General features: G+C 38.1%; 5 protein-coding genes and 3 non-coding genes across 12 annotated transcripts in view; 3 read left to right on the forward strand and 5 right to left on the reverse strand.

Annotated features, from left to right (window-relative positions):
* Positions 1 to 1556, reverse strand: part of PSMC6 (proteasome 26S subunit, ATPase 6) — a 24630-nt gene extending 23074 nt beyond the window's left edge. For both annotated transcript variants that reach the window (XM_043470776.1, XM_043470774.1), the window contains exons 1-3: positions 1400 to 1556; positions 339 to 418; positions 209 to 248 (exon numbers count right to left, since the gene is read on the reverse strand). In XM_043470776.1, the coding sequence (XP_043326711.1) occupies positions 209 to 248; positions 339 to 418; positions 1400 to 1526 (247 nt within the window). In that variant the 5' untranslated portion in view covers positions 1527 to 1556. The remainder of the gene's footprint in view (positions 1 to 208; positions 249 to 338; positions 419 to 1399) is intronic.
* Positions 1557 to 14151: 12595 nt separating this feature from the next.
* ERO1A (endoplasmic reticulum oxidoreductase 1 alpha) lies at positions 14152 to 64815 on the forward strand. Its single transcript, XM_043470777.1, has 16 exons — positions 14152 to 14499; positions 22381 to 22500; positions 23307 to 23390; positions 29897 to 29935; positions 35624 to 35700; positions 35792 to 35865; positions 43167 to 43287; positions 45363 to 45409; positions 47848 to 47859; positions 53728 to 53754; positions 53860 to 53952; positions 54801 to 55047; positions 55547 to 55616; positions 60233 to 60319; positions 60403 to 60536; positions 61762 to 64815. Exons 1-16 carry the CDS (start codon positions 14386 to 14388, stop codon positions 61820 to 61822), a joined length of 1407 nt encoding a protein of 468 aa, XP_043326712.1. The 5' UTR covers positions 14152 to 14385; the 3' UTR covers positions 61823 to 64815.
* On the forward strand, positions 32229 to 32301 carry TRNAW-CCA. The gene has a single exon. It is a non-coding gene; the product is annotated as a tRNA-Trp (tRNA).
* A 1472-nt stretch (positions 64816 to 66287) lies between the features above and the next one.
* GPR137C (G protein-coupled receptor 137C) lies at positions 66288 to 125138 on the reverse strand. The gene is made up of 7 exons (XM_043470778.1): positions 124598 to 125138; positions 91404 to 91447; positions 89653 to 89881; positions 71692 to 71841; positions 70334 to 70459; positions 70048 to 70166; positions 66288 to 69131 (listed from the first exon to the last, which is right to left on the reverse strand). Exons 1-7 carry the CDS (start codon positions 125015 to 125017, stop codon positions 68954 to 68956), a joined length of 1266 nt encoding a protein of 421 aa, XP_043326713.1. The 5' UTR covers positions 125018 to 125138; the 3' UTR covers positions 66288 to 68953.
* A 509-nt stretch (positions 125139 to 125647) lies between these two features.
* On the forward strand, positions 125648 to 215020 carry TXNDC16 (thioredoxin domain containing 16). Of its 4 annotated transcripts, none has more exons than XM_043470779.1 (22): positions 125648 to 125717; positions 128115 to 128236; positions 131385 to 131506; positions 132526 to 132823; positions 134016 to 134098; positions 140409 to 140482; positions 141281 to 141355; positions 155137 to 155258; positions 161206 to 161296; positions 165614 to 165764; positions 170335 to 170501; positions 170884 to 170944; positions 175532 to 175649; positions 180928 to 181071; positions 181830 to 181889; positions 186931 to 187099; positions 187427 to 187563; positions 196233 to 196317; positions 197930 to 198068; positions 202778 to 202938; positions 204029 to 204219; positions 213247 to 215020. In XM_043470779.1, exons 4-22 carry the CDS (start codon positions 132664 to 132666, stop codon positions 213513 to 213515), a joined length of 2457 nt encoding a protein of 818 aa, XP_043326714.1. In that variant the 5' UTR covers positions 125648 to 125717; positions 128115 to 128236; positions 131385 to 131506; positions 132526 to 132663; the 3' UTR covers positions 213516 to 215020. The 4 variants fall into 4 exon arrangements, with proteins under 4 accessions (XP_043326714.1, XP_043326717.1, XP_043326716.1 ...); XM_043470781.1 differs by lacking the exon at positions 125648 to 125717 and adding an exon at positions 125733 to 125849; XM_043470780.1 differs by lacking the exon at positions 125648 to 125717 and adding an exon at positions 125896 to 126175.
* Positions 155707 to 155809, reverse strand: LOC122444406. Its single transcript, XR_006270249.1, has one exon. It is a non-coding gene; the product is annotated as a U6 spliceosomal RNA (small nuclear RNA).
* Positions 215021 to 254998: 39978 nt separating the features above from the next.
* LOC122444013 (40S ribosomal protein SA-like) lies at positions 254999 to 257414 on the reverse strand. Its single transcript, XM_043472817.1, has 3 exons — positions 257302 to 257414; positions 256233 to 256384; positions 254999 to 255333 (listed from the first exon to the last, which is right to left on the reverse strand). Exons 1-3 carry the CDS (start codon positions 257412 to 257414, stop codon positions 255062 to 255064), a joined length of 537 nt encoding a protein of 178 aa, XP_043328752.1. The 3' UTR covers positions 254999 to 255061.
* Positions 255473 to 255622, reverse strand: LOC122444437. The gene has a single exon (XR_006270271.1). It is a non-coding gene; the product is annotated as a small nucleolar RNA SNORA62/SNORA6 family (small nucleolar RNA).
* Positions 257415 to 288358: the final 30944 nt, after the last annotated feature.

Here is a 288358-nt window from a genome sequence, read left to right on the forward strand (position 1 = left end):
CAGAAAGTAAAACTAAATATATCCACACTGACGGCAGGCTGAGTTTTATTTCTGTTTTCCAAAGGACAAGACTTGAAAGAAAACTCAGTCTATGCAAGAATATCATCTACCTTCATTATAATCATTTAAGCAATAAGCATTCAAAGATCGTGACAGAAAGGAGGTAAGCCTGCTCTTTTTCTCTTTACTAACAATCTAATACACTTACATTTTTCTTCAGTTAACTGCTTAAGTACTTCACCCACAATCTAATAAAGAAAAAAGAGAGCATTATTTTTTGCCAAGAGCTAAAAAAATAAACCACCATCACCCTCTACATCCCAAACTCCATTACCTACCTGCCCAACACTTTGTAGAGCCTTCAGATCATTTTCAGATTTTTCATACTGCTTGGTAAGTTCTTTTAATTGTTCCCTTACTGAAATAATATAATTTGAACATTTTTAAAATTAAGTAATCTTCGCGAGTTTAAGCCACCAAATCTTAATTTTTGTCTGTTTCACTTTACATTTATTTTTTACTCACTGTATCAAACCACACAAAAGTAACAATGCTGTTTGTAGATGACATGTTTCAAAACGAAATATTACAGAGAAAGCACGTATTTTTATTTTCTTGATCGGCAATACTTACTTCTTTGAGCACATTTTAGGTAACATTCTTAACAGATACAGACCTTCTGACATTTCCGGATCTGAGATTACAAATCCGAATAATAAGAGTTAGACCCTCCTCACTTCATCTATCTACATGGACTGTTATCCTCTGGCTTTTTAACCTAAATAAAGCTCCACAGAATTATGGTTAAGGTTTTCATTCTTTACGTCGGTGACGGTGCATTAAGAAAAAATACAAAACTCTTTTAATAGTTCAGGAGGTAAGGGAAACGTGTGTACTTAATGCAGGACAATTCAAAAACACGAGTAAAGACGAAGAGGGCTATTACTGACCGATACGCCTTATCCCTTAAACCCCATGTTCGGCTTTCCACTCCACTAACAAGCCAACCCCCCCAGAATCTCATCTCTTGCTTGAGCTTCTTTGACTCAAGTCTTTTCCCCGCTCCGGGTCCCGGGGCTGCACCAACACTGCACTCCTTGCACCTCAACCTGGGAAACATCTCTGACCAACTTCTTCCCCACTCTTTCTCGGGTCATTTTCCACGTTCATCTCAGAACTGGGGGTGTTCTGTCTGTCACCTAGACCAGACTAGACCATTTCCACGCCCGAGAAGGCTCGGCTTCCCAAGTTCTGCGCGGAATGACAAAGCGCCTTGTCCCTGGACCGAGGCCTTCTCATCCCCGGGACTCGGTTGCCGAACTAGGCAAAAGGCCTCCGCTTTGTCAGAGACAGAAGCGGGTCCAGGTACGACATTATGTGTTAAGAAAGGTGCACTCACATTCCTTGAGACGGCCGTCAATCTCTTTGTGCTCCAGCAGTTTCTTGCGGTAGTCCTGAAGCGCCTTATCTCTAGGGTCCGCCATGATGAGAAGCCGTCGCTCATAGGGGATGCCGGGAATGGCCATGGCCGCCCGGGCGGGGGAAGGGGCGGGGCGAGGGAGGAGAGCCTCCCTGGAAGGGCAGGTTCCCAGGTGACCCCGCCCCTTCCGGTTGGCTCCTCCTCTGCACTCCACTTCTCCAATTTCTGCGCCTAGGGCGCCGGAACCCGCGGAAGGAGACCTCCACCTATACCGTCCCCTGCTGGTCGGCCTGGGTAGAGCAGGGCGCTGTTCCCTGAGAAGCCTTGGTGTTTTTAAGACATGCTGTCCTGGAACCACTAAAGACTTTGTAATAAACTAATATGAGAATAAAATAGAGAATATACATATTTCTCTAAGTAGCGATGATGGCTTATCGATGTAACACAGATAGCTTGTTGGTATAACGCAATACTATCCATTATCTCCAGGTACAGAAGGAGTTAGCTATTGATTTATTTCTTCACTCGGTGAATGAAGTCCTAAGGATTTGCTCTGGTGGGAAGATAAAAAAAAAAAAAAAAAAAAAGATTTCAAAGTGTTATAAATGCTGTTCAGTTCAGGTCAGTCGCTCAGTCTTGTCCGACTCTTTGCGACCCCATGAACCACAGCACGCCAGGCCTCCCTGTCCATCACCAACCCCGGAGTCCACCCAAACCCATGTCCATTGAGTCGGTGATGCCAACCAACCATCTCTTCCTCTGTCATCCTCTTCTCTTCCTGCCCTCAATCTTTCCCAGCATCAGGGTCTTTTCCAATGAGTCAGCTCTTCGCATCAGGTGGCCAAAGTACTGGAGTTTCAGCTTCAACATTACTCCTTCCAATGAACACACAGGACTGATCTCCTTTAGGATGGACTGGTTGGATCTCCTTGCAGTCCAAGGGACTCTCAAGAGTCCTCTACAATACCACAGTTCAAAAGCATCAATTCTTCCGTGCTCAGCTTTCTTTATAGTTCAACTCTCACATCCATACATGACCACTAGAAAAACCATAACCTTGACTAGACAGACCTTTGTTGGCAAAGTATTGTCTCTGCTTTTTAATATGCTATCTAGGTTGATCTTAATGTTCCTTCCAGGGAGTAAGCGTCTTTTAATTTAATGACTGCAATCACCATCTGCAGTGATTTTGGAGCCCAGAAAAATAAAGTCAGCCACTGTTTCCACTGTTTCCACTGTTTCCCCATCTATTTGCTATGAAGTGATGGGACCAGATGCCATGATCTTAGTTTTCTGAATGTTGAGCTTTAAGCCAACTTTTTCACTCTCCTCTTTCACTTTCATCAAGAGGCTCTTTAGTTCTTCTTCACTTTCTGCCATAAGGGTGGTGTCATCTGCGTATCTGAGGTTATTGATATTTCTCCTGGCAATCTTGATTCCAGCTTGTGCTTCATCCAGGCTGGCATTTCGCATGATGTCCTCTGCATATAAGTTAAATAAGCAGGATGACAATATACAGCCTTGATGAACTCCCTTTTCCTATTTGGAACCAGTCTGTTAGTCCATGTCCAATTCTAACTGTTGCTTCCTGACCTGCATATAGGTTTCTCAAGAGGCAGGTCAGGTGGTCTGGTATTCCCATCTCTTTCAGAATTTTCCACAGTTTATTGTGATCCACACAGTCAAAGGCTTTGGCATAGTCAATACACGCTGTACCTAATGTAAATAAAACAGGGTAGTGTTACAGAGTTAGATGAAGAGAACTAATTTAGGATAGATATCTGAGACAAGGAGCCTACCATGCAAGAAACTTGTGAAAAACCTTCCAAACAGAGGAAACAGCTAATGCAAAGATCTGAAGGTGAAAGGAAAGTGAAAGTGAAAGTTGCTCAGTAGTGTCCGACTCTTGGCGACCCCATTGACTATACAGCCCATGGAATTCTCCAGGCCAGAATACTGGAGTGGGTAGCCTTTTCCTTTTCCAGGGGATCTTCCAAACCCAGGGTTGGAACCCAGGTCTCCCGCATTGCAGGTGGATTCCTCACCAACTGAGCTGTCAGGGAAGCCCTAAAGGTGAAAGGGGCTTGGCTCATTTCTTGGAACAGAGAGAAGGCCAATGAGACCGGAAGGGATGGGTTGTGGAGATGAGGGGCACAAGATAAAGATGCTGAAGTAGACTGATTAAGGAACGTGAAACCTGATAGAACTGTCTTTAAGATTTCTGTGCTTTTGGACAAATTAATCTTTCGAAAATCTCTGTAAAATGAGTATAATATTTTACCTATCTCATAGGGATATCATGAATATTAAACAACACAGTGTGTCTCTAAGCTATTAATACATGTGTGCATGCTCAATCGTATCTTACTCTGGAAAGAATACTGGACTAGGTTTCCATTTCCTTCTCCAGGGGCTTTTCCAAACTCAGGGATCAAACCCATGTCTCTTGCATCTCCTGCACTAGCAGGCAGAATTTTTACCACTGAGCCACCAAGGAAGCCCCAAGTATTCAATAGTGTTATTTTAAATTATTTAAGAGTAGTAATGACGTCAATTTTTGTGGTACAGGTCCACATTGCTGTACCTCTTCTCAGCATTACTCCTGGGGAGAATTTATAGTTGTTTCAACAGAATCAGTGACATTCCCGATTCTGTTTGCTGTCATCTCATCCAGAGGCTCTGATGTTCGAATTTAAATAGGTATATCCTATGTATGCATATGAAGTTCAAATTTAAGTAAATTTAACTACCAGAAATTTTGTTAGGAAATTAAAATATTAGAAAATACAAAAGATGTCTTTGAATTTACTGGGAAAAAATCTTATGGACATTGTGTGAATATTCTATTCTGTTTTTTCCAAATATAACTGAAAATTGCAGTTAGACAATAAACAAGGAAGGTGGATTGAGCAGGGTTAGTCCCTCCTCCCACTTAGTTGCAATTATTCTGGTCAAACTAGTCTATCCATACCAGAGTATTTCACCCCTGACATCTAGAAGTGAAGAAGAGAAAAAGAGGCAAAGGAAAAAAAAGGCACCTCAGTTTGATTCAGTTCAATAAATATTTGTAAGTACTGGTGTGTTAGTTCAACACACACCAATATTTTAGACTCCTTTGACTCTTGTTCACCTATATGGCAAAATTCCACTTCAGCTGAACTTCCTATCTATTTTCTCTATGCCTACAACAGAACAGTCCTGTTCCTTTTTTATACACATCTCTAAGACTGTATCCCTGTACATCAGAAAATGTAACTTAATTGGTAATTATACATTTGTAAGTGTGCTCAAATGTTTAAATGCAATTAAATGTATCTTTTCCCCAAGTAGACTATAAACTCTAAGAGAACAAGAACTATGAGTATTTCTTGTTCATTATTGTATCCTCAGAAGATAGTTTTACGCACACACACACACACACACACACACACACACGTGTATATGGACAGTATATCCTTTGTCTTCCACTATCTCCTAGAGTTTGCTCAGATTGATATCCATTGAGTTGGTGATGCTATCTAACCATCTCATCCTCTGCCACACCCTTCTCCTTTTGCCTTCAATCTTTCCCAACATACGGTCTTTTCCAATGAGTCAGGTCCTCACATCTGGTGGCCAAAGTATTGGAGCCTCAGCTTTAGCATAAGTCCTTCCAATGAATATCCAGGGTTGATTTCACTTAGGATTGACTGGTTTGATCTCCTTGCAGTCTCAAGAGTCTTTTCCAGCACCACAATTTGAAAGCATCTATACACACGCACACACATATATGTACTATTGAATAAATTTGTGAACATGTTAGACACTGTGATAGATAAACAGGGATACAAAAAGACTAAGAAATGTCATCAGTTCTCAAGGCACTTAAAATATTGCAGAGCAGAGAAGAAGTGAGGTGAGAAGTTAGGCCACATGTTAGTTATTGAGGAAAGGATCATTAAAAGTGATTTCATAACGAACAGTGATGAGATGTATTTAGATCTTCAATAAATCATTTACAGATAGTCTCCTAACCTAATGTATCATTGCTAGGTGTTGTGGTTTTAAAATATGTACACAAATGCTTTGATACTTCCCACTTGAAGAAGTGGAGCCTAATTTCCCTCCCCTGCGTCTAGCAACGTGTTTTGGACAAAGAGAATGAAGTGAAAGTGACGGAACACAGCCGCTGAGACTAGGCCATAAAGGGCACTCGGGCTTCCTCCTCACTCCCTCTGAGGGAAGCCACCTGTCACACCAAGAAGACACATCGGCAGATCTGTGGAGAGACTCTCATGGAAAGGAGCAGCCATCAAGGAACTGAGACCTTCTGCCAACAGCCCTGTGAGTGAGCCATCTCGGAAGCAGCGCCTCCAGGCCTAGGCAAGCCTTCGGATGACTGAGCGCTCGGCTTAATTGCAACATCATGAGAGATTGTGTCATGCACTCCAGTTCAGCTGTTCCTGAACTGCTGGCCCAAAAAACTGAAGATAACGAGTGTTTGTTGTTTTTAAGCCACTAAGTTTTGTGATCACTTGTTACATGGTGATGGATAACTAACACAATAGAAACTAGTGTTTTTCTAGAGAGAAATTGGGAAACAGTACTGGATGGGCAAGTAACTGCCTACAAAAACTGAAGATAATAAATGTTTGTTGTTTTAAGCCACTAAGTTTTATGATCATTTGTTACATGGTGAAGGATAACTAATATGATAAGAACTAATATTTTTCTAGAGAGAAATTGGGAAACAGTACCGGATAGGCAAGTGGCAACTACTTTTTCTTGCTCACACATCGGCTACAACACTAGAATTTTTAGAAATTTTCCATTCCAAGTATCTACCCTGAAATAGTTATCAGAATGCACTTAATTGAATGCATCTATGGTTGAGCAGTAATATGTTGAGGTAGAACAAGAAGGGGAATTCCTAGACTTGTGGGAAATACCCTTTTTTGATCAAGGTAATACATAAAAATTTTTTAAGTACTATGAGGCTTAGATTGAAAAAGAGTCCATTGCCCCAGCCTATTCTACCTTTGAGATCCATTCTTTAATTCCTTAACATGTGTTTTTTTTCTTTTTTGGTTTTTGCCACCACATTTTAAAGTCATATGCTTATGCTGCTATTTCTTGTTAGATCAATTTTAGGATTTGTCTTTTGACTTCCTAATAAGAAAGATAAAGACTCAGCAGCACTTTTGTATTATTCCAGATTCCCACTTTCCCTACCTCCACCTCCCATATACAATATACACAAGTTTTGGTTAAATTGCTATCCAGCATTTATCTTACTGTGAGGCCTCGCAAGTCAAACAATATGCTATAGTTACTTAGGTTTATTGTAAAACTGTTTTGAACTTCCTGTGATTAAAAGCTGCCTTACTTTAAAAAGTGTTTAGTTGGGTTTTTTTAAAACCACTTTTTCTCTGAATAGTGTTTTTCAGAAAGTCACATCAGGTGTCCCTCCTGTCCTGATTTTCCTGGAGAAACCCCTCCTGGAGGCCACGGTCTTCTTGCTCTAATCTGGGCTCTGTAGGGAAGCTGTGTAACTCTCTTCTGGAACTTCCCTAACCCTCCTCTTGTGTACTATCTTCTCTTTCCTGATACCCAGGCCTCCTCATTTTTGACTTACTCAGTTTTTTGGTTGGATCATACCCTCTCAGTGATTTTATGAGAAAGGAGTAAAAATGTACATTATCCTTCGTCTCTAACAATATCCTAATTCTGCTCTGCTACTTAATTAACAGTTTTACTGGCTATAGAATTCTCAGAATGTTGAAGGCCTTGCTCCGTTGTACTGTAGCTTCCAGGGCTTCTGCAGTGCCTTGCTGATTCTCAATCTTCTCTCAGAAACCAGGATTTCTTTTTTTCTTTCTGAACTTTTTGTCTCTGTTAGGAGAATTTTCTATCCACTGACTGGGGATTCAGTGTGCCCAGTGAATCTAGATAACCATTCTTCCATTTTGGTTATTTTATTTGAATTACTTCTAAGGTCGTCTCTATTTGTATGTTCTCCCTTCGTGGTACTCTTATTAATCAGACTCTTCTCCTTGAATTAATTCTCTAATTTTTCCCCATCTCTTCTTATCTATTTCTACATCTTTGTCTTTTTATTTCGCCATCTAGAAGATTTCATCAATATTTCTTCTAGTGTTTCTGCTGAAACTTCTTATTTTAGCTACCGTATATTTAGTTTCCAAGAACCCTTTCTTATTCCCTGCTTGTTCTTTTCAATGTAATCCTGTTCTTATGACCTTGATGATTCTGGTATAGCTTTTTGATTGTCTTCCTTTCTTCCCTCTCTGTTTCTTCAAAGTTCCCATTTTCCTATTTATTTTGGCCTATTTTACTTTGGAGGCTTTCCTTAATCTGGTGAGCTTTGATTTTCTGATCATAGGATGAGTGAGGAACTAAAGTAAAAAAAAAAAAAAAAAAAACCAGTAGTGTGAGTGGGAGGGACCAGCTGTCTTCTTGTTTTGATGCCATTGTTTAGTCCTAGAAAATTCTCCAATTCCTTTTTATTTTTCTTTTTTAGGCTGTTCTGGGTCTTCACTGGGGTACACAAGCTGTTTGTCTCAGCCCGCTAGTTACCCTACTAGGGATCAAACCCGCATCCCATGCATTAGAAGGCAGATTCTTAATCACTGGACCACCAGGGACTCCAATCACCTTTTAGAATGGAAGAGAAAAGGTTCAGGAGTGATGAGGTGAGTGGAAAGAAGTGTATAAGGTCTGCAGTTTTGGAACTGAGCATTACAGGTGGTCTGCTGAAGGTCGGGGAGGAGTTTTAACATTCAGCATGGAGGGATTTCACTTAATCTACACTTTTTCATTTTAGAATTTCCTCTCTCTTTGGAATCATGCTGAGTCTAGAGTCCCTGGGTTTGTAGCCACCCTGTTTCTTGACTGGAGAGTCCTGATCTTGAAATGTTTTCTAAATGAATTTTAGATAACTTTCTTTTATTTTTTCTAATGAATCAATTAGTAGTTGAGATTCTACTGTCATCAGTTTTCCCACATCCATACCTTTTGTTAATTTTCTATTGTCAATTCCAATTCTACTCTGTCCTCTCCCTGATTCAAAATTACTTCTGCCCAAAAGGATCGCTTTGTTTCTAAGTTTATAGTGGTTGTTTGAATTGTAATCATACACTGCCCTGTGACATCTCATGCTGTTAGTATCTTTTTACGTTCGTTAGTTAATTTATTTGTAAGTTGACTAACTCACTCAGAGTCAGCTTGTGAAGCACAAACATAATGCTGAGTGCTGGGAAAACTGAGACTACCAAAGGCAAGTTCCTTACTCACCTGTTGAATATGGAGAACCTACACATAAGTATATATTTGATTCCATGTGGTAGGCACAATTATATGCTCTTATGAGACCAAAGAAGAGGAATCTGTACAACCACAGAGGAGGGGTTAGGGGGGATTTCCTGGAGGTAGCAGTTGCCTGAGCTGAATCGTAAAGCAGTTGAAAGTGAAAGTTGCTCAGTCCTGTCTGACTGGGGATTTCTCCAGGCCAGAATACTGGAGTGGGTAACCTTTCCTTTCTCCAGGGGATCTTCCCAACTCAGGGATCAAACCCAGGTCTCCCGCATTGCAGGCAGATTCTTCACCAGCTGAGCCACAAGGGAAGCCCCTTAAAGGAGTTAGCCAGGTGTATTAAGTTGATGGGTGTGGGACAGGGGAGAAAACATTTCAGGGGTGGAAATAGGGGGGAGCAAAGATGTGGCATCTGGAAACAAGGTCTCTGCGCATGCATGCTAAGTCACTTCAGTTATGTCTGACTCTGCAACCCTATGGACTGTAGCCCGCCAGTCTCCTCTGTCTATTCCCCAGGCAAGAATATTGGAGTGGGTTGCCACTTCCTCCTCCAGGAGATCTTCCCAACCCAGGGCTCGAACTCAACGCCTCTTATGTCTCCTGCATTGGCAGGCAGATTCTTTACCACTAGCACCACCTGCGAAGCCCAGCAATGTCTCTATGGGGATAATAGCAGTTCACTAGCTATAAGGCAGAGAGGTGTTGGAGATGAAGCTGGAGAAATAGTGGGGACCTTAAATGTTGTGCTGCGAATCGAATCTTGAATTTAATTCTCAGAAGCACCAGATCAAGAGCATGCAGATTTTAGACAGAGGTGTAATTTACATTTTTGAGAAATCAGGTTAGCAGGGAAGACTGTTTTTTGAGAAGTACAAGCCTAGAAGCTGGGTGATCAGCTGAGGAAATATTGTAATAAATCAGGTGAGCAACAGTCAGGGCTGAAACTAGTCCTAGGTCATAAGGATGGTGAGAAAAAAAATAAGGAGGGTGAGGAGGGAATAAACTGATGACAGAACTGGTGGGATCATGTTGATCATGGATCTACATGGATCCCAGATCAGTAGATCATGGGAGGTGGAAGAGAGGGGGGAAACTGAGACTGACTTCCTGATTTCTTGCTGTCTACATATGTATGTGGTAATGTGAGAAAACCAGATGGCTGTGTCCCATAGAAGCTTAAGGGAGAGATCTGAACTGGAAAAACAGACTTGGGAGTTATTAGCATAAAGGAAATATTTAAAATCATGAGATTGGGCAAGTTTATCCAAGGTAGAGTATAGATAAAGAAAAACACTGAAGAAAGGATAGAATCCTGGGGAAGACTCACATCTTAAAGGAGAGCCCATGAAGGAGACAGTTACATAATATCAGAGAACTATAAGGAGGATCTAGAGTGTTTGCCACATAGAAATTCAATCTAAGGAAGAAGGAATCAGCTTTGTCGAAGCAATGGAGGTGTTATTATTTCAATGAGAAATGGTAATTGCATTTGGTGATAAGGTCAGGTAAAGAGGAGTAGGAAGGTGGAGTTGGCAACCAGACTGCACAATGGGCTAAGGTGTGAATGGGAAATTAAGAAGTGAAGTCAGTTACTATCTATAGTTTGCTCTTTCAGGAACCCAAGGTAAAGAAGATGATGACAGAACTTAGGTGGCAGGTCTCCCCAACGTGGGCTTCCCTGGTGGCTCAGTGGTAAAGAATCTGCCTGTCAATGCAGGGGACGCAAGTTTGATCCCTAGGTCAGGAAGATCCTCTGAAGAAGGAAATGGCAAGCCACTCCAGTATTCTTGCCTGAGAAGTCCCATGAACAGAGGAGCCTGGTGGGCCACAGTCCATGGGGTCACAAAGAGATGTGACTTAGCGACTGAGCAAAACAACTCTCCAACTCAGATGATCTCAAGCAGCTCAACAGAAAGTCTACTGATACAGCATGTGCACACACCCATTCAGTAAATACTACATAAATAGATCTAACCAAATACCAGCACAAACCTTTAGGTTTTTACTTAGCCTTTCTTCCTCTTGTGTGTCATAATAATCTTTTTCCCTGACCACATTTTTTTCCTTAATCATTTCCTTCTGGTCTATTCAACGTCAGAAATTGTTTTATGTAGCAACAAGCTTCTCACAAAAATCTCCATGTCCCATTTTGAGAAATTGGCCTCAAGCCATTTCCTGCTTTGGTCTTTAAAAAAAATAATAATAGCTGTTGTTTGCAGAGTAATCAGAATTTCATCAAGAAATGCTGTGTACATTAAATCTAAGTCATGTTATTGTTATAATTGCTAGTATTAGAATAACAAGGTGGTGACCTTGTTCATCTCTAAAACATTTGATATTGTTTAGTGAAGTTATAATAGATGAGAAGCTGGACTTTCAGAAATCCAAGGTTGAACTATGTACCCTGTGGATGCTTCTTAAATAGTTATTTGATGACTAATCAGTTATTTCATGGGCCTTAACATAGACAAGATGATGTCAGAGCAGGCAGAGTTGAAGAAGTGAGCTCACACAAAGGACCAACCCAAAGAATTCTCAGGGAAGTGTCAGTAATATTTGTACAGTATGTATAAAACATTCAAATATGTGAAAGCATTTATACAATCTAAAATCCCTTACAAATGTGAAAGGAATAATTATAATTATCAAGACAATAAAATAAGATCCAGCAATCTCACTTCTGGGTTTATGCCCAGATAACTATACTTCCTTTTGTTTGTTTTTGACACCACACAGCATGTAGGATCTTACTTTCCCCATCAGGAATCAAACCCGTGCCCCCTGCATTGGAAGCACAGTGTCTTAACCACTGGGCAAATAGGGAATTCCCTGGATATCTGTACTTCCACTTTCACCCAGCATTATTCACAATTGCCAAAGTATGGAAACAACCTAAGTGTCTGCCAATGGATAAATGAATAAAGAAGATGTGGTATACACATACAACAGACTATTATTTAGCATGAGAAAGGAAATCCTGCCATTTGCTACAACATGCATGGGCCTTGAGGGTACTGTGTTAAGTGAAATAACTAGACAAAGACAAGTACTGCATGGCATCACTCATATGTAGAATGATAATAGGTCAAAGTCATAGAAACAGACAGTAGAAAAGCGCTTGGCAGGGGCAAGGGGGTGGGGGAAGCAGGGAGAAGTTGGTAAAAGGGTTCCTTCTTTTAGCTTTAAGATGAATAAAGTTAGGGGATCTACTGTGTAACACGGTAGCCATAGTCGATAACACTGTAATGTATCACTGATATTTTCTGAGAGTTGAACTTAAATACTCTCACCAAGAGAGGGAAGAAGGGTAAATATATAAGATGATAAATGTGTTAACTTGCTGGTGGAAATCCTTTCACAATGTCTATGTATGTCAAATCACCAAGATATACACTTTAATTATCTTACAATTTTATTTGTCAATTATACTTCAATAAGGCTGGGGGAGGGGGGAAGGCAATAAAGTAAAAAAGATTATCTTAAATGGTGATTGTTTCTGGTATGTTTGCTAGAAATCTGTTCTGGGCAAGAGTTTTAAGTTATGGAATAGAGCCTTTTTCATGGGAATATTGATGTTTTTAAACTCTTCCAAATTTCGGGCTATTACATCAGCATGAAATTCAGAGCTGATTCATGTTGAGTCTGTTTCTTTCTGCAATTTTAGGCTTTATTCATTTAGTTTCCCCCTTTTCACATGGTGTCTCTCATTTTGATAGCTTAATCTTCAGACATTAATGCTCTGAAAATGAAAGTCGCTCAAGAGTGTAACTCCTTGCGACCCCATGGACTGTAGACTGCCAGGCTCCTCTGTCCTTGGAATTCTCCAGGCAAGAATACTGGAGTGGGTTACCATTCCCTTCTCCAGAGGATCTTCCTAACCCAGGGAACAAACCCAGGTCTCCTGCATTGCAGGCAGATGCTTTACTGTCTGAGCCACCAGGGAAGCCTGTTAATACTCTAGGCATATGAAATATATTCATTCATTTTACAAATGCATGCAAATATTTTCGGGAGTCACAGGCATAATCCCTGTTTAAGGAGTTAAAAGAGATCACAATTCAGTAATAGAGACATAAAGGAGAGCTGTCATAAAAGATGACATACTAAAGTCCATGGGCTGTCCATCCACGTGCAGGGACTGGGTCTCATACATCTTTGTATCTCTGATGTCAGGCTCATTCTGGCAGAGAGTAAGTTTATTGAATTGAAATTAATTTAGACATTGGAACCAGGTGAAGAGGAAACCAGGAAGACCCATGCTGAGGGATCGAATGAGTTAGGTCTGTCCCTAGAGGGATATGAGAACCCATACACGGTATAATGAAAATACAACTTTCCAGGTCAAAAGAGAGTGATTGTATTAACATGCAAGTTGTAGATACTAAGATCAGAGATACTCCGGCCCACCAGGGTATCAGATGACCGGTGACTTTTTAATTACATGTTCACTGGCATTCATGGTCAGAGCAGAGGGTATGAGTCTCACCTCTACCCCGCTAAGTGATTTTTAATAATGTAAATAAATCCTATGCCTAGAGTATAAAACCTATTTTAGGTCTACCATATCCTAGAGTTAAGTCAATAAGAGATGACTTTTTAAGAAAAAACAAAAAACGGTTTACAAAAAAAAATAAATCGAAACATTTTAACTTTTAATGCGATGTGTAAGAGGCTGGATAGCTTTCCAGTTTCACCTTGAAAAACATATCCTTTAAGAAACAAACAAACAAAAAAAAGCTGACGGACCAGTCCCGGGGCTGGTCTCAGAGGACCTGGCTCTCTCATGCCAGCTCCCAGGCCTAGGTCATACATATCCCCTCACCTCTCTGGGCCTGTTTCCTCCTATAAATAAAGAGTGATCTCCCACCTCGGTCCACACTTGACTATGAAATGTGGCTAGTTCGTATAAAATGCATGACAGATTTCAACGTTAAAACTGTAAAATATATTATGAATCGTTGAATATTGAGTATATTTTGAAATATTTTGCATATATTGGTTTCAATAAATCTATATTAAAATGAATTTCACCTGCTTCTTTTTGCTCTTTGGATGTGACTACTAGAAAATCGTCGTGCGCAGCCCTGGTATTGATCACAAGTATCCTTTTCAGCTTTATGACTCAGCCAGGGCCACCGTGGACACGTAATTCACGGTTTGATTTCCTTGCATCGAGATACGGAAGGATTGGCTGGGAATGAGGAGGCTGGGGCGGGGCCCTGCCGGAAGACACAGACCCCTCCAGCGTTGGCTCGGGCTCTCGGAGCTGGGAGGACCCCGACTCCCGCGCGGGGCTGGTGGCCGCAGTCTGGTCGGGTACCCAAGCCCGGGGCGTTCAGGGGACTCGGGGCGGGGCGGGGCGCGGCTCTCCGGGCTAGGCGGAGTCGGGAAGAGGGTTGGTGCGTCAGCCACACGCGCGGGGAAGGAAGCGGGCCTCAGGTCCCAGGCGGCCCGCGCGGGCGCCCCGGCACGTCCGCAGGCTGCAACGAGAGGTGGCGGCTTCTGAGAGGAAGGAGAGACGAGGGCGGGCCTGGGAGGCGGCCGGGAGGTGGGGCGCGGCCGGGGGCTGGCCCGCGCGGGCTTCATCTGCGGACGCACGGCCTGCTCCCGAGCGCTGGGGATTCCGAGGCGCGGCACGACCAGCGGCTGGAGCGGCTATGGGCCGCCGCTGGGGCTTCCTGATCGGCTTCTTGGTCGCCGTGGGGTTGCTGGGCTCGGGCCACGGCGAGCAGCAGCCCCCAGAGACGGCGGCGCAGAGGTGCTTCTGCCAGGTAAGCGGTGTGCGCGGCGGGGCTGCGGGTCCCGGGACCCCTGCCTCTGCCTTGAGCTGCGTCCCGCGCGCCCGGGTAGGTGGGGCGCCGGAGGGGTGTTAATTTCTCCACCCTTCCGGAAGAAGCCCCCGGTGTTTGTGCTCCCTGGCCGGGGCTGGGTCCTCTGCCGCTCGCCTGGGTTGATGTGAACAGGTCCGCCACCCGAAGACTCTGAACCGATGCCAGGGCGCCCTCCCGCGCTTCTGATCAGGCTTGCGGCGAGAGGCATGGGTGCCCCGCTGTCTGTTTCTACCTAATTGGTTTGTGCATCTCTGTTGGTCTTTCCTGCCCGAGAAGCGTGCACACACACACACACACACACACTCAGTATTTGTTATTCTCACAGAACCTGGGTCTTTTTAACTTCCAATTTGACTTGGAACAGCGTGGGCTGTGCCTTTGCTGGGTCCCTTCTCCACCCTTTCTGGTCAGAACAGACTTTTGAAGAGGGCTGCCCTCAGATCTTCCTGTCAGGCTGGAGAATGGCTTCGTGTGGTTTTTCTGTGTCTTAAGCTCAACTGCCTGGTGTCTTTGGGGCCGCGGTTGCCCCGTGTCCTTTCCTTTTCCTGAATGTAGTGGAACTCTTTTACCGCGGCGTCCGTATTGCTGATCCCAACTGGGAGACCGGTCCTCAGTGTACAAGTTTGATAACAAGCTTATTATAATTATTTCCTTCGGTTAGTAAGAAATGTAGATTCCTTGAGCAAAATATTCAAAGAAACTTACAGGTTTTTGGTATCCACAAGATGTGATATTTTAATGTCATTGTTATTAAAAGTCACCTTTTGGTTGATTTCTGTCGATAAAAATGACATTTTATACAACATTGAGGGATGGGTATCCAAATTGTTCCTTTTAAGTAGATTTTACTGTTAACTTATTTAGTTCTATTATGGTCAGTAGTGGAAGGGATGGGGGTGAGAAGAGGAGAAAGAGGATGGTAACAAATAAACATGAAGACAAAAATGGAGACAAACATATCGATATGTATATATCAACCAGATCAGAAAGAGAGATAAAATTTAAAAAATGGAGAAAGAAAAGGGGAGGTGCAAATGATCCATTCAGCAAACATTTATAAACACTATATAAATTGATCTGAGAATTTGTAATGCAGAAATACCGTGGCATAATTCCTGCCCTGAAGAGCTCACAGTTTAGTAAATCATGTTCTTTGGGACATGAGGAGAGGCGGGGATCCTTGGTGTTCTTTTTTTTTTTTTTTTTCAGTTAGTAAATATTGCTAGAAACTAAAAAAGCAAATTTTCACCTCAGGTTTGGAAATAAAAGTTCAAATCTTCTCTGGTTCTGTTGGCATTGGCCACAAAGTCCTTTTGATTCTTTTTTTGTTGCTACTTGTAGCCTTGCCTTCCTTCCTGTTGCCTGTCCTTCTTGCCACTTCTGCCTTGAGTTACCACACCATCACGCCTTGCCACTGCTGCGTGGGTGCCTGGCTTGTTGTATATACATGGGGATTCTGATTTGAACCACGGGAGCATGTATTTAGGGCTTCCCTGGTGTCTCAGGGGTGAAAGAATCCTCCTGCAATGCAGGAGACACAGGTTTGATCCCTGGGTTGGAAAGATCCCTGGAGGAGGGCATGGCCACCCACTCCACTATTCTTGCCTGGAGAATCCTGTGGACAAAGGAGCCTGGGGGCTGCAATCATAGGGTTGAAAAGAATCAGACACACTAAACGACTTAGCAGTAGCACGTGGTTATTGGACCTCAGAAAGCCACTGAAGTATGTGCAAAGTTTTACAAATAATTGGACATAATTCAACAGGCATTTATTGAGGCCTAATGTGAACAGACTTTGAGAGGTCAAAAAATAAATTCGAAAATTACAATTTAGTACCAATTCTTGCCACTCCAGAGTACGCAGACTGGTACATAATTGGTGCTTAGCAAATATGTGAATGCTACAGTAGCTGGAGTATATTCTTAGTTAACAACGGGTTGATAGCTCCCAATGCATTTTTTGCCCCCAGTGAATCTGTAAACTTAGTTATTGCATATGCCTGTTAGTTGACTTCACATCCTAGTAAAACCATTTTCACTGTATGTTGTAAGTTCTTTTGAGAATAGTGCTTCAGTTTAGTTGCCCACAATAAGTGACCAGTTGTCTGGAAGTTATGAATTTCCCTTATATACATTCCTCATCCCCCTCCTAACTGCCACTCCTGTATCATTCTGTTAAAAAATGTTTAAAAAAAATTTCTTACATAGAAAATTGGCTTTTTTTTTAACCTTTTAGTATACAAGTCAGTGAAGTCTAACACATGAACAGTTTCATGTAAAAATCTCATAAATAAGGACTCACCCTTCCTTTAAATTAAAATAGTATTGTAGCAGGTATGGGATTGAAGTAAGTGAAGATTTTTCAGAGTTTATTTCTCTCTGACAATTATTTCCTCATTATGCACCATTAGAGAGAATGAATATAACCGAACTTTAGTCCCAATTCATAGAATCCCAGGATGCATTTTAAAGAAATCATCTCAAGAAGAGATATTGAAGCCAGTTATGGAGACAGTATGGACACCTTTTTCAGTGAAATTAATTAGAAATGCATCTGTAAACTTTTACACTCAGAATGTTTTGTCACTCAATATAGTTAATGCTAATAAACACTCAGATCCACTTCTTTGAATTCAGTAAATCTCCATCAGGCTAATGAAAGGGGAACAGTTTGGATAATCCAAAATGGCTACATCAGAAGTGGATTATTTCTTGTTTGGAATGCATTGTAGATACACTCTATGTACATGTATTTTACCTGTCTGGGTGTCTTGTTCAGGTCAATTTAAAAAAGTTTGTGTTAGTCAGAGTGGCAGGACAATGGTAAAGACACTTGATAATATGTTGGGTAGTGGGTGGAAATAAGCCCAGGATTAAAACTTAGTCAGAGGGATCTTTGAAACAGGTTATATTGGAGAAATGTCCATTGGCTCTGAATGCCACCTACATTCCAGGGTTTTCTGAACAAAGCATGTGGACCAAAGTGTGTTTCATGTTGGTTGCTATGCTTTGAGTCATTTAACAATGATTCTAGTTATAGCAAGACCAAGACTTTAAAGCAGAAATTGCTCTTAGTATTTTGTGTCCTTAGAAAGTTGCCTACTACCCAGGATAGAGTCTTTTTGGTGTGTCTGTGCTTTCTTTTGACAGAGTTGTCCCAGTCTGCTCTGTCAATGAATGAATGCCTCGTGTATGTGTGTTTGTGTGCATGTTTTAATGGTCACAAAACTCAGTAAAATTAGTGCAACTAAAGTTCTTTGCCAAATAAAGCACATTTTGAGCACTTTAAAAAATATTTCATTCAAGTATGAGGAGTATACTCTTACAGTGCTTTGCAAAAAAATAATAATCTGTGGTAGGACTGGAAGTTGTTAGCACACAAGAAAACTATTTAGGAAAAAAAGCTATTTGATAGGGTTTTTTATTTTGTCTTTCGTTGCAAAGTAAAGGATACCTGTATCCAAAAACTTGAGAACAGACCAGTGTTATTTTCTTTTCCCTTGCCTTTTGTATTTTGGAATTTGGTTCAAACCAATCAGAGTCAATGGAGAAAGTAGTGGAGTTAACTTTTGATTGTCAGTTCTGTGTTCCCTTGGGGCTACAGATGTAAAATTTTTGGAGAACTTTAACTGCAAACTTGGCTTTTTTTTTTTTTTATCTTGTTCATTAAAAAAAGAATGTTGTAGGGTGCTTTGGGGGAATAGTTAAGATCCCTGTCACTGGGAACATTTAGGCAGTGGTAGGGTAATAATAATGATTAACATTTACTGGGCATTTACTCTGGGTCATTTTATCCTGATATGAACTCTTTGAGATGAGATCTACTATTCTATTGGGTTCGCCAAAAGTTCATTCAGGTTTTTCCATAGTATCTTATGGAAAAATTCCAACAAACTTTTTGGCTACCTCAATATTTTTGTACTCAGATAGGAAATTGAAAGTGTTAGCCACTCAGTTGTGTCCTACTCTTTGCTACCCCCATGGACTGTAGTTCGCCAGGCTCCTCTGTCCATGGGATTGTCCGGGCAAGAAAATTGGAGTGGGTTGCCATTTCCTCCTCCAGGCGATCTTCCTGACCCAGGAATCAAACCCTAGTCTCCTGACTATCCTGCACTGCAGGCGAACTCTTTACTGATAAGTTGTTAGGTTGAAAAGCATGGGGAATGTCAACAGCTGAGAAGTATCAGGGATGAGATGCAACCCCAGAAAGCCTAACTCCAGAGCCTGCCTGCTAAACCTGTTGTTACACACTGCCTCCCCTCGAGGGTGTGTAGAAGGGGATTGCTGGGTTGCTTGGAAGAAAGCAATATAAGGCCTTCAAAGGCTTTCCTACTCTTAAGAGACCAGGACTGAATAGTGTTAGGCCTACCTTGGTCCATATATCTACCAGCCCTCAACAAGGGCCTTTCCATTGCTTCCTATTCGTTTGGCCCGTTGCCCAACAAAGCCTGATTATCATCCGTCACTTTGTGGGTGTGTTGTGGGAGCAGGTAGGGGACTGCATTTTTTAAAAAATTCAAATTCTTATGGTAGGGCCACAGTTCTGTTTTACTTTGGGAGATAGTATAGTGGTTCCTTATGCCTCCATAGCACATTCTGAAGTACAACATCAGCCATCCTTTTCAAACATCGCACCCATCTTTTGGTCTTAGCTTACAGGTAATAGGACTTTGCTTCATTTCCAAGGTTCTGCCCTGGGTCCATTAACTGGAGTTCTACCGTAGACTTTTCCTGAGACTGTTCTGGTCACATACACGGTTCTCTGATGTCTGAAACTGGGTCTGGTGTCATACCTGCTAGACTCTCTTCCAGAGATCAGGTTCTGCTGCCTGTTGGCAAGCTTCTCTGAACAGTCAAAGGGTTTGGATTTCTGAGGATCTTCCTGCCTCTCCTTTGCTAGACTGTTTCCATCCAGTGAAGCTCCTGTCACCCCTGTTCCACCTCCTTAGCTGCCCTTCGAGCTGAATTGTAGTTGGTAATACCTCCCACTTAGTATCTAAGGTAAGAGGCAGAAGATTTCTAAATCTACCATTGTCCTGCTTTCTCTTCTCGGTGGCCTCTAGGCTATAAGCCGTCTCTGCTCTGGAGGTATCATGTATTTCTTTCTGGTTTGGAGCTTCTTATCACTGGCTTTGTAATTAGGATGTCGATCAGCAGATATTGGACCCAGAGATTTGTTTGTCTTTGCTGCTTGCTTTCATTGCCCTGTGAGTGCCTTTCTGCCCTCTGACCTGGCATGGTCTGGGGCACTCGCTTCCATTATAGGTGACGTGAACGTGCCTAGTTATGGTTAGGCAGCGCGGTGCTAGGCTCCGGTGAGGGAGAGTGACCATGAACAGCTTTCATTCATGTATTCACCATTCCAAACCAAAAATAATCGCTGAGCTTCTATTGTGAGCTTTCTAGAAGTGCAGTGCTCAGTACCAGGAATACAAAAATGAACAAACATGAATTTGCTCTCAAGGTTCTTAACTCTAGGGAGTGGGAGTGAAATATAGATACGTTCAATAGAGTGAGGTCATTCTTGTGTAGGAGTATGTGGAGTGTGATGGAGCTCTTGGGAGAGACAGTTAACCCAGCTGGGGTTGAGTGGTACCTGAGGGGACCTTCCCAAAAGAGAGAAGGATAGATTTTTACCTTAGAAATGGATTGCCTCAAACCCTTCCTCTTCAGTCTTTTTGTGTTTTTTCTTTTGTGATTTAATGTGACTCTCTAGCCCCGTCCCTTTGGCCTTTACAGCCTTTGTGCCTATTATTCTTTGTATAATAATTTGTATCCAAGGGGAGAAACAGTAGCTTATTTTATGTTCTTAGAAGTTTTGCCTTGAAAGCACAAAAAGAAAGAGGCATGAAAAATCAAATCATCTATGTTAGAAGCACTTTGGGCTTCCTTCGTGGTGGTAAAGAATCTGCCTGCAATGCAGGAGACCCAGGTTCAATCCCTGGGTCTGGAAGATCCTCTGGAGAAGGGAATGGCAACCCACTCCAGTATTCTTGCCTGGAGAATTCCATGGATAGAGGAGCCTGGCAGTCTACAGCCCATGGAGCTGCAAAGAGTTGGACATGACTGAGCGACTTATACACACACGCACAGAAGCACTTTTGTTTTGTTGGTACCCAGAATTAGGACTCTAAGATTATTGTATACTGAGAGAATTTTTAGCAGGAAACAAGGACACATTTGCATATGAAATGAAAATAGTTATTACAGTGACAAAATATGTAGCTCAGATTTCTAGAAACTGAATTCTTTAGTCCAAAACAAATAAGACTAGGCAAATTGGATATGAAACAAACAAACAAACAAAACTTATCTCTTGAATATTGCTGTCATCATCCCAAGTATTCTTATTTCTTAGGTGAAAAATTTCCATTACTGTTTTGTGATGTTCTAAAATTAAAAGATAGTGTAGGATTTTACGTATTCCAAAAGGAGAAGACCTAAATTCAGTATTTCAATGAATTATTCTTTATTTGCTTCCTTACCAATAGTTTTTTAAGTTATTATTTTATTGGCAATACATCTCCCATAAATATAATCCAAAGTAGTTTATAATGCATTTGGGGGCTGGGCGTGGGCAAGAACGCCACTCCCTTCTCCAGGGATTGAACCCAGGTCTCCCCGCACTGTAGGTAAGATGCTTTACCGCCTGAGCTACCAGGGAAGCCTCAAAGTAGTTTATAATGCAGATATTCAGGCCAAAGTCTAAGGATCTCTTTTCTGCAGCATGCTGTACATTAAAAAAAATTAAAAGGTTACTTAAAAAAATCATAATGTGTTTTTTACTTAAGGCAATGCTTAATTAATTCTGTTAGGCGTTTGCCTAATCCCAAATAAATATCTCAGAATTTTACCTTCACAATTGATAACATTGTCTGATTATAATATGTTTTCCCACTGCATATGATTATAATATGATTTAATAATTTGATTTCTTAAATAGAGTTAAGACATTGATTTTAAGCATTTGAAGATTAGGATTGGCTTTGTGGTTAATTTGCCATCTCAGTGTTGCTGATGATAAGTAATTTTTAGCATCATTTGCAAATCTATAAAAATTATCATGGCTGATATTTGAGGGTTGTTATATCCTTAAGTTATTGTTTCACTTATAAATTCAGTATCATTTCTTACATTCACCAACCTTGTCTATGACCTACACATCCTGTTTGAAACTAAAAGGAAAGACAGAGACAACTGAATTATAGGATTACTGGGTCTCAAAGAATTCAAGGGTGGTAATGCCTTCAGGAAAGATGGTAGAAGTGGGAGTAGGCAAACTCAAGGGAATTCAGCTAGCATATGTTCTCCATCTTCTATTTCTGCTTCTTTGTGTATCTTGTAGAATCTTTCCTCTCTCTGCCAGCTAGCTGGCTTACATGTTCCTCAGTTCACATGATGGAATATGGTCTGAGTTTACTTCTTTAGTGTCAGGGGGAGACATCGCTCCTTCTTAGCCTCAATTCCAGAGTCCTGGAGTGGAGACGATGACTTGTTTTGGATTTGAAGCCCACCCCTGGTCAGTCTGGAGGGTGGGATGGGGATATGGAGTGGCTGCAGGGAACCAACCAACTCTTTGGGGGTATGTGTATCGTTTTGAGTTCAGTGCACCCTCCCTACAAATGGTATCCACTGCATTGCTGTAGGTATATAGTAAGAGCAATAGCATTACTCAATTATGGTCATGTCCCAGCTCAGAAAATTATATGGAGGCAAGAGGCTAGGGGCTGGTTGAGTAAAGGGCTCTTTTATCAAAACCATGTGAGGAAAAACTCTGCGTCTATGATATTTTGATATAATACTCCATTTTCTTTCTAACAGGTTAGTGGTTACTTGGATGACTGTACCTGTGATGTTGAAACCATTGATAAATTTAATAACTACAGGCTTTTCCCAAGACTTCAAAAACTCCTGGAAAGTGACTACTTTAGATATTACAAGGTATTTAAAAATTTGTGGGGTGGTATAGGAATACTTAAAGCTTAAATGGATAATTACATTTTCTTAGGAATCACTGAGCTTCAAAATTGTGTTTATTATTTAAAATTGAGCAAGGCTATATTAGGAAAATGCAGTTTGTAAGAATGAACCATATGGTTCTGAAATGACCCATTGAATACTTTTAATTTCAAAAACTGAGTTTTGAACTCTAGTGTTAGAATCTAGCTGGTTAAATTGAAGTCAGAACAGAAACTTTTGTATTGTTATCAAAGTCATGAGTTGTTCATAACATTCCAAAACATCAGATTTGCTCCATTTAATTTAAAAAAAAGAAGTATTTTTAAGAAGCATGACTTTATTCTGACCAGTATTATTTTAACAATAACTTGTGATGTTTTATCTTGAGATATCCATTGAAAAAGTATAGAAAACCTGATCATTGGAATATGCAGTGCACACTGTGTTCACAATTGTCTGTTAGCTATTACTTTCATTGAAAGGCTGTGAGTTGGGAAAAAAAAAAAGACTGTAAGTTGAACAGTGATGACATGAGCTACTTTGGCTCCCAGTTGCCATCTGTTCAGGAACTGGTTAGTAGCATATTTTGTCTTTATGACCAAGTCTACCAATTTGCTTAGACCAGCTACACATTTATACCATCACTGAAGCTTGACAACTGGTAAATGGATGAAGTAGAATAATTGCAACTGATAACATGACCAGGTTACAGTATCATAATTCAACATCTGTCTGTTACAATCTTGAGATTCTTATTTTTGTAACTTTTCTCTAATTTTATTTTGCAGGTAAATCTGAAAAGGCCCTGTCCTTTTTGGAATGACATCAGCCAGTGTGGAAGAAGGGATTGTGCTGTCAAGCCCTGTCACTCAGTAAGAACAGTCTATACATTTAAGAACTGTCACATGTTTTTTGGAGTAATTGCACTTTTTGAAAGGGTGCAATATAACTAAAATAATATTTGAATCTTTAGGTTAAATATAATGTTGTTTAAAATCAACATATTAAAACTCTAAACTTATGACTATAAAGCCTATTTCGAATTATTCTGTCTTCATAATAGTAGAATTTAGATTTTGTGGTTAATACAGTCTGTTGATTTATTACCCAGAGTAATAAAAGCTATTGTTCTTTTGGCTTGATATTTTTATTTATTTTTTATTGGCCGTACCGGGTCTTCGTTGCTGTGCGGGCTTTCTCCAGCTGCAGCAGGTGGAGGCCCCTCTCATTGTGGCAGGCGGGCTTCTCATCCTGGTGGCCTCTCCTTGTGGAGCACAGGCTGTAGGCGCACAAACGTCAGTAGTTGCAGAGCACAGGCTCAGTGGCTGGGGCTTCTGGGCTCTAGAGCATAAGCTCAGTAGTTGGAGTGCACAGGCTTAGCTGCTCCATGGCATGTGGGATCTTCCCAGACCAAGAATCGAACCCCTGTCTCCTGTGTTAGCAGGTAGATTCTTAACCAGTGGACCACCACGGAAGTTCCTTTTGGCTTATTATTTGTTTTTCTTATGTCTTAACTACAGTTATGTATGTACTAGTAAAAAAGTGAAATTTATTGAGGTACAAATGTAGTCCTGCAGTCCTTCCCCTTTTCTGAGGATGTATTCATTTTCCTCCTTGGCAGGGATTTGAACAAAACCACTGGCTTTGCTTAGGAGTTCTGAGAGCATTAAAATTTGAAATATTCCACTCTGAAAGCAGAGAATTTTACCCTTTTCAATGAAAGCATTTTTTTCCCTTTAAAAGTACATATTTTTATTTTACTTTCTTTTATTGAGATAAAATACATATCACATAAAATTTACCATTTTATTTTAGCCATTTCTAAGTGCACAGTTCATTGGCATTAAATACATTCACACTGTTAGACAGCCATCACCACCATCCATCTCTAGAACTTTTACATCTTTCTAAACTGAAACTTCATGCTCATTAAACAATAAATTCCTATTCCTCCCTCCCTTCAGCCGTGGGAGGTCACTGTTTTACTTTCCTTCTCTATGAATTTGACTACTCTAGGTACTTCATGTATAAGGGGAATCTTTATAATATTTGTTCTTTTGTGTCTGACTTATTTCACTTATCATATTTTCCAGGTTACCTATATTGGAACATGTGCTAGATTTTTATCTCTTTTAAAGACTGAATAATATTCCACTGTATATGTGTACTACATTTGGTTTATTCATTCACCTGTTGATTGACTTGGGTTATTTTCACCTTTTGGCTCTTGTGAATAATACTGCTATGAACATGGATGTACAAATTATATGTTTGAATCCCTACTTTCAGTTTTTTGGGGTATATACCTAGAAATGGAATTGCTGGATCATTTAGTAATTTTTAGTTCAATTTTTGAGCAACACCATGCTCTCTTCTGAATTTGGCAATAAGGAGTTCGTGATCTGAGCCACAGTCAGTTCCTGGTTTTGTTTTTGTTGACTGTATAGAGCTTCTCCATCTTTCGCTGCAAAGAATATAATCAGTCTGATTTCGGTATTGACCCTCTGGTGATGTCCATGTGTAGAGTATTCTCTCGTGTTGTTGGAAGAGGGTGTTTGCTATGACCAGTGCGTTCTCTTGGCAAAACTCTGTTAGCCTTTGCCCTGCTTCATTTTGTAATCCAAGGCCAAATTTGCCTGTTACTCCAGGTATCTGTTGACTTCCTACTTTTGCATTCCAGTCCCCTATAATAAAAAGGACATCTTTTTTGGGTGTTAGTTCTAGAAGGTCTTGTAGGTCTTCATAGAACTGCCAACTTCAGCTTCTTCAGCATTACTGTTTGGGGCATAGACTTGGATTACTGTGATATTGAATGGTTTGCCTTGAAAACAAACAGATCATTCTATCGCTTTTGAAATTGCATCCAAGTACTGCATTTCAGACTCTTTTGTTGACTGAGGGCTACTCCGTTTCTTCTAAGAGATTTTTGCCCACAGTAGAAGATATAACAAAGTAGTAGATATAACAAAGATCCATCTAGTCAAAGCTATGTTTTTCCTGGTAGTCACATATGGATGTGAGAGTTGGATTGTAAAGAAAGCTGAGCGCTGAAGATTGATACATTTGAACTGTGGTGTTGGAGAAGACTCTTGAGTCCCTTGGACTGCAAGGAGATCAAACCAGTCAATCCTAAAGGAAATCAATCCTGAATATTCATTGGAAAGACTGATGCTGAAGCTGAAACTTCAATACTTTGGCCACATGATGCAAAGAACTGACTCACTGGAAAAGACCCTGATGCTGGGAGAGATTTAAGGTGGGATGAGAAGGGGTCAACAGAGGATGAGATGGTTGGATGGCATCACCGATGTGATGGACATGAGTTTGAGTGGGCTCTGGGAGTTGGTGATGGACAGGGAAGCCTGGCGTGCTGCAGTCCAGGGATTTCAAAGAGTCAGACATGACTGAGTGACTGAACTGAAGTGATGTTATCTTCTACAGTGACTGTACCATTTTACTTTCTCACTTGCAGTGTACAAGGGTTCCAGTTTCTCCACATTTTTGCTAACACAGGGGCTTCCCTGTGTTAAAGGCTCAGACATTAAAGTCTGCCTGCAGTGCAGGAGACCCAGGTTCAATCCCTGGGTCGGGAAGATCTCCTGGAGAAGGAAATGGCAGCCCACTCCAGTATTCTTGCCTGGAAAATTCCATGGACAGAAGAGCCTGGCAGGCTGTAGTCCATGAGGTCGCGAAGAGTCAGACATGACTTGAGTGACTTCACTAAAATTGCTAACACTTGCTATTTTCTGTGTTTTTTTTGTTTGTTTGTTTGATTTTTTGGTAATAGCCATCCTAATGGGTGTGAAGTGATGGTGTTGTTTTGAGCAGCTTATTTGTATACATGTAAATATTGCTACATATACGTGTCTAGTATAAGAATAAGGCAAATGTAAAGTGTTATTTATGAGAATTTTATCATTAGCTGAATGAAAAGCAAGTTTTTAGTTATTTTAATCCTCATAGACATAGCATTTTGAAAAGTCAAGGGTTAACTTAGGAAATACCTTATGTTGCTATGATTAAAACATGAACATATCGTTAAAATGATATCAATTTAAATATTTCATTTTATTTCATTAGTTCTAGTATTTATATTTAGTAATAGGAAAAGTACTTGAGGAGATTCAAATTTACCAAGTACTTTTTTTACATGGCTTTTTACAATGCTAAAACTATGGTGGATTCTTATTAAAGACATTTAATTGCACTTACACATTAAATGGGCTATTATTAGCATTAGTCAGAACAAGCAGTCTGGCAATTATTGCAAATTTGAATCTCATCTTGAAACAGCATTACTTGTAATTATTTTAACACAGTGTAGAACTAGGGGTTGCCACCTTCAGAAGAAGATTGGAGCGGGCAGAAAAATCTGAGAGACGCATAGCATAAAGTGATAGCTTATTGATTCCCAGGTTGACAGACTGACAAATGAAATCCATTTTACTGTAAATCCTAGAGAAAACAGCCAAGTTTAGCGTTTAAGAAATGCTAAAAGTTACGATGTTTATTATCTGACTTGAGCCCACAGAAATGCTAAAATAAAATAATTCAGTGAAAGCTAGCAATTTGTACTGGGAAACTGAGAAAACCTACTTATTTCACGTTCTATAGAACTGGAGTCAAATGCCTTTCATGCCGATACCGCCCCCCTTACCCTGGCCTTTTTTTTTCTTGAACTGGGTTCTTGATGGAGAGAAGTCTTTAAAAAAAAAAAAAAATGTGGTCTTCCTTGGTGGTGCAGTGGGAAGTTCCCCTTGAGAAGGGAATGGCAACCCACTCCAGTATTCTTGCCAGGGAAATCCCATGGACAGAGGAGCCTGGTGGGCTACAGTCCATGGGGTAGCAAAAGAGTCAGACATGACCTAGTGACTAAACAACAACAGAAGATATTTATTCACCCCATAAATATTCTTATATTTTAGTGTAGCAGAGGAGTGCCATAATTAGACTGAAGATTCAGAAAGATTATTGGTAGTCTTATGGAGAGTAGGGAGCGGAAGATGGAATGGAGAAGGACTAGCATTAGCAATTGAATGTAATTTTATTCAATAATGAATATTTTTGAGGGTCTACTATGTACCTGGACCTGGGCATGTAAGATGAGCACTTGTCATGATGAAGTACTGGAAGAGAAACACTAAGTGATCATTTCAATACACGTGTGATAAGCCAATAATAGACATGCTGAAGGTGTACGCATGAGGAGCAAAGGAAGGGTAGAGGAGAGAGACAACAAGAAGCTCCACTCCAAATGACAACGAGGGAACGAGCCCTTTTAATTCCTCTTAGGACAAGCCTGGTCTCAGTTCTAATAGTTCCTAAGTAGGGCAGTCTATCACCACCAAAGAGTGATTAGAAGTAATTTCAAATACTTTTAAATACTTGCTTCAGGCTAACTAATCAGCTGTCCCATCTAGCATTTATATTGTACATTACTGAAATCTTGACATCTCACTATTATGTTCTTCATTATGTATCTTAAAAAGACATTGTAGGAATTCGCTGGCTGTCCAATGTTTAGGACTCCATACTTTCACTGCTAAAGGCCTGGGTTCAATCCCTGGTTGGGTAACTAACATCTCACAAGCCACATAGTGTGGCCAAAAGAACAAAAAAAAAAAAGGACATTGCATCATGAATACAGTGCAATTATCACATGTGCAATACATGTACAAGGTTAAACACAGTTAACTCACTACTCCGGAAGGTCTGCTGATGTTTCGTTAATTCCTTTTTGAGCTAAATGAGGAACCAAGACCAGTTTCTTTTTGTCAACACTTTGGTTTCTTTTTTCAGTTCATGTAGATACTTGGTTCAGGTTATACGTTGGGACACAGTGGAGATAGAAAAATAATAAAAAAATTGAAATTCTGTTCTTCCTATGGGGCTTTAATGGGGAAGGCAATGGCAACCCATTCCGATATTCTTGCCTAGAGAATTCCATGGACAGACTGTGGGGTCGCAAAGAGTTGGACACAACTAAGTAACTAATGCAACACAACAATGGGACTTTAAAATGCACATCTTTTGATTTGCACCCCTGATTCCAGAGAATATTTGAATGAGGCAGATTGTCTTCCCATGGAGGCTGGACTCTCTCTGAAGAGTTATTTATTACCTTTACAGTTAATTAGAACAATGTTCTTTCACTTCCATCAGAAAAACAATATTCAGTGTTAGTCCGGGAGTAAGAAATGAGCTCTCTGGTGGTTAAGTCTTTTGTAGGTTAATTAGAAAGATGTATCCAATAAAAATGGTACATATCCTTTGACCTAGCAATTCTACAAAGATTTTCACTTATAATTGGATAGATGTCCAAAGATGACCGTAAAGCAGCACTGAATATTGTGAAAATGTCAGTTCTGCTGAAATCAACCTGTAAATTTGGCCTGGTTTATTATATGAAAAAATTAGACACCATCTAAATATCTGGTCATAGGAGAAGACTATACATTGATCTAGTACAAAGTCTCGATGAGTACACAATAAAGTGTTCATCTCTGTGTGGCTCTTTCCCTTTGGAATCTATTTCAGGAATGCACTGAATATATTTAGCATTAGAATAGGACCCTGCAATTTACAGAGCTCTCTCACATACATCATTATCTCTACTCACAGCATCACTTTGAGGATAGGTAGATAGATCCTGTGTTATACAGTGGTCAACACAGAACTAAAACTAGTGCCATTTTCCTCTGAAAAGAACTGGAGTTCCTTAAAAAATGGTTGATTCCTAGACTGGAACAAGAAATATATAAGAGCCTGGAGTATCCTGTCATAACAGAAACAAAAAGTGCTGTTAAAGATTACTGGGGTAGGGACTTCCCAGTGGTCCGGTGGCTGAGATTTCTTGCTCCCAATGCAGGGGACGTGGGTTTGGTTCCCTGGTTGGGGAACTGGATTCTGCGTGTGGCAACTAAGTTTCCTGCATGATGAAACAAAGATCCAGCGTGCCAGCAACTTACACCCGGCACAGCCAGATAAATAGAAATATTAAAAAAAAAAAAGATGACTAGGGTAACATATAAAGGACACCAGTGCAGCTAAAGACACAGGCCACATAAAAAGGCCAGCACTTAGCCCCCAGGTGGTTAAATGTGGGACAGTCTGAGCATTAAGAAGAATAATGGCTAAGATTCTATTTTTATATTTCCATGCTCTAATGTGTGTAATCAATCCACAGCATAACTTATTGAATTTTTTGTTTATTTTTAAGAAATAATATAAAGATTGCCTAACTGTTCTCAGTTAAATATTAGCCTGTTAACTTCAGTCATTTGTTCTGTGCATTCTTCTTATAAATCATAGAACTATAAAATATTTTTTCAGAAGATAGAATAACTGTCATCTAAAAGCATTTTAAAATATTTTTCAGGATGAAGTTCCTGATGGAATTAAATCTGCAAGCTACAAGGTGTGTATATATACTTATTAATGTGTCTAGTATTGGGCAAAACTAAAAAAATTCACTTCCCCTACCAACTAATACCTCACTTCTCTGCTCCCCTGTACAGTGATACTCCTTGCAGTGGCTCTAATTATTTTTTCCTTCATTTTCTTTACCTTTTTTTTTTTTTTTAAATTAAAGCTTAAAAGAAAAATAAAAGTAGGGGGGAACCCCAAATTGTGTACACATCACCCAGCTTAAGGCATTACCAGTATATACGGTCAATCTTGTTTCATCTGTCCCTTCCACTCCATTCTCCCAATTATTTGAAAGCCAGTCTGAGATAAATCATTTTGTGTACAAATACTTCGTATGCATTTCTAAGACAGATGATACTTTAAAAACCCCACATGACCAAAGTCGGGGTCGGGTCTCTCTTGTTGTTTCGTAAATGCCTTAATGTATGTGCCTGTGTGCTCCGTCGCTTCAGTCCAACTCTTTGCGACCCTACGGACTGTAGCCTGCTAGGCTCCCCTGTCCACTGGACTTTCTGGCGCGGTTTGCTGTGCCCTCCTCCAGGAGCTCTTCCTGACCCAGGGATCAAACCTGCATGTCCTGCGTCTCCTGCATTGCAGGCAGATTCTTTACCCACTGAGACACCTGGAAGCCCTTAATAGTCAATTTCAAATAGGATTCACACATATTCCACACATTTCACTTGGTATGCGTCATACCTAAGGTGCTATTTGACTGGTCAGTGAAAAATCTGGGAAATTATAGATTAGGTTTATGAGAAATATGTATAAGAAGCAGAGGATGAGGAGTCCTGCATAGAGAGAGTAGTCCTATTTTATAGTGGCTTTATCCTTCATTGCATGGTGCAAATCAACCACTTATTACTATTTAGTACTTTTAAAATTTTACAGTGAATCCTTTTGACTGAAAGAACTAAAAGAGGAAAAAGAAAGTACATGTTTAATGAAAAATGAAGTACTGAATTTCCACTTCTCACAGCAGTCGATGATGATATATAACTCACACAAGGGTTATTGTTTACCATCCATAAGAACCATGAAAGTATCACTGATCCTATGAAAATCAAAACACACAGATCTGCTGACAAAGCCTGAGCAGCAGCTTTGTAAGTTAGTGGTTGTTTTAAGAAGAGTGTGTCTAAGACAGCTTAACATGTGCACACAATAAATGCAGACAATAAATTTACATATCATTTTGGAATGTGTGGTTGTCCATTTAGACTAAATAACTGTTCTAAATTAAAATTTTCTGATATTTTATTATGAAAATTTTCATACATACAGCCAAGTTGAAGGAATTTTCCTGTGAACACTGTCATACTGATCACCTAGATTCTACTATTAACATTTTCATAAACTCACTTTACTACATATTTGTCTATCTGTTCATCCTTATAGCCGTCCATTAAACCATTTTATCTTTTGGATGTATTTCAAGTAAGTTGTAAGCATCAGTACACATTGCCCTCACTATATGTTATTAACTAAATATATACATAACTAGAAGTATATCATTGAGTAGAGTCTAATATTTGCTTACATGTACATTTAATAAAATTGATATATAATGAAGTGCACACATCTTAAGTGTGCATTTGTTAAATGCATACACCTTTGTAACTTAGGCTTCTGTTTCATTACAGAACATTGCTGCTACCCTAGAAAGTTGTTTGATACCCCATCCCAGTCAGTCCATACACCTTCCCCAGAGGCAATCACTGTTCTGCACTTTTTCTGTGTTAGATTTAAGCTAATTTTGATCATTTTTGATTCTGCGTTTTTTATTCATACACAAAGAATGAAATCATAGCTATTAATGTGTTGGCTCCAGTGCAGAGCTTTGCATATAATTAAATGATGCCATCATCAGCTGTTTCAAATAATCATTTCAATTCCAGAATTAAGAAAAATATATTTATTTTTGGTTGTGCTGGGTCTTTGTTGCTTTGCATGTGCTTCTCTAGAGTGTGGGCTCGGCTGTTGTGGCATACAGGCTTTAGTTGCTCTGAGGCATGTAGGATCTTCCCAGACGAGAGATTGAACCTGTGTCCTCTGCATCGGCAGGTGGATTCTTATCCAATGCACCACCAGGGAAGTCCCAGAAATTGTTGGATTTTTTTCATTCAGTTGATGCTCAAAGTAAAATTTTCAGAAGTTCATTGTTGAAAAAAAGCATTTGTCACTGAATGTTAGTATAAATTCATTTAAAGTTCAAAATTGAAGATGAAGTATTTGTTTTGTGGGATTGATACACATATTAAATTTTGATGGAACAGTGTCCTGCTTCCCTGGTGGTCCAGTGGCTAAGACTCCATGCTTCCAATGCAGGGGGCCTGGGTTCGATCCCTAGTCAGGGAACTAGATCCCACACCTTGCAACTAAGAGTTTGCAAGCCACAACTAAAGATCCCACATGTCGCAACTAAGACCTGGCACAGCCAAATAATAAAATATTAAGGAAAAAGAAATGATGTCCTGGTAAATCAAGAAATATCCTTACTAAATCAAGAAATCTTACTAAATCAGAATTGTAATTGGTTGAGGTACATACATAATTCATAATTGTATCCCGACATGCTGTGATATGTTACTAATTAAGATACTATCAATTTGACAATACTATTGTCAAAATATATATATTTGTCAAAATATATAGGAGGTGCTGAAGGACAGGGAAGCCTAGTGTGCTGCAGTCCATGGGGTCGCAGAGTCGGACATGACTGAACAGCTGAACAACAAAATAGGATTTTGTATTTATATATACACTAAGTAATGACTATGAAGTTTTGGGGATGAAGCTTATGCTGAATAAAATATTACTTTAGCGTGGTAATAGTAGACTTTCTTTGCTCTCCATCATCGATCCAATTTTATAAATGTTTGAGCCTTTGAAGAACTACTTTGTTAAATAGTCCAAGAATCCTTCACTGGTATTGATCATTTGTAAATAAATGAGCCCTCTAAATGTTGATTGCATTTTCAAAATCAGTAGAGAATCATTATTCAAAGTATCTATTGGTGGACTGCTTAAAGAAAAGAACAAACAAATTTCAGCTTTTGAAGCTTTAGCAAGTTGTACTTATTATAACAAAGCTTGTAAACAAAGACCTGGATATTCATTGATATGAAAAGTAGGAAAGAACTGTACATACTAAGTGAAGAAAGCTCAAATGGTATACTGGATTAAATTCTCAAATTTTACAGTTGTGTTTTGGAGACTCTCCCCTTGTGGGAAGAGTCTCCTCTTGATGAACTCTTGTTTTTAACTGGATAAATGTATATTCTGAGTTATGAGGGAAGCACAAATTCTGACCTGAAATGGATTTAAATTAAGAAAGCTTACAATTTCATTTCTATTTGTAAAACATTTAAAATAATTAAAAAATAAGGATAATTTATTTGATGATTTTTGTCTTATTTATTAAAGAGATGTACTTAGAGGCAAAGAATAGAACTGTGAAAATATGTGGGCTAAAATATTTTCATATATTTACCTGTAGAAGTAATATTTTTCTCAGTTAAATTGAAAGTGGCTCAGTCATGTCCAACTCTTTGCAACCCCAGGAACTGTAGCCTGCCAGGCTCCTCTGTCCATGGGGATTTTCCAGGCAAGACTACTGGAGTGGGTTGCCATTTCCTTCTCCAGGGTATCTTCCCAACTTAAGGATCGAATCTGGGTCTCCTGCATTGCAGGCAGACTCCTCACCAGCTGAGCCAGGAGGGAAATCTTCTCAATTAAAAATTGTATCTTTGGAGAAGAGTCAATTGAAAGTTGGAGAAGGCAATGGCAACCCACTCCAATACTCTTGCCTGGAAAATCCCATGGACAGAGGAGCCTGGTAGGCTGCAGTCCATGGGGTCACTAAGAGTCGGACATGACTGAGTGATTTCATTTTCATTTTTCACTTTCATGCATTGGAGAAGGAAATGGCAACCCACTCCAGTGTTCTTGCCTGAAAAATCCCAGGGATGGGGGAGCCTGGTGGGTTGCCATCTATGGGGTTGGACACGACTGAAGTGACTTAGCAGAAGCAGCAGCAGTTGAAAGTATCAATGATTTCAAATTAACCTTAAAATTAACTTTGAAGAAGATTGTGGGCAATTTTGTAAAACGTTGAAAATAATAAGCATTTTAGAAAAATTATTTTTCTTCAGAAAAAATGCCAATGATGTGGTTTTGAGACAGATGTGACTTACAAAGCTGACTGAGTTATTAAATAGGAGCTAGGAATAGTTGTTTTCTTTAACTTACATTTTAATATTCAGGTAATCACAATAATAAAGTTAAACAACTTTTGCTTAAATATAGATAGGTATACTAAAATATGTAAGTGTATGTTATCTCTTGAACAAATTTTGTTTACTTTTTGATAAGTATTTTTAACTTTTTTATTTTGAGATAACTTTTAACTTATTGAAAAGTTGCAAGATTAATAGAAAGATATTTGTACACTTTTTATAAACATTCACTAATTTTTAATATTTTGCCTCAACTGTCTTAGCATGCTTAAATACATAGAGTTTTTTAAATCATTTAAGAGTTATACATCATGTGCCTTTACCCATTTATACTTAATTATGTATGTGTGAGCACATGCTCAGTTGTGTCTGACTCTGCAACACTGAGGACTGCAGTCCTCCAGACTCCTCTGTCCATGGTATTGCCTGGGCAAGAATACCGGAGTGAGTTGCCATTTCCTTCTCCAGGGGGTCTTCCCAACCCAGGGATAGAACCCGTGTCTCCTGCATTGCAGGCAGATGCTTTACCACTGAGCCACCAGAGAAGTCCTAATTATATACAAAAAGTAATTTTATTTTTGAAAGTAGTTTTTGAGTTGAATTTTCTTTAGGTCGACCAATGTGTTGAAACAAATCATTTCAAACAATTATGTCATTTCACTTATTTCAGTGTTCGCTTTTATCCTCAAAAGAGTCCTTGTCTGTACAGTCATTTGTATGATCATCCTTACAAGAAGGACATGATAGGCACTCAGTTTACATTTGTTGAGTGATTGAATTTGTGGTCTCCTGCTTCCAATGTCATCTTTTAGCTGTATGGTAGTGATGCCTGGTGTGTCGTGAAGTCTCATGATCCATACTTACTTCCCTTTTACACAGCAAGCAGAATACATATCGTAACTTTGACTTTGCAAAGAAATACAGTTGTTAACGTATTTTAAGCACCTAAAGATATTGGAGTATTTTTATAAGACTTGGTAGCCTCCGGGGCATTTTTAGAATTATGGTATTTAGAGTTGAAATAGATCGTAGACGCACATGATCTAGCCCAACCACTTATTTTATGGAAAAGAAAACTGATGCTCACAATTACGTCATTAGAAAAGTGGAACACTGCCCCATGACTCCTTGCCAAGTGATTTCTTTAACCTCAAAGATTTTCTTAGTGGACATTTTGATAGTTGTTGGACTATAAATTATTCTTTATTTTGTAAACATAATAGTAAGTTGTATTCTCCAACAAAACAAAGAGCAAAGCCTTTTACTTATATTTTAGCTTCAGGAAGAATGTGAGGCTTATTTATTTATTTTTTTTTCTTGTAAAGTTTTGAAACCAAGGGGATGATGCTAGCTCTAAAAGAACCTCACATGCCTTCGACAGTCTTCTTAAAAGTTTTTAAAGTACAATCAATTGAATTCTATTTCTTTCCCTTTTGTTTTAGTATTCTGAAGAAGCCAATAATCTCATTGAAGAATGTGAGCAAGCTGAACGACTTGGAGCTGTGGATGAATCTCTGAGGTTTGGTGTTTTATTTGCAATAGTATTTTATGCTTTTTCAGGTGAAATGTTAACTTAAGAAAAAGAGTAACTCCATTTTCTTTGTTTAAAGTGAGGAAACACAGAAGGCTGTTCTTCAGTGGACCAAGCATGATGATTCCTCAGACAACTTCTGTGAAGCTGATGGTATAACATTTTTTATACTATGCATGTTAAGATTGTACCTAAGGAAGAAAATTCTTTTGAAATAATTTAAAGAAAAAAAAAATCCTCAGTTTCTAACAGTTTGGCAGTTCCTCAAAAAGCTAAACACAGAATTACCATGTGACTTAACAGTCAACTCCTCAGCATTTACCCCCAAAAGATTGAAGACAGTAAAGCAGATACTTGTACACCCTGTTCACAGCAGCCTTATTCGCAACAGCCAATAGGTGGAAACAACCCAAGTATCCATCAGCTGCTGCTAAGTCACGTCAGTCGTGTCCGACTCCGTGTGACCCCACAGATGGCAGCCCGCCAGGCTCTCCCGTCCCTGGGATTCTCCAGACAAGAACACTGGAGTGGGATTTAAAAAGAAAACCCAGTTTCTGAAAAAAAAAATTCACCTCCTGAGTTTGCAGTTCTGTGTACTTAGTAATATATATATTTAACTTTTGTAATGTATACAGGTACTTTGTGTAAACTGCTTTGTTGTACTGACCTTGGATTGTTAAATATTTTCCTTAATGATGATTTGTGTTGTTTTTTGGAAAGAAAATAATGAACCATGAGTTATGTCTGTGACATTTAAATAAAACCAAGCTAGAGCTGTGGTATGATTAAAATCTAGGAGTCCTAGAATGCATTAGAACATTTGATTTATGGATTTTTAAATTAGATTTATAGATTCTCCCAGTCTTCCATTGTTTCTTTTTAGTATCTCCTTTTTTGTAAGTTTACTTGTTAGCATTTTAACTGGCTAAACAAAATTAAACTGAGTTGAGTTTTTGTATCCTTCTTTGCTTCTTTTGGAACAGACTAATGATCTTTCAAAAAAAATCAGTGAAAAGAATGATACAGATCATTTTAACTATAAGCAAAAGACGAATCTGAAACACCCCCCTCCCCAAAAAAGGGAAAAGAAAAAGGGAAAGTACTCATTTTTAATTTGTGGCTTCATTTTGGAGGAAAAAAGTACATAAACTTTACTTAATGAAAACCATAAGCATATTTTAGTGGATAATATCTGTAATCCATTGTTTCTAATTCCCAAATCTGAAACTTTGAAAAATGGCTATTTTTCTCCTTAAATTTAGTGCAGATTCACTCAGTATGAATATTCATGTGTTTTTTTTTCATGTTTTTTACTACAGAAATATTTATGTGTTTGTTTAAAGGTTGCTGCCCCAATCTCTCCTGGAACAATATTCAACATATGTTGCATGTACTATATTACCGTTCTAAAATCTGAAAAGTTATTAATTTCAAATCACATTTGGGCCCAAGGGTGTTGAGTAAAGAACTGTGGACTTATACCTAGTGTTAGGCCAATAAGGAAAGGATGATAAAATGCTCTCCCAGCCCTAATTTTGCCATCTTTTCTGCAAGGATTCTTTGGCCTAAACATTGTTATGTGAGATAAAATTCACCTTGTAACATGGCAACTTATATTTTTTTTAGGCCTGCAGTATTAGAGAAAGAATGGGAATACCTTTACCAAAGCATCCTTTTAAAGCTACATGCTTACTTTTGTGTCACAAATCAGTAATTCATTCCATATATGATGGAGTTCTGTTATCTTGGCTGAATAACTTGTCCACATATTTTTGTTTCTTCTCTTACAGGAGGGTGAATATATTTTTTTAAAAAGGACAGCTTTATAAGAAATAAATAATGTATGTAATGGTAGATAGAGGATAGGTATTTTGTAAATCTTTTTTTTTTTCAGATATTATTTTTATTTTTCTTATAACAAGTCTATAAAGTAAGCATTTGTCTTACTTAGGACTTGTTTTTTTTAATAACCTTTCAGTATTTTATTTTATTTTTAAAAAATTAATTAATTTATTTTAATTGAAGGCTAATTATAATATTGTAGTGGTTTTTGCCATACGTTGACATGAATCAGCCATGGGTGTACATGTGTTCCCCATCCCGAACCCCCCTTCCACCTCCCTCCCCATCCCATCCCTCAGGGTCATCCCAGTGCACCAGCCCTGAGCACCCTGTCTCATGCATTGAACCTGGACTGGCGATCTGTTTCACATATGATAATATACATGTTTCAATGCTATTCTCTCAAATCATCCCACCCTCACCTTCTCCCACAGAGTCCAAGAGACTGTTCTTTACATTTGTGTCTCTTTTGCTGTCTCGCATATAGGGTCATTGTTACCATCTTTCTAAATTCCATATATATATATGAGTATACTGTATTGGAGTTTTTCTTTCTGACTTACTTCGCTCTCTATAATAGGCTCCAGTTTCATCCATCTCATTAGTACTGATTCAAATGCTTTCTTTTTAAATGGCTGAGTAATATTCCATTGTGTATATGTACCACAGTTTTCTTATCCATTCTTCTGCCGATGGGCATCTAGGTTGCTTCCATGTCCTGGCTATTATAAACAGTGCTGTGATGAACATTGGGATACACGTGTCTCTTTCAACTCTGGTTTCCTTGGTGTGTATGCCCAGCAGTGGGATTGCTGGGTTGTATGGCAGTTCTATTTCCAGTTTTTTAAGGAATCTCCACATTGTTCTCCGTAGTGACTGTACTAGTTTGCATTCCCACCAACATTGTAAGAGGGTTCCTTTGTCTCCACACCCTCTCCAGCATTTATTGTTTGTAGACTTTTTGATAGCAGCCATTCTGACTGGCATGAGATGGTATTTCATTGTGGTTTTGATTTGCCTTTCTCTGATAATGAGTGATGTTGAGCATCTTTTCATGTGTTTGTTAGCCATCTGTATGTCTTCTTTGGAGAAATGTCTGCTTAGTTCTTTCGCCCATTTTTTGATTGGGTCACTTATTTTTCTGGAATTGAGCTGTAGGAGCTGCTTGTATATTTTTGAGATTAATTCTTTGCTTTGTTTCCTATTATTTTCACCCATTCTGAAGGCTGTCTTTTCACCTTGCTTATAGTTTCCTTCGTTGTGCAAAAGCTTTTAAGTTTAATTAGGTCCCAATTGTTTATTTTTGCTTTTATTTTCATTACTCTGGGAGGTGGGTCATAGAGGATCCTGCTGTGATTTATGTCAGAGGATGTTTTGCCTATGTTTTCCTCCAGGAGTTTTATAGTTTCTGGCCTTAGGTTTAGATCTTTAATCTGTTTTTAGTTTATTTTTGTGTATGGCATTAGAAAGTGTTCTAGTTTCATTCTTTTACAAAGTGGTGACCAGTTTTCCCAGCACCATTTGTGAAAGAGATTGTCTTTTCTCCATTGTATATTCTTTACTCCTGTGTCAAAGATAAGGTGTCCATAGGTGTGTGCATTTATCTCTGGGCTTTCTATTTTGTTTCATTGATCTATATTTCTGTCTTTGTGCCAGTACTGTACGGTCTTGATGACTTTACCTTTGTAGTATAGTCTGAAGTCAGGCAGGTTGATTCCTCCAGTTCCATTCTTCTTTCTTAAGATTGCTTTGGCTATTTGAGGTTTTTTGTATTTCCATACAAATTGTGAAATTATTTGTTCTAGTTCTTGAAAAATACCGTTGGTAGCCTGATAGTGATTACATTGAATCTATAGATTGCTTTGGGTCATATACTCATTTTCACTATATTGATTGATTCTTGATTCATGAATCAAGATTGATTCTTGATTCTTCCGATTCATGAACATGGTATATTTCTCCATCTATTTGTGTCATCTTTAATTTCTTTCATCAGTGTTTTATATTTTTCTATATATAGGTCTTTTGTTTCTTTAGGTAGATTTATTCCTAAGTATTTTATTCTTTTCATTGCAATGGTGAATGGAATTGTTTCCTTAGTCTCTCTCTCTTTTTTCTCATAGTTAATGTATAGGAATGCAAGGGATTTCTGTGTGTTAATTTTATATCCTGCAACTTTACTATATTCATTGATTAGCTCTAGTAATTTTCTGGTGGGATCTTTAGGGTTTTCTGTGTAGAGGATCATGTAATCTGCAAACAGTGAGAGTTTTACTTCTTCTTTTCCAATCTGGATTCCTTTTATTTCTTCTTCTGCTCTGATTGCTGTGGCTAAAACTTCCAAAACTATGTTGAATAGTAGTGGTGAGAGTGGGCACCCTCGTCTTGTTCTGATTTTAGGGAAAATGCTTTCAGTTTTTCACCATTGAGGATGTTTGCTGTGGGTTCATTATATATAGCTTTTATTATGTTGAGGTATGTTCCTTCTAGTCCTGCTTTCTGGAGGGTTTTTATCATAAATGGATGTTGAATTTTGTCAAAGGCTTTCTCTGCATCTATTGAGATAACCATATGGTTTTTATCTTTCAATTTGTTAATGTGTTATATCACATTGATTGATCTGCAGATATTAAAGAAACCTTGCATCCCTGGGATAAAGCCCACTTGGTCATGATGTATGATCTTTTAATATGTTGTTGGATTCTGTTTGCTAGAATTTTGTTAAGAATTTTTGCATCTATGTTCATCAGTGATATAGGCCTGTAGTTTCCTTTTTTTGTGGCATCTTTGTCTGGTTTTGGTATTAGGGTGATGGTGGCCTCATAGAATGAGTTTGGAAGTTTACCTTCCTCTGCAATTTTCTGGAAGAGTTTGAGTAGGATAGGTGTTAGCTCTTCTTAAATTTTTGGTAGAATTCATCTGTGAAGCCATCTGGTCCTGGGCTTTTGTTTGCTGGAAGATTTCTGATTACAGTTTCGATTTCTGTGCTTGCGATGGGTCTGTTAAGATTTTCTATTTCTTCCTGGTTCAGTTTTGGAAAGTTATACTTTTCTAAGAATTTGTCCATTTCTTCCAAGTTGTCCATTTTATTGACATAGAGCTGCTGATGGTAGTCTCTTATGATCCTTTGTATTTCAGTGTTGTCTGTTGTGATCTCTCCATTTTCATTTCTAATTTTGTTGAGTTGATTCTTCCTTTTTTTCTTGATGAGTCTGGCTAATGGTTTGTCTATTTTATTTATCTTCTCAAAGAACCAGATTTTAGCTTTGTTGATTTTTGCTGTGGTCTCCTTTGTTTCTTTTTCATTTATTTCTGCCCTAGTTTTTATGATTTTTTTCCTTCTACTAACCCTGGGGTTCTTCATGTTTTCTTTTTCTAGTTGCTGTAGGTGTAGAGTTAGGTTATTTATTTGATTTTTCTCTTGTTTTTTGAGGTAACCTTGTATTGCTATGAACCTTCCCCTTAGCACTGCTTTTACTGAGTCCCATAGGTTTTGGGTTGTTGTGTTTTCATTTTCATATGTTTCTTTGCATATTTTGATTTCTTTTTTGATTTCTTGTGATTTGTTGATTATTCAGAAGCGTGTTGTTTAGCCTCCATCTGTTTGTATTTTTAATAGCTTTTTTCCTGTAGTTGACATCTAATCTTAATTAGAAATTTGAGCTTTTGTCATCTGGCAAAATATGGTTATAGTAACTTTCAAAAATGAAGTTGGAGAGAGGTGAAGTACGTCATAGTAAAATTATGAGTCAGCTAATGTTTATCTCTAATGAGGCACAATATCAGAAATTTAATCATTCCTTGGTGGTTTGTTTTCTGTCTTAAGATACTAAATTCTAAGTATTATTTATATATTTTGGAAGTCAGTCTTATTTTTATGACTTTATTATAATTTGCTATGCTGAATTAATCTCTATAGTACTGTTAATAATAGAGATGAACAGAGTTATCTGTTCCTAAACTAGGTGATTCCATGCAGATTTGTTTTTAAAGTTTTTATTTTTATTTCTAGTTATTTTAATTGCTACTTTTACCTTGAACTCTCAGTTATTTCTAGGTGCTATCACTGTGCTGTTTCCAGAAGCAGATTTCCTTCTAATTTATGACTCTAATGAACTGTGAATTGGGTTAAAAATAACCAAGCTTAGTTTATCTTAATTTTTTAAATGAGAAGTAGATACTGTAGAGAGCTTGATGGACTGTCATGTAAGCACCTTTTGGCTCAGGTTTTTGTCATCCACTTTGGTTGCTTTGAGGCCATTTTCACTGACTTCCTTATTCTTTGTTAGTTCCTGCTGTTAAGCTTTCTAGTTGAATTAGGTATTACTGTATTATTAGCTAATTCCGTAAGGCAACTGGAGGAGTAGTGGTCATATTTTTTTGGTTTTGTTTTAAAGTTTTAATACATTGTACAAATTTATAGAACATATGAGAAACCAATATCCCACCAGTTTTGGTGTGGTTTTCATATATATCTATAATTATCTTTTCTATAGTGCTTATCTTTTCATTTTATTAGGTTGCCTTTGTACTTAATAGGTCTTTTGATGGTAAAGTGGTCTATTATATATCATAATGCCAGTGGAAATGGAAACAGAAGTGTTAGGTGCTCAGTTGTGTCCAACTGTTTGTGGCCCCATGGCCTCTAGCCCACCAGGCTCCTCTGTCTATGGAATTCTCCAGGCAAGAATACTGGAATGGGTTGCCATTGCCTTCTCCAGAGGATCTTCTAATACCACTAGTTAATATTTATTTTACTCTTATTATTATTCTAAGCACTCTGCATCTTTAAACTTCTTTAAGTCTCACAGTAACACTATGAGTATTATCCCCATTTTACAAATGACACTGAGGCATACAGAGTTTACATGACTTACTCAGGGTTTCAAAGTCAGTAAGTAGTAGGTTGTTTGTTGTTCTTCCACTCAGTTGTGTCCAACTCTTTGCAACCCCATGGACTACATCATGCCAAACTTCCCTGTCCCTGGCTCCTAGAGTTTGCTTAAACTCATGTCCATTGGGTCAATGATGCCATCCAGTCATCTCATCTGGGTACTCTGGCTCCAGAGCCTGTGCTCTGCTCTGTTGAACATTTAGGATGCTTCTAATTTTCCCTTTTATAAATGATACTGATACAAATATCATTCTACTTATACTTTTTTGCATATTTAGGATTATACCTTTGGGACAGCTTTGTAGTGGTCATGTAAAAAGGAAGTATTTGGTAACAAACTGTGTGGTACTAATATGTCTTCATTTACCTCAGTTACTTATGAACTGCTTGTGGTTACTGTGATGGGAAATGTACAGATATTCTTTGCCTGGATAGGTTACCAGAATCAAATTACTATGTTCCTTCAATACTATAATTCACATATTCCATAATTCATATAAAACCAGGATGCTTTTGCCACTGGTGTGTCATTTAATGTGGATGTTTTTGTTCCTTCTTCTTCTCCCTTGTATTTTTCTCCCTAAAAGGTGTTTTTAAGTCCCAAGTGCATTGTTAACATTTGTGGTGCCTTAGAATCAATGGAATACAGTATGTCATACTAGCTTTTTAGGTAACTGAGAAAAAAAGAAAGATTGTTATAAAACATTTTGTTTTACAGATATACAGTCTCCTGATGCTGAGTATGTCGATTTGCTCCTTAATCCCGAGCGCTACACGGGTTACAAGGGACCAGATGCTTGGAAGATATGGAATGTCATTTATGAAGAAAACTGTTTTAAGTATGTGTCATTTTCCTTTCAAAATTCCTGAAAGATGTGCTCATTTCTCTTTATAAACAAACAGAATCATAATGACTTAAAATTACAAATCAAGTTCACTTTATTAAAGGATGTATTTGGACATAGTAACATACTCATTCATTAATCCAGTTTCCCTCTGGGGATACATATAGACATGCATTTCAACAAATACTTCTTTCTTTTCCAAAAGACTTAGATAGTATTAGACTTTTATGGGAGTGTTGTAGGCATTTCTCAAATGTTCCTTAAGTGGGCTATAGGATCTCAGGTGAGCTAACCTAGAGCCAGAGAGATGATATAGTTAGTGCAGGGAATAAATTAGGATATAGCTGCATATTCTTTTCAGTGCTCTATACTCCTCTTTTTTTGTTGCTGTGGTTATTTTACCTGCTTTCAAATTAAAGTTAAGTTCTCTTCAGAGAATAATTATAAATAAGTAATATTTGAGCACTCATGATGTGCCAGTTGTTATGTTAAATATGTTATAAACATTTTCTTCCTTAGTCCTTGTAACAACTCTGTGTTGTAGTCATCACTGTTTACAGATAGAAAAACTGACACTTGGAAAGGTTAAGTGATCTGTCTAGTGTCAAAGACATAGTAAGTGGAAGAACCCTCTTTGTCCTCCTACCGACTGCAATGGAAGCTGTCAGTTTGAACAATGGGAGACTGAGACATGCTTCAAGTTTACCCACTTGTAAGCCTCTAGGCTGTAAACAGGGTACTTATTGAGTTTTGGAAGGGATTGTGTATGCACATGGGTGTTATGCTATCTCAGCGATAGGGATAATTCTGGGAAAATTTCTGGAGTTCCCAAGTGTGGCAAAAATACTTTCCACTTTTTGTGTCAAATATAAGCATTTGAGATCAGCAGTTTCTTTTTTTGACTTGCAGAATTTCTGCAATTTAGAAAGTGGAGAGTTTTCATTATTTACTCATTTCTGCCGTGTGTTTCATTCAAATTCTCTTGACTCATATTAGGAATGTTTGATTACAGAATTTTTAGAGGTTTTTTTCCCTAATTTTTTTAGATAAACTAAAATAGAGCCCAACTAAAGCATTTGTTAGATTTTGTATTAGTTTTTAGTTATTGTTTCCTAATTGATTTATATCATTGTCTGCATAATATTTCTAAAATATAAACAATGTAGGAGGCACTAGAATTGAGTATGTTAAAACATAGCTTACATGTTCTATTCTCAAAGTGTCTCAAGTTGTGCAATTGTAAAATAAATAAAGTACATTAAAATGATCCCTACTCTAGTAGTGATACTAATGAATTTAATTTGGGATTAAAAAACATTTTAGTGACATTACTCTCTTTTTTCTTATTAAATAGTTACTAAAACTTATTAAAAACCATCTTTATTGAAATTATAATAAACTTGATGGCCACAGAGCAAATTGATAGACTTAAAATTATCAAAGTGGAAAATAATCTAACCACACTGTTTTTAATCCCTTTTTATTTTAGTGCTTGTGTTGAGTGTTTGCCTTTTTTTCCTGCTTGTCTTTCAAATGAGTGTATTTTATGACATACACATGTATATAACATATATAAAAATATGTTAGTAACTAGGAGAAGAGCTTGACTGGTGTCTTTTTTCTTCCTTTGTTTGAAGAAATGATTATGAAATGACTTTTTGGCTGCTACAGTGGGAAAAGATCCGCAACTTACCACTAAAACAAATAACCATCCTCCCTTATTGCAGTTAGAAAAAATAAATATTTTATAAGTCAGTAAAACAGTTTGATTTTAGATATAGTTATTAACCAAAGCAGGAGACATAAGAGATGCAGTTCAATTCCTGGGACAGGAAGATCCCCTGGAGGAGGACATGGCAACCCACTCTAGTATTCTTGCCTGGAGAATCCCATGGGTAGAGGAGCCTGTCCTTGGGGTTGCAAAGATTCAGACACGACTGAAATGACTAAGCTCACATGCACGCACATAATTATTAAAAACCTTTCTGAGGTAATTTCACTTTTACTTAACTAATTATAGCATGATGGGTAACATATTTATATTTTATACTTTAATTTTTTGTTTCTAGGCCACAGACAATTAAAAGACCTTTAAATCCTTTGGCTTCTGGTCAAGGTGAGTTATTTATTTGCACTGTTATTTATTAGCTAGTGAACTTTGGTTAGAAGGAAGGAGGAGGCAAGATAAAGATTGGCAGGAGCATTTGAGATCATATATTCCTGTTTTCACAGAAGTTATGCCTCATTCTTGCAGAGAAATGGGTGTTGAAAATATTTACACTTCAGTAAGGAATGTTTTTGTAATGAATTTAGACTATCATAGGTGAAGTTTAAATTATACATTTTTAATATATTTTTGCAGAATGTGTGTGTTCAGGCTTTCAGTTGTTTTTACTCATCTTTTAGTTCAATGAATATCCAAAAAACTTCTGCCTCACATCTTCCTAAAACTTGAAATTATTGTATATCTTGGGAGTCTGATTTCAAATTCAGTTGACTTTGTATCTCATTAACATTTTTCATTTTCTGCTTATACTCAGGATCTGGCTTAAATGCTTCCTTGCCCACCCTGTCAATTTCTCTGATCCCCCCCAACTGGCAGTAATCTCTCTCTCCTCACAAAATGATCTTATGTGTTATTTTGTTCCTCTTTCAGCTCTTTCCACTTGCTAGCATTATTTTACTACTATTTATGTATCTATTGTCTTCCCAGGTGGTTCAGTGGTAAAGAATCTGCCTGCCAAGCAGGAGACTTGGGTTCAGTCCCTGAGTCCCTGATCCCCTGGAGAAGGAAATGGTGACCCACTCCAGTATTCTCGCCTGGGAAATCCCATGGACAGTGGAGCCCAGTGGGCTACAGTCCATGGGGTTGCAAAGAGTCAGACACGACTGAGTGACTAAATCACCACCACCACTGCCATGTATCTATTGATCTACCCTAGTACTCTGGACATATGAGTAGCATTTATTGGTTTCATCCCTTAGTAAAGAGCCTGAAACATAATAGATGGAATAGTTAAATGATCAATGAAAATCGCCCTCCTCATTTAATGGTCTTGTCTACAGTAGTGAAAATCGCTTGTTTCTTTAATAAATGATTATCCACTATTTAGTATGTGTTAGGCACTGGATAGGTGCAGAGGGGACGTAAAATTTAAAGTCACAAACCTTGCCCAGTCTATAAGAGGCAGAACAGTTTGTTAAATAAACCATTTCAAGTGTATAATTTCAGGCTTTTTCCCTAGGAAATACATATCTGTGTTTTCTGAATATATGCTTACTGATGAATTCTTTGATGTACTTTTAGCAACTGTGGAATGATTTTCATTTTTTAAATTTATTTGAAAAACTGCTGATCTCATAGAGTCAACAAACATAAATTTACTTCTGGAAAGCAGTGAGATTGCATCATTCCATAAATGTTGGCAGACTAGTCATTCTTAGGTTAGAAATGAAAGAATGTCTTTAAACATGGCTTTTGATTTATATGGAGTCACATATGGTACTCAGTGGAAACTATTGATTTAGTATCAGATGAGATGCAAATTCCTAGGCAAGAGATGATCTTCACTCTTATGTGAAGTCAGTCACATTATGATCTGATAAGTTAATTAACCACCTTTGCTTATTTTAAAGATAAATGGGAACAATGTCAGTGTTTATCATCAGGGAACTGGTTAAATGAGTTATGGTATTTTTATATAGTAGAATATAGCCATTCTAAATGTTACTGAAAATTTTGTTTTCATTTATATCAGTGGTGATCAATAGTGCATTTAGGAGAAGAAGCAGGTATTAGACAGTATGTATTAATATATTTTTTATAAAAACATAATTAGTATAATATCTCACTATCCTGTGCACAAAGAAAAAAAACACTTACCAAAATGTAAATGGTATTTATCTTTGGGCTCAGGGAGTTATGAGTGACATATTCTATTTTGTCTTTGTGTTCTCTTTATAACATATATTTGCAATGAGCATCTGGTACTTTAATAAATGATGGCATTAAATAAAAGTGGCAAAATGAAGACAGTTTTTCAGTACTTAATGAGCAGCTGCATACAAACTGCTGGATTGTGCATATTTGGATCTTACACATAGTCTTTAAAAATATTGCTGAATAAGGTAAATTTTTATAACGTCAGTTCTGGGAGTTTTGAAGCAATAACACAGATCCTTAGCAGAAACTGTCTTATAGCTGTAGGATAAATAAATAAGTAAAAAGGCTCTGACAGCCAAATAACTGTGAGTCCTTGAGATATTTAAGAGTACTCTCAGATGATAGATTACATTTCTCTTTCCTGTCAGCCCACATTAAATCTTGAACAAGCTGAAACTACTCTTTATCCAGGCTCTTGGAGATGAGGCCATTTAGTCAAATTAGGCATAATTCCTTTTATCACCAGAAAGAGTTGCAGTCACAAGCATATCACTCTCAGATGTTATCTATGTGGGTGAACTGATGGACTAAAAGTAACGGAAGTGTAGCATTTTAAAAGGAACTATCTGGAAGGAGTTTTTAATAATATAACTTTTGTTTTCTTTTTTCAGGTAAAAGTGAAGGTAAGTATAATTTCTTTATCATACATGACAGATATGAATTTGCTTATATTCAGAGGTTTGTGGGCAAACTTGTTTTTTCTTCCCACACGTGAGACTTGAGAAGTTACTTTTTATTTGTTTATCTAAGATGCTGACAGGGACAGCATAGGTTAAGGGAAAAATGACTCTTTGTGCCTGGGATCAGACAGTAGAGACAGGCTGCCTCAGCCTCTGGTAATTCACTCATACACTTTATGTGTGTGAAAGTGAGGCATTTCCCGGCTTGTGTCAGGGAAAATTTCTTCTTTATTGACTGAACTCTGGGATCTGCTGGGTCACCCATAGGAAGGTTCTAGGCATGATCACTGAGGAAAACAATAGAATGGGAAAGACTAGAGATCTCTTCAAGAAAATTAGAGATACCAAGGGAACATTTCATGCAAAGATGGGCTCAATAAAGGACATAAATGGTATGGACCTAACAGAAGCAGAAGATATTAAGAAGAGGTGGCAAGAACACACAGAAGAACTATACAAAAAAGATCTTCATGACCCAGATAATCACGCTGGTGTGATCACTCACCTAGAGCCAGACATCCTGGAATGTGAAGTCAAGTGGGCCTTAGGAAGCATCACTACAAACAAAGCTAGTGGAGGTGATGGAATTCCAGTTGAGCTATTTCAAATCCTGAAAGATGATGCTGTGAAAGTGCTGCACTCAAGATGCCAGCGAATCTGGAAATCTGGTCTCAGCAGTGGCCACAGGACTGGAAAATGTCAGTTTTCATTCCAATCCCAAAGAAAGGCAATGCCAAAGAATGCTCAAACTGCCACACAGTTGCACTCATCTCACACACTAGTGAAGTAATGCTCAAAATTCTCCAAACCAGGCTTCAGCAATTGTGAACCGTGAACTTCCAGATGTTCAAGCTGGATTTAGAAAAGGCAGAGGAACCAGAGATCAAATTGCCAACATCTGCTGGATCATTGAAAAAGCAAAAGAGTTCCAGAAAAACATCTATTTCTGCTTGATTGACTATGCCAAAGCCTTTGCTTGTGTGGATCACAAGAAACTGTGGAAAATTCTTCAAGAGATGGGCATACCAGACCACCTGACCTGCCTCTTGAGAAATCTGTATGCAGGTCAGGAGGCAACAGTTAGAACTGGACATGGAACAGACTTGTTCCAAATAGGAAAAAGAGTACATCAAGGCTGCAGATTGTCACCCTGCTTATTTAACTTATATGCAGATTACATCATGAGAAACACTGGACTGGATGAAGCACAAGCTGGAATCAGATTGCCAGGAGAAATATCAATAACCTCAGATATGCAGATGACACTACCCTTATGGCAGAAAGCAAAGAAGAACTAAAGAGCCTCTTGATGAAAGAGGAGAGTGAAAAAGTTGGCTTAAAGCTCAACATTCAGAAAACTAAGATCATGGCATTTGGTCCCGTCACTTCATGGCAAATAGATGGGGAAACAGTGGGAATAGTGGCTGACTTTATTTTTCTGGGCTCCAAAATCACTGCAGATGGTGACTGTAGCCATGAAATTAAAAGACACTTACTCCTTGGATGAAAAGTTATGACCAACCTAGACAGCATATTAAAAAGCAGAGACATTACTTGGCCAACAAAGGTCTGTCTAGTCAAGGCTACGGTTTTTCCAGTGGTCATGTATGGATGTAAGAGTTGGACTATAAAGAAAGCTGAGCGCTGAAGAATTGATGCTTTTGGACTGTGGTGTTGGAGAAGCTCTTGAGGGCCCCTTGGACTGCAAGGAGATCCAACCAGTCCATCCTAAAGGAGATCAGTCCTGTCCTGGGTGTTCATTGGAAGGACTGATGTTGAAGCTGAAACTGCAATACTTTGGCCACCTGATGTGAAGAGCTGACTCATTGGAAAAGACCCTGATGCTGGGAAAGATTGAAAGCAGGAGGAGAAGGGGACGACAGAGGATGAGATGGCTGGATGGCATCACCGACTCAATGGACATGAGTTTGGGTAAACTCCAGGAGTTGGTGATGGACAGGGAGGCCTGGCATGCTGCAGTCCATGGGGTCACAAAGAGTCAGACACGACTGAGCGACTGACCTGAGCTGAGCTGAGGCGTGATCAGAGTGTTGATCTACTGGCTTCCAAGCCTGTGCTGATTCTTGTGTGTAGGTATTATTGCCAGCTTTTTAAGTTACTGTAATGTGCCAAATTTTAACATATTGTAGGTTTACAGTGTCTTTTTGAGAATATTTTTGCTTTATGAGTAAGATTGGGATGATTTTTGTTATTCTTAAGGCCATATGCATAGCAATATGAGAAGACTCAGCAGTACTTAGCTTTACTGTAGGTAGATGAGATTGTTAAAATGTATCACTTTTCTCTCACCCTAACTTCTCTTCTTTTTAAACAAAATTTTATTTATTTGTTTTTGGCTGTGCTGGATCTTTGTTGCCATGTAGGCTTTTCTCTAGTTGCAGGAAGCAGGGACTCCTCTCTAATGGTGGTGCGTGGGCTTCTCATTGCGGTGGCTTCTCTTGTGGCACTGGGCTCAGTGGTTGTGGCTCCTGGGCTCTAGAAGTGGGCTCAGTAGTTTGGTGCATGGGCTTTGTTGCTCTGTGGCATGTGGGATCTTCCCCTACCAGGGATCCAACTGCATTGGCAGGTGGGTTCTTTGCCAGTGAGCCAGGGAAGCCCCCCATATTCTCTGTCTTCTGAGCATTATTTTTACTGGTTGCTTTTACATTATGTCTAAGTAACAGAATCCTAAAGTCTTATAACTTTGCTCTTTTATTATTATACTTTATTTTATAGTAATGGTAGCAGCTAAATAAAGTCCTGAATCATAACTATACTATTTGGAAGAGAAATTCTTTAGTAGTATGATTATTTTTGCAAAGGTGTCTCATATTTTGTTAGTGTTAGTGGTGATCCTATAATTTCCAGATATGAATAACTTTATTCCACCTTGGGTGTTCCCAGTTCTATGCTATATTCTGGCTACATTAAAAGAAGCTATTTCACCAGTGCAGACAGCCCTTCCTCCTGGGCCATGGGGCATGGACAGAAAGGCGGCCGCCCCCTCGCCCATCATGCACCACACATTTATGGGGAATCTGGTGCTGAACTGAACCATTGGCAGACGGCCTGCTTCTGGGTCAGGGTTTCATATGTAGCAGAGCAGCTCCCTCACTGCTATCTACTGAACGTCAGCCCTCAACACACGGGTTTGTAAAAAAATTTAATAAAATAAAGTTTAAAATAAAAAAAAGAAAAGAGAAGCTATTTCAGTTTTTTAATACCATTTCAAGATCTTAACCTGTCTCATTATCAAAGTATAGATGGTTAACCTGTAGAGGCTATCCTTAGAGAAAACATCTTATTTATAAGTATAATTTTAAGTGTTCTTTCTTTTAAAATATGAAAGCTGACATATTAGGTGATTATCTAACTGGATCATATTCACAGACAATCTACTTCAGGACTGTAAAACTAAACGAAAATTTCTTTGGATGACTAAGTCCTAACTTAAAAAAAAAACAACCCAAAACATAGAGGTTACCAGTAAGGAAACAAATCACTTGGAATCCCACAACCCCAAAATAATTGACATTAATAATGGCTAAGACATGCCAGTACTTTTCAAAGTAATTTGCAAATATGAATTTATTTAATCCTTTCAACAATGCTAGGACATTTTGTTAGGATTTTTATTTCCATTTTTATAGACAGAAAATGAATCCCAGAAAGGTTCAGCAACTCAGCTAAAACCATATGATTTGTAAGTAGCAGAGTTTGGGATTCAAATCAGGCAGTTTGATATCAGGGTCTATGCTTTTAACTACTTCATACTTCTTCTCTGCTAACATTTTGATAATTATTATTATTTTCATGTTTATACTAATATTTTTATAATATATACATTATTATTTTATATATTATTATTACCATGTCAACTTACTTCCTCAGCCTGTGTCCTGATCAGCTCAGGCTGCTCTAAAAAAATACCATAAACTAGGTGGCTAAAATAAAAGACATTTATTTTCTCAGAGTTCTGGAGGCTGGGAAGTCCATGATCAAGGTGCCAGCAGATTTGGTTCTTGGGGAGGGCCCTCTTCCAGGCTTACAGATAACTGTAAAGATACTGATTCCATCATGGTGACCCCACCCTCATGACCTCATCTTAGCCTAGTTATTTCCCCAAGACCCACTTCTAAATACCATATGGTGGGGGAGAAAAGGGAGTTTAGGGCTTCTACATAAGAATTTTAGGAGGGAACACAAACGTTCATCCATAACAACTTAGATTTCTAGAAATGGATTTACTGGATCAAAGGATAAGGACACTTTAGGTGCTTGATACATACGACCAGATTCTTTCTGTCATTGAAAGGGTGTGCTAATTTACACCCCTTCCACTCATTTTGCCACCTAGTTTTACCTAAATCTTGTCTAAATTAAGTATCATATTTCTTCTTCACTCTTTAAAGTTCTATCTTTACAGTTTTAATTTGCATTTTAATTTATTTTTTTATCAAGGTATAATTGATGTATAATATTATATGTTTCAGGTGTACAACATAGTCAGAATTTTTAAAGGTTATATTCCAGTTATAGTTATTTTAAAATATTTGCTTTGTTCCCTGTGTTGTACAAGATATGCTTAATTTGCATTTTTATTATTACTGTGACAGAACAGTTTTTATCTGTTACTACCATTTGTGTTTTTCCTTTATGGATTCTCTATTCATATTATTTGCCCTTTTTAATGGGTGCTTTAGCATTTTTATTTGGTGTATGAACTTTTTATACACAAGATATTATTCTTTGTTGCATTTGCAACATACATTTTACTCAGTCTGTTTACCTTTTGCTTTTGTTTATAAAGTTTTCTGACACAAGTGTTTTAAGTTTTTATGTAATCTGTAAATATATAAATGTATGTTTATTCTATTTGTCATTTCTTCCATTACTTTTATGCTTGTTTGGTTGATTATTAATATTACTATGAACAACTTTGGTGAAAAGGTCCATATAGTACAATGTTTGTCATCTCTAGTAGATATATACATACAATGTTCACATAGGTATAATATTTCTTGTGCCTTTTTATGTATTATTTCAAACAAACATTTTCATGCATTGTCTGTGTTCCACACGCTTGTCATTTTAAAGTTTTATATTATTCAGTCATGTTAACTGGTACATAGTATTTTATCATGTTAGCTTAGGCCTTGTTGTGCATTTCGGTTATTTCAGGTTTTAAAAATTATGTAGAACATAATCATCTTTCTATGTATTATCCCCCCACCTCCATTTTGAGTTGTTTCTTTAGAGCATAATTCTAAGAGCAGAATTATCAGGTCTAAGTATATGAATAGTGATTGCTGTAGGCCATAGAATATAAGTGAAATTTGGTTTTTGTAACATTTCCTTAAATTGTTCTTTTGAAATATGGCATGGCATAAAATACTGTCAGTTATAGACAAATAATATACTTCCAATACTATTTTATAATTTTGACTTCTTTCATTTTAAAAAGTGTATAACGTGTTCTTAATTTTTATAACATGAATTGTTATTAAGGCTAAGTATTTTTCCATGTATAGATTTACTATTTAATTTCTGTGTTTTGACCTCACATAAAATACTTTATCCAGAAAGTTATAAGGCTAGGGCCACCTAAGGCCATGTTAAAGTCTTCTGAAGACTGAGCAACTGAGTGGCACTTAAAGTGAATCCATACCAAGAACCTTTCTCCTTTGCAAACAAGACTGGGACCTTTAAATTGCTCTTTGGCACAAATTTGCTATAATATTTTAAAACTTTTGAAAAATGTGTATTTTGGCATTTTTACAATCTTGTGACTTATTTTTCTTTTAATTTCAGAGAATACTTTTTACAGTTGGCTAGAAGGTAATTGGACACTTTTAAACAAATTTAATTTTTTTCACATAGAATTAATTTTATATCTTACAAGTTTCACATATGAAATTTCTATTTCCAAATTACCTTTTGTAGGTCTCTGCGTAGAGAAAAGAGCATTCTACAGACTTATATCTGGCCTCCATGCAAGCATTAATGTGCATTTGAGTGCACGGTATCTTCTACAAGGTATATAATAGTCACTTTTATTCACTTTACCACACTTAATTTCAGGTATCCTTAAAATTTTCTTGGTATTTACCTGGATGGGAAACGATTGGCCCTGTTGAATATTAGGCAGGAAAAATTTATTCCTAAGTGGCAGTAATCAGGAATGTGGGAACTGTGGACATTATCAGGTAAAGTTCACCTATTCTTAGCAGTCTTCACTTTCTTTTAAGAAGCTGCTCAAAATCATACACATCACTTTGGAAATGTTCTTTTGCTTTGTTGTGGGAATTAAAATAGCTCCTAAGAGCACAGTTGTTTTCATTAGATACTACTGTATCTGAATCCTTATGTTTGCATGTCAGCTTCAGGCCTGTAGTTTAATGGGCAAAAGCATTTTTTTTTGCTGCTCTTCATGCTTTACAAGGCTGCTGAAAAATGAGACCTTCTTGGATTTTCATCAGTAACATGTTTGTTCTAGAACTAAAGTATCTCTTACTTCTTAGAAACAAAATCATATTAACTTTAATTAGGACTTCAAACTCATTAGTAATTTCAGATAGTCATCTTTGACTTCTGTATCTTGGTTTTATGAATATATTTATATTCAGGAACTTGATTGGATTAGTCCTGGTTTCTCAGTAAAATAATTGAGTTTATTTTCCTTTTAAGTATGGGTTCTAGAAGATAAAATATTAATATGAAACTGTTAAAGGCTCAATTATGTAAAGCAGTTTTCATGGTTGTATTGATTATACATTTTAAAATATAAAATAAAATTAGCTTCTGCAAGCATAAATAATCTAATATAAGTACAATGAAACTTAATTTTAAAATTCAGTTTTTAATATTCAATTCTTTCTTCTCAGATACATGGTTGGAAAAAAAATGGGGACACAACATTACAGAATTTCAACAGCGATTTGATGGAATATTAACTGAAGGAGAAGGTCCACGAAGGCTTAAGAACTTGTATTTTCTCTACTTAATAGAATTAAGGGCTTTATCTAAAGTGGTTCCATTCTTTGAGCGCCCAGATTTTCAACTCTTCACTGGAAATAAAGATCAGGATGCAGAAAACAAAATGTTACTTCTGGAAATACTTCATGAAATCAAGTAAATTGTGTATTACAACTCATGCAACTTATATATTAATAGAAGAGTGACAAGTGATATCCAAAATTAAACTCTTAAGTAATCAACTTAAAGGAAAATTATCTAAAAAATAATTAAAAGCTAATTTTGCTCACAGGTCTTTTAAAATTGAGTTTTGGTTTTATTTTCATTTTGATTTATGAACTAAGAGGTGCATATTTTTAGTTTTAAGAACCATTCTTTTGGTATTTGATACTTGCATTATTTTTATATTTAGTTGAACAGGTTGGGTCTGAGCCCTAATTCTACTATGTTATACAGTTAGCTTTTATATTTAAGGATAAGAATTTGTTTGAGGGCATCAGAATTTTGATTTTTACTATCTATTCTACTCTATTGTACTTGTTTTATTCATCACTGACCAGCAAAATGTTGTATTAGCAGGACTTTTAATATTTTATAATACATGAAAATGATTATTTTTTTGTTTTATTCAGAAAATATGTTTTATTTAATGCAGGTCATTTCCTTTGCATTTTGATGAGAATTCATTTTTTGCTGGGAGTAAAAAAGAAGCAAACAAACTAAAGGTAATAATTTTATACTTTAATTTTTAAATGTAACCTCACACGCAGATATGACTATAAAGCCATGTTTTTATTCTTAACAGTAAATCCAAATATACATCTTGAAATTATAAGAAAAAATCAGAGTCATAATCTTTCTTTTCCTCAAGAAAAAGAGGAAGTCCAAAAGCAGGTCCAACTTAAGATTTAGTTTGTGTTGTTTTCAACATAACATCAGAAATGTGTGTGTGAATGTACTCTTTACAGAAGGCTTTCATTTCACACTGATTCTCTCGTGTAGTAAATAGAGCTTATGAATGAAAGGAAAGGGATCCAGAGCTGGAGAAGCAGAAACTGTCTTCTGCTGGAGAGAATTCTGAAAATAGTTTTGGCTAAATTATGGGATGCTCTTTAGAGGGAGAGGGCATATTGTTGTTTTGGCTTTCATATTATCCCTTGGGAACTAAAGGCATTTAGGGCTTCTTAGGTGGCATAGTTGGAGAAGGCAATGGCAAGCCACTCCAGTACTCTTGCCTGGAGAATCCCATGGATGGAGGAGCCTGGTAGGCTGCAGTCCATGGGGTCGCTAAGAGTTGGACATGACTGAGCGACTTCACTTTCACTTTTCACTTTCGCACATTGGAGAAGGAAACGGCAACCCACTCCAGTGTTCTTGCCTGGAGAATCCCAGGGACGGGGCAGCCTGGTGGGCTGCCGTCTATGGGGTCACACAGAGTCAGACACGACTGAAGCGACTTAGCAGCAGCAGCAGCAGGTGGCATAGTGGTGAAGAATCCGCCTGCCAATTCAGGAGACACGGGTTTGATTCCTGGGTTGGGAAGATCCCCTGGCGAAGGAAATGGCGACCCACTCCAGTATTCTTGCCTGGAAAATTCCAGGGACAGAAGAGCCTGGTGGGCTACAGTCCATGGGGCCACGACAAGTCAGACACAAGTGAGTGACTGCACACACAAAGGCATTTAGGTACGTCGGCAGGCAGTCCTGGAAAGAACAGAAGACCTGAGATCGCACAGGATGGGTTCTGGTCTTTGTCTTGCCTCTTAATGGAGGCAAGACCATCTTTGTGCCTATTCGCCTCAAAATACAACAAATAAGAAATTTCATTGAAAAGATTTATTAAACGCTCGTTGTGTGTGGAGTGTGATTTTTGTCATTAAAGGGAGAGATGGCTTCCATCCTCAAGGGATTTCTAAGTCTTTTTGAAGACTTAGAAGGGCTTCCCTTGTGGCTCAGCTGGTAAAGAACATGCCTGCAATGTGGGTTTGATCCCTGGATTGGGAAGTTCCCCTGGAGAAGGGAAAGGCTACCCACTCCAGTATCCTGGCCTGGAGAATCCCAGGGACTGTACACAGTCCATGGGGTCGCAAAGAGTTGGACATGACTGATCGGCTTTCACTTTCACTTTGAAGACTTAAGTAAAATTATATTATTGTTCTCAATGATAAAGGTTTAAATAAGTAAAGCAGGTGGTCCTCAGTAGAAGTGGACTTGATGTGGTTTCATCAGAATATTTATGACAGTCTCTCTTTGTTTCTAATTTTTTGTTTCTTTCGATATAGAAAGAACCTGATTTTTCATAGCTTGCAAACAAAATACTTTTTGCACTCTTGTTTTTTTTTGCTGTTAGATACTAGTTATTTTTGACTGCCCATCTACCTCCTGCTTAAAGCATCCTAGCTAGAAATACATACCTCAGTGCTTATATAACCTACAAACAGCTTCCAGGAACTTAGAAGTGAGGGGAAGATGCTGTAATGACTTTTTTTTCCTACTATTTTTGATATCTGTATTATTTTTAGTAGACTTGCTGGTTTATGGAGAGAATGTTTTGACATCTACTTGTTTTATATTGTGCAGATTAGAAATATTTCTCACATTGTTTTAATTTTATCAAAACTCTGAAATACTCAGCTTTGATAGCCTATGAAATTTAACAGATAATTTTTCTGAGTCCTTTTACAAGAAAAGAATAAAACACCAATGAAGCTTCTTAACATCAGTATTTACTTTTTTTGAAATTATGGTTTATAGTGAACATCACGGATTTGAATAGTCACATAAGTATATTTTAATATCTCTTCTTGTCTCCTTTACACTCTATCAGTGTATGGTTATAAGTAGAGGATTTGTATGAAAGAGAAGTGTTCAGTGTTCACTTCAACACAGAATAGGATCTCACTTGAAGGCTTATAGAACATCTGAGAATTGGGTGAGAATTGTTTTTTGGCCAGTTGGTTTCACTGAATATAGATCAATGATCAATGTGGTTAAACCACAGAATGTTTGATCATTCTACTCACTGACTGTAATTTTTAGTATTGATCTTAAAACTATGTATATGAACAAGGAGAATTTGTAAGTGATTTAGGGTCTGTTTATTTTAAGGCTAATACATTTTTCTAATCTGAGTTAATTTTAGAATGTACTCAGCTTATTGGACATGGACTGTTATTTGTGGAAGTCATAAGGATTTTCTCTTTGTTCTGGTCTGGTAAATTTCTAGCTTATTAACTTGGTTCTTTTATATTATGTTCATTTAAGCATTTGTGCTCGCTTTTAATTTTGCAATGTTCATTTGACTCTTGTTAAGCAACCACATTTATTCTCCATATATGTTGTAGAAAGACTCAAGAGCTGCTCCATTCAAGTATTTGAATTAGTGAACATAGATTCAGATACTGAGTTTAGACACTGTGTACAAAAGCATGCACATTGTTTAGAGATTTCCAAGCTTTAAAACTAGCAGTCTAAGTCAAGAGCTTTCATGCCTTTCCACATGATAATAGTGTTTTATTAGTGAAAATATAACTGCCAAAATCCACCATGCATTTATTGACACTTGTAACATAAAAGCTGTGTTTTATTGACCATGACATTTATATCCATTTGGAAATTTATAGTGTGTACATGTGAGCTATTTGTTCTGTCTATATACAAATACTTGTCTACTCAGGGATTTTGTAGACTTTTACACCAACTATAAATCCTCCAGAGGTCAGCACCTATAGGATGGGAACATCAACTTCAGAGTAATTTTAGTGCTCTGTTTCCGTTATTCTTATTAAAAGTGTGAGTTTTCTTTAATTTGAAGTTGAAATACAAGTTTAAAGGAAACCTCAAATCACCAAAAATCTACTTAGAGTAGTATTGCTGGGTAAAGTTTTTTAAAACTAAGTTGAAAATTAGAATTACTTCTTACTTATTCCAAAGGGTATAGAAACACACGATATAGAATATTGCTAACAAGTGGTAACATTTAATATTAATAATTTTGGCTTTGTATTAAATTAATAAGGTATAAGACCTGGGACCTTATTATAAATCTTTTACATGGTACGGCTGTTGACTGTTTCAAAGTCTCAGGCTGAATGACGCATCTGGGGAAAGACTGTCTCCAGAGTGAACTGAGGTCTGCTTTGAATAGTAGGTTCCAGTCTTTGCTGATTTATTCCCATTTTTAGATCTTTGCTTATGTTCTCTTCTGATTGAGCTCAGTGTGTGGTTTAGCACAATAAAAACAAACAAAATATTATATACTTACCAAATTATAGGCTATTTGATATAATGAATGTTTCATCTGAAATGTATGTCAGATTTCCTGCTTCAAGTACTGTAAGCCTGGATTCCACTGTAAATTCAGGACAGGGGAGTCATTGGAGAATTAGTTAATAATTTCCACTGGTGTGAAAGAAGGGTATGTTCTTGGCTTCCTTTCTTTCTTCCTTACCCCTTAAAGACATATGCTGCTTTTGGATGAGTTTAATGAGTTTCTCTCTGAAACTTGGTGAAGGGTACATGGATCTCACTATATTCTATAGATTTTTGTATGATAATAAAGTATGTATGATAATAATAAATGGTAAAAGATCTGGTTGTTTTTCCTAATACCAGAGAGAAGGGCTTTCATTTAACTATTATGAAACCAAAGGTTTTTACTTGTTGTTCCCTCCATTATCTATTCCTTTCTCCCTTCCTTTTTTTCTTTTTTGGTCAATGATGTCATACAACCTCTGCCCCTCCCCTGATATTGACATATGGTTAATAATCACATACAATAAAACATCTCAACTCAGTTACTTTGTGTACATTTACAGACAATCTAGTTTGGGAGGCAGGCAGTCCTGGGGTTTGGATTTGCTATTTACTAGATATGGGAATTTGAGCAAGTTACCTAGCTTCTCTGGACCTTATGTTTTTAATTCATTAGGTGTAGATTGTAATCATACCTTGGGGTTCCCTGGTGGCTTAGCTGGTAAAGAATCTGCCTGCAACGCGGAAGACTTAGGTTAGATCCCTGGGTTGGAAGGATCCCCTGGAGAAGGGAAAGGCTATCCATTGCAGTATTCTGGAGAATTCCATGCACTGTATAGTTGGTGGGGTTGCAGAGTCGGACACGACTGAGCGACTTTCACTTTTGCTTTTGTGGTGAAGGTGAGATATAATTGCATATGTAAAGACTGTGGTGTGTAGGAGGTGTTCCGTGTACACTGATTTCCGTTTTCTTCCCTTCTTTGGTGCTCTCCAGTGCCTTGCACACAGTGAGGCACATAGAAGGCACTTAGAGATACTTAGTATTTGACCATATACTACATCTTAATAAAATTTTAAATTATTCTTAGGAGGACTTTCGACTGCATTTTAGAAATATTTCAAGAATCATGGATTGTGTTGGTTGTTTGAAATGTCGACTGTGGGGAAAGCTTCAGGTAAGCATATCAAGCTCAGTCCTGTTTTCTTTCTTTGCACAAGGAACTTTCTGATATTTCTTTTTTTCTTATTTCTGTTATAGACTCAGGGTTTGGGCACTGCTCTGAAGATCTTGTTTTCTGAGAAACTGATTGCAAATATGCCAGAAAGTGGACCCAGTTATGAATTCCATCTAACCAGACAAGAAATAGTATCATTATTTAATGCATTTGGAAGGTTAGTTTGCACCAAAATTTTTTTTGCTAGCCAAGTAAGTCTAATGCAACACATATACTCTCAGATAAAACTGGGTAGGAAATATCCTGTTTAGTGAAATTATCTCACTACAAAATTCTGTGATCTTATGAAATACTTTAACTTTGTAGATACGTGCAATCATTAGATGATATTCTTTATTGTCACCTCTTGATTCTTGTAATCATTATTAAATTCACTGAGTGCTTCAGTATTCATCTTAGGGAATTTGTAAATTTTTTCTAATCTATAGTGCTACCCAAATGTTTTTTTGAAGGTCCTAGAAAAAATCATGTTGTGTAATGTAGGTGTACATATAAAATTTGTGAATTTGCCATTGTGTAAAAAGGCTAATCATGCTTTTAAAAATAATTTTCATCAAAATGATTAGAAAATAAACTTAAAATTAGGAACTTACATTATAAAATTTAAGTACAGATGCATTTCCTCCTGGCCTATCATATCTAAAGAATGCAGAGATTTATAAAAAAAAAAACAAACTAACATTTTCTAAGTACTATATTTCTTCACTTAAAAAATTGTGATTTAATAATTGACCTTCAAAATTATTCTTTAGTACACAGATGCTTGACAGTTATATTTGAGTATTTTACTATTTTTTTCATGGTGGAGAACAGAGCTAAAGTATACTTAAAATAACAAACTTTTTATAAAAGTTAGTGAAAACAATTTGGTCACACATTTACTGTTCTCACTCTTTATAGTCCAAAGGCTTTGATTCTTTGTATGTTTATTTAATAAATATGGTAAATTGATTAGTTTAAGTGTTCATATACTTATGCATATTTAAAATACATATTTTAATTCTTATGTACTTTATAAAGTATATACCTATACTTTATATATAGGTATAAAGTATACCTATATATTTTAAATACTAAGCATATAAATATACTTATGAATACTTAAAAATACGATACTTATGTACTTTATAATTTTGTACTTTGAAACTTTAATACTTAGTTGTGACTAATTAAAAATAACTGATTTCTGGGGAATGTTATTTTAGTTTTAATATGTCAAATTAAGAACAAAAGTGCATCAAAACAGAGTAAATGTTTTATGCACGTTTATGTTTGCTGAAATAAATTAACATTTTTTTCTGTGTTCTGAAAATGCAAAGTGAATAACTTGTAGAGAAAAGTTATCTAAAATAGTTTCTGAGTGAAATTTATTTTGTTTACAGAATTTCAACAAGTGTGAAAGAATTAGAAAACTTCAGGAACTTGTTACAAAATATTCATTAAAGAAAGCAAGTTGAAAAGTGCCTGTTTCTGGACAGTGGAGGCCAAAGAATGGAATTTCATTCAAAGGCATAAATAGCAATGAGAGTCTTAAGTCAAACGTTTTATATAAAGCTGCTTTTGTAAAAGGGAATTATGTTGTTTTAAATAACAATTTTTTAAATTATGTTACATCTATGTGTAATATTATTGTGAGTAAAAGTAAAACTTTGATAATGTGGTACATCTTTAATGTTTAATATTAAGTAAAATCATCAGGATTATCAAATTCACATAAGGTAAATCTAAGTAAATGATGTTTTAAGTCTCTCAAACTAGAATTTTGTGTAAGAAGACATAATATAAACTGTGGCCAATGTGAAAAGTGCTTATAGGAGAATGTTATGACCCATTATTAACAGCCTAAATGTTCAACATTTAGGGTGAACAGATTTAGTAACGAAAATACAGAATGCCTCCTTAAATTTGAATTTCAGATAAACAACAGTTTTTTAATATAAGTATGTTGCATGTAATGTGGGACAAACTTATACCAAAAAATTATTCCTCCTTTACCTGGGATTTACCTGGGAGTCCTGTGTTTTATTTGGCAACCCTACAATACATTGGTATGAAACAAATCACTTTTAAAATTATTTTGCTATTTTGATTGGCTTATTTTGGTGTGTAGAAAGATACAGTGATAATTCAAGGGTGTAAGGAATTTCTAAACAGTGTGAAAAGTTGAATAGATTTATATATTTATTCTCATAGTACTTTCCCTGATTCTGAATAAAAATTTGGGGAAACTTTTTATTTTTATATAATTTCAAATTTATAGAAATGTTTCCAGGATAGTATCAATACAAAGAACTCTTTTACCAGATACCTTAATTGTTCATATTTGCTTTCTTTCTCATGCTTTCTCTGTATATATACATGCATATATTGTTTTTTTCTTAATCATTTGAAGAGTCAGTTATAGGCATCATGTCCTTTGAACCATGTATAATATGAATAATGTTTCAATGATTTTTTTTTCAGGAAAAATATCTGGAACTATATACTACTATAAGCCTTAGAATAAGGAATCATTTTGAGTTCCAATCTAAAATTCTTTTTTGAATTTTGTTACCCTTTTAATGCTATATAGTCATAGGCATAAAATTTGGGGGTTTTGTATGTGACATTCATTTCTTTCTTCTCCCCATAACTAAACTGTAATTTTTAGAAGTCTTGAAGGGAAGATCTTCAATGATAAAAAATATTTGAAGGGGTTTAGGAATTTACAGCACATGGTAATTGTAGGAAAAAGGGAAATGTATACCTCAAAATCATGGGCCCTTTCTGTATGTCTTAGCAGGTATATCAGGTTGAGATGTAACATTATTAATAAAGCAGGGTTTATTTATATAATGGCTTAGAAACGCTACTTAACACTACTGTATGCTTTTTCTTCTTTATGTCCCTACAGCCTGATACAGTGTCAAGCACATAGTAGGTGTCCAATAAATATTTGTTAAGTGAATGTATGAAAATGTATTCAATATATTTAAATTAATTATCACAGAACTAAGTTTAATAATATATGTTTTCCCCCCTAATTTGAATAGGGCAGGAAAAGAAAGATATTAACCTACTATGGAGTCAGTATTCTTAGAGACTCAAAAGACTATGAAGTGAGCACCAAATATAGAAGTGTAAGGACATTTGTGGTACTCTGAAAATTTGGTAGATGGGTTTCAGTGGTTATTTTGCCTGTGTAACTCTCTCTCATCTCATGCCCCTACTCCCTCTTTTTGTAAAGCCACACTTTTGAAAGAATATTCCTGTCTTCACTTTGTCCCCCTCCACTTGCTCCTTTAACTGAAATTTGGCTTTTTTTCTTAGTAGTTAACAATCTTGTCTTTTGAAGTCTAAAATCCCAATTCTAAATCTATGGTTTGATTCACAAGCTGTTTCTTGACTTTTTTTCTGCATTTGACACTGTTGAGAGCCCCTTCCTTAAAAATCTCTTTTCCACCAGGTTTCTTATATTTCCCTCACTTCTGAGTGCCTCTTTTCATGTAGTGTTTAAGTTATTCCTCAGGCTTTTATTCCTGCTGTCTTCAACACTGTCACTTCTCACTCTTGAGTCCTTCCAATTCAGTGACCTCTAAATCCGTATCTTTAGCCTAAACTTCTCAGACCATCTGCCTTCTACGCATCTTCACTTGGTTTCCCACAGACACCTGTGTGTATCTTAAAAAGTTCTGCCCCAAACCTACTCTTATGCTCCTTCCTTTGGTTAATTTTAGAACCATCATCATCTAAATTCTCTAGGCTAACCCTTCCACTCCCCTGTCCAGCCAGTGTCTAATCTCTATGGACTTTATTTCCATATCTCTGATATATCACTGTCTTTCCACTTTCATTGCTCTTCCCTAAAGTACAAACCTTTTTCCTTGTACCTGACCTGTCTCCTCTCTCTTGCTTCACAATGTTACCAAAGTGGGCTCTCTAGAAGCACCCTCACACTGTTACTCCCTGCTTAACACACAGTGAACTCATGACCCTTTAGGAGGAAACCAGACCTCTTTCCTTGGTGGACAAAGTGCTCTGATAGGGGTCTTTCTGTTTCCGCCAACCTCATGTTCTGCTAAAGCTGACTTACAGTTCTTCAGATGCAGCATCGTCAGGCCTCCACACCTCGGTGCCTGCTGTTCTCTAACAAGTGCCCTAGCCATCCTTCCCCACCTGGGAAACTTCTGTGTATCCTTGCAGGTCCAGCATAGCGATCACTTCTGTGAATTCGCCCTTGCTCCATCCAGGGAGGATCATCTAAGTTCTTTTGTGACACCACTGTATTACAACCTACCTCTACTGTCACTTAATGTACTGTATTGTTTTTGTTTTTTAAAGTCTCCTTTACTAGAATGTGAGCTCCTTAAGGGCAGGAAAAGGAACTTTATCCATGTTTGCATCTCCACAGCATAGTTTTTGGCATATGAACACTTAATAAATGTTTGTTGAATAAATTGCTTTTAAAATGACAACTTTATTATCGCTAGTGATCATACCTTCACTCCAAATATTCTTCACAGTAAGTCAGTAGGCACCCAAGGATTTCTGGACTTTAGGTGATCAATAAAGCTTCTGAAACTATCTTAGAAATTTGGTGTGGTTTTGGCAAGTTATGAAAGGGGCCTATTATGGAAAAAATGGTAAGAACTCTTTTTTCAGGGGAAAACATTCCTGAAGAATTTCTTGAATAATCAAAGAAAAGCTGCCCAGGATTATGAGCTAGATAAATTTCTACCTGTATAAGAATCTAAGGGGAAGGAGAGAGGTGTTGTAAGTTATTTCACACAAGGATTTTTCTCAGCTTAATGTTTGAATAAACATGTACTATCTAATATGGGCTTCCCAGATGGTGCTTCCCAGGTGGCGCTAGTGGTAAAGAACCCACCTGCCAATGCAGGTAGATGTAAGAGACGCAGGTTCGATCCCTGGTTCAGGAAGATCCCCTAGAGGAGGGCACAGCAACCCACTCCAGTATTCTTGCCTGGAGAATCCCATGGACAGAGGAGACTGGCGGGCCGTATAGTCCATAGGGTCGCAGAGTCAGACGTAACTGAAGTGACTTAGCACGTATGCACATACTATCTAATAACACTGGTATTTTAAAGTAAGGCATTTCATATCGAATTAGTGTGTAACACTAGTGTACAGCTAATGTTGTACATACAGTTATCTCAATGTTCAGTACATAGTTATCCACTTATACAGTAGTTCGACTTTAGATGTTTCAACTTGACAACAGTGCAAAAGCAATACACATTCAATAGAAACTGTACTTCCACTTTTGAACTTTGTCCCCCGTCCCCCCGGCTAGTGATACGCAGCAGGGACCTCTCTCATGATTTGGGGCGGTGGCAGCACCCCCCTCAGCCACGCAGTCACAGGGGTAAACAACCCATACACAACCGTTCCCTACCAATTACAACCGTTCTGTTTTTCACTTTCAGTACAGTGTTCAATAAATTATACATGATATTCAACACTCTATTACAAAACAGGCTTTGTGTTAGATGGTTTTGCCCAACTGTAGTTTAATGTAAGTGTTTTGAGCATGTTGGTTGGATGGCGTCACCGACTCGACGGACATGAGTTTGAGTAAACTGCGGGAGTCGGTGATGGACAGGGAGGCCTGGTGTGCTGCGGTTCACGGGGTCGCAGAGTCGGACAGGACTGAGCGACTGAACTGAACTGAATGGAAGGAAGGCTAGTCTAGGCTGCGATGTTCTAGGCCAGCTGTATCAGATGCATTTTTTCACTTAGGACAAGCCAAGGAACATCTGTAATTACAAGCTCACTAAAAGTAAGCTGTCATTTGTAACTCTAGGTATTTTCCTCTTTCCTGTGGTTGGCTTCTTATACTTACATGACAGAAACTCAATGGGTGTAGTCTGTTAAAAGAGATTAAGAAAACCAGACCTCCAAATAAAAGCACAAACACTTTTATTTTTAACAGTAGTGTTTTGTTACAATTTAGTGAAACAAATAAATACATTCATTGGCCACAGCTATACTTTTATAACCAGTTTGACACTGATTTTATAGCTGAGAAACACTGTTAAACAATAAAAAAGGCAGCTATGCTTAAAAAAGCCACTTTAGCTATAAATTACATCTTTCATAAAACTACTACCAGCTATAGTGAGTGGCAAGAGTTTCAAAGTTAATGACCATCCAAATGAAACAATAAAAACAAGTACTGCTAATCACTGTAGAATTATACACTTAAGCAATGAAATTCTCTTTTCTAGTTAGTGAACCAAAAAGAAGGTTTGAAATTGTCATCATGTGCTTCAGTGCAGGATGAACAGGGGATCGATAGCCCTTTGATTTGATAAACAACTCCTTCTTTCAAGACCAGACTTAAAGTGCTCCTAGTGCTTTGGAATTTTTAAGCAAAAACTGGGCCAGAAGCTTATCTTTCTTTGTCTTTGGTGATTTATTGTGGGAGATGTCTACAAGGAGACAAATGCAAGAATTCAGGTTCCCTGGTCAAGGATAAGGAATTTACAAATCTCAGATTTGGAAGGATCAACTAATGCAACTGAAAAAAGCAGGTTATTTTATCTGAAATATTTTTAAAAAGTAATCCTCACTTATCTGGTCAAATAGGAGCATTATGTAAGGAAGTCTGGGGAAGCTTTCCTAGAAAACATGTATCACTTTGAACCCCAAGGATTAACAAAGGCAACACATCTTCTTAGTTAGCTCTAGATAATTAAATACCTAACATTATTAAGAAAATAAATAGTTGGCATTCTGAAAAGAAACCCAGTAACTGAAGTTGCAGTAAAAATACACTCAGGTAAGTGCATGGTATGTTGTCCTGTTATGACCTATAAATTCTATACTATAAATTTTTAAATAATTTGGTTGCATTGAAAGAATTTACTATAAATCCAAAGTGACATGTAAAGTTTATGCTTTGGACTGAATTCAGAATTATTTTGTACGATAAAAAGATGAAATTTCTTTGGCTGTGTACCAGCTTCCCAAGAGATCAAAAGCATTAAAAATTTCATTTTTTTCTTGGGGTTTCACATACTGTTATACTTCTGTGACGTTACTGAATCAATCAAAAAGTTGAAAGATGTTTTATGTAAGAGAAGAAAAAGAATATAACTTTCTAATCAAAGTAAAGACAGAAAAAGATAGTTGTATTAGTTCCAGTTCTGAAGAAATAGATTAGCAAATAACCATATATAGTCATCTTTAAGCATGTTGTGACAGCTTCCCAATGTTGCCTTTTACCTTGGGCTCTTGAGGTATTTAGCATCTACTTTTTTCCATATAGACATTGGTAGAAAGTGCATTTGAAAATTCTCTATCACTTTAGCCTACCATATATATATATATATATATTTTTTAGATCTAAGATAGGACGTTCAAGATAGTTTTAATGTAATTCTGAAAGTACTCCAATATTGTTAACCACTGGCTTTTATACTTACCTAGTTAGTACCTTCACATGAGTTGTTCATTTAGTCTAGTGCTGGAATTAATTTGAATTAAATTTAATTTGTTTTTGCTCATATGCAAGATATTAAAATGAAAACTAAAGGAAGAATTATATGTATTACAAAGTATTGCACTTGAGTTCACTGCAATAACATATCATGATTTAATTTACCTGAGGATAATCCTGATTCATAGGAATAATAGGTATGATTTGCTATATTTTATTTCAGCTAATTGAATGCCTTTGAAAATGTATTCTTGTTTTAACTTAGAATTGTATATTTTCTGAATAATTCTTAAATGCATCTGTAAACTTTAGTCCTAAGAAGTTTCTATCAATATCTCCCTACACAAAAATTGCTGTTGTTTTCTTGAAGAATCATGCTTAAACTACTGCATTATCTTAACCATACAGGATAATCACTTGTCCAATTCTACTTAAAGTAGCCACGTAATTTTGATTGGTATACTTTGCTCTTGAAGAAATGACTGTGGCTTTCCAAAGAACACTGCTGGTCCTCACTGTAAAGGATTACTAGTATCATTTCTTTATAATGATTGTTTGAATAATTTCAGTTAGTACTGTACAATCATGCTTAAAAGAACTATCTTCAATGATTACATATTCTCAATAGATCTTTCAAAAGAATGATACATTTTTATGCCTTCATTCTGTGCACTGTTGACACTATAAACTTTACTGGGTAAGAATTCCACATGGAGTACACTGCTGGATATACAGGCTTTGATTTTTGTGAGGAAACTGCCTCCTGATTGGATGTACAACATAACATCCCAGTGTGAACACTGGGTATGACTTTGGGGACTGCAGTGTACTCTTTCAGAACAAAGATAAAAGTGCAAATATGCGTTTGATATTCCAAAGTCAGGATGTTTGGAGGTCATCAAGTCCCTTAAGATCTAATCCTTCTTTTCTCTGGCTCCAGATTTTCCATTGTACTTCATTTTACCAGGACGAGGTCAAAAGTAACAGCTGTGTCCTCCACTGGATTCAGCCACATTTCCAGGCTTTGTTTGCAGTTGTAACGGATAATGGAATGTTTATGCAGATGGAATTTAAACACATTGAATATACACATTCATGAAAAATGATTGAAGAATCACAACTTGGTGATGCCATCAGTTTTGTGGTGTCACGTATAAGCTATGGTGACTGTTCATATCTAAGTTACTACAAGTGAACAGCAAAGGAGCAGTGTCTGTCAGAGGTCCATGCAGGTGGGGAGAGACAGTGTAACCGCTGCCGCCACAGCCCGTCATGGTGCCGTACCAGCCCAAACCTTGTGAGTTTGATAAACTGCAAGAAAAGGGCAAAAAAGGACTGCGATCAGGATATAATAACTCATGTTGGCACTCTAGTTCTTAATGCATTATGTTCTTTGCCAAATAACGGCTTTCTACAAAATTCAGTAACTTATATCTAATATCCTTGATTCTATATCACATATTAGAAAAGAATGAATAAAGACCATTCAAAATTAGTAGAACTTGATTATCAGATGATAATAATAGTAGTAATATAGTGCTTATTATGTATTGGGCTTTATTCTAGGACACACATATGTATGTTTACACACACATGCACTCAATCTTCACAACAATCCTATCAGATAGGTTCTCTTATTATCCCTATTTTACAGATGAAAAACAGACAAAAAATTGAGGTTAAGTAACTTGTCCAGATGAAGTGAGGATTAGAGAAAATGCTATATCAAACTCAAAGCATTATGTAACGTGCATTAAGGCTTTCTCTTTGCACTGATACAAAGCTAAAATGGTATGGACTTGTAATGATTTTGGAACAAGGAGGGCACTGAAGATTTCTTATAGTAGCTAAGCTTCCCAGGAGTTTTATTTAGGGTTTCTCTGTGGATTTTGAACAGCACAGTAGATATGGAAACATATATAATCACTATAATAGTATTTCTTCTCTGCTCACCAACCCCCATCAGCTTTGAACTAACGAGGGATCCTGAAATGAAAGGGTGCCATTTTACCCCCAAAGGCATTTCTCAAATAAAGGTAACATATGGACTTAGGAGCAGATGATAATTCTTTATAGTACAGGTCTCATCGTGGGTTTAACATTTACTGTTCTATGCGCCAATGTTAAATGATCTTATATATTGATAGGTATCAGCAAATCACCCTTTTCATATTTGGGTTAAAGCTTTTAAAAAAAATCTATGTTGGTACTAATTCAGTGCAACTACCTTCCTTCTCTTGAACTTCCCAGTCTTGGCAAGTCATCATCACTATCATATCGTCTCGGATTGTCGAAGAAGTATGCTCTGGAACTATAACTGTGACTATTTATCATGCCAGCAGGTGCCTGTGAACAATTGTAGTAGATAGAATATGAAGATTTACTTTTCAACTAAGAAAGGAGGTTGAGATTTATAATCCTTTTTAGTTTTTGCCAAAAATAGAAAATCAATATAAATGTTCTATTATATTTAAAAATAAGAACAGGCATTAGGTAATGTTATGATATCATACCAAATTCTGGTTTAATCTCTGTGCCCGGAAAAACAGTACCACTGACCATGCTGGCACATGTTCCCACAGAAAGAGGACCATTCCAAATACAATATACTCTTCTCCACTTACATCTTTTACGTGAGCCTGTGAATAGAATATGGTCGAGCAGTTTTAAAATCAGTCTTACATGTAAGGAATCACCCTCCACAAACAACTTGCTTCAGGTAGGGTAAGTTAACAGATCAACTTACAAGCACATAGAACTCTAAATTAATTTTCCATATTTTATGGCTTCTCATGTAATGATATTTATTCTTTAAAGATCATAAAATGCTTTGATGTTAAGTAGAATAAAGAGGTATTAACTTTTTCAACACATCAGTTTACGAAAATATTTTTAATACATGGGTAGTGGTGTGGGTGGTTTAGGTCCCATAGTCTGAGGAGGGTTATAGAAGAGACTACAGGTTCCAGCTCCTCCAAAGGCAAAATAATCGCACTTACCCTGAGTTACACCTGTAGAGAAATGTAACATGCAAGTCGCTCAGCTCTGTTGCTATTTAAAAACATGCTTTTGGGCTTAAATTCCATGTTGAATTTGTTTCTATTCAAATAGATGTGGGGAAAGAGAAATGGGAAAGGAGTGAAGGGAATCTGCCACACGGAACCAAATGTGAAAATTCCTTCTTTGAAAGATAATTAAAATTCTGATAAAATAGCATTCCAGAATGCTTAAATTCAGTACAAAGTTAAATTAATATAAATGAAGATATGACATGCACCTAGGTCAGACTATTTCTAGCAGAAGGATGGAGAATGCTGGGAGGTCAAATATGCATAGCAAGGGTACCAGGAGTCACTACAGAAAACACCTAGATACCCAAGGAACTATGAAAGCACTCCCATTTTCAAGACTGACAATGTCAGATTTTCATAAAAGTCATACATCTAAAACTGAGCCAAATATTTAGGTTATATGTGGTTCTTGGGTAAGAGAGAACTAATTTCATCCTAGCAAATTAAAGACATAACCATATTTACTAGCTAATGACAGAATATCAGCTTATCTAGAGATACTTAAACAATATCCTTTACAAATTAGTAAAATAGATTTATAACCAATAGATTTAATGCACTGTTAATATTATTCACAAAAAGAAAAGAAAATACTACTTTGGGAGAAGTTCTCTCTGAAGAATGATTTCAACTGCCACATATGAATGAGAATTTTTAAACATAGAACTTTGAAGTATGATTACTGATAGTGGCTAGAGATTCCATAAAAGTGTTTGTAAGTCAAACACTTAAAACATTCTCCTAGTCAGGCTAACTTCATTATTATACACTTAGATTCGCAATACATGCTAGATTCTTACCTTATCTGAAAGATTATCCCAGCCATAATTAAATGGACTTTCTAATGTATCCTGAGATATGGTGATCACCACCAAATTATAACATGCTCTTGAAGAGTACAGAAGAATGACCACAGAGCCTACGACAACAGTCTGGCATAGAGACATACCCTAAAAGAAATAAAAGTCATCATCACAATAGCCTACACATTTGTCATGATATATATTGTCCACATACAGTATAGTCACCTCTTGCAATGCACCCCTAGAAAACGCTGAGTGAGTGCCAGTTGAAATCAATTCTTGATTATCATGCTTTACAATTCCTATTTTTAGAACCACTTGTGTTTCAACTACCCTGTTAATGCATGTAAGTTCTTTGTCAACTTGCCTAGCAGCAGCTGGAGGAAGATTTTGTTCAGCCAAGGTTATCTTACTTCCTTAAGGAATATACGAATAAACAAGTTGGCAAGTGATCGATGTTAATCAGAGAGGTAGTTTAGGCACAATGAGAAAAGAATGGGAAATAGAAACATTAGTCCATTTGATACACTTAATTTCCAATAAGAAGCAAAATTGAATAGAAACACAATTCCTGTACTATTTGCTTTGTTCTGTTAGAGTTGATGTTAATCCTCTGTTGATATTGTTATGTTGATGACAAAATGATGCAGGCACCCAAATGCACTTTCAAATCCAAAATATTTTAATACTAAAGCTTTCACCATTTCCTGAAATATAGAAAGAAAGCCTAATATAACAGTGGTTATAACACTGGTTATAACAGTGGTTGTCAACTAGAATGTATACATTGGAGAAGGGTGTGGTATCCACTTTTGCAGAGATTTTTAACCTGAAATATTTGAATACAGCTGGTTTTCTTTGTCATCCTATTTATCTTAAAGACATTATTCTGAAAAGTGACACAACTGCCAAACACATATTGTGAAAAACACCTAATACGGTGTTTTGGAAGTTTGTATTCTAGTGTCAAAATGATTAAGCGGAAATGATGGCATTCACCACACAAGGGTCAGGGCTGCTGGATGACTGACAATTTACAGGAGAGTTCTCCACATAAGAGAATTCTCTGACCTTTATAACTTCCCCATGTCCTCTTGGACATTTATGAAGATGAAAAACTTAAGCATAATGATCTGAGCCAGAACCCAAATCTGTTTTAAATATAAAGTTTATGCTTGTCTAGTTTTAAATAGATGCCAACATATCCAGAAACACACATAGCATGTAAATTGAGGGAAATTTGTCCTTTGTTTTCTGTTCAGACCTTTATCAAGAATAGTCAAATATTTCAGAAAGGTGTGAAAGTGACAGCAATACTGCTTGTGGTATATAGTGCAAAAGCAACACATCTGTAACAGTCTGCATTCATAGTCTCATTCACAATTTCTATGTGTAGATACAAGCATCTGACCACTATAGCATACCCTCAAATCTACACATTCAAATATTTATTAATTACTTTCCTTTTGTCTTCTCATTATATTACAATTAGGGCAGTTGCACTGAATTTTTGAAGTTATGTGTGTATGTATGTTAAACAATCTATTAATTGCAGCATAGAAATAGGTTATTAAAATTTATGAGAAGGTTTCAATGGGTTTGGTAGGATTGAGAAATATTATAACTGACATGCTCATAAGAACAACACATTTTTAGAGGTGAATGAGAAGAAAGCAAACTTAAAGATGAAATATATCTTGAAAGATTTTGGGATAGCAATAGCGTATCTTCTCTGAGTTAACTCACTATTACAGCAAAAAGTATGTGTGAAAATAAAATCCTAGCAAGATTAAATTTTTTAATCAAGACTAAGCTTTTCCACAATGTGCATTTTTATTGTGCATATTTATTATGAATCCAAAAAAATGTTGCTAATAAAAAGCTAATCTAAAAGCAATCCAGTTTCCATTTTAAAAGTACTATATTATTACAGAAAAGTTAAGTAACAAGAAAAGTTAGAATACTGTAAGCATTTATGCTGCTGCTTTAATATGCTGCTGCTGCTGCTAAGTCACTTTAGTCGTGTCTGACTCTGTGCGACCCCATGGACGGCAGCCCACCAGGCTCCCCCGTCCCTGGAATTCTCCAGGCAAGAACACTGGAGTGGGTTGCCATTTCCTTCTCCAATGCATGAAAGAGAAAAATGAAAGTGAAGTCGCTCAGTCGTGTCCGACTCTGTGCGACCCCATGGACTGCAGCCCACCAGGCTCCTCCGTCCATGGGATTTTCCAGGCACGAGTACTGGGGTGGGGGTGCCATTGCCTTCTCCAATCCTTTAATATAACCATAAGTAAATTTATAGTTACTGCTTTAAGAAATACTATGACTGCTAAAAGTAATAACATCTTATAATCTGGAGTTTCTCTACTTACACTTGTAAATATTATAAAAAACTGCAAAGAAGTGTGAGCAAAGAATAGTATCAGAGCAATTAACAAAGCAAAATTGCAGCCAAATTACATACATATAATAGAGAAAGAAGTCCACCAATTTAGAAAACAAATTAAGATTCTTCCCACAAAATATAGGATCATAAAACAAAAGTAAAGGATTCAACTACATGGAAAGTGCTGTTGGAAAGTTAGAGAAAATTTTTCTAAATTGAATAGTCATGACAAACAATTCCACTCAGGAGCAATCCTCAAAGAATGATTCTCCCTTCCTCTACTTTAGACATCTACAAACCACTGTTTTAGAAATTCCACACTTGACAAGTAAAGAAGAGTTAGACCTCACTCCAGTATGCTTACCATCAGTATTTGTTTATAGGTACTTTTAGGACGCAGATATGCAGAAACCTCAACTTACCATTCACTGAATTTTGACAACTGGTGTATACAAATAAGGAACATTACCATCACTCTTGAATGTTCTCTGACATCCATTCCCCACCAGTCAACCCCTCAGACACAAATATTCCCCTGCTTTTGTTTTTACCACAACTTAGTTCTGCTTACTCTAGAACTTCACATAAATGGAATTATAGAATATGAACTCTTGTGTAGGTATCACTCACTCAACATAATGTTTTGAGATTCATCCATGCTGTTGGATGTACCAGTAGTTAGGTCTTTGCACTGCTGAGGTGAACAATGAACGTGACCAACTCCTGGTTTGCTCAAAAGTTTCCTAGTTAAAAAACTTTCCTAGTTTTAGCACTGAAAGTCCCATATTCCAGAAACCCTTTGAGTCCCTAGCAAACCAGGACAGTTAACCCCACTAATCCACTGTATAATTACATGAATGTGTTTATATGAGAATTTGTTTATCCACTTTTTCTGTTGATGGACTGTTTCTGTGAATGTTCTTACTCAAATCTTTTTGTGGACATATTCTTTTGCTTTTCTTGGGTAAATACCTCAGAATGGAATTGCTGGGTCATGTGATAGGTTTAAGTTCAGCTATATAAGAAACTGCCAGATCTTTCCCCAAAATGGATGTCCAATTTTATATTTCCAACAAAATATGAGAGTTCCAGTTGTTCCAATTCCTAGATAACATTTGGAGTTGTCAATCTCTTTAATTTTAACCATGCTGTGGATATTTTGGTTTTAATTTGCATTTCCTCAGATGACTAACGATATTGTGTTTATTGGCCATTTGTACATCTTCTTTGTGAAAAGTCTGTTCATATCTTTGACCATTTTTAAATTGGGCTGTCTTTTTAAAAATTATTGAGTTGTAGACAGTCCCTGCATATATTGGAAATGATTCCTTGTCAGATGTATGCATTGCAAATATTTCCCTAAAATCTGTGGTTTGCCTTAGCATTTTCTTAGTCTTGCCTTTTTATGGGAAAATTTAATTTTAATTAAGTCTAATTTATTATTATTCTTTTGTGATTACTTTCAAAGACCTGCTTAAGAGATGTTCAAAAGGAAATTAGTCCTGAATATTCATTGGAAGGACTGATGCTGAACTGAAGCTGAAACTCCAATACTTTGGCCACCTGATACAAAAACTGACTCATTGGAAAAGACCCTGATACTGGGAAAGATTGAAGGCAGAAGGAGAAGGGGACAATAGAGGATGAGATGGTTGGATGGTATCACTGACTCAATGGACATTGAGCAAGCTCTGGGAGTTGGTGATGGACAGGGAAGCCCAGCATACTGCAGTCCATGGGATCGCAGGGAATCAGACATGACTGAGTGACTGAACTGAAGAGATCTTTGCCTGTACCCAAACTGTAAAGATAATCTCTTATGTTTAGTTTTAAAAGCTTTAGACTTTTTTGAGCTATATTTAAATTTGTGACCCGTTTTGAATTTTTGTGTGTATATGAGATGCAGCTAGAGGTTCATTTTATTTCATGTGGATATCCAGTTGATCCAGCACCACTAGCTTTCCCTTTGAATTGTTTTAGCACCTTTGTCAAAAATCAAGATTATTTAAGTGTGGATTGTTTCCAGGCTCTCTATTATGTTTGTCTATGTCTTAATTACTATGGTTTTACACTAAGTTTCAAAGTCATGTGTTCTAACTCTTCTTTTTCAGAATTACCTTCTGCATTGTTCACTACAATAACCGTTAGCCACATGTATTTACAAAATCACATTTAAACATGTTAAATTAAAAGATCAGTTCCTTTGTAGCACAAGTCCTCTTTCAAGTGCTCCATAGTAACATATTGGCTAGTACAGATATATAATATTTTCATCATCACAGAAAGTTCTGTTGGAAAGCACTACTTTTTAAAAGTATTTTAGGTCCTTTGTATATCCATATAAATTTTAGAATAAATTTGTCAATTTCTATTTTTTAAAGCCGCAAGGTACAATTATAATTGGGATTGCATTTTATTGATAGATCTTTTGTGGAGAGAATTGTCATCTTAAAAATACTGTATCTTCTAATCCATAAATAATGCTCTTCAATGATTTAGATCTTTAATTTACCTCAGCAATAGGTAATAGTTTTCAGTATAGAGGTACTGCTTGTTTTTTGCAAAATAGATTCCTAAGTATTTTGGGTTTTTTATGCTGTAGAATTGCTTTTTGAATTTAATTTTCAAACTGATTATACCTGGTATATATGAAAATCATGTAATTTTGCATTTTGACTTTGTATCCTGAGAACTTGCTATATTCATGATTCCTCAGGATGCTCTACTTAAGCAACCATGTTATCTGCAATTAGTTTTCTTTTTTTTTTTTGATGGGCTAGGTGGTTTTTTAAAAAATATTAACTTATTTTAATTGGAGTATAATTAGTTTACAATATTGTGATGGTTTTTGCCATACATCAACATGAATCAGCCACAGGTGTACATGTGTCCCCCCATCCTGAATCCCCTTCCCGCCTCCCTCCCCACCCTATCCCTCTGGGTTGTCCTATTATACAGAGTGAATTAAGTCAGAAAGAGAAAGTCAAATACTGCATATTAATGCATGCATATATATGGAATTTAGAAAGATGGTACTGAAGATCCTATATGCAGGGCAGCAAAGGAGTCACAGACATAAAATACAGTTTTACTTCTTAATTTCTAATTTTATACCTTCTGTTTTTGTTTTATTGGACTACTGAATAGAAATGGTGAGAATGGACTTCCTTGCTTTGTTCCCAACCTCAAGGGCAAAACATTCAATACTTTCAGTGTGACACAGATTGCAGGTTTTTTAGAGACGCCTTTTATCAGGTTGAGGAACATTCCTTCTGTTCCCTGTTGGCTTAAAGTTTCATTGCGATTATTTTTAAATCATGAAGGGTGCTGAATTTTGTCAGATGTTTTTGCTACATCTATTCAAATGATTATTTATCTTTTTTCTTTTGTTCTCTCAATGTAGTGAATTACATTGATTGATTTTCAAATGTTAAACCAGTGTTGCTAGATTCTGTATCTCTAAGAGATTACATGTGTGTGCTCAGTCACTTCAGCCGTGTCCAACTCTGTGTGACCCTATGGACTGCAGCCTGCCAGGCTCCTCTATCCATGGGGTTATCCTGGCATGAATATTGCAGTGGGTTGCCATGCCCTCTTCCAGCTGATCTTCCTAATCCAGGGATTGAACCTACATCTCCTGAGGCTCATGAATTGGGACTGAGCATAGGACGCTAAAAGCTCCAACTATGATTGTGGGGATTTTTATCCCTTTATTTCTTACTACCTGGTAAGTTCCTCCTCTTTATTCCTACTATTTGGCTTCATATACACATCTATTATTTTCATGTGTTTGATGAACTGTACCTCTTTATATTTGGTAATATTCTTTGCTTAACTTTTATATCTGGTAATACCCTTTGTCTTGACAACTCTTTTGCTTAATATTAAAGTGCCTTCTTACACTTATTGAATGAATAGTATATTAGTTTCCTTGTTCAACTTATATCTATCTTTATATTTAAAGTGCCTTCTGGAAGTCACAGTATAGATGGGTCTTTTTTTTTTTTTTTAATTCATTTTGACAGTCTCTACCTTTTAACAGGACTGTTTAGTCCATTAACATTTACTATAATTAGTGATATGTTTAAATTTAGGTCTTACATTTTACTATTTGCATATTTATTTGTTGTTCCCCTATCTATTATTTCCTGCATCTTTTGGTTAATTGAATACCTTTTAGAACTCCATTTTAATTTATCTATTGAACTTTTAACTATACTTTTCTATTCCTTGTTGTTTTCTTTTTGCCTTAAGTGGTTGCTCTAGGGCAGCAGTCCTTAAAGTGTGGTCCTGGGATCTTAAAAATCAAAATCAAGATGATTAAAAACAAGAGTACTAAGATGTTATTTGCCTATTATATTTTCATTCTCTTTTGTATATACAGCAGAGTTTTCCAGAGGCTTTATGATATGTGATGGTGTCAACACTCTGTATGCATGTGTGTTCTTGTGTTTTCTGTTAATAGGTTCCTGATATAATAGATTTAGGGTATAAATACATCCATTTTCAGAGATTAACTCAGCTTGTTCTCTGTATCTTTATTGGGTTCTTGTTAATTTTCTTTAATTATACCTGATATACCTGCTAAAACCTCATTATTATCAAACAGTTAGGTTTATTTTCTTTTTTGGCAATGCCCAAACATGGCCTGTGGGTTCCTAGTTCCCAAACAGGGATCAAACCCATACCCCCTGTAGTGGAAGCATGGAGTTTTAACCACCAGACCATCAGGAAAATCCCCAAACAAGTAGTTATTCTGAAATCCTAGAAGAAAAGAAGAGAAAGGGGGATTTCCCTGGTAATCCAGTGGTTAGGACTTGATGTTTTCACTGCCGTGGCCTGGCTTCAAACTCAGGTTGGGGAACTAAGATCCAGCAAGCCACAGGGTGTAGCCAAAAGAAAAAAAAATATGATGAAATCCTAAATTTTTCCTTGTATCTACATGGCAGCACAATAAGACTAGGTAGAATTAATATATTTGTTTCATAATATTTAAGCATTTAAATAAAAACTTAAAATATTAAATTTAATATTAAACTCATTTTAGAAATTAATAACATTTTACTCTAAAATGAAAAATTATAATTCTTTTCATATTTAAGAATGGATTATTGGCTTAGGAATGGGGACTTATCTTTTTATTGGTACAAAGTTTCAGTATGGGATGATGAAGATGATCTAGAGATGGACAGTGGTGATGGTTACACAACAATGTAAATGTACTTTATGTCCCTGAACTGTACATTTAAAAATGGTTAAAATCATAAATTTTATGTTATGTATATTCATTAGAATAACAAATATTTTTCTCTACACACAGCTTTTCTGTTTACTTCTAAGATACTGAGAAAGTTGAAAGTGTTAGAATTCTCTGACTCAGTGAAGAAAGAAATCTATATACAGTAACTGGGTGACACTGATTTCCTGTTTTATCAAATGAAATGCAATGAAAACTACCTTTCAATAGGTTTTATAAATGTTAATAATTTACCTTATTGTCTTTTGCAACAGAACATTATGTCTAAGTTAAGCTGCAGCATCATTTTGAGATCAATCATTCAGAGAGTAAAGCAAAACAACTGTAATTGTAAATGCAGGTGTGGTGAGCATTTAAATGCCACAAATTGTTTTTGTAACTTTCCAAACTAGAAATTAAAAAACCATTCAGGCATTTTATAGGCTAAGTTGTCACACTTAGCCTACATTGGTTGGCAAACCAATCACAATAGCTGAGAGACTAGTAAAGCCTTGAAAAGTTAAATTGTTGAATGCCTCCTGGATGAAACATGCATTACCATTTTCCAATATAGAAATTTACTGATTCAAAGATTTAACTAAAAAAATAGTGATTTAATGTCTTATCAATAGACTTGTGTTACTATTTTTGCCTTAAAAATAAATAAATCTGATATAGTAGGACTAATTTTGTTTGTATTCATTTGGTGTCAGCACCAACTAATCATACAAGATATTCTTATGTCAATGCCTGAGAAGTAGTACTGAAATATTCAAAGTGTTGAAAATTCTTCTGATTATTTATCCTGGGCCAACTGCGCTGATAGTCTCACTAATGGTACAGAAATAGTCGATGGTAAAACTGTGGGCTGGAGCACAAAGCAATGCAGTGGTACCAAACAGTATTATGTTCTTTACTACTACGCACTCCCAGTTAAAAAAGAAAGTTCATTTAAGAATATCCCTGATGAAATAGTGAAAATATTTATTAAGTATTGACCCCCCAGTACCTATCTATTTAATATTCTGTGTGATGAGATAAGATATACATTGAAGTAATTCTGCTGTATACTGAAGCACAGTAGTTGTCTTGAGGAGAAGCACTTATGTGGTTGTTTGACTTGTGAGCTGAACTTGTGAGCCACTTTTTTCATGAAACCCCATTTTCTACTTGACAGACAGCTATGGCAGACAAACAACGGTCATTTAGACTTGGTTAATAAGCATACTTCTTTTTTAAAAAATAAATGAAATGAGCCTGTCATGTCAAAGAAAACATCTAATAATATTTATTGCCAATGATGAAATATGAACTTTCAAGTGAAAATTAGAATTTTTGAAGACTTGTAAGTACCTGTATCCACTGTAAGACTGGCAGTTTCCCAAACTTAAATACTTTCTTTGATGCGGTTGGTGGTAGTATTAACAAAAGTGATTCTGGATATTGTCTAATGAAATGTATCAACATTTTGAAGATCTGTGACCACTCTTTTCCTATGATCAATGCATGATGTTATAACTCATTCAAAGTGTAAGACAGACCAATGGAGAGTACAGAAAATTCACTAATATGGCTTTAGATTCTATATGGCAACTAACCTTTAAGAAACCTCCACTTCAGAGTTTTGGTGTAGTATTAAAGAAGAATATCCACAATTATCTGAAAAGGCTATTTAAATTCTCCTCCATTTTCCAACTATATGTATGTGTGAGGATGGATTTTCTTCATATACTTCAACCTAAACAACATATCACAACAGATTGAATGCAGAAGCAGATATGAAAATCCAGATGTCTTCTATTAAGTCAGACATTAAAGAGATTTCAAAATGTAAAGCAATGTCAATCTTTTCACTAAGTTACTTTTGTTTTGGAAAACATAATTATCTAGCATAAAAACATTTTATTCATGTTAACATAGAATAGATTTATTATTGGTATTTTAATGAATTAATAAATGAATATTTTTAATTTCTCATTTTTTCTAAAATGTATATATAGGTAGATGTAAGTTATATAAACAAAATCTCTTTGGGGTCCTCAGTAATTCTTAGTATTGTAATGGGATCTTGACACCAAAACGTTTGAGAATCACTGCTCTAGGGATTATAAAATATATCCTTAACTTTTCATAGTCTAAATAATTGTTAATATTATTCCACACGATGTAAAATATAATAACTGTGACCATATAGGCCCTGTCCTTTATGCTACAGTGCTATAGTTGTTCTATATACTATACCGAGAATTATGTATTATATCTACACACCTAAGCCTCACATTATAATGTTTGCTTTGCACAGTCATATTTATTTTAAAGAAATTAAGAAATTATATTTACCCACACATTTTTTATTTCTTGTGTTCTTCATTCCTTCCTGAAGAGCTAAAATTCAAGCCAATTTTATTCCTCTCCAGTCTGTAAAATTCTCTTAGCATTTCTTGTAGTGTAGGTCTGTTGGTAGTGCATCTTCTTTGTTTTCTTTTTCTTTTATCTGAAGATGTTTCTACTTCTTCATGATTCTTTAAGAATATTTTTGCGAGATAACAGATTTCAGAGTTGACAACATTTTTCTTTCAGCATTTCAAAGATATTGTTTCCATGTCTTCAGGCTGTATTACATCTGATGAGAAGTGACTGATCCTTTGAATCAGTGTTCCCTTATGTATGTGTCATTTTTCTCCATTCGCAAAATTTTCTTTTTTTAGGTTTTAAGCACTTCAGGGCTTCCCCAGTGGCTCAGTGGGTAAAGAATTCACCTGCAATGCAGGAGACACAGGAGACGTGGGTTCGATTCCTGGGTCAGGAAGATTCCCTGAAGGAGGAAATGGTAACCCACTCCAGTATTCTTGCCTGGGAAATCCCATAGACAGAGGATCCTGGCAGGCTACAACAGTCCACAAAGTTGTGTCACAAAGAGTTGGACACAATTGAGCACATAACACTTTCACTCTCACTTCAAGCACCTTGACTACAATGAACCTAGGTGAGATTTTCTTTATATTTATCCTGATTGGGATTGCTGAGCTTCATGAAACTGCAAATTTATGTCTGTCATCAAAATTGGAAAATTTAGGTCATAGGTCTTCACACGTTTTTTTCCCAATCTCATTTTCTTCCTCTTTTCCTTTGGGAATTCCAATTACACATAATTTGACCCTGAGACTCTGTTCATTTCATTGTCATCTCCCCTCCCTGTCCCCCATCATCCTCTGGTCTTCAGATTGGATAATTTCTGATGGATTTAAGTTCACTGACTCTTCTTTCACCTCCAATCTGCTGCGAAGCCCAAGTAGTGACTATTTAATTTTAAATACTGTATTTTTTAATTCTAAACTTTCTGGTAGTTTTAAAAAACAGTTTCTATTTCTCTTAAGATTTCTTATTTATTAATTCATTCAAGTATTAATATATATTTCCTTCATATCCTTGAGCATATTATAAAATCATTGATAAATTCAACATCTGGGTTAACATCTGAGACTGCCACCAATGATTGCTTTTTGAGTTTTTCTTTTTGCTCTTGAGTATGAGTTATAGTTTTCCTGTTTCTTCATATATCTAGTGACCTTGGATTCTGTTCTGGACATTGTGAGAGCCATGTTTTAGAGTTTGGATGCTGTTATAGTTTTCTAAAACATATTGATTTTTCTTTTCCCTTAAAAATTTTTTTATTTTTAGCAAATGATTAAGCTGGCTAGACTCAAATCTCAAACTGTCTCCCATGCATGAATAGCAGCTGAAATCTCAGTTCAATTTCTTTAACCTTTACTGTGCTGCTGCTTAGAGTATGTCCTGAACATGTCTAGTTCAAGTATCAGATAAAAATTTGGCAGAGTTTAAAATCAGAATTTGGACCTTCCTCTACTTGGCTGTCTTCTTCCTGAGATTTTCCACTGACTTTCCATCTGGAATAGTTTCTTGAATTTTGCCCTATGATTCTTCAAGCAAGTAAAATAGCAGGTTTCTCTTCAAGTTTTGGCTGCCCCATGGATGGGACTTTTCCTCAGGCTAGAAGCTGTAAAAAACAGGGAATTCATGCTGTGTCAGTTCCTTCTTCTAACAGGCTGCTCTCCAGTGCTGTCAGCGCTTTTTTATACTTTTTCCAGGATTTATCTTTGCTTTCTGCAGAAGGTTGAGTCCAATAGAAGCTACTTGGCCAATAGCAGAAGTAGAACCCTGCACATGTTTCTGAATCCATCTCACAAATGCTATTTCCATTTTGAAATTAGAATGCCAAACTAAGCATCAAAAATAAGAAAACAAAGTAATCTCAATTAGTAAATTTAAAATGTATTTTGATAACTATAAGGCCTAAACAGTTTTAAAAATAGTTTCATGATGCTAAGACACAATGAAATTAGATCTCTGGCTCCAATGACTCCACTGTTACAGGTAAGATGGCTTTAAGTTGATGGACTTTATGTCCATGGAAAAATAAAAAACTTCTGAAAATGCTGGCTGGTCTAGTAGAAGAATTTAGTAATATAAAGGAAAGGTATGATTATTTGGGACCCCATGGATTATACAGTCCATGGGATTCTCCAGGCCAGAATACTGGAGTGGATAGCCTATCCCTTCTCCAGGGAATCTTCAGGAAGAGATAAAAGATATAAACCCAGGGTTGTAAGCAGGGATTTTTCAAATGGGACAAGTGTGTGGTGGATTGGTTCAGCAACAGAATAGGAAATAAGACTTGCAATATAAGAACTGGAATAATGAAGGCAGTAAATTAAAGAAGCACCACAGCTTAAGATGAATGAAAAAAATTCCAGTGACTCAAGAGAGAAATCAGAATACTGGGAAGGTAGCAATCATATCTATTATAGAGGATGATGCAGCCTCTGTTTTTTTTTTGTTTTAAACCATCATCCTCAACAAATTCCGGTGAAGTCATATTTCAGGGTGGTGGATGACAGGCATTAATGGTATTTTAGTTTATTACTTTAATGTGGCCTAAGTAATCATAAACTACTTCTTTAGTCTTATGGGATCAACTGGTCTCCATGAATGATCAAAAATATGGTTTAGTTGAATGTTACTGTGCCTCTGAAAGATGCTGATAATACCTTCCATCCCAGTATAGTAATTAATATGGATCAAGAGTTGAGTGAACATGGGACAGAAAGGTTTACATAGTAATTAAAACTGTCAGACATTCAGGAGAGAGAGAGAGAAAATGCATTATTTGCAAACAGTTAACTAGGCAGGGAGACAAGCTAACCTTGAGTCAGACAATGATTTGTTTTACACTCTTATCCAGATATAAAATTGTACATGTCCTTGATCAGAGATGTAAGGCTAAAAGCTCAACTTTTGTACTCACCATAACTTTGAGTGGTCTTTCATACAGATAATCACAACTTGCCATTATTTTGGCTCCTATAATGGCAAGTTGGGATTATCTGTGTGAAAGATCACTCAAAGATAAGGTGAGTACAAAAGTTGAGCTTTTAAATTAATTAATTTGAAACCTTTTTGTGCCACTATTTTATCCATTAAAAATTACATGTCTCCTATATTCTTATAAATATGCTTATTTTTCCTAATATTGAAATTAATATTAGAATAAAAATAATTTTATTGTATGTATTTTAATGTTAAAATTATATTATAATTCTGATTAAAAGTAAATAAATTCAAATATACCACAGAAAACAAAGAAAGGCAAAGCAAAGAGCAATTCAAAAAACTTAATTGGAGAAAAGGACTAATACTGACAAATGATCATATTAATAAATACAATGTATTTGTTTACCCTATAAAGAGTTTGTAAAAAAGAAACATTTTATCTAAAGTTAATGAGACACACTTGAAATGTCAGCAATATACAAAAAGTTTAAAAATAATATTAAGAAAAAAATTAAAAAATAAATAAAAAAGGTCATTATATACTTTCAACGATACATATTCCAAAAATTTCTAAGAAAAATGACTCAATTATTAGATGAAATGTTGGAGACTTCAACTGTTACAAAATCTGTGCAGAATGGAATATAAATAGAGTCAAAATTAAAATATTTAAAAGAGAAATCCTATTCTCCAGTAATTCTTATCTTTTTCACTGTTCCTTTGGAGAATTTGATTATGTATAGAGGACATGTCTCCAGACACATTCTGCCAACAATTTTAGGTATTCAAGAACTTTTTGAAGCTACATTACCATCCTTTTGTATATATTAGGATCATAATAGCTAACATTTATAAGGCCTTCCTAACTGCTAGGAATCACACTAAACACTTTATATTCATTTTAATTTAATTTTTATAACAACATTATAAGGTAGGTACCACTCTTACCCTCAAACAACCTATGAGACCAACATTATCATTATTTTCATTTTACAGACCAGGAGAGTGACCATTAGAGATGCTGTTACTGAAACAGGAGGCAAGGCGGCAGGGAACAACTTTTAAAAGAATGATATGGCCATAGGACATGACAAAAACTAGTTAGAACCAACTAGGTCCAATGTGGCAGAAGATCTGACTTCCTGTGGACCTCGTTATATGCCCATCATAACACATTAGCAAAAGCTAGGTGACACACCCACCAGTGCCATGACAATTCAAGCTGGACCATCAAAAATCAAAAGGTTGACAAGAGTCCAATTCCTGGAAATCTTTGTCCCTTCCTCAAAATATTTGCAATAATCCTCCCACTCACTAGCCTATGAAATTACCCAATACGTAAAAACTAACCACCCCATATTCAGGGCCTCTTGCCTTCTGAGATGGCCCACACTCTATCTGTAGAATGTGTTTCTCTCTAAATAAATCCACTTCTTACCTATCACTTTGTCTCTCACTGAATTCTTTCTTCGATGAGACATTAAGAATCTGAGTTTCATTAAGGGCTGAGACCAGGTGTGTGATATCAAGACCATGAGTTCAAATCCCAATCTGAACAACCTGCACAGTTTCATTACTTTTCCAGTTGCTCAATTGATCATACAGCCAATGAACAGGAGAGACAGGATTTATTTATATTCTTATCTCTTGGATCCCAGGGGTTTTTTTTTTAGCTCTTAATCACTATGATACACTGTCTCTCACTAAGGTCATTTCAAATTAATTAAAAAATCAATATATATGAAAAAGAGATATAAACATATCTCAAAGTATATCCAAACCACATTTTAAAATTTATATCACCCTCATTGCAAAAGAGAATTTGAAGTAGTTACAGAGATACACACAGAATAAAAAATAAATATAGGAATGTGTGGGGATGGGGTAAGAATGTGAAATGAAAAGAGAGGTAGACCCGGAACAAAACTGGGTATCATAAGATCACCTGTGATTGCTATAAAGATGAGCCACAGATTTGCCTCTGCACAACACATAGCCAGGGAAAAGAACTTAATAATGTTTTTCTTGGTACTGAACTGGAGGAAAAGATCTTTTCTAGGGAACAACAACATAATAGGATAAGACTTTAAGACAAGTGTTTCTCACAAAAAATTTCTTACACATTTCCTGATGTAGACCAAAGCATGATGTGCCAGTATACGTCAGGAAAAACAATTCTATCCAGGCTATAATGCAGTCTCAGAATACAACTCTATAATGCACTGGATTAGGCAGAGAATATATATGGACTAGATGGGGAAATGGACAGACTGTATATCCTTCAGGTAATGTTTCTGTCAATTAAGCTTTTGAGTTTAACACCTAATAGCTTATTTTCTCCAACAAGAACCTGGAGTACAGAAATTCTACATTGTTCAGGAGGCCAGAGTCATATGCACGGACAGTCATGCAGAGGGTAAGACTGATAACTTCCAGTGGAAGTTAGAGGGCCCGAAGAGAACATATATCTGAATTTTAGACTTTTCACCAAAGTGAAAGTAGAATAGTATCTATCTATATGTAGAGATAATATCTAATTCACACCAATGTGTAAATATGTAGTATTTAAGACATGGCTGAAATCCAAAGGATGTTGCTATAATATACAGTAATGATATTATGGAAAGTTGCCAAGGCAGTACTTGAGAAAACATATTGCTCTAAATGCCTTTATTAGTTTAATTTAAAATAATAAATTAAGTATCTATATAAGAACATAGATATGGAACAAAGCAACAACCTTACATATGTAAGAAAACCAGAAACTGAAAGAGAAGAAATAAACTACTCAAATTCATAATAACGAATATTTTAAAAAGCAAGTCACAGTTGCTACTTTGAAAAAGAACCAAGTCACAGCACTGATCTAGTAGCTAAAAGAATAAAGTTAAGAGAATTCAAACAGAAAGTCATTTCTAAATTTTATTTTGGAGATGAAGAAGAAGGGACAAAATTAAGGTCATAAAAAGGAGAAACATTAAAGTTATGCCTTAAAGTTGGGAAGGATAAGGACAAACAGGAACAGAGCACTGGGAGCGGAAAGACATTTTGGAAGATGAAACAGCCTAAGGGTATAGAGACAGAGAAGCATACCTGTACTACAAGGTTGGTAAGACTGAGACAAATCATGGAGGATCTCATTATCACTGAATATGTAGAAGAAGGAAGGAGGAATAAAGAGAAAAACAGAAGACCAAAGTCTGAACTTTCAGGAAACTCTCTTAGGGACAGCAAGAAACAAGGTCAGTTTGAAAGCGGAGGAGACAGATGCTCAACAAACATTTGCTGATTGAATAAAAGAAATGGCCATTACTATATATTGTTATAGAAGTCAAAAAACAAAAATGAGTCTAGACATTTTACAAAGAAAGTATGAAAGCAAGATGATGTACTATTTGAATAAACCTAATTAGAAAAACCAAGAACTACAGAACAGTATAATACAAATAATTTACTATCTCATATTATATTTACCTTTATAGGTATGTATCTGAACATGTTTCTCTGTAGCGTTGCGAGAGAATCCTGAATCCATGCACTTTTAAAATTTAAGTGTATATCTTTCATATGATAGTGACAGGAACGTATTTAAAATAATTCTGGAGGAATTATCAAATTAACTTCCCTCCTCACATTGGTAACTTAACTACATTCAGAGAATTCTGTATATCACAGTGAGAAAAAACAAACTCAAAAAGTTTGTAAGTATTCAGAAAACAAGCCTTCAAATTCAGCCTCATTTATTTATGTTTTATCACTAGACAAAAGAGGTAAGGAATTTATCCTGGTGTTGTCACACTATGAAAAGATGCTGTTGCAACATCAAAAGATTATGCACCACAACAACGGTGGTTGTATTCTTCTTAACACTTATATGGAAGCCAGAATTAACTAAAATATTTGACTTTTAGGAAGTAAACTGTTAGAAGTTGGATAAAAAAATTTCCAGACAAGATTAATGGATTTGAAAGTAAGTCTCTCTATGTCTCTCTCTCTTTCTCTCCTCTATTTCTATTTTTGTTTCTATATTTCTATTTCTATTGATAAAAGTTTAAAAAATAAAATTAAAATCTTCACCTAAACTTAAGGGACAAGTTGATTTCCATGCATTTAATTATAGTACCTTACTTTAGTAGAATTATATTAAGGGTAAAAATAATATAGAAGTCTAAAAAATATTTCAGAGAACTGTTTAAGAAACTATCTTGCTTATTGTCAGTGAATAGGCAATGATGCCAAATTAAAGCAAGCTCATATGTACGTATAAACCCCCACCCCAATATCCATACACATATACCCCATACCCAATGCCACACATACACTGGGATACTGATTCACCACTCAACCACACTGTCAATCAGCAACAGCAGAAACATTCATGGTTCTCTGTTAACAGGTTAACATTGGCTTTTGTTTCCTGACCCAAAAGTATATGGAAAGGGAGAAGCAAGGCATTTATAAATTCAGTTACATGAGTAGCTGTTTCAAATACCATAGGGACTTCATATTATGGAGTGAAGTAATATCTTCTAAAACTTTATACAAATAAACAACACTATACCAGTAAGACATCTTGACATTGCTAACCCAAATGTATATAAAGTGGTAAATCTGTTTAATGGCAATACTGCCACCCTTACTGATGAAACCTAAGTTGTTAGTATGGCCTTGGATATTAGACTATTTGTGATACATTTGTATATATTCTGGCTTATGTAGTTTAATTATAGCCTCCAATGCAGAGGATATAAATCATAGGAAATACAACATGTTCAAGGTAAATGTCTTTGTTTAAAAACCATTGTTTAGTGAGCACCAAGTTTTGAATACTTTTTAATTTCTTGTGACCATTCTTTCATGCTCAGAAATGTACCTGACATTCAGAATGCTTTTTAAAGAAATATTAAATGTCCATTAAAATATGGTTCATAAGATAAGGATTTGAAGTGAGACTGTCAAGTATAAATTTAAGAAATACACTTACCTTTGATTCGAGGTAGACATTTGCTGATGACATTTTTGTAATTTTGCATATGTAACTAACTAAAGAGATGGCACAAAGAATAAACAGGCTATCATTAATTAATGCTCGAACAAACACAGTCCATTTCAACTGATTTTCGGGGACATCTCCATGGACTAACATTGCGCAAGTCAAGTTCACCACTAAAAAGAGAAGGCTTGCCAATATAAAGCCCAAATGCAACAGAATTCTGAAAGAAAAAATGAATTTATTAGATTTCTGTAAAACTAATGAGAAACTAAACTTAATACTGAATTAGTGTGTTACTTTAAGTACAATAATTCCTTCAGTTTAAACTGTTTGTAATTTCATTAAATACAAATTTAATAATTACATAGTTACTTAGGATATTTTTGCAATTATGATATTAGTAACTAAGCCATTTAAAAATGGCATCAGATTTTAAACCATGAATTTAAAAATAATCTCATGTGGACTTGAATTCAGTTGCCTCTATCAGGAAAAGTAATATAGGATTATCATAACTAATTAAAGTAATCCTGAATTTTTCATTTTGTAACTGCTGAGCACATTTTCATTGACCTTTCCATTCTAAGAATTAGCAGGCTTCTAAAATTTTCTTGGAAAATTAATATACCATATATAAATTTAAATTGATCACTAATATTAACTTTAGAAGGTAAGGGAAATGTGTTTTAAACAATGCTCCCCTTTATGAACATCTGATTATAGCAAACATTTATTTCAAACAAGACTAAAAAGGAACATAGGGACAATATATGTAGAGTTTCATACACCCATCAATATCTCATCTTCTTATAAAGTGGCATATTTATTATGCATACAGAACTACTCCCAAAGTAGAATGCTTAACTACTTCCCCTTAAGAAAAATTAGACCACCTCATAAAAACTCTTCAGGTAAGGTGTGGCTCTCTGTATCAAGCTATCTATATGAAAGTAACTCAATTCAAATACATTTATACTCCAAATTAACATGATCCAGAAATTTATTTGCCATTCTAATAGCCTCTACTTTGGGTCACTTTCAATAGTGAGGATTACAAAATGTTGTTTGCCTTTGTAAGTAATTTACACAAGGAAAATGGAAGGCAATGTATAATCTGTAACAAACAATCTTTATTAAGTATACATGCAAAATATAAGGATTCTAGTTTGAGAAGTTTAGATCTTAATATTCTCTCAGGTTAAATAATAAAAATAATAATTATATAGCTTGAAACCTAAAATGAACCTTGAAATTATCCATACATTCAGGGAATTATAGTAGTTTAAGAATAAAAGCATCAAGAGGTTAGATGAGGAGCATTGCTGCCAAGTTTATAGATGAATTGGTCTGAAACCCAAGGCTCCTAACTCCCCAGTTTAGCAATCTCATTTTCGAGGTGAATCAGTACAGAAACATTAATTATTTCATGGAATGACATTATACATTCTCACTCCAAACAGCATAATCTGTTTGATTATGAGAGTATAATCTATCTTGAGAATTTGTGGACCCCATGAAACTACATCTGACATCTGAAGTGGGACAGTGGCAGAGCACCAAAAAAGGTATGCGGCAGCAATACTGCTGAAGGGGGAAGACCAGATTACTCAGTTCACTTTCTACGAACTAATCTAAATACATAATCTTCTACAAAACTGCTAAAGCACCCTCAACTACCAAGCCCTTCTACCTTGAGAAGTATACTGTTAAAAAAATTTACATATGCTACTCATGAAACTTACTTGTGTTTGTCAAGTTCAGTTGCACATCTGACTTTACATATAACCTAAAAGAGAGTATAGAAAAAAGGTTTTGAAAACATGTGTAATATAGTACTCTTAAATTTGCTTTGAATATGTATTTCAAAGTGATACAACAAATAATAATAGCAAGTAAACCTCAAATGTTAACAGTACAATAAATTAATAACTTTCTTTGGTATAATTTTAAACTTAAATTTCTATCTTTAAATTTTTAAACTGAAATAATTCAGTTTATGCATTTATTGAATTTTTATTTTGAGCCAAACATTGCGCTGGATGGCTTGTAACCTATTTTAAACTTATCTTAAGATGGAACAACTTACTTAAATATGAATATGGCTGAGTGTTCTCCAAATATTATTTCCCCTTAAGATGAAATGAAGTCATTAAAGGAAACAAAGGACCAAAAAATGAACACAAAGATGATGAACATATATCATATTTAGTAAACTTACTTCTTTCATAAAGTCTTGCAAAAGGCAGGTCCTCAAATACTTGATGAATCAAGATAAGCAGGTAGATAAGGCGAATTTGAAATAAACCTGGTAACTTCTGAGAACATGGGTGGAAGGTCTAAATTCCTGACTGGTGAATTTGGACTTTACTTTTTATAAAGTGGGAAGATAATGAAAGTTTTCATGTAAGCACTCCAAAATACTTCATTAATCTGGCATCAGAGTACACGCAACCACAGAGGAACTACAGGCTAAAAGTAGAAAGACTAGGGACTTCCCTGGTAGTCCAGTAGTTAAGACTCTACACAGCAACTGCAGGGGGCGCAGGTTCGATCCCTGCTTGGGGAACTAAGATCGCATATGTCCACAAGGCTCAGCCAAAATAAATAAATAAACATGGAAAGACTTGTTACAAGACTACTGAAATAGATAAGAACTTTGAGTGGGGGTGGGAGTGGGGTTGGGGTGGGGAAATCTAGAAAGAGGCAAGTACAGAACTGTTATAAAGAAACCTAGTGTAAGTCTTTAATAACTTACTGATTTTACTCAAACAATTACTGAGCACACACAATGAAAGGTACCATGGATTCATAAACCTAGTAACTGTTTCTGCCCTCAAGGAGCTCAGTGTATGGAAGAAAGAGATAAACCAACTATTTTGAAACATGGTGGTATCAATGCAAAAGATACTGTTACAACATCTAAGAAGGGAGAAAGACTAATTCAGTCCAGGAAATGGTGAGAGGTAAGGCAAAAGAGGAGAGATTATGTAAAGAGTCAGTGAAAGTGAAAGTCACTCAGTTGAGTCCAACTCTTTGCAACCCCATGGACTATGCAGTCCGTGGAATTCTCCAGGCCAGAATACTGGGGTGGGTAGCCTTTCCTTTCTCCAGGGGATCTTCCCAACCCAGGGATCGAACCCAGGTCTCCTGCATTGCGGGTGGGTTCTTTACCAACTGAGTTATCAGGAAAGCATGTAAAGAGTCAGGGAGGGCTTTGGAAGCCACATTTGAGTCAAGTTATGACGGATAAATGAGTATTAGGTAAATGCTCAGGCAAAGATGGCAGCTTGTGAGTTTACTTGTATCTGTTATGTTTTGGTTAACAGTGCCACCATTTACCAGAAGCTAGATGTGATAAAGGATTCTAAAATATCAGCTTGTTAATCTCTAAGTTGTACCACTAAATCATTCTCAGATGTATGTTTTCTTTGTCACTAGTACTATACTGAATTATTACTACAGCCTTTTAATTGGTCTCTCTGCTTCCATTCTTAACTCCATCTATATCTTTAGAACATAACTGGGCATTTTGCCATTTTCCCTTTATTCTCACCTCTCTACATATTTTTATTCAAAATTATACTAAAATATATATAACATAAAACTACAACTTAACCATTTTCAAATGTACAGTTCAGTTGCATCGAGTACCTTCACATTGTTATGCAACCATCACCATCATCATCCACCTCTGGGATTTCTTCATCCTGCTGAACTGAAACTCTGTATCCATCTAACAATATCTCCCTGTTCCTCTCCCCTCTAAGTCTCTGGCAATCACCATTCTAATCTCTGTCTCTATGAATTTGCCTACTCCAGGTACCTCATATAAAAGAAATTATACAATATTCATCTTCTTGTGATTGGCTTATTTCACTCAGCACAATGTCTTCAAGGTTTATCCATGTACATCACACGTGAGCATCTGTCAGAATTATCTTCCTTTTTCAGCCTGAATAATATTCCATTTATGTATATACTATATTTTGTTTTTATATTCACCCATTGATGGACACCTGAATAGCTTCTGCCTCTTGGATACTGTGAATGCTGCTTCTTGGACACCGTGAATAATTCTATACATGAATATGTTTTGTTGTTGCTCAGTCCCTAGGTCATGTTCAAAGCTTTGTGACCCCACGGGCTATAGCACGCCAGGCTTCCCTGTCCTTCACCATCTCTCAGAGTTTGTTCAAACTCAAGTCCATTGATTCGGTGATGCCATCTAATCATCTCATTCTCTGTCGCCTCCTTCTCCTCCTGCCCTCAATCTTTCCCAGCATCAAGGTCTTTCCCAATGAGTCAGCTCTCCGCATCAGGTGGCCAAAGTATTGGAGCTTCAGCTTCAGCATCAGTCCTTCCAATGAATATTCAGGACTGATTTCCTTTAGGATGGACTGGTTTGATCTCCTTGCTGTCCAAGGGAATCTCAAGAGTCTTCTCTAGCACTACAATTCAAAAGTATCAATTCTTCAGTGCTCAGCCTTCTTCATGGTGCAACTCTCACATCCATACTATATATGACTTAAATCATTTAAGAGTAAGTTGCGTATGCAATGCCCCTTTACCTTTAAATATTTCAGTGTATATAATACTTCCTTTATAAAGGAAATTCTCTTATATATCCAGTACAATTATAAAAATAATAAAATTGATGTTGATAAAGTATCATTATCTAGTCTGCAGACCTTATTCAGATTTTGCCATTTGCTTCCCAAAGTGCCATTTACAGGGTGAGGAAGGGAATCCAAGATTATACGTCGCACATAGGTTTATTGTATACTTAATTCCTTGTTATTTTTTCCCTTTGTCTTTTATGATATTCAGTTTTAAAGAGTTTAGACCAGTGATTCTGTAGAATGCTTCTCAGTGGGTTTATCAGATAGTTCCTCATGATTAGATTCAGAATATGCACTTTGGTAGGAAAACCACAGAAATCATGGCACTGCATTCTTCCAGTGCATTATATTATGAGGCTCACGATGCTGATTTGTCCCATTACTGTGATGTTAACTTTGATCATTGGTTAAGATGGTATCCACCAGGTTTCTCCACTGTTTAAGTCACTATTTTCCCCACTGTAATGAGTATCATGTGGAGAGATATTTAGATTCTTTTTTTTTTATTATTATGTTTACTTTTAATTGGAGAAAAATTGCTTTACAACCTTGTGTTGGTTTCTGTAGTACAACAGCGGGAATCAGTCATAATTATATATATATTTGCCCCCTCTTGAGTTTCTCTTCTCTTCCCCTCATCCTGCCACTCCACGTTGTCACAGAGCACTGGGCTGGGCTTCCTGTGCTATACAGCAGCTTCCTGAGATATTTAACTTCTAGTAAATGTCTTTTCTTCTTCAAACTTTCACACACTAGTTTTAGCATCTATCAATCATTCTTGCCTGAATAAATTATTACTATTTGGAACACTTTATTTAAAAAAAAAAATGAATCTGATCATACTATTCCAGGAAAAAGCCTACACTCCTTTGATACAGCAAAGGTCTTTTATCACCCAGCTCCATCTTCCCATCATTGAATCCTTTTATCCCTGTCTTCAATCTTATGGTCTGCTTATTCTGAATTATTTACAACTTTCAAATAAGGGGTTTCATTTCACATCTCCATGCCTTTGTACATGTTTCACTTTACGTGAAATATGATTTCGTGGTCATACAACAAATTCTAATTTATCCTTCAATACCTTACTCGAGTGTCATTCTTTGTTTCACCTTAAGTGCCTTAGGAAGAAGGAAACCACTCTGTATCCTTGCATTACAAATCACACTCTATGGCACTTATTCACATTTTTATCCCCCTCTTAAGAGAGGCTGTAGCTTACTCATATTTATAGTCCCAGTGCCCAGCATAATGCCTGGTTCATAGTAGGTTCAGAAAATGTTTGAATAAGTGAGCAGTGAATTTAGGTCAAAGCAAGTACTTTGGTATGTGGCTGTGGTGTGAGTATTAGAAATACTGCACAAGTAGAAACTGAAGGGAAAAGCAGACATCCAATAATGGAAGACTTGTATAAAAATGTAAAAGGATTAGACCTTAATTCTCACAAACTGTATAATATGTTTTTATGCTTGAGTAATTTATTAGGTGTCAGTATAGACAATGGATCAGAATGCCAAAAAGAATTTCAGTTAAGGCTGTTGCATCTGAGCAAATTGAAAGTGGTAGTAACTCAGTCCAGGCTCCTCTGTCCCTGGGATTCTCCAGGGGATTCTCCAGAAGAATACTGGAGTGGGTTTCCATTCCCTTCTCCAGGGGATCTTCCCAACCCAGGGATCGAACCTGGGTCTCCTGCATTGCAGCCAGATTCTGAACCACATGAACCACCAGGGAGTGAGTCTACTCTTCCTCATTCTCAAGTTTTGAATCTAAAGAACTATTAGAATGAACGCCCCACTGGCAAAAAATTTTTAAAGTCAGGTCATGTAATTGATTTTTAGTTTTAAAATTTATTATATATAGGCAGAAATAGAGATAGCAGGTGAGCTTTGGAATATAAGAAATAAATCATAACCACCTATAGAGGTGACAGCTACAACTCAAAGTAGAAGATACTTGGGAAAACAAATGTAGAATGAGAAATCAACCTGTGATATGTTCACATTTTACAGTAACAGTGAAAAAGCCCAAAAAGTGAAGAAAAGAGAGATGAGCAAGGGAGAGAGGCTTAAGAATCAGACTAGTCATAGAAAGCAGTGGAGGAGTTTATAGGTAAAAGGAAGAAAGTATAGCCTTTGTTGAATTTTGCAAAAAGTCAAGAATAATTAAGAAATGAACATTTGACTGGTATAACTTGAAGAGAATAGTTTTCAGTGTAATTGCAGGAAAAAAAAAAGCAAGGAAGAAAGACAACAAAGGCAGTAAGCACAGACTATACAAGATATTTTTTAAGATAGGAGATAAGAGACACCTGGGAATTTTTTTTTACTGGAAGTCATGTATTGGAATATTGCATGTTTCTGCATGGTCCAGGGTTTCTGCTATGCAAGGGATTTGCACAGTGAACATCCTTGAAAACTAGAAATGGTGTCTATCCCAGTGGAAGAGGGAAGATCTGTCTCCTGACTGGTATAATAGACAGAACATCTCTCTCCCTGAAGACATTCCAGGGGAGTAAAGTTTTCATCTCCCTCCTTGGTGAAGATCTGCTTACATTTCAGAATAAAGACAAGGTCTGCCTGTCTTCTTCATTTGGGGTTCTCTCTCCTGTAACACACCTTGCTGCACACACAGGTAACATCTGGCCCTCACTGGTTGCCTTATGGGAACTGGGCTTGGGGAATTGGTTTAAAACACTACTTTGGTTGCTTCTTGTTTTTTCCCATGAGCAATAAATGGCCTTTTTCTCTGACCTATGGGTCTTCTGCTTTCTATTGGTATATGTCTATAAAACTGTGGGAGGCTAACCTATCAGCTTTCAACTAGAATAAAATCTCAGACATTTACAATTTCTGATTTAATGATCTGTTGATTAGAAACGAACTAGAGAGGGTGAAATGGTAAATGGAGGAGAGTGGGAGAAAGGAAAGGAGAGCTCAATTGTTAAAGAGGGCTCTAGGTGAGGCAGGTCAGCCCTGAAAAGGAAAACACACACTTTTGAGATAAGAGAGAAGAAAAGAAAGCTGAGTAAAAACTTGGAGATCCATACAGAAAATGTAAAATAATCTACAAACCACTTTGTTAAAATAAGAAATTTGGATGTAGCAATTTTGATATAGAGAAAATGGATGAGGGAATTTGGCAGATGGATTCTTTTTTTTAAAGTAAAGTAGGAGGCCATCTGAGTTAAATTCACCCATTCCAGTCCATTTTAGTTCGCTGATTCCTAGAATGTCGACGTTCACACTTGCCATCTCCTGTTTGACCACTTCCAATTTGCCTTGATTCATGGACCTAACATTCCAGGTTCCTATGCAATATTGCTCTTACAGCACCGGACCTTGCTTCTATCACCAGTCACATCCACAAGTGGGTATTGTTTTTGCTTTGGCTCCATCCCTTCATTCTTTCTGGAGTTATTTCTCCACTGATCTCTAGTAGCATATTGGGCACCTACCAACCAGTCCATCCTAAAGGAGATCAGTCCTGGGTGTTCATTGGAAGAACTGATGCTGAAGCTGAAACTCCAATACTTTGGCCACCTTGTGCAGAGTTGACTCATTGGAAAATACCCTGATGCTGGGAGGGATTGGGGGCAGGAGGAGAAGGGGACGACAGAGGATGAGATGGCTGGATGGCATCACTGACTCGATGGACATGAGTTTGAGTGGACTGTGGGAGTTGGTGATGGACAGGGCGGCCTGGCGTGCTGCGATTCATGGCGTCCCAAAGAATCGGACATGACTGAGCGACTGAACTGAACTGAACTGAAAGTAGGAGGCAAGGTCATATCCTGAGAAGGGATGTTAGATTTAAGCACTTGGAATATGGGAAACATTTGGAATACAGGAATAGAGGGCTATAAAAGATTATTTTCAGAAACAGAGAGGTCCAGTTAAAGTCAGGCAGTTGACAGTGGATGTGGTCAGCAAGGGTTCCTAATTTTAAAATTGAAACAATCTAACAGGAAAAAAATGGATGCCATTAAAAAGTTAGGATAACGACATTGCACTTTTCAAGTAGTAATTTAGAACTGTGACATGTGGAACTACTGCAGAGAAAGAAAGAGTGGATGAGTGAACCACAAGGGCACAACATAGTCAAGAGAAGAGAAACACTAGACAGGCCAGGTACTAAATGCAAATCACATCAGACAGAAGCTAATGGAGTGAGGAAAACAAAAAGGGTAAAGTGAGTAGAGGTTAGGATGAGGATAAAAAACACATAAACGGGTGAATTCAAGATGTATAAGGGGAAGAGAAGAAACTGGGTGAAAAGAATTGCTTAATTTTCAAGAATTGATCCAAGGCGTGATCATGCTACTGCACAGCTCAAATAGAAATGGAGGGTTTTAGAGCTCTGAGAAACGACTGAAATGAGAGACACTGGATGGGGGCTTTGAAAAAGATCTCTATAACAAGAGACCAGGCTAAGAGAAGCAAAGTAATGGTTCATCCATGGAAGTGGAAGTCCTTATGATAGCTAATGAGGATCCAATCAGATGGCATGTGTTTAAGAGCAATGATGATGGTATAACATTAGTAAGTAGTACTGGGAAACATAAAATAGGCCAATTATTCTTCCCACAAGTCTGCAAAAAGCTAGATTTCAGTGAAGGCATCTAAAAGGTTCAAATGAAGAAGAGAATGGGGACAGAGTAGAAAGCGTAATTCAAAAGGTCATGGAATGGGATAAATAATGGGTATGAGAGGGAGTGGAGTGGAATAAGAAAAAAAAATTAAAGGTCAGCAGTCCTCCCAGATTTGCAATATGTTACAATGTATCATATAAACACAACCAGGTGCTCTGATCACATTTAGATTATAGTAAGATTAAAAATGATGACCTGATATTAGTAGATTCCAAATATTTTATAGAATATAGCTAACAGGACATGATGCTAGGTAAAAAATTAATATCATAAAATGTCAAGCAATTATGATTTATTACGATGTTAAGATAGTGAAGGACAGTTCATGAAACACAAAAAACATTTACTTTATGTAGATTTCCATAAGTTTATGATGGTAAATAACATATATCTACATGATTCACTGATGACAATTTATGGTCAGAGGGGCCATATCTTTTCAGGTCTTTCTCAATAGCAGGAAAACTGAATAAATGGACCATTTTATTTTTTAATCAAACATTAGGAAATTGAAGTATAGTTGATTTATAATCAGTTGTGTCGGACTCTTTGCAACCCCATGGACTACAGCCTGGCAGACTCCTCTGTCCATGGAATTCTCCAAGCAAGAATATTGGAGTGGGTTGCCATTTCCTTCTCCAGGGGATCTTCCTGACCCAGGGATCAAACCCAGTTTCCTGCGTCTCCTGCATTGGCAGGCAGATTCTTTACCTGCCACCTGGGAAGCCCTGATTTATAATATTATATTAATTTTAGGTGTACAATGCAGAAATTTAACATTTTTTAGTAAATTATACTCCATTTAAAGCTATTATAAAGTATTTGCTATAGCCCTTGTGTTATACAGTATATCCCTGTAGTTTACATACTGTATATATAGTAGTTTGCACTTCTTAACCTCTACCCCTATCTTACCCCTATCTTACCCCTCTCATCTTCTCTTTCTCCCTGGTAACCACTAGTTTGTTCTCTATATCTGTGAGTCTGTTTTTGTTTTGTTATAGTCATTCATTTAGTTTTCAGATTCCATATATAAGTGATAATATACAGTATTTGTCTTTGTCTGACTTATTTTACTATGCGTAATACCCTCCAAGTCCATCCATGTTGCTGTAAATGAAAAAAAAAAATCTCATTTTTCATGGCTGAATAGTATTTCATTTATATGTATACATCATTTATCTGTTTATGGACATTTAAGTTATTTCCATATTTTGGTTATTATAAATGAAGTTGCTATGAACACTGAGGTGCAAGTATCTTTTTGAAGTAGTCTGTTCTCTTTCTTCAGATATATTCCCAGAAGTGGAACTGCTGCATCATATGGTATAGCTCTACCTTTAGGTTTTTGAGAAACCTCCATCCTGTTTTCTACAGCAGTTGTACCAATTTATATTCCCACCAACAGTATACAAGAGCTCTCTTTTCTCCACATCCTCACCAACAGGTTATTTGTGCTCTTTTTGAGTGATGATAGCCATGCTGACAAGTGTGAGGTAATAGTCAATGTGGTTTTGGTTTTGTATTTCTCTGATTAGTCATGTTGAGTATATTTTCATGTGCCTGTTAGCCATCTATATATCTTTCTTGGAAAAATGTCTACTTAGGTCTTCAGTTCATTTTTAAAATCAAGTTATTTGTTCGTTTGATGTTGAGTTGAACGAGCTGTTTATATGTTCTAGATATTAACCCCTTATTAGTCATATCTGCTGGAGAAGGCAATGGCACCCCACTCCAGTACTCTTGCCTGGAAAATCCCATGGATGGAGGAGCCTGGTAGGCTGCAGTCCATGGGTTGCTAAGAGTCGGACACGACTGAGCAACTTCACTTTAATGCATTGGAGAAGGAAATGGCAACCCACTCCAGTGTTCTTGCCTGGAGAATCCCAGGGACGGGGGAGCCTGGTGGGCTGCCGTCTATGGAGTCGCACAGAGTCGGACACGACTGAAGCGACTTAGCAGCAGCAGCAGCAGCAGTCATATATGCAAACATTTTCTGTCATTCAATACATTGTCTTTTTGTTTTGTTGATGTTTTCCTTTGCTATGAAGAAGGTTTTATGCTTGATTGGGTTCCATCTGTTTGTTGTGGCTTTTGTTTCCCTTGCCTTAGGAGACAGATCCAAAAAAATATTACTACGACACATCTCAAAGAGTGTTCCGCCTATGTTTTCCTCTAGGAGGTTATGGCTTCTGATCTTTAATTAATTTTGAGTTTATTTTTGTATATGGTATTTATCTTTGTGTATGATTTAAATTCATTCTTCTACATGTAGCCACTCAGTTTCCCACACCACTTATTGAAGAGTCTGTCTTTTTCCCATTGTATATTCTTGTCTCTTTTGTCCTAGATTAATCAACAATAACAGTGTGGGTTTATTTCTGGGCTCTCTATTCTGTTCCATTGATCTATGATCCAGTTTTTGTGCCAGTACTACACTGTTTTTATGACTATAGCTTTGTAGTATAGTCTGAAGTCAGGGAGCATTAATGAGTTTAGTTAATACAGGTATCTCAATATTTGAGGATGAGTTACAGTGGAAATGTGTATCATTTACTGTCTCCCAGGGTGTGCAGAACAATGGCGCTTAGAAATAGTAGATACTGAAATGCCTATGGAACGTGTGATTTCTATAGAATTTCTTTTTGTCAATTGTCCTTCATTTGTTGATTTGAAATAGAAACTTTATTGGAGAACATACCTATATAAACTTTGAAACTGATGCAAAAATAAATTGTGAATATAATCTCTTTCCCATGGTAAACTGAAACTCGCTCAGTCATGACTGACTCTGCGACCCCATGGACTATACAGTCCATGGAATTCTCCAGGCCAGGATACTGGAGTGTGTAGCCTTTCCCTTCTCCAGGTGATCGTCCCAACCCAGGGATCGAACCCAGGTCTCCCACATTGCAGGCGGATTCTTTACCAGCTGAGCCACAAGGAAGCCCATGGTAACAGAAAGGCATGTATTTCCAACAAGGTAGCTTTCTTTCATAGAAACATTTTCCTTAGTTTCCATATCACTTTAAGTTCCTGTGGAGCACAGTGCACCATTCTCAAGTTTGCCATTGCTACTTTTGCAGATTTTAAAAATGAGACTTTTAGTTACCTTAGCTATAAATTGAGTAGTCAGACTTTTCTCACATATTCTCTTTCAGTGCCTATTCTATATTTCATGTTTTAAAAACTCCTTCTAATCTTCTAAATATTTTTTTCATTATGGCAACTTCTTATTTCTAGCATACATAGAATACAATATTTTCCTGTCAGTTTCTTAGGATACTAGCACCTTTTTCTTGCTTAGCCTGTTTTTTTTTTTTTTTTCAAGTTGCTTAAAAATGATTTTATACAATTAAATTGGGGTGTTTTGATTTATAATTCAATAAGTTGCAGATTAATACTGAAGATACATATCTAATTTTGTTCTCACCTGAAACTCCACTAAGACAATACTAAAGGGGTTTTCTTAAAATAGATAAACCTATAAATGTGAGTAAGATGGGGAATGATAAATAAAGTGTTAGAAGCTAGAAAGCAGACGGATATGTGTGCAGAAAAGAGTTAACATAGTATTCCTAAGACTGTTATCCTTACCCACTTGTAAGGCTGGTACTTGGCTGGCATTGGGAACTTGGGATTTTGGGGGAGGTTTTCACCACTCCCTATATGAGAAAGGTATTTCATTGTGCCCAGGCTATTTGTACAAACAATATGGTTTGTACTCAACACTTGCTTTCCCTATGGGAGTCTGGAATTTTGGGGTTGGGCAAAGAGAGTTTATATAACTAAGCCCCAGTAAAAAAAAAAACGTTGGCACTGAGTTTCTCATGAGCTTCCCTGGTAAATAACATTTCACACATGTTTTCACAACTCATTAAGGAAGGAATTAAGCATATCCTCTGACTCTCCTCAGAATTCTTGGAAGCTTGTGCCTGGTTTCCTCTGGACCTTATGCCATGTATCTTGAAACCTTTATTGATTTTGCCCTATCCTTGCAACAAAATGTAACCATGGTACCTAAGTCCTATTAGCAAATCACCGAGGCTGAGCGTGGTCTTAGGGATCATCAACACAATGTGATGAATCCCAAGCTAGTAGTGAGGAGGACTGAGAACCAACTTGATAAATATTTCAGAATCTTCAAAAGGTTCAGGAACCAAGAGAACCAAGTACCACTGGAACTGAGAAGTGGAAGTGACTGAAACAGAGATGGATAAAAGCTGTTTATGAGCAGTTAAGTCCATAACTGCGAAGAAAGAGCTAAAGAACTAAAAAGCCTCTTGATGAAAGTGAAAAAGGAGAGTGAAAAAGTTGGCTTAAAACCCAACATTCAGAAAAGGAAGATCATGGCATCTGGTCCCATCACTTCATAGCAAATAGATGAGGAAACAGTGGAAACAGTGACAGACTTTATTTTTTTGGGCTTCAAAATCACTGCAGATGGTGACTGCAGCCATGAAATTAAAAGACGCTTGCTCCTTGGAAGAAAAGTTATGACCAACCTAGACAGCACATTAAAAAGCAGAGATGTTACTTTGCCAGCAAAGGTCCGTCCAGTCAAAGCTATGGTTTTTCCAGTAGTCATGTATGGATGTGAGATGGACTATAAAGAAAGCTGAGCACTGAAGAATTGATACTTTTGAACTGTGGTATTAGAGAAAACTCTTGAGAGTCCCTTGGACTGCAAGGAGATCAAACCAGTCCATCCTAAAGGAAATCAGTCCTGAATATTATTGGAAGCACTGAGGCTGAAGCTGAAACTCTAATACTTTGGCCACCTGATGTGAAGAACTGACTCATTTGAAAAGACCGTGATGCTGGGAAAGATTGAGGGCAGGAGGAGAAGCGGACGACAGAGGATGAGATGGTTGGATGGCATCACTGACTCGATGGACATGGGTTTGGGTGGACTCCGGGAGTTGGTGATGGACAGGGAGGCCTGGCGTGCTGCAGTTCATGGGGTCGCAGAGTCAGACATGACAGCGACTGAACTGAACTGAACTGATGCTGGGAAAGATGGAAGCCGGGAGGAGAAGGGGACAACAGAAGATGAGATGGTTGGATGGCATCACCGACTAGATGGACATGAGTTTGAGTAAACTCTGGGAGTTGGTGATGGACAAGGAGGCCTGGGGTGCTGCAGTCCATGGGGTTGCAAACAGTCAGACATGACTGGGCGACTGAACTGAAGTCCCTAAATCTCTTTCCCTTGTCCATGCCCTGAAATGCCACTTATTCATTCTGGCAGATACCTGGGTGTTTATTCTCTGTAGAGGCTACTCTGACCTAGAGTATGAGTTAGATGGCAAGCACAGTTGATAGTCTGCCACCATTCCAAAAACAAGGAGATTAATGATAAATATCAATTAAAGGGAGTCTCCCATGCCCAAACTCTCTTCCATGACAATATTCTCAAAGTGTTGTAAACCACACCTTAATTCTCTGAAGGATTTTTCTTCCTGAGAAGTCTGATCAGTCCAACAGGAAAGACCCAAATATAACAATTCCAGTATCAGGGGTTCCCTAATAAATTGTCTAGCCAGGCTGTCTACTGTGTACATGCCTCACCCAGATGCTTAGAGATTCCACTCTTAATTATGAAAAGACAGCCAAGGATAACTGGATAGCTCAAAAGTTTTCAATGAAAGATGGAGATCCCAACAAACTAATAGAAAAAGAAAAGTATAAAGAAAAAAACTAGACAAACAATTCCATCATTAGTAGACTTGGAGAGATAAGAAAATCTACTGCACTCAAGAAACAAAAACAAGATGCTATTAATAAAAAATTCAGAGAACAAAAAAGAGCTCTTAGAAATTAAACAAGCTAATAGAAATGAAAATGTCAAGAGAGGGGCTAGAAGTTGGAGAAATCTTCCCCAAAAAACCTAGAGAATAAAGACATATTAAGAAATAGAGAAGAGGTAAGAAAAAGATTTGTCTTGGAAGTCCAACATCCAAATGTTAGGGGTTCAGAAAGAACAGAAACAAAGGAGGGGAGAAAAATAAATGAAAAATTGAAGAATGTTTCTCCAAACCAAAGTATACATATGGCTAAACTGAAAGGGCATGTTCAATGCCCAGCAAAATGTATAGAAAACATGAAGAGAGATCACTTTGGAACTCTAGGGTCAAAGAAAAATCTAATAGGGTTCAAGAAAATAAAAACAATTCACATGGAAAGGATCAAGAATCAGAATGGGTTTCAAGCTTCAATCACAACAAAGTGGAGCAACACCTTAAAAATCTTTAGGGAAAATTATCTCCAACTTAGAATTCTGTAGCTGCTTAAACTATCAATAAAATATAACAGTAGAACAAAAATATTGGACATGAAAAGCCCCCCCAAATTGCTTATCAAGCATACTTTCTCAAAAACGTTCTAGAGAATTACTTCACTGAAAGGTATGCAATAAGGGATTAATTTAGCAGGCCTCAGTTGTATAAACTCTGCACATTCCACAGAAAGATCTGGTTCTTGCCTAGCACTTGGAAGGTATTTCTGAATCTTTGGAGTATCTTACCTTTGTTTATCTGGGGACTTGGGCCATACCAAATAATTTATGCTAACAATGTGATTTATGGTGGCCATGTGACCACCATAATTTATGCTAATATATGATTTATGTGACCTAGACTATTTAATATGAGTTTGACCTTTGAAGAGGTTGGAGACTGAGTAATTAAAATCCTCCAGGGAGACCATGCCTATTTGACCGATTCCCAAAAAAAAAAAAACCCTGGACACCATGTTTTAGGTGAGTTCTCCTGGCTGGCAATACTTTATAGTTGTCCCATGTTGTTGCTAAGAGAATAAGCACTGTCTACAAGACTGCTGGGAAAGGACAACTGGAAATGTATCCTGGTTTCTCCTGGACAAAGAGAAACCTTAGAGATTTAATTCAGTAACTTAATTGTATAAATAAAGCTGTGCTTTAGAGATGAAGTGAACTGTCTAGGAACACACGAGAAATTAAAAGGATTAAAACCTAGGTGTCCTGACTCCTAATTCAAGGCTCATAGGGATCCTGGTTTTCTCTGATACATTAATACATTTAGATCTTTGATGGTACAGAGTTCAACTCCTTAATTTCCAAGGAGACAAACACTACTTTATTAATAATAGTGTCATACATATGTCACTGCAACTACTTGTTCATTGTTCAAGATTTGCAGAATTAACATACCCAAGAAAAATATACTCAGAAACCAAATGATCTGTTTAGTAAAATATAATGACCTAGAAGCAGTTTAACATCTTTATTTTGTGCTCTTTTGCAGACTATAAATACCTTTACCATATCCTTTACTTAACTAGAAGTAGATTTTTTAAAAAGCATAAATAACTATTTCAGGAATGAAGTATTAATTTTTTAAGGAGGAAAATTTGTAAGTTGTCATTACTGAAAATCATCCCCAAATATAACAGGTTACTATGGGTTGCTCATTAGTTTACCATGCATAGCTCTCTTATTGAAAATTTAATATACCTTATATTAAGAAATAAACACTGGGAAGACCCAGAGGAATCGGGTGGAGAGGGAGGTGGGAGGGGGGATCGGGATGGGGAATACATGTAAATCCATGGCTGATTCATGTCAATGTATGACAAAAACCACTACAATATTGTAAAGTAATTAGCTTCCAACTAATAAAAATAAATGAAAAAAAAGAAATAAACATAATTTATTTCTGAACTAAGAATTTCATACATTACAGATTTAAATTTCTTTGGGAACTAAACTGAATTTGTGATGAAACTGTGGTACCCTTTAAAAACTTTTTCCCTATAAAGTCCCTCATTGTATATTACTGATTTTTCATAAAACCTTTCATGCTTCTCAAACTAGGAAGATAGCAGAATTGCTTTTTGTAAAGAAAGACAGAAAGCCAAATTCATTGGAGAATATCGTTCTAACTGATAATGGTGGTCATAAAAAGAGGCAGAATGTATCAGAAGTAATAGAATATCCCAGGGGAGAAAGAAGCAGAAAGAACACTGATTATTTTCTTTCCATCTAGATATCTTAAGGACAATAACAGTTTGACCATCATCAGTGATGGTGATCATTCATATTAGCTTAAAACCTGCTAACTCCGTGGTATGACAGAAAAGTTCTCGAGTACACAGTATCACCTCAAACCAGCCAAGGTGGCTTGATAAACAACTGGGCAAAGTTCTAAACAACAGCTGTGGAAAGAACACAAAAGTTTAAGAAAACACTACTTAAGCATTTTTATGTGTGTGTGTGTGTGTGCGCTCAGTTGTGTTCGACTATTTGTGACCCCGTGAACTGTGGCCACCAAGCTCCTCTGTCCATTTCCAGGCAAGAACACTGGAGTGGGTTGCCATTTCCCACTTTAGGGGATCTTCCCCACCCAGGACTTGAATCTGCACCCTTTGCGTCTCCTGCATTAGCAGGTGGATTCTTTACCACTGTGCCCCTTGGGAAGCCCTAAGCATTTTTTTGAAAAATTCATTTTTAATTGGAGGATAACTGCTTTACAATATTGTGTTGGCTTCTGCCATACATCAATATGAATCAGCCATAGGTATAATGTCCCCTCCCTCTTGAACCTGCCTCCCACTTTCTAGCCCTCTAGGTTGTCACAGAGCACCAGATTTAAGCTCACTGCATCATATAGCAAATTTCCACTGGCTATCTAATTTGACATATGGTAATGTATATGTTTTAATGCTACTCTCTCAATTTGTCCCCCCACAATCATTTTTATACTGAGAGACTAAAGCTGAAAAAAATTGTAGCACGTGATCAATATGCTAATGGAAAATGGCAGCTGTAATTGGTCTGTGAATTTTAAGTTAAATCTAATCTAATACAGACACTGTATTAGATTTCAGAACTAGGTCACACAGTAAGAAGAAATTTTTTTTTAAGAAACCTCAAATTCAAAAAAAAAAAAAAAAGAAACCTCAAATTCTAGATGCTTTATCAGTGTCAGATAATGACAACTACACACTTTAGATATCAGTGAGACTAACCACTTAACAAATTAAACAACTGGAGCAGAAAACTAGTGATTTGGAAAATATCAATTAGCCAAGTAAAACAGAATTTGGAGAACTCAGACTTTCAGAATTGATGAAATTATACTACTTTAAACAGATCCCTTAAAGTTATAACAAAAAGATAACAAGGATACTTACTTCATAAAAGTTTGTCTTTATTTAAAACAAATTAGCTGCAAAGTTCAACTCTGCTAAAGTTAGAGATTGATTGTATCTGTGCAGATGAAAAGAATTTCTTTTAAATTCCTTTACCTTACCATGAATTTGCTCTACCATCCAAATCATTAAGCACTGATCTACATATGTAACAGTGCTAGGTGCTGAAGAGCACGCAAAACTTCCTTCAAAACAAACATACAATTGTGACTAACCTAAAGCGATGGACAGTGTAGTAGAGCGAGGCAGACACTGATGGTGTGTCATGGGATGTGTGGTACTTTCTTCATACTCGTTCAAACTTAGAACAGAATCAACTTCCCATAATTTAAGGTGTAAATTATTTTAACTAATGTTGTTCAGTCGCTAAGTCATGTCTGGCTCTTTGTGACTCATGGACTGCATGTCAGGCTTCCTTGTCCTTCTTCACTATCTCCTGGAGTTTGCTCGCATTCATGTACATTGGGTTGGTGATGCTATCTAACCATCTCATTCTCTGCCATCCCCTTCTCCTCCTGCCCTCAATCTTTCCCAGCATCAAGGTCTTTCCCAATGAGTCTGCTCTCCGCATCAGGTGGCCAAAGTACTGGAGCTTCAGCTTCAGCATCAGTCCTTCCAATGAATACTCAGGATTTGATTTCCTTTAGGATTGACTGGTTTGATGTCCTTGCTGTCCAAGGGACTCTTAAGAGTCTTCTCCAGCACTTCAATTCAAAATCATCAATTCTTCGGCACTCAGCCTCTCTTATGGTCCAACTCTCACCTCCATACATGACTACTGGGAAAACCATAGCTTTGACAATAAGGACCTTCGTTGGACACTTTAAGTCTTACTCTCATTAAATTTCAAACAAAACTCTGCACTTTTTCAGGAAGGATCCATTTCATTGAGGTATATGTATGCAGGTGTACAATTTGATGAATTTTGTCATACTTTAACAACCTAAGATACCACTATTTCTGTCAAAAACAGAATATTTCCACACCCTCTAAATTTCATCCTGCTTCTTTGTTGTACATCCTTCCCTTCTGGCTCAAGTCCTAAGCAATTGGTGATCTACTTTTTGTGTCTGGGTTTTCTAAAATTTAAAATAAATGTACTGATATAGTATGAGCTGAGCTCATTTTTGTTCATCTGACCTACTTAATTTTAGATTCATCCTTGTTGTGCTTATCACTAGCACGTTTCTATCTTACTGCCAAGTATACGCCTTTGTATACTTTATATCATATTTTGTTTATCCTTTTGCATTTTATGGATATCTGGGCCAATTTCAGTTTTGGCCATTGTGAATACAGCTACTTTGAACATTCACACTCAAGTTTTTGCAGAGACACATGCTCTCCTTTCTGTTGGGCATCTAGGACTTCAGTAGCTGTTTTATGATGTGTTTCACTTTTTAAAAAGTGTCCAACTGTTTTCAAAGTGATTATAAAATTTTACGTTCCTAACATCAGGGTATACTTTCTTATTAATCCACATCTTTGCCAATACTTGGTATAATCGTTTTAATTTCAGTGTTTCCAGTCAATATTTAATGGTATCTCATTGTTGCAATTTTCATTTTCCTGATGAGTAATCTTGAGCGTCTTTTCATGTGTTTTTTGGCCATGCACATGTATTCTTTTATCAAGTGTCTTTCAAAATATTTTGCCCATATACTTTGGATTTTCTTATTGTTAAGGATAATTAGAAAAAGAGAAATTAGAAAATATCTCAAGACATAAAATGATGTAGCTTTTTTTGATACACTGAAGTAATTTTTTCTCTATTCTTAGTTTGTTGAGTTTTTAATCATAGTGTTCAGTTCATTTCAGTTGCTCAGTCGTGTCCAACTCTTTGTGACCACATGGACTGCAGCATGCCAGGCTTCCCTATCCATCACCAACTCCCAGGGCTTGCTCAAACTCATGTCCATCGAGTTGGTGATGCCATCCAACCATCTCATCCTTTGTCATCCCCTTCTCCTCCCGCCTTCTATTTTTCCCAGCATCAGGGTCTTTTCCAGTGAGTCAGTTCTTTGCATCAGGTGGCCAAAGTAAGGGAGTTTCAGCTTCAGCCTCAGTGCTTCCAATGAATAGTCAGGACTGATTTCCTTTAGGATGGACTGGTTTGATCTCCTTGCAGTCCAAGGGACTCTCAAGAGTTTTCTCTAACACCACAGTTCAAAAGCATCAATTCTTCGGCACTCAGCTTTCTTTATAGTCCAACTCTCACATCCATACAGGACTACTGAAAAACCATAGCTTTGACTGGATGGACCTTTGTTGGCAAAGTAATGTCTCTGCTTTTTAATATGCTATCTAAGTTGGCCATAGCTTTTCTTCCACGGAACAAGTGTCTTTTAATTTCATGGCTGCAGTCACCATCTGCAGTGATTTTGGAGCTCCCCAAAATAAAGTCTGTCACTGTTTCCACTGTTTCCTCATCTATTTGCCATAAAGTGACGGGACCAGATGCTATGATCTTAATTTTCTGAATGTTGAGTTTTAAGCCCACTTTTTCACTCTCCTCTTTCACTTTCATCAAGAGGCTCTTTAGTTCCTCTTTGCTTTCTGCCATAAGGGTGGTGTCATCTGCATATCTGAGGTTCAGTTCAGTTCAGTTGCTCAGTCATGTCCAACTCTTTGCGACCCCATGAATCGCAGCACGCCAGGCCTCCCTGTCCATCACCAACTCCCAGAGTTTACTCAAACTCATGTCCATCGAGTCGGTGATGCCATCTAGCCATCTCATCCTCTTGTCATCCCCTTCTCCTCCTGCCCCCAATCCCTCCCACCATCAGGGTCTTTTCCAATGAGTCAACTCTTCGCATGAGGTGGCCAAAGTATCCGAGGTTAAATTTTGTCAAATACCTTTTCTGCGATCTATTGAAAACATGTGACATCTTTTGTTCTGTTAATATGGTGTATCACATCGATTGATTTTCCTATACTGAACCATCCTTACATCTCAGGGGTAATTCCCACTTGGTCATGGTGTGCTGTTGGATCTTTTCAATGTGCTGCTGGATTCAGTTTGCTATTATTTTTTTGAGGACTTTTGAATCTATGTTCAATAGGAATACTGACGTGTAGTTTTCTTTTCAGGTGGTATCTTTGACTTTAATATCAAGGTGATGATTGTCTCACTGAACTTGTTAGGAAGTGTTCTTTCCTCTTCAATTTTTTGGAAATATTTGAGAACTGACATTAATTCTTTAAATATTTGGTTAAATGGTCCAATGAAGCCATGTGTGTCTGGAGTTTTTTTTATTGGGAAGTTTTTGATTATTGATTCACTCTCCATGTTAATTATAGGTCTGTTCATACTTTCTTCATGATTCCGTCTTGGTGTGTCTCTGGGAGTTTATCCATTTCTTTTAGGTTACTCAAGTTTTGGTACATAAATGTTTATAGTAGTCTCTTATGATCCTGTTTATTCTGTGGCATCAGTTGTAATGTCTCATCTTTCATTTCTACTTTTACTTATTTTGTCTTTCTTCTTAATTGGCTAGCTAAGAATCTGTCAATCGTTTTGCTTTTCAAAAAACTTAGTTTCATCAATTTTTATATTATTTTTAAATTCTCTGTTTTGTTTATTTCTGCTCTAGTCTTTCTTATCTCCTTCCATCTGCTAATTTTGAACTTAGTTGGTTCTTCTTTCCCCCAGCTCTGAGGTATATAAAGTTAGGCTGTTCATCTGAGATCTTTCTTCTTTTGAAATACAGATGCTTATTGCTTTAGAAATCTCTCTTAATACTGCTTTTTCCACAACCCATCATTTTTAGTATGCTGTTTCTTCTTTTGGCATAACTTATTTTCTAATTTCCTTTTTGATTTCTTCTTTGACCCAGTGGTTGTTCAAGAGTATATGAATTTCCATATAGTTGTAAATTTTCTAGTTTTACTTCTGCTACTGAGTTCTAGTTTTACTCCATTGTGGTAAGAAAAGACACTCTGCATGATTTTAATTTTAAATATGCAAAGACTTGAGAAGAATGTATATTTTATTGTTGTTGTGTGAAATGTTCTATATATGTCTGTTAGTGCCATTTGGTCCACAGTATTGTTCAAATGCTTGGTTTCTTTATTGATCTTCTGTCTGGATGCTTTATCCATTATAGAATGTAGGGCATTGAAGTCTCTCACAGTTATGATATTCGTGTCTTATTTCTTCTTTCAATTTTATCAATATTTGTTTTATATGTTTAGGTACTCTGGTGTTGGATGCATACTCATTCATGATTGTTACATCTTCCTGGTGGAGTCACCCTTTTGGCATAATATACTGTCCTTCTTTGTCTCTTATGACAGTTTTTGACTTGAAGAAACAGTGAAGAAAATATTGTCTAACTAAAGTAACACCATTTGAATGCAGAGTTCCAAAGAATAGCAAGGAGAAATAAGAAAGCCTTCCTAGTGATCAATGCAAAGAAGTAGAGGAAAACAACAGAATGGGAGAGACTAGAGATCTCTTCAAGAAAATTAGAGATACCAAGGGAACTTTTCTTGCAAAGATGGGTTTGATAAAGGACAGAAACGGTATGGACCTAACAGAAGCAGAAGATATTAAGAAAAGGTGACAAGGATACACAGAGAACTGTACAAAAAAGATCTTCACGACCCAGATAATCACGATGGTGTGATCATTCACCTTGAGTCAGACATCCTGGAATGTAAAGTCAAGTGGGCCTTATGAAGCATCACTATGAACAAAGCTAGTGGAGGTGATGGAATTCCAGTTAAGCTATTTCAAATCCTGAAAGATGGTGCTGTGAAAGTGCTGCACTCAATATGCCAGCAAATTTGGAAAACTCAGCTGTGGCCACAGGACTGGAAAAGGTCAGTTTTCATTCCAATCCCAAAGAAAGGCAATCCCAAAGAATGCTCAAACTACCACACAATTGCACTCATCTCATACGCTAGTAAAGTAATGCTCAAAATTCTCCAAGCCAGGCTTCAGCAATACGTGAACCGAGAACTTCCAGATATTCAAGCTGGTTTTAGAAAAGGCAGAGGAACCAGAGATCAAATTGCCAACATCCACTGGATCATTGAAAAAGCAAGAGAGTGCCAGAAAAACATCTATTTCTGCTTTATTGACTATGCCAAAGCCTTTGACTGTGTGGATCACAATAAACTGTGGAAAATTCTGAAAGAGGTGGGAATACCAGACCACCTGACCTGCCTCTTGAGAAACCTATAATGCAGGTCATGAAGCAACAGTTAGAACTGGACATGGAACAACAGACTGGTTCCAAATAGGAAAAGGAGTATGTCAAAGCTGTATATTGTCACCGTGCTTAATTAACATATGCAGAGTATATCATGAGAAATGCTGGGCTGGAAGAAGCACAAGCTGGAATCAAGATTGCCGGGAGAAATATCAATACCCTTAGATATGCAGATGACACCACCCTTATGACAGAAAGTGAAGAGGAACTAAAAAGCCTCTTCATGAAAGTGAAAGAGGAGAGTGAAAAAGTTGGCTTAAAGCTTAACATTCAGAAAACTAAGATCATGGCATCTGGTTCCATCACTTCATGGGAAATAGATGGGGAGACAGTGTCAGACTTTATTTTTTGGGGGCTCCAAAATCACTGCAGACAGTGATTGCAGCCATGAAATTAAAAGACGCTTACTCCTTGGAAGGAAAGTTATGACCAACCTAGATAGCATATTAAAAAGCAGAGACATTACTTTGCCAACAAAGGTCTGTCTGGTCAAGGCTATGGTTTTTCCACTGGTCATGTAAGGATGTGAGAGTTGGACTGTGAAGAAAGCTGAGTGCTGAAAAATTGATGCTTTTGAACTGTGGTGTTGGAGAAGACTCTTAAGAGTCCCTTGGACTGCAAGGAGATCCAACCAGTCCATCCTAAAGGAGATCAGTCCTGGGTGTTCACTGGAAGGACTGATGCTGAAGCTGAAACTCCAATACTTTGGTCACCTCATGCGAAGAGTTGACATCATTGGAAAAGACCCTGATGCTGGGAGGGATTGGGGGCAGGAGGAGAAGGGGATGACAAGAGGATGAGATGGCTGGATGGCATCACCACCTTGATGGACATGAGTTTGAGTAAACTCCGGGAGCTGGTGATGGACAGGGAGGCCTGGCATGCTCTGATTTACGGGGTTGCAAAGAGTCGGAGACGACTGAGCGACTGAACTGAACTGAACTGAAAGTAACACCTACATTCTTTGGTTATTATTTTCATAATATCTTTTTTCATACTTTTACTTTACTCTATGTGTGTCCTTAAGTTGAAAGTGAGTTTCTTATATATAGCATATAGTTGGGTCTTTCATTTTTTTAGTTCATTCAGCAACTCTTATGTCCTTTGACTTCAGAGTTTAATCAATATACATTTAAAGTACTATTAAAAAGAAATGATTTATATTGCCATTTTGTTGATGTTTTTCTTATAGTTCTTTGGTCTGTTATTTCTCTCTTGCTATCTTCCTCTTTTATTTTTTTTTTATTAATACATGTTGTTTTCTTTTCCCTTTTAATTTTGTGTAACTTCTATAGCATATGTGTGTTTACCTTAAGGCTTACAGAATATCCTACATAACAGTCTATTTAAAGCTGATAAATTCAATTGCATACAAACTCTATACTTAAACTTCTGCCCACACTCCAACCTTTTAGTGTCATCATTTATATGTTTATCTTGTGTATCTTTTAATATCTTTAAGTCTTTATTTTTCTATTTTTCTTACCTTTTATACCAGAATTAAGTTATTTACCCATCACCATTATAGTAATACAATTTCTGTACCTGTCTGTATATTTGTCTTCATTAATGAGTCTCATACTTATGTTACTTTTCAGTATCATTTTCAACCTGAAGAGCTTGCTTTGGCATTTCCTGTAAGACAAGTCTAGTAGTGACCTCTTCTAGCTTTTGTTTATCTGGGAAAATCATTCTCTTTCCATTTTTTGGAAGGATAATTTGCAGAGTATGTTATTCTTGCTTGGCAGTCCGCTGCCTGCCCCCTCCCCCTTATCCCTTTAATTAGATTATCCTGCTCGTTTTCTGAACTGTGAAATTTCTGCTGAAAAATCTCTCATAGCCTTATAGGGGTTCCTTCGTATGTGACAAGTTTTTTCCTTCTCTGCTTTCAAAATTCAAAGGTCTTTGACTTTTGATAATTTGATTATAACATGTCTTGGAGTGTGTGCATTTCTTTATATTCTTTTGACTTCTTGAGTCTGGATGTCTATTTTCTACTACACTTTTGGGAAGTTTTCAGTCATCATTATTACTGAATAACCTTTCTGGTATTTTCTTTTCTGTCTGGGATTCATTGTGTATATTGGTTTGACGGTGTACCAGTAAGTCCCTTTAGCTTTGTTCATTCCTTTTTCTTTTTTGACTGAATTATTTCCAGTGATTTGTCTTCAGATTCATTGATCCTTTCTCTTGTTTTATTATCCAGTCTGTTAACAAACCACTGAATTTTTCACTTTAGTTTTCATGTTCTTCAGCTCTATGATTTATGTTTTGTACTTTTTGATATATATACATATATACATTTTTGTTCACACTGCATGGATTGTGGGATTATAGTTCCCTGACCAGTGATTGAACTTGCGCCCCTTGCAGTGGAAGTGTGAAGTCCTATAACTGGATGATCAGAAATTGCCTTAATATTTTCTCTTTTGAAATTCTGCTATGTTGAAATTGTTCATGCTTTGGTCTGTTGCCTGTGATTAGCATCTTTACGATGGTCATTGTGAATTTTCTATCAGGCAAATTATATAGCTCTGTTTCATTGGGGTTTCTGGATATTTAGTTTTGTTTGAAACATCTTTGTCTAATTCATTTTTCTCAGCCTCAACTCTGCATTAGTGTCAGTGCATTATACAAAATAGGTACCTCCCCCAATCTTCATGCACTGGCCATGGACAGCAGAATACTATCATCAACCAACTTTTCCAGAGACTCTGGGGGCCTCGACCAACTCTTCCCCTCCTCAAGGAGTAGCAGGAAGTTGTAGTTTAGGTTTCTTCACTCTCTGCTGAGGAAGCAGGGTAGCTATGTAGTTTGCCAGTTGAAGGTGCTGTCCCCAATCTCCTCCAGGTGGCTAAACTGTATTGGGCACCTCAGACTTCCAAGACTGGTAAGATAGAAGGTCTCACCTCTAGGTGAGTACCCTCGTAGGGAGTACCCTACGAAACACTGGGGTGCTGGACATATGAAGCTCAGAGCTAGGAGGTCTCGTCCCAATTGTATGGCACTGCGCTGGGGTCAGGGACTCTAATGTGAGTCTGTCCCAAACCTCCTTACTGGTTTTGATGATTTCTGTTTTGTGTTCACCTGCTATACAGGAGACTTTCGATTAGTTTCTGGATTTCTCACACAGGGAATTTGTGAATTGTTGCTGATAGTATGTTTGTAGCGGGATGGAGGGTCCATCACTATCTTGCTGATGTCACCCCAACATGGCTTCTATTTTTTCCTGTTGTTGACAGTGTTACTGTGAGCAGAATTTTAGGTTGCTGGTTATTTTCTCTCAGCATTTTTAAGATGTTTCACCATCTTCTGGATTCCTTAGTTGTTAATGAAATGCCAAAATAAACTAATTTTCATTCCTTTTTTTGTAATATCTGTATCGAGTTGTTTTAAACACAGTTTGTCTTTGGTATTTTGAGATATTACTCTGTTCATTTTCCTTTAATCGGTCTTGGATTTTTTTTGGCTCTCTGAATTTTAAATTTAGCATCTTTCATAAATTTGGGCAAATTCTAAGTCATTATTTTTTAAAGTAATTTCTCTAAAATTCCAATACATTGGACCTGCTCATTATATCTTAATCCTTTAATCTCTGTTCTTATTTTCCATCTTTTACTTCTCTGAGATATATTCTGCGTGATTTCTTCCTCATATCTTTCAGCTTAGTGATCTCCTTTTAGCTATTTAATTTGTTCAGTTCAGTTCAGTTTGTAATTTAAAATTGTTCCTTCATTAAAAAATGATTTCTTTCCAAATATGCCTAGTTAATTTACATTATTTATCATATATCAATAGTGTTACTTTATTAAATCAAATAAATAGACATTTTATACTATCTATTTGATAATTTTGACATCTTTAATCTTTGAAAGGAAGAGTTCTCAGAGTGATTTTTCATTTTGAGCTCATGTTCCTTTGAATTTTGTCAGAATTCTGCGTTTATAGTATACTTCTCAATAGATTACTTGGATTTGCTCCCTCCAGGTGCTTGAGGTTACCACCAAGTCAGGGTAACATTAAACTACATTTTTCTGGTTGACCTTTTTCCTCCTCTAAAATCACAGAAGTGTGATTTCAGGCTTCAAACCTGTGTGAGAAAAAGCTTGCTATGCATTTTCAGAGAAGACATTTTTCCTCAGTTTGTACCTCCTTCACTCAGCGCCACGGCACAGACAAGCACAAATCCCACCACCAACCTCTGAGAACCTGTTTACTTTCTCCCTAATTCATCTACTTAAGATGTGTATTTCAATACTTCTGGCGTTAAACTGGAGGGGATGAGTTCTCTGATTAGACCTCACCACAAGGTATTGTCTCCAATGTCACCTCTTCATACCAATGTGCTGTCACCCCCCAGACATTGAAATTCAGGATTTAGGTTAGCAGGAAGCAGCAAGCAACCACCCCCAAGACAAACATCTGTGTGGTACTTTACAATTTCACATTCACTTCTTTTTTTGTGGCTTCTTGTCTCTGAAGAACTTCCTCACTTACAACTCATTCACTGAAAGGGATTAAATACTCTCTGCAGCATTTTAAGGCATTTCTCTGAGTCTTTGTTCAGCCAGATGGCCCTGGTTTCTACTTCTATAAACTAGGAGGTGAGGGTCATAAGCTGAGTAAGGAGGAAAAAAGTTTGCTGAAGAGTGGAAAAGGTTTGAAATGGTGGGAATTGGGAAAGTAAGATAAACACTGAGCACTAAATAATAAGCAGTATAAATGGTATTCAGAAAAGATCATAGAGAGGAGATCACTTGACAAGACTTTATAGCTCATGGGCTATACAGTAGTCTCATTTCTGATACATATTAAGACATAAAACCTTGGACAAATCACACTGTTTATACCTATCTATTTCATAGGGATTGTGAAGACATGTGTTGTGAAGTGCTTTGAAAATACTAAATCACATAAAATGTAAGACATTGTAATTATATCTTTGCCATAGAAATGTATCTAAAACTATTGCTTTACAGATGATCTCAGGAAAAATAGAATCAAGTTAATGGATATAACAGTTTACTAGATTTGGATAAAAACAGTTTATAATCACAGTTATGGATAAAAATCTAACACCGAGGAAAGTATAGTTTCCAGTAGATAGTAACTGACTCATGAGGTGAGACTTACTTGTTTTGCAGGCTTTTCTGTTTAATAGATTTGTTGAAACCAAATTAGCAAAGCCCTAATTATTATGGGCCATTTGCCATGATATAAAAATAGTTTTGCTAAGTAAAACTCTAATATATTAAAGCAACTCCATCAGTAAGATTTTACCTGTAGTAATCAGAAGTAATTAATCGAACCAAAAAAATCTAAGAGAATCTTAGCATTCATTTCATAGCCAATGTTTTAGGCACAAAATATAAAGATCCCAGAAAGTACACAAATAATTTACCTCATATATTTATCAAAATTAACTCTCAAATTTTAGATGGTTAAATATTTTCAAGATTTTGGTCTTTTCAAGATTGTCACCCAAAAATATATTCACTATTGTTCTATGAATTTAAAATATGATAAAGTAACTTCTTATCCTTAGGGAGTTTCTATTTTAGGTGGTAAAAGTACTTTTATGAGAAATCATACCATTATAACAAAATGGAAGTACCTGTTAAGTTGAACTCCACCATGTTCTCTGACATGCCATCAATATTTGGAAGAATACATCGAATGTCAGGGACAATGACAACAGCCATGTATATGAGAGTTAAGATTCTGAATTTAATTTTCCTAGCTGTATTGGCATTGTGATTTAGTAACTGCACTTTATTGTGATTAAGCAACTGGCACTCATGTTACAAAATTGCAAGAAAAAAATGTCAATATGGGTCATGGAGGTGAACTCATTGATTTTGGCATGCATCAACAATACTGCAAAGATACTATCAACTCTCATTTTAAGTCCTTTTACTTGTTCCAATGGTAGGTAGCATGTTTAATCAGATAATTTGTTTTAAAGACTGAACCCTTCTCTGGTAAAAGTACAGGAGTGTGAACTATTCTTTGGTAAGTACACGGTAAAGTACATGTTCTATTAATCATGCTGGAAAAAGTTCAATAGGTGTTTTAAACTTAGTGCATAGGTTTATTATTTTTTTCCAACTATTTGTTGCAGGAGATAAGTATGTAAATCTAATTATTTCAGAAAGCGCTACCTCCCCTTACCTGAATTCCATTCAAATATGGTCAAGAAAAGAAAGAGTGGTCTAGGCAGTCTTAACTTTTGAAAACTTATTTTTAGAATAATTACCACAATGTATTCGAAATAGTAATGGTTGTTTCACAAACTTTATTTTTATAGTGCTCTATGGTTCTTTGTAACTAAGTCTTTAAGTTAGAATTTAATTTTAAACTACTACTATATGTTTTTATATAGTAATACGTGAACCATGAACTTCCAGATGTTCAAGCTGGTTTTAGAAAAGGCAGAGGAACCAGAGATCAAATTGCCAATATCTGCTGGATCATCGAAAAAACAAGAGAGTTCCAGAAAAACATCTATTTCTGCTTTACTGACTACGCCAAAGCCTTCGACTGTGTGGATCACAATAAACTGTGGAAAATTCTGAAAGAGATGGGAATACCAGACCACCTGACCTGCCTCTTGAGAAACCTGTATGCAGGTCAGGAAGCAACAGTTAGAACTGGACATGGAACAACAGACTGGTTCCAAAAGGAAAAGGAGTACATCAAGGCTGTATATTGTCACTCTGCTTATTTAACTTCTGTGCAGAGTTTGAGTACATCATGAGAAACGCTGGGCTGGAAGAAGCACAAGCTGGAATCAAGATTGCCGGGAGAAATATCAATAACCTCAGATATGCAGATGACACCACCCTTATGACAGAAAGTGAAGAGGAACTAAAAAGCCTCTTGATGAAAGTGAAAGAGAAGAGTGAAAAAGTTGGCTTAAAGCTCAACATTCAGAAAACTAAGATCATGGCATCTGGTTCCATCACTTCATGGGAAATAGATGGGGAGACAGTGGAAACAGTGTCAGACTTTATTTTTGGGGGCTCCCAAATCACTGTGGATGGTGATTGCAGCCATGAAATTAAAAGATGCTTACTCCTTGGAAGGCAAGGGATGACCAACCTAGATAGCATATTAAAAAGCAGAGACATTATTTTGCCAACAAAGGTCTGTCTGGTCAAGGCTATGGTTTTTCCATTGGTCATGTATGGATGTGAGAGTTGGACTGTGAAGAAAGCTGAGTGCCAAAATATTGATGCTTTTGAACTGTGGTGTTGGAGAAGACTCTTGAGAGTCCCTTGGACTGCAAGGAGATCCAACCAGTCCATCCTCAAGGAGATCAGTCCTGGGTGTTCATTGGAAGGACTGATGCTGAAGCTGAAACTCCAGTACTTTGGCCACCTCATGCGAAGAGTTGACTTATTGGAAAAGACCCTGATGCTGGGAGGGATTGGGGGCAGGAGGAGAAGGGAATGACAGAGGATGAGATGGCTGGATGGCATCACTGACTCGATGGGTATGAGTTTGAGTAAACTCCGGGAGCTGGTGATGGACAGGGAGGCCTGGTGTGCTGTGATTCATGGGGTCGCAAAGAGTTGGACACGACTGAGTGACTGAACTGAACTGAAATGTTTTTAATTAGTGAGAAGTGGATACAACAAATACTTTAAAGAAGTCAAAAGTAAAATGAAACTGGCATTTAATATGACAGATTGGGTAATCAAGAAGCACAACTATTTAAAACAGATATAAGGGTCTTTTGGTTAAAAAAAAAGTCAAATGTTAAGTTTTAAATTTGTCACCATGTAGATTTTCCCTACCACTCTGCTGTAATACAAAGAACTCACTGGGAAAGCCTTATTCATTCAGAGTGATCAATAGCGCTTCCAACTACTTGGAATTGATATAAAAATTTGAATTAAAAAACTGGATATGGAACAACAGACTGATTTCAAATTGGGAAAGGAATACATCAGTGTGATATATTGTCACCTTGCTTATTGAACTTATATACAGAGTACATCATGCGAAAAGCCGGGCTGGAGAAGCACAAGCTGGAATCCAGATTGCAAGGAGAAATATCAATAGGCTCAGATATGCAGATGACACCACCCTTATGGGAGAAAGCAGAGAGGAACTAAAGAGCCTCTTGATGAAAGTGAAAGAGGAGAGTGAAAAAGTTGGCTTAAAACTCAACATTCCAAAAACGAAGATCATGGCCTCCGGTCCCATCACTTCATGGCAAATAGATGGGGAAACAATGGAAACAGTGAGAGACTTTATTTTGGGGAGCTCCAAAATCACTGCAGATGGTGACTGCAGCCATGAAATTAAAAGACACTTGCTCCTTGGAAGAAAAGCTATGATCATCCTAGACAGCATATTAAAAAGCAGAGACATTACTTTACTGAACGTTGTCTAGTCAAAGCTATGGTTTTTCCAGTAGTCATGTATGGATGTAAGAGTTGTACTATAAAGAAAGCTGAGCACCAAAGAATTGATGCTTTTGAATTGTGGTGTTGAAGAAGACTCTTGACAGTCCCCTGGACTGCAGAGAGATCAAAACCGTCAATGCTGAAGGAAATCAGTCCTGAATATTCATTGGAAGGACTGAAGCTGAAGCTCCAATACTTTGGCCACCTGATGCGAAGAACTAACTCATTGGAAAAGACCCTGATGGTGGGAAAGATTTGAGGAGGAGAAGAGGACGACAGAGGATGAGATGGTTGGATGACATCACTGACTCAATGGACATGAGTTTGAGCAAGCTCTGGGAGTTGGTGATGCACAGGGAAGACTGGTGTGGTGTAGTCCATGGGGTCTCAAAGAGTCAGACACAACTGAGTGACTGAACGGAACTGTTTTAAATACAGATTCCTTTTTATTTTTTCTATTGAATATGGAAATGATTTCTGGTTAAAAATGTCTCTTTTTAAACAGGTAAAAATATGTCTTTTAAGTATAGTTACGTGTCTTAAAATTGTTTGTTTTATAAAAAGACAAGGATAGATAAACAACTTACACTCTTTCTAGGAGACACTCCAAAAGGAAAAAAACTTTAGCCCAGCTTCTTTCCAAATTATGTTTTCTAGGATAATAGAACCTTGCTGTTTTTTTAAAAAGTACATGACAGAAACAAGATATCTATTTAATAGGAAATTAAATATCCTATTTAATAGGAAGACTTTTAGACATTTAAGTATCTTCCTCACTAGCTTGGAATAACAGCAATCAAAAGTCTGAAAATCCAATCTGGATATTGTGTAGTTTATGCTGTAGAAGTATATTTTCAGAATTTCAAGCTTAAATATAGATGCTTTTTCCCTATTGTGATAACGTTTAGTCAATTTGTGTTTACCTTAGGGTGAGAGGTATGACTGGGAGAAGGTACAAGGGGATCTCCAGGGCACTGAAAATGATGCATATCTTAATCCGGGTGGTGGTAACATGAGTGTATGCATATGCAAAATTTCACCTAGCTGTATATGTAAGCTTTATGTACTTTATGGTATATATTTCAAGAAAAAGTAAAAAGAGTGTTTAGCTACTTATGAAATGCCCAACTGTTTTACAATGAGTCATTAATATGACTTTGTTGGTCAAAATGGTATAGGGAAAAAACAAATTATCTGATACTCAGGGCTTAAGGACTGCTAATCATGCTTAGGCAAACTATATCTGAAGCTAGAGCAAAGTTTTAGTGATGAGATGTGTTGGTAGTGTATCAGAAATTGCCAGGAAGAACACAGTGTATCAGCTTAACTATAAAGGACTGAAGTATTGTAACAATTTAAGCAACAACCAGAAGATCAGAACATCTGCAAATAAACGATGTGACTATGACATGTTTATTTGATTTATTTACCCATGTTCTTATTTCTGCTTACTGTTTGGGTTTTTGTCACCGTATTGCTTGGACTTCCAAATGATTGGGAATTCTGTTACATATTCTTAACTGTTGTTTTTAGTGTGGTAAAAAGGTGAATTTATGATTATGCTTTTAAAATTATGCATTCAACTTCATAACTATTACTGGAGAAGAGTTGGTTTACGCAGGAAATACAAACACACAATCTGCCTTAAATGTTTATACTTTTGCTCAGAACCATGTTAATTCTCATCACCTCCAAAAGCCTTTGAGAGGATTAGCTGCATAGACCAACATTGTTCTATATTAGTCAGTATTAAGCATATGATGTCACCTTGTTTCCTCCCCTCCTCAAGCTTTTTTTTTTTTTGCGGGGGGGGGGGGGGAGTGGGGAGTTGTGTGTGTGTGTGTGTGTGTGTGTGTGTGTGTTTTGGTAATTCTCAAAATTCCGTGGCTTAAATACCACTAACTGGCACACATGATTGATAAACTTACACTCTCAAACCTGTTTGAAATGGGTCAAATGCCTAAGCGCTGCAGAACAATGCAAACCAACCAGCAATTCCTCATAAAAGAGAAAGGGGGTGTGATTAGGTGCCAGCTATTAAGCAAGTTATTGCAAAAACAGTTTGGTGGTTTGTTTCTGCAATAGGCGCAGGTTAAACTAGTATTTTCTCTTAATTAGCTGGAAAAAATAAAAAAGACCAGGCTTTAGGAGGTAGAATAAATAGTTGAGGCATGAAGCCACTGGGGCAAACACACTCGGGGCTTTACGGAGGTCTTTATACTGACCCTCGGGATTGGTTACTGATTATTAACCCCGCCGGGGAACTATCGAACGGAATCTGTGTGAAGCTTATCGAGCCCAGGGAAAGGAGATGCAGGAGGGAATATAAGCTTCTAATAAAAGAAACGCAGTAACAATAGCAGAGGAACAGCTCTGCCTGGTGACGTAATGGCTGGCAGCAGTCCAGCCTCAGCAGAGCTGCTGCTACCTCAGCATCCAACCTCTCTCAACACAGTCCAGCTTCGGCAGAGCTACCCCGGCTGCCACTTCTTGCGATGCCACTTTGTCGGTGCCACCGACACCTTCGCTTACAAGGGCCAGGACGCCAAACAAAGGCTGGTCCTGCTGTTTCAAGTTGTCTGAAAACACACTCTCACTCACCAGCCCCCCACCCCTCGCCCCCCAACTCCCCAAGCCCCTCAGTAGTCGAGTCAATCGGCTGCTTAAGTTTAGGGCCAGAAACCTGGCGCACACTCCAGGCGTGCCTCAGTTTCCCCGGGCTGCTCTCGGGTCCGCTTCTGCCGGTCCGCACCCCACCCCACCCCCAAGCCGCCACCGATCCTCAGCCCGAGTGAAACGCGGCGGCCCCACTCTCCCGCCCGGCCCCGCGTGCCGGTCCTCCCGCCTTACCTCCGCCAGGTAGAGGTTGAGGAGACAGAGCGTGGAGAACTGGAGACAGGAGGGGAAGCAGTAGAGCAGCCAGTGGGGGAAGAAGTGCAGGTGAGCGGGCGGCCGGAGCAGGGGCAAGGAGCCGCTGAGCGAGAAGGCGGCGGAGAAGAGGGTGGTCCTGAGCGCTGCCCACAGGAGACAGAGGAAGAGACAGAGGCTCTGGTAACTCAGCCGCCGCTCGCGGTATAGGAGCAGCCGCCACAGCTGCAGGTAGGCAAAGGCGAAGAGCGCGGCGTAGAGCAGGGCGTGCAGGATGCTCAGCGCCAACTGCACCGAGCCAGGCACCGCGGCGCCTGAGGCGGCAGCGACGGCGTCTCCGCCGCCCCCGCCGGGCGTCGAGGGCTCGCGGCCGGCCGCCGGACCCGGCACGGACACCCTCATGAGGGGGCTGGGGGGCGGGCGAAAGAGCGCGGGAAGGAAGGGGCCGGACTCGGAGCCGCCGTCGAGGGGGAGAAGGATGTCCCCCTGACCCCCCACCCACCCCAACCTCCAACCCCAGGAAGCGCCGTGACAGGACCCAGAGCCCCGCGGAGAGCAGCCGCGGCTCCTCGGACCCCGCCTCCTCTCCCCGCCCCCCCCACCCCCAGGGGTCTCGGCTCCTCCTGCTCCGGCTCGGCTTGGTAGATGCAAAAAACAACTCTCGGCTGGAGACAATCAGCTGAGAAACCCGAGCATTTGAGGCGCTCGCTCCGCACCTTGGGCTCCAGCCGATTGGCCCAGGAGGGCACGCCCCCTGGGCGCCGCGCTCGGAAGACCACAGGCCACAGGACCCGTCGCTCAGGGACCCCACGACCTGATTGGGCGTTCGCTTTCCCCGCTTGCTCCCTCCCGTTCTTTCCCCAACCACGCTGCGGATTGGCCCAACTACTGCACGGCCTACTCGCGCTGGCGGGCGGGCTAGACGTCGCCTGTCACCGGGTGGCTCTTGCCCGCCCCCTGCGCTTCCCATTGGCTGGAGAGGCCGCACGTAAGGCCCACGAGGACAGGGAGGAGCCTCGTGGGTTGTTTTTTGCCCAGCGGTACGACTCAGACGAGCGGTGCAGGCTGCGGCTGCGGAGGCGGGAGGACAGCGAACTCGCAGGTAGGGGGAGCGGTTCGCGGTTACTGGGCAGGCAAAGCACGGCCCCGCCTTCTGGCTCTCATCCTTCACGTGGAGAGAACTGTCGGTCCGCAGACCAGATCCCAGCCGGCAAGGCTTGTCCTCAGGTCTCGGGTACGTAGGTGGCAGCGCGGGTCCTGGAGACGAGGGCTATGGTGTCTGCAAGCAGGGATGCTTGCCGGCATTCGGACCTGGTGGGTCTCCCTCAGCAACGACCGCACCACCCGGCTGTGGAGTTTGGCTTAAATAGGGCCTCACCTGGATGCTTCTCAGGGATGTTTTGTTTTCTTCTTTTTCCCTAGCGTGAGCGCCTATAAAACGTGAGCTCTTTGTGGGGAGAGGGTAAGGAATGAGGCGAAGGCTGAACGGAAGATCTAAGGAAGAGACCTTTCCCTCCCTCAAGACATGTTCCAGAAGAGAGTGGAAAGAGAATGGGATGGGTATGGAAGCCGTCTCTGAGTAGGGAGAAAGTGGGCATTTAAAACTTAGAATTTGGGAAGATGCTGTGAGCGTTAAGTTAGGCAAAACGAGAGAATCAGAATTTTAAGTATTTGATGGATGTCTGGAGAGGAAAAGGGGAAGGGGAATAGTCTGTGCTTCTTGAATTCCAGATGTATTCCTTCAAAGATCTGGACCTGTGTGTGGGTGGGTGGTTGTGCTCTATCTAGGGCTCAGGGTTGTTTGGTAACAAAATGAGCCAAGTAGAGCAAAACGATGAGAGAATCATTTGTGTTCCCCTTAGGATGGGTGGCGCATCGTTATTTAAGTATCCGTGTGAAAGCTACTGCTACATTTATTTCTGTAGCTAAGACTCAGCCTTTCCTAACTCACCATCCTAAGAAGCGTGTTGCTGCCCTCTTTCCTAGCTAAGAGATTCACAGCGAAGGTAAACGTCTCCAGACTGGGACAGTAGTTCAGCCAGGCAGCACATGCTGCTGTGTTTTGGGTTCTGTATAGGGTGTGCGGACAAACTGATGGATGTTGAGGTCTGGTACTGTTCTGTGAAGATCCGTCAGTTGGAACACTCAGCTGAGCAGGTTGTCCTGTGCAGCCAGCCTGCAGTAGGCAAACTTGGAGAAGTTCACAGGCCTAATCCAACATCAGTGCTCTGCAGAAGGATCTTGGTGGTTGTTTTATTTTATTTTTTTTTTTGCAGCTTAAGGCATTTGCCTCATAGATTCATAGAGAATGTGGTTAGGACAGTACACTGATTTGAAAGGGTTCAGAGAGCTCCTCGCCCCAGTGAATTAACTGATTGCAGTTATGTGCTTAAGCACATCAGTTAAGCATGGATTCAGAGTTATGTGCTTTTAAACAGTTGCCAAATCGGGAAAGCCACTTATTTTCTGGCATGTTTTATTTTTGCATGTTTTATAATCAGTGAATCAGGTCATGAATAGATTTTCTCCATGAAGGGGTTTTTCTTTTTTCCCAAAATTCTCTACTCAAAGTGAGAGTAAACCACACATGGGCTTCCCAGGCGGCTCAGTGGTAAAGAGTCCGCCTGCCGATGCTATAGAAACAGGAGACGCAAGTTTGATTCCTGAGTCGGGAAGATCCCCTGGAGAAGAGAATGGCAACCCACTCCAGTATTCTTGCCTGGAGAATTCCTTGGATAGAGCAGCCTGGCAGGCTACAGTCCATGGCGTTGCAAAGAGTCGGACACAACTGAGCACGCACACACATGCTCATTTCACATCTTTACTTGTGAGATCTTTTTTTTTAAATTTCAGAGTCATAGGAAATCTGGATAGTCACCTTTTTCTCCTTCCTTTTTGGGGGCATGTATATGGGGAGGTGTAGATAGAAGATTTGCCTCACTCCCTCAGGGAAACTCTTTAAGTGGAGAGGTGTTGACTCCTTTTATTGCCTCCTTTGGGTCATAAATGATAAACTGTGAGATTTATCATTTATGAGATCTAATCAGCATTTTATTGGAGGCTGGTTCAGTGAACAGGTTCTGTTTTCCAATAGCACTGTTAAACTTTAAGAAAGATAATTTTTGACAGGATATTCTTAGAGGAACTTTGCAAGTACTATATGCCCCATTTGTTGCAGAATATGAAGTATGGCTTTTACCAGAGAATGATGCCTGCAGATTTTGGTGTATTTTGTTTAATGTTTAGAGTTACTGATTTCCTCTTTCTCAAAAGCGGAAACCGTTAGTTTTATGTTTAATGATAAGGGGAATTTAGGCCTTTACAGAGGAAACTAACCAAGGGTCTTCTAGAAAAGCTTGTGCCTGGAAAACCTAAAATTTGGAATGTGTCCCTGATGCACAATGATTGAATATTGTTGTTTTGGGAGAGGAGATTAGCACAGTGGTCTTTCAAACATTTGAAAGCAGAAGAATTGTTTGCCAAGTGTTGTTATTTATAGGACCCAGTTCCCAAATGAGATTGCTCCAACTGAAGAGGGCCACCAGCTGCTCCATCTGCACAGAAGAGCAAATCCTTGTCCACTCCTCTCACTAGCAGGAGGATCAGTGTTTTTCTCCTGAGGTACTTCCTCCTCCTTTCTCAGAATTCTGGTGCTGAGCAAAACAAACTTTTGTTGCTGTTAACATTTTATTTACAAGCTTTAGCCCTTTTTGTACTAAAACTTCATGCATCCATTCTTACAGTGTTTGTCATCCTCTATTTGTCCTTGGTTAAATGTCACACACTTTCCCCCAACTTTTAAATGACCTGTGCATGCATACTTGTTTAGAGTTTAGGGATGAAGCAGAAGTTATATCTTACATACTAACTCTGATTATTCAGCCAGGAGCATCGTATTGAAGAACTGAGGGCTCTTTCCAGGTGGAAAGGTTGAGTCTGCACTTTGTGGGGAGGTGTCTGTGTGTAGTATTGGCAAATATTTGCACATGAGTTCATTTTCTTTTCATATTGGCACTGGTTGTGGTAACAGTCAGTTGCATTTTAGAGTCATCTTCCCTTTTAAAATCTTCCTAAAGTGAAATTGGGTCAATTTCTTGTGAATTCTTTGAAATATATTCCTTTAAAATCTAGGATATGTGTTTATGTTTAAGTCACTCTCTTCTTAGCTGTTACTAAAACAAATAGGGCTAGGCTGGGAAATAGTGTAATAACAACCCTAAATCTTTAGAAGTTTAAAGCAAGATGTTTATTTTATGTTAACACTGGTAGGCTGGGAGCCTTGTCCCATGTTGTCCTCTTCCTGAGACTTGGTTCAACAGCTTGAGTGTTTTCAATCATTGTGGCAGAGACAAAGTGTATCATGACACATACACATTGACTTTTAAAAGCTTTTGGAAGTTACATATGATACTTTGCACATTTCATTGGGCAAATCAAGTCATGGCCATATGTAACTCAAGGAAGTGGGGAAGCAGAATTTTAACATGTGTAGAGACCTAGGAACATTTGGACACTCTCCCATTTTTGTGAGTAGATAGTCTCCTTCCTATATGTACTTCAAAGAATGCACCTGCCGATGCAGGAGACGTGGGTTCAATCCCTGGGTCAGGAAAATTCCCTGGAGAAGGAAGTGGCAACCTGCTCCAGTCTTCTTTCCTGGGAAGTCCCATGGATAGAGGAGCCTGGCAGGCTACAGTCTATGGGGTCACAAAGAGTCAAGCACGACTTAGTGACTAAACACAACTATATTCTTCTTCCTGTATGTTCTTCATCCTTGGCTCTTCCATGCAGAGATGACCCCTAACTTGCATTCAGTCACTGTGTCAAGCTCAAAGTCTGGGATCTCTGAGTATTGCTTAGTAGCCATGATCTCTGGACTTCATAAATTATCCATTTCCCTTACACTGTTGAATTCACAGAGTAGTTGTAGGGACATATAACTACAATACATGTTCTTATGAATAATATTTGAAGAGGAGAAGCATGGAAGACATAAACCAGACACTGAACTGTAGCGATTTGGAACCTTGCTGGACGGATGTTGCTAGAGCTCAAAGTATAAGAAAAATGAAATAAGAAAGCATATCAAATGACTAGTTAACATTTGACTAGCCCACTAGTCACCCACAATTTACTTTGTGAAATTGCTATAAAAGCTGCTAAACATTTATAGTCAATTTCTGTGTTTTTCTCATTATTGTAGACCAGTGCTGCTGCTGCTAAGTCGCTTCAGTTGTGTCTGACTCTGTGACCCCATAAACGGCTGCACACCAGGCTCCCCCGTCCCCGGGATTCTCCAGGCAAGAACACTGGAGTGGGTTGTCATTTCCTTCTCCAGTGCATGAAAGTGAAAAGTGAAAGTGAAGTTGCTTAGTCGTGTCTGACTCTTTGGACCCCATGGACTGCAGCCTACCGGGCTCCTCCGTCCATGAGATTTTCCAGGCAAGAGGACTGGAGTGGGGTTGCCATTGCCTTCTCCTGTAGACCAGTGACAAACAGTTAATATTCTAGCACATGCCCTTGAGCATAGTTCTTTATGGTCCTTGGCTTTGGCTTGCAAGTGTTCCTTCGATTTTTATCATCTTTGGCCACATCTGAGTTGGACTTTGGAGAATATGGCTTTTTTCCGCAGCTGAGCAGTTTTGTCAGTGTTTCCTATACCCTGCAAAGGTGGGGTTAGGAATTGTTTTAAGATTGGAACAGCTAGTCTTTTAGATGGTGGTGCTTCTTTGAGTGCCTTTCTTTTATTTCCTTGTTAAACACAATCAACAGCAACTATCACATATGACTCATCTTGTCTTCCAGCCTCTTCTCTTAGGGCCATCAATAAGTTCTTTAGACACATGAACCTAGCTACATGCTCATAAATTCATTAGATACTTCTCACTTCCAAATTATTGTAGCGACAGTTACATCAAATGTTTTGTTATTTCTTAACACGAAACATTTGTTGAGGTCCTGTCTCTGTGTTTCCTTGAAGAGAAAGAGTTTCCTTGAGTAGTCTTAGAACAGTTTCCTGCTGCTTGGCCCCTGAGCCTATGTGTGGGGTTCTTGTTAAGGCAGCACCTCACTTGTAATTTGTATACTGGTGAAGATAAACTAGATTATGCTGCAGTAATCCACCCCCTGCCACACCAGTCTCAGTGGTTTAAGACAACAAAGGTTATTTCTTCCTATGTCATATATTCATTGCATACCACCTGGGGGTTCTCTGGGCTGCACCCCATCTGAGACCTGTGCTGACAAACAGCCACCATCTGAGTATTTTCAGTGACTGTGACAGAAGAAGAGAAAGCCAGGCGTATTGTACAGTAGCTGTTAAACTGTTGGTGAGACAGCCTTCTGTGCTTATAGTGTTGACAGAGCAAGGTATATGGAGTTTCAGTTTATCAGCTCTGTTGTAAATTGGAGAACTAAATTATTTCTCATTACCCCTGAAATGTTTAATTGAAGAGTAAATGGTCTTCATGACCACTGAAATGATAAATGTCTAATTTAGTATGATTTTTTTTCCCCTAAGTTTTTCATTCTTTCATCTCTTCATTCTTTACTGAAAAGTTCCACTTCTATCCTTATGAGTAATTCTTGCTACTTTTTTTTCCTGTCTCCTGTTTTGACATAGTGATCTTTTGCTTAAAAGATAAGGAATCTATTTGAAATTAAAATTGAAATTCTCACCTATACCTGTTGGTGTAGCTTTACTTTCTAAAAGTATGATGTTTAATAATATAAACCCTAATTTTCCCAAACTATCTTCTTTGAAATGTAGATAATATATATCAGCAGTAGAAAAGCTTCCTGAAAGAAGAAATTGTTCAAAAGAAATTTGAAAGTAGCGGAAGTATAAGCAGAGAGAACTGACAGTGGACACAGAGGACAGACAGCATGGGAGTAAGTACAGCATGAAAGAAGATGAGAAGATGGTGTATAGACTAAATCTGCATTCAGAAGATAGAACTGAATTAAAATATGAGTTGAAAGAGCGATTTGCGTTTCTAAACTGTTTAAATCCATCAAAAATTACTAAATGTATATTTGGAAGGAATGCTCTTACATAGTTTCAGTAGATAGCCTCTAAGGTAGGTGGCCCCAACTTTTTTGGTGCCAGGGACCAGTTTTGTGGAAAACAGGTTTTCCATGTATGGGGGTGGGGGGCAGGAAGGGTGGTTTCAAGATGATTCAAATGTATTACATTTATTATGCATTTTATTTCTATCATTATTATATCAGCTCCACCTCAGATCATCAGGCATTAGATCCCAGAGATTGGGGACCCCTATGCTAGAGGATTTAAAGTAAAAAGAATGTAGACATATATTTTGGATCTCATTTTCATGTTAGTGGTTTTAATTGCTATTTGGGTATTAATTGTAAATCCACTCTAGGTAGAGAATGACTAAATGCCCTGTTTAAAAAAGGTGGGTTGAATAATGTTTGAGAATTAATTTTAGAATCCTTAGAAATGACGGCTTAACATACACCAGTAAGTGGGGCTTCCCTGATGGTTCAGTGGTAAAGAATCCACCTGCAATGCAGGAGATGCAGGAGACTCAGATTTGATCCCTGAAGTCAAGAAGATCCCCTGGAGGAGGAAACGGCACCCCACTCCAGTATTCTTGCCCGAAGAATCCCATGGAGAGAGGAGTCTAGTGGACTATACAGTTCAAAGGTTCACAAAGAGTCAGACACAGCTGAGCACACACACACACACCAGTAAATAGCTATTAAACACAATATACTTAGTATTATGTTTTCCAGATATCTTTGATATCTTTTGTATCAAAAATTAATAGTATTGTCAAATCAGTGTCATTATATATCGTCCCCTCTCACATTTGTACTAGAAGGAAATAGTAAAGTATTATCAAAATCAAACCTGAGACTAATTTCTTATATTATTCTTTTTACAGATTTTACTTCATTCATTCATTTAACAAATTCCTGGGGCACAACTTTGTCGAATACCTACCCCTGCCAGGTATTGTCTTGGGCAACAGAACACAGCAGTAAAGAAAACAGATTCTCCCATCCATATACAGCCACGGCTGATGATGTCTTCCAGTTTCAGTGTGTTTAGAGCTGGCATCTCTTTTGTCATGATGTGCATTTTTTATACATCAGCAGTAGACTCTCCAGAGCTGAGTCCTCAGAAATTCTTCAGTACATTGCAACCAGGAAAAGCCACCTTAGTTTATTTTTGTCAAGCTGGTAAGTATTTTTTATATTTTAATGTGATTTTTGTGATGTTTCTATTGTTGTTTAATCATTATGCTCAGGGAGAACTCACTGTCAGGATTAATAAAATGTGCTTTAAAGCTGCTACTATGATATGCCTACCTGGGTTTGAATCCTGACTTTGCTTCTTGACCTGTTTTGTGACTGGGGTCAAGTCATTTAATCTCTCCGTGTGTCTTTTTTGTCATCCATAATGAGGAAATAGTGTGTGCTTTATAAATTTGTTGTGATGATTAAGTGACTTAGCTCATGTCCCTAATCCACAGTAAATACTAGGTGAGAATTAGCTATGAGTAATATCATTTCATCGCCATTTCTAAAAGTAAACATTTTGATATTTTTAGCATGAAAATATTTTTAAAGTGTTTTAAAACTTTAGATATAGTAATACTAATGCTTAAGTTTAATACTCTGCTTTAACCATACTATTAATTATACTGAATTAATTAATACAACTATTGAACATAACTGATCATTGTCATGGTTCTATTAAAATTTCTCGTGCCTTAAAAAATACTATTCTTGGAATTAGTAAGTGAAGTGAATTCACATATTTGTTGGCTCCCTTATAGGGCTTCTCTGGTGGCTTAGAAGGTAAAGAGTCTGCCTCCAATGCAGGAGACCTGGATTCGAACCTCAGGTCTGGAAGATCTCCTGGAGAAGGGAATGGCAACCCACTCCAGTATCCTTGCCTAGAGAATTCCATGGACAGAGGAGCCTGGTAGGCTATAGTCCATAGGGTCACAAAAAGTCAGGCACGACTGAGCGACTAATACTTTATTATAATTAGGATTTGAAAATGGTATGTTAAAATCATTTTGAAATTTTTGTACATGTATGTTGTGTATATAATATTAAACTTGGAAAAATAATGACAACTGTTCCATTTAAATTAAACATTTATTTATCTACTTTATGTTCATAAAGCTCTTAAGGTCACAAAATGAAAGTATTTCATGATAAAAATATTAGACATAAGAATAATGAGGCAATAGGAATTAGGGTACAAAAATATGTAATTTGGTTTGTTTAGTCACTTGTTGCATAGTAGTTGGGCAAACTAATATATTTCTTTTGCAGTTTGCAGCTTTGGGCTTTAATTTTAAAAATTCATTTTTCCTAAGGGGCAAGTCATAAAACATTCATAAAACATTTCTTATTTTAGAGTCTCCAAGAACTTCTATGTTTCTTGAAGAACTGAATGAGGCTGCTAAACCTCTCCAGGACTATGGAATTTCAGTAGCAAAGGTAAAAACATATTTTTATTAATAGATGATTAGTGGCAAACAGTTTACAGCTGTGTGACCTAAGACTGAGTGTCTAAAAATAATGTGTTGTTTCACATCTTTTTCAAACTGGAAAAATATTTTTTCTATCTTTTTTTCATAAGAATAAGCAGAAGTATAGATGGTTCCAAATTGTTATACAAATTAGTGGCAATACAGGGGAAAAAGCTATTTAAAATTCTTAGAGCTTTATTTTGTAAACCATTCTATTGAAGCTATAGTGTCATTTTTTCAGTCTTCTATATAGGCTTTTTTAATTTTGCCTGAGAAATATATCATAATAGATATTCATAACTATTAAAACATTTCTATTAGCACAAACTGAAGAACCAGAATTGAAGTTATTGAAATGTGTGTTTTTGTTTTTTCTTTCATATTCTGTCTTTATAATTGCTTATGTTGTGGTTATCATATTTATTTTTAGAAAAACTTTAAGACAGCCTAACTTGAAATTACATATTTAATTTCTCAAAGTGTTCAAACTTGCTGTGGAGTATTATGGAAAATTTCCAGATGCATCATGGTTTAAATAGCTTGATGAACCTTTCATTTAGTTTAAACTTAGAATTTGTACCTCGGAAAGTGGAATGATTAATAACCCAGTGATTATTAAATTCTTTCAGATTAGTGTCTCCCTGACTTTCTGTGTACATTTATTCTTTTCTAGTTCATTCACCTTCCTCCTTTGAGAGATGGCTCCTGTGTCTCTTGATCCCTGCAGCTTGAGTTCCCAGGGCAGGAAACATAGACAAGTTACCTGACTGTGACTTTTAAAGGGAAACTGTTCACTCTCACCAGAGAACACTTCTGACGCCAAATGTGTGTGTTTTCCACACCAAGCAGTTCTGACACCAACAGCCCAGAGTTAGTACAGATGCCTCAGGGGAGCGTACAGTCCTGTGAGACTGCCCTCACTTCAGATCCCAGTCACAGGGAGTGAGAAGATCCCCAGGTTTCCTACGACTTCTGGAGAACTTGGCTACAAACGGGGGTTCTCACAACCCCCTCCTCAGGGTCCATAATTGGCTACCGTGACTCATAGAACTCAGGGAAAGACTTTTCTTAACTGTTACGGGCTTCTTATAAAGGATATCTTAGGAATGGCCAGGAGGAAATGCATGGGCAAGATCTGGACGAGTCTCAAGTGCAGGAGCTGGGAAGTGGGGCTGAAAGTCACCACTCTCTAATCTTGCCTTTTTCTGGCAACCAGCCCCCTTCCTGAAGCTATCTAGGGGCCCCAACTGCCAGTCATTTCATTTGGATACAGACAGACACTCTTATCACTACCAGAGATTCCAAGACTTTTAGAAACTCTTACATTTGGGGTTAAAAGACCAAATATTAGAACAATAGATACTCCTACCACTCCATCATTCAGGAAATTACCAGGTTTTAGGTGCTTCCCTAGTGGCTCAGTCAGTAAAGAATATGCCTACAATGCAGAAGACTGCTGCAATGCAGGAGACCTGGGTCAAGAACATCCCCTGGAGGAGGAAATGGTCGTCCACACCAGTATTTTTGCCTGGGAAATCCCATGGACAGAGGAGCCTGGTGGGATACAGTCCATGGGGTTGCAAGCATCAGACATGACTTAGCAACTAAACCACCATAACCACCACCAGAAGCTCTGTGTCAGGAACGAGGGGTAGAGGCCAAATGTATATTTCTTATTATGTCATAGTTATATTCCTTGGAGAAGGAAATGGCAACCCACTGCAGTATTCTTGCCAGAAAAATCCTGTAGACAGAGGAGCCTGATGGTCTGTAGTCCAAGATCACGAAGAATTGGACACGACTGCCTAAGCATGCGTGTATATACCTTAAAAAAAATCTTTTTTTAAAATGTCAGTTCTCTTTGTATAGAGGTCTCAGGATCTCCATTAACTGTGAACCAGTTTATGCTCTAGAATGATAATGGTGCTCAAGCTTTGAATAAAAATTGAGATTTAGAAATAAAATACTAGGTTGGGTTGGTATGACACTCGAAAGGGATAATCACACTGTTTATCTAGCAGTCAGTAAACTAATGACTAGTAACTATGTGTCTGCTAACTGGAGTAGAAAATGAAGGTTCATGCCTAAAGATCACCTTTATGAACTAACAGTTCATAAACCTTTTACAGTTGAGAACTCTAAGTTATGTGGAAAGGAAACTATGGTGAAAGAGATAGACCTGTCTTGAAAGAGACAGACCTAGACCTTGAGTACCTAGCTCAGTCCCTGGTACATAGTAGATACTCAGTACTGTTTATGAGATTCAAACAAGCTTACATATTATTTAGTCTCTTATTGAATTATAGACTTAAAAAATATTCACAACCTAAAAGTTGAGAGTTATGTTTTCTTAGGACGGAATTTTTGGGACTTAAAACCCAGGAGCCAGCACCTCAAGTAACCCTGAGAGAACAGCTCTGAGGAGGTGACGGGATCAATCAGATTATGTAGAAGTTTTCCAAAAAAGGGCACTAGTCTGAATCTCAAACTGATTGCTGTTAATTAAAGGAAAGCCAGGTATCTCAAGTTAAGGAATTTAGCGCTTTTCTGTGTATAGGAATATGCAAGAGTCTGGGCTCACTAAAATCATTCTTTTGATATGTGTACCTCTGTTATCTGGTACCAGTATCCTATATTTTCACATCCTGAGTTTTCTCAGGGCTGACTTTCGGTGGTGGCTGCAATCGCTGATGACCGTGACATCCTTTGTTTACTGATATGGCAGGAAATACTCCATTTCTCAAGATAGAAAAATGACTAAGATCCCAGACTTTTTCTTTGGAGAGTAGATATCCAAAACACATTCACAGACCACCCCCCCCCCTTTTTTTTGGTTACACTGCACACCTTTGGGAATCTTAGCTCCCTGACCAAGGATTGAATCTGGGCCCTTGGCAGTGAAAGCTTGGAGTCCCAACCACTGTACTGCCAGAGAATTCCTGCAGACCATGTTAATAACTGGCAGAACTTGGTCATATAAGAGGTACAAATATAATGCTATAGAGGTTTAAAAGAAAGAAATCTTACATGATTATCGAAGTGGACGTCATATTATGGTATTGGGAAAGACTTCACAAAAAGTAGCATTTTGAGATTGTCTTCAGAAGTTAAGATTTCTTTAGGCAGATGTAGATGAAGAAAACACTAAATTATAAATGGACTAAATGTTCCAGTTAAGGAAACGATTGTCAGGCTGGGAACAATAACCAAACCCAATTGTAAGATATTTAGAAATGCATCTTTAAGGCTTTAGAAACTCTCAAAGTAAATGAAGGAAAAATACTATATCATGCAAATAATAACCAAAAGAAAGCTGGTGTGACTATATTACTTTATCAATGTAGATTTAAAAACAAAAAAACCTTTGGGTCATCTTTTTTTCTGTCATAACCAATCCATTAATAAGTCCTTCAGGTTCTACTTCCCTGGTAGCTCAACTGGTAAAGAATCTGCCTGTAATGCAGGAGACCCCAGTTTCAATTCCTGGGTCAGGAAGATCCGCTGGAGAGGGGATAGGCTACCCACTCCAGTATTCTTGGGCTTCCCTGGTGGCTTAGCTGGTAAAGAATCTGGCTACAATGTGAGAGACCTGGGTTCGATCCCTGGGTTGGGAAGATCCCCTGGAGAAGGGAAAGGCTGCCCACTTCAGTATTCTGGGCTGGAGAATTCCATGGACTGTACAGTTCATAGGGTTGCAAAGAGTCGGACACAACTGAGTGACTTTCACTTTCACTCAGGTTCTACTATTAAAACCATGCATATTTGACCACTTCTGGTTCTTCATTTCCAGTATCTTGTCCAAACTTCCTCACTTCTCCTCTGGGAAACCACAACAGCTGCCTGTTTGGTCTTTCTTCTTTCACTTTTGTCTCACCAAACCCTTTTCCACATGTATCAGATCTCAGAAAGGCTTCCCATTACAGTTATGTTAAAATCAAAACTCCTCTTTGGATACTGACTTCCTCTTATCTCACTTTCTGTTCCTCCACCTTCCTCAGTTTGTTCCTGACACTTGCTAGTTGTCTTTTTGTTACTTGAACCTGCTAGATGTGTATTTCCATAAGGCCTTTGCAGGTATTTCCCCTTCATCTCTTTCACATACTTATATATTTGCATGCATCACTCCGTTACTTCAGTTCTTTGTTCACATGTTACCTCCTCAGAGAAGCCTTCTTTGATGACTTACCTAAAACGTTCTGTCATACACTATCCCTGTAGTAAGTATTTTTTCCCCTCATAGTACTTAATATTACATATTATTTAGTTTTTAAATGGTCTGTCTCTGCTTTTAGAATATAAGTTCTAAAGAGAAAGATTTTAATTTGGAACCTAACTGTGCTGCCAATGAAGAGAATAGTGACTAGCATATGATAGGTGTTCAAACGTGTTTTGAGTGAATGAAGGGACAAATCTGTTATCATAATATCAACCATCCTCTATGCTCTGACTTAAAAAAATTTTTTTTAATTACAGTAAAATTCATGGCTTTTGGTTATGACTATACTCTGACTTTTAATTCTGGTTCTCTATTCCTCATATCTTTTCTGGGTATCAGTTCTCCTTTAGTAGCTGTTTAAAAAATAAAACAAATGTGGCTTTTCCACTTGTTAGTGTACTTCCTCGAACTCCATTAAAGTTAACCTGAAAACAAAAACCAAAAACAAGAAAAACCCATTCAAAAAGAAAACAAAATGCAAATTTAACAAAATCCAAAACAAAATACTAACTGTTCTTCCAACCTTGATTTTGGTAAGTTATGTTGCTGGCAGCCCACTTGCCCTGTCTGACAACCTCTTCATTCTCTCTCTTTCCTTCCCCTCTATGTCCCATGCTGCATGTTATATGCTCAGTCATCTTAGTTTTACTTTTTGTGCTTGTGAAAAGTCTCTTGAATCTCTTCCGACCTTTTCTGCTTTACCTCAGGCCCTCGTCATCCTTGACCTGTGAAAGTGAAAGTGTTAGTCGCTCAATGGTGTCCCACTCCTTGCAACCCTATGGACTGTAGCCCTCCAGGCTCCTCTGTCCATGGGATTCTCCAGACATGAATACTGGAGTGGGTTGCCATGCCCTCCTCTAGGGGATCTTCCTGCCCCAGGGATCCAACCCAGTCTCCCACATTGCAGATGGATTCTTTACAGTTTGAGCCACAGGGAAGCCCTTCATGACCTGTGGTGGTGGTGGTGGTGTCGCTAAGTCGTATCCGACTCTTGCAACCCCATGGGCTGTGGCCTGCCAGGCTCCTCTGTCTTTGGGATTCTCCAGGCAAGAATACTGGAGTGGGTTGCCATTTCCTTCTCCAGAGGATCTTCCTGACCCAGGAATCGAACCCAGGTCTCCAGCATTGCAGGCAGATTCTTTACCGACAGAGCTATGAGGGGAGCTTTGACCTGTACTGGTGTGATAATTCTGTCAGCTGGCTTCCTTGCCTTTGTGCTCTCGTGCCTTCCATTTCATCTGCATGTTGCTGCCAGAATCATCCTCGTGTTTTTCACATAGGGTCCTCATTGTAAGCTATCAAGAGTGTTGTGGCTGCTCTAAAATCATCAGGGACTCAGACTCATTCTTCCTGTTTCACCATCCTTAGCAAGGGTCTCTCGTTTAAGGATGCCTTATGGTCCATGATGACTGCTGCTGCCTACCTATCTTGTTAGGTTTTTTTCCTTTGTCAGCAAGGAGTGGGAGGCCCATGAGTACCAGACAACCCCCCTTTAAGACCCTTCTAGGAATTCCAAACCTGTGACTTCTCCTAACATTATTTAGCGATCCTTAGCTGTTGGGGGAGTCTGGAAAAGTCTTTTAATGGGGATACTTGCTATTAGTGACATTCTGTTAGTGAAGCAAAAAGAGTGGGATGGATTTGGGTTGGGGAACCAGCAGTATCTGTTATACCTGTGTTCCAGCTACTGAGATGCTCCGTGGTTCCAACTTAACATTCACTTCTCTGTTTCCTGGCTTTTGCCCATGATTTTTTTGTCTTGCCTTTATTGTTTCCTTCCCTTTCTACTTCATTACTTCCTACTTCCTTCATAAGATTGAACTGAATTAGGTATGATTTAATATAACTTTTGGTATAGAAACCTTTTTCCGGGTTCCTTTCTCTGGGTTACCTCCAGCACTTGAATAAGTGAGCAGTTATTGCATACAAATTGGAAAAAAAGTAAAATAAGAAATGTGATCTGGAGATACACTGCAGTGTTTAATTTTCCTTTGTGTTTCCCTAACCAAGAAACTCTGCCATTTGCTCTATACTCTTAAGTGTTAAATATAATCTTTTAAAGGTTAATTGTGTCACAGAAGAAACATCCAGATACTGTGGAAGTGAAAAGGATTTGATGAAAGCATATTTATTCAGGTAAACTAGTTTTTTTTCTCACTGGGATGGGTAAATTTAAAGCTATACCTTGATAAAATTCAAGTATACAAAATGTCACAAAGCCAGAAGGAGGCTCTGTGTAGTGGGGATCATATGAAGCTTAGCAAAAAGTCTAAGTAATAGATTTGTTACCTCCACTTTGGCTTCCTAATCTATAGATTAAGGAGAATGATACTTAAGTATCAGGGTTGTTTTGGATATTATATGAGAATCTTATGTAAGCTTTGACTGCAAATGCCTGGTAAGTAAGCACTTAGCATATTTAATGTTCTAAGTAGATATGTCAGGTCAGGTGTGAAATAAATGTCTTACTACTTTATTTTTGAGGGATCTACAGATTTCCAGGTTATAGATTTCTCCATCCTGGGGTCTGCTAATCTGAGTCAGCAAGCTCTTGGGATTTGGCCTAGAAGTGGGGAGAGGTCCTTTCTCCTCCGGGGCCTGCTGCTGAGGACCCTTCTTTGTCTCTTCGCTTGCCTCCTTCCCAGCCCATGTGGGGCATCTGTGTATGCTGTGAGACTGGGAGACTGGGAGGAAGCCTTGCTGGGACTCAGGTTTTTTCCCAGTCTTTTTGCCAACCACAGAGCCTAGGCTTTTCAAAGTCAGCCTGTCTGTGAGGTGTGTTTAGTAAGTATTTGAGTGTGTTATGACAGTGCCCTGGTATGCGCATCGGACAGTGGATAAGACATAGGTTCTAACATCAAAGAACTTCTAGTCAGTGTGTTAGAGCCACAAGTGAATTGAATGCTAAGGAAATCTTTCTGTAATGCTTTGCAGGGGCAACATAGCGCTGAGAGAATTCCCAACGGATACCTTGTTTGACGTGGATGCTATCGTTGCTCATGTTCTCTTGTAAGTTCAGGGGGCACTTGTTCACTTATTTGTTATTTATGTATTAATTTCATTTTAGACAATCGCAATCCGTCGTAATACTTTAGGGCCTTAACATTATATTTGTTAGCATCAGTTTTATACATATTGCTTATCTGTTTTCCCACGTAGTGAAGTGAAAGTTGCTCAGTCTTGTCTGACTCTTTGCGACCTCATATACAGTCCATGGACCTCATATACAGTCCATGGAATTCTCCATGCTAGGATACTGGAGTGGGTAGCCTTTCCCTTCTCTGGGGGATCGTCCCAACCCAGTAATCGAATTCACATCTCCTGTGTCTCCTGCACTGCAAGCAGATTCTTTACCCGCTGAGCCATCAGGGAAGCCCTGGGTGAAAGTTAAGTTACAGGACATTCTCAACTTCAAAGGTGAAAAATTGTGGTTATCACATGTTCCAGTACTACTATTAGTGAATAGTCTTTATAAATCTCTGCTAACCATGAACCCTGAGGCCTGTGGCCTGAAGAGCCAGTTGTAAGTGATAAGAGATGGTCTTTTGAAGAAGGAATTCCAAACAGCTCCTGGGCTGTCCTGATAGTGGGGGTGATAAAAAGTTTAGCAAAAAATTCAAGTCATAGATGTGTTAGTTCTCAAGAAGCTTACTCATTTATGCTCTTTTTACAGTGGACACCTAATGACTATCTTTGACCCAGAAATAAGGGTGAAGAATCAGAGAAGGTTCTTTAAGGAATTGGGGAGGGAATACTAAGGTTGTCTTTGACAAGTTTGACAGCAGATTCTGGAGCAGCAGGTTCACGCTAGCTCCACGACAAAGGTGATTTTGAAACAATTGGGCAGTAGATGTGCAGAGGCTGCCCGAGCAGGGGGCCCTGTTACCTGAACTGGCACCTGTGGGGCTTGTGTCATTCAATCCTGCTGTGGTGTCCTATTCCTTTGCTGTACAAAGGCTGATTTATGGAACACTAATACCACAAATAGAGTATTCCCCAGGGTCCTGCTATGTGCCAGATACTTATAAGGCATTGGAGATGCCAAACAGAATAAGATACAGTTCTGTCTTCTAAGAATTTAGCATTTTGTTACAAAGACAGATATATAAACAGAACATATTATATAGTAAGGGAAATGGAGCTTCATAAGGGCTTAAACGTCAACAGGGTAGAGAATATTTTCTTGGGTCTAGAATGAGGGTGGATATTTGGGAAGAAGCCTTCCTGAAGGAAGGTAGCATTTGGGGTGGGTCTTAAAGGATAAACAGGGGTTTGCTCAGTGAAGAAATGAAAGGTAGAAGAAGCAGAGGGAACTATGAGCCCAGGCAGGGAGGTCAAGATAGTCTGGAGAGGGTGGTTTTACTGGCGTTTCAAATGCATGGAAAGCAGGAGGTGAGAGCAGAAAAGCTGGCATGGAGTCAACGGAGGGGATCTTTGTTTACCACGTGAAGGAGTTGAGGCTTTGGGGTAGCCAGTGATGGGTGAGGAGGCCAGCCCTGGGCCACAGTCCTTGTGGGTTCTTCCAGGCTCAGTCACAGGCAGCCGCAGGCTTTGTCCAGCAGGCCTCATAGAGGGAAGGTGCCCACTCACATCAGAGTGGGAGCCAGCTCTGGGGCCCCTTGGAATGAGATGACTCCTGCACCCCGTGGTCTGGCCTGGCGCTGTTCTGTGGTTGGGGAAGGGAATGGAGCTTATGGAGTTGGTGTCTCTCCTCCCCTTTTGCCTCTTGCACTGTTGCAGTGAGTTTGACTCTTTGTCCTAATTGACCTGATTGTTCAGCAGAAGGTGGTAGGCCGTAAGAGATGTGATCAGATTAGCACTTAAGAGCTCTTTCTGGTGGGTGAGAGACAAGTCCGTGGGATCCACACACATGTAGACACCATTGTGTGGCCACTGTAGAATCTGGGAAGAATAAAGATAGCAAAGAGGAGGTTTCTTTTTAACGGTGAGGAGGTGAAATTTTCAAGAAATACTTGTTTGGTTGTGTTGGGTCTTTGTTGTGGCACAAGGGGTCTTTGTTGCATCCCGTGGGATCTTTTGTTGGGGTGCACAGACTTTCTAGCTGTGAAACAGAGGCTCCAGAGTGAGCGGGCTCAGTAATTGAGGCGCATGGGCTTAGTTGCCCGGCAGCCTATGGGACTCAGTTCCCCAATCAGGGATTGAATCCGTGTCCCCTGCTTTGCGAGGCCAGTTAACCACCAGGCCACCAGGAAAGCCCTCTGCTGCTGCTGCTGCTGCTAAGTCACTTCAGTTGTGTCCAACTCTGTGCGGCCCCGTAGATGGCAACCCACCAGGCTCCTCCGTCCCTGGGATTCTCCAGGCAAGAACACTGGAGTGGGTTGCCATTTCCTTCTCCAATGCATGAAAGTGAAAAGTGAAAGTGAAGTCACTCAGTCGTGTCCGACTCTGTGCGACCCCATAGATGGCAGCCCACCAGGCTCCTCCGTCCATGGGATTTTCCAGGCAAGAGGACTGGAGTGGGTTGCCATTGCCTTCTCAGGAAAGTCCTCTAAGAGGTGAAATTAACTGAGTTTGGTAGCGATTAATTTGAATAATCCCTGATCTCTTCTTTTCCTTCCTTCCCTCCTCACTCTACCCCAAATCTGATCTGAGCACCATCTGAGATAGGCAAAGGAAGAAGGGCAAGTTTACAGGAAAAAATGAGTCTAGTTTAATAAGTCAGATGCTCATCTTATCTGAGTCTCAAGTAGGCAGTTGTAGGAATTTGCATTCCTGAGGAGTGTTGTCAACATGTAGGTCATCTAGGGAGCATTCTAGGACGGTACAAACATATAGAGGAAGAAGAAACTGGGCAGAAGAATATCAAGAGAGTAGAATTCCAAAGAGGCAATGTCCTCGTTTTTGTTTAAAATATAAGAAAAATGACTTGTGGAATACAGTATTTTACAAAAATTTTCAGTAACAATATTTAGAATCTTGAAGAACTGTGCTAAATAAATAGTATGCCATATCAGAGCTGTACTTTTTTTTCCTCCACGAGGAAAGAGAATGCCTCCTAAGCCATCATCCTACTTCTTTGTGCTAAAAGCATCAGTGTGAAATACCCAGTTCCTGGCAAGCATTTCGTCTCTTGTACTCTTTTCAGTTGCATACTGTTCATAGAAATGAAACTGAACTTGTTGCTGGATATTTTTTTGCCCATTTTTCTATCACATTTTGAACTTTCATTCTTATTAATTTCAGAGTACTTTCTGTATATAAAGGAGATAGAAACTGTACATTTTCCTGTTTGTCATTTATCTTTTGAATTTCCCTATTTTTTTTTAAATATTATCAGTTCAAATTTATCTTTTCTCTTTTGACTTCTGGATTTTAAGTTGTACCAAGGTCTCCCTTTTGCTTTTGTTACAAAGGAATTCACTTAAAAACCTAACAGATTATTTTTTAGAGCAGTTTTAGGATTACAGAAAATTAAACAGACAATACAGAGAATTCCTCATTTCTCCTCTGTACTGTTTGCTCTGTTACCATATTACATTGGTGTGGTACCTTTGTTACAGTTGATGAGTTGATATTGACACATTATTATTAACCAAAATGCATACTTTTTGTCAGGATTCACTCTTTGTTGTATAGTTCTATGAGTTTTGACAAATGTGTACTGACATGTATCCATGGTTATTTATCAAACAGTAAGTTTCACAGCCCTAAAAATCCCCTGTACTCCACTTAGTTATCCTTCTCTGCCACTCCCCAGCCTCTGATCTTTTTACTGTATAGTTTTGCCTTTTTGAGGGTCATATAGATGGAACTGTACCCCAGAAAAAGGGCTCAGAGTTTCACAGAAAGCCAAGCTCTGACAGTGACTGCAGCGAAGTAAGGATTTATTGCAGGCCACTGAGCAAGTGAGTGGGAGACAAACCTCAGGTCCACTCCAATTTGGTCTCTGAGTTAGGAGCTGGGGGAGAAGAACAGAGAAGCTGGGGTTATTCATTGTCTAGTGACGTTTCTGTGACATTTCTTAGTTGTAGTTTTAGAAGTCAGGATACCTCCAGTTTACTAACATTTGGTTGGGTGGACCATGACCCCAGGGTGGGGAGGTCTGATAGCTCATCCTGCCCTGGAGAAAAACCCTGAGTCTGTATATAACTTAATGATAAGTTATCCATGACAGCAATTTTAGTATGTTAACAGTGTTGTAGACAACTGCAGCTTTAGTCGCCTGACTCTGGAGATTACTGTTCAGTTAGCACAGGGTTGAGGTCAGAGGGGACAAGAAAGGGAATACAGTTTTGGTTATAGAAGTTAATCATAAAGTTGTCCGGGGGACTTGATTTTAGAGGGAGCTCAGTTTCCATACAGCATGTACCCTTTTCAGATTGGCTGCTGCATATAATTAGCAGTATGTTTTAAGATTCCTGCATGTCTTTTCATGGCTTGGTAGCTCATTTCTTTTTTTATTGCTGAGTAATATTCCATTGTACGGATATATCACTGTTTATCTCTTCACCTGTTGAAGGACATCTTGCTTGCTTCCAAGTTTTGGCAGTTATCATTAAAGTTGCTATAAAGCTCATGTGTAGGTTTTCCCTATTGATGTGGTTTTTCAACTCATTTGGGTAAAATCTTTGGGGTGTGATTTCTCGATCATATTTTAAGATTGATTCGGTTTGTAAAAAACTGCCAAACCGTCTCCAAACTGTATCATTTTGCATTACCACCTACGTTGAATGAGTTCCTGTTGGTACACATCCACACCAACATTTGGTATTGCTAATTTTCTTCTTTCTATTTTATCTTTCTTTTTTAACTTTAGCTATTCTATTAGGTGTGTAGCGGTATCTGATTTTAATTTACAACTTCCTAAGGACATATGATATTGAGTATCTTTTAATATGCTTATTTGACATCTGTATATTTTCTTTGGTGGGGTATCTGCTCAAATCTTTTGCCCATATTGTAAATGGTTTTTTTTTTCTCATTGTTGAGTTTTTAAGAGTTCTTTTATATATTTTGGATACAAGTCCTTTATCAGATATATATATATGTTTTGCACATATTTTCTCCCAGTCTGTGGCTTGTTCTTCATTCTCTTAACAATGTCTTTTGTAGAGCAGAAATTTTTAATAATAAGGAAATCCAACACTACAATTTTTTTTTCATGGACCGTGCTTTAGGTTGTATCTAAAAATTCATTGCCAAATCCAGGGTCACCAAGATTTTCTTCAATGTCTTACATTTAGGTCTCTGCTCCATTTTGAGTTATTTTTTGTGAAAGGTGGATAGTCAGTGTCTAGGTGCACTTATTGGCATGTGGATGTCCAGTTGCTTTAGCACCCTTTTTTGAAAAGTCTAGCCTTTTTCCACTAAATTGCTTTTGATCCTTTGTCAAAGATCATATTCTATTTATGTGGGTGTATTTCTTCTCAATGTCTTAATGGTTCATTTTTACATTTAAGTCTTTGCTTTGTTTGGAATTTAACTAGGTAAATGGTATGAGCAATGAATTTAGCTATATAGTAATCAGGTGGTTAAATAGTTATCCCAACATAACTGAGATTAATCTCCGTTTTCAAGATGCCGTCTTTTATACTAAACACTCATATATATTTGGGCCTACTTTGGACTTTCTGTTTCATTAATCTTTTTTTTTTTTTTTCTTTTTTTACTGTTACCTTAATTACCGAGGCTTTATAATATACTGTCTGAAAGATCCTGGACATGACTGAGCGACTAAGCACAGCACAGCACATCTGAAAGATCCAGGTCCCTTCATATTTCTTTTTCTAGAATCACATTTTTATTCTGTTTACATGTGACATTTAAAATTGGGTTGTCCAGTTTCTTCTTCCCCCTCACTAAATCCTACTGGCATTAAATTTATAAGTTATTTTAGGGATACTTGGCATCCTTGAATGAATCTTCCCATCCCAGAACCAGATGTCTTTCTATTTATTCAAGTTTTGTATCCTCTAGTAGTGTTTTAATTTTTTCTTTGTATATGCTTGGACAGTAAAATCTATTACTAGGTATTTTATGTCTTCTATTCTTATTGTAAATGGGTTCTTTTCTTCCATTATCCTCTAATACACACATACTGATAAATTTGTATGTGATTAGTAATCTGTAGTTATTTATACTTGAAACAGAAAAGATTAAGGTTTTAGACAATTTCTTAGTCTCAGAAAATAGAGGAAGAATTGAGTTAGTAAAATCTTAGAATAACAAGTGTAAACTAGGGTAATCCTACACTAAATAGTTATAGAACTGCATATTTTTGAACCATAATGGCCAATTAAATTGTGGGGTTTTTTTGTAGGACATTTAAAATATTCCTAAAACGTCAGTTATTAAAAGTATGTTGACCTAATGGTCTATTAAGATTTTTCACACATTGATTTTTCAGGATATATTAATGAAATAAACCAAGTGTTTAGAGCATGGTAGAGTTCTGTGTGTATAAGAAAGGAAGTGTTAGAGTCTAAAACTCTGAAGGGTCTTTGATGTTACCCTCCTTACATATATACATGTAGAAATGCCAAGTCTTAGAATTGGCAATCACACACAGCAATAAGAGCAGTCAGAGTGACGTGACAGCACTGGATTGCTTTATCCAGTTCTCCACAGAGCTGCAAGGTGAAAGCAGTATTCTTAACATCTGTATTTACAGCAAGGTTTGGAGAAGAGCTTAAATTATGAATCTCTGAGTTTATATAGGAGCTGGCATATCTACTTTTTCCTTCTAGAGATAGAGCGCTTATCTTTTTCTCTGGAATTTAAGTAAATTGCTTGGGGTGGGAGATAAAGGTTTCTTTCCCTAAATATAAGAGTGTAACTCCAGGGAAGATAAGAAAGATTTTATTACCTTTGAATGGAAGCAGATGGCTCCAGAGAAAAGAAGACAAGATTAAGAGGAGACATTTTCCATCTTAGTGTCCTGTCAGTTTTCATCTTCAGGAGAGCTGGGCTGTACAGGAACACTGAGAAATCTAGGAGAAGTAGTCTTCTAACAGAGGCATATATAATATATATTTATGGCATGGATGCATTTCAGTTCAGTTCAGTCGCTCAGTCATGTCTGACTTTTTGAGACTCCATGGACTGTAGCATGCCAGGCTTCCTTGTCCATCACCCACTCCCGGAACTTGCTCAAACTCATGTCCATTGAGTTGGTGATACCATCCAGCCATCTCATCCTCTGTCATCCCCTTCTCCTCCTGCCTTCAGTCTTTCCCAGCAGTAGGGTCTTTTCCACTGAGTCAGTTCTTCACATCAGTTGGCCAAAGTATTGGAGTTTCAGCTTCAGCATCCAATGAATATTCAGGACTGATTTCCTTTAGGATTGACTGATTGGATCTCCTTGCAGTCCAAGGGACTTTCAAGAGTCTTCAACACCACAGTTCATAAGCATCAATTCTTTGGAACTCAGCTTTCTTTATAGTCCAGCTCTCACATCCATACATGACTACTGGAAAAACCATAGCTTTGACTAGATGGACCTGTGTCAGCAAGGTAATGTCTCTGCTTTTTAATATGTTATCTAGGTTGGTCATAGCTTTTCTTCCAAGGAGCAAGCATCTTTTGATTTCATGGCTACAGTCACCATCTGCAGTGATTTTGGAGCCCAAGAAAATAAAGTCTCTCACTGTTTCCGCTGTTTCCCCATCTATTTGCCATGAAGTGGTAGGACCGGATGCCATGATCTTCATTTTTTGAATGTTGAGGTTTAAGCCAGCTTTTTCACTCTCCTCTTTCACTTTGATCAAGAGGCTCTTCAGTTCTTGTATGCGTTTAGTGTAAATATTTCAAAGTTTCACAAGAAACTGATGATTGGTTTATGGAAATGGAATGGGAAAGCTAGGATGGGAAGAAAGAATTGGCGGTAGACTTTTCACTCTTCAACTTTTCAGATACTTTTTGAGTCCTACAAAAGTGTTAAAATGTGCAAAATAAATAAAATTTAAAATAGAAATAAAATTATAAATTTAGAGTCTAAAAATTCTTAGCTCTATTTTCTAAAATATACATAGCCAAAAAGTTTGGTAACTGTAAGGAAAATTTCACTTCCCAGCTTTAAGATGGCATTAAGAAAGGTAATATTTAGAAAAAGATAATAGTGTTACTTCACTAAGTAACAGTTAATCTTTATTTGTTGATTGAGAAAACCTTATGTAACACTCCTGAGGCAAGTCAGATAGAGATATAGGAGACTGAGGCACTGTAATCTCAAAGGTGGGCTTCCCTGGTGGCTCAGAAGGTAAAGAGTCTAAATGCTAATAAGGCCATTTCCCCCACTAGTTGTTGTTGACGTCTAGAAATCATCACATGATCCAAAAAAGAAAGATTGTCTAGTGCTGTAAAGAAACACTTAAATCTCATTAACTCTTTATTAAGATGTGCTGATTGATATACTTGTGGCAATATTTAGTCAAATGGAAGGTTTCTTTCCTCTTAAGGTTAATATACTACTGACAATAATATGAACTACAAATATTATGGGAATTATTTTCAACTATCATAAATTCTGCCAACATTTTATTTTTAACACATTACTGCAGAGCCTGGGTCATGAAACTTTAGGTGATGTTGCTGTAGAGCCTCTGGGAAGGATCCTACTGGAGGTGTCTTCCTCTAAAACTCCTGAACTGTGCCCAGGCTGGTCCCTTCCTGATAGGTTTTGAGCTGTTGTTAAATCCTTTATGTCTATCAGATTTGTTCCTACCCAGTATTGTCACCTGGGTTCCTGTTTGATAGTGACATACTGGGAGAAATTGTAATAAAATAATTGCTTGTCTTAGATTTGAATTCCTCACAGCTCTTTGTTAATTTGGTAGTAACTAATATTGTAAACACACATCCACCTCTATCACCACAAGCATCCTGTTTTGGTAGTAATGGTTGTATGCCCAGAGTGTGCCCTCTTATACACAGTCCTTCTACCAGAGCATGGCATCGTGCATGACATGTATTATGTGCTCAGAAAATATCGGATTGGTGGAAGAATGAATTGGGAAGCTTCACTTTTTGGTTGTTAAAAATTGGAGGAGCAGAAATCTTATGTTATAAGCCTGTAAGATTATTTCTAGGGATAAGAATTTTTTAAGTGGTAAGATAGTTGGAGAATGTATAACATATGACAAAAAGACCAAGACTGATGCTTTGCAGAAAGATCCTACTGGAAGTATCTTCCTCTAAAACTCCTGAACCAGGCTGGTCCCTTCCTGATGTTTTTGAACTTTATTACTTGTTTTCTCAATTCACATTTCACTGGCTTCAGTTTGTTTTTTTAATTGTATTGTTTAGAAAATGCTTTATGAAGTATTTGGGATATTTCATTTTATACATGGATCTGCCTTGTGTAATATACAGTCATCCCTCAGTATTTGAGGGGGACTGGTTTCAGCACCCCCTTGTCCCCTCCCTTTCTGACCCCCTCTCCCTCATACCAGCATCCTCAGATACTCAAGTCCCTTACATGTTAGCATATAACCTGTGCACACCTTCCTGTAAACTTTAAATCATCTCTTAGGTTACTTAGCCCAGTACAGTGTGAATGCTGTGTAAGTAGGTGTCATTACATGGTAAATTCAAGTTTTGCTTTTTAGAACTTTCTGGAATTATGTTTTTGGAATACTTTCCATTCACAATTGGCTTAATCTGTGAATGCAGAACCCACTGGCCAATTGTAATTAATTTAGATACAGTAACTTATCCGTCTCTTTTCCCGTGCTGTTGCCCTCTTTTCCCTCCTCCCTCTTTTTCTTCATTTTGCCCTACGGGTTTTGGTAAGGCAAAATAGAAGGTAACAGTTCCTTTTTATTGGATTTTTTAGAATTTGAATAGTGACAGAACATAATAAAAAGTGGGTTTTTTTCTGAAAAAAGGCTGAGCAACCTGCTGCTCTAAAGGCAGGGTAGAGTAGACTCCTGAATTCCCCCTTTTTTCTGACACCCACTGAATTCTTGACCATATATTTTATGTGCCTAGTGGTTGTGTTAGGAGAGTCTCAGGAAGAGTATGCCAAGGGAAAGGAAGGTCTTTCTGGGGCAGGAAGAGCCCCCAGGTCAGAGCAGGCTCATGGTGTTTTATCGCATCTTTGGAGCAGGAAAATCTTAAGACAGATTTTTCCTTTAACCCGTTTCTCCTCCTTGGAACTGGAGTAAAGGAGCACTGGCTTGTGGAATGGGTCCTAGAGATCCCTAGGTGTCCCTATATTCTGGAATTTAACATTTAAAAATATATTAAAGTTAGGAAGCCTTTGGGAATAATCCCAGAGATCATGAGATTATGAATGTCATTAGTTTTGGTTATTATTACCTCGTGGATCACTCGCTTGCTCAGTCACTCATTCGTGTCTGACTCTTTGTGACCTGGTGGACTGCAGCACGCCAGGCTTCCCTGTCCATCACCAACTCCCAGAGCTTACTCAAACTCATGTCCATAGAGTTGGTGATGCCATCCAACCATCTCATCCTCTGTGCTCCCCTTCTCCTCCTCCTACCTCGTGGATAATGACTTTTTAATAATAATAAGCTTTGGGACTTCAGACAAGATAACCTCTTTAAGCCCCATGACCTTTTCTGTAAAATGGAGTTAATGATAGTACTGATCTCAGATGGTTGCCATGAAAATTAAGCAAGACTAAGAGCATGCCTGGGTGTTCTTAGTTATAAACCCCCAAATCTGCGTCTGACTGGCTTAAGCAGAAAAGAATTTGGAGAGGATAGAGGGAATCTCAGTCTCACTAGAAAGGCTGGAGAACTGGAGCCAGGTTTATGTGGCTCTGAATCAGTCATGGTCATGACACAGAGCTAGACCCAGGAGGACTGCTGCACCTCTGCTGTCATCGATGCCGCAGCTTGCACGGCGGCTGTCATTAGCAGTGTTGTCATTCCTGCCTTTGAAGCTGACTCTTGCTGCTACTGCTTCTGGAAATAATTCTGCACTGTCCCTGATTCTTTACATCACTGGCTCCCAGTTTAGGATGTCAGACAAGTGATTTTGGGCCATATAGCCTAGCAGCAGGGAACCTGGAAAGGCAGATTTACAAAATGATCAGCTTGTATGAAGGGACTTGGACTTTGCTCACCATGAAGACTTAGAAAACTGGGAATTTCCAAAGCAAGAGAGTCAGTTAGTCCCAAACTGATAAATTGTCACTGCTTATAATATACTTAGTACTATGCCTGACAAGTGGGAAGTGTCCCCCCCAAACACTGGCTTTTATTAATTTATACTTGCCTGTCTTTGAGGGAAAAGTTAGATTTCTACTCCTAGGTTTGATTTTTGAAGCAAAAAAAAAAAAAATTGCTACTAGAGCAGTAAAGGTAAATGGATGGATGTAATTCCCAAGCAGAGAATTTACATGGCAGTCCGATTACGTTCACTAGATGGTGCCTCCCAGTGATTTTGAAGTAACTTGAGGGTAATTCTGGTCTTGCTAGCCAAAATGTACAAGCAGCCAGTAACCCAGATTGCCACTGAGACTTTCTTGCTATTTATTAATTGCCTCTCCTTTTACCTGGTTTACCATTTATGAGGGGTCAGTAATAACATAGTTTAGAAAGTTACAGGCAAAGTGTCAGAAAACCTGGGTTTGAAAATCTCTACCAGTGACTACCTTGGAGCATGTTACTTAACCCCTGAGATTCTTTCCTCTGTGTGTCTGTATATGTGTTCTTGTGTGTGTGTGTGTGTGTGTGTGTGTAACAAGAAATTTCCCAAGAATATCATTGAGAATTTAAATGTGCTAAGTTGCTTCAGTCATGTCCGCCTCTTTGTGACCCTGTGGACCATAGCCCGCCAGGTTCCGCTGTCCATGGGAATTCTCCAAGCAAGAATATTGGAGTGAGTTGTTGTACCCTCCTCCAGGGGATCTTCCCCACCCAGGGATCGAACCTGCTTTTCTTACATCTTCTGCGTGGGCAGGTGGGTTCTTTACCACTAGTGCCAGCTGAAGATTTAAATGAAAATGTGAAAATATCTAGGAAATAGTGAGTACTGCTCAGTAAATATTTCTTTTAAAAATAAAACAAGAGCCCTGGGAATTACAGAAGTTCAAGTTTCACATTTCTTTTAAAAAGTGGAAGAAATCTGCAATATGTAGGTAAATATTTAAGCAGTGTAACTTAGGGCAGCCATTTCAGGGTGCCCCTGAAGTTATGATATTTTTATAATAATATTGAGATGTTTGCCTTTTTCACTTTCATTTTTTCATGAATGCACTTTCTAAAGACTACGTGATGTGTGTGTGGTGTCATAACAGAGTGAACAAAGAAGCAAATATGAGAATCTACCTGTCTTCTATTTAGTTCAGTGTTATAGAGATTTACAAAAGTGTAAAGTAATGCCACTCTTTTTATTAGACTTTTCTTTCATTTTGAAAATTTTAGTTATTTTTAATAAAAAGTGTTAATGTGCAATGGTGTTTATTTTTATTTTTTAAAGAATTAACATTTTAAATTGCTGTTTTAATTTCTATTTTGGCAACTATTGATAGATGAAACCTACGTAAATGAAAACCCATTGAAGAGCTCAGTAATTTTTAAGGGTATAAAGAGATTCTGAGACCAGAAAATTTGAGAATTGCTATTTTAATGGAAAGTACTATGTTTTCAATAAGAGGAAACTATGACTGACTAATTTATTGGAATGAACCTTGGGCTTCCTTGGTAGCTCAGACAGTAAAGAATCCACCTGCAATGAGGTTCAATCCCTCATCTGGAAGCTCCCCTGAAGAAGGGAGTGGCTGCTCACTCCAATATTCTTGCCTGGAGAGTTCCAGGGACACAGGAACGTGGCAGGCTGTAGTCCATGGGGTCACAAAGAGTTGGACATGACTGAGGGACTAACATATTTGCTTATTTATGTATATGGACTTGGAACAACTCTCAAAATTCATAAAGTCTAGCTTAACAAAAATACACATACAGACGGAGACATGCATGTGGAGATTAAGTGGAATTTGTTGTTAGTTACAGAGAATTTATATAGAAGTAGAAATTTTTAAAAGGAGATTCTTTTCAATGAACTAATGTGATCAGTTATTCTGATCTATACATTAAATGTACCAGGTTCTATTCTAAGTTATTATGGATGTACTGACAAAATAGACAAAGTCCCTGCCTCAAGAAGGTAACAGTTTAATGAGAGAGGCAGGGATAAACAAGTAAAAAATATATATGAATAATTATAAATTGTGATAAGAACTACATAGGAGCACATATTATGAAATTCAAGAGGAAAATGATGCAGACGTACTTATACAAGAGAGGCTTCTCTAAGTCAATGATTTTTAAGCTGAGACAGTATGTATGAGAAGGATAGAGGGAATAGCTTTCTGCAAAGAGAACGGTGTATGTAAAGACCCTGAGGTGTTGCCTAAAGTAGGGTAGACATGAGGAATGGCAGAACAAAATGATGTTGGAGAAGTAGGCAAGATCTAGGCCATGCAGGGCCTTATAGGCAAAGGAAAGAAGGCTTTAGTTTAGACATGTGAAGGGCTCAAATGTGTCTATGGCTGAGAGGTTTGTAAGGGATTATTTGGCCAGAAGAGAATGTTAGTAAATATAGTTTATATTGAGGTAGTTGTGATAGAGGATAAGCAGTTATTTCTCATAACTGTCCCTGGTCGATGTTCTCAGTGACAGAATAATGATTTAGAGAGTGATTTTAATTCAGTATTGAAATTCTTAGGTTCTTACTACTGAGAGTTTGTTCAGAAGATTAAATTTCTTTTTTGATTAGGTTCTTTAACTTACTCAAAATATGTATTAAATAACTAAGTGCCTGCCAGGTTTTTCTGCCAGTTATATCTCTGTTTGTTTCAGTGCTCTTCTTTTTAATGAAGTAAAATATATTACCACCCTGGGAGACCTTCAGAACATAGAAAACGCTCTAAAAGGAAAAGGAAACATTGCATTCGCGTATGTCAGAGCCATTGGAACACCAGGTATTTACCAACTTTGTCTTTAGTCTCTGCTGTGCCTCTGTTTATGTGTGTCTGTGTTGAAGGACTTAATGTATTTTAACTACCATCGTAATATTTTAAAATAAATTTAAAGGCTCTTTTACCATTACATTTTCTTTCTTCAAGTAGGCAGCATAGTACAGTGATTGAATAAGAACTCTGGAGCCAGACACCTAGGTTACACTCCCCGTCCCACCAACTACTTACAGTGTGACCTCGGCGTGCTCAATTGTGTCCAACTCTTTGCAACCCCTTGGACTGTAGCCCACCAGGCTCCTCTGTCCATGGGATTCTCCAGGCAAGAATACTGGAGTGCGTTGCCATTTCCTCCTCCAGGGAATCTTCCTGACCCAGGGATCAAACCCACGTCTTCCGTGTCTCTTGCATTGGCAGGCGGGTTCCTTACCATTAGCGCCACCTGGGAAGCCCAGAAAATACAGAACGCTTCACGAATTTGCGTGTCGTCCTTGTGCAGGGACCATGCTAATCTTCTCTGTATCATTCTAATTTTAGTATCTGAGCTGCTGAAGCAAGCATATGACCTTGGACAATTGACTTATTTAACCTGTCTCCTGGTCACTAAGATGCCTACCTCTTAGTGTTATTGTGAGAACCAAGTGAATTTGAAAAAATAAAAAGGTTCCTGGCATATAGTAGGTGCTCTGTGTCTGCTATTACTATTTTTTATTTCCTAACAGTCCTCATGGTACCTGATTTAGTATTCAGTAGTTTATAGTATTTGGTAAATGTTGTTGGCTGACTTGACTTCCTTTTTTATTTTGGTTTTTGCTGTTTATGACATATTTTTCTTGACTTTTAAAAAATTTTGACAACATCACCTTAGCCTTCATAGGTAATTTTGTCATAAAGAAAATTATAAATGTTTTATGAACAAATAATAATTATGCTTTCATGATTTTTATTTGTTAATGGTATAACTTGGACATGTTAATATAAAATGTTAAAAACATTTAAAATTGTATATGCTGTATGAAATAAAATAATTTATTGGAAAATTCTGTTTTTACAGACATAAAACTTGATGGCTACATGGTTTAAACTTAATGTACGTGTAAAATAATGCCCCACAATCAACCTATTTATTGTTTACTTTTCAGGGCCCCTCAGGTTATTGTATTTTGTCCATAGTCTGTAATTAAAGTCAGTAGGAGGGTTGAACTATACAAGGACTTACACTGCCATAGTGGAGCCAGAAATCCCTGATTTATATTTTGTCAGGATCAGTCTGACTTCTGGGTTTGGAATAGAGTAGAAGGAGCAATAGTAAAATAAGGGAGAAAATCAGGAAGTTATCACAATAATGCAGGCAGGAGATGGTGGTGGGTGGCTTGGACCAGGGTATCAGCAGCAATGGCAGTGAAAATACATTTGAATTTTAGCCATAGTTTGGATTGTAAGAGGTACTGAATTTTCTGACATATTGGATATAGATTGAGAGAGATAGCAGAGACAAGGATGGCTCTAGGATTTTGGCCTGAGTTCCCTCCCTGAATGGTGAAATTGCTAATAACTAAGGTGGGGCAGACTGGAAATAGTTTGGAGAAGAAAGCTCTAGAATCGACTTTTGGACACCATACTTGTGAAATACCCATTAGACAGCCAAGTAGCGATATCATCAAGGCAGTTGTAGTTGGATATTACTAGTCTGCATTTGATGGTGGAATACAGACTAGGGATAAACATTTATGACATAAAGTTATGAGACCAGAGGACACCACGAAGGGAGTGAGGCTAGATGGAAAAGAGAAGCCTGAACTCATTAGATACATCATCATTCACGGGTCAGTAGAGGAGGTGGAAGAAATGACCTGTGTGTCACAAAGTGAAGAGAGGGTTTTAGTGAAGAGAGAGTAGCAATTGTATCAAAGGATGCTGAAAGACTGATTAGGCTAAGAACCACCAGTTGGCCATTATGCTTAGCAATATGAAGTCACCCATGTCCTTGATACACATGATTTTTGTAGAGTGGTAGGGATCAATGCCTGCCTAGGGTATAAGAGAATAGGCAGAGAGCAACTGGAGACTGTGGCTATAGAGTCATATAAGATTTTGCTATTAAGGGAAGGAGGATACGAGGCAGTGGCTGGAGGAGTATGTGGGGTCGAGTGAAGAATGTTTTAAGAAGCGTATTTGTATGTTGACATGAAAGATCTTGTAGAAGAAGGAAAATACATTATGGAGAAAAAGGAAGGGAAAATTATTGGAACAACATCTTTGAGTAGACTAGGGTAGATGGAATCTAGTGAATGGGGGAAGGGGTGGCTCTTTGCTGGGAGCGTGGAAAATTCACCTATGGTATTAGAAGAGAAGACAGAGAATATTGGCATCAATTTAGTTAAGGGGGCAGATACATACGGTGCTGGGAACTTTTTTGGTTTTACTTAATTGATTCATTTTCTTAATGAAATAGAAATAAAGTGACCAGATAGTGTGAGGAAACAAGGGATGAACTCGTTGTTTTAGAAGGCCTGAAAATGAAGAATGGCTGTTATGCAGCAGTAATAGTTGATGCCGGTAATCTAAAGTGAGACCATGGGCATGGTTATGCTAGCAGGTTCTTGTTTTCTTCCCCCAGTCATATTCACTTTTATGGGTGTAAGTGCAAAACAGGCAGATTGTTTGATTTAACTTGGATTGTGTTTTAGCTAGACAGGCGGGTGAGTGACTATAAAGACTGACCATGGAATTTAAGCTGGACTAGGAGGGAAGAGAGGACCTGAGGTGGGTGAAGGACAGTGAAAATGATAAGACTGTAAATTCGGGAAGGTTAAAGTTGTGTACTAGACAAGTGACCCAGAGATGGAAGGGTGTGTGCGTGTGCACATGTATGTGTGTGTGTGTGTTTGTTTTTGGGGGGGAGTGCTACACATTGAAAATTTGGAGGATTTGCAGATTGGTGATTACAAGCCTGAAGTGGGACAGTGGCCATGAGTGGTTAAGGTAGGGCTGAAGCAAAATCACTGGAGTTTCCAGATAAGACCAAGGACTGAAAGGCTAGGATTTTGCAAGGATCATGTATGGGGATAGGAAAATCAGAGAGCGTGACAGTGTGACAGAAGCTAAATTTTTCATGAGATGAGGGGGATTAACCCTGGCTGAGGTAGTAGATGACTCCAACAAGGCATAATGGTGAGTGGAATAATCTGATGAAATGTGATTCAAGTGATAAAAGTTTAGGTCAGGGAGGGGAAAATAACTACCTGGAAATGGCAGTGAGAAAAAAAGGGAAAATAAGATATGGAAAGGAAGAAGTTGTCAAAGGAATGCTTTAAGAAAATTTCCCGGAACTGAGGGATTTGAGCCTCCAAATTGCAAGGGTTCACTGAATCCCAGCAGTGTTTAAACGTAGAGCCACGCCAGAGGATCTCATTTTGAATTTTCAGAATATTGGGAACAAACACTACTCTAAAATTTTCCAGAAAGAAAAAAGTATGCTGTTTAAGGATCAAGAATCAGGATGACTTTGGATTTGGGAGCCAATGAAAATGGAGGAATGCTTTCAAAATTCTTAGGGGGAATGACTTGAACCTAGAATTCTATATGCAGACAACTATAGTTAGTTATGAAAGTGGAATAAAGCCACTTTGAGAAGGTTAAGGTTGCAAAAAATGTTTATTCCATATATCCTCTCCCAGAAAAGAGCTAGAGAATGGGAGCAAGGGAACAAATTAGTCCCGAAGATGAGGGTAATAAGCCAAGGCCCCGATACAAGAGTGAGTATCAGAGAATCCCCAGGACAATAATGAAAGTGAGTTCCTAGGATGAAAGTTGGGGCAGGTGGAGTAACAAGAGTCCATGTTCGAGCAAATCAGAAGACTCTGCATAAATGTCTACAAAGAGAGGGAATAGATAGTAAAACAGGATACATTTGAAGTATTGTGGGCCTAAGACAGTTGCAGAAGAATTTAGGGATAAATTAGCAAGGAATGTAAACAAAAATTTTAAAAAAGATAGTTATAACTGTAGTGAAAAAATTCTCAAAAGGAAATTGTATTTACTGAGTCCCAACAATATGAAACCATGAACTTCCAGATGTTCAAGCTGGATTTAGAAAAGGCAGAGGAACCAGAGATCAAATTGCCAACATCCATTGGATCATTGAAAAAGCAAGAGAATACCAGAAAAACATCTACTTCTGCTTTATTTATTATGCCAAAGCCTTTGACTGTGTAGATCACAACAAACTGGAAAATTCTTCGAGAGATGGGAATACCAGACCACCTTACCTGCCTCCTGAGAAATCTGTATACAGGTCAAGAAGCAACAGTTAGAACTGGACATGGAACAACAGAATGGTTCCAGATTGGGAAAGGAGTATGTCAAGGTCATTTATTGTCACCCTGCTTATTTAACTTATATGTAAAATGCAAAATGCCAGGCTGGATGAACCCCAAGCTGGAATTAAGATTACCGGGAGAAATATCAATAACCTTAGATAACACAGGTGGCACCACCCTTATGGCAGAAAGCGAAGAAGAACTAAAGAGCCTCTTGATGAAAGTGAAAGAGGAGAGTGAAAAAGCTGGCTTAAAACTCAACATTTGAAAAATGAAGATCATGGCATCTGGTCCCATCACTTCATGGCAAATAGATGGGGAAACAGTGGAAACAGTGAGAGACTTTATTTTTGGGGGCTCCAAAATCACTGCAGATGGTGACTGCAGCCATGAAATTCAAAGATGCTTGCTCCTTGGAAGAAAAGCTATGACCAACCTAGATGGCATATTAGAAAGCAAAGACATTACCTTGCTGACAAAGGTCCGTCTAGTCAAAGCTATAATTTTTCCAGTAGTCATGTATAGATGTGAGTTGGACTATAAAGAAAGCTGAGTGCCAAAGAATTGAAATTTTTGAACTGTGGTGTTGGAGAAGACTGTTGAGAGTCCCCTGGACTGCAAGGAGATCCAATCAATCAATCCTAAAGGAAATCAGTCCTAAATATTCATTGGAAGGACTGATGCTGAAGCTGAAACTCCAATACTTTGGCCACTTGATGTGAAGAACTAACTCATTGGAAAAGACCCTGATGCTGGGAAAGATTGAAGGTGGGAGAAGGGGACAACAGAGGATGAGATGGTTTGATGGCATCACCAACTTGATGGACATGAGTTTGAGTAAGCTCCAGGGGTTGGTGATGGACAGGGAAGCCTGGTGTAATGCAGTCCATGGAGTCACAAAGAGTCGGACATGACTGAACAACTGAACTGAACTGAACAATATGAAAACTGACTATTGATCTAATAAAAACTAGGACTATATTGGGCAAATTGAGGGGGTAGAATTGTGTACATTTTTGGAATGAGGTTTCAGAAAAGAGAGCTATTTATCATCTTTCATAGTGGGAAGTCAATAGACAATACTAACGCACACAAATAATCAGGAAATAAGAATTTAAGAGTGTCGTTTAGGGATTTGGAGGTAAATACCTAAAGAAAGAGAAAGTTGAAAGTAGTTGTCCCTTAGAAATTGGAAATGGGGTCAAGGGTAGAGGAACTGTTCATTTTAAAAATATACCTTATAGAATTGTCTCTTTTTTGATAAGAATAAGTTTGATTAAAAAAGTAAGCCATAAATAGCATACAGACATATTCATGCATAAAATATAACATACAAAAGTGGTGTGGCGAATTCATATTCTCTTCCCTACTACTGGGAAAAAACTATCACAGATTTGTCATATAGCTTCAAGTATAACTCATTTTTAACTCCCTCTTAGTTCTGCTCTTACCTTGACTTGACTGGAACAGACTTTTTATAACTTCTTTAACTGCCTGCATGTTCCCAACTGAGATCCCTACAAAGGATTTTTCTTTAAACATAGTAGAGCATAAAAGGGTGTAGGAAAGTATTCAAAATAGAATCACACAAACTAACCTCTCCTCCCTCTCACCTCCCCTCTCTTTTTCAGAGCACAGAGCCGTCATGGAAGCCGCTTTTGTGTATGGGACCACACACCAATTTGTCTTAACCACGGAAATTGCCCTTTTGGAGAGTATTGGGTATGTATAAGAAACATAAGTAAACTATTTTAAGTGTCACTTATCTCACATTACTTTTCCAGCATTTCTGTCATACTCTCACAGCATGGACTAGATCTGAAAGGAATCATCAGCAGGTGTGAATATATAAATGAAACCTGACATCCTCTTCATTACTATCATGTGAAAGTGAAAGTTTCTCAATTGCGTCCAACACTTTGCGACCCCATGGACTATACAGTCCATGGACTTCTCCAGGCCAGAATACTGAAGTGGGTAGCCTTTCCCTTCTCCAGGGGATCTTCCCAACCCAGGGATTAAACTCAGGTCTCCCGCATTGCAGGCGGTTTCTTTACCAGCTGAGCCACAAGGCTGTACTAAAATGAGCTTAAAGATACAGAAGTGATGTTAAACTAAGGTGAACCAAGGCAATATGGGCAAGCCACAGATGTGATCCCTTGAGTGGTCATGTGTATTTTAGAAATATATCTACCCCAGTAATCAGATAGGGGATCAGATAACAGCTTTTATGACTAAGCTCTAGAGATTCTTTGAGAGTTGCATCAGTTACCATACCAGAAAAATCTTAAATATATTTGAGTACAATTTTGAACAGATGTTTTCTAAATGTTTAATTTTCTTGTCTAGTTTCTAGCTTACAGTTGTAGGTAGAGACCTTCTTTGGACTCTTTTTGGCTGGGCAACCTAGGGGTAAAGTTTTTCTTCTGTTTAGTACATAGGGACACAAGAGGCAGAGGAACACCAGTGCGTTTGAAAGACTTTTAAGTTTGACTTCAAAATATTTTTCAGGAAAATTAATACAAAGCAAGGCAAAAGGGTGATTGTGTGACCCTTTTAAAACTATGCAAGAGTATTTAATGAGTCCTCTTGCTCACCTCTCAGAAAATAGTGACTATTTGTTAAACCGCACACAAATCCCAGATGTTTTACAGTTTGGTAAATTTGGTTGTTAGTGCATAGAAAGCTGATAAAGTGAAATGGTTTTTTTTGGGGGGTGGGGTGTTGTTGGGAGTGCATAGGCAAAGAATGAAGTACTTGCAAAGAAAATTTATTGCTCTGTGCAACATCAATCAACATTCCTTTTTCCCTCTTCTTATTGAACTGCCATTCTGCTAGTTCCCTCATTAACGAGTTAAAGAAAACTTTGATGCATGTTTACTATTTGTATAAGAATTAATATTCTTGACAATTTGAGAATCATGCTGATAGTATCATAAAGCTCTATGATATGTAGTCACTGCATCTCAAGATACAATGAGCAGCAGTTTAGACAGCTACTTTGCTCCTGCCAGTGTAGACTGCCAAATTCCCATCTTGGGATGGGGGAACCCGGCTTTCTCAGTCCCGTGGTGATTCTGGGGTAGCCCCACAGTTTCTCTGAGGATTGTTTGTACTTTCTCTCCTGTTATAATCATCTTTATTTTTCTGCGAATGAACAATTGCTAATAACAGTGACATGCTTCAAATATAGAGGGTTGGTTATTTACTCTCAAGGTATGGGTCCTCTCATTTGTCTTACAAATCCTGTTCAGCAAGATCAGACTATACAGTGATCAGTGATTAAACATGTTAATGTTCTGGAAAGATTTTTGCTTGTCTCCATTTTTAAAATGAGAATTAAAAACAGTTATTCTGTTTTTCATAAATTTGTTAGTATATGACACATTGGAGAGGTTTATTCATGGCTAACAAAGTGGTGAGGAATCATACCTGGCCCCGATGTGGTAGGGAAGGACTGTGGATTCAGAATATGTAGTCAGTGGCTCAGATGGTAAAGAATTTGCCTGCAATGCGGGGGACCTTTGTTCAGTTCCTGGGTTGGGAAGATCCCCTGGAGGAGAGCATGGCAACCCACTCCAGTATTCTTGCCTGAAGAATCCTGATGAACAGAGGAGCTTGGTAGGCTTACAGTCCATGGGTTCACAGAGAGCCAGACACTGCTGAGCAACTAAGCACATGACATCACTTCTAGATGAAGTAGTTAACAATGACTTTGAATTGTCACCTAATGGAGGAGAAGTGTTAGTTGCTAAGTCATTTCCAAATCTTTGTGACCCTATGGACTGTAGCCTGCCAGCTCCTCTGCCCATGGATTTTCCCAGGCAAGAATACTGGAGTAGGTTACCATTCCTTTCTCCAGGGATCTTCCCAACCCAGTGATTGAACCTAGGTCTCCTGCATTGCAGGCAGATTCTTCACCATCTGAGCCACCAGGGAAGCCCCACCATTTAATGGAGGAGAGATGAATGTGTTTTTTCTTCCATTTGTTCTTTTTATTTTTTCTTTCCTTTGTTCATTCTTTCATTCAACAATTATCTATTCAATGCCGTCTGTGTTCTAGGTACTGTTCTTCTTGCAGGGTGATAACTTTGGATAATCTTGTATATTAATAGTTATGTTGGACCTGAGTATGTTTGAAATGGTTAAGAAGGGTATATGTGCTCTGTAATGACCTGCATGGGAAAAGAAGAGGATATATGTTTATGTATGACTGATTCACTTTGCCGTACACCTGAAACTAACACAACATTGTAAACCATCAAAACTCCAATAACAATTTTCTTTAAATGGTAAGAAAAGAAAAGGGTATATATGATGGGTAGTAAAAGAGGTAGCATGCTGTAGAGACACAAGTACTTTCTGCTACCTCCCCATATTCCCTTCTTAAAGTATCTGTGTATAGGCCAAGAAGGGTGTTACCCCTACTTCATACTTATCACAGTCTGTTAAGTCAGAGGTGGCCACCTGACCTGGAGTCAACCAATCCATGGGCTTACCTGAGCAAATGAGATGTCTTCTTCCAGGAACTTGGAATTGAACATGGGAGAAACTGGATTATACAGCACTTTAACTGTCTTGCTTACTGAATGTTTTGCCCATGTAGAAGTAAAGCAGAAAGAGAGGGGAGCTAAAAAGTGTTAATGGCAAAATGAAGGACCCTGAACTCTTGCTGTTCAGATCTGTACATTTGTTCTCTGATCCAGTTACTTGGATTTTCCTTGTATTCTGTGAGATGCCCTTCTAAACTAATAAGCTCCCCCTACCCCCACTTTTTTGGTTTCTGTTACCTACAACCAAATGATCTCTGATTAGATAACTTTCTGACATAATTTTATTATTTCATAAATTATGGTTTGTGGTCCAACCTCAGCTGGGTTATCTTGCTCTTAACACTTTCCATTCAGTAATATGTGACTGTTTATGGTTTCCCTAAAAAAAGTTGTGTACTTTGACTGGGGCTTTGGCTATATTGTTCCTATTGTCTGAAATACTCTTTAGTCTTATCTTCTTGGCGAAGTCATTCTCTTACTGTTTTTAATCTCTATGGTGATCTTCCTTTCTGTTGCCTTCTCTTCCCTGATTTGAGCAGAATGAAATGTTTCTTTGTTTCTTGTAGCACCCTGTATATTATAGTACTTATGAATCACTTTTTTTTTTTAACTAAATATATGTCCTTTAGCCCATGCCCCTCAAGGATTTGAAATATCTTATTCATCTTAGTCTTTTACATTTAGCACAGGGCCTAACATAGTAGGCATTAAGTAATATTGAGTGATCATTTCTTTAATCATTGAATCTACTAGATATTACTTTGTAATGAAATTTGAAGTCAGTGAATCTTGGAGCTCAGTTGAAGCATGTGTCAATAATTAAAATAACATTGTAAAAATAAAAATTTGCAGTATTTTGCCAGACTGTACTAATGCCATATGGAGATTTATAGAATGTTATTTTAATTTTGGCAAACCTTACTTACTATAAGTTTATCTTTGAATTTTCATATTGAAGGGAATGCCAAAACTCAAATTATAAGCCACATTTGCTGGGTTTTCTAATATTTCAGATACAAACTCACTAACTCTCACAAAGTGTCACATGGTTTCTATCTTAAGGCATGTTTTGGCTGAAGTTTGTTCAAAACAGATTTGGGTTTAAATTAAACCTAGAAGATTTGTGTTACAAAGCTTTATTTAGCGTAGCTATAGAAAAGCAACTATATTTTAAGATAATCTCATTGTCCTCAAGGTGACAGTCTTTTATTTAAAAATAATTGTGTAGACCTGTCTCTGACCTAATTTAGAAGTTAGCATATGAAACAGTTCAGGAAAAAAAATTGCTTATACATCTCAAAAATTCCTTTTATTCTCTTTTTTTGCTTTGGTCCACTTAATTTTGTTATACTGTTTTAGGCTTTTACCAAAATAGTAATTCAAAAGCACGAAACTTAGGACAAAGAGATTTATTATGTCTTTCTGCATAGTAGAAGAATCACACATTGAACTTCAAGTTGGTCTGTCCCTCATTTTTAATTTGCAGCCCTGAGGATATAGAGTATCCACATCTCTACTTTTTTCACTGTAAACCAGTCTTGGACTTGACCCAGCCATGTAGGAGAATACTAATGAAGCAGTCACTGACTACACTGAACATTCATCAATTTATTAAGACAATGGAAGCACCTCTGCTGGTATGTGTCTTATTTAAATATGTTAGATAATTTGTATGTAAAATTTATTGTTTTGATTTACAGATATGCATTTAACTTAGATGAGCTATATCTTTTCCCCTTGAACATATTTATTTCATTTAGGCAGATTTAGGAGTAGTACCTTATTAAAGGTAGATTAGAGGATAAACTGTGTATTCATAAAATGGTATTTTAATGCCTTGAAGTGTTGTTTTGAACAACCCAGTATAGCATTGTGAATTATAATGGTAGTTATAATGAACTGTGGAACTATTCTGTGGTAGTTATGACATGTGACCATTCTAAGATCACAAAGATTACATCATAGGCTAAGAAAAGACCTCTTTTGATGAATGTTTTGATTCCTGTTTTGAAAGTTTATAAATATTTGCATTATAGCATTTTTGGTGTCTCACCTTCCTTAGTGTTAGCCTGGAAGAATCTTAGACTCAATGGGTGATCAACTGACTTCTCTCTGGAACTTTAAAGGGTTGTCCTGAGCATATGTATAACCTTCAATAGGCCTTCTCCCTCACCATGTCCTTTTTACATAAAAATTGTGCATATGTGCTATAAATAATTCAAACAGTGCAGCAAAGTATAAAGAATGAAAAATTTTAAATCCACTAATTCCCATCATTCAGAAATGAACTGTTAGATGCAACCAGTCATCTCTGCATCCATATAGATACATATAGATAGAGGGATGAATGGATTCATGGACATATATTGCATGAGCTGCTTTATAGTAAGAAGCATTATATTTAATCTTATTTGAATTTACTAGAAGAAAAAGAAACTGGTATGAAACTAGAGGAATTATGGAACTTTTGAGAAATTGTTTCATTAGAGGGCTGTTTAGGAACTACTGTCTTAAGTGTTGAAATGATTATGGAAAACACTGAGAAGTGAAAATTATTATTTTAAGAAAACTGCATATTTTCATTTTAGATAATACTGATTTACTCCTTGGTGTAAAAGATGAGAATATTAACTTCATATGTTTATTTCCATCTCAGTTCCTCTTTACCCTCCAGATTGTTGTTTTGTGTTAGTTTACATTGTAAAGGTTATAATATTTATATTGTGTTCTATAATCATAATTCCCATTTTTAAAAAAAGCCCTGCTTTCATATTTAAATAGATTCAGAGCTCATCAGTCCGAGCTCTACTGGCTTCATTCTTTATTTTGGTCAGTTTTTATTTAGTTGGATTTTGACTTCAAGCAACTAAGAAAAAACAAAACAGTATATAAGTCTTTTTCCTTTCTGTTCACATGGGAGAGGGAAATATTTACCTTATGTCCTTTGGGAGAAGATCCTCTGATTTTGGTTTGATCTTCCACTTCCCTACAAAGCCCTCATAAGTTCATTGTACAGTTCTTCATCATTTCTCTCCATCCTCATTTCCTTTTCTTCCAATGTTGATATTAAGAATTCTCAGGATTTTGTCTACTCACCAGTCAACATTATCTATAAACATTTATAAAAATGGAAGCTGTGATTCAGACTCTTTGATAAACTTCGGATGCATGATCATATGCATTGTTTCACTTCTAAACATATGAAAACAGATGCAGGTTGGAGAGTCTGTGTGTTTGTGTGTTAAGCAGATAGAGTTCCTGGACATTTAATTGTTGTAGATACATAGGACAGCTGCATCTTATTATCATGATAGGCTCTTTCTCGAAACCCAGCAACTTTGCTGTGAAGTTAAGCCTGAGGAGAAATCATGTGAAAAGAAATTGAGGCCCCTAGCCCGCAACTCTGAGCTCATACTAGTTAGCAATAGCTTGCTAACTAGCAAATGAGCCATTTTTAAAGTTGAACCTTCACCCTCTGGTCAAAATGCCCCACAAATGCAACGTGGGCCAGAGATGAGTTTGTAGACATATGGACAACAGAAATGATTCTTTTATTTTAAGCATTAGGGTTTGGGGTGCTTTGCTACATACACAATGATAGAGGCTCAGAACACACCCTCAATCTGTTTCCATGGCATTATGGCTCTTGATTTTTAAATCTGAATTTTCAGGTCAGATTTTCCTTTGAAGTTCCTGTCCCATGTATTTAACTACTTATTAGATGTCTCTCTCCTAAGCTCTACATGTCTGACATTAACATGTTGTCTTTTACCATCTGTTCTTGGTCCATTATCTTGGTTAATTTACTGTCCAGTCACTCATGGCAGAAGCCTAGAAAATCATTCTCAATTCCTGCGTCTGATTTTAGATCTGAAATATCTTCTTGAATTCTTCATTCTAACAGCCAGTACTTTAATCCAGGTTCTTCCTGTCTCTTGTGTACTGTTTTAGTAATAGGAATTGATCTGGTCTATATTCCTATATTTCACTCTCTTTAAGTTCATACTCCCTGTTGCTTGCATAGTAATATATTTTAAACACACATATATGATCTTGTTCTGATAATTTTTGTAGTTCCTAAATGGCTTCAATTATTTACAGAATGAAGGCCTACTTTCTTAGGAGGATACACATGGTTTTTAATGATATGGCCCTTTGCCAATTCTCCAGCTTTACTTGTCTGTTCACATTTTTACTTTTTAATATTGAATTGCTTATGGTTCTCCAAATACTCAAAGAAGAAACCAGGCTTTTCTGTTCCTTCAGGCTGTTATACCCATTCAGATCTTGACAATTCAGTTCTGTGTGGTTGTGAGACTGAGGTTTCTACCTTCTTGCTAGCTTATGGCTGGTGGTTGCTCTTAACTCCTATGGTCTGTTCTCAGATTCTGGCCATGTGGCCCTCTCAAAAAAAATTGCAAGTTTCTCCTTCAAAGCCAGCAGACAATCTTGCTGCATTGTGCTGTGATAGTCTTACATGGTATAATCTAATCAAGGGAATGACCATGCTGTGAGTACCATCCACGCTCAAGGAAACTAGGATTATACAAAATGTGTACAGCAGGAATTTTGGGAGTCATCTTAGAATTATGTCTACCATAGCTAAATACAGATTTCTCTCTGGAAACTTTAAGGATTAGAAAAATGATTCTCTATTATTAGAAAATTTGCAAGAAAGCATCTCTCTGCATACCTACTTTTATCCCCTATGCTGGTTTTATTCAGTGGGCTCTTTCAATCTGGCAGCTTGTGCTCCTTTAGCTGTGGGAAATTTCTGTATTTATTTCAGTGATGATTTCTTCCCTTCTGTTTTCTCCCTTCTCTCTTTCTGGGACTCCTGTTTGAACATTGGGTCTCTTGAACTAGTCCCTCAATTTTATTATCTTTTCTATTTTCCAGCTGTCTTTTGCCATACTTTCTGCAGATTTATTCAACTTTAGTTTTCATTTTTTGTGGATACAGTGTCTTCTCATCTTTTTGAGTTTATCGGTGGTGGTTTTCTGAACCTTTCTTCTTCCTGAATAATCTGTTTCCTCCATGTTACGTCTTTCATGTTAGAGGCTTTCCTCAGATGCTTATTACTCCTTGTTCATGATTTAGAATATGAAACTAAAGAAGTTGGCTGGAAATTCTGAGACTATGGTTCAGACTTGTTAACTTTGAGCTCCATAGGGTGGTTGGACCTGGGCAGGTTTTTGGTGAACCACAATGTCAGTAGCTTTAGGCTTTTACTTGTGGTTGTTCAAGATCCCCAGAGAAAGATCTTCCAGTGTTTCGCTGAAATACAGAAGTCTAGTTGCTAGCTTACCAGAAACTGAGTGGGGAGGGGCTAGAAGGAGTCTCAGCATTTGGTTGCTCAGTCCCTCTGCTTTGAGCATGGTATTCACACTCAGCTGTTCCTGCAGTCCCCCCCGATTTCTTCTGGTATGATGCAGGGGTAGTTGCCTAAGGAGTTAGGGAAGAGGATCTAGAGATCTAACTGCTTCTCCAAAGGTTTTGTCTGTTCTTTCTTACTCTAGAGCCTTCCTGCCATCATTCCCCTTCCCCTCCTTCTTTTCCTGTTCCAGAGGCTCCAGGCACTGACAGTTCCTGGGCTATTTTAGGATTCTGCAATTAAAGTGAAATTGTTTCTTATCCTTTCCTCTCATGGCTAAGATTTTGTTGTTCTCTAGCTTCTAAGACTTTGCTGCCTTTACTCTCTTCCTTTCTTCATGTATGTATGTTCATCTGTTTTGAAAAATCCTACTGCTGAAGTTGTCCTGGGATTTCTGGAAGGAGTGAAGTTAGATGTGTGTTCAAGCTGATGTCAGCTCAGATGTTCCTCATTGTTCTGTAATATGTCATTATATATGTTAAATTCTCATATGGAAGAATTTGTTATGTGTTTTGTTTTCATTTCAAATCTCTCTCTTTATTCATCGGCACCACAGTTTTATTCATTGCTTTTTTTGGTTTCTCTGATATCCTTATTCTTTATGGTTGTAAATATCTGTATAACTAGTTGTAAAATTTGTTAGTTTCATATGTTAGTTTAAATTATATAGGTACATGGGAGCATGAAACTTAGAAAACCATGAGACCATTTTTGCTAATTGTGGATTTATTTCACAGACTTGTTTTTTCACTTATTATTAGCAGGGTTTAAATCCAAATGTTGGAACATTATTATCACATAGTGAAGACGTTTTGTTCTTTTTCTAAATGAAGACTGAAGTTACTGGAGATCCTAGACAAGTTTCAACTGTTCATGTACAACTAGGATTACCACTGGTTTTTATTGTTGGTCAACAAGCTACTTATGAAGCTGATAGAACAACTGCAGAATGGGTTGCTTGGCGTCTTCTGGGAAAAGCTGGAGTTCTACTTTTGTTAAGGTATTTTAAGCATGGAATAGTAACTATTATCTATTTAGCAAGACACTGGTATTTTTCTTGGTCATCTGTTCACTGGTAAATAAATTCAAATCTCTAATAGATTCTAATATAGTTAGAGCCAGTTGCTGAGTTGAAATCTTTAATTATCAGCTTGATTAATAGTTAGACCTTTAAACTTTACTAAATGAAGGTGTAGGTTAAGATAGAGTATAGAAAACCTGGTCTGTATTTACATGAAAAATTTCTCAGTCTCACTAAATTGTAATCTTTTTTCATAAACATTTTTAGTATAAAATTTTCAGTTCAGTTTTAGATTGACTTCCTGGATGACTATTATTCTTGAGATTGGCAACATATAACATTTATTTCCATTTTGATAAAGGGACTCTTTGGAAGTGGACATTCCTGAGGATACTAATGTTATCGTCAGAAGAGCAGAAGAGGTTGGTCATTTTCTATATTGGTCTACAACGTGTGCTTATTTAAAAGAGGTTAATACACATGGTCCTAAAGTAACATATGCTTATTACAAAAAAATTCTATGAATTGCCACTATTCAGAGATAACTGTTGTTAATATTTTGGTGTGTTATTTTCATTTGTTAATCTCTTTTTCCGTGTGTGTGTGTATTTATATAAATATATGTATATCTACATATGCATATTTTTAAAGAAATTTAGATTCATGCTGTATACATCCTACCTTTCACATACAGTTATATTTCATTACTTGGTATTGTGCTGTGATGCCTGCCTTTAAACACTTGTTTTGGGCATCACTGATTTATTTCCCTTTGCTAAATCTCTGGAAGTAAATTTTGTTAAGTGAGATGTTTCTTTTTCAGAGCTCGGGCCTTTAACCACTTTTAATTAATCTTTTTTGTGATTTAAAAATTTCATAGATTATACTTGATTTAAAATTATTATTAACTATTGGCTGTATTCCTTATGCTGTACAATATATCCTTGTGACTTATTTATTTTATTCATGGTAGTTTGTACCTCTTAATTCCCTCCCCCATTCCCTCTTTCTACTGGTAACCATTAGTTTGTTCTCTGTATCTGTGAGTCTGTTTCTGTTTTGTTATATTCATTTGTTTTATGTTTTAAATTCCACATATAAGTGATAATGTACAGCATTTGTCTTTTTCTGCCTGACTTATTTCATTGAGCATAATATCCTCCAGGTCCATCTATATTATTGGAAATGACAAAATTTCATTCTTTTTTTATGGCAGAGTGATATTTCATTGCATATGTATGCCACATTTTCTTTACCCACTTGTCTGTTCATAGACACTTAGGTTGCTTCCATATCTTGGCTATTGTAAATAATGCTACTATGAAGACTGGAGTGCATGTATATTTTCAGATTAGTGTTTTTGTTTTACTCTTTAGCTTCTACTCTTTTATTTTTATTTTTTCATGTGTGAAGTTAATTGACTTTCATTTTTTTTTTCCCTGAATGTGATTTTTCTTTCTTTTCTTCCATGGAAAGGCATTTTATTAATAAAATAAAATGTGTGTACATGTGTGTACATGTACAGTGTGTACATGTCAATAGGAATTTTAAAGACTTTTAAAATACACAGACAAATTTCCCTCCAGAAATATTATCTTACCAAAAGGATTTAGAATTCCTTGTTCTTCATACATCTTTGCCAGTACTGAGTAGTAATCTTTAAAAAAAATTATTTCTATACACAAGAAGAGTTTCCATATTAATTTGCATGTCTTTGATAGCTTTGACTAGTGAGATCACCTGTATTTCCTTTGTAAATTTCTTAAATTTTTGAATTTCTTAAATTCTTAAAAATTTCCTTAAATTTTTCTTAATTAAGAACTCTTCAAAATATCTTCTAAATATTTTAAACATATGCTAAAAAATTGTTGATATGTTTACAAATGGTCAGATAGTTTAAACTTAAATTCTCTTGCATAAGTCTTTGGTATGAATACTGGATTCAGATATCAAGATTGCTGGGAGAAATATCAACAACCTCAGATACGCAGATGACACCACCCTTATGGCAGAAAGTGAAGAGGAACTAAAGAGCCTCTTGATGAAAGTGAAAGAGGAGAGTAAAAGAGCTGGCTTAAAACCCAACATTCAAAAAACTAAGATCATGGCATCTGGTCCCATCACTTCATGGCAAGTAGATGGGGAAACAATGGAAACAGTGAGAGACTTTATTTTCTTGGACTTGAGAGTCTCTTGGACTGCAAGGAGATCAAACTAGTCAATCCTAAAGAAAATCAGTCCTGAATATTCTTTGGAAGGACTGATGCTGAGCTGAAACTCCAATACTTTGGCCACCTGATGCGAAGAACTGACTCATTGGAAAAGACCCTGATGCTGGGAAAGATTGAAGGCAGGAGGAGAAGGGGACGACAGAGGATGAGATGGTTGGATGGTATCACAGACTCGATGGACATGAGTTTGAGCAAGCTGCAGGAGTTGGTGATGGATAGGGAAGCCCATCATGCTGCAGTCCATGAGGTCACAGAGAGTCGGTCACGACTGAACAACTGAACTGAACTGACTGCTGAATACAGAGTTAAAGAGTCAGAAGACTTGACTCCGTTCTTGCTAGTTCTGGGCCCAGATAACTGAATTAACTTCTTCCAGCTCAGTTTTCTCTTTTGTGAAATAGTTATAAAACCTCTCCTTCTAACTTATAAGAAATATTATAAGACCAAATAGGAAAATACTTTGAGAACTGTAATACTGTTCAGATATGTGTACTGTGAGGTCATTATGCTTTGCTTTTAGACCAGGTAATGGAAAGAATACTTACTGAAGCTATTTTTTTTTTTTTTTTTTTTTACTATTAGATAAAGAGTTCCAAAATAGGACATTACTTTGTTATTGGGAAAAAGGTTTTATAGAAGAATTAAAGTTCATGCTGTTTTCCCAGTACATATAAAAGTTACATTTATACTATACTGTAGTCTGTTAAGTGTGCAATAGTGTTATGTCTAAAAAAAACAATGTATGTACCTTTAGTTAAAAAATAGTTACTGCTAAAAAATGCTAACCGTCATCTGAGCCTCTCAGTTCAGTTCAGTTCAGTTCAGTCGCTCAGTCGTGTCTGACTCTTTGCGACCCAATGAATAGCAGCACGCCAGGCCTCCCTGTCCATCACCAACTCCCGGAGTTTACTCAAACTCATGCCCATCGAGTCGGTGATGCCATCCAGCCATCTCATCCTCTGTCGTCCCCTTCTCCTCCTGCCCCCAGTCCCTCCCAGCATCAGGGTCTTTTCCAATGAGTCAACTCTTTGCATGGGGTGGCCAAAGTATTGGAGTTTAGCTTCAGCATCAGTCCGTCCAATGAACACCCAGGACTGATCTCCTTTAGGATGGACTGGTTGGATCTCCTTGCAGTCCAAGGGACTCTTAAGAGTCTTCTCCAACACCACAGTTCAAAAGCATCAATTTTTCGGCGCTCAGCTTTCTTCACAGTCCAACTCTCACATCCATACGTGACCAATGGAAAAACCATAGCCTTGACTAGACGGACCTTTGTTGGCAAAGTAATGTCTCTGCTTTTTAATATGCTGTCTAGGTTGGTCATAACTTTCCTTCCAAGGAGTAAACGTCTTTTAATTTCATGGCTACAGTCACCATCTGCAGTGATTTTGGAGCCCAGAAAAATAAAGTCTCTCACTGTTTCCATTGTTTCCCCATCCATTTGCCATGAAGTGATGGGACTGGATGCCATAATCTTAGTTTTCTGAATGTTGAGCTTTAAGCCAACTTTTTCACTCTCCTCTTTCACTTTCATCAAGAGGCTTTTCAGTTCCTCTTCACTCTCTGCCATAAGGGTGGTGTCATCTGCATATCTGAGGTTATTGATATATCTTTTTGCTCATTGAGGGTCCTGTCTTGATGCTGATGGCTGCTGAGTGATCAAGACAGTAGTTGCTGAAGACTGGGGTAGCTGAGGCAATTTCATAAAATAAGACAACAGTGAAGTTTGCCACACTGATTGACTCTTCCTTTCACAAATGATTTTTCTGTAGTATGCAATGCTAGTTGGTAGAATTTTACCCACAGTAGAACTTCTTTCAAAATTGGCTTCAATCCCCTCAGACTCTGCTGGTGCTCTATCAACTAAGTTTTTGTAAGATTCTCGATCTTTTGTTCTTATATCAACAGTCTCTAGAGCTGCTTCACCAGAAGTAGATTCCATCTCCAGAAACCACTTTCTTTGCTCATCTGTAAGAAACAGCTCCTCATCCATGCAAGTTTGATTGTGAGGTTGCAGCAGGGATAATTACTAAAATAATCTAGTGGTCTAAAATTGCATGTTTTAAAAAAGTTATGGTTGAGCCTTAGTGTAAGAAATTTTAATGGAATAATTTCAATGGAATATAATTTGGTATTCTTAAAATACCTGGGGGCCAGGTATTATTTTTATGTTTATGGCTAAACAGTCAATTAAACTTTGTAGTGGAATTATTTATTTATTTTTATTAAATTACTTTTTTCCCCCTTCTTTTTGGCCATGCCACACAACTTGTGGCATCTAAATTCCCCGACCAGGGATTGGACCCAGGCCAAGGCAGTGAAAGCCCCAATCCTAACTGCTAGGCCACCAGAGGCCTCTCTAGTGAAATTATTTTAGATTAAGTATTATTTTGAATGGTGGTGGTGGTTTGTTCACTAAGTCGTGTAAAGTATCAAAAGAATTTTGGTGCTATTTGCAATAAAATTGTATGTATTTGTATCTTGTATTGAGGTAGGACTTACTGTTATATGTAAAATACTTCAGATTTCAGCAGAATGTAACTGTGACAAGAAGCAAGTGAGACTTTCAGTTTCGCGTTTTGCCCTCTTTTCTAGTAGCCTGCACTATCTTTCTATAATGTTTAGATACTTTTAATATTGTGGAGTTAATTTCCCATTTTTATTTTTAAGTATTAAAATTGAAACTCACAGGTTTAGTTTCATTTTAGTGTCAAGTAAAATATATTAAAATGGCTCATTATATTCTAGTCATATCTTTTAAAATTAATGTATTTCTAGGAAGCGCAAATGGAATTTTTGGCATTAAGTCATATTGATTTAATAGTATTCCATGTGGAAAGTACCATGTACATTGAGGAAATGAGCAAATATGAAGACATGGAAGATCTAAATATAGGTAATGTATTTTTTTTCCCCTTTATTTATTTATTTATTTATTTTCAGTGGGTTTTGTCATACATTGATATGAATCAGCCATAGATTTACACGTATTCCCCATCCCGATCCCCCCTCCCACCTCCCTCTCCACCCGATTCCTCTGGTCTTCCCAGTGCACCAGGCCCGAGCACTTGTCTCATGCATCCAACCTGGGCTGGTGATCTGTTTCACCCTTGATAATATACATGCTGTTCTTTCGAAACATCCCACCCTCACCTTCTCCCACAGAGTTCAAAAGTCTGTTCTGTACTTCTGTGTCTCTTTTTCTGTTTTGCATATAGGGTTATCGTTACCATCTTTCTAAATTCCATATATATGTGTTAGTATGCTGTAATGTCCTTTATCTTTCTGGCTTACTTCACTCTGTATAATGGGCTCCAGTTTCATCCATCTCATTAGAACTGGTTCAAATGAATTTTTTTTAACGGCTGAGTAATATTCCATGGTGTATATGTACCACAGCTTCCTTATCCATTCATCTGCTGATGGGCATCTAGGTTGCTTCCATGTCCTGGCTATTATAAACAGTGCTGCGATGAACATTGGGGTGCACGTGTCTCTTTCAGATCTGGTTTCCTTGGTGTGTATGCCCAGGAGTGGGATTGCTGGGTCATATGGCAGTTCTATTTCCAGTTTTTAAAGAAATCTCCACACTGTTTTCCATAGCGGCTGTACTAGTTTGCATGGTAATGTGTTTTTTTGATGCTCATGTTCCCCTCCCATTTCTGCCCAGCATCCTTAAGGTCAGTGAAATTTCAGTGAATTAACTTTCACATTCAAGAATATGAAGAGACCTGAAGAAATTAATTTTGAATCACATTTTAGCAAGTTGATTGGGTGAAAAGATACAAGGATGCTCTATTTTGCTTAGTGTGATACCTTTCATTATTATATGTTAGGCTTCTCTCTTTCCGCCTGTGCCTTTATCCTCTAGATCAGTTCTTTCAGTCCTACTGATCTATTCCATGTTTAAAAAGGACCCAGGAGCCACAATATGATATTTATTTTTGTTACTCCTGTTAGGGTATGAAATTCTGATGACTGTAGTTATATTTGTAGTTGTAAATGAATCCAGTTGTTAACAGTAAAAGGAGTAAACTTTGATAACATTTTTATAATTATTTTTAATGTTATTTTAATAACATTAAAAATAATTATTAATGTTTTAACATTTGAACATTTAACATTAATATTTTAACATTAAATTAATTTTAACACAATGTCAAAATAATTTTAACATTAATTTTAAATTATTTTAACATAATTTTACCAATTCTGTTTTTCTTTTTATTGTTCTATCGCTTACATTTTGAAGTATTCTATAGTTTTCAAGGCTATTTCCCACACATTTTTTACTTTGATTGTTATCCTCTGAGTTAGCTGAGGTTACCTTCATTGTAGGTGAAGAATCTGTGTTTTGGCAGAGTTCAATGATCTGCACAAAGTTACAAATGGCATGTGGAGCATTCTGACTTGAAATTTCACTTATGACCATTATCATTCCTGATACTTTATAACATATCCTATTCTGAAATTGCTCATTTGCTTTTCTCCCTTCTGTACTGGTCTATTATAAACTTCTAAGGCAGGGATTATGTCTTGTGCATTTACTAAATGTATCCTGTTTGTAAATTATTGAATTTTTATCATGAGTCCCATTGAGTAAATTCTTTTTTTTTTTTTTTTTTTTATTTCATTGGTCAATACTTTCGCACACGCGGGACTTTCCTGGGGGTTTCCGCCCCGTTTTTTGTTTTTTTTTTTTTATTTCAACTACAGAGGGCAGGTCTTTCACAGAACAGACTTTTGAACTTTGTGGGAGAATGTGAGGGTGGGATATTTCAAAAGAACAGCATGTATACTATCTATGGTGAAACAGATCACCAGCCCAGGTGGGATGCATGAGACAAGTGCTCCGGCCTGGTGCACTGGGAAGACCCAGAGGAATCGGGTGGAGAGGGAGGTGGGAGGGGGGATCGGGATTGGGAATAAAGAGTAAATACTTTTTATGTAATCCTGTCATTACTAGTCCCAGGAAGGAAGGAATATGCATATTCTTTTCATGAGACCCGTTTATTATGATGGTCACAATCTGTATTATAAATTTAGTAAGGCCTCTGAGCTTTAACTGAGCTTCCCTGGTGGCTCAGACGGTAAAGCATCTGCCTGCAATGCGGGAGACCCAGGTTCGATCCCTGGGTTGGGAAGATCTCCTGGAGAAAGAAATGGCAACCCACTGCAGTATTCTTGCCTGGAGAATCCCACGGACGGAGGAGCCTGGTAGGCTATAGTCCATGGGGTCGCAAAGAGTCGGACATGACTGAGCAACTTCACTTTCACTTTCACTGAGCTTTAATTGATACATGACCAGCTTCATGGTTTGAGCACTGCTCTAGTTTTCTGGTATACAGAGGTTAGAACTGCTAATGATTTAAGCCAGAGTTCTTCTCCGTAGCATCATCATTGTATAGGCAGACCTGTGTTCTGGTCTCTTGCTCCTTGCTTTATTCCTATCATCTTTAATATATTCAAACTTTCAAAGTCATAGGAATCATCCAAGTGTCAGTTTAATAGGATTCCTGTCCTCAGTGGAAGTTGCCTTTTTCAAAATTTTGTTGCCATGTGTCATTTTACTTAGTGACTCTCTGGCTTCAGTTTGCCCTTTGGTGCTGCCTTCTCATTTTTTCTCTCTCCTGTCTTCGCTCCTCAGGCCAGTTCTTGTGTTTTGGGGATGGGGGGTGTTTGGTCTTAACTTCCTATGTTTGTAATCCATATTGACTCATAATATAGTATGATGTTGTGCCCAAACACACAATTGCCCTCTTATTTTCATTCCTTCTCATTAATTAGGAAAGATAGATGAGGCTTGGAAAGAGTTTGTTACCATGTAAAAGTGGAATATAAAGAAAAATGCTCTTCAAAGGAAATGAACACACAATGAGTCAAAATTAAGTGAACTGGGCTCTACAAAAAGGAGAGTATGAAAAAAACTTGTGTGACTAAAAAGAATATATATACACGTTGATAAGTAGTTGAAATGTAGAGCTGAGGAGTAAATATATTTAAAAACTAAAGTGGCTTATTAAGAGAATGGGAAAGCAGAAAGGTGTTAGAACAAGGTAAGAGAAGAAAGGATGGATTAGGAAATAAGAATGGATTGGCAGGATAATGAAAATATGTGAATAATAAGAAAATACTGTAAATGAGAAAATTGGCCTTTAATTTTGATCTTGAGGGCATAACTTTTAGTGTCATAGAATGTGATATTTGAAAGTATCTTAAAATTAATAGTGTAAGTCTTATGGTTCACAGGTTTGAACACTGAGACTCAGAGTTATGTAATTGACTAGAGTCACAAGCTAAAAATTACTGATGTGATACTAAAATCTAGATCTAGTCTTTTATGATATTGGAAATCATATGGAAAATAATAATTTAGTTTTCTGAATGCATTGTCTTTCTCACTTCCTTTCTTTTTAATATGTTATTACAGAGAATTATAAATGTATCATAAAATAGGATACTAGAACAAACCTCCAGATAACCATTTCCTGGCCTCACCCAACTAACATCAGTCAGTGGCTAATCCTGTTATAGTCAAAGCTCTTTACTTATTATTTTGCACCTAATTCCAAACATATAAACTCATCCATAAATATTTCCCTGTATTTCAGACATGTAAGGATTCTTTTAAAATTAACATAAGGCTATTACTACATCTATATGGTTAAGAATTCTTAATATCAGATGCTTAGTCAACATTCAGATTTCCAGCTTCATGCTTTTTCATGCCACTGTTGCTTTGTACATGCTGTTCATTTTACTCAGATGCCTCTACTGCCTCCTTAAGTTTCATTTTTCTTTTAATAATGTTCAGCTGGTGTCAACTTCTGGGAAGCTTTAATTGTCTCTCTAATGAAGTTAGATGTGCCTCCAGTGTTACCATATGATCTGTACAAACTTCCAACAGGACACTTGTGAATTCAGAATATGTGCGTTTATGTGTGTTTACTACATACTTGAATGGATAGATGAATAAATGGGTGGGTGGGTCTGTCTGTCTTAATGAAAAGTTTTTTTTTAGATTTAATTGATATGTAACATATTAGTTTTAGTTGTATACCACAATGATTCAATATTTCTATATATTGTGGTTAATGAAATTAGTTTTACATATTCAGAATCTACCCATAACTCAATACACATAGAATGAAATCTAAATTTCTTGGTTTATATGGCCTTTTATGGCTTTCCTTGTGGTGCTAGTGGTAAAGAACCTGCTTGCCAATGCAGGAGAAGGAGACATAAGAAATGCCGGTTCAATCCTGGATCGGGAAGATCACCTGGAGGAAGAAATGGCAACCCACTCCTGTATTCTTGCCTGGAGAGTCCCATAGACAGAGGAGCCTGGCAGGCTACATACAGTCCATGGGGTCACAAAGAATTGAACACAACTGAGCAACTAATACACACATGATCTAGAAAGCCTAGAGTTTTCTCACGTCATTTCTTCAGTCTATTTTGTCTTAGTCAAATGTGCCTTCCCTCAGTGCCTAGAGTATGCTGAGCTCTTTTATGTCTCAGAGTCTTTGCATATGTTGTTCTCTTTGTCTAAAACATTCTTTTATTGATTATCTGGTAGACTTTGGATCGCCCAGTTTAAATCTCCCTGTTAAACTCTCTCGCTGTATCTTTTGCCTTTCTTCTTAAACTGATCACATTTATAGTTATGTATTTATTTAGTGATGAGTTTATTGATCGACTTTTCCATGGATAGAAACTGTGTGGTCAGGAACTATGTCTGCTTTGCTTACCACTTTCCTTAGTGTCCATCACAGTGCTTGCTATGTAGTAGAAGCTAAAGAAATACTGTCAAACATGTGTGGTAGGACTTTTTTAGGTTATAAATTAATATATTGATTAGAAACAAATGTTATTTGTTGTCAAGTTTATTATTTTTATATTTATATTTATTATATTATTGACAAGTGTAAGTAATTCCTTTTGGAATTAACTAAAACTTGATCATTTCTAGGTCAGGAAGCATCTGAGAGTCATTTAAGATGGGAAGCCAGACAACTGGAAAGTTTTCTAAATATGCATTTTAAATATTAAGATAGTATGAATTCATGAGTTTCTGTGAAGTGCCAACTTTTCATATGCTTGCCTGGGAGAAGAGCTTAAATATTTTAAATTATAGATTTATATCTATATTAATTTCTCTTCATACATTTCAGGAATTCAAGATGATGAAGTGGAAGAAACTGTTTACAGAGACAGGAAGAGACAGTTACCTTTGGAACTCACTGTGGAATTAACAGAAGAGACATTTCATGCGACAGTAACGGCTTCTGACAGCATAGTGCTTTTTTATGCTGGCTGTGAGTATTATGAGCCTTTAGAGGTGACTACTATACTGCATATTAGGACATTTAAAGTAGGCAGATTTTACTTTTACATTCTGTTATTACACATTGTAAAATGACATAGCTCTCATACGTCCTACACTTTTAAACAATTTACTTCAGAGTTGTTTCTAGGGTTGTAAAACTGATAGTATATAGTATAGTCAAAGTGTTAGTTGCTCAGTCGTTATCTAACTCTTTGCAATCCCATAGACTGTAGCCAGCCAGGCACTTCTGCCTATGGGATTTCCAGGAAGAGGACTGGGCTGGGTTGCCATTCCCTTCTCCAGGGGATCTGAGCCTCCTGCATTGCAGGCAGGTTCTTTACCATGCAGGCCACCAGAGAAGCCCTGATTATATATATCTGACTTATAAATTGAAGATTATGATTAAACTAGATGTTAAGCTTACTAATTTGGAAAATTGTTGTTATTCAAGCTAATGATTTTAATAGATTAACAGTTATTGTAGGTTTATAGGCATTATATTGCTTTTATCTTCAAACAATAGCCATTCAATTACACTCCTTGCCATATGAATGTAGAAAATTAGTTGTATTTGGAACTCTCTTGAATGTGTGGTGTGGATAATACTGAGTGCTGCATATTAGAATATTTCTTAGTATAAAATAATTTTGAGATACCCCATTAATCTATATGTTTGTTATATATAAGTATGGGTGCTTTAGAAATATGTATGTTGTAATATTTATTTAATTTTTTATTTTAATGTAGGGCAAGCAGTATCCATGGCATTTTTGCAGTCCTATATCGACGTGGCAATTAAACTGAAAGGTATTACACTGTTGTAGGCATGTTTATTTTCCTGGTTCTGAGCTATAGCTATTTGTAAAATTGTGTCACGCTGAAGATGTAGAAAACCAAATAAAATTTCAGATTATTATGTTTGTGTCTCCACGGTTAATACGTTAAGGAACCATGAGTTTCAAAACTGTTAGGAGCATTCTGTTTGATTGTCTTCATTAAATTGTCTTATAGCTTTATACTTAATCCAGTAAACTTTTTGGCTGAATTCAGTCATTCAGCAAACATTTATTGAGTGCCTACTATGTGCCAGTTACTGTTAAATATTATTAAATATATACTAAATATTATTAAATAAAATTTTGATCGATAAGCCTATAGTCTCACAGTCTAATGAAGGCTCTAAGATCCCAGTATTCTTGAAGCTATACAGTTTAGCTTTTCATGGGTAGGGAATTTCTTAATAGCCAGAATCTTCTTATTTTAACTATCCTATGAAACCTGATTCAGTGGTAGACAAACAGTAATCCAAGCAATGAACTCAAAATGTCTATGCCACTGTCCCAGCAAAGACAAAAGGAGGAGTGGGGAGGCCTGTTAGTGTTAGTAAGAGATTAGGTAAGTATAATATTTTGTAATCATTCGAATAAGACAGTCTATATCATGCTTTGTATCTTTAATATAATTTCTTCTTACTTTGTTTTTCTTGTTAATAAAAGCTGTTATGGCTAAATGGGCTTTTTCTTGGCTACTCCAGAAATGCATCCACCAGTTAGTTTTTTGGGAGCATTAGCTTACAGCTTCTTTTATAAGTTAGTCAGTTCCTTATGGGAAGAAAGTATGCCTTATACTCAGCTCATTGGACTTGGTACATTGTCTTACATTACAGAGTATGTCATATTTAATAATTGTTGAGTGAATGAATTAGCAAATATGGTAGAGTTTCGTAAATTTTGTTTTATTTTGTTGAAAAGGTGTACTGGTGTACAGCTTGTGTGTGCGTGTGTGTGTGTGTGTGTGTGTGTGTGTGTGGCTTTTGTGAATTCAAGAAGTTGATTCCAGAAAGTCAACCCTAAATACAATATGTTTTATAATAATAAAAGCATCAGAGATATAAAAAATTATTTTTGATCCATTTCTTTTCCATTCATTTCCAAACTACATTTGATCCATTGTTTGATTATTTCATTCCCCAAGTGAAGGGATGATTAAGTCTGTAGATAATATGATCCTTAGTTTTTTTTTTTAAAGCAAATCCTGTCACTCTCTAGTTCTCCTTTATGGTTGCAATCTACAGACTGATTTAAGTTTCTTCTCTTAGGTTTTCCAGCCTTACTGGTAAAATGATTAGAAGAAAGAAAAATTAGGAAAATATAAACCATAATGAAATAGTAATTGGATAATGTCCCTGAATACTAGAATTATCCCCCCTCCCCAGCCCATTTGGCTAGATACCAAATGAAAATGGAAGAAGGTTCTCTTACTTTCTTCTCTGTTAATGACCAAATGAAGACCTGACCCCTCAATGCAAGGACTCTGAGTTGTATGTGTTTGTAGAATAAAAAAAGCATATTAACCAACCTAAAGACTTGATTTCTTTTTTCAATTAGTATGTTCTTTATGAATAACAATTCTTTTAGTAATTAGATATCAGATAGGTGGATTATTTTGGAAGTTCATGGGGCTGTGTATAGAAATGCGTACTATAGGTAACAATAATGTTTTGTGTCTATGGTGAAGCCTATACTCTAATTTTATAAACTAGGACAATATTGTAATACTTTGGGCATTTAGTTTTGGGAAAAAGCCACTTTTTATCTTTAGTCCAAGAGGATGAAGAATATTTTATACTCAGTCACAAGGTGGCAGCAAATGTCAAGTTTTCATAATTACATAGTGTCTGTAGCTGAGAGTCTTGTTTTTCTTTTAAATTAGGATCCTTATTTGAAATTGCTGTGTTGTTAAAGTATGTGGAGTGTAATACTACAGTAATCTTAGAACATTAGACTATTCCACTCGAAACAGGATTGAGTATTGGAACCATTTTACAGCAAAGAAAATTAAAATATGATAACTTCAATATAAGTAGCCTTATCATTTTTTAATAATATATATCAATATTCTTTTTTCAGTTCTAAAGATAACATCAAAGTTTTCCCGGCTTGGACTGCCGGGACATTTTAAGCAGTGGTAGACCCATTGAGGATGCTTATTGAAGGGAGAGAACTACATTTATTATGACACCATGTCATAATGGTGTCCTTTGGTGGCAATACATAGTATGGTACTCCATCTGAACAAGGACCAGTACATGCACCACTAGATATTTATTGACTAAATGACTAAAATAAAGGAGAAGAGAACTTTATAGAGTAGATCTAAGCTTAGAAGGAATAAAGATTTATCTTTGTATGCTCATATATTATTCAGGTATTAACATACTTTAATGTAAACACTGAAAATTTGTTCATGAAGAAATATCAGGGTACATTTCACAAATTTTTATTGGATACATAATATGTAATAGACATTGTACTAGGTAGCAGGTTTATAAGATGACTAGACTCTGAGATAGAATCTAGGATCACAATGTAAGGATGAACTGTTAGTATTAAAACTTTTGATGATAAAATATTAAAATATTGCATTTCACAATTTTAGTCATAAGGGTAGGTTACATCCTAATTTAGAATTAAATTGATATACAGAGATTCCTTCTTTGATCTAATACTATATGAAAATTTCCTTTTATTAGATTTTCTTCCTTTCTTTCATTAGCTGAGTTGTATGCTACTTTGTTATTTGGTTTTTGGTATCTCTGCACCTAATTATATATTTTGGAGAACTGGAGAACTTTGCATATACAGTTGACTTAGACAACACAGGGATTAGGGGTGTTGACATTCTGTGCAGGAGAAAATCCAAGTATAACAGGTTTTGCCCTCCATATACACGTTTGCCGGAGAAGGCAGTGGCAACGCACTCCAGTACTCTTGCCTGGAAAATCCCATGGACGGAGGAGCCTGGTGGGCTGCAGTCCATGCGGTCGCTAAGAGTCAGACACGACTGAGCGACTTCACTTTCACTTTTCACTTTCATGCATTGGAGAAGGAAATGGCAACCCACTCCAGTGTTCTTGCCTGGAGAATCCCAGGGACAGAGGAGCCTGGTGGGCTGCTGTCTATGGGGTCGCACAGAGTCAGACACGACTGAAGCGACTTAGCAGCAGCAGCATACACGTTTGCTCTATATCCAAGTTTCCATATCCATGGATTCATCCAACCTTGGATCATGTAGGACTGTAGTATTCACTATTGAAAAAAATCCATAAGTGAACCTACACAGTGTTTTTAAAGGGTCAACTGTATTAGTAGAGAACAAGTAGGAATTTCTCTTTGAGGTTCCACTGTGTGTTTTCTCAGGCTGAAAAGAAATTATTTAGATTAAATAAATATGAAATTATACTGTTGAGGCAGGTTGGATATGTGAAAGTGAAAAGTGAAAGTCACTCAGTTGCGACCCCATGGACTATACAGTTCGTGGAATTCTCCAGGCCAGAATACTGGAGTGGGTAGCCTTTCCCTTCTCCAGGGGATCTTCCCAACCCAGGGATCAAACACAGGTCTCCCACATTGCAGGCAGATTCTTTACCAGCTGAGCCCCAAGGGAAACCCAAGAATACTGGAGTGGGTAACCTATCCCTTCTCCAGGGGATCTTCCCAACCCAGGAATTGAACTGGGGTCTCCTGCATTGCAGGCACGTTCTTTACCAACTGAGCTATCAGAGAAGTGAAGTGAAGTGAAGTTGCTCAGTCGTGTCCGACTCTTAGCGACCCCATGGACTATAGCCTACCTGGCTCCTCCGTCCATGGGATTTTCCAAGCAAGATTACTGGAGCGGGTTGCCATTTCCTTCTCCAGGGGATTTTCCCTATCCAGGGATTGAACCCAGGTCTCCCGCATTGTAGGCAGACGCTTTATCGTCTGAGCCATTAGGGAAGTCTGAGCTATCAGAGAAGCCCTAGATAAATATCATGGAGGGCCTAGATAGTATATTCACACACATATTTAAGGTATTTCATGTACGAGGACTGCTCTAGATTCTGGAAAATCAGTGATGAGGAAACCAGACGCAGTCCCTGATCTCAGGAAGCTCAGATCATACAACAACACAAATGAATACATAATTCCACGATGAGGTAGGGAAAAGAGCATGGTCCTTTAGGAGTATAAGAATCAGATGTAGATCAGGGTGTCAATGGAGGCTTCTTTGAAATGGTCACACATGCAGAGATCTGAAGGGTGAGAAAGACCTGACTGGTAAAATTGGTAGAGGTGGGCTGATAGCAAAATAGATTTGCGTTTTGAAAAGATATCTCTAGCTTCAGTGTAGAGACATATTAAATTCTGGGAGATGAATCAGGAGAAGTGATGACTAGAATGGTGGCAGGAAAGAGAAGAGGACAGATATAAGAGGCACTCAGAATTTAGGTAGTAACGTTGGAAGGCATGCGGATTGATGAGGTAAGACCTGCGGAGTTTAGGAGTGAGGAGGTGTGACAGGCGATACTTTGCTTTCAGAGTTGGACAGGATGGCAACGTTCACTACTGTTCAGAGGAAAGAAGCCGTGTTTGGTTTTAGACGTCTTGAGTTTGAGGATGTTTCTGTTCAAAGGGACCTGGAGAAGGCAGTATGGACACATGGATCTGGAACTTCTAGGAGCCTGGGCCAAAGCTAAAAATTTAGGATTTCTTAGGTTGTTGATGATTATTGAGATTGTCTAGAAGAGACTGAAGAACAAGAAGAGGAAGCAACTTAAACTGAGCCTTGAGGGAACTCCTGACTCCCCTGGCCGAAGAGCCTGCAGAAGGGAACAAAAAGAGGCAGCTGGGGAGAGGTTGGAGCCCATGGGAGGAGGTGCTGCAGAGAACCAGGGGGAGAGAGTGCCCCAGGAGTATGTCATGCTGCTGAGAAGCTGAAATAAGAATGGGATAGAAAGACATTAACAGTTCTCAACAACTGAGTTTTCTACATTAACATTTATAAAAATGTGCATTTTCTTTTTATTTAGGCACATCCACCATGCTGCTTGCTAGAGTAAACTGTGCAGATTGGTCTCATGTGTGTACCAAGCAAAATGTTACCGAATTTCCTGTTGTAAAGATGTACAAGGAAGGCCAGAACCCGGTATCTTACACTGGTATGCTGGGAACTGAAGAGCTCTTAAAATTTATTCAACTGTAAGTATTCAGCTTCACCATAAGACTTTTTAAGTTTTAGATCTATTCAACTCCTAATTCCCTTACTTATTTGACACACCTTGGATAGGTTAAGGAAGTATGAACACTGGTGAGAAAAGCCTATTACTTTTTATCACTTTTGGGGAGACAGAAATTTTATTTAATGAGATTGATTTTTTTTTTTTTTTAGAATAGTGTTCAGTTGTCTTTATTTTGTCAGATGTTTATCCTATGGAATATACTAAGTCCAGTATATATATATATATATTTTTTTACAAGCTGAGAAGTATTTTTAAAAATTAATTTTGACTATAAATATCGATCCAGCAACAGGATTTCTTGCCCAGTGAACATTACGTCTGTCCAAGAAGCAGAAGAATATTTAAATGGGGAATTATATAAAGACCTAATCTCCTATTCTAGCTTGTCAGTACTGGGACTGTTTAGTCCAACCATGACAAGAGGTAAGTGGAGCTGAACATTTAAATTATATAATGTATAGTTGAAGACTTGTTTACTTGTTTTCTTTTTAAAGAATTAATATCTTTTTAAGTTAAAGAGAACTCAATTGTAGAGAATTTCAAAAATACAAAGAAGTTTGAAGAAAAATAAAAATCTTTAGAGTTGTTAAATTTTAATGTAATTTCTTCCCTCTTTTTTTATGAACTTATGTGTTGAATATTAATATACATTTTAATGTAATTGGGCTAGTACTGTGTATTTAGGTTAGTATCTGCTGTTTTTATTTAACATTAAGTGGGTGCATTTTTCCATGTGATTAATATTCTTCAAAAACATCATGGCTGTATAATTGATTGGATGAAAATACCATAATTTATTTAACTGTTTACCAACAAATAATTTCTTTTATTTCCTTTTTTCTTTTTGTTATATGTAAAGAGTATTTTTATTTATGAGTCTTTGTGTAGATTTTAGACTATTTAATAGCTATGGATTCCCAGTAGGAGAATAACTTTGTCTTCTGTAAACTGTGTATGTGTTATTCATTTTTTTAAAAAAAGGTTTTTACATTTGTCTAAAGAATTACTATGAGATTATAATATATTAAAGATATTAAGCTTTTGTCATTTTATTAATATTCCAATTATTTCCCCCAGTTTGTTGTTTGCTTTTTAGCTTTGTCTAGTAATTTTATATGTAATAGTTAAAATTTTTTTCAAATTTATTGATTTTGAGATTTCTTCCATTGCTTTAACTATAGAAAATCCTTATCATTCTGATCAGTTAATAGTCACCTGTCTCTTCTTGTTGCTTTAATTTATAATATTTTCTTATGCTATATTGTCTTCTTGAATATTCTTTTTTAAAATTTGTGAGTGATAAGACACAGATAACATGAAACTTACCATCTTAATCATTTATAAGTGTATAGTTAGCTAGTGTTAACTGTATTTCTATTGTGTGCAAATTCTGATTTCCAGAACTTTTTCATCTTACAAAATTGAAACTCTTTACATGTTAAAGAACAACTCCCTTTCCCTGTTTCCCTAGCCCTTGGCAAATACCATTTTCCTGTCCATGTCTATGAATTTAACTCCTCTAACACATCATGAAAGCCAGATCATGTAGTGTTTATCTTTTTCTGAATAGCTAATATATATACACATATCTTTTTGAATGCTTTCTATTTTATTCACTTTACCTATTGATACTTAATCTAATTTATTTTATAAAACATGTTGAATATGATTGGGTCGTCTCTTTTTCTTTTTGACAATTTCTTATCTTTTTCGCCTATTGACTCTTCTAAGTGAACTTCAGCCATTTACACATATTGTCTAAACTTGTGCAAATTTTTGTTGCTTGTTTTATGCTTCATTGGTATTTCTTGTTTAAAAAAATGCTTTTTTTAAATTTACTGAAGGATAGTTGATTTATAATGCTGTATTAATTTCAACTGTACCTCAGAGTGACTCAGTTATACACATTTTTTTCATATTCTTTTCTATTATGGTTTATCATAGGATACTGTAATAGTTCCCTGTGCTATAGAGTAGAACCTTGTTGTTTATTCATCCTATATATAATAGTTTGTATATGTTAATCCAAAACTCCCAATTCTTCCCTCCCTCACACTTCCCTCCTTGTCAACCACTAGTCTTTTCTGGTTTGTGAGGCTGTTTCTGTTTCATGATAGTTCATTTATGTTGTATTTTAGATTCCACACATAAGTGATATCATATGGTATTTGTCTTTCTCTTTCTGACTTGCTTCACTTAGTCTGATAATCTCTAGGTCCATCCATGTTGCTGCAAATGGCATTATTTCATTCTTTTTCATGGCTGAGTAGTATTCCATTATATATGTATGTACCCCATCTTCTTTATCTGTTCATCTTTCACTGGACATTTAAGTTGTTTGTGTCTTGGCTATTGTGAATAGTGCTGCTCTGAACACAGGGGTGCTTATAACCTTTCAAGTTATAGTTTTGTCTGGGTTTATGCCTAGGAGTGGAATTACAGAATCATATGGCAACTCTATTTTTGGTTCTTTGAGCAACTTTCACATATTGTTTTCCTTTTTTTTTTTTTTTTTGCTTTTCAACCCATTTATTTATTTTTTTTCATTTATTTTTACTAGTTGGAGGCTAATTACTTTACAATATTGTAGTGGTTTTTGCCATACATTGACATGAATCAGCTATGGATTTACATGTGTTCCCCATCCCGATCCCCCCTCCCGCCTCCCTCCCCATCCCATCCCTCTGGGTCTTCCCAGTGCACCAGCCCTGAGCACTTGTCTCATGCATCCAACCTGGGCTGGTGATCTGTTTCACCTTTGATAGTATACTTGTTTCAATGCTATTCTCTCAGACATATTGTTTTCCTATAGTGGCTGCACCACTTTACATTCCCACCAACAGTATAAGAGAGTATCTTTTTCTTCACACCCTTTCCAACATTTATTATTTGTAGACTTTTTAATGATGGCCATTCTGACTGGTGTGAGGTGGTACCTCATTGTAGTTTTGATTTGTGTTCTCTAATAATTAATGATGATGAGCATCTTTTCATGTGCCTGTTGGCCCCTGTATGTCTTCTTTGGAGAAATATTTGTTTAGACCTTCTACCCATTTTTTCAGTTGGGTTTTTTGTTTTTTGTTATTGAATTGTGTGAGCTGTTTGTGTATTTTGGAAATTAAGCCTTTATTGGTTGCATCCTTTGCAAATATTTTTTCCCAGTTCATAGGTTGTTTTTTTGTTTTATTTTTTATTTCCTTTGCTATACAGAAGCTTGCAAGCTTGATTAGGTCATATTTATTTTTGCTTTCATTTCTATTTCCTTGGGAGACTAAACCTAAGAAAACTAATTCATCTTATTTTTGACGCATTTCAAATTAATGCTTTGCCTTCAGCTTTGATACAATGCTTATAGTAATAAGTTTAATTTGTTTGTTTTACATAGTATCATTGGTTTTCCATAGTATCATAAGCCCACCAGTGGGCTTCCCTGATGGCTGAGATGGTAAAGAATCTACCTGCAAGGCAGGAGCCCTGGGTTTGATCCCTGGGTTGGGAAGATTCCCTGGAGAGTGGAATACCCACTTTAGTATTCTTACCAGGATAATCCATGGACAGAGGAGCTTGGCGGGTTATAGTCCATGGGGTCGCAAAGAGTCAGACACAACTGAGCAATTAGAATGCTCTCTACCCTATTGGCTATAGTGTTCTTTTAACATTACAACTTGTCTATACTTAAATTGCCTCTCTTTGCTTTTTTTGTCCTTCGTAGGACTGTGTCTTTCAATAAGTTTTAGAGAGAGAGTCCACAGGGTATTTATTCTAACCAATGGATTTGCCTAGAATGTTATTCTCTCTTGGCTTTGGAGATGGATGGCCTCTTGACTGGGTAGCAAAAAGTGTTTTCTTCATCATGTCAACTGAAAAAAAAAAGCATGATGTGAGAGTTGTGAGTTAAGTTTTATTTGGGGGCAAAATGAAGTTTATAGCCTGGAGCCAACCTCTCAGATAGTTTTGAGGATCTGCTCTGAAGAGCTGAGCGGGGAGGCGGTATATATGTAATTGTGGTGAAGAGGATTACATGCAGGCAAGCACACGTTTTGACAGAAGACTGCTGCTAGTCACAAGAAGGCGCTGCTGATCACAAGGAGCAGATGTCTTTGTTAATGATTTTAGTGCTGCTTTTCTAGATATGAAAAGATACAAGAAATTGGGTCCATAAAATCTTCTGAAAATATCTGTCTGAAGGCTTGTTCTGCCAGTTTTTCCCAGAGTGCAGAGTGCCTCATTCCTGAGATCCACCCTGAACTCCTTTCAGGGTGTGTTCAATTGAACACAACTAAAATGGCTAGTTACCTCATCCTTAAGAGGCAGGTGGCAAGTAACAATGTTTAGTTGGCATTCTCATGCTGTTTCCATTTATGTAGCAAACTTCCGCTTCATTTTTCTTTTATTTAAGATGAATTTCAAAATCTGAGTGAAATATTTTAAGAATGTTTATATGGGAAGAAGGTCCCCAATGTCCAGCATTATAATTGTATATAGTTGATACTATTAACTATTGATTCTTATTAAATTTTGCTTTCTTTCTTGCTTTTTGTCTACTAGACAAATTGCTGTCTAGTAATTTTTTCTTTCTACTTAGTCTTCAAAATTTTTTAAAATAAAAAGCCAAAAAAACTCATTAGTAAGAATCATAAGACTGTTAATGTGTGCCATGTGGCTTACCATCTTAGAAGGCAAAATCCAGAGGGTATAACTTTTTAATTTCTATTCTATGAAAAATCATGAAGTAAATGACTCTATGTTTTATTCCTTTTTCCCTTTCTCTTGTTTTTTCACCCACATTAACTTTGTTTTCTGCCTACCTCAGGTGCCTGGTGTCCTGAAGTTCTTGTTTATTATTTACACTGGGCCTCCTTCTGAAAAGACTTAGTCTTTAGATAATAAAAAGCACAAATACAATAAAATCATTAAAACAAGGATAAGAGTCAAGCAACAAGGGTAGGAGATAATTAGGTAGAATACCTAGAAACAACACAGTGATCATAAAACTTAGCCCTGAGCAATCTGGTAGCAAATAGAAACAAAGAGGAAATTTCTGCCAGCTTGTCATCATTATATAATAAATGGCAAAATACAAGTTAGGGTGCGGAGTCACCTGTAGAGAAGATATTTCTCTGTACATGCTGAGAGGAATTTTTCATATATGTGTTGTATACATATGGATTTTTTTTAGAGATCAACATAAGGAACAGTGTGGTGGTGTTTAGTTGCCAAGTTGTGTCCAACTCTTCTGTGAGCCCATGAACCATAGCCTGCCAGCCTCCTCTGTCCATGGGATTTCCCAGGCGATAATACTGGAGCGGGTTGCCATTTCCTTCTCCAGGGGATCTTCCTGACCCAGGGATCGAACCCACATCTCCTGCATTGGCAGGCAGATTCTTTACCACTGAGGCACTTGCATGACCCCCCAGAAACACTGTACTTGACCATATTTCTATACAAATGATGATAAAATTTACATATAATTATCTCTCAACAAACGTCAAAAGCATAGTGCTGAAGTATTGACACATAAAGGTGGTTCTGGTGTACCAGAATGATGTAGTCTGGATGTGATGCTTTTTTTAATGGCTTGGTTGCTTCTAAGCCTTTTAAGTCAGGTATTACTTCCTCTTCTTTTTTGTTTGTTTTTGTTTGCAGACATTCATGTGATAGTTGTTGGATTTGCAGTGTCTACTGAATGAGAAAACATAAAGCAATAAAGGGCTCTTATGGATCCATAAAATTTTTATGTTCATTTTAATTATATTCACAAATGCTAACTACCAGAATTTGCTGAGCACTTTTTGTATGAGATATTAATTGTTGTTCATGTAGATTCTAATGGTTTGAAGACTAATGTCAGTCCCATGAAAGCTGAAATGTCTCTTTTATCCTCTGGTGTATCTTTCAGGACCCTCCACTAGAAAGTTACTACTTTTCCCCTTATTGTTAATAAATACCTTGTGGGAATATAATTCAAAACTCTGTAAATGTCCTGTTTCTCATCTTACTTTTGCATACCAGTTTTAGAATCCACTCACTGTCTGAAAGAGGTATTACTATGATAGCTGCCAAGTGGGCAGTTTCTAGTTCCATTATTCCTCCTACCTTTATTAGTTGGCATACTACTTATTTGTTTATCAGTATGGTTAGCTGAGTTCTTATTTTATTCAATGGATTATAATCAGTCACTATCATTAGTTTGCTCAGGTTGTCCTAGGATCCCTTTCATTCTATTATGCTTTTCCCCCCCCTCATCCCTGGTACCTGTGACCTTTTGATATGTCTCCATTGTTTTTTGAATGTCCTTTTGCCACAAAATGTTCCCAGCCCCATTCCTAGAATCAGCCAGTTCTCCAGGGAATCCAGTTTCCTTTAGTGAGACATTTAATCTAAAAGCTGAGATCTAGGAGTTAGGAATGCTTTTAGTTACTGGGGTGTTCTTGCCTCTTGCTGACAGAGCTAAAAGACAGATGAATCTACATATGTGTGTGTATAAATGTAACTATGTAATAAAATGTAACAGTGGAAAGAAGCAGTATTGCTAAATTAATGTGTATATTTTATGCAATTAAATATGCTTTAAGTTAAAACAACTAAATATTGTAAGTCACTATTAATATTACATCTCAAGTATATTTATAGTGGCTAAAAAACTTTTTATTTAGATAACTGATCATTTCCTTATATTTGGGTTGCCATATATTCTGACATACATGGCAGTTTTCACCAAAGAGGAGAATGTGCCTGGTTTCAAACATTCAAAGGGGAATTTACACTTTGATTTAGTGGAAACAGATATAGATCTGAGGTCTACAGTCTTAAATACTCCCATTCCCCAAGGAACTCTTAGGATTTATGTACAAGTAGACTCATGAAGAGCCTTCCAAGAAACATATTCATGAGTTTAGAATCTTATGAATGAGCAAATTATATGGAATGTTCATGTCTTTCCCCACTGTGTTTTATTTAAAAAAGAAGAAGCTGAAACAGATTCCATTATGTCATTGCTTTAGGTAGCAGTCATCAATTATTGATCTGAATTTAGAGAAATTTCTCTTAGAGATGAGAGTGTAGGCACTCAGTTCCTTCTAGTTGCCTGGTTTTCTTATGTAGCTTTTCTGCTTTGGCATAGCACAGGCTAAAAAAAATGTTTTCATGGATTACTCATTTCTCATTAAATTTGTGATTATAAATGAGTTCTCAGTGCTGCTTGCAGGTTGATCTTGCCACCCTCGTAAGTGGCTTTACTACAGTGTCTCTCAGTCTTGCGGAAAGCCTGCATCATTTTTAAAGAAAATCTGTGGTTACCCAGTGTTAACGGTGCTGGTGCTCACATCACGAACATAGTACTAACTGCTAAGGGGCAGATCTTCTGGGCTCAGCTTACCCAGACCTCTAGGTGCTTTATGGTTCAGTTCTCCCATCATTGTTTTTCTATTTGAACTGCTGTGAACCTTTCATGCAGCCAGCTGAGGTATCATCTGGCCTTCAGTTGGCAAGAATACATCATTTACAAAAGTCCATCTCTGCTCTTTTCTCATTAGTCTACAGCTGTTTAATTCAGACTTGCTTCTGGGTTCTAAGATCCAGAACATGCTCTCATTTATGAAACTGTATTCAGAAACCTGCAGAGATAATAGTTCTTATTTTGAATATGCATATCATAACAAATGGGACAAGACTAATACACAAATTAATCAAAGTTCAGAAGTAACAAAAACGCCTTACAGAAAAATACAGGAAATAAAGAAGACGCAAATCCCTCATAATTGTAGAACCCTAACACAGACACGACGAGTTGACTCATTGGAAAAGACCCTGATGCTGGGAGGGATTGAGGGCAGGAGGAGAAGGGGATGACAGAGGATGAGATGGCTGGATGGCATCACCGACTGGATGGACATGGGTTTGAGTAGACTCCGGGAGTTGGTGATGGACAGGGAGGCCTGGCGTGCTGCGATTCATGGGGTCGCAAAGAGTTGGACATGACTGAGTGACTGGACTGGACTGAACTGAACACAGACACTGTCAGAGGACTAGAATTTCCAGCCTTCTGTCTTTTTCTATGCACTTAGGTCCTTTTAGGTTTTGTGGTATGAGGTGTGCATCATTTCACATACCTGCTTGTCTTTCCAGGCTCCATATAGCCCAGCTGTCTCCATTTACCTTGCCATAGGAGTAGATTAAATGGCAACAAATATTTATTTAACGAATCTGTATGATCAGAACCCTATAAATCTTATAAATTCCAGTTGACCCTTGAAAACAAGGGGGTTTAGTTTGCTGACCCCCTGTGCAGTGAAAAGTCTCCATGTTGCTGTCTCTGACTTAAAAACAATGGGTTTGATAAATGATCTATCCAAGGGCAGCAAGCTCAGTTTGGATAGAATTAGGGCTCAAACCCTCCTTTTGGTTCCACATGTTTGTCATCTCTGATTGAGATCTCCCCATCTCCCCATTGTGATCTCCCCATCGATCTCTGAGTTTATGGGGAACATAGACTTTTCTCCACACCTAGTTTAAATGTCTATAAAATGAAAATGCAGGTACTCTATTTATTGAAAAAAATTCACGTTTAAGTGGACTTGTGCAATTCAAACTCAATGTTGTTCAAGGGCCAACTGTATATTTAGAGTACGTTTATTTACAGAACATTAAATTATGTACATTATGTTGTATTACATTAACATGCATTTTTATAATAATCAAATGTCATGATAACACAGGTTTATTTGAGAACCAAGAAGGTATGTAAGGTCTACACTTGTTGTTTAGTCACTCAGTCATGTCCAACTCTTTTGTGACCCCATGGACTGTAGCCCACCAGGCTTCTCTGTCCATGGACTTCTCCAGGCAAGACTGCTTGCTTGGGTTGCCATTTCCTTCTCCAGGGAACCTTCCTGACGCAGGAATTGAACCCACTTCTCCTGCTTTGGCAGGTGGATTCTTTACCACTGAGCCACCCGGGAAGCTACAAGGTCTATACTGAAATACATTTATAATTAGTAATAAAGCATTATCATCTATAAATCTGTTCATCAGTTGAATAGCACATATAACTTTAAAGGTTTCACATTTTTATCTTGTTTGTGTATTTATAGCGAAAGAAGAGTTCACTGAAGCAGGAAGCTACCTAAAAGGATATGTTACCACAGGAATTTATTCTGAAGAAGATGTTTTGAGACTGTAAGTGTATTATAATTTTAGGGAGGAGGAAGTTTGCAAAATAATGTATTACCTGTCTTCACACGATTTTTTTTTTTTTTTTTAAGGAAAATAGGGCAGCAACATACCTAAATTTTTAATTTCATCCTGGGAAAATCTGGAAAGTACTATCTGGCTATTTAGAATTTTTCCATACTCAAAATTCTTTAGGCCATGCCCCCCCCAAGAGGCAACATTGGATTCATACCACTTCATCTTCCTATAAAATTTTTCCTCTTTGGATTCTATTACCTGCCATTTAAATTCTTTGCAGTTATAGTTTTTTGAGGAATTTTACATCTTGAGTGTCTGGGTTTTGATTTGCCATCAAGGTATGCATAAAAATCAGAGTTTTTATATATTTCTCCCAGAGTTTTAGGTGATGAACTGATAGTTCTACTTAATTTTGTTATTGTAGACATACACTGAAGCAGTGCTTTTTTTAGCCACTTAAGTTGCTTTGTTTGTAGAATTTGGGGCTCCTATAAACTCTCTAATATTTCAGTTGCTGCAGAATGAATGAACTGAGAATTTAGACGTCATTAATACACATCACATTCTACACTGACTTATCTTCAGATACACATGGAGTTGTTTGTGTTTCTTACCCTCTGACTATACTATTGCCAATTGTGATTTCTGAGCTTAATTAAATCTTTCATCCTGAACACTGGTGACACATGCATTTGATGATTGAGCTCCTCTTCTATTCAAGAAATCAGTGACTTTTGAAAAGTGAATACCGAACTCTAGACTTCTAGGGAATATGAGACCTATTCAGCTGACACATGGATAGTCACCCACTGTCTTCTAGACCTGTAGTTTTCAGAGTATGTTTTGTTTATAACTGACTCATCCGTTAAGAGAAAACTGGGCAGTAGAAAGCCCAGTCTTCAGATTGATACTTTGTTTTAGCATGAATTAAATTTTTACGTGATATAAATGTTACCATATCACTGGTAATTTAACTTGGGCATTTTTTCCTATTTAGTGATTTTCTTTTAGGTTTAGTTAGCAAAAGTAGTGGTAGGAGAGAGCAGATTTCAGGTTCTCTTTCAGTGGAGAGAGCTCAGACTGTGTATCTGGAATACCTCAGTGTGAATTCTGTCTCTGCTATTTATCACTCTTTCATCATCTGTAAAATGAGGATTATAGGGCCATTCTGAGGGTTAAATAAAAATGTAACTAGAAGCACCTGGTGTAGTGCCTGGCAAATTTAGGCCCATTCTCATAAATGCCTATCTACTTGCTCAGCAGTTTGGTGAGCAGTCCAAAAAGTTAAGAACCATTCAATGTGTTCCTAGTCCTGTTTAGACATTTTCTTGGTGAGTAAGTTGTCTAGAAAAAAATAAAATCTGATTAGATTAGTATCTGTTGTTTTCTTCTAATCTAGGTTTTCAAGGCTCTTGAACTTGCTCAGATAGCCTCACATAAAAGCTAAGTTTGCCTGGAAATGGAGATTTTCTCTTTTTCTTTTTTTCTTAGTAGGGCTTCCCGTTTGCTGCCTCCACTGTGACTTCTTGGCCTAACTGTTCGTGTTTTTGATGACTTGCTGTATTTTAGTTGGAAATTTTACTACTCCGTTTCTCCACAGATCAAGTAAATATACCGTAACTCTTCCAGCCCTGCTGCTTGCCAGACACAAAGAAGGCAAAATAGAGAGCATTCCATTAGTTAACGTCCGTGTGCAAGACATAGTTCAAATAATAACAAATGCATCACTGGAAACATTTGTGAGTATATTTTATAATAAGGATGTTGTTTGAAATAAAATCTAGAGCAGTTAAAGATAGTGTAAAAAACAGTGTGTGTTTTAACACATGGTTTTCCATCTTTCGTTGGCACAGGGCATGATGTTTGGTGAGCTCTAGATTCATTGGGTTGCTCTGTTTTATTATTCACCCATCATGCATATAGCTCCTTTAATCCACTGCCAAAAGTTTACATGTCTTTGGATTATTTTCTTGCTGAGATGCTTGTGGCTTATGGCCAGTTGAAGTACTCCATCTGGGCTGAAACTTGGCATGAAGCAAGTTTGGATTCCAGAGAGCGGCATGCTAGGCTTCCAATCCTTGCTTGCCTCCTCACTGGCTGTATGTAAGCGTCTCTCCACATGTGTAAAATGGTTATTGTAAGGACTAAATGAGAATGGGTGTTCAGTGCTCTGTGTACAGTGTTTAGCCCCTGGTAAACACTCAGCAAATGTTAGCTAGTATTGCTTACATTGTTGTAGAGAAAAGTATGTTTTGTTAAAGTCCTTTTCTGATGCCTACTTTGTATAATAGTGGATTTAAAGGCACAACAGATGAAACCTGCATTTCTTGATTTTGGTTGTTTTTCATTAATATTAAACACAGCTAGAATATTATAAATTGATGCTTTTCTACATTTCTAAAGTGACATGGGAGCAGTATTATCAACTATAAATACTGAATGAATATCCTCTTGTTGTTGTCTTTTGTCATGATAATCTGAACAATATTACATTTTAGGCTAAAGAAATGAATGTGTTCTTTAAGTCCTTTTGTGGCCTCAGTCCTACTAACTCCCCTTCCCTAATTAAAGTTACAGTTTATAATTAATCAAATCATTAAAATTTTTAGGATGTGGTTTTCTAAATTATTTATTAAAGTAACATTTTTGTCTTTAATGGCTTTATTAAATGACTGTCTCTTTAGCACATCCATAGTGTAATATTTTGGAATTTTTATAAGACGTTAGCTTTTTTCCCCAGATAATACAGAAAACTATAAAGAGGAAAATTAGAATAAATCACAGCTTCTTTAACCAAGCGTAAATTTAGGGGTATATTTTCCCAAACTTAAAAAACATTCCATGTGTGCTGTTGTTAAATTTCCTAATGCTGCTTTGTGTTGGAGCTTTTAAGTCGAGAGCATCAGTGACTGTATACAATAGCTATCTTCTGGCCTGCCCTTAGGTACTAGAAAGACTTCCTCTGGATAGGAAAGAGCAGTGGATGGCCAGATGGTAAACATTTTTTTATAAATCAAATTTTTATTATAATGAACCTGATGACAAATTAGTCCAGGTAAATAATGCCCAGATCATAGTTAGTTAAATGTTAGTTGCTCGGTCATGTCCAACTCTTTGACCTCATGAATTGTATGTAGCCCACCAGATTCCTCTGTCCATGGCATTTTGCAGGCAAGAATACTGGATTGGGTTGCCATGCCCTCCTCCAGGGGTTCTTCCCAACCCAGGGATTGAACCTGCATCTCTTATGTCTCCTGCATTGGCAGGCAGGTTCTTTACCACTAGCGCCACCCGGAGAATGACATGTATACCGTCTATGTAATGGCTCACAATTCATATGGCCAACACAGACCTTGGGCCTGCTCTCCAGGCTCCTGTATACAGTTGTCTGTCTGACAGTTTGTCTTGAATATCTTTGAAAGTGAAAGTGGTAGTCGCTCACTTGTGTCTGACTCTTCACAACCCCCCGCCAGGCTCCTCTGTGGAGTTTAATAGTGGAACTCTCCAGGCAAGAACACTGGAGTGGGCAGCCATTCCTTTCTCCAGGAGATCTTCTCAACCCAGGGATCGAACTTGGGTTTCCTGCATTGCAGGCAGATTCTTTACCATTAGAGTCATCATGGAAGCCCCAGATCATAGCTAATTATGTGCTAATTAACTATGTAGTTATTGCAGTTAAGCAATTTACGGCTGTCATAGTTAGAACTATTTGTTGGGTAATATGTTTAGCACTTTTCTCAAATACATTGAGTTCATTTTTGTGCTTTTATTATAAAGAAGAATATGGGAACACACATAATTATAGTCTCTTATATATTCAAATAGCCAAATATCCAACAGTAACCGTATTTGATGACCTTTTCTTTTTCTCTGGGTGGCCTCTGAGTAGCAATCAAAACCCTTGATTATGCTATTCCTTTTTAAAATTCTCTCTTCTTTTGGCTTTTGCAGTTCCATCCTCTCCAGGTGCGCCTTCAACCCTCTTGCCACTCTAGAATTACATCTTCAACCATTTTTTCTTCTTTTGCTACATTCATTCTTTGGGAGACTTAGTATCTATACCCCTGACTTATATGGGTCATTATACCAGCTGATGATTCCTAACTTTTGAGTTTCTAATCTTAATTAAACTCGCATAACTCTTAGTCTTTCTTTCCTGACAGGACAGAGCAGTGCCTGTCACTGGCCTATCTTTCCACAAATTCATACTCTAGTTAGTCATCTAAAACAGGCCTGACCATGTGACTTATTTGATACAAAATCTCAGTATTTCTGGGAGCTAGAAAACCTCTCTAGTCATTTTCCCAGGTGGTCTTACAGCCCGCATTTGCTTCTGGCCTGCCTGAGTCTGACACACGTCACTGTCACTGTTCCCCAGACCCTCTGTATGCCTAACACCTGTCTGCTCCCTGTATCTGGAATCCCCGCTCTAGCACACACTTCAGTCTGTCAAGGTCTTTTTCCTTATCCAAGGCCCAGGTCAAATATCACTTCCTAAAATCACCCATAAGCTCCCCTACCTTGTTTTTTAGTTTTAATTTAGAGCCACTAGGCTTCCTTATTCTTGCTCAGTCACTTCAGTCGTGTTGGACTCTTTACAACCCTATGGACTGTAGCCCACCAGGCTCCTCTGTCCTTGGGATTTTCTAGGCAAGAATACTGGAGTGGGTTGCCATGCCCTCCTTCGGGGGATCTTCCCGACCCAGGGATCGAACTGTGGTCTCCTGCATTTCAGGCTGATTCTTTACTGCTGAGCCATTAGGGTCTTCTTATTGTCATACATTAAAATTTTTTCTTGGATCACAGCAGTTCGCACGCTTATCTCCTCCTCTAAACTGTGAACTCTTTGAGGGCAGAGTAAGCATCTTACTTCTTTTTGATTCAGTACCCAGCATAAGGGGCTTCCATTGGTAAAGAATCTGCCTGCTGATGCAGGAGACATGGGTTTGATCCTCGTGTCAGGAAGATCCCCCCTGGCAGTCTGCTCCAGTATTCTTGCCTGGAAAATCCCATGGACAGAGGAGCCTGACAGGCTGTGGTCCATGGGATCGCAAAGAGTCGGACACAACCAAGCAACCGAGCACACACACATGCACACATGTACCCACCCAGCAGAAGATCTTAAAATTCTCAATAAATTTTTGAATTGAGCTGTCATGGCTCCATCACACCATATCCATCAGATCTGTTCTGCTGGTTTGATAAGATCTGTCGTTTTTAGGAAGGGGACAGAACTCATGTAGAAGAGAAATGACAATAGTTAACATAAGACAACATGGGGGAGTTTGGAGAAAAGGGGATCTAAGATTTAAATCTTGAAAGAGGAAGGTGTGAGAAGAGGACTTTGAGTGGTGAAAGAGAAAGAATTCAAAGAAAAATGAAAACTGGCAGAGGAAAGTGGCTTTGAGAACTAAGTAGGGAGAAGTATGTGCCAGAGTTTGGTGTTTGAGGATGAATTGGAGGAGGTTGGCACCATAAAAAAAATTGTTCATTTGGATTTCTAGTGAGATCCAGTGAGATGGCATACTGGTAAACAAAATCCCTGGGTGCTAGTTTCGTTTAATTCTCCCTCCTACTTAGCTGTGTGACTTCAACAAGTCAACTTCTCATCCTTGGTTTCCTCATCTGTCAGCTGGGGATTTGTTTTCTGATGTAGGAAGATTTAATCCATACTGGACAAGTATATCCAGAAGATGAATTAATAGATGTGGTACTAAAAATGGAAAATGGTAGAAGCCTTTAATACTCTAAGTCACTGCTGTTTTTAATCCTAAGTATTTTAACGTTGTTTGTTACTCTTTTCAATTCTTGTTAATAACAGCCTACACAAATTGTCTTCTACAAATATATTTTTTAAAAATGTTCTCTTTTAATTAATAAAAAGAGTAAGATTTCTTATTTCTTACTACTTTTTCTTTATTTTAAACCCCTCAGAAATAAGAGCCTTTAAAATTTGTTTTAGCATATTATTGTATTACTTTAATTATGCTAAAAACTCAATTTTGAAACAAAGTTAGATTTATTAATTTTTAAGTAATCATAGATGTTAAAAGATTGTATCTTTAAAGCTTAGCTTATATTTTTTAAAACATTTTATGCTAGAGGAAAAATACTTGTCATGTGTATGTTGGTTAGTTTGATCCAGATTTTAACATAAGAAATTACTTGAAATGCTACATGCTTATAAAACAAGGAGCTCCTTTAATTTATTTTGAAATTCTATTAGTAGTTTTATTTTGAAAATAATTCATTATTAAAATAAGATGAGTTTAAATAAAAAACACTCGAGATTCATACTTGTTAATCAATATAGTAAAATATCCACTTAAATGAAAATTTGTTTGAAATACATTTTATAACCTAACATGCAAGAGTGATTTGAACATTATTTTCTATTTTATGTATTATAATTTCCTGTTTTTTCTTGATTTGTTTTGTTTTTAAACAGCCAGAGATCACTGTGGAAAATCTTCCCATTTACTTAAGACTTCAGAAACCATTACTTATTTTATTCAGTGATGGTGGCATAGATCTTCAGCATGAAAAAACAATACTGATGCTGGCTAAAAAGAAATACTTGGATTCACTTACCCCTTGTTGGTTAAATCTGTAGGTATATTTTTTATTTTTTAATATGTCAAAAGTAAAGAAAGTAATAAATATTATTAAGTTTTCATTAGGGAATGAAAGTACCTTTGGAGTTAATGTTATGAAACCAATATATAAGTCATCATGATATTTTAGTAACTAAACTGCCTCAGATGGTCTGAGATGATCTTGTTTTAGATTGAATTCTATTTTACAATAAATTCTTTTTTTTGCTGTGTTTTTTTTTCAACTTTATTCAAGCATAACTGGCAAATAAATTTGTAAGATATTTAAAATGTACATTGAGATAATTTAAACACAATGCATATATGTATGCATTGTGAAAAAACTCTTTCATCTAGTTAATTAGCACATCCATCACCTCATATATTTGTTTTATAAATGTAAATTTGGGGATGGGGTGGAGTGAGAACATTTAAGTTCTACTCATGGAGCAAATTTCAATGATACAGCACAGTATTATCAACTATATTCACTGTATTAGACATTAAATCCTTGGATCTTATTCATCTTGCAACTGAAAAGTCTGTTTCCTTTTACCAGTCTCACCTCATTTCCCCCACCCTGCAGTCCCTGGCAACTTTTCTACTCTGATTTCATGAGTTTGACTTTTTTTTTTAGGATTCCACATATTAGTGTTACTGCTATGTAGTATTTGTCTTTCTCTGTCTCTTTAAGTATCTTGTTATTTTATAGTTTGTAGCCATTTAATTTTGAGCTGACATGATCAGATACTTGACTAAACTTTGAAAGGAATATATTGATTATGTCAGGACAAAATTGATGAGCCGGTGGACTATGTCTGTTTTTTATTAAAACTCTCATGCTGCCTTTTTTCTCCTAAGAGATATACAGTACATACCTCATGTGAAAAGAAACGTTTTATGACTCTAATTACCAATAATGTCGTTATAGAGCTCTTGATTTTTAGGACTTACTTCCATAAAATAAACTTCCTGGTATGGTGCTCTATTTATTTATTTATTTAATGGTGCTGTATTTAAAGGTTAATGTTTTACAAACAGTTGTTCTTGTTATTTTACTATGGAAAGAAATATTCATTAACGTGTTCAGTTGTTCCCTTTTCTAGGAAGAAGACGCCAGTGGGGAGAGGAGTCTTGCAGGCTTATTTTGGTACCCTGCCCCCGCTTCCTCTTCTTGTTGTGGTGAATCTGCATTCAGGTGGCCACGTGTTTGCATTTCCTTCAGACCAGGCTATCACTGAACAGAACCTTTTATTGTGGCTGAAGAAATTAGAAGCAGGACTAGAAAGTCATATCAGTAAGTTTCCTGTTTTAATGTGTACAATTCTACATTTTGTTTCATGGATTTTTAAACTTGAATTATAGCTGATGAATGCTAGAATGAGTTGAATTGTAATGTTTGTAAATATTCTAAATATTAATACACTGATAGCATTGTCCGTATAGTCTGTTATTTGGTAGATATTCTTACCCACAGAAAATGAGTGCTGTTATATTAAATTTAATAATAGCTAAACACTTATTGAATGCTCAGTAGGTATCATGCACAAAGTTACATGCTTCACATGTATTATCTCCTTTATTCTCACAGGAGTCATAGGACATACCTGTAGAGGAGCTAAATAACTAGTTGAAAGTCATATAATTAACCAGTAAATGAGGAAACTTGGATTTCAACATGGCTCTGTTGTACTCCAGAGCCAGAATTTTGAACCACAAGAAAATAGATCTTGGCCCAGAGTTTACAATGCTGGTTTTATGACATGCCATGAAAGTAAAAGTGTAGTCATTCAGTGGTATCCAGCTCTTTGTGACCTCATGGACTGTAGCCACCAGGCTCCTCTGTCTATGGACTTCTCTAGGCAAGAATACTGGAGTGGATTGCCATTTTCCTCTCCAGGGGATCTTCCCAACCCAGGGATCAAACCTGGGTCTCTTGCATTGCAGGCAGATTCTTTACCATCTGAGCCACAGGGGAAGTCCAAGACATGACATGCCATAGTCGCTGTTTTTCTAAAACCTCTGTGGGTTTGTACTTGTGGCATAGATGTGTTTGTTAGTTTATGTACAATCATGGCAACAAGCCTGTTGCTATAATTTAGTTAACATGTAATAACCTAGATCATTAGTCTGTTGAGGAAATAGTGATGTAATGAAGTTTCCTAAGGCATTTGTAAAGGTTTTGTTATTGGAAACCAAATGAACTATTTTATAATAACATTTTGATGCTGTTCATGACTGAGTTCTGAAATAAGTTTGTGTATGTGTGTATGTGAATACATGTGAATATGTGTACATGCATACACAATTCTGGTATATAAACTCCAATTCAGTGTTATGCTGTCTCTCAGCTTACATGTTGTCAATCTATCACTATGTATGTTTATGTATATTTAATCATATTCTTGAATTTATTTAAGTGTCAATCTTTGCAACATACTTGTTCTTCCCAGGAGGTCTATCCATTTCATTTTTGTTAAATTAGGCAGTTTTAACTAAATTGTTATGTCTAAATAGTCTATTGATGATTTTTATATATTGAAATACAATTCACATATCATAAAGTACACCCTTTTAAAGTGTATAGTTCGATGTGGTTTGGTTTTTTTTTTTTTTTTTTGATGTATTCACAAGATTGTACCATTCACAACCATTACCACTACTGAATTTTAAAATATTTTCATCACCCCCAAAAGAAACCCTGTACCCATTCACAACCACTCTCCATTCTCCCCTCTTTTCATTCACTAACCACTTATTTATCTTCTGTCTTTCTGGATTTGTCTAGTCTAGACATTTCATATAAATGGAGTCATACACCATGTGGCCTTTTGTGTCTGGCTTCTTTCACTTAGCGTAGGTTTTTAAGAATCATCAGTGTTGTAATGTGAATCAGTGGTTCATTCCTTTTTATGGATGAATCATATTCCATTGGATGGATATATCCCATTTTGTTTTTCCATTCATCAGTTGATGTACATTTACACTGTCTCCATTTCTTGCTAGTATAAATAGTGCTGCTATGAACATTCATGGACATGTTTTTCTACCAACTATACAGATGTCTTATGCCAGTTACCCCACTGTCTTGAATACAACATCTTTGAAATAGGTTTTCAAATTGGGAAATTTGATTCCTCCAACCTTGTTCCTTGAGTGCAAGGTTATTTTGGCTCTTCTGGGTCCTCTTGGATGGTATTTTTAAGTCTTAGTTTTCTGAGATAGTGGATTAGTTTTAGCATTTAGAAATGTAAAAAAGTAACTAAATTGACTATTTGGTTTGTCATAATCTGGAAGAAGCCTTTCTGTGGCTGTTAGCGCTCACTGATGGCCTCTTCATTCTAGGCCACACAGCAGAGGGGTCCTTTCGGTTGCAGCTCATGAACTCTTCAGATAGGCTGCATTCTCCGTCTGCACTGCTGCTTTATAGAAGCGTCCGAGTGCTGTCATTGTGCAGTTGTCGTGACACAGAGGCCTCTGGACTCTGACTACATCAGATAGGATTATATGTAGGTCAGGCCAGAGTACCTCTCCACTGAAGAGCTTTCTTTTTTTTTTAATTTTTTTTTCCATTTATTTTTATTAGTTGGAGGCTAATTACTTTACAGTATTGTAGTGGTTTTTGCCGTACATTGACATGAATCAGCCATGGATTTACATGTGTTCCCCATCCCGATCCCCCCTCCCACCTCCCTCTCCACTCCATCCCTCTGGGTCTTCCCAGTGCACCAGGCCCGAGCACTTGTCTCATGCATCCAACCTGGGCTGGTGATCTGTTTCACCCTTGATAATATACATGTTTCGATGCTGTTCTCTCAAAACATCCCACCCTCGCCTTCTCCCACAGAGTCCATAAGTCTGTTCTGTACATCTGTGTCTCTTTTTCTGTTTTGCATATAGGGTTATCATTACCATCTTTCTAAATTCCATATATATGTGTTAGTATGCTGTATTGGTCTTTATCTTTCTGGCTTACTTCACTCTGTATAATGGGCTCCAGTTTCATCCATCTCATTAGAACTGATTCAAATGAATTCTTTTTAATGGCTGAGTAATATTCCATGGTGTATATGTACCACAGCTTCCTTATCCATTCGTCTGCTGATGGGCATCTAGGTTGCTTCCATGTCCTGGCTATTATAAACAGTGCTGCGATGAACATTGGGATGCACGTGTCTCTTTCAGATCTGGTTTCCTCGGTGTGTATGCCCAGAAGTGGGATTGCTGGGTCATATGGCAGTTCTATTTCCAGTTTTTTAGGAAATCTCCACACTGTTTTCCATGGCGGGTGTACTAGTTTGCATTCCCACCAACAGTGTAAGAGGGTTCCCTTTTCTCCACACCCTCTCCAGCGTTTATTGCTTGTAGACTTTTGGATAGCAGCCATCCTGACTGGTGTGTAATTGTACCTCATTGTGGTTTTGATTTGCATTTCTCTAATAATGAGTGATGTTGAGCATCTTTTCATGTGTTTGTTAGCCATCTGTATGTCTTCTTTGGAGAAATGTCTGTTTAGTTCTTTGGCCCATTTTTTGATCGGGTCATTTATTTTTCCGGAATTGAGCTTCAGGAGTTGCTTGTATATTTTTGAGATTAATCCTTTGTCTGTTTCTTCATTTGCAATTATTTTCTCCCAGTCTGAGGGCTGTCTTTTCACCTTACTTATAGTTTCCTTTGTTGTGCAAAAGCTTTTAAGTTTCATTAGGTCCCATTTGTTTATTTTTGCTTTTATTTCCAATATTCTGGGAGGTGGGTCATAGAGGATCCTGCTGTGATTTATGTCGGAGAGTGTTTTGCCTATGTTCTCCTCTAGGAGTTTTATAGTTTCTGGTCTTATATTTAGATCTTTAATCCATTTTGAGTTTATTTTTGTGTATGGTGTTAGAAACACCTTATTTTCAACAAAGGAGGCAAGGATATACAATGGAAAAAAGACAACCTCTTTAACAAGTGGTGCTGGGAAAACTGGTCAACCACTTGTAAAAGAATGAAACTGAATAGCTTTTAAAAAGGTCATGTGATGTTCAGAGACAAAGAAACCCGAACTTCTGACCCAGCTTCCTTGACTACTAACTGTATGTTTTTTTTCCTTTGTTTCCTCCTGATAGTCCCTACTCTGTGTTACAGTTATTTTAAAAATAAAAATGAAGTATGCAGAGGCAAACGTTTTAAAGTGTAAAGCCTACAGTATTTATTACGCTTCGTGTAAAGATCCTTTCCTACAGGGGGCCTCCTTAGGGGCTTTGATTTCTCAACTAAACCATTAGCAAGGATCAGAATTATTCTGAGTTTCCTGAGAGACTCGTATTTCTTCCATTGCAATGATGGTAATGCCTCTGGTTTCCATTATTTCTTTGTATCTCTGCTCCCAATCTTAAGTTATTCCTGCAGCCTCTGCATCAGGGAAGAAGCCAAGGTCCAGGCAGGACGTTTCTGTGTGGAGTCCTGTCCTCTGTGCTGCCAGGACCTGCTGGGAGGCAGGTCTGAGACATGAATGTTGCAGCTACCCTTAGGCGAGCCCGCGTCTCTGACACGGTGCCACTGACCTCTGCCTCACCTTGCTTGCTGCACATCTTAATTTCTGTGTAATTGTGACCACTGGCTGTTCTTATTTGACATTTACACTTAATTTTGGTCAAGTTCTCTGACCTTTCGAGGACTTGGTTTTCTCATATATAAAGTTGGGATAATAATTGTACTTACCTCATGAGGTTGTAAGGATTAAATACATAATTCCTGATACATAGTAAAGCCTCAGTCTATGTTAGTTATTATTATTATCATTACTAATTTGATAATAGTGTCTTTTTTGCCCATATGTGAGGAGAGTACAGTTTTATTTGCAATAGAAAAAATTAAGATCTTTGTAGAGTTCCTCAGGAAATGATGAGCAGAATTAGAATGTCCAGTTTCAGGCATTTTGTCATTGTCTCAGACCACTAGGCTGCAGTGCTTACCATAAAAATAAATATTGCTAAATCTTTGCTGTGCTTTAAATTGGACTTCTCTTAAAGATACTTCATCTGCATATTACACAGTACAGTTATTTTACTTCTTACCTATTCATTATATTCAAGAAACTATTTTATCCGTTTGTCACTATTGACACTGACAGCAGACTATATTTGAGTCTGTTATCTGGGCAACACTGCAATTTGAAACATCAATTACAGGGTAACTTAAATGTAATACCTTGCTGATGTACCACAGATTTCATATACTTGAGCCTGAGTGAAGAAATCATATCAATGAGTAGAGTATAGATATACATATATATATGTACTGATGCAGATTTTTGTCTGTGTTTTAATTAGAGTTTTTTTGAATGTCCTAAGCTTTTATTTGATTTATGAGAGATGCTTGAGTTTTTACTTTATGAGCATTACTTTCTTTTCATATAACAGTATATAGATTCTTTCATTGGAATTTAATTTTTAAATGTTTAGTTTGCACATTTACTTATGTAATTTCTCACATAATACTTTGAATAGGCATCTAAACTCTGAAATTGTGTGAACTCTGTTTACCGAATGGAGTAAAGCTAGTCTATTTATCTGATATATATGTCATCAGCTTAAGTCCTTTTTCTTCTTTTAATGACCAATATTTTATTTTTTTTTTTTTTTTTTTTTAATTTTTTTATTTTTTTTAATTTTTTTATTAGTTGGAGGCTAATTACTTCACAACATTTCAGTGGGTTTTGTCATACATTGATATGAATCAGCCATAGATTTACACTTATTCCCCATCCCGATCCCCCCTCCCACCTCCCTCTTCACCCGACTCCTCTGGGTCTTCCCAGTGCACCAGGCCCGAGCACTTGTCTCATGCATCCAACCTGGGCTGGTGATCTGTTTCACCCTTGATAATATACATGTTTCGATGCTGTTCTCTCAAAACATCCCACCCTCGCCTTCTCCCACAGAGTCCATAAGTCTGTTCTGTACATCTGTGTCTCTTTTTCTGTTTTGCATATAGGGTTATCATTACCATCTTTCTAAATTCCATATATATGTGTTAGTATGCTGTATTGGTCTTTATCTTTCTGGCTTACTTCACTCTGTATAATGGGCTCCAGTTTCATCCATCTCATTAGAACTGATTCAAATGAATTCTTTTTAACGGCTGAGTAATATTCCATGGTGTATATGTACCACAGCTTCCTTATCCATTCATCTGCTGATGGGCATCTAGGTTGCTTCCATGTCCTGGCTATTATAAACAGTGCTGCGATGAACATTGGGATGCACGTGTCTCTTTCAGATCTGGTTTCCTCAGTGTGTATGCCCAGAAGTGGGATTGCTGGGTCATATGGCAGTTCTATTTCCAGTTTTTTAAGAAATCTCCACACTGTTTTCCATAGCGGCTGTACTAGTTTGCATTCCCACCAACAGTGTAAGAGGGTTCCCTTTTCTCCACACCCTCTCCAGCGTTTATTGCTTGTAGACTTTTGGATAGCAGCCATCCTGACTGGCATGTAATGGTACCTCATTGTGGTTTTGATTTGCATTTCTCTGATAATGAGTGATGTTGAGCATCTTTTCATGTGTTTGTTAGCCATCTGTATGTCTTCTTTGGAGAAATGTCTGTTTAGTTCTTTGGCCCATTTTTTGATTGGGTCATTTATTTTTCTGGAATTGAGCTGCAGGAGTTGCTTGTATATTTTTGAGATTAATCCTTTGTCTGTTGCTTCATTTGCTATTATTTTCTCCCAATCTGAGGGCTGTCTTTTCACCTTGCTTATAGTTTCCTTTGTTGTGCAAAAGCTTTTAAGTTTCATTAGGTCCCATTTGTTTATTTTTGCTTTTATTTCCAATATTCTGGGAGGTGGGTCATAGAGGATCCTGCTGTGATTTATGTCGGAGAGTGTTTTGCCTATGTTCTCCTCTAGGAGTTTTATAGTTTCTGGTCTTATATTTAGATCTTTAATCCATTTTGAGTTTATTTTTGTGTATGGTGTTAGAAACACCTTATTTTCAACAAAGGAGGCAAGGATATACAATGGAAAAAAGACAACCTCTTTAACAAGTGGTGCTGGGAAAACTGGTCAACCACTTGTAAAAGAATGAAACTGAATAGCTTTTAAAAAGGTCATGTGATGTTCAGAGACAAAGAAACCCGAACTTCTGACCCAGCTTCCTTGACTACTAACTGTATGTTTTTTTTCCTTTGTTTCCTCCTGATAGTCCCTACTCTGTGTTACAGTTATTTTAAAAATAAAAATGAAGTATGCAGAGGCAAACGTTTTAAAGTGTAAAGCCTACAGTATTTATTACGCTTCGTGTAAAGATCCTTTCCTACAGGGGGCCTCCTTAGGGGCTTTGATTTCTCAACTAAACCATTAGCAAGGATCAGAATTATTCTGAGTTTCCTGAGAGACTCGTATTTCTTCCATTGCAATGATGGTAATGCCTCTGGTTTCCATTATTTCTTTGTATCTCTGCTCCCAATCTTAAGTTATTCCTGCAGCCTCTGCATCAGGGAAGAAGCCAAGGTCCAGGCAGGACGTTTCTGTGTGGAGTCCTGTCCTCTGTGCTGCCAGGACCTGCTGGGAGGCAGGTCTGAGACATGAATGTTGCAGCTACCCTTAGGCGAGCCCGCGTCTCTGACACGGTGCCACTGACCTCTGCCTCACCTTGCTTGCTGCACATCTTAATTTCTGTGTAATTGTGACCACTGGCTGTTCTTATTTGACATTTACACTTAATTTTGGTCAAGTTCTCTGACCTTTCGAGGACTTGGTTTTCTCATATATAAAGTTGGGATAATAATTGTACTTACCTCATGAGGTTGTAAGGATTAAATACATAATTCCTGATACATAGTAAAGCCTCAGTCTATGTTAGTTATTATTATTATCATTACTAATTTGATAATAGTGTCTTTTTTGCCCATATGTGAGGAGAGTACAGTTTTATTTGCAATAGAAAAAATTAAGATCTTTGTAGAGTTCCTCAGGAAATGATGAGCAGAATTAGAATGTCCAGTTTCAGGCATTTTGTCATTGTCTCAGACCACTAGGCTGCAGTGCTTACCATAAAAATAAATATTGCTAAATCTTTGCTGTGCTTTAAATTGGACTTCTCTTAAAGATACTTCATCTGCATATTACACAGTACAGTTATTTTACTTCTTACCTATTCATTATATTCAAGAAACTATTTTATCCGTTTGTCACTATTGACACTGACAGCAGACTATATTTGAGTCTGTTATCTGGGCAACACTGCAATTTGAAACATCAATTACAGGGTAACTTAAATGTAATACCTTGCTGATGTACCACAGATTTCATATACTTGAGCCTGAGTGAAGAAATCATATCAATGAGTAGAGTATAGATATACATATATATATGTACTGATGCAGATTTTTGTCTGTGTTTTAATTAGAGTTTTTTTGAATGTCCTAAGCTTTTATTTGATTTATGAGAGATGCTTGAGTTTTTACTTTATGAGCATTACTTTCTTTTCATATAACAGTATATAGATTCTTTCATTGGAATTTAATTTTTAAATGTTTAGTTTGCACATTTACTTATGTAATTTCTCACATAATACTTTGAATAGGCATCTAAACTCTGAAATTGTGTGAACTCTGTTTACCGAATGGAGTAAAGCTAGTCTATTTATCTGATATATATGTCATCAGCTTAAGTCCTTTTTCTTCTTTTAATGACCAATATTTTAAAATAATGTTAAAATTCACTGCCATGAAGCCCTCCTAGGTGCTTCTAATCACTGCCTGTTTATAGTACAGTTGATTCCATAGCAGTCTTCCAAAACAGAAAATGCTTTAAAATATAAGAAATATTTTTCTAAATTTTATATATATATGGTCCAAAACTTTTCTAAATTTAAGTGTATATAAAATTTATATATATATGGTCCAAAATTTTTATCTGGAATGATCTATAGTTACAGTACTTTGGGCATAAAGGCAGGGGTAAGGAGGGAAGCAAGAGATTTCTTCATTTTAACTTGTCCCTGGCTGTTGTAATCTCATTACACACATTGTTATTTTTTTAACCCTCAGCAAGGGTTAGCAGGCAGCGAGATTATGGACCTTTATGTTTTTTGCCTATTAATACCTATCTTTATTTAAAATAGCACAGCCTATAAATGAAAATGTCTAGTAATGACAAATGCATTAAGTTTCTTTGACAATGAAGATAATAAAATGTAGCTTTCCCGTAGATAAAGAAAACTGATAAGGCCTTCACTCCTATAAATATATTTTTCAAAATAAAACATTTTCTAATATATTCATGTGATGGGATTTTATATCTGTTCCTCTTTAACCCTTGATTCTACCTTCCTTGCAGAAGTTTTACCTGCTCAGGAATGGAAACCTCCTCTGCCTGCTTATGATTTTCTAAGTATGATGGATGCGGCAGCATCTGAGCATCTTACTAGGAAAGATCCCGAGTGTATAAAAGAAACTGACGTGCAGGAAAGTGATAAAGAACAGCCTGACGATAAATCCGCAATCACAGAGGAATCGACTGAAACATTGAAAATGAAGCATTCAAGCAGAAGTAGTTGGTTTGAAGAAGCCAAAAAACTGCTCAGGCATGATAATAAAGAATTATGATACTCAAAAGAGAGCTAATTTTATAGGGCTGTGAAAAGCTTCCCAAAGTCTTTTTGGCTTATTTGATAGACTTGAGAATTTATTTCACTATAAAGTAATACTGAGTCGTTTCAAGTTTCTAGATCAGGGCTATTCAGTGGAAATATAATGTGCAATATAGTAATTTAGAATTTTCTATAGCCACATTAAAATAAAACTGAGCAGGTGAAATTAATTTTATTTCACCCAGTTTAAGTATACCACCCAAAAATAGTTCAGTTAACATAAAAATTGTGAGTTATTTTACATTCTTTTTTTGTATCAAGTCTTCAAAATCCAGTGCGTATTTTATGCTTACTACACATCTCACTTCAGAGTAGCTACGTTTCAAGTGCTCAGTAGCCACATATGGCTGGTGACACAGGTGAAGCCATACGTATTCATGTATCCCTTCTCCCCTCCCATCCATTCTGCCATGCAACATTGAGCAGAGTTCCCTGTGCTATAGTTGGTCTTTCTTGGTTATTTATTTTAAATATAGCAGTGTGTCCATGTCCATCCCAAACTCCCTAACAACCGTAAGTTCATTCTCTAAGTCTGTGAGTCTCTTTCTATAAAACCAGTGTTTCTTAATCAGGGGAGAGTTTTGCCCCCAAGGGGACATTTGGTAATGTCAAGAGGCATTTTTGATTGTCATTACTACGGGCATTACTGACATATAGTGGGGTTAAGTAGAAGCCAGGGATGCTAATAAGCATCTTACAATGCATTGGACAACTCCTCCTGCCCCAAACAAAGAATTATCCTGCTCAAATGTCAATAATCCCAAGTTTGGGTTAAACTAATCTGTGGCAAAAGGTTAAATTCCCTTATATTTTTAAAAGTAATGAAATAACCCTAAAAAGAATGCAGAGTAAGATATATTTAATATATATTATGTTGTATATGTTATATAATGATTATCTTATATATAATAATATATATTACATATAATATATAAATAATTCTTATATATATACAGTTGCTCCTTAGACCAACCTAGATTTGAACTGCACCGTTCTACTTACATGTAGATTTCTTTCACTGAATACTTTCTACAGTACTATAGTGTCTGTGGTTGGTTGACTCTGCAGATGTGGAACCATGGATATGGAGGGCTAACTGTAAAAAGCTGTTTGGGGGTTGGCTCCCCTAAACCCCACATTATTCAAGGGTCAACTGTATATTTCATTGTATCATAGATCATTTGTTCCACCCAGCACCCTTCCTAGATGTTTTTCTTATGGCATGTAATCTGTATTAATTCAACTCATTCTCAGTTTTTTATTTGTTACATGGGATATATGAACGTTAACTCCAAATATAGCTTGTATTAGTAAAACGTCACCAGCCTAACCATTAACTGCAAGCACATAAAAACTTGAAATCAATTAGTCATTGTACCATAGGCAGAAATTTTGACAGTTATTAATATGTGTTTTTAATAATTTTAAATAAAGTATCTGGATTTCAGGCTACCTTTAAAAGCTTCCTGTGGCCTCTATCATGCTGTCTATTGGACCGCTTTCCCTGTATGAGTTGGATTTCTTTGGTTGCAAGCAACAGAAATTTAGCTTTGGTTAACTTAAGCAAAGTAAGAATATTGGTAATTCATAGAGTTAAGCTATGCTTTGAAAAAATACAAACAAAAGCTGTTCGGGGATCTGTATAGCAGGAACTAACCAGCTCAGTAATTTTTCTGTCTTTCTGTCCAGCTGTTTTTCTGTCTTTCATGTCTCAGGGACTCCTGGGAATGTTGGCTAGGGGAAGACTAACTGGCAGCCCTAACCAGATTTCTACAATACAGAAGAGGTGAGCCTTACAGAAGAAATCTAGATTCTGTTTGCTAAGAAAAGGGAGCATGCGTGTGGAGAGGGAAAAAAAACAGCAAAGAGGAAATCTATGAATCCTCAAGACACCACTTGCTGTGCTTCTACCTAGCCTTTTATCCTTTTCAGGTGTTTCTGTTACATCCTCCTGTCCACGTGTGAGAGTTTCAAAAGCTCTCTCTCTCTATCCTCATGTGTTGGAGTTTTCCTATGTATCTCCCTGAATCTCTGTAAGAGATGACCAGTGCATATGTACATTCTGAGTAACATTTCATTCCTCATGAATCAAATTATTTTACCCTCTCCTGACTCACCTATGCTGGAAGAAACATCCTTGGTCCAGCCCTTATGATGAAATATTTCATTCATTTCACATTTCCTGGAGTTCATTACCCAAACTTATGCTTCTTTTAAAAACTAAACATGCATAAGCAGAACATTTTATTCAAAGATCTGTGTCTATCATTGGTAATAGAAAATAATCAAATAAGTATACCTTGGGAGTTGTGCTTCCATTTAAGATGTAGAAAGCTGCAAGAGAATGTTCCTCCCATCTTAATAAAATAAAAATCAAAACTTTTCTATTACACAGCAGAGAAGGCAGCCAAAGGAACTGAATTCCAGAATGACAGGCCTCTTAAAGAGACAGAATACATGAACTATTTCACCTGTGGCAGAGAATAGGAGGCTACCAGTAAAGAAGACACTTAGAAAGGTCTAAGATGTGTCCCTGCCTGCAAGTTATAAGTTAGCTTGCCATAGTTTCTTGTATTAGAGAAAAGGGACTTCATTACTTAACCCAATAGCATCAATCAGTGTCAGTATCTGTGCTGGTTCCCTGATCCCCTGTCCCACAGGGCAATGAGAGGAGGGCCAGGTGACACCTATACATGCAGTGGGTTGCCTTTCAGGGAGGTACCCTGAGCTCCAGGAACCTAAATATTTTATAATGACTATTAAGCATGCCTGTCCTTTGCTCTGGAGGGAGACATCTCTGTTACGGTAGACGGTAATCACATGTGTCTCTCTTCAGGGGAAGATGCTATCTCTGTTTACCCCAGCTGAGAAGGTGGTTGAGACAGAACAGAGGCAGTCAGTGCCTCTCCATAGATCATGTGCAAACATGAGCGACCCATGAAAAAGTATCTCCCAACAAAAATCAGCTAAAATTTTAAAGAATTTAGGGGCAAGCATGGACGAAGAAGGCAATTGCGACCCACTCCAGTACTCTTGCCTGGAAAATCCCATGGGCAGAGGAGCATGGTGGGCTGCAGTCCATGGGGTCGTGAAGAGTCAGACATGTCTGAGCAACTTCACTTTCACTTTCATGCATTGGAGAAGGAAATGGCAACCCACTCCAGTGTTCTTGCCTGGAGAATCCCAGGGACGGGAAAACCTGGTGGGCTGCCATCTATGGGGTCGCACAGAGTCAGACACGACTGAAGCAACTTAGCAGCAGTAGCAGCGGCATGGACTGACTATTAGCTTAGAGTAAGTGGGAGCTTATCTCTCCTTGCTATTCTTTGGAACTCTGCGTTCAAATGGGCATATCTTTCCTTTTCTCCTTTGCTTTTCACTTCTCTTTTGTTCATAGCTATCTGTAAGGCCTCCTCAGACAGCCATTTTGCTTTTTTGCATTTTTTTTTCTTGGGGATAAGAAAGGCTTACTCAGTGATCAGTGCAAAGAAATAGAGGAAAACAATAGAATGGGAAAGACTAGAGATCTCTTCAAGAATATTAGAGATACCAAGGGAACATTTCATGCAAAGATGGGCTCAATAAAGGAATAATGGTATACCATTTCAATAAAGAAATGGTATGGACCTAACAGAAGCAGAAGATATTAAGAAGAGGTGGCTAGAGTACACAGAAGAACTGTACAAAAAAGACCTTCATGACTCAGATAATCACGATGGTGTGATCACTCACCTAGAGCCAGACATCCTAGAGTGCGAAGTCAAGTGGGCCTTAGGAAGCATCACTACCAACAAAGCTAGTGGAGGTGATGGAATTCAAGGTGAGCTATTTCAAATCCTAAAAGATGATGCTGTGAAAGTGCTGCACTCAATATGCCAGCAAATTGGAAAACTCAGCAGTGGCCACAAGACTGGAAAAGGTCAGTTTTCATTCCAATCCCAAAGAAAGGCAATGCCAAAGAATGTTCAAACTACTGCACAATTGCACTCATCTCACACTCTAGTAAAGTAATGCTAAAAATTTTCTAAAGCCAGGCTTCAGCAATACGTGAACCATGAAATTCCAGATGTTCAAGCTGATTTTAGAAAAGGCAGAGGAACCAGAGATCAAATTGCCAACATCTGCTGGATCATTGAAAAAGCAAGAGTTCCAGAAAAACATCTATTTCTGTTTTATTGACTATGCCAAAGCCTTTGTGTAGATAACAATAAACTGTGGAAAATTTTGAAAGAGATGGGAATACCAGACCACCTAACCTGACTCTTGAGAAATCTGTATGCAGGTCAGGAAGCAACAGTTAGAACTGGACATAGAACAACAGACATTCCAAATAGGAAAAGGAGTACATTAAGGCTATATATTGTCACTCTGCTTATTTAACTTATATGCAGAGTACATCACGAGAAACGCTGGACTGGATGAAGCACAAGCTGGAATCAAGATTGCCAGGAGAAATATCAATAACCTCATTTATGCAGATGACACCGTCTTACGGCAGAAAATGAAGAATCAAAGGGCCTCTTGATGAAAGTGAGAGAGGAGAGTGAAAAAGTTGGCTTAAAGCTCAACATTCAGAAAACTAAGATCATGGCATCCAGTCCCATCACTTCATGGCAAATGGATGGGGAAACAATGGAAACAGTGAGAGACTTTATTTTTCTGGGCTCCAAAATCACTGCAGATGGTGACTGCAGCCATGAAATTAAAAGACGCTTACTCCTTGGAAGGAAAGTTAAGACCAACCTAGAGGCATATTAAAAAGCAGAGACATTACTTTGCCAACAAAGGTCTGTCTAATTAAGGCTATGGTTTTTCCTAGGCATGTATGGATGTAAGAGTTGGACTATAAAGTTGAGTGCTGAAGCATTGATGCTTTTGAACTGTGGTGTTGGAGGAGACTCTTGAGAGTCCCTTGGACTGCAAAGAGATCCAACCAGTCCATCCTAAGGGAGATCAGTCCTGACTATTCATTGGAAGGACTGATACTGAGGCTCAAACTCCAATACTTTGGCCACCTGATGTGAAGAGCTGACTCATTTGAAAAGACCCTGATGCTGGGGAAGATTGAACACAGGAGAAGGGGACGACAGAGGATGAGATGTTTGAATGGCATCACTGACTCAATGGAGATGAGTTTGAGTAAACTCTGGGAGTTGATGTTGTACAGGGAGGCCTGGCATGCTGAGGTCCATGGGGTCATGAAGAGTCGGAAACGACTGAGCGACTGAACTGAACTGAGGTGGGAGCTTTGACATGACAGTAGTTCACATTCTCCTGGGAGCTCCTTTCCACCAGTTTCTGCTGGGTGCTATGAGAACTTTTGGGGCAGGAGCCTGGTGAGAAGATATCCCTCAAAGACACAGGCGTGCAGGTAGTGGTTGATCTAATGTTCTCGGGTGATGAAACATTGACCACTTCCTCAGACTTTCTCTGATGTGAGTACAAAACATTAACCACTGCTGGAGAGAGCATAACTTCCTGCCTTCCAGCCCAGGCACAGATCCACTGCCTCTGGGGAAGGAGTAAATGCAAAAAGCTTTGGCCTCTGGGGAGAGGTAGAAAACCTCTTTGGCCCAGGATGCTGCACCAACACCAAGTGGAGATCTGCAATCAATGGGAGAAGAGCAGTTCACCACTGGGGGAGCTTGAGACTGTGGGGTGACACAGGTAAGCAGGACTGGCCCAAAGCTGAGGGTGGAGAAAGAGAACAGATACTCTGGCACCGAGGTCTGACCCAAGTGCAAGACGACTTCAGCCCATCCCTGAAGGAACACGCAGACTGTATTACACCAAAGGTAAAAATAATAAAATCCAAGCCCGTTTTCACTGATTTGATTCACTTACACTAGTGGCCATGTATAAGTATTATTTATCTTTATCAACTATTCTCCACAAGATGTGTGGCATTCAGTCAAAAATTCAAAGACTTAAAAAAAGTAAAACAATTCATAGTCAAGAGATGAAACAAATGACACAACTAAACTTAGAAATGACCCAGATATTGGAAATTGTGAGACAGAGACTTTTAACTATGATGAATGTGTTAAAGGATTTACTGGAAAAACAAAAGGCAAGCTTGAGCATATCTGCTGAAAACAGGCAATTATAAAAGTCACCAGAGTGGACTTGAAAATAACCAAAATAGAACTTTTAGAAATAAAAATACAATAACTAAGATTAAAACTTTAAATTAGACACAGCTGAAAAGAAAGTGATAACTAGAAGCTAGAAGATAAAAATTATTCAAAATATACCACAGAGAGACAAAAAGATGAAACATACAGAAAAGAGATTAAAAGTCCAGGATGATGGAGAGAGAAATATTAACATCTATTAATAATTAATAGGTGTTCCACAAGGAGAAGAGGGAGAATGGGGGCAGAGATACCAAATATGGAGACAATTACTGAGGATTTTCCAGAGTGATGAAAGATACCAATTCACAAATTCAGAAGTTTATAAATTTCTAAGTGGATTAAATAAAAAGAAATCTGTACTAGACACACAGTGAAACTATAGAACATCAAAGGCAAAGAGAATCTTAAAAGATGTCAAAGAAAAAGACCAATTACATCCACACTATTGGAAGCTGGACAACAGCTGAATCAGAGGCTGTGGCATGATATTTTCAAAAGGCTGCAAGAAAAATATTTGCTAACCCAGAATTTATATCCAGTGAAAACTTTTTTTGAAAAGAGGATAAGATAAACACAGTTCAGAATAGCAGAGACTGAGTGGCCATCAAGAAAAATAAGGAGATTCCGGATATTTATTTCATGTAGAAGAAAGAGATCCCAGATGGGAGGGCAGAGAAGACAAAAGACATAAAGGAACAAACTGATAAATACCTGGGTGAATCTGAATGAGCACCAAGAGCATAAAACACTCATAAATGCAAAATTTAAAAGAAAACATGACAGAATTAACATATTAATGACAACAATGTGTAAGTAGGGAAAGGAGTCAATAGAGATGATGTATTCTTAAGGTCCCTGGGAAATGGAGATGGTTATTGATTAGTCTTAGCTTGTGACAGGCAGGAAATATGCATTTTGTAACTTTTAGGGTATCCACTAAAAGGATAGAAAACTTTCACACAGTGAGAGGGAAAAAATGTAGGTACCAAAAATAATCAACAGCAAGAAAAGAAAATAAATGAAACATAGAACAGGTGGGATAAATAGCACAAAATAAGACAGTAATTTAAACAGAAATGCTAGTAAACAAGTGCTAATGGGTCAAATATTCCAATTAAAAGACCATCAGGGAGGATCAAAAAGTCAGTTACACAAAGTTTATAAAAGACACAAGTTAAATATACAGAAAGGTTAAAGGTAAAAGGACAGAAAAAGATATGCCATTCAATTTCTAGGCAAGAAAAAGTTGGTCAGATTAGACAGCCTTAATATTGGATAATAAAGACATGAAGGCAAAAAGCATTATTGAAGATAAAAAATCACTTCATAATAATAAAATGTTCAATTTGTAACACGTAAATTCGTGATCACCTAATAACAGTTTTCATACTGTTCATGGGGTTCTCAAGGCAAGAATACTGAAGTGGTTTGCCAGTGCCTTCTCCAGGGGACCACGTCTTGTCAGAGTTCTCCAATATGACACATCCATCTTGGGTGGCCCTACAGGGCATGGCTCATAGTTTCATTTAGTTAGACAAGGCTATGGTCTATGTGATCATTTTGATTAATTTTCCGTGACTATGGTTTTCATTCTGTTTGCCCTCTGCCTGATAAGGATAAGAGGCTTATGGAAGCTTCCAGATAGGAGAGACTGACTGTGGGGGAAACTGGGTCTTGTTCTTATAGGCAGGGCCATGCTCAGTAAATCTTTAATCCAATTTTCTGTTGATGGGTGGGGCTGTGTTCCCTCCCTCTTGTTTGACCTGAGACCAAACTATGGTGGAAGTAATGAAGATAACAGTGACCTCCTTCAAAAGGTCCCATGCACCCATTGCCACACTCAGCACCCTCCACCCTGTAGCAGGCCTCTGCCGACCCATGCCTCCACCTCAGACTCCTGGACACTTCACGGGCGAGTCTGAGTCAGTCTCTTTTGGGGTCACTGCTCCTTTCTCCTGGGTCCTGGTGCACACAAGGTTTTGTTTGTGCCCTCCAAAACCCTGTTTCCCCAGCCCTGTGTAAGTTGTGTAACCAATTTGCATGGCCTCCAAAGTCAAATTCCCTGGGGGTTCTCAGTCCCTTTGCCAGATTCCCAGGTTTATTGACTATGCCAAAGCCTTTGACTGTGTGGATCACAAGAAACTGTGGAAAATTCTGAAAGAGATGGGAATACCAGACCACCTGGGCTGCCTCCTGAGAAATCTGTATGCAGGTCAAGAAGCAACAGTTAGAACTGGACGTGGAACAACAGACTGGTTCCAAATCAGGAAAGGAGTACGTCAAGGCTGTATATTGTCACCCTCCTTATTTAACTTATATGCAGAGTACATCATGTGAAATGTTGGGCTGGCACAGCTGGAATCAAGAGTGCTGGGAGAATATCGATAACCTCAGATATGCAGATGACACTGCCCTTATGGCAGAAAGCAAAGAACTAAAGAGCCTCTTGATGAAAATGAAAGAGGAGAGTGAAAAAGTTGGCTTAAAACTCAACATTCAGAAAACTAAGATCATGGCATCTGGCCCTATTACTTCATGGCAAATAGATGGGGAAACAATGGAAACAGTGACAGACTTTATTTTCTTGGGCTCCAAAATCACTGCAGATGGTGACTGCAGGCTTGAAATTAAAAGACGTTTGCTCCTTGGAAGAAAAGCTATGACCAAGCTAGACAGCATATTAAAAAGTAGAGACATTACTTGGCCAACAAATGTCCATTTAGTCAAAGCTATGGTTTTTTCATAGTCATGTATGGATGTGAGAGTTGGACCATAAAGAAAGCTGAGTGCTGAAGAATTGATGCTTTTGAACTGTGGTGTTGGAGAGGACTCTTGAAAGTCCCTTGGATGGCAAGGAGATCAAATCAGTCAATCCTAAAGGAAACCAGTCCTGAATCTTCATTGGAAAGACTGGGGCTGAACCTGAAACTCCAATACTTTGGCCACCTCATGTGAAGAACTGACTCATTGGAAAAGACCCTGATGCTGGGAAAGATTGATGGCAGGAGGAGATGGGGATGACAGAGGATGAGATGGTTTGATGGCATCACTGATTCAATGGACATGAGTTTGAGCAAGCTTTGGGAGTTGGTGATGGACAGGGAAGCCTGGTGTGCTGCAGTCCTTGGGGTCGCAAAGAGTCAGACACGACAAAGTGACTGAACTGAACTGAATAACAGTTTTAAACTATATGACACAAGGTTAATAGTTCACAAATTATCAAGTGTCATTTAATAAGCTTAATCTTACTTTGCCTGACCACAGAATATTCATTCTTTTTGAGCATACATGGAACATTTACAAAAACTGATATGTGTTAAACCATAAAGCAAGTCTCAATAATTGTTAAAGGACTAAAATCATACAAAACATACCCTCTGACCACAATGCAGTTAATCTAGGGGGAAAAGAAAGACCAAATGATAACTAGGTTATGTAGAGTTAAGGGGATGGGTATGCAAGTCTAAACTTTAGATAAAAATCTGGGAGTCATACAGTTTATTAATGGCAAGACTTGGGGTTAAACCTGAGTCTCTTTCATATTCATTTAGTGGCATGATACCATATAAAGGCTTTTCTGTCTTTTTTTTTTTTTTTTTTGCACTGAAAAAATACTGCAATACTTCTTTTTGCACTGAAAGTCAATACATATAATACATAAAAATAATACTAAAATGGCCTATTGCTGGATTATTGAATAAGCAGAGAATTCGAACCTCTCTCCCACTTAAGAGTTGTTTCATGTTCTCACACTTTATGGTTGTAGGTTTTAATTTCATAGTCTTTTAATATATGCCTTTTTTTTTTTTTTAACTAAAATCATCCAAGACTTAGTTTGGATAACCCAGGGTCAAGTTCTTATATAGTCCTTAAGAGCTATTAAAAAAACAGATGGAGTCTTGTGAAATATTCCAGACAGCCCTTCTGACTTGTAGTAGGTGAAATTTCACGTCAGCCTTTTAATCAAATAAAGTACTCATTTCCTCTGACCTTAGGTGCAGTCCTAATTTTCTGTTTCTTACTTAGATACTTTATGATAGTTACGAAGTCTGTTTCTGAAAAACTAATTTTCCTCACATTTAAACATATTTCCTGGCTAGAGTAACAACATAACCTGCTACCAGTTCTTTGTGCCATGAAACTTCTTCTGAGTGCATGGTTTCTTATGTTAAGAGTAACCAATGCATTTAAATCTCTTCCCCGAAGTTAGCAGAGTGGAACTCTAAGGATACATCAGCTTTAGATGGTCTTGACAAGTGTGAATAGTTAAGTAAATCCCTAATGAGACACTAAAACAAGGTAGGATCATTCTTGTTTCTAAAGATAATTATACTCGAGGGAAGGAGAGAGGGGAGGAAGTTATTGGAAGACAGTTTCCTTAAAAAGAGTCTAAGGAAGCATCATTCAATTGTTCAGTTGAAATACTTCATTCAAATTCAATTCAAATACTAACAATTTGTTTTGTATTTGACCTAATGTTTCACTTCTTATTTTTAGTTTTTGAGATGCCTATGTTGAACATGTTTCTTACTGAGGTTTGGTAAAAAGAGTTAAGAATATCTACATATCCAGAAACATCTGGGAGAGGTGGTATTGCACTGTACTTAGAGTATGGGGTGATTTGGACTGATTGGGACTGAAGAGTCTTCAAGTCCTTATTCTTTCAATAGCTAGCTGTATGGTGTTGTGAATTACTTCAAGTTTTTACATCTTGGTTTCTTTATTGAACATACTGCTCATCACATAGTGTTGTGGATTAAATGGGAGAATGCATAGAGAGCATTTGATAAAAACCTTCTTAAAGGTGGTTTTATTTATTTATTTATTATTACTTTTCCTATTAGCAAAGTAATACGTTCTTGTAACAAAAATTCAAAGAATACGGAAATCTAAAAGAGCACAATAGTTGTCTCACTTCCCTCTGACTCTGATTACAGAATCAAGTATTAACCACTACTAATAATTTGGTCTGTATTTGACCTAAATATTTCACTTCTTATTTTTAGAGTTTAAGATGCCTATGTTAGAACATGCTTCTCATTCAATTTACTTTTCCTTTCCATATATAACATTAGAAAAATGTTTCTTTCACTCTCTGGTTAAATCCATATTTAGTGTTCACACAGAGGTCTGGAAATAGAGGTTGTAGAAGAATCATTTGATCATAAATATACTCCATATTTGCCTTAGAACTGGAGTTTGCTCTTCCAACCTGAACTTTAAAAATTAGCATAATTATACCTACAGTGTCCTTTGGCTGAAAAGAATACCACCCTCCCATCCCCAGGCATCCCAGAATACAATGCTTAAGAGCATCGTTCCGTACTGAGTAGCACACATCCAGATGTCCTGTTAAGGGCAGCATCCCCCATATGTCTAGGTATTGCTTGTGCTAGTGTCTGATGAATACTGCTGGGGGTGTGAATGTCGTATCAATTAAGAGTGCTTTAACTGCATGTAACAGATAACCTGACAGTAGCTTAAATATGTAGGGTGTTATTTTACCTGATGAGAAGCCTGCAGATAAAGCAGTCCCCTGGTAGCACTAGGTTCTGTTTTTGGCTTTGCTGTCCATAATGTAATGGCTTGTTTCCCCTTCTCTGCAAGGCACTTGCTGAGGCTCAAGTGTCTAGCAATGTATTCAAGGCAGGAAAAAAAGGAGGGAGGGTGGTGTCAAATAGGTCTTTCTCCATTTTATATGGAAAACAAAGGCATAATCAGAAGTCCTGGGAGACTTCTGTTTGTGTATCATACTTGGACCAGAGCTGGACCACACAGCTACTCCTACCTACAAAAGAGCTAGGAAGCAAGTCATGTATTTGGTTTCCCAATCTCTACATTGAGAAACAGCAATGGAAAATGGTGCAACCAATGCATAGTCTCTGGAACAAGGAGGGAAATTGGGAGATGAGGGCGTGGATTATAACTGGTCTGCTGCTTTTTTTCTTCTTGTTGGTGCTGGTCTGAAGACACACCCCAGTCTTAGCAGTGAAGGTGACCCACAAGCTCTCCAGTGAGAAGCTCCATACCAAGGGAAGGCCTGGATCCCCCCAATTGATACATCTCTTAATGACCAGCTCCCTTGGTTCATACATAGCTACTTGCCCAGGGTGCCAGTGCCCTCTGAGGCAGGGTTGAGGCAGTTCTGACATCTGCCATCTCTCTCTCTCTCTTTTTTTTTTTTTTTGTGGTTAACACTTGACATTTACTTATTAAGACAACCAACACTTTCACTTTTATTTGCATTTATTTTCTGCAGCATTTATTCCTGGGCCATAAGTTTTTGTTTCTTCAGTTTCTTCTGGGATATCTTTTTCTTCTGTGCAACCTCCTCTTCTGGTTTAGGAATAATCTGTTCTTTTTCAGTAAGGATCTCAATGTTGCAGGGAGAGCTCATGTAGGGGTTGATCCGACCATGAGCTAAGTCCTGAGCCGCATCTTGGGGGCTTTGTTCACTTGGATGTGCTCAGTGACCAGAGAATCTACATCTAAGCCCTTAAGCTCAGCATTACTCTCTGCATTTTTGAGCATGTGTAGTAAAAATTCAGCACTCTTTTTGGACCACCGACCCTGCGTCCAGCCCCAGTGTTTGGCCTGTGCACACCAACCAACTCCATCGTTGTAACAATGGAATGGCACACATTGCTTCTTTAAAGTGACATCCTTCAGATACTTGGTGGCTTTTCGGATATGCATACCCTTTATGGCCTGGACAGTTTCACGAGTGTTCTTAAAGTGAACACGAAGATTTGAGCCTCTTGATTTGTATGATTTTGTGGGGTTTTCTGGGTCGAGTGAATAGCGCACCATTTTTAGGGGTCAGCTCAGGCCGCTCACCGGAAAAGCCATCTGCCATCTCTTGAGACCCAGGCTCTCTGTTGCTGTTCTCTGTCAGCTCAGTCATGCATTCAGCCAAAAATTATCATAACTTTCTACCCTCAAGGTTTGTTTTGGGTACTCTTCCTTCCCATCTTCCCTGCTCCTAAGCGTGGTTGAGGGTCACTCTGGCCCACTGGGAAGACCTCTCAAAGTCCAGGTATCCTTATGCAAATAAGTCCACCCTTTATTGAATTTTTCCTACCCAGGGGTTGTGGGCTTCGTGTGCTGTTTTCTGTAGCCAGAGGATCCTGGCTTACACTTGCTTAACAAGTAAGAAGCATTCAAATGACTCTCTGAAGAACAAGGAATATCATCCAAGGTGACTGGATTGCCTACTTGCTTATCAGAGAAGTGGAGTTCGCCTCCTCCCAACTAAAAAAAAGAAAAGCTGGCTACACAAAAAATTAGAAAATATGCAGTAATTGCAATACTTGCACATGGCATAATTGATTCTGAAGTTTCATGCAACATATCTTTAGATCATGTTATTCATTCATTCAACCATCTGTGGTGCCCATAAGTGCCAGACCCTAAGCCAAATACTATGGATATAAAGTGAAATCAGGCATTGTCCTTTACCTGAAAGATCTTAGCATCCAGTGTGTGTGGGAGATATGGAAATCATTTTCGCCTGTTGCCTTATGAGTGCTAGGGCCAAGAGGTGCCTAGGATGATAGGGAGTCCCAGGGGATCCAGGGCAGCTGAACAAGCTAAGGGCCAGACAACTTTCTAGGGGAGATGATACTTGAGCTGAATTTTGAGTATAAGTAGAAGTTGCTAAGGGAATTTCCAAGGAGATGAAAGAGCATGGGTGATGACAGGATGTCCATGGTATTTTTTCTGCTGCACACACCAGGTCATTTCTGCATAAGCCAGCTCATTATACAACTGGTACATGAAACAAGAGAAGGAGTTCCATACAGAGAGAAGGGTATCTGGTGAAACGGAGTCTAGGAGGCCAGAGAGGAACAGGAGCCAGGTACTACAAATTGATGTTGAACTAATGAGCTTGAACTCTGGATCATAGGTTGTAGATTTAAGTTACAAGCTTATTAGGTGATTTTCCCTTCTAAGAGTGAAAAAGTAAACTTTAAATATTTCTATTTTAATGAAAGGGAAAAGTTAAAACATCAATGCTGGGTTGAGTGCAAAGCCCCATGGTCTTCCCGAAAAGATAGGTCCAATTATTTTAGAGTAATAGTCCCTTTCTGCCAGTCTGTTTGCTTGCATTAGCTTAAGCAGATTAAACCCTCTGAGGATTTAAAAGTTGTAGGTGAATGTTTTATCCTGGAAATTATAATGAATTAAAAACTCTCTAGGGCTGAAGTTATTTCCTACAGTAATTTTTCCAGGCTATTGGAGTATAATTTATTCCCCTGCAATATAAAATGCACAAAATGGGGACTGAGTTAGTAAACCTCTCTTGGCATCTCAGTTATTACAATTCCAGGAAATGACAAAAATATGGGGAGAACAGAGACCAATATTTGCACATCAATTTTCTCTCTTTATTTTGGCTTCAAAGTGTTCCACTATTTCTCTAGTTTCCTAGAAGATCAGGACTTTGAGAAGCAGATTCTCATCATGAAGTCAATATAATTCAAGTTAGAAAGAGTGAATTTTATTTTTAGATTTTTTTTTAAACTTTAAATTGCAGCAATAACATTCATTTACTGGTTTTAAAACCCCTTATGTGTATACATACCACAGTGCTGCAATGAACATTGGGGTATATGTGTCTTTTTCAATTATGGTTTCCTCAGGGTATATGCCCAGTAGTGGGATTGTTGGGTCATATGATAACTTTATTCCTAGTTTTTGAAGAATCCTCATACTCTTCTCCATAGTGGCTGTATCAATTTGCATTCCCACCAACAGTGCAAGGGGGTTCCCTCTTCTCATGGAACATTACTCAGCCACAAAAAGGAGCACATTTGACTCAGTTCTAATAAAGTGGATGAACCTAGAGCCTACTATACAGAGTTAAGTAAGTCAGAAAAGCAGATATCATATATTAACATGTACATATGTAATCTAGAAAGATGGTACTGATGAACCTATCTGTAGCAGCAATGGAGATACAGAGAATAGACCAGTGGACATGGCAGGTGTGGGGAAGATGAACTGAGAGGAGAGGGTATGATGAACTGAGATAGTAACATTGGAACATACACATAAGCAGATGTAGAATTAGACAGCCAGTGGAAACTTGCTGTATGACTCAGGCAGCTCACATTCAGTGCTCTGTGACGACCTAGAGGGGTAAGAAGGTGTGGGAAGTGGAAGGGAGGCTCAAGAGGGAGGGGATATACATACACCTACGGCTGATTCATGGTACCATATGGTGAAATCATATACAATATTGTAAATCAATTATCCTCCAACTAAAAATAAATTAATTTAAAAAAGAAACCCTCTTTATGCATTTTTAAAGTAGTATTCTGGCCCACCCTGAGATTTTATACTGTAAGAATTTCAGAAGGTCATCAGTACTGATCATTTCTAATGTTCTGTGTATGATGCTTATTGCTGAAGTGGTTAATAATAAACTTATTCTTCTGGCGTTCTGCGGTGCATGGGGTTGCAAAGAGTCAGACATGACTGAGCGACTGAACTGAAACCCCACAAAATATTGACTCATATTCAGTTTTCTAATTTATAGCACTCTTTCCCATATATTGCCTGTTTAACCTTCATAATATCACCATAAAATAAGACTTGGCATTTTATAAGCTAGGAAAATAATTGAGAGGTTCTGGCAAATAAATCTCAAGTTTTCATTTGCATCACCTAAAGGAGATTTTCATAAAATAGATTCCTGTGTTTACTCTCCCACTCAACCTCCAAGACTCTGATTCAGTGGTTAAAAGGCTGCCTGAACGATGCTGATAGTGAACCCAGTTGGGAACTCCTGCTTAAGAGGACTTTTCTAGAGCCCTTAAGGAATGGAACCAGAACTCAAGCTAGAAATGCTGACTGTAAGTCGACAGATTTCCCCATAGATCACAAGTCAGGTGGAAGAAGTAGGTAAGCAGCAGGGATTATGGGAATGCATGTAGGTGGATGTGGATTGATGGTAAAAAGATACATCTTAGAGCAATTTTCCTTCAAAGAATTTTCAACAGTGAAGATGGAGTGACAGTCAATGAAGACAAATCTTCAGATTGGTAACATTTTAGAGGATGGTGGGGGAAGAGGACAGACAGGTTAGTTAGTATGGATGTGCTATTTGTTTCTATGCACAAAAAATAAGAAATATGGGGAAATGAGACAAAATAAATAGTAAGATGGTTCCTTGTATCTTTTCAAAAGCCACAGTGGAAAAAAAAATCCATGATAAGTTGGAAAATTGAAAACAAATAATTGAAAAAATAGTTGCCTTCAAGCCAAAATAATTCCTAGGTATTAATATGGGGAAAAGATACAGCATGTTTTAGAAGATGAATTATAGTGAAACTGTAGGAAGGAAGACCTGAGTGGTAGGTATTTCCAGTTTTGTATTACAAATGATGAAACTATGGTTCAAGGAAGTAAAGGATATTACTTAAGATGCATAGTGAGTGTGTGGGAGAAGGAATTAAAGTTTTCTATCAAACACTGTCTATAATAAATAGCAGCACAAAGAAGAACCCACAAGAGAAGGAGAATAGATTCTAGGAGAAGAAAAGAAGGCCTAGGAAATGCAACCTTCACTCCATTCTGTGATGTGGATGGAATGTAATGTTGCCATCCTGTGTTTTTGTCGTCAAAGAAAACCACAGAGCTGTGACCATGAAATTTCTTCTTGGAGAGTTGACACTGGGACTTTCCAAATTTTTATTATTCAGAACACAAAATTTCAGCCTGAGGCAGGATTTAAAAATGGATTTTGTAGAGAATAAAATTTAGAAAATTTCCTTGGCTGCTACTCCTCACCTGTTGGTTGAGAATTTTTGTTTCAGATAATGCCATCTTAAGTATACTACAAGCACTTTCTGCTTGTAAGTGTTTGTAGTAATAATTTATTTCATCAAATGTATTTCTTTCACAGCTATAAAGGACTTCTAGAAGTTTATTTTGTTATTTTTAATCATTGATAATCTATGCACTGGATTGTTGCGTTCCCTCCAATAAAGCCCCCTTTCATAGAGAAAGAAAGAAAGAAAAAGTCGTTCAGTCGTATCCGATTCTTTGGGACCCCATGGACAGTCCATGGAATTCTCCAGGCCAGAATACTGGAGTGGGTAGCCTTTCCTTTCTCCAGGAGTTCTTCCCAACCCAGGGATTGAACCCAGGTCTCCCACATTGCAGGCAGATCCTTTACCAGTTGAGCCACAAGGGAAGCCCGAGAATACTGGAGTGGGTAGCCTATCCCTTCTCCAGGGGATCTTCCCAACCCAGGAATTGAACCGGGCTCTAAGAGTTGGACATGACTGAGCGACTTCACTTTCACTTTTCACTTTCATGAATTGGAGAAGGAAATGGCAACCCACTCCAGTGTTCTTGCCTGGAGAATCCCAGGGACGGGGGAGCCTGGTGGGCTGCCGTCTATGGGGTCACACAGAGTCGGACATGACTAAAGCGACTTAGCAGCAGCAGCAGCTCCTTCATTGCAGGCATTCTTTACCAACCGAGCTATCAGGGAAGCCCCAGCATAGAGGTTGTCACATCCAGTCATTATTTCATAGTTATCCAGGTTTCCTCAGAGTCTATGTCTTCTTTCCATTTCTTTTCCAGAGGCCTTTTCATGTGCCAAGACTCAAGTCAGGCCTCTCACGCCACTTATGTCTTAGATAAATCTGAGCTTGGCTTCAGGAAAATATTAAAGACACAACTAGTACCTAAAATGTCTTCAGTCTGAATGTTTTGATACATCCTGAATCACTTCCCACAGTCCATGGAAGGAATTTGATTGAGCTCTGCTTCAAAAACCATCTGATCATAATTTGTTTTTCCTAAGACAATGTAATCTTGTATATCATGAGCAGGAACCCAAGATAGGAACACAAGATTATTTGTCTTTCTAAAAGTAAATGCAAAACCTATAAACTGCATGATTGTTCTTTTCTAAGTCTCTAGAAATCACCTCAAATGCAATTATAAACATTTCAGATACAGTATTTAACATTGAGAACATTAAAAATTCTTTTATAATTTTATTTATTTCTGTCTCTGCTAGGTCTTCTTTGCTGTGTGGACTTTTCTCTAGTTACAGCCAGCTGAGGCTACTCTCTAGCTGCAGTGCACGGGCTGCTCCTTGTGGTACCATATGGACCACAGCTCCATGCGGTAGAAGAGGTAGCATCCTCTTCTTGCTAAGCATGGGTCTCTAGGGCACATGGCCTCATTAGTTGCAGCTCATGGGCTCAGTATCATGGTTCCTGGGCTCTAGAGCACAGGCTCAATAGTTGTGGCGCATGGACTTATTTGCCCCATGACATCTGGAATTTTCCCAGACCAGGATTGAGCCGATGTCTCCTGCATTGGCAGGCAGACTCTTTACCACTGAGCCACCAGGGAAGCCCAATTACACAAAATTATATATATATTTGTTCATAATGGAACCAGAAGCAAAGCAATACTTATCATATAGGAACTTGTTTTTCTTGTTTCACTCTTCCTTCTCATAGTTATTAACAGACAGATGCTGTAAAAAGAATTTAAATTCAGTATTGGTGGGAAAGAATTTCAGAGTTATTTCTAGTAATTCCCTTTCTCCCTTAATGGTATCAGAATTTTTAAAAAATATGTAGCTGACTTTATTTTGTTAGCACTTGCTCTAATCTTAACTTCATCAAATGGCTGTTTTTCATCCCCACTAACAGAACTGGAAATCTGATAGTTCAGGGCCTTTGAATGGTTGTCGTTCCCCTTGAGAATTGTCTTTAGCTTTTGCCTACTAGAGAAAATAATGATTTTTATAGTTTTCAAGAGTCTTTTTAAAAATAGAGATTTCTCTTATTTTGATGATAATTTTAACTCACTATTTATATTTTCTGAATGGATAATAATTTCATATATACATATGGTAGGCAGTTGAATAAACAAAATTTCAGTTAAATAAATCATTTTGTAACTTAAAAAATTAAGAATTGCATTCTAAATGAAAATTCATACACTCTGGATATGTTTATGCAATTTCAGAGCTTGACTATGTATGCCTGTATATGTATCTCTGTGTGTGTGAGTGTGTGTGTGTGTGTGAGTGTGTGTGTGTGTGTGTATGCCTGTATGTGTGTTTCTGATAGAAACTGATTTAAGAAACTATTTGAAGAGAAAAAAATGTCCATAATTAGCTCATTCATGCTTTACTTTTATTGTATGAAATTTAGCACACTGAGTAGTTTGTTCTGTTTCTGATTTTACCTTGTTTTGCTTGTCATTTCTGTTCTCTAATGGTTACCAAAAATAATATTTGTAAGTATTTGTAACACCAGGCATCTTCTTTCTTCTTTAGTCTAATGGTCTAAAATTCTTTGATCTTGAATACAAATAGAAATCCCAGGACCTTTCAGAGGGTTGAAGGGAAAATATTGAAAAGTAATTTGAACTCAGGACCACATGCAACGTACACATGTATGTGGTATGCTACAAACTGCTGAACTATGGCAGCGGTGGCTGTGGTAGAATATGTGTACTTGCTCCTGTGGCCCTCCTTTCTATAAATATTTTATAGCAAAAGAGGTTCTTTACTTCAGGTCGATGATACATATAGGCACAAGGGAGTGTACAAGTGGACATAGGCATTTTTCTGAGGGATAGATTGATAATCTTTCTTTAGACTGTCAAAGGATTCCATAATGTAAAAATGGCAAAAAAAAAAAAAAAAAAAATTAATGAACTAAAAGCTTAGAAGATGACTGTATACAAATAGCTACACATTTCAGATTTTCTAAGCATCACTTATGTATCAGGATTCTCCAGAGACACAGAACCAGTAGGATCTATCTAGCTAGCTACTGAAGAGTAGATTTGCTATAGGAATTGTTTAAGCAGCTGTGGAAGCCAAGAAGTCCCTTGATCTGCAATCTATGGGCTGAAGAATGAGGACAATTGTCCACATGCAATGGTCTAAGAATAGGGGAGCTGATGGGATAAATCTCAACCTGAGTCCAAAAGCTTGAGAAACAGGAATCCCAACGTATGAGGCCAGGAGAAGATGAAAGTCTTCACTCAGGAAGAGAGTGTGTTCTTCCTCCACCTTTTTTTTAATCTACTCAGGCTCTCAACAAATCGGATGGTGCCCACCACCCTGGGGAGGACCACTTGCTTCACTCAGTTCACCAGTTCAGCTGCTAATCTCTTCTGGAGACACTCACAAACACATCCAAATAAAATGTCTTACCAGCTATCTGGGCATCCCTGTTAGCCCAGTCAAGTTGGGACATAAAATTAACCATCACAACTTAACAGCTTGAAACTTAAATTCATGACTTTGTTTTCTGCCTCTTAAGATTCAGATGCCAGTCAGAAACTAAAGAAACTTAATTGACATGAGTGGTACAGGCATGTGACTAGAGCAGAGAAAGTACAAGTTTACTTTATGAGTAATGTGTTCCTGAAGACTTGGCAGAATTCAAAACTTGCATATTTCATGTCTAGTTGCCCCCATAGGACTGACAAACAATGTTTACTAGTGAAAGTGGCCAAGGCATATGCCAATTATGTAAACATATTTGGTAATTTATTCATCCCTCCTCCAACTTAAAATTATAACTCTTCAAGATTAAAAAATAGATTTACTTTATTTCTAGTTTTGTGCTGAAAGCAAAACTTTATTGATATTTCAAGTTCAGCCTTTTCAAGTTAATTCTAATTTGCATATATTTGCATTATGTATGTTATACTCTGTGTGGTAACTGAGCCTTCTCAAGATTAGAAAGAGTGAATTTAAAAAATTTTTAACTCAATAATTTTATCTCTTGTAAGATGCTATTCACAAATAATTTTGCACAACCAATAGTGCCACTAATACTACTGCTGGTAAAATTACCGTAATTAAGGGCCCAATTAATCTATAAATGGAAATAAATTTCTGTCCATTTTCCAGTAGTTGTCTATGTTTTGTTTCTTTTTTATCCTGTAGCAGTCTGACACTAAGGAAATCCAACTAGAAGGAGAGTTTGAGCCAAATAAAATGTCAATTAAAAACAGGTTTGAAAATATATATCTAATTCTTGTTTTCATAAAGTGCATGCGCGTGTGTGTATGTGTGTGTGTTTAATTTTCACTTTGATTCAGTGTTCTGTGGATAACTTTAACACTTGAAAATGGTTTGAACAAATTAAACCATTCATTTTGATTCTTGGACTTTATGGTTTCCAATCCCTAATTGGAAAGGAGATTATAAATACCCTTGATTTGACTGTATACTTCAACCACAATAGTGTAAGTAAAATCTTTAGGGCTTTATAATAAAAATTAAATGATGTCTTTTTTTTTTTTTTTTTTTGCATTTGAGAAATTTGAATTTTAAGGACACTATGATTTATCATGAACCAAACCTCTGGCTTTTAGGTGTTTCGGCGTCAATGTGCAAAGCTTCTTTATACAAGTTAACCAAAAGTGGCATGTTTGGTCTTCAGGTTACAAGTAATACTGACTCTCTTGATTGTCTCAAATAAGAGGGTTTTACTTTAAATACACAGGGGAAAAGAGTAAGGAAAAGAGGCATCTAGGGCCTCATGGGGACCAACTAAGAGCAGCAGAACCAGAAGTCATGTAGAGACAGCCAGAGACACATATCTGAGCTACATGGCCATCACAGCATAATTTGAGAACTAGATTTCTATTCCTCAAGATCCAGTTCTATCTTTAGGGACCCATCATGTCACCCCTCAACAGTGGAAGTCCAAGGAGCCCTTTGACAGTGCTCTGCCATTCCTGTCCTTCAGCTAATGGCACGGCCTCCTCCAGAAAGCCACCCTTAGCCCCTCAGTGTCCCTCCTCTGTGAGGGTGTCACGTGTGCCCTGCGACGCCAGCATTTCTCCCGTTGTATTGTATTTCTAGTTTACTTGTCAGACGCCTCTTCTAGGTTGTGAAATGGTGTTCCGTGCCTTGGTCATCTCTGTATTCCTATCCTTGGCTTGTCTCTGTGATTTTCAGTCTTTGCTCCCCTTACCAGCTGCTTTTAATTGACTTTCTTTTTAGGATTCAATACTTTCTCAAAGGGAGGATTAGATTTGTCATTTAGACACCATCATCTCTGTGGGCCAGAGCTTTTGTGCCATATTACCTCCCAGGTTGTAGACATAAAAATGGCTGCCCTGATCCAACAGCTCTGACTAATTGATGAGATATATTACCAGCATAATTTCTGTAGTCTAGATTGGCAATGGGTTTGGTGGGTGGGTTGCGTTTTGAGACCTGAACTGTGCAGTGCAAGAGATCACAGCTTTCTTTGATCCAAAATCTTGTTGAGTGATTAAATACATGAACAATCTATATTGGTTATCATTCAGCCTCTCCTTTTTGAACTATTTTCTTTATATTGAAGAACTAATATTCCTTTGGGGAAGAAGTATGATCTCAGTTTTCAACAGGCAACATTTTCATTTCCTTCATTAACATCCCTGGTAACAAGAACCAGTTGCTGAGAAATAGGTCACAGTTATGCAAGAAACGCCAAACTGCTGGTGTAATAACCTCAAATGTCAGTAGATCTTCAATGAAAAGTTTTCAGTTTTTGGCAGCACTTTGGGGACTAATTTCCACTCTATAATTTGTATTTGTACAAATAAGAATTTGTACAACAAATTCATCAAAATTAGGCCCGCTTTCCCCAATACAGTCCTTGCTAGACCTCTATTTAATTATTCATTTCAAAGAACCATTTTTGGCCACATTTGTACTTCAAGATGTTTGTTTTTCGTCTCTGGTCACCCAGCTCTTTCTTACTACTGTAGTACCAAGGAAAATCAGTGCACTCTGTTTCAGCTCTGGTGATGGTTAATGTATTTGCCAAATTAACTAGATTATGGTGCCAGTTGTTTGGTGTAACACCAGACTAGCTATTGCTGTGAAGGTATTAATATTTAAATCAGTAGACATTGACTAAAGCACTCTGCCCTCCATCATGTGAATGGGCTTCATACAACCAGTTGAAGGCCTTACAAGTACAGACTGAAGTCCCTGGAGAAAGAAGGAAGAAGTCCTTCCTCCAGAATGCATTTAGACTCCAGGCTGCAAACTTTGGAGATTCCAGCCTGCTGGCCTACTCTGCAAATTTCAGGGACTGAATTTCAGTGATTGCCAGTCCCTCGCAATCACATGAGCAAATTCCTTAAAAGAAATCTCTCCCCCCTTCTTTCTCCCTCTGTACGCACTGTACATTATACACACAGAGAGAGACTAAGTGAATTAGACTACAGACATGTACACATCCTGTTGGCTCTATTTCTCTGGAGAATATAGCTACTCTCACCCTTAATAATGAAGTGGGACTATTCATGGCTACTGAGAATAAATTAGATCGATGGTTCTGAATCAGGGGGCCCATGGAGGTATCTCAGAGACTAGCAAAGGGAACAAGTAAAGTGCTGAGAGGAAGCATTCTGTTCCTCCCTTTCTGAGCTTCAACCAGAATGGTTCCACTTTTATCTTATATGTTGGAAGATGGTGTAAATGTGCTTAGGAAATATTCCAATGCTAAATATAGAGCTTGAAAATTACATGGTTACAGTTAGGATGAACCAGTTTCTCAAAGTTTACATGTATCTGGTATCTGAAATTTTTTACTAAATATTTCAGTGTAATTTTTGACTGATGACAGGGGAATATCCCAAAATGTGCCAAATGTATATTTTTGTAGGCTGTGAAGATATTATCTTTATGATAAAAATTTTTCAGGACATATCCTCTCCCAGTAGCTATATTCTATCCAGCTCCATAGTTTTGTAAATATCTGGCTTCTCAGGAGGTGCTAGTGGTAAAGAACCTGCCTACCAATGCAGGAGACCTAAGAGATGTGGGTTTGATCCCTGGGTCAGGAAGATCCCCTAGAGGAGGGCATGGCAACCCGCTCTAGTATTTTTGCCTGGAGAATCCTATGGACAGAAGAGCCTGGTGGGCTACAATCCATGGGATTGCAAAGAGTCAGATATGACTGAAGCGACTTAGCACACACAAGAAGATATAATTATCTTTGCTTCTCACATGCAAGTCCATCTTCTTGAGAGGCCTTTCATTAGAGCAACAATCTCTAAAAATCATGAAACATAAGGATTTGTTTTTTACAGGATCAGTGGGAAAACTAAATCAAGATGTGGCCACAGGACCAGGGAAGGGCTGGATTCTCTCTGAGTTGCTGTGTGCAGGAACTTGGGAAGGAAGGAAGGAAAACCTGGACTGATGTTCACCAAGTTCTGAAGCATCAGTGGAAAGTGTGAGGAGGAGTAAAAGCCTGTGAAGTGGTGGGCTGATGTGTTGACAGCCTTGTGGTTGCGGAACTCAGTGGTAGGCCTGAAGGAATTTGATCTTTCAACTAGAACTAGCTAGAAGTGGTGTTAGAATCCTCTGCATTTACTCACATTGTTTGGGTAGGATTAACCAGAGAAGATGCATCTTGTAACAGAAATGGGCTTCCAGAAACATCTGATGGGCTGGGATCCTGCTATCCAACATTGCCTGGCCCAGCAAACCATGAAGTCTTAAGATTTCTCTGAGCTAGAAGGTCATCATGGTGGTTTTGCTATTGATGGGGATGGGGATTTTGTGGGGAAGTAGCAACGTAAGCAGAGTCTTAAAATGCATCTGTGTAATCACATACTTTCTAACACCATACACAAAAATAAACTCAAAATGGATTAAAGATCTAAATGTAAGACCAGAAACTATAAAACTCCTAGAGGAGAACATAGGCAAAACACTCTCCGACATAAATCACAGCAGGATCCTCTATGACCCACCTCCCAGAATATTGGAAATAAAAGCAAAAATAAACAAATGGGACCTAATGAAACTTAAAAGCTTTTGCACTACAAAGGAAACTAAAAGCAAGTGAAAAGACAGCCTTCAGAATGGGAGAAAATAATAGCAAATGAAGCAACAAAGAATTAATCTCAAAAATATACAAGCAATGCCTGCAGCTCAATTCCAGGAAAATAAATGACCCAATCAAAAAATGGGCCAAAGAACTAAACAGACATTTCTCCAAAAAAGACATACAGATGGCTAACAAACACATGAAAAGATGCTCAACATCACTCATTATTAGAGAAATGCAAATCAAAACCACAATGAGGTACCATTACACGCCAGTCAGGATGGCTGCTATCCAAAAGTCTACAAGCAATAAATGCTGGAGAGGGTGTGGAGAAAAGGGAACCCTCTTACACTGTTGGTGGGAATGCAAACTAGTACAGCCACTATGGAGAACAGTGTGGAGATTCCTTAAAAAACTGGAAATAGAACTGCCACATGACCCAGCAATCCCACTCCTGGGCATACACACCAAGGAAACCAGATCTGAAAGAGACACGTGCACCCCAATGTTCATCGCAGCACTGTTTATAATAGCCAGGACATGGAAGCAACCTAGATGCCCATCAGCAGACGAATGGATTAAAAAAAGCTGTGGTACATATACACCATGGAACATTACTCGGCCATTAAAAAGAATACATTTGAATCAGTTCTAATGAGCTGGATAAAACTGGAGCCCATTATACAGAGTGAAGTAAGCCAGAAAGAAAAACACCAATACAGTATACTAACACACATATATATGGAATTTAGAAAGATGGTAACGATAACCCTATATGCAAGACGGAAAAAAAGTCACAGATGTATAGAACAGACTTTTGGACTCTGTGGGAGAAGGTGAGGGTGGGATGATCTGAGAGAATAGCATTGAAACATGTATATTATCAACTGTGAAACAGATCGCCAGTCCAGGTTTGATGCATGAGACAAGTGCTCAGGGCTGGTGCACTGGGAAGACCCAGAGGGATGGGATGGGGAGGGAGGTGGGGGGGAGGGTCAGGATGGGGAACACATGTAAATCCATGTCTGATTCATATCAATGTATAGCAAAAACCACTACAATATTGTAAAGTAATTAACCTCCAACTAATATAAATAAATGAAAAAATAAAATAAAATGCATCTGTATAATCAATAGAACAGTATGGTACTCGTGCAAAAATAGAAACACAGATCAATGGAACAGCAGAGAAAGACGAGAAACAAACCACACACCTGTGGTCAATTAATCTGTGAAAGAGGAGGCAAGAACATTCTATGGAGAAAAGATAGGCTCTTCAATAAGTGGAGCTGGGAAACCTGGACAGCTACATATAAAAGAATAAAGTAAGAACATTCTTTAACACCATGCACAAAAATAAACTCAAAAGGGATTAAAGATCGAAATGTAAGTCCAGATGCTATAAAATTCTTAAAGGAAAACATAGGCAGAATACTCTCTGACACAAATCACAGCATTATCTTTTTGAATCCACCTCCTAGAGTAATGAAATAAAAACAAAAATAAACAAATGGGACCTAAACTTGAAAGCTTTTGCACAGCAAAGGAAACCATAAACAAAATAAAAGACAATGCACAGAATGGGAGGAAATATATGCAAAAAAATATGACTGACAAGGAAACAATCTCCAAAATATATGAAGAGCTTATGTAACTCAATATAAAAAAAAAATTAAAAAATGGGCTGTTAGAGAAATGCAAAACAAAACTACACTGAGATATCACCTCACACCAGTCAGAATGAGCATCATAAAAAGGCTACAAACAATAAATGGTGGAGAGGGTGTGGAGAAAAGGGAACACACCTATGCTGTTGGTGGCCACGTAAATTGGTACAACTATTACAGACAACAGCATGGAGGTTGCTTAGAAAACTAAATATAGAAGTAGCATATGATCCAGCAATCCCACTCCTGGGCATTTATCCAGAGAAAATCATAATTTGAAAAGATATATACACTCCAAAATTCATTTCTTATAATAGCCAAGACATGCAAGCAACCTAAATGTTCATCAACAGATAAAGAAGATGTGGTACATACTGGAATATTACTTAGCCATAAAAAGGATTAAGTAATGCCATTTGTAGTAATATGGATTGACCTAGAGATTATCATACTAAGTGAACTAAGTCAAACAGAAAAAGACAAATATCATGATACAGTTTATATGAGGAATCAAAAAAAAAGATACAAATGAACTTATTTACAAAGCAGAAACAGACTTACAGAATTAGAAAACAAATTTATGGTTACCAAAGGGGAAAGGTGGGAGGAAGGGATAAATTAGGTGTTTGAGATTAACAAATACACACTACTGTATTTAAAATAGGTAACCAACAAGGACCTGCTGTGTAGCACAAGGTACTCTACTCAATATTCTGTAATAACCTACATGGAAAAAGAATGGCTATATATGTGAATAACTGAATCAGTTTGCTGTGCTCCTGAAAGTAACAACATTTAAAATCAATTATGTGGACTGAGTCGCTTTAGTCGTGTCTGACTCCTTGCGACCCTATGGACTCTAGCCCACCAAGCTCCTCTGTCCCTGGGGTCCTCCAGGCAGGAATACTTGGGTTGCCATTTCCTCCTTCAAAGTATCTTCCTGATCCAGGACTGAAGCCATGTCTCTTACATCTCCTGCATTGGTAGGTGGGTTTTTTACCACTCATGCCACTCCAATATATATTTTTAAAAAAACTTTAAAAATGCATCAGTGCATCTCACTCTTCTAAAGTTCCCTTCCTATTATAGGATAAAGTCTCGGTGAGTGTTTTTCAAACTATAGAGCACATCAGAATCACCTGCGGAAGCATCAATTGCTGGACCCACCTCCAGAGTTTCTAGTTCAGACAGCAATGAGGTCAAACCAGTCAATCCTAAAGGAAATCAACCCTGAATATTGATTACAAGGACTGATGCTGAAGCTGAAGCTCCAATACTTTGGCCACCTGATGCGAAGAGCTGACTCATTGGAAAAGACCCTGATGCTGAGAAAGATTGAGGGCAGGAGGAGAAGGGGGCAACAGAGGATGAGATGGTTGGATGGCATCACCAACTCAATGGACATGAGTTTGAGCAAACTCTGACAGATGGTGAAGGACAAAGAAATCTGGCATGCTGCAGTCCATGGGGTCATGAAGAGTTGGACAAGACTTAATGATGGAACAACAATAATAAGGTCCAGGATAGGACCTGAGAATTTACATGTTAATAAATTTCCAGGTGATGATACTGCTGGACCATGTACCACACTGAGAACCGTTAGTCTAGGCTACCTAGCATCCCACAAATGGACTTTATTTGTTCAGTCCTTGCCAATCCCTCTTGTCTATCTTCCCACCTCTTGCCCTGCACTTTGTGATTCAGCAGATATAAACTACTTATGGTGAATCTGGCAGTTACTGTGCTCTTTCCTGCCGCCTAGGTTCATGTTCTTCACTCTGCTTGGGATGCCCATTCCTCCTTATCCCATTTATTTACCTGATTAATTTGTACTTAGCTTTTATGAGTCTGTATCCACCATCCTTCAATAATCTTCTTTATCATTTTTGTTGCCTCCCACCTCTCCAGTTCTTCTTCTAGCCAGACAGTCCTCCTCAATGCTTCCATAATCTGAACACTTTCTGCACTACACATATCCCCTTAGACTAGAATTGTCAATTTATGTGTCTGTATCTTCTGTGACACTGTCAGTTCCTTGAAACTTGAACTGCATCTTTTTCTTTGAATGCACAGTGCACTCAAAATAGAGGTTCTAGGTAAATTCAAGGGAGGGAGTAGAAGGAAGGGGGAAAGTGAAACGTGCGCCCTTGGTTCCTGGGGCCTCTAATACACAGAGAGCATGTGGCCTGGCTTAGAGTCAAGCTTCCGGTGGCTATCAGGCAGTAAAAGGATTCTTTCAATTACATCTGTTCTTAATCCTGTAATCTATAAACATTCTGGTGCAAATCAAACAAACAACACATTGGAGTTATATAGCAGGCAATCTTCTATGTGGTTAGGCTGTGACCACTGTCCATAGCATGGAGGCTTATGATGAGGGGCTCTATGTGATTAGTATGGCAAAGTCTGGCTGGTGTCACCTTTAACTTCTCCTCAGTTGAATGAAGTACACCCTTATTAAAATGTAGGACAAGTTCAATAATTTAGAATACATAGTTATTATCACCTTGCTCTACATAGTACAGGAGGACCATTAATTGCATAGTGAAGCATGCGCAGGAGGTACTCTGGCTCACAGGCTCCTTTAAATAGTCAGTGTTTAGGCTTTCAGTTTTTCCATGCCTCCTGTCTGTCTTCATGATTTATTATTCTGTTCCGTCCAGGGCCCCACTGAGGATGAAAGACTTTAGTCCATTTTACCCAGGAAAGAGCATAGAGAGAATTCCATGTAACCCTCTCATTTTCTTGATGCTGAGCACAAGGGATCTGGCCAGGCCCAGAGCTGGCCGCAGTGGAGGACTGGAATCAGGCTCCTGCTCTCAGCACTGCACCATGCTGCCCTGCATCATCTGCTAAAGAAGCCCCACTTTACATTTTCAAATTCTACTACTCCCAAAGCATCATAGTTGCAAAACAGACTCAATTAGAAAGCCCCTATAATAGGATAGAGCAAATTTAAAGGTGAAATCCAAGAGATGGACTGCACAGGAAGGTATGGTTTATTATGCCAGTTATATAATCACAAGCGATGTGTACTGAGGGTTTTCTCTGTTGTGGGCATCACACTAAGTGCTTTAAGAGTGTTAAAGCACTATTTATGTGTGGATCCCCATGGCCACACTATGAGCAGGTCCATTGTTACTCCCAGTTTACAGATTGGAAACTGAGGCTTAAAGGCCAAGAAACTCCCCTCAAAATCTACACTAGTAATGCCAAAATCCAACTGCAGGTGGTTTGTCTCCAGAACTCACGCCCTTCACTGCTACACAGATAGAGAAAAACCAGATAGAAATTCCAGTCTGGTTGCAACAGTGACCGAAGCAAAACAATTGCTACCTAAGGTAAACAGCAAGACAACAAGGTGGCCGTGGGCACCTCCTGCTTCACCTCATGTTTGTGAAAATACGGACATTGTAATGGGCTGGTGTCCTTATGATTTAACTTCTTGTCTTAATGATTTGTAGATGAATTACATACACTGAGGTTTGGAAGACACCACAGGGTTCACCTAGTTCAGCGTGACCAGATCGACAGGGCCAACCTTCTGCAGGATCCCTGGGAAAAAGTGGGAAGTCTTTGCTGAAGACCAGCCTGTGATGGAAGGTTCACCTCGGGAGAGTCTGCTCAGTCAGTTAGGAGAGTCATGCCTCCCTGTCTGTGGGGGGTTGGTTCCAGGACCTCTACAGACACCAAAATCCAAGGATGCTCAAATCTTTCATGTGAAGTATCAGCACCACAGGTGGGCCCCATGGCTGGCCATGTTTTTGTTGTTGCTCAGTCACTTCGTCGTGTCCAACTCTTTGCAACCCCATGGACTGTAGACCACCTGGTTCCTCTGTCCATGGGGTTTTTCAGGCAAGAATACTGGAGTGGGTTGTCATTTTCTTCTCTAGGGGATCTTTCCAGACCAGAGATTGAACTTGCATCTCCTGCATTGGCAGGTGGATTCTTTACTACTGAGCCTCCTGGGAAGCTGATGACTGACCACACTGTCTTGCAAAACCTCGAGTCCTCATGAGTTGTTGACTCTCTGCATATTTTGCCTTATTTTTCCAACCGGATTGTAACCTATATAAAATCAGGTATTGGGATTCATTCATCTTGTTATTTCCCAAAGCACCTAGCATTCTGTAACCTTAAAATAAAAGTTTACTGATTGAACATGAATTCCTCAAACTTACAGATCGCACAACTCTGTCCTCTTTGGGGGATTGGATATATGTTGCTCTAATGAAGGGTGGTGGAAGAATGGAAGTGTTTCTTATTCTACAGGTATTTTTCAAAGGAATGGGCTACTTTCTAACTATGAATTCAGTATACTTTTATTTGAGACTAAACATATTAGTATTTGGACTCCCCTGGTGGCTCAGTCAGTAAAACGTCTGCCTACAATGCAGGAGACCTGGGTTCAATCCCTGGGTCAGGAAGATCCCCTGGAGAAGGAAATGGCAACCCACTCCAGTACTCTTGCCTGGAAAATCCCATGGATGGAGGATCCTGGTAGGCTACAGTCCATGGGGTTGCAATGAGTTGGACACAACTGAGCAACTTCACTTAACTTAATATTACTATTATTTCGTTTGTCTGATACTACATTTTAGCTCATCTCCAAATACCTATTTGAGAAGAATTAGTCATTTGCTATACATAATCTGAATCACTTTTATATCCTATTTTTATTTCTTACTGGGGATTTCCTACAAATCGTATATGGGCCATGAATTTCTCTTTAGCACTCTAATTTTGGGGGAAAAAAAATGTGACCCTGTACGCTGGTTTGGTCTGTTCTAAATACACATTTCCTTTTTCCAAATACACATCTATACCAGGTGGGTTTACCACAAGTGAAGAATAAAGGTCAAAAGAAGTTAATTGGTACAAAAGGTCATTAGGTTAAAAAAATGTCATTTGTCATAACATGAAATTTTTAAATGCATATTTGATTTAATATATAAATAAGCACAATCAATGGAATATAAAAAAGGCTATTACAAAATGTAAATTCAACTGGCTATGATCTTTTATTGACTTGAATTCAAATTCACTGGGGCTTCCCTGGTAGCTCAGTGGTAAAGAATCTGCGTGTCAGAGCAGGAGGTGTGAGCTTGATCCCTGATCTGGGAAGATCCTATATGCCTCAGAGCAACTAAGCTCTTGCACCGAAACTATTGAGTCTGTGCTCTGGAGCCCAGGAACTGCACCTGCTGAGCCCGTGGGCTGCAATTACTGAAGCCAACCCAACCTAGAGTCTGTGCTCTGCAAAAACAGAAGCTCTCGCTCGCAACAACTAGAGAAAGAAAGCACACGCAGCACTGAAGACCCAACACAGCCAAAAAGAAAAAAGATAAATAATTAAAAAAATTATTTTCGCTATGCTAGAAAAAAAATTAAAACTCACTACTTAGGTAGTTGTAACACTCCTGGATGGTGATATGGGGAGTATCAGTGCCATTTTGAACGTTACTGTGTACTTACAGTATTTATTCAACATTCAACAAATATTTATTCAGCCCCTATGTGTCAGGCATAGTGTTCTAAGGTTACACTGGTAACAAAGACAGTTTCTGCCCTCTTGCAATTTACATTCTAGAAAGCCTCCCTCCCCAAATAAAGAAACTCCAGTGCAGGTTCAAATCTGTCTGTGGTTTGGGGTTGCTACCTGCCTTATAAAGCAAAGTAGAGGGTTTGTCTTCTGAAAAGACAAAAACCTCTGAAAAAACCTTTTATACAATTGGAGGGAAAAATAAGAAAACCCAAACGAGTAACCAAAATGACAAATGACTGCAAGCTATAATAAGTCCTGAAAGGATGGGATAGAGAATCAGTTTGAAGTGAGGTTGGGGGAAGAGTTAAAATGCTTTAGAAAGCAGGGTTTGGTGTTGGCCTTTCTGAGGAGGAAAGAGTTAAGCTGAAAATTGAAGCATGAGTAATAGACGAGAGATGCACGTGTGTGCGTGCGTGTGCGTGTGTGTGTGTGCACATGCACCCCACCAGTGATGTCGGGAGACATTATGGGAGGTCCCGCCCGTGACGAGGTCATGAAGAAAATACCGGGCAGGCAAGGCCGTCCGGGACCCCATCCATGACAAGGTCACGAGGAAAGAACCTGACAGGCAAGGCCGTCTAGGATAAGGGACCCTCCAGGTTGGCCTCGGCCTCTACCCCACCCTGTATCCTCCCCCCTTTTTCTGCTGTTGTTCTTGTTTGCCCTGCTGCAGATTCTTGTGTTGCCTGCCGAGAGCTCTCCTGCTCCTCTTTCACTGAATGAGGACCAACTTAAAACCCTAATTAATAAATCTCCTGGACGCTGGTACCCTATGAAGGGGCCAGGGATGAAGGAAATGCTTCAATTCAATCCCTTTTGCTGGCATTCTGGCTTGTTTGATAAATATGTGCTCTCATTGCACAAAATGCTCATGATTGTTCTAAACATCCTAAGCACAGTACGCTAACGAAAGAAACTATTAAGCATAGGTCCCTCCGTGGGGTGAGAAAAGCCCCACAAATGTTATAGCCACATATACGCCCAATAAAAAATAGTTTAGATAGAGATTAGCTGGTGACTTCTTGCAGGTAATTAACTTTTGGACTAAGAGCCTGTTTTGTGCCATATCTGCTGTTTTTGCAATCCTTTGCATTTCTGTTCTGTGAAAATGTAATCCTATCTTGTTCCCTTGGAGATGACACCTAATAGAAAGAAAATAGATTAACCACAAAAAAGACAGGGTCGGCTACTGAAGTTGCTTAAAGTTGCACCAGGTGCAAACCATAAATTGTCAACAGGCCTGAAAGCCAAAAGATATTATACATAGAGATTAACCATTAAAAAGGCCCTAATAGGCACAGAGCCCTTTGGGGGGTTAGGAAGCCCTATTAGAAAATACAAAAAATATTGTTTTAAAATTGGTTATTAGATCAACGTTTGATTGATGTTACTGTGCTGAGGTTGTGCAGTGGAAACTATTGTTAATATAGTTAAAGATATAGTAAAATAAGAGTTTAGCCCTAGTGTAAAAACAATAAGATAATTGTTAATTTTAACCAAGAGTGGTAAACAGGGGCTGCCTCACCAGAGCCGCAGAGTCTTTGTATGTTAAACATTTTAGATAAATTTAGCTGAGAATTTCTGCAAAAAGACTGACTTTTATGTTAACAGGATTGTATTTCTATTATGTTACAACCTGCTGTACCATGAGACTGCCACTTTTCTGTTTTCTGCTAACCTCAAGGCCAGAAGATAATGTACAAAAAATCTATGGGAAAAGACTCTCATAAGCAAAAATATACAGAGCACACCTGGTTTCATGAAGGACAAGCTGATATAATGTTAAACTAAGTCTGTGTGCTTATCTGCCCCTTAGAAATGTACCAACTTAGGGTATAAAGGCTACGGTGAAAAATAAAGCAACTGCCAGACTCTGCTGCATATTCCTGGTCTGGTCTCTCTCTCTCTCTCTTTTTCTTTCTCTCTCTCTCTCTCTCTCCCTAGCAGACTTGGCCCTATCAAGGCCGGTCCCACGTGTCTCTCTCTCGCCGACGCCGTTCATCCTGAGGGTTCCCCTGGATCCTGCTGGGGCTGGACCCCGGCACAGTGGGAAGCCACAGTTATAAAGACTGTGAGGCAGGAGAGAATTTCAGTGACTGAGCAGCTCAGAGAAGCCCCTTTTGAACGGTAAAACGCAAATGATAGAAGGGGAGCAGTAGCGGAAGAGGTGGGCAGGAGCTGGTTTGGGCAGGGCCTCACCAGTCATTGCAAAGGAGCTGGGATCTAAGTCCAGTGGAAGCCATTTAAGGGTTTTACAAAGGGGCATGACAAGATCTGATTTGTGCCCTAAGAAGGACACTTTCATTGTGGTGAGGAAAATAGATCCATGGAGAAACAAGGATAGAAGCAAAGGCTGAAGGGAACCAACTATGGTTTTGGGGTGAAAAATGATGGTAACTTGGACTAGGAAGGCAGTAGGGAAGGCAGACTGAAGTGGATGGATTGCTGATGGGATGAACATGGAGGTTAGGGAAAGAGAAATGAAGCTTGACTCTTCTTTTTGACTTAAGCCAAATGTAATTATATGTGGGGGTGGGGAACTGCTTTTGTGGGTGGTATTGATTCTATTTTGAACATGTTTGGTTTGAAATGTTTGTATGCTATCCTAGCTCAACAAATGATGTCAAGTTGAGAGATGACAAGCTTAAATAGTGTGTAGCTATAGGAGGGGTCTCAACTAGGAATATCACTTAGGGAGTAATACATTATAAAAAGAAATATTTGAAGAAGTTCAAATATTCTTGAACAGAATGAGAAGGGATGGGAATGGATGAGATCACCTAAGAAAAAGAATTGAAAAGAAAGAGTATTGAGGAGAAATTCCTAAGAAACACTACCAAAAGGAATTGCTCTTGCAAAGGGCCCAAGGAAAAAGTGGTCAGTGGGGTAGAAGGAAAACCAGGAAGCTGCCAAGAAGGAATAATGTTAAGTAGTCAACATTTGGACAAACTACCAAAATTTGGACAAATCAATATTTCTATGCTTCTATTTCCTCATTGCTAAAATAGATTTATACATTTTCATTAAATAAAAAATTTATAGTAGCATATTAGTTTTATATTGATTCTGTAACACAGTGCCATAAACTTTGTGGCTTAAAGCAACAAAAATGTAAAGCAACTTACTTTTCTGGAATTCAGAAGTCCAAAACAGGTCTTTTACACCAGACTAGTATCAATATATCAGCCGGCCTGCTGCTTCTTGGAGGTACTAAGGGAAAATCTGTTTCTTTGCCTTTTCTAGCCTCATTCCTTGACTTACAGCCTCCTCTCTTCTTCAAAGTTAGCAGTGTCAGGTGGAGACCTGATATCTCTCCCAGCAAGCTTCTGACAGCTCTCCAAGCGAGCTTCCAACATCTTACCTCCTTCTGACTCTGCCTCCTCCACTGCCTCCCACTCTCTTTGACTGAACTGAAAGGCCCTGTGATTACATTGAACTCATGTGGGGAGTCAGGCTACTCTCCCTATCTCATTTTCAGTTGATTAGCAACCTTAGTTCTAACTGCAGCTTAATTCTCCTTTATCATATGACATTTGTTGAGTGACTATATGGCACAATGCTTAAGAATGTTTAGTGAATAAATGAATGCAGATGGTATATTTCAGATAGAGCCACAGAAGCACTGTACTAACCTCATTTGATTTTACCTTTGCCAGAAACCTGTGGGATGGACTAACATTCCTCCAAGCCAGTTTGTTTTCTTGACTTCTCCATTTAAGTTCACAGACTCACCACTTACTCATGTGTGAAAACTCAAAGTTCTTTTATTGTGTATTTTGAATTATTTATATCAAGTCTACTTTCTCTTCCATCTTTTGTTCTTTTTGACACTTTCCCCACTTCATTCATTCAACAACAAACATGACATCAAAGTCTATTACACGGGACTTCCCTGGTGGTCCAATGTCTAAGACTCTATGCTGCCAGTGCAAGGGGTGAGGGTTCAATCCCTGGTCAGGGAAGATTCCATATGCCATGTGGCAAAAAAAAAAAAAAGTCTATGTACATGAACTGAGAACTTCCAGATGTTCAAACTGGATTTAGAAAAGGTAGAGGAACCAAAGATCAAACTACCAACATCTGTTGGGTGATAGAAAAAGCAAGAGAATTATAAAAAATAAATCTACTTCTGCTTCATTGACTATGCCAAAGCCTTTGACAGTGTGGATCACAATAAACTGTGGAAAATTCTGAAAGAGATGGGAATAACAGACCACCTTACCTGCCTCCTTGATCAGTATGCAGATCAAGAAGCAACAGTTAGAACTGGGCATGGAACAAAGGACTGGTTCCAAATTGGGAAAGGAGTACTTCAAGGCTTATTTAATTTATATTCAGGGTACATCATGCAAAATGTTGGATGAAGCATAAGCTGGAATCAAAATTGCCAGGAGAAATATCAATAACCTCAGATATGCAGATGACACCACCCTTATGGCAGAAAGCAAAGAGGAACTAAAGAGCCTCTTGATGAAAGTGAAAGAGGAGAGTGAAAAAGCTGGCTTAAAACTCAACATTCAAAACACTAAGATCATGGCATCTGGTCCCATCACTTCATGGCAAATAGATGGGGAAATAGTAAGACTTTATTTTCTTGGGCTCCAAAATCACTGCAGATGGTGACTGCAGCCTTGAAATTAAAAGACTTGCTCCTTGGAAGAAAAGCTATGACCAACCTAGACAGCATATTAAAAAGCAGAGACATGACTTTTCCAACAAAGGTCTGTCTAATCAAAGCTATGGTTTTTCCAGTAGCCATGTATGGATGTGAGAGTTGGACCATAAAGAAAGCTTAGTGACAAAGAATTGATGCATTTGAACTGCAGTGTTGGAGAAGACTCTTGAGAGTCCCTTAGATGGCAAGGAGATCAAATCAGTCAATCCTAAAGGAAATCAGTCCTGAATATGCATTGGAAGGACTGAGGCTAAAGTTTAAACTACAATACTTTGGCCACCTAATGTGAAGATCTGACTCATTGGAAAAGAGCCTGATGCTGGGAAAGATTGAAGGTGTGAGGAGAAGGGGATGACAGAGCATGAGGTGGTTGGATGATATCACCGACTCGAGGGACATGAGTTTGAGCAAGCTCCAGGAGTTGGTGATGGACAGGGAGGCCTGGCATGCTGCAGTCCATGGGGTCACAGTCAGACACGACTGAATGACTGAACTAAACTGAACTGACTATCAGCTGGTTAGGACCCTCACTATCTCTCTTGCCTTCTGTGGAGTCAAGTCCCCATGGCCTCTGCCACATTTCTTTACTAAAGCACAGTAGGACTGTTCTCCAAACGTGCCTAATATTTGCCTTCATCTCTTGTTCACTTTTGTTTCTTCCGCCTAGAATGTCTTTACTCTTTTTGCTGAGTAGTATTATATGCCCTCACTTTTTTAGCCCCAGTTCTCACCCTACTCTTCTCAGAAGCCTCTTTGACCCTGACAACGATGTCTTTTCTCTCCCTGAACATTCTTGTCCTCTTGATTTCCTGCATAGTCACCTGGGTTGTAAGCATGTCTGCGTGCACTCAATTTCTCCCCAAGAGGCTCTCAGCTTATTCAGGGCAGTAACTGCATTTTCTTGTAGCCATACAGGCTCTAGATTTCAAGTTTGAATCCTGGCTCTGCTACGTTCAAGCTCTGTAGCTTTGGGCAAGTTATTAACCTTTCTCTATGCTTCAGATTCCTTATCTGCTCAATGGTGTTAATGATATTCCTGAGTCAATAGCATTATTATGAGACCTGATTAACACAGGGACTAACAAAACACATGGTAAGCACTCAATTAACTTGGGTTGAACTTCTGCACATCTAGACGATGGAGAATTTGATATTACCACTTATTTGAGGGAGAACAAAGATTTTAAGGGTTAAATCAGTTCATTTTAGTTGCTCAGTTGTGTCCAACTCTTTGCAATCCCAAGGGCTGCAGCACGCCAGGCTTCCCTGTCCATCACCAACTCCTGGAGCCTACTTAAACTCAAGTCCATCGAGTCGATGATGCCATCCAACCATCTCATCCTTTGTCATCCCCTTCTCCTCCCACCTTCAAACTTTCCCAGCATCAGGGTCTTTTCCAATGAATCACTTCTTCACATCAGGCAGCCAAAGTTGGAGTTTCACCTTCAGCATCAGTCCTTCCAATTCAGGACTGATTCCTTTAGGATTGACTGTTTGGATCTCCTTGCAGTCCAAGGGACTCTCAAGAGTCTTCTCAACACCACAGTTCAATTCTTTGGATTCTCCCCAAATTAGGAAAGAACTAGGTTTAGAAGTTGCATCACTTCAGCTCCACTTCCCAAATACCTCCTTCTTCTGAGTTGGAAGGAATAGATTTATTTTATTTAAGAGTGTTTTATCTTTTTCTTAAATAGAAGGCTGGAGTCAAGCTACCTGATTTTATGTACTCTGGTTTTAACATATGGGAGATGATTTGGGCAAACTTCTCAGCCTGTAAAAATGTTCACATCCTTATGGCTGAGTCCCTTCGCTGTTCATCCAAAAGTATCACAACATTGTTAATCGACTATACCCAAATACAAAATAAAAAGTTTTTTAAAAATATTCACACTCTGCAGTTTATCTGGCCAAGTCCCAAATCTTCATTATAAACTCCTTGACCCTAAACCCGTGAAATACTTGCGAGCAGGCTAACAGTTCCTCTACATTACATGAAATTCCCGTTGTACTGGAAGACCTCAGTGGTTCCAGGAGGGTCCATGACACTATTCCTAGTTTCCTTGCTTTTTCACTTCAGGTTTTGCTGGGGGTCGGAGGAAGCACTGGAATGTAAATCTTCAAAGTGCTTTGATGATATACAGATACCTCTTTTAAAATTTAGGGGGAAAATAAAATTACTCCAGGGCTGTTGCTAGCTGGCAGTGCTCAGAATGGACATTGGGGCTTCAAGGCTTCGTTCAACTGTCATCCTCTTGGGGCAGACCTTGAAATGTCAGTGTTTTGAGGACCCTTCTCTGCTTCAGGAAAACCACAAGTTGCAAATGCAAATCCTGTGGTAGCACCACTTGTAGAAGTAGGGCAGAAAAACTCCAGCTGCTCGAGAAGCAATGAGACACTTGCATACCCCATTTGCATTCTGTACTGGTCTGTTTTAAAACAGGTCTGTATAAAAACAATCACGTTATTCTCTGGTTCAAACAATTTAAATGGCTATTTACTGTCAACAAGATTAATCTAGACTCCCTGGCCTAGCCCATAAGATCTGCCATCACTCAGCCTTAATTTACCTAAGACTGACTTTCCCTGGCCTGGCAGCAGCCACACTCCTTTTTCTAATCATTCACTAAATAAGTACACATGTGCTCTAGTCTTGCTGAGGCAATGTTAAAATATAATTTTAAAGGGGGAAATAGTAATATCCCACTTCTAATCTCACAGGGTGCATGATAATATTAATAAAAATTAGTATATAATAAGCAGTGTACAAAAAAAAAAAACAAAACACTGCATACACATTAACCCATCTTACTCTTCATAACCTAAACACCTTTACATTTTTATCCATAAGGAAACTCAGGGGTTAAGAAAATTGCCCAGAGTTCTATAGTGAGAAAATGGTAAAACCAGGATTCCAACTGACAGTCTGGCTTCTTAACCTCTGTGACCTTCCAGAAGCCTTGTTCTCCAGGGAGAGATTATTCTGCTGACCTCTGAACCTTCAGGAACTTTTACTGTCTCTGCTGGCTTCTGCCGACTTGGCTGGTTAAAGTGGAGCCTTACAAAGGAGAAAATGGACCAAATCTCCCTTAAAGCCCATGTACGTCCAAGAGCCACAGAGTGCAGTATAATTTGATAATTGTCTGTTTTTTTCTGAAAAGGACCAAACAAAACTAGATTCTCTGCATCATCTCCCTTGCTGAGAAGTCTTATTGAATTACAAGTTCATAAGAGAAATGTTTACGTGAGTTGTTTAATTTAACTAAGCTTTCCACGAGAATGCCCAAGTTAATGGCTAACAGCTGTGAGGAGCATAAAAACAACTTGTTCATACCTGGAGTGCCTTCAGACTTGAAGAAGCTGGCCTGCAGTGACTCTTCATCTGCACTGCACATTATAATCACAAGAGAAGCAGAGTTTTTGAGAAATACCTGGTCACTGGGCCCCTCCCCAGACCAAATTGTATTCTGATGCATTGGTAAATGCAGGTGTGTGTAGGGGGGTGGTGAGCAGTGGGTAGGTAGAGGCACTGGGAGTTTTTGAAAGCACTCCAGGTGATATTAACATGCAGTTGTAGGGACTAGAACTTCTGGGCTTCCCTGGTGGAGCTAGTGGTAAAGAACCACTGCCAATGCAGGAGACACAAGAGATGCAGGTTCTATCCCTGGGTTGGGAAGATTCCCTGGAGGAGGGCATGGCAACCCACTCCAGTATTCTTGTCCGGAGAATCCCATGGACAGGGGAGCCTGCTGGGCTACAGTACCATCCAGGGTTGCAAAGAGTCAGACACAACTGAAATGACTTAGCACGCACACATAGGGACTAGAACTACTGAGCTAGAGAAAAAAATATGTATATTTGTTTTTAGTGATCTGCAATCCTTCACAGTGATTCCAATCCCTAATTCAGTTAAGACTTGGACAATATGGATCTTTTTCAGCTGTCCAAAATGTATTTTAAAAACTGGGAACAAATGGCAGTACTCTGAATGTGTGCATGAGTTAATGAAACAAAACAATTTCAGATCTGGGTTGTTCTTTGAGGCCTTGATACTCCAAGTGTGGTTTGAGGGTGAGCACCATCAGCCTGACCTGGGATCTGGTTAGAGGCTGAATGTTAGGCCCTCCCGGAGATCCACACACTTTTCAAAACCCATATATTACAGTGTAAGAAGCACTGCCTTGGACATTATCTTTTCCCGCCTCCTCATTTTACAAATGGGGGAAAAGGGAACAGGGTACGAACGAGCTGATGGAACTCCCATCTAGAGACTGGACTCCCATACTGGGAGCTGAGAGGTCAAGTCGACTAATTTCCTGGACTTGTTACTTTCCACTACATTATGCTGATACACCTAAAAAAACAGTTCTGGGTTTTTTTCCCTGAGTGGATTCAGATTCTTATCTTCCATTTCTATCAAGGAGGCTTCCAGGATGAGGCCTTTAATAATCAACTCATGTTTGAAAAGGGGAGAAAGACACCTATGATAAAACGTATGCATGAAAAGTAGAATTGATCTGAATCTAATTTTACCTCAGCCTCAAAGAGAAAACCATAGTAGAACTACTGTACAATCTTTTTTTTTTTTTTTTAGAAACAGTTTATTTTCCATTTTGGTGGAAGTCTGTTGAAGAACAGCTTACGACCACTCCGTGGTGGTTCCTACCCATTCAGTGGCCTGGGCGGTGGGAGCTGCAGACCAGTCTTCGGTGGAAGGCTGAGCACTCCAGTCTTCCGTGGGGAACTGCTGAATCAGCACGGAAGGCACCTGCACGCCCTCGGACCAGTCTGCCACCTCGGGCTGAGTGGCGGTGAACTCGGGGGCTGGAGCAGTCCACTCTCCCTGAAACTCCTCCTTGGTCACAGCCTTCTCAGCTGCTGCCTGCTCTTCTTTCTTAATCTTTTTAGGATCTCAGAGCAGGATACATCAACTGAGAAAACAGAAAAGTCAAGTACTGCCTGAAGAGTTAGGAATATTGAAGAGAAAAAAAGCTATTTTTTAAATGTTTTCATCTCTCCTTAAATAAGCTCTCATTCCTTAAAATCATAGTTTTGTAGCAAGTATTACTATCCAACTCCACTCATTGGGCCAGAGACCCTTGTGGTGTTAGCGAAACACTTGCCCCTCATGTAGCACACTACCTACACTTGTGAGTCCATTGGCCAGCAGCCTCAACTCCAAGCTCTAACAATGTGCAGATCTTTTTTCTTAATAAAGGAAAAAATCCCTTAAATAGGACACCATAAGATGGAATTATTTAAAGTTTGATGGATAAAAACAAATCTTAAATAACAAAAGTTGGGTGTCACTCCAATAAAAGTTTCCATTTCAGCTCTGCTTGAAGTTATTTGTTGGTATAAACTTCCAGGGTACAAATTTTTCATGTGAGGATATATAATTGCTTATGTCTCTCCATACTGAAATGACTTTGCTCCGTAGCACTCAATTCTGCCAGTGGTTGCAAGATTTAATGTTATCAATTCAGGGTTCCTTGATCAAGCAATCTCTTTGGATCAAATGCTGAGGCAGAAATATGAGTCTTCCCTGCCACATGAAGGGTGAGGTTGGGGGCAAGGGTGCTTCTGGAACGATTGGCACTGGGGCAGGGTGCTGGTGCCACATTGCACTGCTTATCAAACTGAAGGGCATCCCCTGGTCTGGTCCCACCGACATACCTGGTGTCTGTGGCCCATCTCTGCAGCTTTGCCTGCTGCCCTTAGGGCCTTGTTACCTACTGCCCTTGGGGCCAGGTTACCTGCATCTGCTTTGTCTCAGCTGTCCTTTCTGCTCCAGGATCTCCCAAGCTCACCTGTAGATTTTCCAGTTCTCCCCACCCGCTTTCTGGCTGGGTCCAGAGAAGCAGAGGGCAAGGCACTGGCATTTCTCAAAGACCCAGTGCAGCTGAGCCTGAGTCTCAGAGTCCAGGGATCTCTCTTGTCTTCTTGGGTGTGCAATACCTCTCTTTTTGGTGGGAATGGCTCTTACGTAATTACACATTTTTTCTGTTACATGGTTCATGATATAAATCCCATGCTCTAATGTGGCCAGCTTTTGGCTCCTGATACTTAAAAGGAAGTTTTGTGTGTGTGTGTGTAAAATTTCAAAAAATCCTTTACCCTCAATGCCGGTCTTCCAGCTGGGTGTGTGTCTCCCCAGATGCTCAAAAGCCAGGTGCTGAAAAGGGTCCTTCTCTTTCCAGCCATGACACCCACACCCTGAGAGTAGTGTACAAAGCTCTCAATCTAGCAGGCTGGGGACGGAGAGAAGAACAGAACAAAACACTGGACAATGCATTTTAAACCAAAACACGATCCCACCAAACTCTGCAAGCCAAGCCATATTTTAAGTCCAATATGCCACCTTTATTCTTAAGGAGTCTATTTATGAGACAGAATTCAGTTGTATGAACTTTCTTGAGTCCTTTGTGCAGGACATTTCATAAGGTCCTACACGGTATATATTATACTTGTCCTCAGGTGTCTATTAGGTACCTCTTACTGTTGTAAAGGACTACCACAACACAGAAACATAAAGCAACACAATTGCATTATCTTAAAGTTCTGGAAGTCAGAAGTTCAAACCTGGTTTCACTGGGCTAAAGTCAAGGTGGGCGTCCCTGGTGGCTCAGATGGTAAAGAATCTGCCTGCAATGCGGGAGACCTGAGTTTGACCCCTGCGTTGGGAAGATTCCCTGGAGGAAGGCATGGCAATCTACTCCAGTATTCTTGCCTAGAGAATTCCCAAGAACAGAGGAGCCTGGTGGGCTACAGTCCATAAGGTTGCAAAGTGTCAGACATGAAAGTGACTAAGAACCCACACACAAAATCAAGGTGTTGGCAAGCCTATATCCTTTCTGGAGAGTCTAAGGGAGGACCCACTTTATTGTCTTCTGCACATTCTCGAGGCTGCCTACATTCCTTGGCTCATGGTCTCTTCCTCCATTTTCAAAACCAGCAGTGGCGCCTCTCTCCTCTCTGGCCTCTGCTTCCATCCTATGTCTTCACTCTCTGATTGTGACCCTATTTGTTGTTGTTGTCCAGTTGCTAAGTTGTGTCTGACTCTTCGCAATCCCATGGATTGCAGCATGCCAGGCTCCCCTGTCTTCACTATCTCCTGGAATTTGCTCAGCTTCCTATTCATTGAGTCAGTGAACCATCTCATCCTCTGTCATCCCCTTCTCCTCCTGACTTCAATCTTTCCCAGCATTGGGGTCTTTTCCAATGAGTCCACTCTTTGCATCAGGTGGCCAAGGTATTGGAACTTCAGCTTCAGCATCAGTCCTTCCAATGAATATTCAGGGTTGATTTCCTTAAGGATTGACTGGTTTGATTTCCTTGTAGTCCAAGGGCCTCTCAAGAGTCTTCTCCAGCACCACAATTTGAAAGCATCATTTCTTCAGTGTTCAGCCTTCTTTATGGTTCAAATTTCACATCTATACATGACTACTGGAAAAATCATAACTTTAGCTATATGCATCTTTGATGGCAAAGTGATGTCTCTACTTTTTAATATGCTGTCTAGTTTTGTCATAGCTTTCCTTCCAAAGAGCAAGCGTCTTTTAATTTCATGGCTGCAGTTACCGTCCACAGTGATTTTGGAGTCTCCTGCCTCCCTCTTATTAGGACTCTTGTGTTTGAGCCCCTTGGGCTCCCTCAGAATATCCAGGATAACCTCCTCATCTAATGATCCTTCATTTAGTCACATTGGCAAAGGCCCTTTTAGGGTATAAAGTAGCATATTCACAGGTCCAGGGATTAGGATGTGGACATCTTTGGGTAGAGGGGGGCATTATCACCAAGGGGTGCCCGAAGGAGAGGACAAGGTTGAGAAATTTCCTGTGATACAATTGATGTTTTTGTTGTTGTTGTTGAACTTTTAAATCATTGTTTTATATTGGAGCATAGTCGGTTAACAATGCTGTGTTAGTATCAGAGGTACAGCAGAGTGATTCAGTTTTACATATACACGCACCTATTCTTTTTCACATTCTTTACATGGTTAGGTTATTATGTTAGGTTACAGCAGAATATTTGGCTGAGCCCCCTGTGTGCTACAGCAGGCCCTCGTTGGTTATCTATTTTAAATATAGTAGTGTGTACATGCCAGGGTGATTCTTTTCTTCTTGTATGTTTTTAAGTAGGGAGCCAGGTTCTGACTCTGCCTTAGAGTGGGGAGGAAGCAGAAATTGCTGGCAGGACACTTCCCTTTCTGATTTTTTATTTTTATTTTTTTTCCATTTATTTTTATTAGTTGGAGGCTAATTACTTTGCAATATTGTAGTGGTTTTTGTCATACATTGACATGAATCAGCCATGGAGTTACATGTATTCCCCATCCTGATCCCCTTCCCGCCTCCCTCTCCACCCGATCCCTCTGGGTCTTCCCAGTGCACCAGGCCTGAGCACTTGTCTCATGCATCCCACCTGGGCTGGTGATCTGTTTCACCCCTGATAATATACATGTTTCAATGCTGTTCTTTCAAAACATCTCACCCTCGCCTTTTCCCACAGAGTGCAAAATTCTGTTCTGTACATCTGTGTCTCTTTCTGTTTTGCATATAGGGTTATCATTACCATCTTTCTAAATTCCATATATATGCATTAGTATACTGTATTGGTCTTTATCTTTCTGGCTTACTTCACTCTGTATAATGGGCTCCAGTTTCATCCATCTCATTAGAACTGATTCAAATGAATTCTTTTTAATGGCTGAGTAATATTCCATGGCGTATATGTACCACAGCTTCCTTATCCATTCGTCTGCTGATGGGCATCTAGGTTGCTTCCATGTCCTGGCTATTATAAACAGTGCTGCGATGAACATTGGGGTGCACGTGTCTCTTTCAGATCTGGTTTCCTCGCTGTGTATGCCCAGAAGGGGGATTGCTGGGTCATATGGCAGTTCTAATTCTAGTTTTTTAAGAAATCTCTACACTGTTCTCCATAGCGGTTGTACTAGTTTGCATTCCCACCAACAGTGTAGGAGGGTTCCCTTTCTTCATGGCTAACAAACACATGAAAAGATGCTCAACATCACTCATTAACAGAGAAATGCAAATCAAAACCACAATGAGGTACCATTACATGCCAGTCAGGATGGCTGCTATCCAAAAGTCTACAAGCAATAAATGCTGGAGAGGGTGTGGAGAAAATGGTTATCTATTTTAAATATAGTAGTGTGTACATGCCAGGGTGATTCTTTTCTTCTTGTATGTTTTTCTTTATCTTCCTTCATTTAAGTAGGGAGCCAGGTTCTGACTCTGCCTTAGAGTGGGGAGGAAGCAGAAATTGCTGGCAGGACACTTCCCTTTCTGATTTTTTATTTTTAAAAGCCTGAGTGCGATGAGGAAGTCGCGCTGGGAGACCCAAGGAGAGGTGGGAGGGAAGCAGGAGGTGAGGGGGGTTTCCCCAGCCTTGGAGGTGAGTGGGACTAGGAATGGGATAGGGAGCCCTTGCTCCATGGAGATGGTGAGACCTCAGAAAAAGGACCGTCTATCTCTCGGTCTTGAATAGGACCCTAGTGCCTTCAGGCATTACCCAGAATCGGCACAACAGCTAACTGTGCAGGTGTCCGGTGTCCTAGTGACTGACATCCAGAGGAACCTCTCAGGGTCTTGGCCCTGCAGGGGGCCTAACAATGTGTGAAACTGAAATACACCCCAGCACGGCAGGATGGAGGCTTAGAATCAAAATAAATTGGATTGAAGGAAAGAAGGAAATTCAGTATTTCTTGCCCAATTGTCTAAATCATAAATATAAGATGAAATAGGATCACTGCTCAATAGACATATAATGAAGAAAGCTAAGTTTCTTCATTCCTCCCAGCTCCCTTTATGTCTAAACTGTTGTGCAGTCAAATCATAGGGGGTTACTCTAGAGTGCAGTTAGTGTAACAGAGAGAGACGGGCACCTAATTCTAACTCAGGGGGTCAGGAAAGACTTTTGGAAGAATTGGCATCTAAGCTGATTGGGAGATGTCAGGTCTTAGTGACTGAAGGAAACAGTGACAGTAAAAGGGAAGATGGGAGGAAGAATGTCAGCCCAGGGGTTGAAATTCAGCAGGTGTTTTGGAAGCCAAGCTAAGCGCCCTGGCCTGGACACCCTCCTCCCTATTCCCCTGCAGCAAGGGGAGGGCATTTTTCATGTTTCTCTTCACTTTCCTCGTCCACCCTCCCCCCACCCTCAACTCTAGGGAGCTCCTTATTACCATTCCCATAGGTCTCTGGGAAACCTCCTGGATGTCCTGGTATGAGATGTGTCCAAGGCTTTGAACAGCGTGTGTCTGGTGCTCAGACAAGTTGCACCGGAAGCTAGGATTTGACCACGTGCGTAGAGGTGTGACCCTAAGTTGTGAAACTCGGTGGTATAAACAAGGTAGAGAAAGTAGAGATGCAAGAGAGGAAGATGGTAAAGAGAACTATGAGTTTGATTGCAGGTTGGTGGAGTTTAAAATGCCTCTCCCCTATATATATATATTTTTTAATCAAGTGTTGATTTAGTTTTCCGGCCAGTCTTTACATCATGATGTAAGAAGGCCAAACTATAATCTTCAAAACAGTAGAGAAATCCCTCCTGATTACATTTCTACTTGTTCCAGTTTCCAACTGGGGAGTCCAGGAACTCTTGTTTCCCTGCCTTTCACTCCCAGCCTCTTAGTTACCTGGGCCTGACTTCCACATATGCCCTAATGATAGTGGTGAGAGATGGGGTAAGGGGCTTCCTCCTGGCATGGGCTGTAGGGGAGGGGAGGAAGCGTCTGTGGGGATGGTGAGGGGATGAGAGAGCAGGAGCAGTGAGGCAGAGGCCCCTGCCTGCTGGGTGTGCAGGGGAGGCGCTCACACCGCTGTGGTTCTTAAGAAGCTGGTTTCTGGGGTGCTAGGCAGTGCACCTCTGCTTTTCCTACAAGGATTACAAAAAAATAATCTATAGTATTAATCCTTTTATTTTTCACTCAATTTCATTTCTGGCCCCGTCTCCCTTCACCTGTTTACTGGTACATAAAACGCATAGCATCAGGTCCTCTTGGGTTTCTCATCTCCTCACCTCTTTAATTCAGTATCTGTGGTTTGAGGTCTTCAAAAGGGCATGGGCGGTAGGAAGGAGCATGTGGCCCTGGTCTACCCTGGCACCTGTGGAAAGAGATGCCCACAGCTGCGCAGGCTTGGCCAATGCTTGGACCACAGGAATTTTGTGAGGCTGCGTCTTTTCCTTCCATCAGTTCAGCCTGTGTGGCCTGTAGATTGAGTTTAACCAAACAGATACTGCAATGGACTAAACATTTATGCCCCTTCCTCTCTCCCAATTCATCCATTAGAATCCTAACCCACAAGGTGACAGTATTTGGAGGTGGGGCCTTTAGAGGGTGATTAGGTCATGAGGGTAGAGCCCTCAGGAAAGGGACTAGTGCCTTTGTAAAAGAGGGCCCAGAGAGCCCCCTCGCCCATTCCATGTGAGGACATAGTAAGAAGGTGGCTATGAACCAGGGTGCAGGCTGAATTGTCTGGTTCCAGAATCTCAGACTTCTCAGCTTCTAGAATTTTGAGACCTAAGTTTCTGTTGTTTATAAGCCCCTCAGTCTATGGTATTTTCGTTACAGCAGTCCAAACGGACTAAGACAGGTATATAGTTAGTGTGACCTGTACAACTGAGCCAATTAAAAATTAAGTTTGTCTTAAACTTTGCATTTGAAAAATCAGAAGGCAATGGTGGGCCCACAACTCCTGTTAGGCAGCTATCAGCAGACCATGGGGTCACCGCTGCCATCCTACGTGGGCCATTCCACTCCAGGACACCACAGCCCACAACTTCTTGCTGACTTTTTACAACCATCTCTGCTTCCTTCACTGATGTCAACTCTTCAGCCCCTGTAGGCCTCTGAGTTGTAACTCCCAGCCTAGATATAGACATTTATTTTCTGGACTCTTACCCTTCTTACCCCTGTCTCCTGCCCCACCTGCCAGCTCCTGAGAACAGCGAACAGCGTACAAGTTATTTCTGTTCTAGAAACAGGAAAGATCTCTTTCTCCCTCTGAGGGCTTCTCACATACTCTCCCTCAGCTTCTCCTTCCAGTGGCCTCTTTTCCTGTTTCTGCAAGACTCCGCCTTCCCCTCGCTGTTCAATAAGACAATTTGCTTATGCACGTAACAAATTCCCTTCCCTAAGGGTTTGTGCTTTTGGAACTTAACAGCCAGAAAGACTGGAAAGGCTATTTTTAATTTTTGTTACCTTCCTTGAGGAAATGAAAAACAGAGCCTGCTTGAATAAAAGGGAGGGAAGAAAAAAAGACAACTTCACAGTAAATTAATCTATAAAAATATCACACAGCCATGATTACTTGTTTAAAAATGTTAGACATGCTCATTGTGACAGTTCAAGCATTATACAGATGATCTATCAGGAAAAGGAGGTTTCCAGATATTCCACCACCCAGAGATGACTGCTATTCATGTATTCTTTCAGAATTGCTATTAGGGTTTTCTTCAGAAATGGGCTTACACTTTTATATTGCTTTATATCTTGATTTTTTTCACTTTTCCATGTCAGTCCACACTGATTTACCTCATTGTTTTTATTGGTACTGAGTAACCCTGTACATGATTGAACCCTTGTTTAGTTCTCAGATCCAATTTTGAGGGCCCTCTTGATTGTTTTAGATTTTTATTATAACAGAAGCAGTGGATATTCTTTTACACAATTCTCTTCACAACTTGTATAAGTACGTCCCAGAAGAGGATCAGCTGGGGCAAGGAACACGGACATTTAAAATGTTGATAGATACTGCCAATGAATCCCCCAAACCCTACAGTGTCAAAAATGTTGAGCTAGAATTTCTTTTTCCACACCCTTGCCAACATTAGTAAGTAAGTAAGTAAAGTCATTCAGTCGTGTCCGACTCTTGGCGACCCCATGGACTGTAGCCTACCAGGCTCCTCTGTCCATGGGATTTTCCAGGCAAGAGTCCTGGAGTGGGTTGCCAAATAAAACTGACTTGTCATTTTTTTGCATAATAAAATACAAATAAAATATACTTTTCTGCCTTAGAAGAATATAATAAGTATATTGGCCACAGTGGAAATTTTCTTTAATGAGCAAGTATTTTGATGTGTTCCACTAAGGAGAGGCTTAATGAAAAATGATCAGCAAGAACAAACAGACATGCAGGGGTCTACAGAGACTAAGTCCAAGCAAAGGTGTGGAGATGAGGCCAGCCTCAAACCAGGTGATGGGGACCGAGTAGGTGTGCAGTTTGAAGGAGAGAAAAATAAAATTATTTTTAGTGCAAATGGCCCTCTAACTAAATGTAGGAAAAATATTTATGAGTAAAATTTATGAGTAAAGGATGGTCATATCTATTAAATACAGAATACCAAAAAAACACCTTCAATCTCTGATGGAAAAGCCGTTTAAGCTTTTGTTGACTTGATCATGAATCAGTTAAAATTTTTGAGTTATGGGTTTCAGAGCACTGGAAATAGAAGTAGGAGGTACAAAGGAATGTTAAAAATGGTTTATTTACTTACAGTTTGAAATCTAATTGGAAGACAAAATTTAAATACAGGGAAGTTGAATAACTTTCCTAGATTAGAATATGAGAATTTATCATCATTTAGAAAAGAAAACTTCTCGATGAGGTTTTCAAAGACATTGGCAAGATGAGGCAGTCACTGGCATGTACAGAATTCTAGCTGAGTTCTGGGATGATTCTGACCTGAGAAATGAGAAATTATATTTCTCTGCTACTGCTCCCACTGCAAGCCCAAATAGTCAGACAGAAGGTAGGCCAGATTATTACCCACTTATAATTGAAAATTGTTTGATTTGCTTGGGCTTATGCATATGGCGAACATTTGGAAATTCTGGACTTGCTGCCTGCAGAGCATTTTAACTAAAAGCAGTAAACTGAACACAGATTTTGGACTTTTAGCCAGATCAATTTTTTCTGTACACATTGCCATTTCTGCTTCATACTGAGAGATTTAGCTGGCAACCCTAGGGAGTTTGCATGAAAAAACGTTGACTCCAAAAGAAATGTGGAGAATGCAAATCTCTGTTCAAATTTCAGCCAAAGTAAAGAAGTAGTTTCACGTCAGCATGAGTTGCCAATAATAATGTTATAAAAAATGTTTTCCGGAAGCCAACAATCTAATTTTTTTTTTTTTTTTGGTCTGCATGAAATATTTAGTAAACAGAAGTTTTGGATACAATTTAAAACAATAGATCTCCATTGTGTGACACATACAAATAGAAAGTTAAAAATGGAGAACTTATTCATGCAAAGGTCAGTAAGAAGGTTTCCCACAATAATTGGATCTGAGTAAGCAAGTACTCATTGAATGCCTTTTATGTGGCCAGCACCATGAAGGGATTGTGGAGGAGGGAAAGGGGACTAATTAAACACCATACAAAGTCCCTGATTTGAGGAGCCTTCACTGAAATGGAGGGATAAGAAAGAAACACATGAAACTGCTAAGTAACCATATAAAGCAGTGTGAGGTGATATATTTGTGTGAGTAGTGAAATTCCATAAGTGTGATGAGTGGTTGCAGAAAGTGAAGGTAATAGAGACTGAAGGAGGTTTTCATGGACTAGAGAGTATGGAGAGGGTAACCCCAGAGAAGGACATTCCAGGATGGGAGCAGCAGGAAGCAAAGGGGCATGTGAGGGAGGGAGGAACAGACTGGTCTGGAAGAGTAATCGGGTCAGAGTGACCCAGTCACTTTCTAGCAGGTAGAAGTCTTGGCTGCCTGCCCACACCTGCTTACTGTATTCGTCCCTTTTGTTTTACACCCAGCTCTATCTCTTAGCGCTGCTGGAACCATTTGTCTCTTCTGAATTCTATGTTCCTCTCTCCCTACTCAGGCTGTTTAAACACTGTATCAGGAGTTAGACTGCTTGGGTTGAATCCAGGCTCCTCCACTTACCAGTTGTGCAAATTATTCAATTTCTTTTTGCCTTCGTTTTCCCATCTTTAAAGAGGAGTCAGTAATGATTAAATTCATTAACACATATAAAGTTTTTATAACCATGACTAGTACCTAGTCAGCAATCACGGAATGCTAACTATAATATTAGCTATTCCTTGATTGGCGGCAAGGGTTCATTTAAAAAATTATACTGGTAATATATGGGGATCATCTTTGGAGGCACTAACAATAATCCAGAGTCCAGGTGAGAGAGGCTGAGTGAGGGTGACACCTGGATGTAGTGGCTTAATTGAGGTGCCACCCTTGATGCCCTCCCAATAGCCTCCCCAGTACCAGTGTCATTTCTTGGCACTGGTCCTGTCTGATATCCCCCACCCTCAGGAAACACTTCTACAGGTGGTGATCGTCAAGAGTAAATAGATGAGGACATCGGTTTTGTTTATGGACAAAGAGACACTGAACAGAGACAGGATAAGATCAAAATAGCTTCTGAGAATAGTTTAAGGAATTGATTCTATAGATAGAGGATGTGAGACTTGGAATTAGGAAACCATGTCCATGAATGTGAAATTTAAGGAAAGGGAAGAGAAAGAGGAGTCGAAGAACAGCAATCAAAGAGAAAGGAGACAAACCAGAGAAGATGACCATGTGGAAGCTGGGAGAACAGTTTCAAGCAGAAGAGATTTTTATTTGTGACACAAATGAATGTCTCATTCTCTCATCAGAACCTAGGCTTCCTTTGCCTATGGTTTATCAAACATTTCTCAGTAACCCTAACATTTGGTGACCCTGTCAATACTTTTCAGAGATTCTTGTGATTTTGCTCATTATTGGCAAACTCTTCTGCATACTCTTCAAAACTAGAGTTGGCCCTTAAACTCAAAAGGACCTAGTTCATGGTCCTAGCCCATCACTACCCATTCTTTCTACCACTAGTCTGTTTTCTTCTTTCCTTAAGCAGAAAGGCCAATAATATATTTGTGATGATTTTGAAATTATAGCCATGTATCAGGCCAGTCAATCTTAAAGGAAATCAACCTGAATATTCATTAGAAGGACTGAAGCTGAGGCTGAAGCTCCAATATTTTGGCCACCTGATGCAAAGAGCTGACTCATTAGAAAAGACCCTGATGCTGGGAAAGATTGGGGGCAGGAAGAAAAGAGGGCAACAGAGGATGAGATGGTTGGATAGCATTAACAACTCAATGGACATGAGTTTGAGCAAACTCAGGGAGATAGTAGAGGACAGGGAAGCCTGGCGTGCTGCAGTCCTTGGGGTGGCAGAGTCGGACACAACTTGGCAAATGAACAACAACACATTTTAAACTCATTGCATTTTTAAATGGTGTAGTCCGTGTGTGTAATTTCCATTTTCTTTCCTATCTCAGCTTTTCACATGTAGCTGCTGATTTATGATGTTCCCCTAAGCAAGTTCAAATCCTGAAAGATGATGCTGTTAAAGTGCTGCACTCAATATGCCAGCAAATTTGGAAAACTCAGCAGTGGCCACAGGACTGGAAGTGGTCAGTTTTCATTCCAATCCCTAAGAAAGGCAATCCGAAAGAATGCTCAAACTACCGCACAATTGCACTCATCTCACACGTTAGTAAAGTAATGCTCAAAATTCTCCAAGCCAGGCTTCAGCAATACGTGAACTGAGAACTTCCAGATGTTCAAGCTGATTTTAGAAAAGGCAGAGGAACCAGAGATCAAATTGCCAACATTTGCTGGATCATCAAAAAAGCAAGAGAGTGCCAGAAAAACATCTATTTCTGCTTTATTGACTATGCCAAAACCTTCGACTGTGCAGATCACAATAAACTGTGGAAAGTTCTGAAAGAGATGGGAATACCAGACCACCTGACCCACCTCTTGAGAAACCTATATGCAAGTCAGGAAGCAACAGTTAGAACTGGACATGGAACAACAGACTGGTTCCAAATAGGAAAAGGAGTTCATCAAGGCTGTATAGTGTCACCCTGCTTATTTAACTTATATGCAGAGTACATCATGAGAAACGCTGGGCTGGACAAAGCACAAGCTGGAATCAAGATTGCCGGGAGAAATATCAATAACCTCAGATATGCAGATGACACCACCCTTATGGCAGAAAGTGAAGAGGAACTAAAAAGCCTCTTGATGAAAGTGAAAGAGGAGAGTGAAAATGTTGGCTTAAGACTCATCAGTCAGAAAACTAAGATCATGGCATCTGGTCCCATTACCTCATGGGAAATAGATGGGGAGACAGTGGAAACAGTGGCAGACTTTATTTTTTTGGGCTCCAAAATCACTGCAGATGGTGACTGCCATGAAATTAAAAGACGCTTACTCCTTGGAAGGAAAGTTATGACCAACCTAGATAGCATATTAAAAAGCAGAGACATTACTTTGCCAACAAAGTCCATCCAGTCAAGGCTATGGTTTTTCCAGTGGTCATGTATGGATGTCAGAGTTGGACTGTGAAGAAAGTTGAGTACCAAAAAATTGATGCTTTTGAACTGTGGTGTTGCAGCAGACTATTGAGAGTCCCTTGGACTGCAAGGAGATCCAACCAGTCCATCCTGAAGGAGATCAGCCCTGGGTGTTCATTGGAAGGACTGATGCTGAAGCTGAAACTCCAATACTTTGGCCACCTCATGCGAAGAGTTGACTCATTGGAAAAGACCCTGATGCTGGGAGGGATTGGGGTTGGGAGGAAAAGGGGACGACAGAGGATGAGATGGCTGGATGGCATCACTGACTCGATGGGCATGAGTTTGAGTCAACTCCGGGAGCTGGTGATGGACAGGGAGGCCTGGCGTGCTGCGGTTCATGGGGTCGCAAAGAGTCGGACATGACTGAGCGACTGAACTGACCTGAACTGAATCTGAGCAAGTCCCTCCCCCTCTGTCCCAAGCTTCTCATTCAGGCAGTTACCAATTTATGTTTAGTAAAATATCTCAGAATGATCCAATAAAACAAACCTATTCCAAGGACTTCTAAATTTATTCAAGATTCTCCATCTTTCTTTCTGATGCCATCCATCATATTTCTGCTTTCCTAGCTCTCCTTAAAGCTCCCTAAGTGTAGCCACAGCCCCGGGCTCACGTGTTAGCTCTCTGTTCTCTCTCAGGGTGTTAATCCACCCTAAGGGCTTTATACATCTGCTCTATACTGGTGTCTTCAAACCTGTATCTCTGCTCTTCTCACCTAAACTCTAGCTCTCCAGTTTTCATTGCCTCTGGTTGGATGTGCCACCATCAGACCAAGCTGAGAAAGACCAGGCTCAGCATGGCACCAGCTGCTAGTCACTGGGACTCTCGTCTGACTTTTCGCTTTCCCCTGCCCTCGTACAAGTTCAGTGGATGAGCCCTAGAAGTTCTGTCCACTTATAACAGGGAGCATTCTATTCTGTCCTCTAAAACAGTCCCTGTTAAACTATAATTCCTGTTTGGTTTTAAGCTTTTTGAGGATAAGGATTATACCTTGTTCACCTTTAAATTCCTATCTATAATCCTTTATTTTTGAAAATAGACATGCAAAAAATACATGTTTGAACTTAGTAGTTGAGTTGCAAAGAGAGTGTTCCATGCTGAAATATGTTAATAAAGCCTAGAGTTGCAGTTAATTAGGATTCCTTATTAGATTCCTAGTGGTTATTATTATTAATTCCTAAAATAAGCGGTATAGTACACAAGTGGGTCAAAACGTCATTGATCTTAGGATCCATTTTCTCCAGCACCAACTGCATCTCTCTGAACAAAAGTTCCCAGAACAAAGTTTGTCAAACGTACTAGGATGATTAACTATCCATATACAAAATTACAAAATACAAAAATTAAGCCCACATGAATCAAAATGTTATTTATAAAATATATACACATATACATATATTTAAAACAACTAAAGAACTTTAAGAAAATAAGAAAATACACGTGAATATTTATCAATCTTGTTTTGGGAAAGAATTTTCTAAGTATAACACACATAGCAAGAACCACAAATATTGACATATGTAACTATATATTAAAAATTTTTAAATATTTCAATGCATTTTAAAAACTGTGAGATTAATTCCAACACCAGAAAATAGAACATTGTAAATAAAACATTTGCAATGTATGTGACAGATAAAGAATGGATATCCTTACCATATAAAAAATCTCTTAAAAAATAAGAAAAAGATGAATGTCTCCAAAAGAATAATGGGGAAGATACACACAAAAGCCATTCACAAAAAAAGGGATATCTACAGATGGCCAAAAACAGATGCTCAACATCACTAATGAGAGAAATGCAAATCAAAACTACAAAGAGAGATCACCTCACCAGTCAGAATGGCCATCATAAAAAAATCTACAAACAATAAGTGCTGGAGAGGATGTGGAGAAAAGGGAATCCTCTTACACTGTTGGTGGTAATGTAAATTGGTACAATCATTATGGAAACCATTATGGCTTCCCTGGTGGCTCAATGGTGAAGAATCTGCCTGCAATGCAGAAGACCTGGGTTCAATCCCTGGGTCGGGAAGATCCCCTAGAGAAGGAAACGGCAACCCACTCCAGTATTTTTGCCTGGAGGATCCCGTGGACAGAGGAACCTGGCAGGCTACAGTCCGTAGGGTCGCAGGGTCAGACATGACTAAGCAACTAAACTTTCACTTTTCTTTTCGTTGTGGAGAACAGTGTGGAGGTTGCTTAAAAAACTAAATATATAACTACAATATGATCCAGCAATCCTGCTTCTTGGCTAATAGCTGGAAAAAAATGTAATTCAAACAGGTGCATGTACCCCAGTGTTCACTGCACTGCTATTTACAATAGCTAAGACAAGGAAGCAATTTAAATGTCTATGGACAGATGAATGTATAAAGAAAATGTGATACATTTATACAATGGAATATTACTGAGTCATTAAAAAGAATGAAATAATGCCACTTGCAGCAGCACAGATGGGCATAGACATTGTCACACTAAGTGAAGTGAGTCAGACAGAGACAAATCATATAATGTCACTTTTGTGTGGAATCTAATTTAAAAAGTGATATAAATTAACTTATTTACAAAACAAAGACAGATTCATAGATCTCAAAATACGATTACCAAAAGGGAAATGTGGGGAGAAGGGGCAGATAAGGAGAATAGAATTAACATATACACACTTCTGTACATAAAATAAATAAATATATATATCTGATTCACTCTGCTGTACACCTGAATCTAAACACTATGTCATAAGTCTACTCCAATCAATTTTTTTTAAAAGGAAAAGAAACAAAAAAATTAAAAAACTAAGACTGATAAAAAAGAAGAAACGTCAATGGTCAATAACGTTTGGGGAAAAAATTAAACCCAGCTATTATTTAATTAAATACAAGCTAATATAGAAAATCTGACAAGGATATGAGGGGAAATAAGTGTTCTATCAGAGAAGGCAATGGCACCCCACTCCAGTACTCTTGTCTGGAACATCCCATGGACGGAGGAGCCTGGTGGGCTACAGTCCATGAGGCCGTGAAGAGTCAGACATGACTGAGCGACTTCACTTTCACTTTTCACTTTCATGCATTGGAGAAGGAAATGGCAACCCACTCCAGTGTTCTTGCCTGGAGAATCCCAGGGACGGGGTCGCACAGAGTCGGACACGACTGACTTAGCAGTAGCAGCAGGTGTTCTATTAGTGATGGTGGAAGAGCAAATTTGTATAACTATTTAAAGAGTAATTTGTCAGTATTTACCAAAAGCTTTTGAAAGTTGCCTCTCTTTTTACCCAACAACTCCATTTACATGGATTTATGTTAAGAAATTATTAAAACAAATATTCAAAATGAGTGTATAATAGTATTTGTCAGAATGTTGTTAATAATATTAAAGAACTGGAAAAAAATTGGAAAAATCCTAATTGTTCAGTTGCAGATGGAATTTTATATACCAACATTTAACAGGAGTTTCTCTGAATTGGGGTTAGAAGTAATCTGATTTTCTTTGCACTGTGTGTGTGTGTGTTTCCACACTTTCTAGTTTCAGCATGCATTTTTTTTTAATTTCTAGAAATAAGTGACTTTCAGTTATTTTTAAAAGCAGGTTATTCACACATAATGCAATATTCAAGTTTCTGAATGAGGAATTGGAATTTACTAACTCAAATATCATTGTTTTCATATAGTTCCCTTTTAAATTTTCATTCCTAATTCTTTCCCTTCTCCTAATAAAACACACTCAGAGGAAAACAAAAGTATCTTCTGGATGTGGTATTCCAATTCCCCTACCATAAATCTCCCCTTTCCCTAAATAATCCAGCCCTCCAAGCTGCCTGTGTGTGAACTTCCTCTCTTTGAATGTCAAGTTTCTTGGCTCCCTTTACTCCAGCTCCGCCTCCAGTCCTGAATAGACTGTGGAAGGAAGCCTCAAGGCAGTCCAGACCCTGCCTATGGGGTCAAGGCCTTCCCTCTCCCAGAAACCTGGGAGATTTTTAGTCTAACCCATGTGACAAGTGCCTATTCAAACTAGAGAGCCAAATCTTGCTTAACTGCTAGCACCGTTTGCTTGCAAATCTCTCCTCAGCCTCAGGATCTGCTCCTGGGGGTTGAGTAAGGATGAAAGATGTGTTTTTAATTTGCCACAAGATAATTGTTTCTCTGAAACCAGGTTAATCATCACCAAAGATTTGGTTGATCATTCTTTGGCTTCTCTTGCAAGCACATTTTCTCTTTCATTCTCTGACCTTCCCAGACTCTGCTCTGATTCCTGTCACTACCAGATTCCTAAGTGTGCTTCCTAAGGCCCTGACTTCAGCCCCTCCCAAACACTCTCAGCCCAGGCTGTCACATCTTCATTGCTCACCTGCCCCCTAACACTACCTGAAGAAGCTTTGCTCCAGTGCAATGGCTTTCCTGGCTCCAACTCCACGTGCCCAGCCTACTACTGAAAAGCTACTCCAGGCTGTCCTCTTGGTGCCTCAGACTCAAGAAATTAGCTCTGAAATCAGCTAACTATGTCTTCCCCAAATCCCCCGACCTTCCTGTTTCTGAAGTAAAACTGCCTTTTTTCTTTTTACTAAGCCCCAAACCTTAGTCACTTTTGACCACTTTCTCTTTTCCTTCCTCTCTGAAGCTCTCTCTAGCTCCCATCCTCAAGTCCAGTTAAACCTTTCTTCATACCCTCTCTTCCATCCATCTGTTTTTTCCCTCTAGTGCTACCATCTTCTCCTGAGCCCAGCTCTATCACTCCAGCACAGAGGCTGCTGTGATCTCTTGACTCCTCCCTGTCACCCCAACGCTAATGATTCCCCAACTCACCACCAAGCGAATCTTCCTAAGGCACTGCTTGGATCCTATCATTCCTCCCTTCAGACACTGAGAAGGCTCCTATTCAGTCCAGTCCTGCAAGCCTGGCATTCAAGGCCTTCTATCATCTTTTCCCAATGGCAATCGTCAACTCCTATATCTTACTGCTTTGTAATACAAGCTTGGGGCTTCCCTCATGGCTCAGTGATAAAGTATCAGACTGCCAATGAAGGAGACTCAGGTTTGATCCCTGGGTCAAGAAGATTCCCTGGAGTAGGAACTGGCAATCCACTCCAGTATTCTTGCCTGGGAAATCCCATGAACAGAAGAGCCTAGTGGGCTACAGTCCATGGGATCACAAAGAGTAGGACACAACTTAGTGACTAGACATCAATAGCAATAACAAATACAAACTTAGTATCCAGTTCACCAGATATTTTGACCATTCTGTAATTCCACCTAGCCCTTCTTATCTTCATACTTTGGCAAAACTTCTTCTCTCATATTTCTTTCCCTTCTACGTAAGTACCACCTCCTTAAATTATCACTGCTAGGTTCCTAGAGAGGACTTTGTTTCAAATGGCATATAACCCATTCTCTATTGCATTACTGTCTATATTCATGTCTAATCTCCCCTACAGGATTAAAGTCTTTGTCTTACACATCTATGTATACTCATATCTCCTGGCACATGTTAAGTACTAACTATTAAGTACTTGTTTAATGAGGAAATGAGTGAACACTTAAAACAAGTCGGCAGCTTATGTTTCAGCCTTTCTGCCTTTTAGTAGGAATCACCTAGGGATGGCCAACTGGCTATATCATTAAAGTCAGCCTATTTTGGCAAAGATGCCCACATACAGCTACCATTTTGTAGTGTGACTTTTGTCTCTATAAAACAAAACACAAATTGTTGTGATGTGTTAGTGGAGAAGACACCAGAAAAAAAAATTGCCATATAAGCAGGAGCAGAGCCAGCTCTTCTGCTTTGGTGCGTTTGTTCCTTGACTATGTGGAAAACCCTGCCACCTTCTTCCTGGTAATGGACCCTGCATACTTTCTTGGCCCCATTACCACCAGCCACAAGAATAGGAATGTGACAGGTAAGATGCAGTCTCAGGAGTCTATTTGCATGTGGATTCTGAGCTCAAAGCACACCAGTTAGACTTTCTTCTGGAGCTAGAAAGGAAGTGGAGATAGAGTATTGCTTCCCTGGCAGCTTAGTCTGTAAGAACTGGCCTCCAGGGCAGGAGCCCCGAGTTCAAGCCCTGGGTCAGGAAGATCCCCTGGAGGAGGAAGTGGCAACCCACTCCAGCACTCTTGCCTGGAGAACCCCATGGACAGAGGAGCCTGGTGAGCCCCACTCCATGGGGTCGTAAAGAGTCAGACATGACTGAAGTGGCTGAGCCCACACACATCTCCAACTAGAAAATAATGCAGTTATCTTAAATTTTATGTATCCTAAACGGAGTTCTTTATTACTGTAATGCATTTTTCTCTGTCTTTTCACATCAAAAGAAATGGCACCAGGATCTACCTGATTACCCTATCTCTCAACAAATTCTACTGATTTTCAGTCCAAATGGTCCAAATCTGGCCCTTTCTTTGTCTTCTCTGTCGCAGAACAAACTCTCTGCTGGCCTCCTGGCAACTGTTTGTCCAGCCTCATTTCATACCAGTCCTCTGCCCTGTTCAGTAGGCTCCAGCCACACTGGCCTCCTTTCTGCTCCTCTGATGTCCCTTTCTAATGACTTCACACTTTTGTATTTGTTGTTCTATCTACCTAGAACATTCTTTCCACAGCTCTAGAATAGCTAACCATTTGTGGGTATCATTTCAATTGCCGCTTCTTTCAGAGCTCTCATCTGGCAGACTCTAAAGCCTTCTCCCAACTTCTCACTTCTTCATCCTGTTTCTTTATGACACTTATGACAATGAATAATTATCATGTTTAATTTGTTTACCTTTGCTTCTTTTTACTGGAATGTAAGCTCTCTGAAGGTAGATTCTTTTCTGGTCTGGCATTCAATGAATGTTTATGGAATTATTATAACAGTAATTATCTGCAATATTTCCACTCTTTCTTTCTTAACATTTCCCCTCCTTCAATATCTCAGACATGAAATTCTGTTTTCTGTCTTGCTTTCTTCCTCTTCCATCTTCTAAGAGTATCTATTCTCTAAAATTCTACCTTTTGTCCCCTTCTCTTTGGTCTACATTCTAGAAAATAAATTCCATGAAGGCAAGATCTCTGTTACTCTTGTGTCCCTAAGATCTCAGACAGAGATCCCATGTTTGGTACAGAATAAGGGCTCAATAAAAATTAATTGAATGAATGAATGATTTCTTTCCCATGGTACTTAATGACTTCAGTTCTTCCTGCATGGGACACTCTCTGACTGATCTGATAATCTGTCCCACGCTTTCAGTTCCTACTAGGTGTTTGCTCCTGAATTTTTTGTGAACACATACCTGTTGGTATATCCAAAATTGAATTCATCGTTTCTCTTTAAGCCCTCTTCCTTCTCAGTTCCTTTCTGAGTTCCATTATCATTTCTGATGCCGACACCATCATTTTTCTAATCAACCCAGTGAAAAGTCTTAGAGTCAGTCTTACTTATGCCCCACATTTGTTTGCCAACTCTTGTGAATTTCACTTCCCATCTATCCCCTTTCCCTTAGGCCCTCTATCCCTGCTCTGATTCAGTTCTTTACCGCATGGCTAGAGTTCTCAGCCTTCATAGATTCCAGCTTCCTTAATGTTCTTGCTCACTCAAGCTGACCCATTTTCAATTCTCGCTGCAGACCACTTCCAGACTTCTTTATTGAAAGCACTCTCCTGCTTGAAAATATCAATTGTTCTCTGGAGTGAATACAGTCAAATCTAGGCTGGAAATTTGAAGTTCTTTATCCATCTCAAACTTCCATTCTGACTGCATCACCTCCTTTCAAATTTTCTCCTCTCTGGCAGTCCTGAATTAATCAACATTCTGGTGTCTATCTTGTAGTTTTCTTCTCTGATACTTCTGCCCATGCTATTCACTCAATCTCTAATCTCTATGAAAGTGAAAGTGTTAGTCACTCAGTCATGTGTGTATCTCTGTGACCCCATGGACTGCAGCTCACCAGGCTCCTCTGTCCATGGAATTCTCCAGGCAAGAATACTGAGTGGGTTGCCATTCCCTTCTCAAGGGTATCTTCCTGACCCAGGGATCGAACCCAGGTCTGTTGTATTGCAGGCAGATTCTTTACCGTCTGAGCCACCAGGGAAGCGATGTTTTAAATTCCCATTGCAATTAATTCTCCTTTGTATTTTACCTATTTGATTGGATCTTGTTAAATGATAAACTCCTTGAGCACAGGAACCATGTCTAATCACGTTTTTAAACTCCAGAGGTCCAATATGGTGCCCAGCACATATCTGTCGAATGCTGAGAGGCACCGTAATAGAGTATTTAAGGGTATGGAGGACTTGGGTCCAAAATCCAGCAAACTTGAGCAAGTAATAAGCCTTATTAAGACTCAGTTTCCTGAGTTGGAAAATTGGAAGAATGTTGCCTGCTTTGTGCAGTTGTTGTGAGAATTAAATAGAACATTTAGAGTCCCTGGAGCCTGATAAGTACTATTATAAAATGAAAGGGACCTCTCCCTCTCCTTGATCATGAGGAGGTATAAAATTTAAAGAACCCACTATGCAGTTACAGTCATTTCTTTGGGGGAGTTAAGGCAATCCCATGGGAAAAGTTCAATATAAATTATGTAATTCTACATAACAGATCATTTCCACTTTCATAACAGGTTACAGTATATTCATAGAATTTCAGAGTTTAAAAGAAGCTTAACAGTTTTCTCCTTCAGTTCTCTCTTTTGATATGAGGACACTAAAGCCATAGAAACAAAGAAATCTGGCCAATGTCATATAGTTAGCCCCCTTTGCGTTGTGTAGATTTTACTTGTTATAATAACAGTTTTAGGTCCTTACCGTAACAATCTAATGAGAAGTTTCATGTAATTCTTATGAAAACTACAACTTAAACACAAAGTGACATTAACAACAACAAAAAAATGTCATTAACCTTCTTCAGGATTTTTATGGATAACACTTAACAAGTATAATACAATCCAGTAATCCCACTGCTATATACATCCAAAGGAATTAAAATCAAAATCTTGAAGACATATCTGCCCTCCCATGTTCACTGTAGCACTATTCACAATAGCCAAGATGTGGAATCAACCTAAGTGTCTATCGACAGATTCATGGAGAAAGAAAATGTAATATAAATATACAGTGGAATATCATTCAGTATTCAAAAAGAAAGAAATCCTGCCATTTGTGACAATATGGATGGACCCAGAGGATATTATGCTAAGTGAAATAAAGCAGACAAAGGAGAACAAACACTACATGATACTATTTACATGAGGAATCTAAGGTAGTCGAATCCATAGGAGTGGAGAGTGAATGGTGGTTAACAGGAACTGGGGGGATCAGGATGATGGGGAGGTATTAGTCAAAGGGTACTAACTTTCAATTATGCAAGACGGATAAGTCCTGGAGATCTACTGCACAGTGCAGTGGCTAAAGGTAGCCATACTGTCTTGTTCTCTTAAAAATTTGCTAAGCAGGTAGAACTTCTGTTATGCATTCTTATCATATACATGCAAATAATAATAATGAGGGTAGGAGAAAAGTTTTGGAGGTGATGGATATGTTTATGGAATAGATTGTGGTGATAGCTTCACAGATGTGTACTTATTTCCAAACTCATCAAAACGGTACACGTTAAGTATGTGCAGCTGTTTGTATTTCAATCGTTCTTCAATTACCCTAGCAACTGAAAAAGAAGATGATGATAGGGATATTATATATCAACTTCACTAGCCTATGTATTGTTCTGCTTCAGTAAATGAAAATTCTAATCTATTGACACTTTTTAAATGTTCTGAGATCTCTGGTTGGGTGGAGCAGTGGTGGTGGTTTAATCACTAAATCATGTCCAACTCTTGCGACCCCATGGACTGGAGCCTTCCAGGCTCCTCTGTCCATGGGATTTCCCAGCAAGAATACTGGAGTGGGTTGCCATTTTCTTCTCCAGGAATTGAACCTGGGCCTCCCGCACAACAGGCAGATTCTTTACCGACTGAGCTACCAGGGAAACCATGGGGCAGTAGATACTTGTAAAGTGGTCACTTCCTGGCTTGGTGTTCTTTGACAAGCTGAGAACTAGATGTCATGTTTGGCCATAGAGGAATTTAACTTTCTATTAATTGTGTGACTTGACTGAACAGCAATTCATCTGTGGCTTGCCTTGAAATTTCTAGGTTTCTCATACCCCTAAGAAACACTGAATAATCTACTGTGGGAACAAACTTAATTCATTTTTGCCCCACTTTGGAGCAAGGATCATAAGAACAGCATGTGTCTGGTCTATTATTGCCCAGTTGCTCCTGTCCATAATGGATGTTTATGACTCATTGCTTATTGAGGAACCACTTCTACGGAAAATTGCCAAATAGCTTCCAAAAATCCAAAACAAAATGTCTTGGCTCCCAGGGTTTGGGGTTAGATCTGAATGGCTCATTTTCAAGTTGTTCAGGGCCATACCTCAAGCTGTTGGTAGAAAAGACCAAGGAAGCTTAGGGACATAAGCCTAGGCCTGGGGGTGTGGAGTGCTAGCCTCAGAACCCAGGCCCTGCTGAAGTTCTTAGAGGAGGAAGACTTCCTGAGGCCAGGCTTGGCGGAGAGGTGATGCAGGCCTTGTAACAGTTCTTGTGGATTGTTTTCAAGGCATGGCAGACCAGAGAGGATCTATCTGTATCTTCCCATGCCAGGCTTAAGGGGCCACTGGCCTACCTCATTCTTGGAGCACTGGTCACAAATGATGTTCCATGGAAATGTTAAGAAGAACAACTTTGGGAAATAAAACAAAATTAAACAAATTTCTTTACTGCAAGATTTCTATGAGCCTTCAATATAGATTCATATTCATTATGGTTCGTTGTGAATCTTCTGTAGATGCTATTTTTTTTTTCAAATCTGTTTGACCAGGAGATCTCCCCTCACTTTTTAGTAGTACAACTATTAGCATTTGAAGAATTGTTAATGGGGTTAATGAAATTTCAATCTTGAGAAAAACACAGGACGCTCCAAACCAACTTTGTTTTGAAGAGTTTCCAGGACTTTTTGACAGTTACCTCAAAATGAATGGCAGGTCTAACTCTTAGGTTTTTGTTTTTTTGTTTTTTCCTTCAGATTTTGAGTCTGGGGAGTGGGTCTCAAAAGCTAGAATGACTCCAGAAGCGATCTAGTCTCCCTGAGGGCTTTGTACCTGACTGGCCCTGCTGGAGCTGTGAAAAAATACAGTGTGGTTTAGTGCTTGAGAGCACTAGCTCTGGAACTGTGAAACATGGATACGTTACTTAATCTGCTTCAAATTCCTCATCTGTAAAACGGAGATAATAATAGCATCTAGCCCATGTGCTTATATGAGAATTCGATGAGTTAATACATTTTGGTGGTGGTGGTTTAGTTGCTAAGTTGTGTCTGGCTCTTGCAATCCCATGGCTGTGCCCACCAGGCTCTTCTGTCCATGGGATTCTCCAGGCAAGAATACTGGAGTGGGTTGCCATTTCCTTCCCCAGGGGATCTTCCTGACCCAGGAATCGAACCTGGGTCTCCTGCATTACAGGCAGATGGTTTACCAACTGAGCTATGAGGGAAGCCCTACATTTTAAAAGCACATAAAACAGTGCCTGGCACAAAGTAAATATTAAAGAAAACAAAATTAGCTATTGTTGGGCCTGGACTTCAGTCTCTGAGGCTGCCCTGTACATGGAGATGTGGGAAGGGAAGCCTTTTGTCTCTGCTTTTGCTCAACTCAGAGGCTCTCAACTGTGGATCCAGTCTAAGTGCAAATTAGCAACAACATTTTCTCACAAATGCAATCTTGCCTCTCAAAATTGACCACACATAAATAGCACCAATAGGGAATGCCTAGAAACACAGGCTTTCTTCTCAGAAAAATTAAGCATTTGTTTCCCTCTGAATGAAATATGATACCCGGCTTACATGATTATTATTTATGGCGCTGTACCTTTGTGTTTACGAAATGTTCAGGAAGCACAGATCCTCTGCATAGAAAACAAAAATATCCATAAGGCTGAATAAACTTTCCTTATCTCACCTCACTATGACCTTCAGAACTTGCTCATTTAATTTAAAAGTTACTGGTGCTGATATACAAATTGTGGGCTGCTTCCTTCTGATTCAGCTTCAGCAGTACACCTTTGAATGGGAGAGAATCTAGGGTTTCTGGCCCATTCTGGAATGACATCAGAAGTTTAGAGACTATCTATGAAGACAGGGATGGAAAACACATTCTACTTATTCCCACTGCATTCGACTGGAGTTAAACTCATATATATTTTTTTGCCAGATGATATCATCTAATGGTGGTCTAAGTTGAGATAACCTGATTTATTTTAACTAACTGAATTAAATGAACTCAAACCAACAATTTAGTCAGTTTAACTAAAGCTACACATCAGCTCTCACATTTCCCCCAAGCAAATATGAATGAAAGAGCCATCTCATTATCTATTTGTGGATGGAAAACAAGACAATGACAAAAAGGAAAAAAAAAACTTAGTTATGAACAGTCATTAGAGACCTCTTCAGCAATTCATGTGCTGTACTTAGTCGCTCAGTCATGTCAGACTCTTTGCAACCCCATGGACTGTAGACCACCAGGCTCCTCCATGGGATTTCCCAGGCAAGAATACAGAGTTGCCATTTCACTCTCCAGGAGATCTTCCCGACCCAGGAATTGAACCTGGGTCTTCCTGCATTGCAGGCAGATTCTTTACCAACTGAGATACAAAGGAATCCAACAATTCATAATTTGCACTAATTATTGATTTACTTTGCTCTTAACATTGGATAATTTTCTTTTCTCTCATATCTTTCTAAGTAATATATGATTTGTACATATAAATGGTTGTAATGAAATGCTTTAATGGTAATTATTTATGTTAATATTTAATATATTAATAATTAAAATCATACTTGGCTTCCTCAGTGGCTCAGCAGTAAAGGAATCCACCTGCAATATAGGAGATGCCCAGGAGACCTGGGTTCAATCCTTGGATTGGGAAAATCCCCTGGAGAAGGACATGGCAACCCACTCTAGTATTCTTGCCTGGAAAGTCCCATGAACAGAAGAGCTTGGCGGGCTACAATCCATGGGGTTGCAAAACAGTCAGACACAACTTAGTGACTAAACAACAATAATACAAATCATGCTTGGTAATTCAGAAGTGTCGGTTTTACAGGTTATCTTAGCTGGATTCTAGATGTTATTTAAGTGGGTTTCTTTAAAGGAATCACAGAATAGCTAAAATATTGAGATTCTTAGTTTTCAGCTGAAGTTAACACAGTATCATAACATCAATTACCTTTTAGAGATCCGATACTTGGATTGAGCAGTCCTTTTAATATAAAATAAGAAAATCAGTAAATTTATTTACAGTTTGATAGAAAAATAGTCCTTGGGACCGTGGAGAAGGAAATGGCAACACACTCCAGTAATTTTGTCTGGAAAATCCCATGGATGGAGGAGGCTGGTGAGCTACAGTCCATAGGGTCACAAACAGCTGGACACGACTGAGCAAAGACTTTTTTTTTTTTAATGAAAGATGAGAAGGCGATGTGCTTCTAAGATTTCCCCAGGGGAACTAAGATTTGTTTAATTAAATAACATGGGATGAAGGGAGTATATATACCAACAAAATTGAAAGTTATTTATGGTAGGTAAATTATAATATATAAATAATTATATAATCCTTAACTAGTTAAGAAAATTGTAATTAATAAAGCAAGTGAGCAAGGAAGCAAAGTCCTAATGTCTCATAAATAAATATTAATTATCCCACAAGATGATATAATCCACCAACCATCCTTGATTCTGCTGAATATCTCGGTCACCCCCAAGATCAAAGCAGTTTGAAGATAGATTCTGCACCTAAGGATGCTAGAGTAATATTTAAAGTTGGAAGCAGAAATTCCACTTGTTGGAGTAAATCTTAAGAGAAATTCTTGCACGTGTACACTTAAAGTAATGCACGAGGAGTTTCACTGCAGCAGTATAACCTGTAATGTTTGAAAGTTTACAATTTTAAAATTCCTACTAGCAGGTGAAATGGATGAACAAATTATAATGTGTCCTTATAATGGAATACAACCAATAGTTAAACTCAATAAACTATCTATATTATGAATCTTGAACAAACAATATTAAGTGACCAAAACATGTTGCAGGCTAAAACTTTATAGTGTGATAGGACTTGGATAATTTATTGAAAAAATTGTTTAAGATGAGCAAAACTATACTGTATGTTATTTGTGGATGTTATATTTTTCATACATGTATATTCATATACATTTCACATGTATATGATTTTCATATCTGTGAAGTCACCTTTCCATCTATACGTAGTAAATTCAGGAAAGTAGTTGCCTCCAGGAGGCAAGGAGACTAGCTTCAGGGAAGGAGATGAAAGGGACTTCAATTATATGTGTAAAGTTTTATTCTTAAATAACAAATACATTAACCATCTGTTAAATTTTTAATATCTAAGTGGCACATATCATTGTATATTACTCTGCACTTCACATATTCTTCAAGTATTTCATAATTTAAAAAAGAAGGGGACTTCCCTGGTGGTCCAGTGGTTAAGAATCCACCTTACAACGTAGGGTACACAGATTCAATCTCTGGTTGTGGAACTAAGATCCCCACATGCCACGAAGCAACTAAATCTGTTTGTATCACAACTACTAAGGTCCACACACCGCAACTAGAGAGTGCTTGCACCACGACAAAAGATCCCACACGCTGCAGCTCAACTAAGACCCGATGCAGAAAAAGAAAGAAAGAATTTTTTTTAAAAAAAGGATTAAACCATCGGTACAGGCTCTTTTAGACTCACCACAGTTGTTCCACCTTTAAAGGATAAGGAAACAGACAGGTTTGTTCCGAGGAGGATGTATTTGCCTAGCCAAAGCCGAGAGACAATCCAATCGCTTCTTTTGGACAGAAGAAACAAAATGTTTTATTATTGCTCTGAGACAAGTTTGCAGTCTGGAAGGACTTCTAGCTAATAGTTAATACTCCTCTAGGAGTATTACTTTGGGGAATTCAAGTAATGCACTGTTGTTTGTAAATAAGCTGGAGTCTGACCTTTCATCCAAGTTTATATGTGTTTGGGAGAGCCTGGCCCGATTTCCCCGGCTCTGTCTCTCCCAGCTTTTCCCAGCTGGCCCTTCAGCTCTCTCCATCAGCCAATGGAGCACCGCTGACTTCACTCAGGAAATGCCTAACCAGCTTCTCTCCCTGCCTTACTGCCTCTCTCTGGTCAGGCTTGGTAAGGAGCCCGTTTTCCTGACAGATTAACGTATGACAAGGCCTCTGTGTGGGTCCCTAGAGATTCTGTCTATACCTGACTGGCCCCTGGGCCCATATGGAAGCTGGCTCCAGCCCCAAACCTTCAACTCCTCTCTTGCTGCCAAGTATTCAGCTGCTTCTTTTCAGGAACTCCCAGGGTTCTATTGCATTTGGGAAAAATACATTTCTCCTGCATTTGGCTTGGCCATCACTTCTGCAGCCAAGGCCAGATCTCCTGGTGTTAGATATTTTCCCCACAGCCTAGACTTCTTTGCGGTCTCATCACAGCTGCAGTTAGGTAATTAATTTCACAATTAGATTAATGTTTGCTTCCTTGTCTTCAGTGTAGGCTCCCATCAGGGTCTAGACTACATTCCCAACATGAGGAGCAGCACCAGTCATAGAACATATACACTGATTAATGAGTGAGTAAAAGCAAACTTCCTCTATACAAAGAAAATCTTATATGTATATTTTAAGAATAGAAGTGGAATGTCCTCAAATTTTAGTTTTTACAAGTTGTCCCTTTTAAATTTTTCCAAAAAATTTCAGAAAATAGATTATAATGAACTCTTTCTGCAAACACTTCTCTGTGAGTATAGTGATCAATATTTTGCCATATTTCATGTTTTTCTACATCTATCCTTTTCTTTGCTGAAATATTTAAAGCAAATCCTAGAAGCCATGACATTTCAACCCTAAATCCTTCCATACAGAATACTCAATACAGCTCCACACAAAAAGCTAATTGCACATAAAAAAATTGACAACAATCCCTATAACATTCAGTTGGTTTTCAGTTTTTCTGATTGCCTTTCTACAATTGTAAAAAAAATTCTTTCTACAGTTACTGAGATTCAGGATTGCTTATTTTTTTAACCATTAAAAAAATTAAGTATAGTTAATTTTATATATATTATATATAAATTATATATTATATATATTATATAAAATAACTGAATAATTGAATCACTTGGCTTTACACCAGAAGATAACACAATATTCTCAATTAACTATACTTTATACATATATATATTCTTTCTCAGATTTTTTCCATTATAAGCCATTACATTGAATATAGTTCCCTGTGCTATACAGTAGGCCCTTGTTTTTTATCTATTTAATACATAGTAGTGTGCATACGTTAATCCCAAATTCCTAACTTATCTCCCTCTCCTCACCCCCCTATTATATCCTTTGCTAACTATGAATTTGTTTTCTATATCTGCATATCTATTTCTGTTCTTGTAAATAAGTTCATTTATATCATTTTTTGAGTTCCACATAAAAGTGATATCATATGATATTTGTCTTTCTCTGACTTATTTCACTTAGTATGATAATCTCCAGGTTCATCAATGTTGCTGCAAACAGGATTATTTCATTCTTTTTTACAGGATTGATTTTTTTTTTTTTGAGGCAAGGAATATGATTTTATTTGGAAAGTCAGCTGACTGAAAAGGTGGCAGACTAATGTCTCAAAATAACCATTTTATTGGGGTCTGGATGCCAGTTTCTTTTATAGAACAGAAATGGGGGGAGGCGAGGAAACAAAGTAAAGAGGCCATTAATCTTGCAAATATCTCCTAGGATGGCAAGCCTCAGGCAGGGGATGTGTTTATTTCTTCCATCCTGCCGCCCCCCAGGTGGACGGGGCCCTGAACAAAGGCATTTTGGTTTAATATTCAGGCAGAGGGGCAGGGTTTCCTGAGGCACGCCACTTTGTACCGGCAGTGTCCTTTCAGTGAACAAAAGCAACAGGATGCAAAGGTTAAGAAACGGATCCAAATGAGGCTGTAATTGGCTCCTCCCTGTAACACAGCTTCTGGTGGTATGCTGGCCATCTGTGGTGTCCCTTGGCTTATGAACACTGCATCACACTGATCTCTGCCTTCGTCTTCACATGATGTTCTCCCTGTGTGTGGCTGTGTCGAAATTCCACCCCCTTCCTTTTTATAAAAAATAAAGATACCAGTCATACTGGGTCAGGGGTCACCCTATCCAGTATGACCTCATCTTAACTAAATTCCATCTTCAACAGCACTGTTTCCAAACAAGGTCACATTCTGAGGTTCTAGAAGATAGGACTTCAACAAATGAATTTTGCATATGTGCAGACTAAGTCGCTTCAGTCCCTTCCAACTCCCTGCGACCCCCTGGACTGCAGCCCGCTTCCCTGTCCATGGGATCCTCCACGTTAAAACACTGGAGTGGGTTGCCATGCCCACCTCAGGGCATCCTCCAGAGCCAGGGACAGAAACCAGGCCTCCTACGTCTCCCACACTGGCAGGTGGGCTCCCCACCACTAGCACCACCCGGGAAGCTTGGGGAGAGACAATCACTGCACAGCAGATGATGTTTCTGTGAACCTAAGCTGTGTTTAGCACCCGTTATCCTGAAATTTGCACTGCAGGGAATAATCCCCAATGTAGTACCAGCACAAGGCCATGCTCCTGATGTTGGGCCCTTGTCTCCAAGGATTGATTTTTTTGACAAGACTGCTTCACAGGTGGTACCATGTCCTTCAGATTGCAGCAGCTGAAGAGGGTCACCATAGCCAGTTGTCCCACTGTTTAGGGTCAGCAAGGTTCATCAGTGTGGTCAAGGTGTCAGCCTAGTCTGTCCAATAGGAAGTTTTTCTTTCCTCCTTATAACCAAAAAGCAGTCAGTGCTTGGCACCCTGCCAATGTCTAGTTCTCATTGACCTTTCTTCTAGAATTTTAGCATTTGTCGATGACCGTAGCCTGAATCAACTATTTCATTAGGGATTGTAGAATAGATGTTTTTGCATTCTACCATTCCTTTCCACACTTAGCAGCTCTAAGCACTTAGTAATGCAGCACTTTCTGACATCAATTAGGGCTATGTGAATACTTTGAAATAGAACTTGTGCAGGAAAGGCACAGTAATTCTTTTGTGCTAATTTGTGCTAATTCTTTCTCTTTCATTACCATTGTAGAAACAGAGTTCACATACAAGCTATTTCCACTGGACACAGATTATTTTTTGAGGGCTTTTTTGAATATATTACAAATTCCTTGCTTTTAAAATATTTCGTATGATTTCAATCAATTAGCCTTGATTCTTTTTGATTCTCAAATTGACTTGGAGAGCACATACAAGCTGGTTCCCCCATCTTTTATAAGTGACTATGTTAGTCTTTAAAACACTTCATTATTCTCTAGCACAACAGAATGCCCCAGAGTCATGTCGTACATTTTCTTTCTTCCCTCCTTCCCTTTCTTCCTCCTTCTCCTCCTGCCTCCCTCCCTCCCTCTCTCTTTCTCACTCTCTCCCTTTCTTTCTTCTTTCCTTCTCTCACTTCCTTACTGCCTTCCTCCCTTCCGTTCTCCCTCCTTCTCTCTCTCTTCTTTCTTTTTTCTCTGAAAACCTTATTCATTCTTCCAAGAATCCTATTTAGTGTTTTTTTTTTTTTTTCTGGTAATGGGGATGGTTTTTAGAGACCACATTCTCAGTATTGCAAGTGACATTGTTATTGGATTTTTCAGTGGTCAGAGGCAGAAAATATATTTTTAAATGTATGAGCTTATATTGATATTTCCAATAAAAATGTGACTACAGAATTTTTACTTAAATTTTATTTTTGTGTCTGTTTTTAACCTAAAATTTTTATTTCTCTATAAGATTAACATAATCACTTACTTTATCATGAAATATATAAAAGTTTCAAAATAACAGTAATAACAATATAAATATTACTAACCAAACTAATAAATTATACTGAAAATTATTTCCAGTTACTGACTATATTATTTTCAATATACTGAGTATATCCTGTCAAGTACATATGGTCAAACTACTGTATTCTGAAGTTCCTTGAAGCTTTGCCTTTCTCTGTAAAGCTATGTTACCGACATGACATAAAATTAGTTCTGTTTATTCCAATTTGCTTTCAATCTATAGAGATTTCTCTTTTCATTTTGACTTAATTTTTTGAATGGGTTGAAGTACATGTTTTCTGGCCAAACTTTAATGAGGTATTTTAAGAGAAATATTGTTCCATCTTTGATCATTCCATTCTATTTTCTACCTCCTCTATGTGTAATGATTTTTCTAATTTTTTACTTACTCTTTTAGAATTTATACTGTGAAAATATAAGGACTTATATGTATATATGTATTTCCCTTTCATACCTAAAATATAGCATATTAGCACACTATTCTGCACTTTGCTTTTTAAAATAGTAATTTAATAATATATCCTGTGCATCATTCTATATCAATAAATCAAGTGCTGCTCTGATTCTTTTTATAACTGCATAGAGTCTACTATGTGAATGCACTTTAGTTTTTTTTTAACCAGTATCCCACTGATGGACATTTGAGCTGATTCTAATCTTCTGCTATTATAAATAATGTCACAATAAATAATTTGTGTATATATAATCTTTTCCTTTGGGATACATTTCTAAAAGTGGAATGACCAAGTCAAGGATAAATACATATCATTTTCCTAATTAGTGCTAAATTTTCCCTTCTTCAGTGGTTGCACAGTTTTCATTCTTATCAACAATGTATTAAAGTTCCAGTTTCTCTACAACCTGGTGAACAGAAGAAATTATAGGAGTTTGCATTTTTTGTCAATCTGTTGGTAGAGAAATAATTTCTCACAGTATTTCAATTTTTCTAAGTATGAATGATGTAAAAAATTTTCCTGTGTTTAAAGAGCATCTGTTTTTATTTTTCGGGAGATTATCTCTTCATGTCTCTCCCAAGTTTTCTATCAGGTTGTTATCATTTTCCCTCCAGTTTTACTGAGATGAATTGTTCAATTGGCATCACCAGTACACCTTAAACTTACATTGTGTAAGTTTAATAAGTGTACAGGGATCATTTGACACACTTATTGCGCAATGACTAGTGTAATAAGATTAGTTAACACCTCCATCACCTCACATCATTAGCATTTTGTTGTTGTGAGAATATTTAAGGTCTACTTCCTTAGCAACTTTCAAGAAGCACATATATTGTTAACCACAGCCATCATGCCGTACATGGAGCCATGGCACTTAATTCATTTTGTAACTGGAGGTTTGTACCCTTTGACCAACATCTCATTTCCTCTATCCAGGTTGCCAGTCTTTTTTTCTCAGTCTTTGATAGATCTCTATATTTTACAGAGACAAGCTCCATGATAAACATTGCCAACATTTCCTCCATTTTCCCTTTGTCTTTTGCCTTAGCTTATGAAGATTTTTGCCATGTGAAGGCTTTTTTTTTTTTCCTTATTGTGTCTGGATATTTAGTCCTGGATAGGAACATTTTCCTTACTCCCAGGCTT

The sequence above is a fragment of the Cervus canadensis genome, chromosome 6 (genome assembly GCF_019320065.1).
Source record: "Cervus canadensis isolate Bull #8, Minnesota chromosome 6, ASM1932006v1, whole genome shotgun sequence".
In the NCBI taxonomy this organism is placed as follows: Eukaryota; Metazoa; Chordata; class Mammalia; order Artiodactyla; family Cervidae; genus Cervus; species Cervus canadensis.

Bases quoted from the DNA above. Each gene is read 5' to 3' on its own strand.
- ERO1A (XM_043470777.1), top strand. From the start codon at position 14,386: ATGGGCCGCCGCTGGGGCTTCCTGATCGGCTTCTTGGTCGCCGTGGGG. The intron at 23,391-29,896 runs GTAAGAACAGTC...AATATTTTTCAG, and splicing joins CTGTCAAGCCCTGTCACTCA to GATGAAGTTCCTGATGGAAT. The intron at 53,755-53,859 runs GTAATTGGACAC...TACCTTTTGTAG, and splicing joins TTTTTACAGTTGGCTAGAAG to GTCTCTGCGTAGAGAAAAGA.
- GPR137C (XM_043470778.1), bottom strand. From the start codon at position 125,017: ATGAGGGTGTCCGTGCCGGGTCCGGCGGCCGGCCGCGAGCCCTCGACG. The intron at 71,842-89,652 runs GTAAGTGTATTT...TATTTCTTTTAG, and splicing joins ATGTCTACCTCGAATCAAAG to GGTATGTCTCTATGCCAGAC. The intron at 70,460-71,691 runs GTAAGAATCTAG...TTCTATTCACAG, and splicing joins GGGATAATCTTTCAGATAAG to GCTCACGTAAAAGATGTAAG.
- TXNDC16 (XM_043470779.1), top strand. From the start codon at position 132,664: ATGATGTCTTCCAGTTTCAGTGTGTTTAGAGCTGGCATCTCTTTTGTC. The intron at 196,318-197,929 runs GTAAGTGTATTA...GTTTCTCCACAG, and splicing joins GAAGAAGATGTTTTGAGACT to ATCAAGTAAATATACCGTAA. The intron at 202,939-204,028 runs GTAGGTATATTT...TCCCTTTTCTAG, and splicing joins ACCCCTTGTTGGTTAAATCT to GAAGAAGACGCCAGTGGGGA.
- LOC122444013 (XM_043472817.1), bottom strand. From the start codon at position 257,414: ATGGAAGCAGAGGCCAGAGAGGAGAGAGGCGCCACTGCTGGTTTTGAA. The intron at 256,385-257,301 runs GTGGGTCCTCCC...CCCACCAAAAAG, and splicing joins AATGTGCAGAAGACAATAAA to AGAGGTATTGCACACCCAAG. The intron at 255,334-256,232 runs GTGAGCTTGGGA...TCCTGCTCTGAG, and splicing joins GAGAACTGGAAAATCTACAG to ATCCTAAAAAGATTAAGAAA.